The 288,358-nt window shown below is 36.1% G+C and overlaps 3 long non-coding RNA genes and 2 pseudogenes across 5 annotated transcripts; 4 read left to right on the plus strand and 1 right to left on the minus strand.

Moving 5' to 3' along the window:
- Window positions 1-110,918: 110,918 nt before the first annotated feature.
- On the minus strand, window positions 110,919-215,172 carry LOC144287486 (uncharacterized). 2 transcript variants are annotated; one of them, XR_013355270.1, is made up of 5 exons: window positions 215,035-215,172; window positions 192,284-192,422; window positions 189,373-189,518; window positions 175,342-175,446; window positions 172,827-173,024 (listed from the first exon to the last, which is right to left on the minus strand). It is a non-coding gene; the product is annotated as an uncharacterized LOC144287486 (long non-coding RNA). The 2 variants fall into 2 exon arrangements; XR_013355271.1 differs by lacking the exons at window positions 172,827-173,024; window positions 175,342-175,446 and adding an exon at window positions 110,919-111,372.
- LOC144287485 (small ribosomal subunit protein eS19 pseudogene) lies at window positions 132,066-132,574 on the plus strand (annotated as a pseudogene).
- A 22,370-nt stretch (window positions 215,173-237,542) lies between the features above and the next one.
- On the plus strand, window positions 237,543-248,665 carry LOC144287487 (uncharacterized). 2 transcript variants are annotated; one of them, XR_013355272.1, is made up of 6 exons: window positions 237,543-237,778; window positions 238,658-238,971; window positions 241,307-241,367; window positions 242,468-242,529; window positions 245,963-246,232; window positions 248,441-248,665. It is a non-coding gene; the product is annotated as an uncharacterized LOC144287487 (long non-coding RNA). The 2 variants fall into 2 exon arrangements; XR_013355273.1 differs by lacking the exon at window positions 242,468-242,529.
- Window positions 248,666-270,505: 21,840 nt separating this feature from the next.
- LOC144287488 (large ribosomal subunit protein eL27 pseudogene) lies at window positions 270,506-270,857 on the plus strand (annotated as a pseudogene).
- An 8,552-nt stretch (window positions 270,858-279,409) lies between these two features.
- Window positions 279,410-286,083, plus strand: LOC144287489 (uncharacterized). Its single transcript, XR_013355274.1, has 5 exons — window positions 279,410-279,505; window positions 281,105-281,241; window positions 282,565-282,694; window positions 282,805-282,957; window positions 285,720-286,083. It is a non-coding gene; the product is annotated as an uncharacterized LOC144287489 (long non-coding RNA).
- The last annotated feature ends 2,275 nt before the right edge of the window (window positions 286,084-288,358 follow it).

The raw sequence follows: 288,358 nt of genomic DNA on the forward strand, positions 1-288,358 counted from the left end.
GCCTTGAGATCCTGACCTGAGCTGAAATCAAGAGTTGGATGCTTAATAACTGAACCATCCAGGTACCCCAAGAGCATTCTTTCACTTTTTATGCTATTATGATGGCACTTTGTTTAGATCTGTGGTTTGCAAAGTATGATCTCCAGACCAACAGCATTGGCATCCTTTGGGAATTTATTAGAAATGTCAGTTCCTAGAGCCCACCCGGATCCATCCTGGGGTGGGTATTTTACAAAGTCCTCAAGGTGATCCTCACTCAACGATAATTTAATCCATTGGTTTACATAAAGGCACAAAGGAAATTAAATTATTTTCAAATTGTAAAATTATTATTTTAAAATTGTAAAAGAACACTAAAAAAGAGAAGGTATATTACAACAAAAACTAATTTTGTAAGCATATTTTCCCAAAAAGTTCAAATAAGAATAAAGAGCTACTGTGTTAAATAAAAATGCCACTTTGAAACTAATATTACAGTATATGTTAACTAACTAGAATTTAAATAAAAACTTGAAACATTAAAAAAAGGACATGAACTTTTCCAAACTGTATCACTGAAACATGAAATAATAAACATAAATCATACAATTAGTTGTATGCTATTTTAAAAAATAAGCTAAATTTCCTATAAAAGAAAAGATTTTAAAAGTTAAAGAAAATTCTTTATGTTGATCAGTGTCCCACTTTTATTTTCCATGTTTGCTAAATTTGAAGAGGCAATGCAACAATGAAACAAAGAATGCCAAATAAAATAAAAATTAAGTGGTGAATAATGGACCACTTACAACTTTGGTATCAGTTGGAAAAATCAATTATTTGTTATTCTGCATATGATTGTAGCATTATCTGGTTATTCTTACACAGTAGTAACAGCTGCTAAACAGTAACCATGATATGTACAGAAGCATAAAATCTCCATTTTTTTGTCAATTTGATATCGATATGTTTAAAATAAATGAAAGTATCAATTTTAGAAAATAAATAAAAATGCTACCTTAATTTCAGGGATTTTTGCAATATATATAAAGAACTTTTCCATACATTACCACATATTATTGCCTTGGTAACATGCATAGATTATTTGTCAAAATAAATCCTTATGACACATGAATTTTATAAAGATATTGAACTATAAAAAGTGCTGAATATCAGGAATATAATTTATACCAATTAGTGAAAAATGACCTGCTTATAAGATAAAAATGTGGCAAATATGAAAAAAAATGCATAAAAGGTAATGCTATGTTTCAGGGATGGTCAGGTCTGGGTGGAAGTGTTACTTTTTTTCTGTTCTTTTATTTATTTTTTTTTCCTACTTTGTATTGGGTGACCTGCAATTACACTCAGGGATATTGTCCAGAGTATAATGTTTTGACAATGGGAAAAAATTATTGTAACTATATTACTAATCTTAGGTGACCTACATCCTTCATAAGGAGAATTCTGAATGAAGCTTTATTGCTTATGAATACTTTGAGTTCCATGGCCTATTCGTTATCCGTAGGAGGTGGGTATTTAATCTGTCAAACATTTGTAAAACACCAAAAGCAGTATGGCCTTTGACCTGGGTCACTAAAATTGTACCCCTTTCTAGTGACTTCTTGATTTCACCCAGCAGGTCTCATACATTTGTACTGTGCCTTATGAAGCATTTAGGCAGAGTATGATCTTTGACTTCTGGCCACCTGTGTCCCATACTTTTTGTGTGAAAGAAATAAATGACAGGCTTGGAGATTAAGTTCAGCTCTCCTTTTTTATTCAGGTGTATTGCCAGCTGAGCTGAATGACCCACGGGTGCCTTAATTTATAATATTTTTTTTTACTGTTATAACTTGTGGCAATGCATGTGTTACTGACAAATTATCTTAACATCCTGCATCACAAACGGGTTCTACTCTGGTAAACAGGCATATCAATCCAATAAAAAAACTAACATATTGCATGCACACATACATATACGTCCTTAATTACTGCATGTGTTTTCCATATTAATGTCATCATCATTGTTTTTAAATCCAGGATCTTTGACATTTTGAAATGATTTCCATGAGCTTACAAGAGGGTTTTTATATATTACTATTCCAGAACCTATCCTGGGGATAACATTTGGAGATTGTGTTGTGAGCAAGTTTCATTTTAACAATTCTGAAAAGTACTATGAGAATCAACAACAAAAGGATCTCACTAATAAAGCATCAAATCTAAATTACTCTTAAGTTTCCTGTCACTCTAACCCACTCTTTCAAAAGATAATTAGGGAATCTCTACTGCATATCAAGAACTGCCGGGCACTATGGAAAATATAAAGATAGGCTTCTTTCTTCTAAGGTTCTGATAAAGGAACTAAGATAGATGCACAAATAACTATAGCATTGGATCAGATTGCCTACTTTCTTAAACAGAGGTGCAAGCAATAGTTTATGAGGGCTGGCTAAGAAAGATGAGAGGAGGCTTCATGGAAAAGGTGGCATTTATCCTGAGACTTGGATGACATATAGGATTTCAACAGATACAGATAAGAGAGAAAACAATCCAACTAGAAGTGAATAGGATGAACCATTAAACAGAGAAAGAAGAGGGCCTGTTAAGGAAATGTCAAGTAGTCCATATTGTATTGATAATAAGACAAGTAAAGAAAAGTAGAGAGACTTAGAAAAACATGGAGGGAGATGGATAAAGGAGGGTAGCTATTAAATGTCATGCCATCTGTGACTTATTTCAGTTGGCATAATATTCTGTAGTCCTACCCACATTGTTGAATCACCAAATTATATATCTGAAACTAATATTACACTGTATGTTAGGTAGCTAGAATTTAAATAAAAACTTAAGAAAATTAAAAAAAATGCATGCTAAGAAATCTTAATTTTAGAGTAATAAGGAGTTGAGTGTCATCAAAGTTTTTTAATCAAAGGACTAATTTTGAGAAGAGATTTTGAAAATAATATTGGACAAATAGAAAAGACCACCATTGGAGTCATATAGAGCCAGTTTCTATTTTCAAATCTTAGACCTCTTAGTGATATGAATAAATATTCTTCTTGTGCTTCATTTCTCTCACTTGGAATAGTTAGGAAGAATTACTTTTCTATCAGGGTTCCTGTGAGAATTTATTGAGGTAATATGTGCAATGCATCCTAACAGAGTATCTGAGCTACAGTAGGTGAACAAAAACTTTACCTCTCTCTGTTGTAAGAAAATAAAGTACAAATATGAACCAAAGTGTTAACAGAATATTAATATTTTACTTTTAATAGAGATTCCTATAAAATATAGTAGGTTTTTAATATAGATTTTATCTACATGTTTATAATACAGACAGTATTTAGCTTCTCTAATTTACCATATCTCATTTTCATATCATGAATGGAAAGTTGAAAGTTACAGTTTAAATTCAAGTCATAATCCTTAATCACATAGACAATGTGCTCCAATATTTTGTTACCCAAGTCAAGTGAATCTGCTCATCAAGTATTTGGCTTTAAGACTATTGGTTTACTTTAGACAACAGACTGTTCTACTTTGGCAAATTGCATCTTTAATCTTTAAAAAAAAGTGATGCCTGGGTGGTTCAGTGGTTGAGCATCAGCTCAGATCCTGATCCTGGGGTCCTAGAATCAAGTCCTGAATTGGGCTCTCCACAGGGAGCCTGCTTCTCCCTCTGCCTATGTCTCCGCCTCTCTCTCTGTGTCTCTCATGAATAAATAAATAATCTTTAAAAAAAATAAAGACTACCCCTCCCACTCACATATACATAAAAAGATAGTATTTTACATAATCTTTACATATACATATGAAATAGTATGGCCAATTAAATCACTCTGTTAATTTAAGAGATTGTTAAATCAATTTGTTTAGCAAACTATTAAAGCATTTTGTTAATTTGTTATTCAATGTTACAACACAACTCCCAACTCAAATAAGAACAATTTAAAACAGGTATACAACTTTTTTTTTTCTACCTCTTATTTCAAGGAATTAATAAAAAAAAAAAATCAAAGTGAGTCATTGTGAATGAATAAATGTCTCCTGTCACAGCATCTGATGTAGCATCCCATTTAAGGCAACCCTCACCAAAGATGCTCTTTAGTGAGTTGCATTTCCTTTTTGAAGATGAAGTCATTAATAAATAATGCGACTTCTGAGACTCCCGATTTGGCTCTGTTTGCAGAGGCCATCCACTCTGTCAGAAAGTGTCATCTCAAGTTTGTTATGGGAAGATGACAGGTGCCAGGATAAAAACAAATGTAAATGAATGAAGCTAATAAAATATGAAACACTTATGTCCTGGACCTTGCCAAACGTGACTTTCAAATTTTGTCTTCTTAAGCCTGTTCCCTATCCATCACTTTCTACCATACTCCAGTCTTCTCTTGTGAAGAGCCAAGATTGTCAAGGCCCCAGAGGCTAGAAGCTTGACTGACACAAGACAGCAAAGCAGGGGGTGGAGGCACTGAGCACAGCTGGGGGACTGCAGGGCTGCACACAGGTGATGCATTTTTCCCTCAGGAGTATCATCACTCTGCCTGGGCCCTCAAAGTAATGGCTCTCACATTAGAGCTCTCTGTGCAAGCATTCCTGCATCGTGCAGTGTCTCAGGATTACCTGGTGGGTCTCTGCTTACCCTAAACCAGGCTTCTTTCCAAACTTTTAGTTTGGGATTATTCCTATATTTAAATTTTTCCCCAACTTATTGAAGCATAACTAGCATACAGAAAGCTGTACATATTTAATGGATACGATTTGATGGGTTTAGAGATAAGCCTATACCTATGAAACCATCACCATCATCTATGCCATAAATATATTCATCACCTCCAAAAGTTCCCTCCTGCCACTTTTATTTATTACATTTTTTTAGTGATAGGAACACTTAATATAAAATTCACCACTTATCAAAATTTTGAGTATACTATAGGACATTGTTTACTATAGGCACTATACTCTATAGTAGATATTTAGGACTTATGCATCTTGCATAAATGAAACTGTACCCTTTGGCTAATACCTTCCAGGTCCTCTTCCCCTCAGCCCCTGGTAACCACCAGTCCAATCTGTTTCCATCATGTTCACTTAACACGGATAATTTTTATAAATTTCTATAAATGTGGCAGTATTTGTGTTCATATCTGCTAAAAACTGGGATGAATGTGTTGCTTAAGAAAATCCGTTCATTTCTAAGTGACCAAAATGCCCTTAGAAATTTGCGTCAATGGATTATTATTTTTTTAACTTAAGAAAATAGGTGATGCATCAATTCTCATCAGGGAGAATTTACACAGTATAATCTTGCATCTAAACATATTCTAGAAATATAACAATCCAAATAAGTGTATGGTCATATTTTACTAAAAATAGATTCACAGAGGATATTTTACTGAAAAGAGATGGACAGAGGATTGCCATGGGAGAGGAAGATATATCCAGTCTTGAATTTCCTTCCTTTTACTTATCACCTCCCTTTCTTTGTTCTCTTTCATTTTTAATGATTGAGAATGGGAATTGCTATGAGTATTTGTAAATTTAAATCAGAGGAAACTAGACTAAGTTTGGACAATATCTGGTTTACGTCCCCGATGCAATCTTGACCTCTTAGACACTGGCAATGATTTTCAGTGACACATACACAGAGGCCAGCAATCTAGATAACACTGCAAAATCAAGGAGATGTATGCCCATTACCCAGAAATCATGATTTTACTCCTTGTGTAAGCAATCATGTTGCCCAAACTTGAGAATCACTGGTTTAGTAATCAGGAAAGCAACCTGAAGAGTCAAATAAAGCTAGTGCAGTCCCTTGCTCCGTCACTTGCTGGCTGTGTGATCTTAGGTTAAACTCCTTAAACTCAGTTTCTTTGACTATGAAACAGATTCAGTTCTTGTGGAAATTTCATGAGTCAATACAAAGTGTTTACTATTGAATTCTTAATAAATAATAACTATTCTTATTTAATACTTTCATACTATTTAACCACGACCACTTCATTACTAGTGGATTTGCTAGATAAATAAAAGCTGACAAAGATTTTAAAAATATTATTTTAGACAGACTGTAAGGGTTAGCTTGGAAAATGAGAAAAATAAATAACAATGGCCTCCAACAGACTCGTACAGATTTTTAGCTTGCCAAAATGAAGTAAGCATTTTATTAAATTTTATTGACATTATCTAATGGTTGTACCTACTGTCTTTTTCAAAATGGACATAAAACTCAACAGAGAAGACCAGAATCTACTGCGAGAGTAGCTAATGGGTGGGACAAAAATATGGTTCCACAGTAGGGGAGTGTATCTGTGTATCTCTACTTACTATATACTAACACAGACTTATTGAGAATTAGCTTACCATAAGAAGCAAAGGTTGAAATTTTAAAATGTAATGACTGAAGTCTTCATATTCTCAAATATTAGATTGACCAGTATGATATTGCAAAGAGTTGCTTCCATATGATTCAAACTAATAAATAATGAATGAAAATGGAATGATTGTAAGAATGTTTTTATTAGAATGCACAAATAATTTGTTTACCATATTGAGGGAGAAAATAGATAAACTCTGCTAAACTATCCTCTGTATAAAAAAATACTTCATTGGATAGTAATTTCTGCTTCTATTACTTTTACCTTACAAATAAGAGAGAATTGTGTGGAAACTAGAGAATTTTATTCATGATAATATTTTTACATAGCTTGAGGCATAATGCTGGTTAATGTCTATAATCCTTGGCAAGAAGTACCAGGAAGAGGAAATGTAGGCATTTTTTTCATAAAATAACTTATTCAGTACAAGAAATAGAATTCTGCATCCTTTAGATTAAGCACATTATTAAAGTTGATGTGAAATATATTCAAGAAGACAGCTGACTCAAACTCTGTTTAAGGCAGTGTGGCAGATACCAGGGAAGAGGATAGATTTTGAAATCATACAAAACTAGTCTTTTTTTTTTTTTTTTTTTTTTTACAAAACTAGTCTTATACAGAATTCAGAAGTTTACTTAATTTCTCTGATTCTCATCTTTATCATCAGTAAAATGGGAAACCATGCCTATTTCACATGGTTTTCTGAGGAGAAAAGAAATGCGAACTATGTGAAAATGACCATTACAACACTTACTAACATTCATTATTTATTATAATGGGTATAATGCTAAATGGCTTATATGTGTTACCTCAGCCTTTTATATCACAATAACCCAATGAGGTGACTGCTATTATTTTCCTATTCTACATATGGGAAAATAGGGACACAGAAGGGCTAAGTCTCTTTATCAAGGACAGTAGCCTTTTCAGTGGAGAAATCTTGATATGCTTAGTCCATTGAGCTCTGGAGCCCAAGTTATATTCCAAAAATAGAAAAGAAGATAAAAAAATATGAAGCAACTACTAAAAGAACATTTAACAACACATAGGATCTGGAAAATTCAGCGTGATAATCTTCCATTTTGTATGATCTCATTTGTTTCACTTATGAACAAAACTAAAATTTTATTACTTAAAATAGGTATTTGAGCATAAATAAATTGACACCATCACCTAGTTATCAATGGTTTAAAAATTGCCACATTAATACAAGATTGTTAGAAGCATCAACTCCAAACTTTCAATGTAAATCTTTCCTACTCCTATTCCTACTTTTAAAGAAAGTACACAAGAATGCTAAATATTAGTCCAGATAAAGTTATTTTTTAATATTATACCCTATACCTTTATAGGGAAGGTAGTGTAACTCATCACTAAATTGGACACCAAAATTCCCTTTGTTAATAGAGAGGAAAAGGTAATTATTTATAAAATTAAAAATAATCCCCATTTATTCTCCATTAACATTTTTTTATTAAAGTACATTCTCTTTGGATTTTTTTCAGCTCTATTAAGGGATAATTGACAAAAATTTAGGATATTTAAACTATATAATGTGATGATTTGATATACATATATGTTGTGAAAGGATTCCTAAAAACAAATTGATTAACACATTTATGATCTTACATACTTACCTTTGGGGATAGGGAGGATGAGAACATTTAAACTCTACTCTCTCAATAAATTTCAATTATACAATTCCAATTATAGTTATCAAGTTGTATGTCAGATCTTCAGACTTGATTCATTTTATAACTGCAAGTTTTTAGCATTTTACCAAGCATTCTCTATTTTTCCCATTCTACTCCCCAGGCCCTTGGCAACCACTTTCTTACTCTGTTTCTAGGAGTTTAATTTTCCCTCTACTTTGTTTATCTCAAAATCCTTTATTGTCATGTAAGACTTCATAAGAAGCAAAAAAAATCGACATAATATGAAGGAAATATGAACTTGATCACTCTTTAGGTATATGCTCTGAGTTTGTATGTTGAATATTAGCCAATGATATATTGAGGCCTTAGAGAGGTAATGAGCATATTTAAAGGAAAATATGAGAAACTGAGGCTGAGAAGGCCCATCGAAGCAAGTTACCATGGCTGCAACATAACATTGCAAATTAATTTGCTAGGATTCTGTATTATACCTCACTCTTCAGTCTCTAGTTCATGGTATGGTATGGTGAAAATACGTCTTTTACCTGTGTCAGAGCCTTCAGATCTGACAGCCATACTCTGGACCTTTATAACTTCATTAAGCTGACAAATGTCACCCAGGAGACATGAGATACAATTCTGGTATACATTGTTCACAAGGGATATCTGGACATTCATAACAAGTGTGCTTTGTTTTTCATAATTATATCCAGGCTTATTTTGACTTATATTTGTCATTGATTAGTGTATATTTATGAGAAAGTATATTATATTGATACCACTTATCATCTATTTGTTAAATTATTAAGGCCATAATGAGTAAATAGAACTAACAAAATATCCTATTAATAGTTCACTGTAAAACAAAAAAAGCTGAGAAAATCTTTGCAAAATACCTTAAAATCTATGCTTTTCAAAAAACAAAAAAACTTTTTAGCAAGAATTTTTATCATCTTACTTACAGTAATAGTATGCACCAAATAAATTTCTATGCATTTTTTTTTGCAGTTACAAAGGAGTGTTTCCATGACATGAGGTATAGTTTTGGGTGCCATAGACAATACTTATTGTATTGTAAAAAAATGACACAGTCCAGTGTGGGAGATGGAGCATGATAAAAAGTAATCATTGTCATACCAGTTAGGATTAATTACTTGGAGGAAAGAGATTAAATCCAGATGGGCTCAGGAAAGGCTTCTAAATGGAGATGGTGTTTACACCAGTCTTTAATAGGTGGCCTTCTCTTTTGAGTCACATTCTTACATATATCTGTATCATACATCTGATTAAACATTATTGTTTTTTGTAGAAGTTAATATATCTGAACCGTGCTTTTTAGCATCTCCAACTCTGCCTAGTTTAGTCAGCTTCATTTTGTGAGGTAAGCTATATGATGGAATTTCTTTCTTTCTCTTTGCTGACCATATCAATAGATACTCACAGATGGCTCGGGCTTGCCTCTCTGAAAAAGCAGTAACATCTTCCGTTAAGTGAATATTAAGGGCCACTACCAGTGTCCAATTTAAAAAAAACCTCTAGCATCACAACTAAATGTTAATTGATATTAATTAATCAATATTAATTGATCAATACTTGTGTTACAATAATGACAACGTGAATTTTACAATTAAAATTTCATATTTATTGAACTCCTTGAATGAATTGAAAATTTACTTGGTAGTACAAGTTTACATGTGTGTCCTATTCAGTCAGTAGTTAAGATCATAGCACAATTCCTACCATAAGATAGGTACTTGATCATTACCTATCAGATTAATTTAAAAATTAATTACAAGTGCCTAGGGGGTGCAGTCAGTTAAGTGTCTGACTCTTGGTTTTGGCTAAGGTCATGATCTCAGGGTCCTGAGATCAAGCCCCACACTGGGCTCTACATTCAGCTTGGAGTCTGCTTGTCCCTCTCCCTCTGCTCCTCCCCCTGTTCATTCTCTCTCTCTCTCTCTCTCTCATAAATAAATAAAATCTTTAAGAAATAAATAAATAAAACTTAATTCCATATTTAACTAGCCTCTTCTTGGAGCCATTTTCTTCGCACAGCTTGCCATTGTCCAAAGCAGCATGCACAAGAATACAAGACTTTAGTAAAAGGCTCCTCCATTAGTGTCAGTAGACTGAGTAGATTTATGGATGAAAGAGATGGAGGTGTCAGCATGATCCCCTATCTTCTGGCTCTAACAAGTCTTAATATTCACTGAAATCCAGAAGAGAGAAGCCAGAATAGGTGGATGGGAAGAGATAAATGTGATCTTGAAAATGTTGAATATGAGATAGTGATAGGCCATGAAAATATGAAATAATTGTCTGGAATGTATGGGAAGATTCATTTAGATATTATCAATAAACTAACGAAAGCTGACCCAGTGGTGGAAACTGAAAATTCTAAAGTACGCAGGGTAAGAAGAAAGCAGATCATCAGTAGATAGCCTGGATTGTCTAACACAGGTAACTGCAGTAAAACATGTTTGTCAGTGTAACTCAGGTCCCACTCTTTTCTTGCAGTTGATTGGCCTTCTGGGATGGGAGTTGGAGGGGCTTCATTTAAGCTGCTGAATTTAATGTCCCTCTCAGCTTGACTAAACTGTAGACAAGCAAACAAAACCACCTGGCTGGAGGCAGCATAGCTCTTGCACTCAAGACCTTCTGGACCTTTCCCTATATACTTCATCTGGCGCTTCATTTGTATCCTTTATAAGAAACTAGTAAGATTTTTTGTAAAAAGTAGAGTCTACCACATCTTGAACTCTCATAACCTATATTAAATATTAAATATATAACCTATATTAAATATCTATGCATATCTTTGCCATTGGACTGCCACATACTTTGATAAATATGTGAGCTTTTGTCCGCATATGCTTTAAACTGTGCTTTTCCTTCAAAAGTCTGGATCTTAGTTTTTATTTAATTCATTCTTGTCTTATTTTCCACATTAAAAAATGCACATATGTACCATAGTAAAGGATTGTGGTGAGGACAAAATGGGATAGTGTATATAAAGACATATTTTAATTCTAAGCTTGTGTGTTTTGTATGTTGCATGCCTGTGACTAAAGGAAGATTTTCCATTCCTAAATCTTCCTGGAAAATATCAAATTACCACCACCACACATCCAGGAGCCTGAACCAACTATAAGGCAATGATATTGAAGAGGATACAAAAAGATTGCAGCTCAAAATAAAATGTTGAGACACTTTCATTACAGCATAAATGATTAAAGTAAATATGCCCATCTTAGAAGTAGAAGTCTTCTTGTGTTGCACATGATTCAAACACAGGACCCAGAATGGCCTCTCTACCACCTCTACCCTTATATACCTATATACCTCTACCCTTATATACCTACATCCATCCAATAGTGGAGCTAAATGACAAAATGAGTAACAACTTCAGGCTAAAAGGGGAAGCAGTGCAGCCCCAATGGAATGAAGTATAGCAGTTAAAAAGGAGGAGAGGGAAGAGGGTGTTCTAAAAGAGAATGAAGTATGGTTTCCTTCCGGTAAGGAGAAGAGTGGGCAGGCAAAGTGAGTGTGAGAACTGAGATCAAAGGCTCCACATTTTTGAGAAGCTAAGAGGATATATTGAAAAAAGTGTATGAGCAAACTCCAGATGCCCCTCGTGATGGATGCTGTTTAGGTCAAAAGATCTGACTAGTCTTCTGTGAGTTTGCTGAATTAGCTCCATATTACAAATTCAATGGTCAATCCACATTCATTCTCTTATGTAACATCTCAGTAGTGTTTGACACCACTGTTTACTCCCTCCTTGAAACAACACTCTCTCAGGATCCTTGTCTACCTCATTGCCTGATCCTCTGGAGCTCCTTTTCTGGCATTGTGGATACTCTTCACTTCATTTCCACGAGATTTTAGTGCACACATTGGCTTTTTGGTTTATTATTGAGCTAATAACAAGTCATACTACCATAAAATAATAGAAAAAAACACAATGGACAAATTACATATTTTTGCTAAGTAATATTTAAATGGCATTGAGAATTGCAATATGTTTCACAAATTCAAAAGAAATGTGGAGGAGCATGATAACTTACTCATTACTAATCACATGCTATTTAGGTGTGTCAAATTTAAAATACCTGTATCGGAGGAGTCAACATTTCATTCAACTGTGCTCTGCAGTTTATATAAACCACATTGCTAAGATCAATTATACCAAATTAATGTTGACAGTTTCAATTTTCTGTTTTTATAGTTTCATTTTACTTAATTTTTAATTTTTAGTTATATCAATGTTAAAAGCATAAGAGATTTTTTTACACCTAACATTATGTTTATCTAAATTTAAAAAAATAATAAAAAATTATATAAGGTGATGCTTGGGTTTCATAATAATCTTTCTGTCATGTTTCTCATATTTTATAAATACTGACTAGAAATACTGTCATTCAAATTAGTTCTTGTTATAGGGAATGGTGATAATATAAAAACTGCTATATCATAGCACATGAACTCTGATGAATAAGTCAATAATTTTGCTTTAGTAATGATTTTAATATACTTTGAACTAAAATTTTCAATAGTTTGTATCATATGAAAAGTTTTTTCTCATTATTATGTTATGAATCACAGAAATAAAAATGTCAAAAGTCTGTAAAGAGAAAAAATATCCTTCTTGGATTTTGTGGCTTGATGTTGTTGCAAAATGTCAATTTCTAAGATTATTCCTAGCAGTGGTTTTGTTACATCTATACAATATAAAGAGAGTGGCCATTTGGTCAGAAATTATCTATATTTTCAGGCACTTTCACAAATGGTTATAAACAAATTGAATCCTCTAGTGAGGCAAACATAATTGATTTTGTAGGTATAATTTGAGGGTGACAATTGGTGACAAACTCAGGAACTTTGTTAATAGCAGTCACTTTAAGGGAGATCTCCATGGGATAGATAACAGGTACTTACTTGGACCTTTGAGGCTAGCTTCTTGAATTTTTCAATTGATTGCCTTATTTCTACTTCTACAGTGATCAGGTACCTTATGTTATTTGAATAAATATTTGTTTCATCTACCAGCATTTGCATCATTGAACATAAGGGATATCCTTAAATCTTATATAGTACCCAACACAATGCCTTACACATATTAGGCATTTGGGAAATATTTTCAAAAATCACTTAGTGAATTTTAGTTGTTTTATTTTGACATCTATATTAATTATATACATTTTTTCATAGCTTTTAGGATATAAAGGAGAAAAGAAGTCATTTATACACGATGGGTAGGAATTGTCCTGCCAATTTGTTCATACTTACCAGTCCAGGAGGAAAAGAAAGGACTCAACTATGATCATATCTCAGATACGTTAGAATTGGCCTATTCAATTCTGTATGACTGCAACAATGATTTGTCTGAGCTGTCCTACAATTTATCCTGCTTATTTGTCCTTAGATACCTCCTTGGGAAACTAACTCTTGATGAAAATATTCAATTCTCACTCTATATATATCTATATAAAAAATTCTTACTTTGATCTAGCATCTGGATGATGAACTTAGCTTTATTGATTTTACGTTGCATGCTGTGAAACATGAAAATTCTTCATAAACTTTCACAGCCTTCTGATTGGAGACTTTTTTCTCCTTTTGAAATAGATCCTTATGTTTTCATTCCTTACACATAGGCTTGTTTAAGGAGCTCTTCTATAACCTCTGTTATATCCTCATTCCCAACATTGTTTTGATCGGAGATTAAAGATGAAACAAAGCCAATTGTTCTAAACTCTCATTTTCACCTGCCTGGGCATTTTAAAATTAGCGTATGAATCCAACTTGGTAACTTAAGAGTTGAGCATTTTATAACTATTGTAACTGTTCCAGCAAAATAAAAATATTAAGTGCAACAGGTAAAATGAAAAACTCTTCTAAGATATAGAAATAATTGTCTTCTGTCTGTAATCTACTTTGAATGTTTCAATAGTATAAATGCTATCTTAACTCCAAGAATATATTAACTTAAAAAATTCACAGAAAAAAATAATAACATTATAGAGGACAGATCTCTTGAGTTGACTAACCCATTGTAATGTTTTTAGCATTATTACCATGAAACTTTACTTCTTTTTTTTTTAAGGTTTTATTTATTTATTCATGAGAGGCAGAGACAGGCAGAGAGACAGAAGCAGGCTCCATGCAGGGAGCCCAATGTGGGACTCAACACTGGGTCTCCAGGATCATGCTCTGGGCTGAAGGCAGATGCTTATCTGGGCTGAAGGCAGATGCTTAACTGCTGAGCCACCCAGGTGTCCCTGAAATTTTACTTCTTACAGTTATGAAGATACTCCCACAAAATGAATGAATGAACACCAAAATCTGTTTCATAATAATGCCACTTATCATAAAACAATTTATTTTCTCACTTTCATAGTTGATAAAAATCTCCTCCAACACAAACTTTCTAGACAATTCTTTCACTGTATCATTAATAGCAACAATTCCTGATTTCCTTTCTTTGATTCAGATGGAGCATTAAAAGAAAGGCCACAAATTTAAAAATTGCTTCATAACAGGCAGCATGACTTGGGTTCTACAACTTTTTCCATGAGACAGGAAGCAATTGAATGTCTCCATAGCTTTATTGAAACTTTTTATAAGTCTAGACCAAAACCTACACAGTAACTGCCTGTAACCCTATAACTAAAGAACAAATGTGTGCAGAATGACTCTCTATGGAGAGTCAATAAATCCAATTAGACTCCTGATCTCTAGAAGTAGACCATTTATTTGTTTGTAACTTAGTTACAATTCCAATATTTTGGAATATTTTTAGCTCTTCATTTAAACCTCACAAAAGTGGAGATTTCATGAGTAAAGAAAACCCCTCAGTATTATAACTTTATTTTGTACTTTATTCCACTTATAACAATGCATTATAGATTAACGTTTTGATGTTTTCATGTTTTGTTTTCTTTATCTATATTCAAACAGATTTTATTACCATTTAAATAGAATATTGCATAGAAATGTATAGTATTCAAAATGTTTTTTATTTTGATTCTGATAAGATCAGAATATTTATTTTAATATTATATTAATGATACAAAGTCAAGGACAAAGTGTTAACCAAAAACCAGGATGTCTTTGTAAATCATCAGTACTATTCTTATAATTAATTGCCCATTTTTACATTTGAAATTGCTTCTGAAATAAAACGAGTAAAAAATTAAATATATTTGATTTTACTAAAGTTTGGCTTAATCCTGTGTGCTCTATCTGTCCTTACAGTAATCTTACTAGACCTAATAACATTTAAGTGGGCTATCAGAGGAATGGAAAATTACATTGACTAGGACAAGCAACAAAAACCATCCAGAGCTAGCTTATGTAGAAAGTAATAATTCAATATAAGAACACAAAAATTCTCTTGGAATAAGTAAATGCCTCTGAAGTTTCTACAAACAGAAGATAATAAAGTGTTTAGACTCCTTACTACCCCTGCATATCTGCCATATGACATCTGCTGTAATATTCCTTCCAAGCAAATTAACTTTCTTTGTTTCTCTTATTTAGGGGGCAAATGGTTCATGATTTTCCATGTTGTAAGTCCAGCTTTGGTCTTCTAAATATGGAGAGAGGCTATTTTTAACCTTTCAGTACTACCTCCTGATCCAGTTATTTATAAGGAGAGGCCAAGGTTATCTTCTGCCCAAATAATGGGGCAGTGTAACATGAGATATGATATCCATCTGATGGGAGGTAGTCTTTGGACAAAGGAGAATCATGGTGAACTGGAAAGGCACTTCATGCAAAATCAAGTCATTAGTATTATTGGATTTGATTAGCACATTAATGAAAGGATCTTCATAGGTATTTTGAAAGGAGTTCTTGTACAAAGAACTTTCCTGTAGATAGAGAAATATAAAGACTAGGTAAATATGGTTCCTACTGTCAAAGTGCTTACAATTGGGTGTTAGCAATACTTGAGAATTTCTTTCATGTCTGCTATGAGATTATCATATCTTTATGGCACAAAATAAATATGAACTGAAAAACTAAGTACAGATTTACTTTTCAAGAGTATATATAATGCACACATAGGTATATGTGTCTTTGATAATAATGTTCTCAGTAGACCAAGAAAACAACGATAAGGGGTAAAATATTTAAGAAGTCAGGGAACCACTAACTTAGAGAGTGGTGTGAGTCCTGTTTTACAGATTCAGAAGATCTGTAAGATACAGAAAGTCTGATTCCATAACTCTCCTAAAAGGTCAAGAAGGCCAGCTTTTGGTAGGCCATCAACTATTTTGTTTTAATTATTTTCTACAACTGCTAAAAAATAATAACTATGCAAAGTGCTAGATGAGTGAGGAAAGTCCTGAGATGAGTGAGGAAAGTCCTGAGATGAGTGAGGAGTGAGATGAGTGAGGAGGCAGCTGACCTGCAAGCAGGGCAGCTGCCTCCCTCTTACACCCTGGCTCTCACCTTTGAAAGCTTACATGGATCTCAACACTCCTCAGCCCAGAACCATCCAAGTCTTCACAGCTCAGAGTGTAAGACAAAATCCTCCCAATGGTCCCAAGACTTCGAAAAATCTGCTCCTCCCTCTGGACTCTCTGAGTGGGTCTAGAACTCTCCTCGTCCATTCTACTCCCCACACATGGCACTTCTCACTGTCCTCCAAACATTCTTGGAGCTTTTGCTTGCTGTTCCATCTACCAGGAGTGCTATTCTTTCAGATCTTTGCATGATGCTTTCCCTCGCTGTTTTCAGGCTAAAATAACACTTCAGCATCCCAGCTTTTTCTATCCCATTTGCTTTATTTGTCTCTATATTTGGTATGCTACATAGTCACTGAAACAGAAGCATGAGGAATTTAGTTTGCTCCAATTACAATTTTTATCATAGGGTTTTGAGGCATTTTATAAAAACACAGAATCTATGGAAGTTGTGAAATTATGTTGGGAAATCTTTTTAAAGTGTTAGGTTCTCACCTCTCTGAGAGAGCTTATGAGCAATCTAATCTAAAGTCAGGAAATGAGTTGAAATTACTTCACATGGCCACAATATGGATGGCTGGCAAGTTTTGGGGTGCCCCAACAGGCAATGGAGGTATGGGACTTGAATTCAGAAGAACATAATCTGAATATTAGTGGTGCTACTTCCTTGCTTTGTAATGTTGGGGAAGTTCATAAAATAGTTCAAAAGCTGTTAGTATTAGAACTTTAAAGTATATGCATAACTCAGAGAATAAACTTGTTAAGCCATCTCTACTTATTAAAGGAAACTCAAGCTTATATCTGGATCATGTAGTTGTAGTGAGGATGAGACAAATGTTCTGTAAGCAGAAAACAATCTATATTAGTTATTATTATTGTTAGTAATCAGGAAAATAATAAACATAAATGATTTTTAAAAAAGATTACACAACCCAATGTGGGTAAAAATCCTGGTCAATATATTGATATGCATAAGTATAGTCACCATAAAATTGTGAAAATAAAATAAAGAAGAAATAGTAATATTTATCCAGAGTGGATGCAGAATCATGTTCTAGAATTACTATGCACTAGGTATTGAATTTTACAGCATTATCTCTTTGAATCTTTACAGCAACCCCCTGGGGCAAGTGACTATTATTCCAATTTTACAAATGAGGAAACTGAATGAATAACCAGCTGGATTTCACATATCTACTAAGTGCTTCAACGGTGACTGGAATTGGTAAGTTTATTAGTCACTAAGTATTTCACACACAAATAATGATCTTGTTAATCTAAATCCATAATTATGTGTACCCTTCTTATAGCCAATATCTGTTTCCTCTTTGAAAGTGTAAAAAATATAAAAGGTAAGCAAAATTAATAATATTCACTATGATTCAAAAGTAAATATACAAGTTCCTCCTCACATGAAAAAGAGCTATTTCGATGAGTCAGAAAAGCATGAGGTCAGGTGTGTTTATATGAATTTGAAATAACTATATACAATAGGATACATCCTCAGTGGAATTTGTAAATTTTATTGCAGGATGTGCATCTTAAGGAATTAGCAAATACAAGTCCTCAGCAGTTCCAGCCCAGCTGTCCCTTACAGAGCATAATGGCTCTTGGGCCCTCTGCTCCACCAGAGGTCACCGCACCACCTGCCAGACAAGGCCCCCAGGTGCTGAGGGCAGGTCCTCCCTTCCCGGTCATGACCTCCTTGTACATGGTGCCTTCCTTTCGTGGGTCCTAAGGGAGGTTGACCATCAATATAAGTGAGCTTTCTGCTACCATAGAATCCATAGAACAGGCAGGAGGTGACTAATTGCCCAAGCTCTGGAAATTATAACAGAACTCTTCTCAAGCTCGATTATGTGAAAGATCAATAAAACTTACTGACGGACTGTGGGACTGTGCTTGAAACAAGGTTGAATGAATGAAACACAATGTCTACAATATAACAGAATTGCCTGTACCTTTGATTTCTTTTTTTAATTCCTTTTATTATCTGAAATAATTTTTAGGTATTACATACGTGTTTGTGTTTCTTTTACAATGTGATTTTTAATTTCAACATCACTGGCAAGAAAGAGTAAAATGGTTTAAGGAGGGTGAAAAAATGTATTTTCTGAGAGAACAGCCATCTGATTGTGGACTCGCTCTTGCATATTAAACAAGGCAGATTTGTCTTTTGTGTCTTAACTATGGAGTAACAGGAAGTTTTTGAAAGAGAAATTATGGTTGAGAAGAGGTGAGGGTAGAGAGGTCTGGTTTGTCTATGTGACATACTTCTTACTAGCACTGTGCCCAGAAATTTTCTTATGCCCCTTTGAAATACAGAGGCTATATAAAAAGCTCTAAAGATATCAATTTTCCTAAGATGCCAGTCAGGACAGTCAGGGCAAGCCAGGCCAGTACTCGTCACAAGACCAGACCAGAATGGATGCAGAATCATGTTCGGTGCTGTGAGAAACGCCAGGAAGAACAGTGAAGTCACTGGCCCTAAGGTCCTTGGAGTTGGGGGGTGGGAGGCAAATTGAAAAGGCAATTTGGGGAAGTGGGGTCGGACAGAGCAATAGAAGAAAATACTGATTACTTTAAGCCAATGATTAATGAGCACAAGGATTTGGAGACTGGGAAATTAAAAACAAATATGGAGGGCAGCCCCGGTGGCTCAGCAGTTGAGCATCTGCCTTCAGCCCAGGGTATGATCCCCAGATCCTGGGATGGAGTCCCACATCAGACTCCCTGCATGGAGCCTGCTTCTCCCTCTGCCTGTGTCTCTGCCTCTGTGTGTGTGTGTGTGTGTCTCTCATGAATAAATAAATAAAATCTTAAAAAAAACAAAAAAGCAAATATGAAGATTTTCTGTAAGGAAACAACAATGTACACAAATACTCATGTACAAGAGAACTTGTATCATCAGGTATAATATTGAAAATTTTAAAGTGATCTATATGTCTATATACATATAGATGATATAAGAAATACATATTACATGCATATATATACATATATGATATGTGTATGGAGAAGTATATGTCATAGAACAATATATATAGTCATTGATATATCTTTTCTAACAATATTTTAAATCTGAGAAAGTATATTAAATTTAAAAATTCATAAAGCAGCATTGCCTCTTTTATACATGTGTACATAAATATGTCATATATATACACATATGTGAGAGGAGAAGATAATGGAGGAATACATCAATATATCAACAGTGATTTTCTCTGAGTAATGGAATTACATATGATTTTAATTTACCTTCTCTATGCTTTTTGGTGTTTCTCAGATTTTCTTATATTACTAGAGTTATCCTTTATATTTTCTATTTTCTTAATTTGAAATGTCATTTCCTGGCATTTTCTAAAGTTTTCAATGCTACTGAATACTATTAAATAAAGCATAAAAGTTGCCCTGCTCCATTTCTTCTCAAGCTTCCATAACCCTCTGAGTCACAATCTCTTGATGACACTCTATTTACCATGTTTGTTTTTATTTATTTTATTAGTTACTATGTGGATTCTAAATAGTATGTTTATACAATATTCTAGTTATTCAAGATACACTTCTGATCCTTTTCCCACTCTTTATTGTCTTTCTCTGTACCCTCTGAAGCTGATTTCCATGAATGCATTTTTTTAAACCAAAATGCCAGCTTGATTCTGGTTGAAATTGGCCAACAAGAAACACATTGGAGATCAGTGGGTGGGAAAAGAGAGAGGCTGACTTTTTTCTATCCATTCATCCCTCCAAATTGATCCAGAATCTCTAACCAACTGGTAGCCAGCCGATCCTTAACATGTACAGTCTTCCTTGAATTCCATTGGCTATTTTTTCTCTCCTGGTTCCTTTATCTATCCATCCATCCACAGCTTTCTGATATTTCTATTCTCTCAGTGCTTTGTCCCTTAACATAGCCCATTCAAAACATCTGAATTCTATTTTCTGCCAAGCCCTGGAATGGCATAGTATTTAGTATCAGGAGGGGCTCTAGGAATGAAACAAAGTCTTTTAAATTAGATGAAAAGATAAGGCTGTTTTATGGTGAACACAAGGATGACACGCTTGTCCAGCAAAAATGCATCATGAGAAATTTCTGGCACCAAGGCATTGTGATTACTTAGAAATCATCACACTGGTGTGGGATAAAATACCAGTGGAGGTCAAGGCTTTCGGTGACCAACTAGTGGAAGATTAAGACCACTTTGGCACCAATGGTGATGACGAATGTTGTGAGAGAGAAGAGATAGGCTCCCTATCCCGGTAAAGATGACAAAATCAAAGTGATAGCCTCAGACTTCAACCACCAACTCAAGGTACTTCTGGGAAGGCAGAAAAATTTCTATGATGGCTTGATAATAATCCCTGCAGGGAAAACACAGAGGTATTTAGTTCCCTTTTACTTATGTAACAAATAGCCACAAATTTAACCACTTGAAACAATATAAATTTTTTATCTTATGGATTTAGAGATCAGATGTCTGAAATGGGTCAGACTGCACTAAAATCAAGGTGTGTTAGCAGGGCTGTGTTCTTTCTGGAGAGTCTAGGGAAAATATGTTCCCTTGCTTTTTCTAGCTTCTAAACACCTCCTTCATTTCAGGTTAGAGGCCACTTCCTTCCTCTTTAAAGTTAGCCAGTCACATCCCAAATCTCTCTTTCTGACTCTGGCCTTAACTTTCATGCTTCCTTCGTTCATGAGAACTCATGATTACAGTGAGCCTACCTTGATTCTCCTGAATAATCTCTACATCTCAAAATCATTACTTAGTCACATCTGCAAAATCCCTTTACCATGTAAGGTAACAAATTCACAAATTTTGGGCATAAGGACATGAACATCTTTGAGGACCATTATTCTATCTACATAATGGCTAAGGATAATGCTCCAAATATAATTATGTAGTTTGCAAAATTACAAGCTTGTTAAATGTCTGACTCACCAAGTCTTCCATACCAAGGATGGGCACTGGTTTCAAAGGAATATGGCCCTTATTCTTGGAATGAGAACATTTGGGCAGTCAGAGACAAGTCTGAGAAACATTTTCTCCCAAATCTATCCAAGCCACCTTTGCCAGAAGCAGCAACCCCTCACATGCCCAAGTGAAACTGCTTTCCTTTCATTAAATACTTTCATTAGTTGTGCCCCCAAAGAAAGCCTTATCCTAACTTCTCATTCAGGTTCCACCACTCCTCACTACCTCAGATTTGTTAAGACCAAAAATCATATTCTAGTATATCCCAGTAGGAGAAAGGATTTGGTATATACGCTATCCAGTAAAAGATAGTGAATATGCCAAAGAGCTTATAAGACCTCATTAATATATATCAACACAAGTCTGGGGAATATGTGTATGAATGATTTCTGAAAATTATAATCAAATGAGATGGAGCATAAGGTTAGATTTATTTGAATAAAATCATAGGTGCTCTCATTGCAATTCTAGATTTAGGTGTAAATTTTGAATAGTGATTAGTGGCAGTTTGGTTGGTTAATTGAAGCCTAGTCTCAATAATGGCCTCTATTCAATGTGTCTGAGATACTGAAACTTCCTTGGCATCCTGTACAGGAGAAAATCTGAAGGCTCAAGAAAATGGAAATGTTGAGGTGAGTCAAATATGTGCAACATATTCAGCAGCATCAATCATATCCATCCAAGAGGATTCAGAGGAGACTTCTTTCATGAAGACATTGGGTTGGGGGCATCAGCCTCTTTGTAAAGCTTAGTGGTGACTGTCCTCTACGTACTGGAGATGCTACCACTGAATCGAGCTCACTGATTACATTAGGTGTGAGAGAATCCCACAGAAGCAGGGACCAGAGATCTCATCTAACGGTCACATATAAAATAGGAACAATTACTATAATAGAAGAAACAGCTTCTGATCTGGAAGGATCTGTGCTTGTGGCTGATTAACCACTATGCCTCTAAGAATCTAACATGAGAAGATATGTCAAGTATATCCTGACAAATATGATAAAAAACCAGGGTGCCTGGGTGCTCAGTGGTTGAGTGTCTGCCTTTGGCTCAGGTCACGATCCCGGGCTCCTGAGATGGAGTACTGCATTGGGCTCCCTGCAGGGAGCCTGCTACTCCCTCTTCCTATGTCTCTGCCTCTCTCTCTGTGTCTTTCATGAGTAAATAAATGGAATCTTTAAAAAAAATATGATACAAAACAAAACTCTAGGTCTGATGAGTAGAAAGTGACCTGAGTCACTAGAGTGGAAATTCATAGCTTCAGACCAAGTTTCTAAACATAAGGTAGTCCTATGTTAATTGAGGGGAAATGTGGATCCCTTGGAATAAGGACCTGAGCTATGACCACAAATTATGTAATTTTCCTGTATTCTTCGGGTAACTCCTTAGGATTTATTTTCATGGCCATCTGTTTTGGTAATGTTTTCTTATTTTAGGATTTCTTTTTGATATTTATGAAGTAACTACACTAGTCATTTTTTCAGAAAGAATAATAGGCAGCATATCTTACCTTGCATATCTGAATGTGTGTAAAACACACTGTCACACTTAAAAGTTAGTCTAGCTGAATATAGAACTTTAGATCAAAATATTTTTCCCTAAGAAGTTTATTCTTCCTTAAGAAGTTTTGGAGACACAAGAATTGTGTCTTTAGTTGGAAGCAAATCTGATTCTTATTAAATTACAGGTAACATGATTTTTCTCTCTTCCTGCATTGAGATTTTTGTTTTTTTATAGATTTTATTTATTCATTTGTGACAGAGAGATACAGAGAGAAAGAGCATGAGAAGAGGGAGGGGCAGAGAGAAAAGGAGAAGTAGATGCCCTGCTGAACTGGAGCAGTCGTGGGCCTCCAACCCCAGGACCCGGAGAACATGACCCGACCAGAGACGAAGGCAGACACCCCACCATCTAAGCCACTATGGTGCCCTGCACTGAGATTTTTAGAGGGCTTGATTGAAACACCAAGGCTATCAGCTAAAGAATTCACCAAGAAGAGAAACTAGCATAAATTTGTATATCATAAATTAAATATTATAACATCTTAAAGAGCTGTGGTAACATTAACTTATGAAATTTCAAATGTTAGTAAAATTTTTGTTTATCTGCTGAGATTATAATATGTTATTACTGTAATAGTAATCCATAATCAACTAGAGAGTTTGCTGTCAAGGTATGTGCATCCTCTCCCCTAAAATGTTTAATATACTAAATCTGGAACCTGGGTGTTTGCATGTTTAACATGTATCCCAGGGAATTTTGATCACCTTCAAAGTTTAAGGACCATTTTCTGCATATTTGTCTCAGATAATCTGCCTTGTAAGAGGCACTTAGTAAATATTTTTGAATGAATGGTCAAATGAATGAGAACAAATGAATAAAAGCAAATTAAAGGGAAACCAAAGCCTGACACCTATTTTCTCTGTGAATAACACTTTACTTCTAGATCTACAGATTTAATTAACCAATAGAATATCACAAACTTTGCACTGTAGTAGTGTCATGGTAAAGATATATCAACCCCTCTGAATCTCTTTCATCAACAATATGGTAGCACTGCTCACCAGATTTTCCAAGGACTGCTTTAGCTACTTTGTCCCAATAATTTCCCAATAATAAACACTAAACAGTGACTCTTATTCCAGAAATTTCTTATATCTTACATCTTAGACATACAACTCAATGTACAGTACTTACTTGATACTGCTGAGCAGTAAGTCCATGTATCTTTTCTTTCCATTTGGACATGAAGGTTGAAGTCATAAAATGAGTTTGGACTCATGCTAACTTCAGCATATTATTCTCAATGACATTAATTTTCTTCACTACAACATTGCCTCTTGGGTACAAGGTGGGCTATAAAAAGAAAGAGATAGGCTTTTTCTTTTTCTTTCTTTTAGAAAAAAAAATAAAGATATATCCTAATGAGATTTAGCTCCTTCCCCCTGCATTTTCTACAGTGAGCATTTATTAGTGAGAAAAAAGGGTTTCTAAAATCTTTCCAACTTGTATCCAAATAACCCCACATATTTCCTTAAGACTTGGAAGGATCTTTGATAACACTTAGTCTTCTTCAACTAGGCATTTCCCTCTAAATCCACATGTCCCATCCCATGCCCCAGGATGAAGAATCCAGTGCAGTAGTAAGTGTGCATGAAGAACAGAGTACACTCACCTAGTTTTCACAAGGCCCAAGATGCCTGGCCTTGAATTTTAAGCAACACATGTGATCTGGTTCATTCTGATTTCAAGTTCAAAGGTGTCAAGCCAGTGCTGATAGTTAGCAGCTAGCTTAGCCTTTAAGAATTGCTTGATCACTTCAGACATGAAAGTCCCATATTTCTGGGGATGTGCAACTCCATCTTTGGGTTTTCTAGCAGCACCTCACTAACCAGGATGATCTCAGTTCCCAGGAGCTCCCAAGGGAAATTTTGAATTAAGCTCCAGAATCCAAGTAAGCAATGGGAAGGCACAGTGTTTGGAACAGCTGGATTCTAGTAAATTGAGACTAAATATCAGGAAGTGAGATCACAACAGATTCTTTATGCAGTGACAAGTGGGGGAAAGTCAGCCTGAAAGATTTGCCCATTTCCTATTTTGGCATATCTTCTAGTCACTACTCATCATAAACTACTGGGCAGATAGTCATGGGCTCAAACATCTGGAAACTTGGGGACAGAGTTTTCCATAGTCAAATTAAAAAAAAAAAAAAAAAACCTGAAGGATGCTATGTAATCCTAATAGTAAAACTCTGAGATAAGAGAATGGGTCCTAAAGGTCAGATTTTGCTACAAAATAGAAATACTCAAATCTTACCTGGTTAATGACATAAACACATGAAAAAAAAATCATATGACTAAGTTTTACAGGCATGAAATCACTTAAATTTTTTTTATATTTTTGTTTCACAAAAGACAATATTGGATAAGCATATCTTACTAGCTTTAAAATAATATGTGATCCTAGCTTTATTGTTCCTTCAATATGTATGATAATAGGACATAATATATCAAAATAAAATCTAAATTGTTAGAGGACTTGTATACATAGAAAATGCAAAAGTCCACAGAAGAGCAGGTTTGGAGGCCCCTTTTTCAGTGATGAGGGGGCTGCTTCAGGCTGTGTTGACATCTTATGTCTAAAATATGAACAAATATGTGGAAGAATGGAAAAATCATATGCTTCTCTGTGTGATTTTTCTAAGCTCATGAAATCCAAAATCCCCCAAGGAGTATCTGGGGAATAGAAATATTGGAAACTGATGATTTAGACTGTTCTAAATTCAGGCTTAGTAGGAAGTTAAGAGAGAACTTTGGCTGATTTTTCAGGGTGCTGGAGTATCAGGGCATTCACCAAACCCCAAAGCTCACAGAATTCCCATGTTATTTACTACAGAGCAAATAATATGGGCTGGTCTGGTTTTCTACTGCAAATTTAGGGTAGTCTATGGGGGAAGCTTTTCTATAAAGTGAGAGGAAGCTTCTAACTCTCTGTCAGATTAACTGTAGGAACAGAGAGAAGCAGGATTAGGGCAGAGAAGAGCACTCAGACAAAGAGAGCAGAGTGCGGCAAGTGACCCTGGCAAGCAGAATATTCTGGACAGAAAGGCAAGTCTTCAGAGTTTAAGATAACTTAGTTCACTCCTAACATTATGTTTCCCCTGTGTCCAAGAAAGCAACTTAAGCTGTTACAAGGCTTTGGAGAGAAGCATTTTATTCAGAAAACAATGCCTCTAGGAATCCTTCAGTTTTGCCAACCGGGGACTCAAAATTATGAGACTTAATGCACCTACAAGTTGAAGTTCTTGGTTCCAATTCATTGAAAAGCTTCAAGCACGTATTTAAGGTTCACTTGTTCACCATGGATATATGTCTCACAGGCATATACTCTATTAAGTGTTGGTTAGATGTCCTGCCAACTCTAAGTTCAAGGCCTGAGGAAAGCAATATAGATACCGATGCTTGTTCATGGGTCCCAAGCTTCGCACAGAGTGGATCATATAATGAGAGAATTGAATTTAATGGCATAATAGAGAGTGCAAAAAAAATAATAATAATCTGGAACATTTTCCAAAGGTTGTACCACAAATGACAGCAAAACAGTCCTCTGGGCTATATTGAACAAATTCAGTTAATGAATGAAACTGAGATGCAGGTAGTTCTGCTATTTCATAGAAGAGAAAACCTCAAAGAGAAGAGAGTAACAAAAGTAACATTAATCTTAGAAGAATGACAGAAATGACAAATACATCAGGGTAAATTTCCTGAAATCAATGAATGCTACTCTGGAGCTTAAGTTCCCTACTTATGAGAGTTCTTTTCCATAACCTTGATTACTGAGAGTGGGCTCTGGACTCTGTGCCCAACATAACCTATAGATTCCCCCAAATAGCATATGTGAATAAAATACGTAAAGCATTTTCCAAATATGTGCAATTAAAATAGGTAGTTCATCTGGTAAACATGATGTGTAGCAAACTTTTATTAGCCAAGAGTGACATAAGTGTAACCTAAGTTAAAAAAATAAAAGGACTAAGGAAGGAAAGAAAGAAGGAAGGAAGAAGAAAAGAAAGGAAATGGTTTCCTCATTAAAGTGAAAAATCTAGAAATAACATTGATTTCCTCTGCATTGGCTCCATTCGCTGGCAGATTTAAACAATGACAAATGCCTGCCAGCCATTCCAGAAACTTTAGTTGTAAGTATGACCTTTTTCTCAAAGGCTCAAATGAATGTTCCAGTATTGAGACTCATGGGCTTCACTGAGTCTCACTGCCATCTCTGAATCACTGTGGCCGAATACACTAATTGTCTGTTCCTGGATCATATCCATCCATCTGGATTCAAAGGGGTAGGGTTAACATAAAATTAGAAAAAGTAAAGAAAATTAAAGAACTGTAACAAAAGAAAGAAGGAATGTTATCCTGTCACAAAGAGTTTTCTGCTAAAATGTGTATAGATTTCATACTTCAGCAAAGGTACAGAAATAGCATGAACAGGGCATCTTAACCTTGGCCTTTTAGAGGAAGCTAACACTCCTGTCCTACTCCTTTACATCTACCAACCAAGTGGGACAAGCTCCTGCCTCCTCCTTACTCATCTTTCTTCCATCAAGAATGGGTCATTGTTAAAGGCAAGAAATATTATTTGGCCTTAGTCCTAGTGGGTGAAGAGTTTTTGGTGTGAAGGTAAGTCCCAAGTCAGTAGAGGTGGGATCTGCTTCCACATGTTTGACAGGTGAGACCAGTCTGGGGCCAGTTCCCTTTGGTAACTGCCTGAGGAGGTGATATTACATTGGGATTCAGGGCAAAAGCCACACAATGATGAAGAATTTGCACTGGCCTGGCCTTGCCCTCTGTGCATATATCTCTCAGGCACATGGCATGTGGGGCAGTGTGGGTTGAAGGAGGGATTCAATGGTTGATATCCTGGGTCCCGGCCCAAATGCCATCTCTTTTCACACTTTAACGTGATTTCCATTTGGCTCAGTTTCTGCAAATCATATATGTGCAGAGAACTTGAAATGAGGAGAAAAACTCTCCAAAAGGAAGAGTGAAACTCACGCTTTCAGAAAGGCCTCGGATGTTTATGTAAAACTGCAAGCGCAGCTGTGCCTGCTGAGCACTATCCCACGTGCAGCATGCAGGGTCTGTTGTTAGTGGGGATGGGGATTTATTTCTCCTTCCAGACAAGCTCTCCTGGGAACTCTAAATGGTAAAAGCAGTGAACTTCCATATGGGCCAGGGTAGGCCATAAGTAGTCGCTGCAGATGGGATTTTTTGGCTGTGAGCCTCCTCACCTTATTTTGAACTCTGTATTTCCTCTCCTTTGCCAGCTGTAGCCTGGATCCAGGATCAATGATGGATTTGTAGTAGGACTCAACTGGGAGGATTCTTGTAGCCTGCTTGAAATATCTGTGAAGCATCCATTCCATCACTGGCCAGTCTGTTAGATAAGCCTTCCTCTCTGAACTCTTACAGAGGACAGGCAGAGAGAGATGTGAAAAGAAAACATTCTGTTAATATGCATGACTTGACCACAGAATATGAAAAACCAACCCTGCTTCATTCTTTTCTATTAGAGATTCATGCGTACAATGCATTCAAAAATCCCTCAACTCGGTGGCAGGTTTCAGACACCTCTTTTGTGGGTTAGCCAAACTGAGTATAAGATTTCCTCACTTGAAATATGCTTCTTCTTCTTCTTGGATTGAGAAAATTAATAGAAGCTGTTGGGGGCATGGATCTGGGAAGGAAAAAATCAGTAATAATTAATTTAGACTGTGTTTAATGAATAAAAACAAAGTAACAAGAATTGAAACATTTACATGTACTGCTTACACAGACCTCAAGAGGAACATAGTCTGTGGAATGTTTGGTGTCTCCTTTGTGTATCAGGCATTCAGATTTCTTGTCTTTCTGATCTGTCATCCAACAACAGAACACCTGTTGAGAGATTGAGATTCACTTCTTGGATAAAACGGTCACTGGAGCTCTAAGAATTGATTCAGCATTTCAAGAGAGAGGAAGAATTGAAGAATAAACATGCCCACCTTTAAGCTATCCATTCCTGTTAAGTTCTCTTCCTAATTTTATTAGTGAGTCAGTCATGCAACCTCATTTTGCTTTTAGCCAGCTCAATGTGTCCATCAACTGCATGCCTTTACAATCTGAATAAAGTTGGGTTCAGACCAACTTCTGTTACAAAATGCAGTCCCCCATCTCTTTAATCCCTGGTTTTCTAGTTCTTTGATATTTTCTCCCCTAAGAGCAATATCAGCATTCCTAGGTCATGAAGGCATTATTATTAAGATCATTGGATTAAAAGAGAAACAAAGGCTGGGAAAGATATTGGCCTCCAAAAGGAGTTTAAGACATTATTCTACTTCCTCCTTATCATTCCAATATTCCTCTACCTTTCCCCTCCAGCTATCTCTTTTCAAGGGAAAAGAGTTGAGGCGGCCAAAGTATGGCCCTGGCTCTCTCACTTTGACAAAGCCAAAGATGAGTCTTTCAGAGGTGAGGAGTGCCCACCTTCTCCTCAAAAGTCAGCCCACTAACTGAATATCGTAGGCTATTGTGCCAATCAATAGCCAATTCGCTTTAAGATTCGCACTACCTCTCCCCAGTTTTGCTATACATTGCAGGAGCTATATTTCTCTGTTCTCTCCCTTTACCTCTGGATTCTTGATAGGAGCAACCAGTAAGAAGGCCTGCCGAAAGACTACGGAAGAGAAGAAAGGAGAATGGTGGAGAGTCTCTGGCCTTTGCTCTCTACTGCATCTGTTTCCAGTTCCCAGAAGATACCCTGCTCTCTGCGGTTCCAGTGTCTATCCGACTGGCCTCAGTGTGGTTCTAGCTTTCATTGTATGGCCTTGGTGTCTAGGTTAATACCATCTTCTCCCATTGTTCCTCTGTTCCAAGGGTAGCAACTACTAGTAGCTAATCTCTGGGTTGCCTTGCTGTCTTTAGTTTACTTTCTATATTGTTACATCATCCATGCAATTGATTTTCTTCATTAAATGCACTCAATTTGAATAATGAGAACTGCTTTCTGGCAAGTTCTTGACTGATAAAATTATGCCAGAATAATCAACAAGTTTCCAATCTCAGTAATTTTAATTTATAGGCTCAGTCAATTTTGAAATATGTTACAAATAATAATGTTATGCAAAGCATTAAGAGACAAGAGTGGGGCATGGACTTTCCCTGAAAGTCTTCAGGTCTATGCTCTCCTGAGTCAGTACAGGTCTCTGTTGAGTTCCAATCAAGTGGTGCCATCCTCACCTCCCCTGCCCACGGTTCTTGCCCATTCTCTACTATCCCATGTAGAGGTGAATTTGCTCTCAATTCATTTCTTGTTGAGAGTCATATCCTCACTTTCTAACGGTGTTCCTGATTCAGAGTGGCCTTGGAATGAGGAAAATGTTTCAATATAATTGCTTATTTAAAAGCCAACATTGGGATCCCTGGGTGGTGCAGCAGTTTGGCGCCTGCCTTTGGCCCAGGGCGCGATCCTGTAGACCCAGGATCAAATCCCACATCGGGCTCCCAGTGCCTGGAGCCTTCTTCTCCCTCTGCCTGTGTCTCTGCTTCTCTCTCTCTGTGTGTGTGACTATCATAAATAAATAAAAATTAAAAAAAAAACTAAATTTAAAATAAATAAATAAAAGCCAACATTTTTTACTGGGGTTGGGGGGGTGGGAGTGGGGATTAACTACAAAAGGATACGAAGGATTTTATTGGGGTGATGAAAATGTTCTCAAACTGGATATGGTGAGGCTTGTACACCTTGGTAAATTTACTAAAACTCATTAAATTCTGTAATTAACTGGGTGAATTATCCCTCAATAAACTTGTGTTTTTTTTAAAAAAAGAGAAACCTAACAGAAATAAAGATATCTTAATTTATCTGAAAATTTGAGAATGAAATGAGAGACAGAGATTACAAATTGAAAATATTGTTTTCAAAATTCTGATTATCTTTCAAAGCAGATTAATTTTAAGAAGAAAATTGCTTTTCAACAAATATCAAGCTATGGATAAAAAGTTCAAAATTTGTTTGTGAATAGATTTAAAGTGTTAATTTCTATTTCTGAAATTTTCAAATGTATCACCCATTATTTACTTCAATGATAGAGCTCACTTTTTTAGATTTAAAAAAAATTATATTTGTATCTTAAAACATAGTGAATAAAAGTGTCCTATTTATTTAAATCCAGAAGTTCATTTTCTTCTGGACATCACTCACCTATTACCTGATTGGTATTGAAGGGCATTTCTTGAAAGAATATAATAATAATAAAGTGACCATTTTTCAAAGTCTATTCCTACTTTGTGCATGTGTAATGCTCATCATTTTTTATAGTGGTGAATTTACAACAACATTATGAAGGTCTTAAATTAGACCTTCATAGTTTAAAGATAAATAAAGAGCCTGGGATGCCTAGGTGGCTCAGTAGTTGAGCGTCTACCTTCAGCTCAGGGTGATCCTGGGGTCCTGGGATCAAGTCCTGCATCAGGCTCCCGGTAGGGAGCCTGCTTCTCCATCTTCCTGTATTTCTGCCTCTATCTCTCATGAATAAATAAATAAAATATTTAAAAATAAAGAATAAAAAAGGACTCAGAAACGATGGTTCAGAAGTAAATCCTGGGGTGCCTGAGTGTGCAGTCGATTAGGCCATTGATTCTTGGTTTGGCCCAGGTCATGATCTCAGGGTCTTGGGATAGGCCCTGCATCAGGCTCCATGCTCACTACAGAATCTGCTTCAAGCTCTCTCTCCCTCTTCCTCTGCCCCTCCCACTCATGCTCTCTTGCTCTCTCTCTTTCTCTCTAATGAATAAATAAATCTTAAAAAAAGAAAAAACTGAGTTCTGAAAAATCACACAATTATTGCCAAAACTGAGAATCAAGCCCAAGAATCATTGAATCCAATGCCCACATTTTATCCATTAGTCTGCACTGTTTTCTTTAGTAGTAAAGCATAGGAGATTGTTTCTGTCACATCTGCCTTATAGTCACTTGTAAATGTAAAGCAGTCATACTTCTGAGATGTTGCATTAAGAGTAATGAGTTCATATCTTTCATATAATTAGATTGCATCATTGTGACCTTAGAAAATTTGAAGGTGGGATTGACAAACTGCTATTAGGAATCCTTCATAGATAATAGGAAATAGACATGGCATGAAAAATAGAGTGATCATGTAATTGACTATATAAACTAGGACTCTATTAATAATTTTTCTACGATAAGAAGGATAAACCAAGACTATCTTGAGCAACTGGGAATATGACCACCTTTCCCAAAATGGGAGATATAAATCTACAACCCTAGAAAAGAGTAATGATATTACGTCTCAAACTGTAACCTAGACAATTTTCATGTAAAACTGCCAGATAATGAAAACAGAAAAGATTATTAACTAGATTATTAGGAAAGATAAACACAAGTTCCCAAAGGTCAAGTTGTGCAATTCCAAATGTAACTCAGATATTGGCTAAGTTCACAATGCCCCCATAATGTAAAGATCCATGTCTTGTAGAAATTCTCAAGCACTCAACAGGGTTTCTGAGAGTTCCAGAGGAGTTTATACTTTCTTGTGCATCTCTGGTTTTGAGTTTCTGACTCCAATTTCTGCCTGCTAAGATCCTTTTTCCTTCTCTACCTTTGAAAGTAAATCTTTGTCTCTGTATTAGAATACATACAATAGAGAACTCAACCTTTTCCCCTAGTTTTAACCTAAATAAGCTAACAAGCACTACTAATCGTAGCAGTAGGAATTGTTGTTGTTGTTGTTTGTGTGTGGAACACACACTAAAGGCAGGAGAGCTGGGAGGAATTTGCAGAAGAATATGAAGAAAAGAATTAGATAAGAATACGAATTAGACAGATTTGTGCCTCTTACTGCTTATATGATCTTGGTCACATACTCGTAAAATGGTAGCAGCACCTCAAATAATTGTTATAAGTAATTAATGAGATAAGGCATGTTGCATTAGCACAATTAATAGGCACGAAGTAAAAGTCCAATAAGTATTAGTTGTTAATATTATTTCATTCTTCAGTTAAGAAAGTAAACAAATTAATATTTAATTTCTATTTGTAGAAGTTCATTAGCCTGTTTGCAATGATATTTGGACCATCTTTTCTCTTCTCTCTGTTTACCTACTTTAATCTCTCCCTTTTTTCCATTCCCTACACTGAAACACATACACATGCACACACACACACACAATATGTGGAGTGATTGTATTTTCCTTGGCATCACCTGACAAACCAAATTCGGAAATCTCTGCTACTCATTCTAAGATCTAACTGAGGCTGAAAATACTATAAATACTTAGGAGGACCTGATTAAGTGAACTGATACAACACCATTCTGGTCTAGTTGTACAGGAAGTAGAAAGGATGTCTTTCTTCTGGTCACAGAATCTCATTTCCTTCCTAACTAAGATTCCTGAATTGATGTGAGAGGACTTACATTCACACAAATATTCCAAATACAACTACTTCAAGAGCTCATTCTATAATCAACACATAAAGAAGAAAAGGGCAACTAAGTAATATTATATCTTGGTAAATTCATTGCTGTTTGATTATACCTAAAAAATCTAATGATAGAATTGATTTATACTTAATAGTGGATTTTTGAGCATTGAGCTGTTAACTCTATTTGAGAACTCAGACCACTTTGAAATTTGATGAATATATCAACAAAAAGAACATACTAACATACATACATATTTATATAGATAAAGACATCTATAGATAAATATATGTATTTAAGAATTCACACAATACGCACACACTTTTTTTCAAGTAATTCAAAGAATATCAGTAACTCATCAATTTATGAAACTCCAGCATAAAACCATTGACCAAAAACGGGTCAAGAAATCAGCAATGATCTGGGGCACCTGGGTGGCTCAGTGGTTGAGCATCTGCCTTTGGCTCAGGTTGTTATCCTGAAGTCCCAGGATAGAGTTCTATATCAGATTCCCCGCAGGGAGCCTGCTTCTCCCTCTGACTATGTCTTTGCCTCTCTCTGTGTGTCTCTCATGAATAGATAATTAAAATTAAAGAAAAACAAAAAGAAATGAGCAATGATTTGCTTTGGTTCTGTCAGTGTCCTAGCAGATATGATATAGAAAACTGCCAGAGCCCAATTTTTACACTTGAGTGTCAATACATCCAAATAAATATTCGGAATACAGACTAATGTACACTTTCGGTCATTAATGAATATTGTCCACAAGATGTTCTAACAGCCACCTAGTGATAGAGCGATGCACTGAAACTACCAAAGTTCAGCAATTTAGTGTTCTCAAAAGAGGCACATAGCTGGATTTGACTTCCACCTGGGAGGCTAGACTAAAACACCCATGAGTAGTACTATAATATTATATAACTATACATATAGAGGGACATACAACTAAAATCTGACAAAATGTTATGCTTGCTTCAACCAAAATGTATCATAGTTGCTATAACACTCGATATGGACATTTTGATAATTTTAATATATTGAAAATACAAAGGCGTGAAAGAATGGATCAAATGAGAACTAGCTTAATGCATCTTAGAATATTATTTTTATAGAAAATAAATAATAAAATTTATAATTCAGTTTGACATTTTGTAGTCATTTGCCTTCCTTATCTTTTTTCTGACCACTATCTCACTATTTCTCAGAAACTCATCTATTTCTTCTGAAATGTACAATAACATAGACCTCAGGTCTTGAAATGAAGCAATGAAAAAAAGTCAGAACTGCTTTAAAATCTCAGTTTTATCATTTGTTGACAAGTGACCACAGAAATTTCACTTAACCTCTATGTTTCTTAGTTTTTCAACTCTAAAATAAGGAGAGATCATTCTGTTAATTATTTTTAGATCCTTTCTAGCTAAGAGAAATGGAAGAAAGAGAGGAGGAAGAAAAGGAGCAGGAGGAGGGGGGAGAGAGGGAGAAAGAGAAGAAGAAAGAAAAACTTGAATAGTTTCTAAATTATTTAACTGCCTATTTACTAAAGCATACTCTCGGAGTTGAAATTTTGTGACCAGACTTTCTTTTTCTCCTAAAGAATTTTTTTTTTTTATGATATACACAGCTACTTTTCTTTCCAAATTTTCTTGTCTGAAAATTCATGATAGAATTTGGATATTCTCGTTTTCTGGCTGATAAAACTGAGCTTGAGACATAAAATAATTCACCAGAGGAAGTAAGGTTAAATCTTTAATGATACATATGTGTATCATTATTAAAAATATTCCCCTCAAGATATCTAATAGTTTTAATAAAAGATATTTAAAGCAAGTGTAATTTCACATATATCAATATAGTTTCAAAATAGTCTGTGTTATGTTAAGGAAGATACTTGGATGGCTAGCATTTGTTATGGCAGGATTTTCCCCATATAGTCAGAAGATTGAATACAGGAAATAAGTTATCAACCAGTTAGCATGTATTTTTTTTCCAAGTCTTACTCATAACTTCCCTAGCTGTCATTTCATATAAACATATTTTTACCTGTAAATTAAGCTTTCCTTTTATCAAACTCAGCTGGGGGTTATTATATAAGCTTTAATGCCTTTCTAAAAATGGCACTACACGTGGATTTATATCACAAATGGAAAATCTGAGAAAGAAGGACATTTTCCATGTGGCAGTCTCATAAAACTATCACTTTGAACAAACAACTTGAATTCAAGAGAAATTTGCAAAAATCTTTTAAGCACATTCATGGTCTTAGGAGGAAGTGCTAATATGGAGTCTTTCTGCTCTGCTGCAGCTGCTTGATTTATGAAAGCATAAACAACCCTGACTCATTCTAGGGAAGTTATAATTACCATATGGAGTGTTAAATGTACGGACACTTCGTAAGGACCAATGCAGTAGCTTAAATTATAGTCATTATGCTATCCCCACTCCAAATCTTGTTTTAATGCCTCCTGAGAAGAAGAGGAAGAAGAAGAAGAAGTGGAAGAAGAAGAAAAAGAGCCCCCTACTCAGTACCTTTAATAATCAATTCCATTGCATCTCACAAATAAATATACATGAAACCAACTTGTAGAAGAGCTAACCAAAAAGTGGTTAGCAAGGTGACCTAAATGGCTGATCTCTCAAATATTTAGTCATGCCTTTCTCCACACACTTATTCTATGCTGTGCATAATGCTACACAATAGGCTTGTTGATAGGAATTACACGTGCAGGCCCTGTAAATCTGCACAGTGTAGTGGAAGAGGCAAACAACCAAACATTTGAAATAACTGTGATGTAAGCACTGGAAATATGTTTCAGTGAAATTGTGATAAGGACACAGTTCCTAATGAGATCCTAATAAAACACTACTATGCAGATAATGAGAAAAAAAAAAAACTAGCAAGCAAGCTTTTTTTTTCCCTCTCTTCCAAAGAAATATTTATTAACATTGTATTTTTCCATTGATTGTACAGACCAGTTAAAGAAGATATCTTAAAAGGCAGTTAACCTTTAGTCCACATCTCCGTTCATCTAAACTCAAAGCTGTATGTTGGAACACAATGTCTAATCAAATCTTAGAGAATCTTGGCTCTTCTATTAAGGTGTCCTGGAACCAACAGGAACTCCTTGATAGTTTTTAAACAATACCAGAAAAGACTGATCTACTGCTCAGTGTGTGGTAGGCACCATTCTAAATATTCTAAATATGACAACTCATTTAACCCTAACAAACTCTATGAGAGACACTGTTACTATTCCTGTTTTGCAGTTGGAAAAGCTGAGGCACAGAAAGCTCAAGTAACTGGCCTAAAGTCACATGTAATGGAGTCAGAACTCAAGCACCTGGACTCTTGGGTCTGTACTAATGTAATTCTCAAGTGATAAAATAATATCAGCACTGCACTTTGGGAAGACGGTGGCATCAACGTACAATATGTATCTGAATAGGCACACAACCAGACAGAGAACTACTAATTAGAGAATTAGTAGCCATATTCCAGGAGAACAATGAATGTAAGAAAGGATATGAAAGTAATTTCAAAGAGAATGTGATGACTAATTGGACATGCAGAACAGAAAAGAAAGGATTTAAATATCACTAAAGATCTGAGCTTTGGAAACTGGAAAGACTTCATAATAGAAATAGAAATGACTAAAGGATGGTGAGAGTGGAGGGAAGATAAGATCATATTCAATCTTCCTGTCACCAGGGAGAAGTTGTGTAGCATGTTGTGTCCATGTTGTGTATACAAAGCACAACTAACCATGCTCTAAAGATCAGCTGCCTTCCTAGAGTCTATTTCTTTTTTTTTTTTAAGATTTTATTTATTTATTTGAGAAAAAGAGATAGCGAGAGAGAGCAGAGTATGAGGGGGGGGCAGAGAGAGAAGCTCCCCGCTGAACAGAGCCCAACAATGGGCTCCATCCCAGGACCCTGGGATCATGACCTGAGCCACCCAGGCACCCCTTGATTCTATTTCTTAGGTAGTTTTCATAATCGACTTAGGTAGTTGGGCATATGTCAGAGACAAATTTCACAAAGTATTTTCAGATATATCCTATTGCTTTGCAGCATTTTCCAATTGCATCTGTAAATATACACTTAATCTTGAGGAACATTACTGACATACCTCTATTTTATCAGTCTTCAGACTAAATGTTTAATGGGGAAGGGTCCACATGACTTGTTGTCCTGTAACAGAATCCATCACTTTCCTCTTTAATTCCTCTGCACAAAGTCAGTTGTTTTTGACTGTTGGAAATTATTAGAGAACCGAACAAGAAACAGGACTAAGTGAATCACAAAAGTGGAAAAACCAGCCAGAGGAATGCAAAACCCTGTGCAGGTAGCCAGGTGGTCTACAAATGCCTGCTAGCACTTTTTCTTCCAGTTGGCATATAACATCTGTTTCTACAGTGAAAGGGTGTGAAGAAAATGACTCAAGTGGTAAGCACTGACATATGCAGGGGAAAGGAAGTGATTTATTTTATATTAAGATTGTTACTGTTGCAAAAATAAAAGTGCAACCTGAATATGTCTCTGTAAGACTTGTATAATATGTGTGTGTGTTTAAGAGAAAGATTGTATATTTTTATTAAATCATAACACAATAATACAGGGCTCTGAAAATCTAATTAGCACAATGACTAAAAACAGGAGGCCTGTAAAAAATTATTTTCTGAAATAAGCATAGAATTCTACCAAGAGTTTAGAAATAAGAAGAGAGGCAAGGGAACTTAGGAAAGTATAAATTATTCTTTTCCATCAACTAGAAATGTTAGAGGTGAAAGAATCAATCAATGTTTACTAAGGAAAATATCAAATAAAAATGTGTTAAGAGAAATGCTGATTATAAATTATTACTATATTATTTAAGAACCCACTGATTAAGTTAGTTATTAAATATTTAGCTATTGGAATTAATGAAAGTGACAGCATTTCTGACTGAAGTCAGTATCATTATATTAGCCTTGTAGAATAGGTGTATAAAAAATAGGAAAAGACAGAAAATGTAGGATAAAGATCGATCTTTAGTCTTATAATGGACTCTACATGTCAAACAATTCAAACCCCATTTTTACAAATAAAAATCACAAATGCCATAAAGATGAAGTGATTTTCCAAAGTCATAGAGCTAGAACTATCAGGAAGGAAGGTTGGTTGGTGGGATTTTTAGCAATAGAAGATGGAGAACTTTCTTTGGAACTGAGAGAAGAAGCAGTAAGAGAGGAGCAATATTGTCATAGTCCCAGAAGGAAGGGAACTCGGTGAAGAATTAGGCCTGGAGATGCAGGTGGGGTGAATAATAAATTCACAATAAAAGTATGGAGAGTATATTGGGTCCTAGAAAATAGGAAAGGACCAGAGAACAAAATCAAAATAAATCAACAAAAAACAAATGTGATGTTAGTTAATCATTTATTAAAATTCCTCTAATGAGAAACAACCTTTCTGAAATCTAAGGAAACATTGTACTTATTGGTGCAACTTAATTGACTAGACACAAAGCAGGTGGCCCAGTAGTTTATTACAGGCTTACTTCCTTTTCTGAATGAAAAAGATAGCAATAAAAAATGTTGAGTATCTGAAATAAAACTTTGTTGATATATTACTTTTAAATACGTGGCAAAAATATTTATCCACCAGCACTGGGTGAGAGGTAGGGAGAAGGGAAAACTATTTTTTCTTTGAATGTACCACTTCAAAATTAAAAAACATTGAAATGAAGAGAAATAATATGTGCAAAAAAAAAGGTATCAAAATTGTTTTGTCTTACATAATTTCTCAGTTATTTATAGAGTGAAACATGGTAAAAAACTCTTATTATTAAATTTTAGATGATAGAATATTTTGGAGAGCCTCTCTGATCTCCTCAGTCTCCTCCACACTCCAGGGCATCATGCGACCGCTATACAATATTGCACCTCCCAGCCTAGAATTATCCCTTCACACATTTGACTCCCCCACAACTGACAGCACCATATCTCTGTTATCAAGATACATAGCTTATAGTGAGTAACTCACAATGGAAAATTATTAAGCTTACAAGTGCTTTTTTTTTTGGTCATGAGAATAATGCTGTTATATAATACATGTACGATGATAATAATAGTAGTCATACATTTGTGAGAAACGGGATGAAGTGTATTGTCATATAGACAGATGCAAGAGGGAAAAGTTTTTCAAGTATTATCTTCAGAAATAATGTTACCAGGGTTTACGCAAGGGCTTTCAATGTAGGGAAAGTAAATGAAAAGCAGATTTTCTCCCTAACAAAATTGCCAGTGGGTAAGGCAAAGGTTCAGGAAAACAGGAGGTTTCTAATATATTAACCACCCGTTCAATGTCTGGCAGCAATTAGGAAAATAAACAGGATCCTGAGTTGAATTAACAGCACCAATTAAACTTTCCTGCAAACGCATTTATACCGATAACTAGTGGAGCAACATCTGGAAAATTATTCAAAAAATGATTCCTGATATTTCTGATATTCTCAAAGAAAACAAACAAAATATTAAAAATAACAAATGAGTAGGTGGTATGAGCTTTGTACCAAAAGGGAACTAATTCTGACTCTTGCCACAAGTTTAAACAAAGTCAGAGCAAACTTTTTAAAGGTTTAAAAAGTACAATTACCTTTTTAGTCTATTTTTGTAGGCAAAGAGCTATTTCTAAATATGAGCTAATACATAGAAATTCAAAAAATTATATTTAAGCTAGATAGTAGAACCTTACAAAATTGAAAGTGAAGTAAGGATATTATACTTAACATAACAACACACGTTTAAAAAAACTTAAAATCCATAATATTTTCAGCAAATTTTTGATTATAGGAGTCTTTGGTGAATTTTTTAAAAATAATCCACGTATAAAATAATTCCTCTTTATTTATCTCAGCTGCATGTTTGGAATCCAAGTTATAAATATGTTGTAGTAAAAAAGCTTATCATAAATATTTTTTTGAAATTTAGAAAACATTTCTCAGTGGAAATCACGGTAATGATAATTTGCTTCCTAGAGTCCTCTGTAGTCTCTTTAATCTATGTGCCCAGAAATATAGTATTGATTGCATTATTTCAACTATGCCTAACCAATTTTCCTTATTAAAAAAATGCATTCCAAATTCTAATTTCGAAAGTGAGGAATCAAAAGAAGTCTGATAGTGTTGGTTTGGCGGCAGTGAAGTGATATGAGATAGGCTTCAAGAAAAGTACTTTGGAAGCCCAGACACAATGAATTGCAAAGAAGTTGGTGGTCGCTGGGAGAAATTGATGTTGGGAAACTAGTCCTAAAATATGGAAATAATAGAGGCCAAATAAGATTGCACAGCATTGGATTTTGGAGATGAGAAGTATTTTAAAAACTTTTAAAAATACTTAACCATATGAAAACAGAACTAATTCATGGTGAGAGCCAAATAGAGCAAAAAGTTAAATAAGGCTTTAAAGTTGAGCATGGATAAATAGAAGCATGAAGATAGAAAGAGTTGGTTTGGCTGGGAAACAGGTACATAATAGTTCATATATTTCATTTGAGATGCTAATAAAATAGAGTTGATGATAAAAACAGGAGTTTTAGTTTTATCCTAATGCTGAATGAGATTATGAGAGAGAAGAGGATTTGGAGAAATGCATATATTTAAGGAGATATGGAAATGAGTGAAAATGGAATAAAAAATTAAAACATGCTACAGAATGGTGGGCAAAAATGAGAAATGAAAAAGAACCAGGTATTACCCATTCATATGCCACATATTAGTCACAAACTTGTCTGTGTGTAATATATACATATATTATTATTATTTTTATGATCTACTTCACAAGAACATAAAAGTTTTATCTTGTTGGTGAAATAATATTTCAGTTTTTATAAGTCAGCTTTTATTGCATTAGACTCTATCTCTAGATTTGCAAGTTTGGCCAGGAAATTATCCAGTATCTAGGATAATGACTGGCCTGTAGAAATCACTGAATAATGGTACATTGGATAAAAGTTTGATACTGGTATAGGGGATATGCAGGTATGACTGGGAGTAAAACTGAAAGAGATTTGAGGAACACTGAGGAAGTAAAGTAAGAAGTCTACCTGAACAGTCTAGAATGTATATAAGTATAACATAAGGTGGAGCTTTGAAAGACGTGTCACAGGTTTGCTCAGTCTTACCTCAAAATTCATTAGATTCCATCACACTTCTTTAAATCTTTCATTATTAGGTATGTCTTTACTTCACAAATTTTTCTGAAGTCTGGAATTCCATTTTGTCAAAGTATCAGTTTAAAAAAGTCAATAATTACCTTAAATATTACTTTGTTTTCAAATATAACTTGGAACTTTAAAAGCCTATAGCTAATGAAAAGCCACATACAGTAATTTTGAAATCCTACCAAAAAAATCTATGCCAATATATGCAAAATATTCCTGCAGGTTACCAAAGCCACATTTAATAAAAATGTAAATCCAGTAAAAGTTTCTAATAATTCTGCTTAATTAAAATTTTACCCATGTATAATGAATTATTAGGAAATAATCCCTTATTTCTTACCAACACCTACATGGCATTGCTCTCTCCTCACCTCTGCCCCACTATTACCTTCTTAATAAGTTATTTGTGTTTCTGACAAGGTAAATTAAAGCCAAGTTTTTGTGTTATTCTGCCCTCCTTCTCACCCTTAACCTGAACTTGGCATTATGACAGTTTGGAAAAAGAAGGATGACGTCAGTTCTTCCTTGAGCTTTTGAGTCCCTTCCTTTCAATTTCCTCTAGTTCTTCATCCATCTTTGGTTACTTTGTTTGGCACTTGATGGAAGGTAACCAGCATGATAGGATAAATGATTTATATAAGGCGTTTAACTTTGAATCATTAAAACCTACACTTGTGCTCCTAAGATGAATTTCAGAGCGGCATGGGGACTTCCAGGGATTTTGGTGTGAGGAGCAAAGACATTACAAACTTCGGATCTTTGTTGTGTTTTCTTTCTTTCTTTCTTTCTTTCTTTCTTTCTTTCTTTCTTTCTTTCTTTCTTTCTTTCTTCTTTCTTTCTTTCTTTCTTCTTTCTTTCTTTCTTTCTTTCTTTCCTTTTCTTTTTCTTTCTTTTTTTTTTTTTTTTTTATTTGAGTTAACCGTCTTTCCATACATCTGCCAATCTGGAGCATCCTCCAGGACAGATATTTAAAGTGGAAATTTGTACTACCTAATCTGCAGTTGTTAGCTGTTTTCCCCAAGACTACTGTCATCCTCTGTGGCTCAACATGGGTTAATTGGGCTCTCTCTAAACTTTGTTATTTTCTCAAATTTGAATATTTTAGGTCCTGGGTAACTGTTGTAATTTAATGGCAAATATTCTTCAATGCAAAGCCATATCCTTGTATTAGAAAAGCTTGACTTACTTTGAGATTCTCCTTAACCTCTTTAAGTGAGTCATATTTGTAAACTTCAACATGGTTTTTATCCTGGTCCTCTTTACCTTTACCTAAAGGACAAATACATCTAGCTATTTGTTATTTCACATGGGTTGTCATTTGATTGCTACATCAAATCCTATGTGTGAAGATGCTTCTGTGCCTCACTGAACTTTTTTCCTAATTTCTAAAACTTCAGCAATAGTTTTTCACTCACAAAGTTGTGAAGTTTCTTTCCTAACTATAGTTTTCTTTCTTATTCTTATTAAACCTGTCTCCCAGATTGAGATGTTTCCATAAGATTGAGGCTTTTTTTCTGGTGATATGCTTAATTTTTTCCTTCAGTTGATGGAAAATCTTCCATGTGGTATATGTCTCAGTTTCCCTTCATCTTTGTTTATTTATAAACTAATTCTGCTCACTTCCTGTGGTTAATTCATATGATACTGCTAAAATCTTAATATTTACTACCTGATATCCATTGGGGGTCCTCAGGATAGACCACTACCACCACACACAAAAAAATGTATCTCTGGATGTTCAAGCCAAGAGAATTACTATGACTACTGTTTAATTTTTCTTCACTTCTTTTCCTTCTCACACTCTCCTTATCCAATCCCCAAAACTCACAAAAACAACAACAACAACAACAACAACAACAACAACAAAAAACAAAACAAGAGTTTCTTTGAGAGTACATTGTGGTGTTGGTTGTTAAAGAAGTTCCACATTGAAGCTTATATGTTGATCCTGACAAAGTCTTTTCTTTGTTCCAATAAGTTAGTGAAGTTAATGATGAGGAACAAGAAGATATTGAAATGAAACAGAATTAAAACTCAAGCGATAGAATCTAGGCAACCAGTTTTGTACCATTCAGATCTGTCTGATACCACCAATCTGAAATCCAAAATCCTACACATTGTAGCTATGCCTATTTTAAAGTGAATTGGTCTTGACCCTAGGAACAAATCTTCTATCATCACCAAAACCAGATTCTCATTAATTAGACACCCTGGAGCTAATCTATTTCTAATACAAAGACATAATTTCTCATGGGTAAGGTATTGGTTTGAGGCTGCAGAGCAAGTCTCTTTCGTAAACCTTGTCGAGGAAGACCAAAAATAGATAGCCAGGGTCATAAACCCCAAAGTCCTCTATATCTCCTACAGATTCATGTGTGAAAACAGAGTAGACAGTCCGGGCAAATCACTATTGCTAGTTTAAGACCCACACATGAACAGCACAAAATGTCCTGTATTGTCATTGCTTTGGATTCCATGTATTTCCTATCCTTGAGTCCCAGCAGGACAATAGAAGAAAAGAGGCAAAGCAATTTTTAAATTAAATCTCCAATTAACCTCACCAGACTGTTAGACACATAAGCGTTATAAAGAGATAGAATGCTCCTGAGTAGGTTAGTAGATTAAGTGTCTGACTTCGGCTCAGGTCAGGATCTCAGGGTCCTGGGTTAGAGCCTAGGTTTGAACTCCATGCTCTGTGGGGAGTCTGTCCTTCTCTCTCTTTCTTTACCTGTCCCCCTGCTCGTGCACTCTCTCTCTCTCTCAGATAAATAAATAAAATCTTTTTTTTTTTAAAGGGCGAGAGAATGGAGAAGAAAAGAATCATAAAGAGTTTTATGCAAAATAATGAACTTTGTTTCTTCCTAAATTTTGATAACTCATTCAAGGTAATATTGCTTCTATTTGGGTGTTGTAAATACCTATGAAATAAAATAATTTAAATAAATATTTCAAATATAAAGCATTATATTCTATTTCTCAACTTGGTAAGATCAATAGCCTGACAATTTCTTTTTATGTCCATGGCAAAAATAGGGCGGGATGATGTAAATATATTACTGTGATTATTACTTTCACCCTCTCAATTACCAAGCCATCAATAATGGGAAAAGGGGATAGTGGACAGGTAAGACCTTTTCAAAGTTCACAAGTGTTAGATCAAAGTAGGATCAATAGTAGATATGAAAATAGGTATGTCCTTCAACCCCTTTTTTTTAATAGGAAAAACAAGACCCAAAGTAATAAAATTAACAGTCATACTGAAAAACCAAAGAACTGACCACCAGGTGTAAAGAATAAGTCTGTTCCAGTACAATATTATTTCCATTGTAATGCTAAGGAGATGCAATGGTCATTTTTTATCATCTTGGGCTGCATTTGTTGTGTGGCGGGAATCCTCCACCTAATATGACAAAACATATCCCAGAATTGAAGGTTGAAAGTGCCAGATCTTTTTTGTAACCTACATGCAGCATAGGTATGGTCACATGAAATCAGCAATCAATCAGATGCTCTCAATACAGACTTCAAAATAGAAACAAGTAAAGCAGGAAAAGCAAGGGTTTACCAGAACTGAATCTGGTAAAAGCAGTGGCACCAGAGTCTCGACGTAACTGTCATGTGATTCTGGAAGCACTGACCAGAGTCTGTCCAGTGATAGTGGCTTCATAATGAAAGCTGTGGGATTTTTGTCCCCTTGTGGTGGCAGTGGTGTCTTCATGGCCAATTCAGAGACCACATTTTGGTGTGTAAGATACAGAACAAACAGGAAAGCTGAGAGGTGGCCCAAGAATAAATAAGTCACATGGGTAAATGCAGCTTTCTGCCTTAGCCCAGATGGAGTGTTTTCTTGTCATGCAGGACAATGAGCTGTAGATTTGGCTGGAGTGTGCTATGAACAGCCATTGATTCCAGCAAACTTTCCTATATGGGGCTTAATAATAAGGGGTGAAGTTAATTAGTTTGTCGTGTTTTTCTTGTTTCAGTTACCATGTATATTTTCTTTTTGAATATGTGTTAGAAATTAAAGTTGATGAAGTCAGAAATGAAAGTTAGCAAAAGGAAAAATCAATTTATTAACATCTGACTATACATATATACTCAATCTGGATGGGACAAGAAATACCAAACCACTTTAAGAAATGTTATAGTTCATAGTCCAGCTGCTGAAATTAAACAACTCATATGTGTACCAATCATTTTGTTGCCATTTACAGAACTTCTAAACAAATGACTGTCATGAATCTAACTTGCTTAATATAGAAGTTTGAAAGATGTTGTTGTTGACACAAGCTCCTTCCATTTTTTGTTGTGTTTTGTTGCTGCGCACCGGTATAAACAGTGACCTTGTTTCATGGAAGGTATTGATGCAACATCTAGTGAGTATTAAGGCCATCCTCTAACAGTAATATCTGTAGCTCCCAAAATAACACAGTGTCTCCAACTTCTCTGTGTTTTCTGAAAAGGTGATCTGTTATAGCGTGATTTATCATAAAAAATACATACAATTAACCCTGAACAGCATGGATTCATGGTTATGGGTCCACCTGTTTGTACATTTTTTTTGATACAATATAGTACTGTGCATGTGTTTTTTCCTCCTTAAAATTTTCTTCATAATACTTTCTTTTCTCTAGCTTACTTTATTGCAAGAATGCATCATATAACACATATAACACACAAAATACAGGTTAGTCAACTTTATGTTATCTGTAAGGCTTCCAGACAACATTAGGCTATTAGTAGTTAAGTTTGGAGGAAGTCAAAAATTATGCCCAGATTTTTGATTGCATGGGGGTTGGCACCCCTAACCTCGGCATTGTTCAAAGGTCAACTGTATTTGTTCTTTATCCCCTTCCTGGCGCAGAGCTCCTCAAACCCTTGGAATTTCCTAAGTGAGGAGAGCCATAAAGGTTTCTTTTGTTATGTTAATAAGGTGACTTTTGGACTGCACCTAAGGATGGGGAGTTGGTTGCCCAGGAGAATCAACAATGTGATTAAACTGTTGGAACTTTCAGTTCCACCCCAATGACCTCTGGGGAAAAGAAAGAGGGTGGAGATCCAGTTCAATTAGTCACCAAGGCCAATGATTTAATCAATCGTGCCTTTGTGTTGAAGCTTCCATAAAAACTCAAAAGAACTGAATTCAGAGAGCTTCTGGATTGGTATATATGTGGAGGTGCTGAGAGAGTGGCACACCTGGAAAAAGCATGGAAGCTCGGCAACTTTTCCCAATACCTTGCCCTTACATCTCTTCCACTTGGCTATTCCTGACTTATATCCTTTTATAATAAATTGATAAATCTAGTATGTAGAATGTTCCTATGAGTTCTGTGAGTCACTCTAGCAAATTAATCCAATTCAAGGGGTTAATGGAACCTCTAATCTATAGCTAGTTGGTCAGAAGCAAAGAAGACTACCTGGTCTTGCAACTAGCATCTGAATGGGGATAAATAGTTTCATTGGACTGAACCCTCAACGTGAGTAATCTGCTGCTATATTCAAGAAGATAGCATCAGAATTGACTTAAACTATAGGACGCCTACGTGGTGTCTGAAAATTTCTTGTTGGTGTGGGGAAACCTCCCCACCCCTGTCACATATTGGAATCAGGTACAGAAACTTAGAGATCTTTTATCTGAAATGTGTGGTTTTCCTGCTCCAGAAAATGAGAGGCTGATAAATTTCCCTATTTATAGTAAGCTTGTCTATTGGCCTTAGAAAATCCTATCTCCAGGAAGACAAAACAAAATAAAAGAAAATCAGATTCACAGAACCAAAAACTACACTAAATACGTATATGATTACAATTGCCTCCTGTTTTTGCAAATCTGGTATCTTTCCCTTCATCCTTGAGTTTTGCTGATTTCAATGTTGAAGAATGCCTTAGATTTTTTTTTTAATATGCTCCACGATACCTAATGTAGTATCTTGCGAGTACGTGTTTAATTATTAGCTAGTGTCAATCAAGTCTTGGTGCAAAATATCAATCCATTATCAAAATTATATTCAACTACCCTTTCAATTTAACAGATTTCCATTTTTAAAATGTCAAAACAAGGAATATAATCAATGTGTGACAAATTACATATTCAAATTTTCTATGTTAGCAATTCTAGAATGTAGCATTGAACAAATCATGATTATTTGCCTTTTTTTTTGCTCAAAAAGAATATAATCTGGAAATACCTTGCATAAATTCTGTGTAATATATTATTCATTCTAACAATATTCATCCTTATCTTAATATTCTATCTTTATTTTACCTATTTACAATTTCAATACTGTAGTATTGTCAGGTGGATAAGCCAAGGAAAATAACAATCAGAAATAATTTCACCAATACAAGAGTATGTTTTATTAAATATATTAAGAATTTTACCTATATTTTTTTAAAGATTTTATTTATTTATTTGACAAAGAGAGAGTACAAGCACTGGGAGTGGCAGGCAGAAAGAGAGAGAGAAGCAGGTCCCCACTGAGCAGGAAGCCCGATATGGGGTTCAATCCCAGGAGCCTGGGACCATGACCTAAGCAAAGGCAGGCAGATGCTTAACTGACTGAGCCAAGTGCCCAGAATTTATCTGTCTTGATGTCAAATTATACTTAGGATAGTAGAAAGCAATTGATAAATATTGTAGAATAAAAAGATAAAATTTTATTAAGTTAGTTATTAAAAATGAAAATTTAAAGAGCATCATCATTTATCAACTGCTATTTCAACTCAGTTTCCATATACCATTGAATCATTTTTATGAGTTGGATATTAGCTTTATTTTAGACTAGAGACATTGGCAATGTATAAGATTAAAGCTTACAAAGTAAAGTTAAAGGGACTCCTGGGTGGCTCTGTGGTTGAGCATCTGCCTTCAGCTTATAGTGTGATCCCGGATTTTGGGATTGAGTCCCATATCAGGCTCCTTGCGAGAAGCCTGCTTCTCCCTCTGCTTGTGTCTCTGCCTGTCTCTGTGTGTCTCTCGTGAATAAATAAATAAAATCTTTTTTAAAAAGTTAAGTTAAAAACATTCAAATACTCTTAGGTTTTTTCACCCAACTATGACTTAGTGACTGTCTTGTAGAATTTAATGAATATTACATATGGACAATACATAAAAGTTATTTATTTTCATCCCATAAACAATTACACTACTTTGGGGACACATGCGTGGCTCAGTTAAGTGGACAACTCTTGGTTTCTTTTCTTTTCTCTTTTTTTTTTTTTTTTTTTCAACTCTTGGTTTCTACTTAGGTCATGATCTTAGAGTCCTGGGATTGAGCCCCACCTCAGGCTCCATGTTCAGGGAGGAGTCTGCTATCTTTCTCCCTCTCCCTCCACTCTTGCCCTTTCCCCCTTCTCACTTCCCCTCCTCCCATGCCCCGTGCACTCTCTCTCTTACTCTCTCTTTCTCAAATAAATAAAACCTTTTTTTAATAAAGAAAATTCCACTAATTTGAATTGTGTAAATTATACTTAGTAAAATAGAATATCTCATCTCCTAATCATTTAGAGAGATTAAAGGAAATATCTATGCCCACAAGGATAATAAGGGAAGAAAAATGATATGAGTTCCAATGAAGAATAATCTATACCTGAAATTTTGCACGAATAAAACATCAAGAGAACAGTTTCCTTAGCATAATGTCCTCCAGGTTTATCCACAAGCCAGTCACAGAAGAAACAGATACTATATGATTCCACTTATATAATATGTCTATAAATGCAAACTCATAGAAACAGAGGATGCAATTATAATGGCCAAGGCTGGCAAGAGTAGGTATTTAAATAATTGAGGAGTTATTCAATGGATATCAAGTTTCAAAGTTCTGGAGTTCTGCTGTGGAACATATTGCCTACCACATATGTGCACATATTCAAAGAAGTCTATCAGTGCCATTTTCCAACACCATTTGGTCACTTCATGTCTCGGTGTCACATTTTAGTAATTCTCACAATATTTCAAAATTTTTTATTATTATTGTATTTGTTATGGCGATCTGTGATCCATGATCTTTGATATTACCATAGTAATTGTTTCAGGCCACCATAAACCACACCATTATCATACAGCAAACTAATAAATGTTTTGAGTATTCTAATTGCTTTATCAACTATCCATTTCCCCCTCTCTCTTCTTTTATTTGGTTTTCTCTATTCTCTGAGACACAACAGTATTGAAGTTAGGTCAGTTAATAACACTAAATTGTGATCTCTATATGTCCATAGTAAAAGGAAGAACCACGTCTGTCACTTTAAATCAAAAGCTAGAAATAATTGAGCTTAGTGAGTAAAGAAAGTCAAAAAGCTGAGATAAGCCAAAAGACAGGCCTCTTGTGCCAGTTAGCCAAGTTGTGAATGCAAATGAACAGTTCTTGAAGGAAATTGAAAGTACTATCCAGTGAACAAATGAATGATGAGAAAACAAAAGAGCCCTATTGATGATGTGGAGAAAGTTTTAGTGGTCTGAATAGAAGATCAAACTAGCCATACCAGGAATGCCTGAGTGGCTTCAAGGTTGAGTGTCTGCCTTCGGCTCAGTGTGTGATACCAGGGTTTGGGATCAAGTCCAGCATCTGGCTCCTTGCAGGGAGCTTGCTTCTGCCTCTGCCTCTCTCTGTCTCCCATGAATAAATAAACAAAATCTTAAAAAAAAAAAATAAAAAAAAAAGCTAGCTACAACATTACCTTAAGCCAAAGCCTAAATTCTCTTCAATTCTATGAAGTTTGAGAGAGGTAAATAAGCTACAGAAGAAAAGTTTGAAACAGTTTGAAACTAACAGAGGTTGATTCATGAGGTTTAAGGAAAAAAGCCATCTCCATAAAGTAGAAGTGCAAGGTCAAACAGCAAGTGCCAATGTAGAAACTATGGTAAGTTACCCAGAAAATCTGACTAGGTAATTAATGAGGGTGGCTGGACTTAAGAAAGATTTTTCAGTGCAGATAAAAAAAGCGTTTTATTGGAAGAAGATGACATCTAGGACTTTTATAGCTAAAGAAGAGAAGTTAATGCCTGGATTCAAAGCATCAGGACAGGCTGACTCTCTCTCTTTTTTTTCTTTTTTCTTTTTCTTTTTCTTTTTTTTTTTTCTGACTCTCTTTTATTACAACTGGTGACTTAAAATTGAAGCCAATGTTCTTTGACCATTCTTAAAATCATAGGGCCCTTAAAAAAAAAATCCTTTCAAAATATTACTGCTCATTCACAATACACCTGGTAACCCAGGAGCTCTGATGGAGAAAAACTGAGAAAAGTGTTTCCATGCCTCCTAATACAACATCCATTCTACAGTCGATGGATCAAGAAGTAATGCTGACTTTCAAGTCTTATGATTTAAGAAATATATTTTGTAAGGCTATAGCTTCTATAGATATTGATTCCTCTAATGGATCTGGGAAAAGTTAAGTTGGAAATCTGGAAAGGGGATCCCTGGGTGGCTCAGCGGTTCGGCGCCTCCCTTCTGCCCAGGGCACAATCCTGGAGTCCCGGGATTGAGTCCCACGTCGGGCTCCCAACGTGGAGCCTGCTTCTCCCTGCCTCTCTCTCTCTCTCTCTCTCTGTCTATCACAAATAAATAAATCTTTAAAAAAAATCTGGAAAGGATTCACCATTCAAGATGACATTACGATCATTCATGATTCATTAAAAGAGGTCAAAACATCAGTAGGAGCCACAGTTTGGGAGATGTTGATTTCAACCCTCATGGATGACTTTGAAGGGTTCAGACTTTTGTGGAGGAAGTAACTACAGATGTAGAAACTAGCAAGAGAACTAGAATAAGAAGAGGAGCCTAAAATGTGACTGAATTACTGAAATCTCATGATAAAATTTAACAGATGAAGAGTTGATTCTTATGGATAAGCAAAGAAAGTGATTTCTTGAGATTAAATCTATTCCTGATGAAGATACTGTGAAGACTGGCAAAATGATTACAAAGAATTTAGAATATCACATAAAATTAGTTGATAAAACAGCAACAGGGCTTGAGAGGATTCACTCCAATTTGAAAGAAATTCTACTGTGGGTGAAATAATATTAAACAGCATTACATGCTACAGAGAAATTGTTTGTGAAAGAAAAAAACAATCAATGCAGTAAACGTCATTGTTGTCTTATTTTTAAAAATAACTGTAGCCACCCCAACCTTCAGCAGCCATCACCCTGATCAGTCAGTAGCCATAAACATCCAAACAAGACCCTCAACCAACCAAAAGACTGATTTATCGAAAGTTTAGATGGTGATTAGCATTTTTTAGAAACAAATTATTATTATTTTTTAAGGATTTTATTTATTTATTCATGAGAAACACAGAGAGGAGAGACACAGAGGCAGAGACACAGGCAGAGGGAGAAGCAGGCTCCATGCAGGGAACCCGACGGGGAACTCGATCCCTGGTCTCCAGGATCACGCCCTGGGCTGAAGGCAGCACTAAACCGCTGAGCCACCTGGGCTGCCCAGAAACAAATTATTTTTAATTAAAGTATGTACATTGATTTTTTAGACATAATGTCATTGCACACTTAATAGACTAAGGTACAGTGTAAGCATAATTTTTCATATGCATTGGGAAACCAAAAACTTTTTTATTTTGCTTTACTTCCATATTTGTTTCATTGTGGTGGTCTGGAACTGAACCTGCAATATCGTCAAAATATATCTGTAGAAGATTTCAGAAAATTGTCTCTCCAACCTTTCAGGCTGCATTTGCACATAGTCTGAGCAGACTCCTACAGATAACTTCTGAGAAGAACCTGAGGCAGAAAATTAGAAAAATATGTGATAAACATTTGAGATGGAAAGCATTCAATGAACAGGGACTTCTTCCCCCTTTCTACAGTTCAAATTAGAGGTGGATATACCAATGTGACATGGGGTTTCAAAACCATCTGCTACCATTTCTCAAAAATGATCTTCAGATATCCTACACAGAATTAGTGGTTTCTATGTACCAGGTCCTAAGCCATTGTTCCTGTCTTTTCTTTCACTTCCCACGTATTTTGAGATGTGATGTATGAATATGTTTTCACAATATTAAAATGAAAGTAAATTCAATGTAACATTTATGAAGTCCTTTTAAAAAATAAATTCTACTAAACTATATTGATTGCCTAAATTATTTCCTTTTTAACCAGTTGTTGTGCATTGTAGCTCATAGCCAGAGGTTGAAAAATTGAATATAGTCTACTAAAACATCTGGCCTGAGCTTGGTTTATAAAACTCCATAGGATATTGTGTTGCTAATGTTATTAAATAGTTCAAATGCTTGAATTAGATTTTTATCAAGAAATACCAGCCAATCTGTTATTTAATCATTGCTCAATACTCTTCATAAAATTCAGAAAATAATAGTTATATACATTAATTTCTATTCAGATTAACCACATTCTTCCTTTGTTAAACAGAAATTTGAAGCTCTACATTCTTTATGTTTTATTCTGCATGAGTAACATAAACCACAATCTAGGAATTAGGAACTATTGAAATTGGATTAAATTGTTCTTGGTTCTAATTACATTGATTACAGAAAAATAATATGCATGGGCTCCTGAAAGAATATCCTATTCAATGACAGACATATAAATAGCAATGGTATAATTGGTTCACAACATCCTGTGATATCAAAAGATTTCATCTTAAACTTCAAAGAACCATGCTTTCTTTTGTAATTCCAGAACTGTCTGTGATTACTTTCTTTGAGCAGTTGGTGTTTATTAGCAAGGAAGTGAAGTTAGATTGACATCACATGCCTTCCTATTCAAAATGTGGTCTCTGGACCAGCTGCACGGACATGACCTGGGAGGCTGTTAGAAATAGAGAAACTCAAGCTACACCCCCAGATATAATGAATCACAATCTAAAAGATCCTCATGTAATTTACAATCACATAGCATTTGAGAAACACAGCTCTAAATGCTAGTTTGTTTGTTTGTTTTTCCTATGGAAGGTATATCTAATTTGTGAAATCAGAGGTGGATAATGATGATGTTACATGCTTTACACCAGTTAGACCATGGGCTTTCTTCACTGGCTTGCACAACTGAGAAACAAGCACACTGGGCATCTGTGCAACAACTATTCCCAACTTCCTCCCTTCCAACTTTATTTCTATCTCTTTGGACAGGGCCAATATCTTGCTAAACAACAAGAATCCCCCGGTTCCATGGAGTGAACCAGAACTATCTTAAACCAATTACATTTTTTCCTTTTTTATACTTGAAACTGGTTTAAGCTTGGGCAGTGACAATATTCTAAGCAGATTTATATTAATCTTACATTGTGTGAATCCTATAGAACAGATCTGTACAGAGGTAGAGTTCAAAGTAATTATACACCACAAGAAATCAGCAAAGACTAAAAAGATAGTGTGTCAGGATTTTTTAGGGGGAGAAATAAAATTCAACTATGAAGTAGTCATAAGTTTTTCTCTATTTTTAATGTGTATTGCTATTCTTTTCTCTTTTATTTAAGAGTGCTTCCTGCTAATGATCCTATTGCCCATAGACAAAAAAAGTGCTCTGAGGAAATCAGTGTCAATTATGATCAATTATGTTGGAAAAAACATGTCTTCTCTCATGTGAACTTTTGTGTTTTGGAAACTTTACTGAGATCCGGAGTTGGCTAAATGAGTAATGTTGACCTTAAATTTAAGGAAGTCGGAAGGCTCTGTATTTGACAAGGGATCTCAGAGAAGTCATAGAGGTGAAACCATGCTGCTTTTTAATGGACGTGGGGAAAAGATAGCACCAACTTGCTCAAGGCATCTCCTTTCCCTACTGACATAACCTCAGGAAATGGTTCTACCAATCGTTCTACCTCTGCAACTTTCTAGCTACAACACCTGGAAACCTTGGGCTTTCAATCTCCAAAGGAAAGATCTTTCTCAAAATTAGACCCCTAAATACCAAATAAGCACTCATGGTTTTAGTAAGGAAAAACAACACAGTATATTTTAAAGTTGGACATTAATTTTCACTTGGTCCCAGAGAAAATAATGTATTATATTGGAAGATTTATTTTTTTTTTAATTTGGAAAAGTTTCTAATCTGAGAGAACTAGTGGTTATTTTGTGAAGAAATTAAAATCAGAAAGTTTAAGTAGTTTTCCCAAAGTTGCACCTACTTAGTGCCAAAATCATGACTAGACCTCATATCTTAGTCTTACGCTTTCCCCTGCCTCTTACTTTCACAATTATCAATATCTCCAATAAATCATGTAATGGTTCCTAGCATATTATTCCTTGTGTATTAGTTATATGAAAACGTCTGCTTAATTTCAGAGTCTGGACATATGTAAAGAAATAAACCACACTGATATCCTATGGTTGCTTTTTAATGACAGTACAGGAAACATCGTATTTCTAATTGTGTACCTTATTGTTTACTAAGGAAGTTTATTACCAAAGGTTTTGATTGGTGATAGAGTAAATGTAGTGATTATGTGTGTTCCTTCTATTCACTATGAAAAATATGGAGTCATTCATAGATTTTTGAAAGAACTATACTTTCCAGAACTGTAATGACATAAAATTATGAAAAATCATAATTATTGACCAATTTACTATCAGTAAAATTTAATCTATTTTTATATCTGGAAATTATATGTAATCTCTAGCTTATATTATTATTTGTCCATCTTTTTCATAGCTGAATGGCTTTTAATTGCTACCATAACTGATAATTTACTTGTATGATTTCAGAATGTCAAATTATAATAGTATTTTTGATCTCTGTTTATTGTCATCTTAGTATTAACTTCAATAATCTTATTAGTGTTAATCCTATGTTAAGTTCATTTCTTATAAATTTTTATATGTGCAGTTTTCTGTCATTGTTATATGGGTGATACCTTTGTAATTACTGGCACTTATCAGCTAACATTTCAGGAAGTCAGCTTATCTGTAGATTTCTTTTTACTCCAATATGCAATATTGTAATTATAAAATATTTTAGCTCAGGGAAACTCTAGGCCCACACTATCTCATTGTAGGCATCGTCCCATCTCTAACAATCTGATAGTTTATTATCCATAATCAGGTGGATTTTAGGTTCCATTTCACTCAAATGATAGAAAAGTACTTGTTTATATGAAGTTAAAGTTTTCTCATCATAACTTCAGTGCATTGGATGAAATTGTTTTGGCCCTTTGAAGTAACAGAAAAAGTCTATAATCTTTCAGGGAGATAGTGGTTTTTGTTTATTTTTAATATTAAGCATTAGTTATCATATTGCATTTTCTCTTTTTCAGCCCCTGAAATGATGGTGATGACAATAATATCTGGTATTTACAGAGCACATAGCATGGACAGGAATGATCAAGAGTCTTTGATGTGCATTAGCATATTTAATTCCCCCTATAGACCCATTCAGAGGATACTAGTCTCCCCACTTACCATATGGGTACACTGAGGCTCAGAGTAATTGCATCACTTTCTAGAAATCTTATTAGCTACAAAACGGCATGCAAGAAGCAAACTTAGTTTTCTCTGACATCGAGCTATGTTTGCCCCACCATATACTCTGCCTTTTTTTGTATCCTGTTTCTTTATTCATTCTTTTTATGATAGGATTCTCAAACCCATCACCAAAGTCTTTCACTCTCAATGTTTTTACTTGATGAATTTTTTCTTAGTGCTACTGTGTAATCCATTTATTTATTATATCATGTTGCTATTTTAGTAAAGAATTCCATTTCCGTTTTGTAAAACTGTGTAAAACTTTCAGCTTTCCACACCAAGTTGCTATTGCAGAATATGATTTGCTGAATCTTGTTCCTCTAAATAGCTAAAAATTTCAGTTATTCTTTTCTGTTGTACAAGTTTAAGTACTTCCCAGTAAGTACTCTCATCCTCCTCCAAATGCCAATCGGTTACTGTGGAAACATAAATGTAAGCTAGAAAGTGATCAGGCCACTAATTGATACAGACAGTCAATTAGAGCTTCAAAGGAGCTGGCTCAGTGTTTTACACATGGAGAACATGGGAGAAAGATTATAGTTTGTTATGGCGTAATCTCTGTTGCTTCATTGTGGACTGGAGCTATACATGCTTCTGTATGGTTTCTACAGAAACTAAGCAAGTTTCTCACTGTTTGCTAATGGGTTGGTAGCATTATGGGAAACAATGATATTGTGTGATTTGAACCCATTAGTTTTCCCTTTCTAAAGTTCCAGACTGAACCAATTCCGACTCTGTTCAGGTCAAAAGTCTTCTTAATCTCTGTGTTATGCTGATCAAACCTCAAACTGTCGGGTCAAATTATTTCCATTGGGCCAGTTCTATTTGTGATTAATTAAAATTTCTTCTTGATTGCATACAGTTCTTTTAAATGTATAATCCCTTTATTGTGTAGCGAATTGAGAATATGGTCCTAATTTAAAAACAAATACTCATGTGGGCCTCTCAGTATGATGTAAGCCACCAATTTCAGTAAAGTGAAGAAAGAAAAATAAAACATTTTATTATTTTTGCATGAGTATATGAGTGCAATAACCAAGAGAAAATTATACCTGACTTGCCTATCGTCGGCAATTACAAGAACTGATTAAACGGAAAAAATGCTTTATATAAATAAAACGTATATGCAGAAAGCCTTGATTCTGCATTTTTACCTAGCAGTATCTTAGTTTTTGAAAAAAATAATCGTGGGAACTTAAAGCTGACAAACCTCCTCATTAGACTATAGGAATTTGAAAATTCAGTTAAATTTTCCTTACAGTATAATACAAATGAAGAATTGGTCTAAAGTTTCATTCTGTGTGTGTCTGTGTGTCTGTGTGTGTGTGTAATTATGAGGGAGTTAACTATATGATCGTTTATGTTATGTCTATTATAAGAGACAGGCTCTTTTTCATTCGTTTTCTACCGAATTGTGCTTCTACTCGTTTGTGCGAGTCAAAGCCATGTACACAAATGTATTATCAAAAAAGCTGTTAACACCTTTTCCAAAAATATAGTCGATTTTCTCATCGTCAATGGCTTTCCCAAAGACATGAATATAAAGTAGAGCAGGTGACCACAGCAGTGTTGAGAGCTAGAGTATTGCTGAAAACAGCAAAGCCGGCAATGGGCCACGTTTCAGGCACCTTGGAGTCCACGTGGTAACGGGCAGAGAGGAAAGAAATGAAAAGGGGGAAGAGAAAAGAAGCAGGAAGAGGTGGGCAAGAGATTCTCAGAGAGAGACTAGCAGACAAAGGAATATAGGAAATCCTCAAGGCAGGCAGGAGACAAGGAGAGATCCTGAAAGGCGGACAAACTCTAAGATGAGAGAGAAAGGAGGGTTCTGCGAGGCTAACTATTAGCCAAGCACCTGCGGGTGTGGCCCAAGGGCCAGAGCAGAGGTCATGGGCTCGTTGGCAGGTGCCCAGCCCCTGGCTTCTGCAAAGGCTTGGTCACTGGTCTGAGTTGAGACTAAGGGGAATAGGGTATATGAAAGGAATGCAAAGTGCATTTGCAGTAAGACGTAGCATAGAAAATAGTCTGGCATTTAAATTAAATGTCAGGTAGCTTCTAACTGAGCTTCTAACCTGAGTGGTGTGGAAGCCAACAAGTGAAGGAGCCTTGTTTACTCAAAGAAGTGAGTAAAGAAGAATCTATTTAAAATCTTTGTCTTGAAACCATGGCTCCTAATGTACAATATACTATGTAAGAAATGGGAGGCAGTATTGCTTGGTTATGACATTTATTCATAATGGAGCCAAAGAGCCAAGCTCTCTGGCACTTGTTCACGGAAGTTACTTAACTTCTCTGTGCTTTCATAGCCTCATCTGTAAAACGTGTATGCAGTAGTACCTACCTCCCAGGATTATTAAGATGATTGGATGAGTTAATATGTGTAAACCATTTAGAGAAGAGTATGTCACACAGTATCCTACAAATTCTTACTCAATTAAACTAAATTATAAAATTATATCTTGCATAGAATTAACTTCCTCTCATTTCTCTATCCTTTACACATCTGGGCAAACAAATCAATTTCCTTCCTTGTGTTTCCTTCTGCCTTTCAAATTCTTATGCAAGGGGACTTCCTGGCTACACTGCATGACATTCCACCCTACTCTTCCTTAAAAGGGAAAATCCTTAAGCAGAAAAACTTTCCAAAACAAAGTCTTAGGTAATCACCCTGCACTGCAGACTTCAGCCTGATATCAGACTAAAGACACTTTAAAATAATGGCATTCCTTCTTCCAAATATGAGCTCTTCTATGCTATTTTCTTGCTCTTGTCCACTTTCTAATGCATTTGAGTAGTTTGTAAAGGCAAATATTTTGTCTAGAGTTTATAGTTATTATATCAGTAGAAGATTGATCCACTAGGAACTCATGGAACCTCAATTGGAAGCAGAGCTTCTACATTCTATTCTGATAAGATAAGGTAAAAAAGATAGGAATGGACCTCTCTTTTTTCATGTGAAGCCTTTCCTTCAAATCTCTGGTAACCCTTTATTGTCAAATATATGCAAGAAATAGGTGTCAAAGCTAGGCATAAATTCTAAGTGCATGGAAATGTCAGAGGGCTAGAAAGTAATATGAACTTTACTTTGGAAGATTACAAACATCAGAATATGAATGTATTTCCTCTTGAGCATTAAGTTTCTTCAGAGGAGGATCATTTAGCTGCCTGTCTGAGATATTGCTTAGCTACCAGCAAACTTGACATTGGTATGTTTTAATGTGCAGGTATGTTTTTATTTTCACTTGAACTTTTATGTCTGCCTTTCTCTGGATCTGAAGAAAGTAAGTTTGAAGGATTATGAATGAAGTTTCCCTAGAAAAGACACATGGTCTTTCCTAAGGAAGGAGTGGTAGCAATCTCAGTGCATGTGGCAAAAGTGTGAGGTGGAAGGTTGAACTGTTTCTAATAAAAACTTTTCAACAATTCACCTGTTTCTAGGCCTTCCCTCTAACCTTATATTCCAAAGCCCATTATGTTTATTATTTTATTTTCTATGGTTTTGAAGTGAATTAACCACTGGTTTGATTCTCTTTCTGTAAACATTTAATTCTGACCCTCTTTCACTTTGCTGAATCATTTGCTATTTCCATCTCTGAATTCCATTTTCATAAATTTGGGGGATATTACACATTTTTGACAAATTAGAACAAAAACATCATTTGTGGTTCTTTCTTATTCTCCTTTTTTGCAAGGGTGAGTTTTGAAAGAAGAGGATGAATATGTTTTCAACTCTTTTATTAAAGTTGGAAATATCCTGCTGGCATCCTCTTAGTTAACAATGTAGAACTGAAGTACGACTTTAAAAAATTAAATGAATGAAATCCTAGCATATCATCATTAACAATTTTTTTAAATTAATTCAAATATTGCCATCATGAACATGTTACTATAAGCAGTATTTATATACTATACTTTCTGACCCAGGAACATTTAAGCATATTTCACAATATTTAAGTATATTTTACAAACATATACTGTTTATGATTTCAGAAAAATGTAATTTTAATTGGAAAGAACAGAAATTCTGGACTGCAAAGCAATATACAGGCAAACTCCAACTTAGGATTATTCAACTTAAAATTTTTCAACTTTACAATGATGTGAAAGCAAAACACATTCAGTAGAATTCATGCCTTGAATTTTTAACTTGGATCTTTTCCCCAACTAGCGATTGGTGTTATGATCCTCTCTCATGGTACTGGCAGCTGCAGTTCTCAGTCAGGCACACATTCACAAGGGTAAACAACCAGTAAATACACTTGCAATGGTTCTGTACCCATACAACCATTCTGTTTTTCATGTTCAGCACACTATTTAATAAACTGCACAAGATATTCAACATTGTTTTATAAAATAGGCTTTGTGCTAAATAATGCTGCCCAACTGTAGGCTAGTGTAAGCAATCTGAGAACACTTAAAGTAGGCTAGGCTAAGCTATGATGTTGCTTAAGTCAGATATATTGAATGCATTTTCAACTTATATATTTTTTTATTTAATATAGTTGATGACTTACGATATTTTCAATTTATGATTATGATGGGTTTATTGGGACCTAAAACCCCATTGCAAGTCAAGAAAAATTTGTATAATCTTTTTGACAAGAGGAAAGATGATATAAAATTTTACCTCTTAGAAATGCTTATTTCATACTTAAAAGAAAAAAATGAGAAATCTGTACTTGTTTTCAATCATTGCCAACTTAAAAAATAAGGAACTATATATTGAAAAATCCTGATTTTTATCTTGCTTGAAAAATCAGATATGTCACACTGGCTCCTTATTTACAGATGGCAACATCTATAGGCATTGAGTAAATGGTGTCACCTTTAGCCAGGACATGTGCTTTTCATTTCACCATGGTCTCCGCCTTTTCCTATAGATTCCTGGAACACAGCCCACCTTAGACGTTATATTATTTGCCTACTCCTTACAGGGTAAAAACAACATCCTAAAGCTAATCTGTTTTATATTGAACTTTGCACTTGGCATAGATTTTCCCAAGAATAAATGAATTAGCAAACACTGAAATATAATTGTATTACTGCAGCAACTATTATGTTAGCAGTTTTCAAAATACTGTGGACAGATAATGAGTGTTCTTTAAACCTTTTCAAGACTATTTACTAGTACATTTTAGAGGTTTAATATTTGCATTACAAAAATAATTGTACTTTTCTTTCTGGTGTGAATAAATACATATTTTAGAAAAACTCTTCCCAACAATTTCCTCTAGCCTGTAAAGGTGTCATTAGTTTTAAACAATATCCCAAAATTATATTTTTCCAGCATCCTTAAGCTGCTCTGCATCCATTAGTGGTAAGAAATTTATGAAGCCAACCTATACAGGAAATGTACTAATGAATTGTTTTTTCATTAAATCTTTCATATTTTCATACACAACCAGATTTGTCCTTTATCTCTTTCAGGCTGAGCCATGTGCCAAAATGCCCTTTATTTACTCTTATCTCCTACTCTGAGCTGAATGCCTCAATTAGAAGAGTCAGCTAATTTTTTAAAGCTAATATTATATATGATGCTGAAGATCCAAGTAATTTATTTTTTGTTCTTATTGACATTATGGAGTTATGAAATATTGAAACCTCTTTAGTTCTTGGAACCTCATCCTATGCAGCACAAGAAGACCATCCCCAAATAAGCCATGTGCCCTGATTTCTCCCTCCATGGAGGACCTGTCTCTCAACAACACCTATCTGCTCTCCTATGCTTACTTCCATTTTAAATAGCTTTCATCTATATGTTCAGTCTTTTCATGTTCACATCTCCTCCTTGCCTAAATCAAAACCTCACTTCCCTTATAAAATGTTAAAACCTTGTTCAACATGCATCCTTCTCAAGTGGACTCTGTTCATTCTTATCTACTCTACCTGACACAGGGTTCAAACTCCTGGTATTAAACATGCTTAGTTTTCAATTTTCACATTTGTTATTTCCACTTATTGATTTTCTCTCCTTATGCAGTGCCCTTTTTGAGGCTTCTGAAGTCTTGTATTCAACAACATACCACTCATGATAAAAAGATTAATTTTACCAAATTTTTACCAAACTATAGAACTAAAAAATCATACTACAAGGTTATTATTAAATAGGATACATTTTTCAACAGTGACACTATTACCATTTGAACTGAATAATTTTTTGATGTAGAGCTGTTCTGTGCATCATAGGAGAGTTAGCAGCATCCCAGCCCCTAACCATGATGCCAGCGGCATCTCTCCACACACAATATTAGTGACAACCAACGATGTCTCCAGACATTGCTAAATGTCTCCTGAGTAGAAAACTTGCCCCTGCTAAAGAAATACTGGCATAAAGGAAATGAATTTTAAAAATCCAATTCTCTCCATCATGGGACTTATAAACGTGACTGACATTAATTCAGTGTGCAGCTGCCGAGAGGAAGGACAAGAAAATATTAAATAGGAAAACCTAAATGTTCAAGCCTAGAAATTAGTCACAGAAAAATTTGTAAAATAATAGATGCAATAAAAATTTCTAGAAATCTCTATTCTGGTCAATATGTCTGAAACTGAAGAATAAATTAGTTTCATAATTATATATATTTATTTAATTTATACTTGGCATTACATATGGATTTGATTTGGTTATTATCATTTGTTTTAGATACTGCAATAGAAAAAGAAGCAAGAAAAAAGCAGAGAACTATTTAAATGGCTTCAAATGTAATGGATTTAAAGAGGAATAAGTGCATTCAAATTGCAAAAAATAGATTTAAAATGTCATAAGTGTCTATAATTACATCATTTTCTTTTCTTGATATGCCACTTATACTAAAAAAAACAGCTATTTATAACAATCTACTTATTTCATGAAAAATAACACTCAAAAAATCAAGATTGAATCCTAATTGAATATAGTTTAATGGCACGTACAAAGATGCCAAGAACCATAATTATCAGTTGATGAAGATGAATAGTGATGTCAAAGTAGCTAAATTTGCATTGAAACCATAGACTTTTCTTGTAATTTTTTTTTTGAAGAAGTAATAACTACTATACTTGAACTAGAAGTCTTACCATAAAGTTTGAATTCCGGCCTGTCCAAATCAATTTCTCAAATATATTCATAGTGTACAAAGCATGTTAGAACTACTTTAGAAATCAGATATTCTGAAGTGCATTAATAATGCCAACTCAGTCTGCAGCTGTTGCACCTGAGGGCTGTGACTAACTCTTCTCCCCTCCCTTGGCTTTGAGTGTTTTGTGTAGAAAACGTATTCTCTCCTTGTCATGCTGGTGTCCACAGGATGACAAAATATCAAGAAAACCGATTCTTTAAAAAGTTATAACCATAACCATTTACTTTTCATTTCAAATATAAACATGGTGAAAATGAACAATTTATGTACTAAATTTATACTTTGATTTACATAGAACCAAATACTTGAGTATCCCATTCACTTCAAAATTATAATATAAAGACAGCTTAAATGATGCCGAAGAAACTGGCCAAACACTCTAGTTTTGTTACACTCATTCAGTAAAGTATCAGGAAGTTGTTTTGTTAAATCAATAGACTAATCCTATGTAACTTTGAATTTAGTTTTATTCTTAATTTACCATAACTGGCAGACTGGCCTAATATTTAAGTGATATTTCAAAAGATAAATGGATCTTTTAAAAAATGGACTTGTCCTTAATTTTAGAAACTAATAGAAGTGATTCAGCTGTGGAACTATTCCTGATAGACAAACAATTATGCAGTGAATTCCCATTTATAATAAATTTTTTTATTTATCTGAAATTTTAACTTTTGACCACATAAATAAATGAGTTAAATTCTTCTAGCCAAAAGTCTTCAGCTCAAAAAGAAAATGCTGCATGGTAGTTTAGAACTTAAACTTTGAGTTAAATCTCTGTCAGGATGGATCTTGTTTCCACCAAGTATACTAGCTGTGCACACTTAGCCAACTTCCATAGCTCAATATTCTCACCTGAAAGATGACCAACATCTTGGGCCACTGAGAAAATTAAAATGAGAATTTTTTTAAATCTTTTTTTTTTAATATTTTTTTTAATTTTTATTTATTTATGATAGCCACAGAGAGAGAGAGAGAGGCGCAGAGACACAGGCAGAGGGAGAAGCAGGCTCCATGCACCGGGAGCCCGACGTGGGATTCGATCCCGGGTCTCCAGGATCGCGCCCTGGGCCAAAGGCAGGCGCCAAACCACTGCGCCACCCAGGGATCCCTAAAATGAGAATTTTTTTAAATGCTCAGCACAGTGCCCAGAGTAAACGATCAACAATTATTTATATTACTATTGCAAATAACTATTTTTACAAAAATTAATTCTAGTTTGTGGGGCCAATTAGCTCAGTCAGTTAAGGATACAATTCTTCGTTTTTGCTCAGGTCAGAATTTCAGGGTCCTGAGATTGAGCCCCACATGGGTTCCAAGCTCAGCACTGAGTCTATGTCTCTCCTTCTCTCACTCCCTCTGCCCCTCACCACCCACCCCAATTGTGTGTGGGCTCTCTCTCTCCCATAAATAAATAAATAAATAAATAAATAAATAAACAAACAAACAAATAAATAAATAAATACTTAAAAATTAATTCTACTTGGATATTTTATGAAAACATAAATTGCCCTGTGTGCTTTAGGTAACAACAGTATTAAGTTACATGCCCCCTTTTTTTTGTTTTCTTTTGCTTTGTTTCAGTAGGTGATGAAAGAAATACTCTAATGACAGTGTTGCTGATGGGAAGAAGCTTATCATTCCATAGGGTCTTCAGGGTGCCATTCTGTTCAAAACTGAACACTTCTAGGGATTGTGCTATGAACCTTACAAGGTCAAGAGAGTTAATTTTGAATATGTGCCTTTATTTTTTTCATTCCATAATCATCTTTTTTCTATGCCCACTGGTTCAGGATCCTGATTTTCTACTGGTTCCTTATCTAAGAATTTGAGGACATTCAGATATTTGGAAGGGTGACAGAGTATATTAGTCATCCATGTAAGTTCATCTGCAGTTTGCATCTTTAAGAGGTATGTCTTTCTGACTCAAAAAATGACTAAATAAACACTAAAATAAGTTAGGATCTATTTTGAGTAATACTAATCTATTGACTTTATTTATCAACTGGTACTATGGCTACCTTCCCAACTATTCTAGTCTCTGTCTTATCAAAAATGAGTATCTAGGCTTTTACTTTTTTTTCTTTTTTTTTTTAAAGGTTTTATTTATTTATTTATTTATTTATTTATTTATTTATTTATTTATTTGAGAGGGAGAACATGAAATGGGGAGGGGTAGAGGGAGTAGAAGAGGAAAAGAATCCCAAGCAGACTCTAGGCTGAACAAGGAGCCCAATGCAAGAATCAATATTAGAACCCTGAGATCAGGGATCCCTGGGTGGCGCAGCGGTTTGGCGCCTGCCTTTGGCCCAGGGCGTGATCCTGGAGACCCGAGATCGAATCCCACATCGGGCTCCCGGTGCATTGAGCATGCTTCTCCCTCTGCTATGTCTCTGCTTCTTTCTCTCTCTCTCTGTGTGACTATCATAAATAAAAATTAAAAAAAAAAAAAAAACAACCCTGAGATCATTACCTAAATCAAAACTGAGTTGGACACTTAACTGACTGAGTCACTTAGGTGTCCCTAGGCCTTTTTTATCCCATAAAACTCACCAAACTAAAAATTCACCAAACTGTAGCATAGCTAAGTCTCTCATTCTTCACAGAGACCAATGAAAGCATTTCTCTACTTCCCGTCCCAATACCCAGGATGGTTTTGTAGTATTCATGTGTTAACATCACTTTTATCTCCTGTGCTTACTGAATTTATGTTAAAATTACTCATTTTAGGGAGACCTGGGTGGCTCAGCAGTTGAGTGTTGCCTTTGGCCCAGGGTCTGATCCTGGAGTCCTGGGATTGAGTCCCATGTCGGGGTCCCTGCATGGAGCCTGCTTCTCCCTCTGCCTGTGTCTCTGCCTCCCTCTTTCTCTCTCTCTCTCTCTCTCTCTCTGTGTGGGTGTGTGTGTGTGTCTCTCATGAATAAATAAATAAAATCTTTTTAAAAAATCATTCATTCTATGTGAATTTCCTCTGCCTGATCCTATAGCAAAATTTAGAGTAATTATATAATTAATTTAAATAATTTATATTAAAAGAAATGCATATTAATAGATCACCCATAAAATATCATTTACTTATTTATAAATACATGGAATAAATGGGAAAGAAACAAGTTACAAGGCCCTGGGTTTGGAAGAAAGTCTAAACAAAAATAAAGTAGAATAACACATTTATTTTCTTGTCATGTGGGCTTGTTGATGAACCCAACTTTATAACAAGACTCAAAAGAAAATGATATTTTAGAAATAAATACTGTACAAATTCAAGTGTTTTTAAATAGATGAATTATTAAAGATGTGCATCCTCAATTTAAGGAATTCTTTTAAAATGTTCTTTCCATCCCCCCACCCTCCCACCTCTGCCCAATGTTCCATGAAATTTAATACACAAATATAGGTGCATCCTAAAGTATCAAAATTTTATTTTCATATGTTGGGAGATTTAATCCACACCTCTCTTAAGAAATTTAGTACTTGTTTGTTTCTAAGGCTGAGTGCATTTTGGAATAACTTTGTGTTAGCTACAAATAACAATCTTTTCAAGCCCTAGCAACCAGGCTAAGCTTTAGCAAAAGCCTTTGAAGAGTTTCTTTCACTGCCTTTGCCCCTCCTCCTTCTACGTGTACCCATGTACCCTACTATCCCAATTTAAAAGAGAGAGGGAGAGAAAGGAAGGAAGGAAGGAAGAAAGGAAAAAGGGAGGGAGAAGAAAGGGAAGGGAGGAATATAGGTAGGGAGGGAACGAGGAAGAAAAATTTGTTTAACATGAGGTTGTACAATTTTTCATAGTTTAAAAGTATATGAAAGCCAAATGTACACTTATTCACATTAAATGTACACTTAATGTTCAATTTTGGGGATATAATCCTTCAGCAAACAACAGGTTTATTGATTATAAAGATTCCAGTAGAGCTTTTCTTTTTTTCCCCAATGTGTGCTGTTTTTGTGAAGAAAAAAAAAAGAAAGTGATTTGGAAATGAGCCACCTTTATTTTAAGTTCCCCAGTCAACATGTTGCCACAGCAACCAAAGTTGCTATCTGGGAAAAGACAGATGTCTTTGCTTCAATCAGGATGCAAGCTTACAGAAGGAAAAAAAAAAAAAAAAGCAATGAAAATTCATCATTTCATTATTCAAAATGTGAATTGCACTCAGTTGGCTAAGAGCCATAGTTCTTATCCACAGTATCTTTCAACATATATGCAAGTCCCTCAATATTGCAATACTTTATTTCCATTAATTAAATAATTACATCCAACACTGTCTCCTGATTCAGTTGAATTCATTCATTGCCAAAAACATTCATTATTCAATTTAAAGTAGTTCATATCATTATGCAGTATATTGACAAAGAGGATGTTTAATTTTACTTAATAGTGGTTGTATCCAGAAAAGAAAAGGTGAGGACTATGAAAAAAACAAAAACAAAAACAAAAACAAAAAGCAGAGGGAAAGGACCAGAAAGCCATCTACAGTCTTAGTTAAATATGGTTGTTTGGCTCTATATGCTTATTCCTTCTCACCTCTGAAGCTTCTCTAAAATGAAGAAAAAGCAATTTATGAATGTTTAAACTGACAAAGACTAAAAGAAGAGACAACTGTAGACAAGATATTGCAAGTTTTTGAAGATGGAAAATAGAATAGTAAGTGAAGTAATAGAACAGAATAAGTTTCATTGAAACTCTCTGAACAGGAGGATATTAAAGAACAGTGAACAAATTTAGATAGAATTACAAATAGCTTGAGTTTCAAGGTTTGTAAGAGGCAAATTGTTAAGGTAGAAAATCAAGAGCTTGGTTTTAAAAATCTGCTGCAAGAAAAGTTGGGCTTTTAGCTTTTCTCCTCTGTGTGTTCATAGGGTTGAGGATAAGATCTTTCACTCCTGAGACTAAGATCCCAGACAGATTGAGTTGGGAGGGAGGGGTGGCCCAGATCTTAAAGTAGGAAAGTCAATAAAAAGTTTATATATTAAATACTGCACACTACAATTTCATTCAGTTTGGTATTCACATTTTTTTAATTGATAGGCTTTATTTTTCAGAACAGTTTTTAGGTATACCAAAAGCTTGTACAAGTATGCAGAGTTCCCATATGGCTCCCTCCTTCCTAAACTCTCTTTTATTAGCATCTTGCTTTAGGGTGGATGGTACTTTTGTTACAATTGATGAACCAACATTAATACGTTATTATTAACCAAAAGCCAGAGTTTACATTTTCTTATTCTTTGTGTTGAACTGCTCTACAGGTTTTGACAAATGCATAATGTCATTCAGGAAAAAAGTAATTCAGAGTAGTTTCACTGCCCTAAAAATTCTCAATGTTTTGTCTATTCATCCCTCTTTCCATTCCATCTGAACTTCTGCCAACCCCTGACCTACTTCCTGTCTCTATAGTATATCACTTTATCCAGAATGTCATAAAGTTGGAATTGGAGTGTATGAACCTTTCACAAAGGTTTTGTTCACTTAACAATATGTACTGTGAAGGTCTAGCTAACAAGGTAAAGTGAAAATATGCATTGGTACTGGAAGATTTTAAGGAAGATAATATTACATTTTGGATACTGATTTAAGCCAACAGTATCTCATACAGATGCTTGTGTCCTAGGGGCAGATGCCCAAAACGAATCAGGAACAGAGGCTTTATTAATCCCATCATTGTATTTATCACTTACATATGTCTCAGCTACCCCTTCTAATTATTTAGATCTTCTCTATAGTAAAGAAAATTAATGCTACTGATTCAATATCAGAATAAATATATTTTCCAGTTATTCGAATATATTTTCTCATCTGGTTCCCACAAAGTGCATTATCCATGAGACAGTCTCAGATAGGAGCATATTCCATTACCTGGATTAGAGAAGCAGCTCAAGTGAACCTAAGGGTTGGATCTGGTTGGTAAGCCTCATGTTCCTAACAGTGAATTAAACAGTACCAATGTTCAACTCAACATAGCAGAACATAATTCTTGGAAATATTTTTTGGATGACTATTTTCTTCACATAAAAAAGACAATTATTTTTTCCCAGAATATTTGAATATTAACTTACTTTTTCATAATTGATTATATATTACAAACTGAAGAGTTCATCACAATAATAATCACATGAATAGCCTTAAAGTCACAACACAGTAGGTCATATGCTTTTTAAATGTTGGAATTTATCTGTATTTTCATGGAAATAATTAAATTCCCATTTGGCTATATTTTATCACATATGGTACATTTAAATAGTATAGCAATATTAGTCACCTGTTTTGTATTATGCTTGTATTACTTATTATACAAAATATGTTATGTGGATCATAGCTTGTTTTGACTATTGAAAAACTCTGCTTCCCATGTTTACTGCTGTAACCTAGTAATTGCATGAGAGTTCCAGAGTCCCCCTGGGAATTTCTCATACTGACAACATATCCCAAATTGCCAGAATCTGCATTTGGATATCTGTGATTTTGCTAAAAATTATGTTGAAATCCATGTAGCCAAGCAATTATCCCTTTGGCTATTCATCCGAGGAGTCTCAGGAGATTAAGCATTTCTATTCTAGGGCTGGAATGATTTACTCTTTGAAAGAAATGTGAGGAAATAAAACACGCTCAAAATTGCCCTTAAAACTATTACTTTGAAAGGAAATGTTATCTACATAGAAGATCTTTAGTGAAACAACTAAATGCCTATTTCACATTTATAACATGTTGGGAGCCACATTATTATCTATGTAAATAAAAACTTGAAAGGCACCTCATAAGATTCTCTCAAGTTACAACATTGTCTTTTAGCAGAATCCAATGTAAACCTGTTTTGTTTTAAAGAATTTCCCCAAGAAAGACTATTCAAGAAATATCTCTTAAGGAAACAGGTCAGATAATTGTATTATCTAATCTATGGCTCTCAATCTATGTTTTGATCATTCTTAATGAAGATGAATGAGAATGATGACCAATCTCTGCACAGAGTTTGAATTGACTGGGAGATCATTATTAAGTAACTTTCTGGCTGATTTTCTGTGAATCCATCTGAAAGCATTTCCTCAAAATGCATCATGTTGGAAGTAGACATACTTTTCCTTATTCCTTGCACTACGTTCATCTAAATACCATAGCCTTATTTTCAAAACCAAACATAAAAGACTGAGAAATGGGGAAAAGAAAGCAGAACAACTAGGTGCATTGGGACTCAAAGACTGACATAATGGTGAGTTCCCTGGGTTTAGTTTTGTTTGTTTCATATCCCAGACTTGGAGTTAAAGAAGCTGGCAACCCAGAAATGCCAACAGACACACACCAAAAAAAAAAAAAAAAAAAAAAGTACACATAAAAAGTCTGCTCCCTCTAATCAAAAAACCAAGATGGGCAGCCTAGCAAGATAAACACTTTTAGACAATAAGGCTCTATTCAAACCAAACACCACAGGAAAAATGGTGGCCTAATCCCCATCTGCACCAGCAAAGGCAGAATGAAGAGCCTAAGCACCCATTCCAACTAGTAGTAATGAAGTGTCCCTCCCTCCATCTGCTGGAATGGTGTCAGAAGAGGCCTAAAGGAGAGTTAAGACTTTCACCTGCTCTTACAGGTAATGAGGCCACAAAGATCTGAAAAGACTAAAACAGCCACCATAAAACTGCTTTAACAAGCAGTTATGAACACATGTAAACCAATTTAAAAATATAAAAAAGAAATATTTCAGCAAATAGAAGAGATAAAGGAGACTGATGGAACAGAACAATATAATGATGAAATAAAAAAATGCCACGATGGGTTCAAAGACAAAATAAAGTGGGAGGATGATAGAATCAGTGAACTTGACGGTAGAACATAGAAATGAGCAAATCTGAACAATGGAAAGTAGGCTAAATAATAAAATTATTATTAATGATAATAATAGAGTTTCAGAGACTTGTGGACTAAATTGAAAGTCTAACATTTGTGTAATTAAAATCCCAGAAGAAGAGGATAAAGAGGAAGGGACTGAAATATACTCAAAGAAATATGGCAGAAAGATTTCCACACTTGACAGAAGAAATAAACCTATATAGTCACAAAATTGAATGAATCATAATAAACCCAAAGAAACCCACATCAAGATACATCCTATCCAAACTTCTATAAGTAGAGACAAAGTGAAATTTTGAAAGTAGTGAAAGAAAAATCACATGTCATCTTTAGGCAAAAAAAAAAAAAAAAAAAAAAAAAAAATTTTGAATTACACTGGATTTCTTATCAGAAGCCACGGAAGTCAGAAGGAAGTGACACATTTTTAAGACCTGAAAGAAATGACTGTTACTTGTTACACCAAGAACCCAAAATTCTATATCCAATGAAATATCTTGTCAGATACTAGCAAAAATCAAAGTACCTTCAAATAAAGAAAAACTAAGAAAAATTGCCATCCAACCTACTCTGCACATCAGAACCTAATAATCTGACTTCAAGTGCTCTCTCCAACATCCCACTTAAGCAAAATCTACCTAAACAGGGGAAAGATTTTTTACTCTTAGTGAAAAGACCCAGAAACTTTATTTATGCATCACTATAAAATTGATTGTATACATTTACTTTTTTAAAAAAGATTTTATTTATTTGATAGAGATAAAGAGAGCACAAGAAGGGGGGAGCAGGAGAGGGACAAGCAGACTCTCTGCTGAGCAGGAACTCCAACATGAGGCTCAATCCCAAGATCCTGGGCCAAAGGGAGACACTTCACTGACTGAGCCACCCAGACACAGGCACCTTTGTACACATTTATGTTTAAATGAACAATAATGTTTTTTTAATGTTGGTTTTATCACTCTTGTTTAATTATTTTAGTATTTTCTTTTTTTTTTTTTTTATTTTTTTTAAGCAGTTCTTTTTTTTTTTTTTTTTTTTTTTTTTATTTATTTATGATAGTCACAGAGAGAGAGAGAGGCAGAGACACAGGCAGAGGGAGAAGCAGGCTCCATGCACCGGGAGCCCGACGTGGGATTCGATCCCGGGTCTCCAGGATCGCGCCCTGGGCCAAAGGCAGGCGCCAAACCGCTGCGCCACCCAGGGATCCCTATTTTAGTATTTTCATGAAGTATAATTCTAAGTAATCTTTCCTAGTATAGTTACAAATAGCTAACCAGATTAGATAAATTTATTGAACTACCACAAATTACAAATTCTGAGACCCAGAGTGGACAAAACCAGTTAAACCTTAGAGAGTTTACCCCAATACTTCAGGTCAAAACACTTGCTCTAAAGATTTTACAGCTAAATACTTTTAAAAATTAAAAGTTAAATTATATATATATTGTATTATTTAATTTTGGATTTGTGGCAGTGGAATTTATTTCTTCTTTTATTTGTCTATATTTCCCCTTCTAAAACAAACATTGGAATTTTATGAAGGAAAACAAAATTAAAACATTGACAAATTTGGTGAATATGATATGCAATCCGTCCTCAGACTCAGATTCTATAGTAGATAATGTTTAATGCACAAGTAAGTTTTTGGCAATGTTTAATGTGGGTTTGGGAAATCTGTCTACAGTGTGATAATCTACTTAGGGTACTCCTCTTCTTCACGGAGACTAAATTCTTTATTCTTTAATTTTTTTTATCCTCTTCCATCTGTTATTTGTCAGCTCTTCTGATACTATTTTCTATGATAATTACATAAGCTTTGTGTTTCCTATAAGAGATTCCTAATATTTTATCTATTATCTTTCACAAACATGTCTGTGTGCACTTGTGATTGTGTACTTGTATATGTATTTGTATGAAAATATTTGTACTTGTGCAGATTTGTCTATACATATGCCTTTGTATGTGTTCTGAGTCTATGTGCATATGGTTAGGTGTATATATAGGTTTTCAAGTGTTTAAGTGTTTATATTTATCTATCCAACTATCAACCTTCAAACATTTGTCTTCACATCTATTTACCTAGTTACCTACCTATTATCTATCTATAGTCCAAATCAAGAATCATTCACACCTTATAGAATATTTCACTTAGCAAATTCAAATTATCATCTAATCAAAAACACATGCCCAACACCTGAAAGGAACTAGGGACTATGTCAGTTACTGTGATTAAACCAATAAAATGTATAGTTTCTGCCCTTAAAAAAATCTTTCTGCTCTTAAATTTTTTTTAAGAAAATTGAGATTATGGATATGCAACTAAAATGTAATTTATTTTAGTCATTTAGCCTAAATTATACAGTCCTACTAAAATTCCTCAGCATCTCATTAAATAAAAATTTAACATTTCTTAGGCTTAAACATTAGATTTAAATTATCTGATTCATATGTTCTTTCCAATGCCCACTAGCATCCCTGCATGACTCCCTCACATCTAACTTGTGTTCTAGTGGAACCAAGTACTTCACCATTTCATAAATACTCATTCCTCCTCAATTGCCTCAAAACATTGAACATGCTATTCCTTTTGGACCTACCTCTTCTCTTCCTTCCAATTTCAATGCATTTAATCTGAACCACTTCCCCAAACCAGCACAAATCCCACATAGTAATTCATACTTCATTAATAGCCTTCCTTTTGATCATACTTCTCCTGTAACAGTTCTCATAATCCGCCTAAGTCAGTCAAAAAATATATAGCTAGCATTCCCAATGACATGGCTATCACTGCATTAGGCCCTAGGGATATAGCCATCAACAAAAGAGACATTGCTCCCATCCATATTAAAGCCCAGCAGTAAAGGTGGACATTTAACAAATAATTGAAAATAAGTACATAATGAAGACAAAATAAGTAGCATAAAAGTGGATACAGAATACTATGAAAGCTTGTAGCTAACATGTTTGTGTGATTTATGTGAAAGAACATTGCTGTGGCAAATGCCTTGAGAGACCACATAACTATGGCACCTCCTGAGTGCCTTGCATAAACAGGAGGCATTCAAATAATATTTACTAAATGGATAGATATTTCTAAAAGAAAACCACTTGTTCAGTTCATACTAATAAGGAAGTGGAAAGACCGTGCAACTAAATTGCTTTTCATTCTATTTTTTAACCATGATATAGCAAGCAAATAATAATGTTGTCATACAACTTTACCATATCTTCTTGATTTCAGTTACATGAATGTTCTTAGCAGATTATACAAATAACACAGAAATCAAACTATAACTTTAGAAAATAGCCACGATTGTTCTATGACTTCAAGAATAAATATTGTATTCTAAGATAACAAAGATTTTTACTGAATAAAAAAGTTTTACAAGTGCACTTAAAGTACTATGATTATTCTAGGCATAAAACAAGTCACATTAATTAAACAAACGTCACAACCTCACATGTGCTTCACTATTCATTAGGCCGGAAAGGTCTCCGGATTCAGTCTCAACCAGATCATCCAAGAAAAAGCACCACTCCTTGGAGACATCATTAGACACTATCATTTCTGAAAATCTACTTTGATTTCAACTTAGTTATATTGTGTTTTATATTTTGTTTTAAATTTAATACAGAAAAAAATCTGATTCGAGCATCTATTTTTTTTTAAAGATGTTATACTATCACTGTCCAAATTTAATGAAAGTGATTTTTAATGTCTATTATTATGGAGCTATAGGTTCAAGCAATAATGATAATATACCAGCAGGTGGATAGAGCAGTTTAATCACCAGACTAGTAATAATTTGATTTCCCAAATCCAATATGGATATATTCATTGATAAATTAGGTGTGAAGTTAAGAGAACATGAAGCCTTATAGAATAGTTATTTTCAAGCTCTGAGTTACTGTGTGACTTCAAGCAAATGCGGGCATTCACCCCAATCTCTTCTTAGATTATTTCCATGTATTCTTTTCAACAAGTAAAACACTGGATTTGAACATTATCCAACAGATCTTATTACTTCCCCTCGAAATCTTCTTTTTCAGTATGTTAAAATTACTGAGGTGAAAAGAATTTTGATAGAAACTGAAGTATAACAGGAATTTTCGATTTCATGTAATCTAAATTGGGTACTTGAACTAATGAGGTCAAGAAATTTGTCTTTTTTTTAAAAGAAAATTTAAGAGTTTATGGTTTTGAAAAAATGATAGAGGGAAGGCATCTAATACAGAAAAGTACAAGACATATGAGGAAATATCACTACAAATCCCAATACCCATAAATTACTATGATTATCTTGCTATAAATAGCGTTTCAGGCCTATATACTCATTATGTCCATACTAAATAGAAGGATATACAACAAGAATGATAGGTGAATGGATGGCAGATATATGGATGGGTGGATAGGTGGATGGATGGATTGATACAGTTTCATAAAACCTACAAAATATTGGGGTTTGGGGTGGCTCAGGGCTTGAGCATCTGCCTTCAGCTCAGGGCGTGATCCTGGAGTCCTGGGATCCAGTTCCATATTGGGCTCCCCGCAGGAAGCCTGCTTCTCCCTTGCCTATGTCCCTGCTTCTCTCTGTGTGTCTCTCATGAACAAATAAATAAAATCTTTTTAAAAACCCTACAAAATATTATATTTGCCATTATAGTTAAAGTAAATTTTATTTAAATTTTATTGCATTTAAATTAACAGAACTGAATTAAACACAAAGAAATTTGCAAACTTTAATAAGTATTCTTTCAGCACACAAGATATCCTCAAATATTAAGAAGTTAGTCATTTTCACATTTCAATTTATACATTATTATTTCACTTATTGTTATGAAATATTAATATTTTAACCCTATTCCTTTATCTTATGAAATTTGTTAATTTTGTTCATATTTTTAGCTTATTAAGGCTTCAAATACTTATTTTTCTCTTTTTAAACCATAATTTCAACCAGTATATAATCTTGGTTCTGTTTTTTTAATGGATTCAAGGCTCACCACCAGCTCCTTTACCATACCTTCTTTGTTTCTAAGGGTTTTTATTCATATGTACCTCTTTGAGGTCATATTCACTTTTACGTAGTATCAAATGCCAGCAGAGCCTAGTTTTAGGTACAGTTTTAAAAAATCAACCCTCCATGTCTTATTACCACACACATTTATTTCTTGCTTATACTAAATACTCAATCCATATCACTAAAGATCCAGTCTGATAGAGGCTCCACCTCAATACTTGCCCACATAACTACTGTAGTAGTAGAATGGGATGGTAGTGATAATGTAGTGGCTCCTAAATGATACATGTCATTTCTACTCATGTAGAAAGGTGAATCCAATACTAATCTATACGTTAAAGGAGGAGAACTGGAATATAATTGTATCTCCAAAGAATTCCAGTCTAACTTTCAGGTCACTGATATTTGGAACATTCTTCCTCTTGCATTCAAAGTATACTCAATGGAGATAGCACATGAGTCCCATCCAGTCACTTCATCAACTTTGAGGAACAGGATTTCTGGATGAGTAATGATAGTCTCTCTGTTAGGAAATGATTCATAGCTATCCACGTTTCATTCAGAAGTGGTCCCTCTTGAATTGAAATCTATGAACTAAAAATATATGTTATTTTACCCACACACATCCAATGCAAAATGGAGAAATAGAAGTAAGATGACCTCAAAAAACAACCTTGTTGCTAAAAAATAAAAGTGGGGTATAAACAGCAGATTGAGGCATGTAAAATTCTAAAATACACAAAGCAAACATTTTGAGGTTCATCTATCCTGAAGAGGGATAACATTCCTTGAATAAGACAATTCTGCTCCCTGGTTATAGCTCCTTTCTTCCATCATCCTCTATACACATTGGCTCATCCCTCTGTGAAGTTCTTGCTCTTCCATTGTACATTGGATCTAAAAGGATTCTAACTGGTAATCCCATGCATAAAACAAACCAATATATACATCATAGGAGTCTCAGAGAGGGAAGAAAGAAGGAAAATGGCAGAGGGCTTGGTTCTTCAAGATATGATCTGTGCTTTAAATCAGCACTTGATATGTAGTATTATTTTTATTCCCATAATTAGAATTCACTGCTCAAAAAATGTAAAAAAAATAAATAACCCTAGATGGAAGACCCAAAGTCTTTTTTAATTAATTACTAAATTTAATTTACTAAAAGCATTTCTTTTTCTCATTGAGCATTGTCTTCTATTGATGAAAATGCCAAGGAGAATACTTTTACCAGGGGGCATAATGGCCATTACATTAAACTGAAATTTAAGAGTGCTGCCTGGTCATTTGGGGCTTATCATGTCACTGAGACTACAGGAAGAGAAATTCACTGTATTGACTGAGAACTTAATCCTGATTATTCTGTCTTCTGTGGCCAGAAGACAGAAGACAGAAATAAAAAGATGTATGTCAGAAGATCTTAGAGATTCTATTTTGGGTTCATTGATTTTATTTTGAAAATGTTCAAATCTACATAGAATATTAAAATAAACATCCATATATCTTCATCCTTATATATCAAGTGTTAACATATCACCACATTTCTTTATCTCTCCACACAGATGATAGACGACAGATAATATACATATATGTACATGCATACATTATAATAGATAGATAGATGGATGATTTTTCTGCTAAATCATCTGGGAGTTGCAGAGATTGTTGACTCCTTAATGTTAAATACTTCAGCATATTATCTCCTAAGAACTAGAACATTGTCTTACATAAACACAATGCCATTATCATCCTGAATATATCACCCACACTTAGAATTTTCCAAGTATCCCCAAAATAAAACTGTAAAATAGTAAATAGCTTTAAGCTGTAAGCCTGTTCTACTATGCATATGAAGGAAATCAGAGAGGCTGGAAATAAATTCCTGCAAGGTCATAGAAATTCATCCTTAGATCCCTAGTCCAGGAAGAGAGCTTAAAATAAAAGTGTGGTCTCTTCTGCAATACAATGATATTGTGGGTGTTGCAGATATCAAGTCAGTGAGCTGAGGGCAAATAAGCTTCAGACCTGATGGTGATCCTGTCTTATTTCCTCTCATGTCCCCAGGCTCACTATTTCCTATAACCCATAGAAACAGAATTCAACTAGAAGAATCTTTTTCAGGTTTCATTCACAGGTGGAAGGTGGGAGCAGTGCCAACCAAACCTATATATTCATGTAGTTAACTTGGCTCATATCCACCATCTCACACAAAACACTTACTTCATATGACCCTGCAGGAGTAACTTCCTGACTACCACAGGATGCTAAAAGTACAGCACAACCATGAATTCATCTGACTCATATATATTTCTATTTCACTTATAACCACAGAGATTTTTATGCTATGCTTGATCCCACCTAAGGGTTTTTAGTTTTCCTTTCCATACTTCATGTATTATCTTATGGGTATGTCACAGAAAATATAACATTGAAGCATAAACTATTTGCAGTTGGAAGTAATTACCAAGACCACTGCATATGGTTATATATAACTCTGTCATTTCTTCAAGCACAAGAGGACCTGCATTAAGAGTGACTAGGGAGCAAAAATTAGTCTGATGCTTCACACAAAGTTGTGTGCCTGGCCAGGGGCTGCATATCCATAGGAAGAAGCACCTTTTTCTAATTCACACATTATTTGCTTACTGAGATGTATATTCATAGATGTGTGCCTGGCAAGAGAGGATATCTTTTCTTTACTACATATAAAGGCAACCTATGGGCTTACAATATTTTTGGTCATATTATTCATGTAAAGTTTTTCCTGCATATTCTGAAAAGGTACCTACCTATAGGTTTTTTTTCAATCCCCCCATAAAATTCCCCCATCTAGAGAAACTAGATGGAAGACCCAAAGTCTTTTTTAATTAATTAATTAATTAATTAATTAATTAATTTATATTGTTGTTCAATTTGCCAACATATAGAATAACACCCAGTGCTCATCCCATCAAGTGCCCCCCTCAGTGCCCGTCACCCAGTCACCCCCAACCCCCACCCATCTCCCTTTCTACCACCCCTTGTTCGTTTCCCAGAGTTAGGAGTCTCTCATGAAAACCCAAAGTCTTAATGACAAAGGGGTTAATTCAAGAAGAAGCTGTAACAATGCAAAGCATGTATACATCTGACAAGTGACATTCATACAACATGAAGCGAACAATTATAGGATTGAATGCACAATTCAGGGACTTCAAAACTTCTCACTCAGTAACTGATATAATAATTTACATATTGAACAGACATTAGTTCACTCCACCCAATAGCAAAATGCACATTCTTTTTTTGAGTGCATATAAAATATTCATCAAGATACATCATAATTTGGGTCCTCCTCCCTCAAAAAAGGAAAAATTCAATGATTTTATAAAGGATTGAAATAATACAAAATATGTTCTCTGACCACAATGTAATTAATGTATAAATCAATGACAGAAAAATCCCCAAATATTGGAGCATTTTACAAAAATACTTCTAAATAACTAATGTATCTAAAGTTCCAAAGAAAATTAGAAAATATTTATAATTGACAGAATGAAAATACAACTAGTTGAAATTTGCAGGATGCAGGTAAAGAATTACTTAGAGGAGGATTTGTAACATAAATACCTATATTTGAAAAGGAGAAAAGTCTCAAATCAATGATCTAAAATCATCAATGATCTAAAATCAATTATGTATTAATTATATAATCAATTATCTAAAATGTAGGTGGAAATATAAATTGGTACAGCCACTGTGGAAAACAATATGGAGGTTCCTTAAGAAATTAAAAATAGAACTACCATATGATCCAACAATCCTGCTTCGTGCTATATACCTGAAGGAAATGAAATCACTATCTCAAAGATCTTCACTTCCATATTTATTGCAACAGGATTTGCTATTATTATTTACAACTGCAACCAAGATGTGGAAGCAACCTAAGTATCCATGAATGGATGAATGGATTAAAAAACTGTGACATACACACACACACAAACACACAGCCACAATGGCATATTATCAGTCGAAAAAAAGGAAATCCTGTCTTTTGTAACAACATGGATAGAATTTGAGAGGATCATGCTAACGTGAAATAAGTCAGATATAGACAGACAAATACTTGGCTTACATGTATCTTAAAAAGCTAAACTCATGGTAACTCAGTTAATTGTCAAGCTCTTGATTTCAGCTCAGGTCATGATCTCAGGATTGAAAGAACAAGGCCTCTGCTGGACTCTGTTTTGTGCAAGGATCCTACCTAAGATTCTCTCTCCCTCACCCTACACACCTCTCCCCTCTTCGTAGTTGCCAGGGGCTGTGGGTGGGACTAATAGGGAGAAGTTGATCAAAGTGTACAGTTTTCCAGTTATAAGATGAATAATTTCTGGAATCTAATATACCTCACAGTAATGATAGACAATGGTGTTGTATTAAATATTTGAAAGTTGCTAAGAGAGTAGGTCTTAAATATTCTCACCACACACAAAAAAGATAATTATATGAGGTAACAGAGATGTTAACTAACCCTATTGTGGAAATCATTTTGCAATATACACATAAAATCATCACATTGTATATCTTAATCTAATACTAAGGTATATGTCAATTATATCTCAAAAAGATGAAAAAAAATAAAATAATAAATGCCTCCCAGAAGATCATGATAAAAACCAACAGCAAAGTTCATGGCTCTAGGAAGGAAATAGTTTGGTTTTTGTTTTAAAAATATCAGTTTACTTCCTAAAACAGATTATATTGATAATTATTGGTTTGCCTTTTTATTAAACAAAACATTTATTGTGCTTACTCCTTCAAGCAACTTTATAAAATAAATAGTCTAAACATTTTGTTTTATAAATATGAAGGTATATACATTTGGTGACAAACAATATGTAGAACCAATAATGCTATTGTTAGTTAGTCAATTTTGAAGGGTAAGAAATATATTATCTAAAAAATTGCTAAATAAAAGTATGCCAAGAACATTTTTAAAGTATACCAAGTAATAATTTAAAGAATTATAAGAGCATTCTGAAACCTTCAATGAACCAACAGTTTAAGGCAATAAGTATCAGTGACTACTAACAAAAAACAAAATAAAATAAAAGTGCAAGAACTAGAAATTACATGCCTCCTGATGAATGAGCACAACATAACCTCTAAGCTAACTAAACACACGATTCCTCTGAATCTAGATACAGGAAATCTGAAGGACAGAAGAACTTTCAACAGTTTGAAATCAGCAAAATCCAGGGTGAGGGAAACTATAAACAGTCCAGGTTCTAGAACAGATAAATTGAAAGAAAAATAAGTAAATGAACATGAAATGTGTATACCAAAAAAAATCAAATTTAAAGTAAATAGGTGAGAGGAACTACCATCTAAGGATGTATATCTGTATAATAAAATATAAAGAAAAGCACAGAAACAATACTGTACTTGTTAGGTTTGGAGTGGCGGAGGGGTTGTGTCTGCGATGGGGAAAATGGTGTGTCTTCTGGGATGGCTGGCATCATTCTATTTTTTTTTTTAATCTGGGTAGTGATTATGGGTGTTTTTAACTTTAAAAAATCATTGAATTTATTTATTTTACATGGCCTCTTGTATTTGCTTCATTTTATAATAAAGATGTTAAAACCCAAAAACAAAGATGAAACAAAAAAGTAAAATAAAACAGTTCCTGAGAATTTGGTGCCAATGGGTCTTATCATAAACACTGAGGTACAAAGGTGACTAAAATGGTCAGTCTTTGAGGAACTGATGGATGAAATGGAAATACTAGAAAATCAATTAAATATGATAGATATGTTTATTACCTTGATTTTGGTAATCATTCCACAATATTGTGTATATCTAATCATCATATTGAACTTTTTAAATAAAAAACAATTATATTTTTCAAAGATATAAAAATAAAATTTAAAGAAATAAATACATGCATATATGTAATCTGGTACATGCAACAGTGGAAATACTCTGTTATTAGAGTACATAGCCCAGGCTCACATACAGAGTCTTAACACTCTGTGGGTAAAGTAGCATCTAAATTGAGAAGAAATTACCCAGGAGCACATATGAGGAAGGTTCTGCAGAAGTAAGGGCAAAAGCAAAAAAGCAAAAGCATGGTGCGTGGAAGTCCTATAGAAACCAATAACTGGGACATAAAAGGTATAATGGGAAAAGACCAAATAGCACATATCTATTTTCAAATACAGATGCCATTATGACCTATAAAATGAATTTACATGTATGTTCATTTCCTATTTCCTAACATATTAATACAAAACTACATACTGTGATGGCATAAATAGCTCAATACTGCACAACACAATTGTTTCTGCCACAGATTTCAAAATAATAGCAATCAAATTAGTTCTTTCAATTACAATAATGATCATGTGATGGACACTTTAGAATAGTCCAGATTATGTTGGTGATTTTAGAGATAATATTAGATTAACTTGCTGGCAAGAGAATCTATTATTTACACTTTATGTGCAAAGAAGCAAATGAGCACATTAAGTCTATATTTCAACTGAATCAGTTGTGATATTTTTTATTGGTACAATATCCCAGAGTCCAGTCTATCAGTCTTTATTTAATTGACATTAATAAGATATTGACATCTATAAAACAGATTCCTTCCAATGTAAGTAAATGTAAACTCATTATTTGACAGATGCTTAAAGCCTTGTTGATTACCTTATAGTGAAACCTGAAATACTTACCAAGCTGAATATATTAAATATTTTATGCTTTTATAGAAAAAAGCATGATTTTCAGTGCTTATCTCATTCCGTAACATAAATCCAGTGAAGAGTATTAGAATATAGAACATAGTATTTCATATGAAAACATAATCAGGTGAGATGGCATTCTCGGTAAAATAGAATATGAGACAGTGATTGTTAGATAAAGGTATTTTTAAAGGCTTATATTGATTGACAATTACTAAATCTAGATCTTATCTATCAAAACATAGATAACAAACAGATGTACAGTGGAAATAAATTGCATCTATCTGTAGCCAAAAAAATTTTCATAGTGGAAGTTAGAACATCATTAACAAACTCTAATTCAATGTCCATGAAATCTAATAAAAATAGATGTTTATTGAGGTGTTTTTTTTTCATAGCATCATGCAGTCACTTAAAAATCCTTTCTTCCTAAAAAAATTCTTTCTTCCTAGAATGAGTTATAAAAATCCATTTAAATATTGTTTTATACTTTTTAAATATTGACATTAAGCAAAATATCAGCCAGCAAAAAAACAAAACAAAGGTGAAGACTTATCTTTAAATAAGCACAAGATTTATTTATGCTAGAGGAGTGGGATAAAACATGATTCATGGGGAGAGTATATCCATCCTGTCTTTGGAAAGAAAGGTTAGGTCAGAAACATAAATTAATTGTGATATTAAAAATAACTGTTACAGGAGAATCACTGTTTGGTAAGATAACATTTTTTTAAATGGGTGAAGTAAATACTCCTTTTTACTTCACCAGTAAATAGCATTTATAAAAAGGGATGTGTGGTATAGAATATATGTGTCTTATTCTTAAATATTATTTATTAATTCATGCAGGCTCTTTTTTTGCTCCTTTAAACATTTACTAAACAGAGCTGTTGTGTTCAAAATTGATTTTGCTGTCTAAGCCACATTAGGCTGAGATGCTTTTTAGCTTTCATCTGAATGAACAATTTCCTAGTTAGACACACTGGATTTGGAGTTGGGTCAATAAAAGCTTTACTGTGTCCTTTCTCTTTCCTCTTAGAGCTCACAAAAGAGACCTAAATTCCATTCATCTTTTCACTTGCCACAGTGGAATCTTTAGCAATGCAATTATGGGTTGAATGAAGAAACAGCGCGAAATTGGCAAAGAGACAAATAGGAATTCTCTATGTCTCATACTTGCACCCCTGAAGATCAGTTACCTCTGGCTATGCATGTAAAATTTGTCTAACTTTAACTATTTGCCTCTGCTATACTTTGAGAGCATGAATCTCATGTGGCTCTTTAATTATTTGCAAGAAACCAATTTGATTGGATCCTGGTATTTAAATTTTAAAGATTTTCAATGGATCGAGTCAAAAAACTCTTTCTAATACTGAATGGTCTCATTCAAAGTGATCAAGGGATAAAAAGTCAGAATTTTTTAATACTCATAAACATTTATAAAAATTATTTTTGAAATGTCTACCCTATTTCTTAGATTTTGATGTTAAGAACCATGAAACACTGACTCATTTTATCTGGCACATTTGAACTGAAAATAACCAGTTCTAAACTATAAGTAGTGAATGAAAAACACATTATGAACCAAATATCCTAGAACTACAAAAAGGATGATAGTTCCTAAGGAGAAAGCAGGGTTGTGTTTAATAAGTCCGACGACAATTCCACAGCTTGAGTACCAACTGGTGTTCCACTCCACTCTGCTTTACTTAAATCCAAAATGGATTGAAACAGCTCATTTCTGAGATGGGCAATGCTTTTTGGCTCATAGATTTTTTGAATCTTATCAGATGCTTTTTCTTCACAAGATGTAAATAAAATATTAACTTACTTCCTCTGTTCCAAGTTCCTTTTAAAATTTCTTTCTAGTAACATAAATAATGAAAATGCTGTGGAATATTCAATAGAGAAAAAAGGAAATAACCAGCTAGAAGAAGAGCAGGGAAATATGTTAATGAATATGAAAAATTTAGTTCATCAGCAAGAGAAAGACAACAGTGGCATTTAATGATCAATATGTAGAAGACATACTCAGGAATAAATAAAGGTAACAAAAACTAAATGAATTTATTTATTCAACAGATGTTTATTGTAGAACTATTCTACATCAAGCACTTTTCAAGGTTCTAGAATATAAGAGTCTAAAAAAATCAATGAACAAAATAGCCTCATGTCCCCACCTACATGGCCCTTATATTTCAGTGAGGAAAGATAGAAAATAGATAAGGTATTTATTAACCCAAACATTGCTGTGTATCATGGGGGAAAAAAATTAAGGTGAAAAGAAAAATACAGAAGAGATGGACCAGTAGAGACTGGTACTAAACTACATGTTTTGGTCTTTCTTTATTGAGGAAAAGTGACAGATGCTTATTTCTAAATATTTATTAGAAGTCAAGAAAATAAGCCGTAGTGTGAAATTAACCATGTATATCAGCATAATTTCCCAGAATATGATTATATCCATGAAAGTGATTGAAAAATACAAAGATGAAAATGTAAAAATCTTAGGTGAGAGGTAAAATTTATTACTCTACTTCTACCATACTGAAAGGCTGTAAGATTGCTAAATATATCCAAATAAAAAATTATAATTATTAGTCTGAGAAGTATATGCCAATGAATATCAATTTCTTATTTAATAATTATCCAGAATTTATATTGAGTGGGCCAATGGAAAAAAAAAAAAACATAGTAAGTATGCAAAAGGCAAATAGTTTCTGTAGAAAAAAAAGAAAATAAAACAATAATCATGCTTACAACATGTTGTTTCTTTTGAAAATAACTAAACATGTGACTGAGAGGAAATCAGTGAAGATGACTGGTTTAGACTTTCAAAGGACCTGTAATATGATTCCAAATGAAAGATAATTTTAAAATGAGAGGATGTAAAAGGGAAGCATTGTATAGATTTAGAATTGACTTAGGAAGATACTGAGGTGGGAAAAAAGATCTTCCATAAGATGTAAATAACTAAAGAGTGAGTATCTCCAGAGCTTATGCAACTAATGAAAAAAAAAAAAAGTGTGCAACAGAATCCACCATGTTGTCAGCAACACTTAGCTATTCTAGGTAGTGAAATGTCAGGCTGATGGAAATAAAGCCATCAGTTCATATTCAGTAACAGTTATTGAGCACCTCCCGTATGGAGAGCAAAATACTAAATATTAAATTGCAAAGAAGTTTTTAAATATGGTTCCTATATTGATGTAGTCATCAGCCAGGTCGTTAGGACTGTGATGTAAAGAAAGAATTACAATGTCAAGTGCTAGGCACATGATATATTTATGCCTACAATGTCCTGAAAGCATGTAACTCAGGCTAGGAGTGGAGACATGGTTCTCAAACAAAAGACCTCTTCGTTTCAAAGCCCATGCACTCTCTCACCACTAAAAGCTGAAAGCACAAATAGAGTGGGAGTCAAAGGACTTTCAGGAAGAGAAAATGGCTCCTAAAATAGCACAGAGTTGAAAAAGTGCATTTTTAAGAAATAAGGAATACTCAAGCAGTCAACATTAACTCTTAATGACAGTGTCTAGAGTTATTTCAGGAACCTACTATATTCCAGGAACTCTGCTATAATACTGAGAATTTCAAAACTGAACAGAAGAGAGTTTTAGCCCTCAAGTGTCTCACTAGTCTGGAAGGTGAGAAACACCAGAGTAAACCTAGTACAGTGGTATATTATGTAAAAAAAAGGACTGAATATAGGGATGCCCAAAAGGATAAATGATCATCTCTGCTAGAGATGTTGTTTTTCTCTATCTTATTTCACTTAGCATAATACCCTCTAAATCTATTCATGTTGTTGCAAATGGAAAGATCCCATTCTTTTTATAGCTGAATAACATTCCATGATAGGTAGATAGGTAGGTAGATAGATAGATGATAGATAGATAGATAGATAGATAGATAGATAGATAGATAGATAGATAGATGATAGATCTCACCTCTTCTTTATCCATCCATCTAACACTAGACACTTAGGTTGTTTTCATATCTTGACTATTGTAAATAATGCTGCAATAAACATAGGGTGTACATATCTTTTTGAATTAGTGTTTTCATATTCTTTGGGTAAATATCCAGTAGTAGAATTACTGGATCATATGGCATTTCTATTTTTAATTTGCTATGGAACCTCCATACTGTTTTCCTTAGTGGCTGTGCCAATTCATATTCCCACCAACAGTGCGCAAGTGTTGCTTTCTCTCTCCATCTTTGCCAAAAGTTGATTCTAGCCATTCTGACAGGTGTAAGGTTTCTCATTAGGGTTTTGATTTGCATTTAAAATCCCACATGATTAGTGATGTTGAGCATCTTTTAATGTGTCTCTTGGCCATCTGTATGTCTTTTCTGGAAAAAAAAAAAAAGTCTATTCAGGTCCTCTGTCCATTTTAACTCGATTACTTGATTTTAGGTTGCGTAAATTTTTTATATATATTTTGGACATTAACCCCTTATTGGATATTTCATTTGTGAATATCTTCTTCCATTTAATACATTTCCTTTCATTTTGATGATGGTTTCTTTAATTGTGCAAAAGTTGCTTTGCTTTTGTATAGTCCCAATAGTTTATTTTTGCATTTATTTCCTTTTCCTGAGGAGATACATGTAGAAAAAATGTTGCAAAGGCCAATGTAAAAGAAATTACTGAATGTATTTTCCTCTAGGAGTTTTATGGTTTCAGGTCTCACATTTAGGTCTTTAATCCATTTTTAGTTTTTGGGTATGGTGTAAGAAAGTGGTCCAGTCTCATTCTTTTGCATGGAGCTTTATCCCCAGGGTATTCTTAAGTCTTGGAATTCAAACATTGAGGGAAAGAAGATAATTAGGCGAGCAATATTTTGCAAAGGCACAAACACGAGTGGTCTGAAAGCATTAGAAGAAGATTGGATGGTTTTACATGGTTGGAACAAAAGATATATGTGGTATACTTGGACAGATGAACTTGTGACAGTGTTTCCTGCCATATTAAATATTCCAATTTGCATAGAAAATGACTTATATGTAAAGGAAGTATAAAAGATACCACTGAAAAATTTATTGATACCAAATTTTGAAGGATTTTGAATACTAAAACATTTCATGTATTATCTGGAAATCAAGGACAATTCATTTTGAGCTAGAAAGTTTAGAGTGTTGCTTTAAGGAAATTTAGTTAGTGACAGTGTCTAGAGTTATTTCAAGGAAAATGATTATACCTGTGAGCATAGAATCAAAGGAACCTCAAAAGAATGATAAAGAAACAAAATTAAGTGGTGCCTGTCTCGCTCAGTAGGTGGAGCATGCAAATGTTGATATCAGGGTTATAGGTTCAAGCCCCATGTTGGGTGTAGAATCACTTAAAAAAATTAAAATAAAAAAATAATAAAATAAAATATTTTTAAAAAAAAGATACAAAGTGTCAGAGGAAGATGTCAAAGATGACTCCAAGATTTTGATCTATGTATAAACTGTAGAGGGGGAAAAACCATGACTCTTATCAACTAAGAGTATGAGAAGTAATATTAGAGAAGCAAAACATAAATACTCAGCATAAAATTCTGTTTACACACTATCTGGTAAATTTGCAAAATGAAAAATGGAATGATTTTCTTCCCATTACAAAGTGATTTTTCTCTTACATTCCTTGTAAGATATGGTGTTTTTTTGTTTGTTTGTTTGTTTGTTTGTTTGTTTCTGCCTTTCATTTTCTTAAGGAAACCTTTGGAAGTTTAAGTCTCCACGCAGCTCTAACATACCCAGCTACCTACATTTGATCATTAAATATCATGGAAACAGGTTTCTAGCAGCTGGCACTGATATCTTCCCAGCTGTTCTTTCTCTTCCCAGCACCTCAGGATGTGGTATTGGGCAACAGACCAGTCTAGGAAATAGCCTTTGCTTCCCATGATACTAGCTCTCCTGATTCTAAGACAAGAACAGATGTTCATCCAGAAAAAAAGAAAGAAAAAAATGAAGGCGATTAAGGCGTAGGAGTATATTTCCTCATCTGCTTCCATTTGCACTGACCTCTATCATAGTTTTGCCTGCTCTAGACAGAATCTCTGGCTCCAAGCTTTTAAGAGAAGAAGGTGTTGAGTCAAGAACTGAGATCTTGAGCAAAGACTACCTCACTGAAGGACATATTCCAGCAAATATTGTAGTTTTTCCTCCCATTGCCTTCCTCTTTGCCTTGCCCTTTAAGTTTGGTACAGGCTGTTTGTTATTGCCTGGTAGAAAATTCACTCTTGCTCCAAATCAGAACAAAATAGACTTTAATATGGATGCTAGTGGTGAAAGATATGTTTCTATTTCTATTAGTTCTATTTACTTTCCTTTTCTGTATAAGGTTAGGTTATTAAACAGTTTATCATCCATTCTAATGACTTTTGGGTAGTAAAAGAGGTGCTCGTAATAATTATCTTGGGTCATCAAGTGTGAAAGACTGCTTAGGACACAGGATTATCCAACTGAATGAGATTTTCTAACAATCTCTGTGCTCTCTAAGGAGTGGTTATAGGATGTGAGATCAAGGAAAATTCTATGTAGGTTTTGAATCATAAATTTGATGTGATTCAAGGACTTTGCTGGATTTAGTAGACTCTTTTTCTCCCCAATAAAAATGACGTGTTCTCTTTCTCTTCTATTTTTTATTATTACTTGAAAGATTTTCATATGTGCTATCGATTTTACTATTTTCTCTTTTGGGCATCCATGAACTTGGAGGCCTCATTTTAACTTTTATTACTACATTCTAAGTGTTTACAACCTTAACCTCATTTTACATTTTATCACTTTAAGTATTCTGTATCATTCAGGAAGCTATTGCAAAAGTTCTCCTTACTTAAAGCATCTCTATCTGTTTTTAAACTCTCTCATACACACACATACATATATTTGTAGAAACAATTAATCACCATACAATATATTCTAGTTTTTATCCATAATATTTAAGGTAAGAGAAAACCTAACAATACCATCTAATCATTATTATGCCCAATTTGTCAGGTAATTGATAATCATTCTTTGTGTACTTTAAAGGCAATAAAGTGTCATTGAAAAATATTTACTAAACCTAAATTTAAAATTCACTTGATTAAAGATACAAAATGAGTGCCACTGTATAGAAATCATTGTACAGAAGCTATGAGTAGTATCAAAGACACAAAGGTATAATCCTTGCCAACACATGTGTGTGTGTGTATATATATATATATATATATATATATTAAATATATAAGCCTAAAATTACTTAGGGATATATGTCAATATTGGAGGAAATATATAAAATCCAAATTATGATTGTTTTAGTTCTATTGCTTATAAAGGGAATGCCTTAAATTTTCTATTTGTTGTTCCCAGTATTAAAAGATAAGAAAAGGAGAACAGAGGCACCTGGATGGCTCAGTTGGTTAAATGTCTGTCTTCAGCTCAGGTCATGATCTCAGGGTCCTGGGATCAAGTGTTACATCAGTCTCCCTGCTCAGCATGGAGTCTGCTTCTTCTTATCTCCCTCTCTGTTCTCTCTCTCTCTCTTTCTCTCTCTCTCAAGTAAATAAAATCTTTAAAAAGTTAAAAATAAATAAATAAATAAATAAATAAATAAATAAATAAATAAATAAAAAGAAAAGGAGAAGTATCTTGTTAGTTTACAAACAAGAAGTACTTTGATCAGGGGGGGGAGGAGCAAGATGGCGGAGGAGTAGGGTCTCCAAATCACCTGTCTCCACCAAACTACCTAGAAAACCTTCAAATTATCCTGAAAATCTATGAATTCGGCCTGAGATTCAAAGAGAGACCAGCTGGAACGCTACAGTGAGAAGAGTTCGCGCTTCTATCAAGGTAGGAAGACGGGGGAAAAAGAAATAAAGGAACAAAGGCCTCCAAGGGGGAGGGGCCCCGCGAGGAGCCGGGCTGAGGCCGGGGCGAGGGTCCCCAGGACAGGAGAGCCCCGTCCCGGAGAAGCAGGAGCTGCACCGACCTTCCCGGGCGGAAAGGGGCTCCCAGGGAGTTGGAGCAGGACCAGGAGGGCGAGGAGGCCCTCGGGCTCCCGGGGACAGTAACAGCAACTGCGCGCCCAGGAGAGTGCCCCGAGCTCCCTAAGGGCTGCAGCGCGCACGGCGGGACCCGGCGGGACCCGGAGCAGCTGAAGGGGCTCGGGCGGCGGCTCCGCGGAGGGGGCTGCGGGGCCCCGGGAGCAGCTCGGAGGGGCTCGGGCAGAAGAAGAGGCTCCGTGCGGAGGGGGCTGCGCGGTTCCAGGAGCAGCTCGGAGGGGCTCGGGCGGCAGCTCCGCGGGGCTCGGGCGGCAGCTCCGCGGAGGGGGTTGCGCGGCCCGGGAGCGCGAATCCACCAGCGCAGGCCCCGGAGCACAGGGCGCCGGGACACAGCCCAGGATCCGGCCTCCCGCGGGACAGGCAGAGGCCAGGAGGGCCCAGGACAGCAAGGACGCTCCTGCCCCGAGCTGAGCAGAGCAGCGGCCCCGCCCCGGAGCCTCCAGGCCCTGCAGACGGAGTTCCTGCCGGAGCTGACTCCAGGTTTCCAGAGCTGCCCCGCCACTGGGGCTGTTCCTCCTGCGGCCTCACGGGGTAAACAACCCCCACTGAGCCCTGCACCAGGCAGGGGCACAGCAGCTCCCCCAAGTGCTAACACCTGAAAATCAGCACAGCAGGCCCCTCCCCCAGAAGATCAGCTAGACTGACAACTTCCAGGAGAAGCCAAGGGACTTAAAGAACACAGAATCAGAAGATACTCCCCGGTGGTTCTTTTTTTGTTTGTTTGTTTTTGTTTTTGTTTTGTTTTGCTTTTTGATTTGTTTCCTTCCCCCACCCCCTTTTTTTCTCCTTTCTTTTTCTTTCTCTTTTTCTTCTTCTTTTTTTTTTTTTTTTCTTTTTCGTTTTTTTTCTTTTTCTTCCCCTTTTTTTTTTCTCTTTCTCTTTTCTTTCCTTCTTTCTCTCCTCTCTTTTTCTCTTTTTCCCAATACAACTTGCTTTTGGCCACTCTGCACTGAGCAAAATGACTAGAAGGAAAACCTCACCTCAAAAGAAAGAATCAGAAACAGTCCTCTCTCCCACAGAGTTACAAAATCTGGATTACAATTCAATGTCAGAAAGCCAATTCAGAAGCACTATTATACAGCTACTGGTGGCTCTAGAAAAAAGTATAAAGGACTCAAGAGACTTCATGACTGCAGAATTTAGAGCTAATCAGGCAGAAATTAAAAACCAATTGAATGAGATGCAATCCAAACTAGAAGTCCTAACGACGAGGGTTAACGAGGTGGAAGAACGAGTGAGTGACCTAGAAGACAAGTTGACAGCAAAGAGGGAAACTGAGGAAAAAAGAGACAAACAATTAAAAGACCATGAAGATAGATTAAGGGAAATAAACGACAGCCTGAGGAAGAAAAACCTACGTTTAATTGGGGTTCCCGAGGGCGCCGAAAGGGACAGAGGGCCAGAATATGTATTTGAACAAATTCTAGCTGAAAACTTTCCTAATCTGGGAAGGGAAACAGGCATTCAGATCCAGGAAATAGAGAGATCCCCCCCTAAAATCAATAAAAACCGTTCAACACCTCGACATTTAATTGTGAAGCTTGCAAATTCCAAAGATAAGGAGAAGATCCTTAAAGCAGCAAGAGACAAGAAATCCCTGACTTTTATGGGGAGGAGTATTAGGGTAACAGCAGACCTCTTCACAGAGACCTGGCAGGCCAGAAAGGGCTGGCAGGATATATTCAGGGTCCTAAATGAAAAGAACATGCAACCAAGAATACTTTACCCAGCAAGGCTCTCATTCAAAATGGAAGGAGAGATAAAGAGCTTCCAAGACAGGCAGCAACTAAAAGAATATGTGACCTCCAAACCAGCTCTGCAAGAAATTTTAAGGGGGCCTCTTAAAATTCCCCTTTAAGAAGAAGTTCAGTGGAACAGTCCACAAAAACAAAGACTGAATAGATATCATGATGACACTAAACTCATATCTCTCAATAGTAACTCTGAATGTGAACGGGCTTAATGACCCCATCAAAAGGCGCAGGGTTTCAGACTGGATAAAAAAGCAGGACCCATCTATTTGCTGTCTACAAGAGACTCATTTTAGACAGAAGGACACCTACAGCCTGAAAATAAAAGGTTGGAGAACCATTTACCATTCGAATGGTCCTCAAAAGAAAGCAGGGGTAGCCATCCTTATATCAGATAAACTAAAATTTACCCCAAAGACTGTAGTGAGAGATGAAGAGGGACACTATATCATACTTAAAGGATCTATTCAACAAGAGGACTTAACAATCCTCAATATATATGCTCCAAATGTGGGAGCTGCCAAATATATAAATCAATTATTAACCAAAGTGAAGAAATACTTAGATAATAATACACTTATACTTGGTGACTTCAATCTAGCTCTTTCTATACTCGATAGGTCTTCTAAGCAAAACATCTCCAAAGAAACGAGAGCTTTAAATGATACACTGGACCAGATGGATTTCACAGATATCTACAGAACTTTACATCCAAACTCAACTGAATACACATTCTTCTCAAGCGCACATGGAACTTTCTCCAGAATAGACCACATATTGGGTCACAAATCGGGTCTGAACCGATACCAAAAGATTGGGATTGTCCCCTGCATATTCTCGGACCATAATGCCTTGAAATTAGAACTAAATCACAACAAGAAGTTTGGAAGGACCTCAAACACATGGAGGTTAAGGACCATCCTGCTAAAAGATAAAAGGGTCAACCAGGAAATTAAGGAAGAATTAAAAAGATTCATGGAAACTAATGAGAATGAAGATACAACCGTTCAAAATCTTTGGGATGCAGCAAAAGCAGTCCTAAGGGGGAAATACATCGCAATACAAGCATCCATTCAAAAACTGGAAAGAACTCAAATACAAAAGCTAACCTTACACATAAAGGAGCTAGAGAAAAAACAGCAAATAGATCCTACACCCAAGAGAAGAAGGGAGCTAATAAAGATTCGAGCAGAACTCAACGAAATCGAGACCAGAAGAACTGTGGAACAGATCAACAGAACCAGGAGTTGGTTCTTTGAAAGAATTAATAAGATAGATAAACCATTAGCCAGCCTTATTAAAAAGAAGAGAGAGAAGACTCAAATTAATAAAATCATGAATGAGAAAGGAGAGATCACTACCAACACCAAGGAAATACAAACGATTTTAAAAACATATTATGAACAGCTATACGCCAATAAATTAGGCAATCTAGAAGAAATGGACGCATTCCTGGAAAGCCACAAACTACCAAAACTGGAACAGGAAGAAATAGAAAACCTGAACAGGCCAATAACCAGGGAGGAAATTGAAGCAGTCATCAAAAACCTCCCAAGACACAAGAGTCCAGGGCCAGATGGCTTCCCAGGAGAATTTTATCAAACGTTTAAAGAAGAAATCATACCTATTCTCCTAAAGCTGTTTGGAAAGATAGAAAGAGATGGAGTACTTCCAAATTCGTTCTATGAAGCCAGCATCACCTTAATTCCAAAGCCAGACAAAGACCCCGCCAAAAAGGAGAATTACAGACCAATATCCCTGATGAACATGGATGCAAAAATTCTCAACAAGATACTGGCCAATAGGATCCAACAGTACATTAAGAAAATTATTCACCATGACCAAGTAGGATTTATCCCTGGGACACAAGGCTGGTTCAACACCCGTAAAACAATCAATGTGATTCATCATATCAGCAAGAGAAAAACCAAGAACCATATGATCCTCTCATTGGATGCAGAGAAAGCATTTGACAAAATACAGCATCCATTCCTGATCAAAACTCTTCAGAGTGTAGGGATAGAGGGAACATTCCTCGACATCTTAAAAGCCATCTATGAAAAGCCCACAGCAAATATCATTCTCAATGGGGAAGCACTGGGAGCCTTTCCCCTAAGATCAGGAACAAGACAGGGATGTCCACTCTCACCACTGCTATTCAACATAGTACTGGAAGTCCTAGCCTCAGCAATCAGACAACAAAAAGACATTAAAGGCATTCAAATTGGCAAAGAAGAAGTCAAACTCTCCCTCTTCGCCGATGACATGATACTCTACATAGAAAACCCAAAAGTCTCCACCCCAAGATTGCTAGAACTCATACAGCAATTCGGTAGCGTGGCAGGATACAAAATCAATGCCCAGAAGTCAGTGGCATTTCTATACACTAACAATGAGACTGAAGAAAGAGAAATTAAGGAGTCAATCCCATTTACAATTGCACCCAAAAGCATAAGATACCTAGGAATAAACCTCACCAAAGATGTAAAGGATCTATACCCTCAAAACTATAGAACACTTCTGAAAGAAATTGAGGAAGACACAAAGAGATGGAAAAATATTCCATGCTCATGGATTGGCAGAATTAATATTGTGAAAATGTCAATGTTACCCAGGGCAATATACACGTTTAATGCAATCCCTATCAAAATACCATGGACTTTCTTCAGAGAGTTAGAACAAATTATTTTAAGATTTGTGTGGAATCAGAAAAGACCCCGAATAGCCAGGGGAATTTTAAAAAAGAAAACCATAGCTGGGGGCATCACAATGCCAGATTTCAGGTTGTACTACAAAGCTGTGGTCATCAAGACAGTGTGGTACTGGCACAAAAACAGACACATAGATCAGTGGAACAGAATAGAGAATCCAGAAGTGGACCCTGAACTTTATGGGCAACTAATATTCGATAAAGGAGGAAAGACTATCCATTGGAAGAAAGACAGTCTCTTCAATAAATGGTGCTGGGAAAATTGGACATCCACATGCAGAAGAATGAAACTAGACCACTCTCTTTCACCATACACAAAGATAAACTCAAAATGGATGAAAGATCTAAATGTGAGACAAGATTCCATCAAAATCCTAGAGAAGAACACAGGCAACACCCTTTTTGAACTCGGCCATAGTAACTTCTTGCAAGATACATCCACGAAGGCAAAAGAAACAAAAGCAAAAATGAACTATTGGGACTTCATCAAGATAAGAAGCTTTTGCACAGCAAAGGATACAGTCAACAAAACTCAAAGACAACCTACAGAATGGGAGAAGATATTTGCAAATGACATATCAGATAAAGGGCTAGTTTCCAAGATCTATAAAGAACTTATTAAACTCAACACCAAAGAAACAAACAATCCAATCATGAAATGGGCAAAAGACATGAACAGAAATCTCACAGAAGAAGACATAGACATGGCCAACATGCACATGAGAAAATGCTCTGCATCACTTGCCATCAGGGAAATACAAATCAAAACCACAATGAGATACCACCTCACACCAGTGAGAATGGGAAAAATTAACAAGGCAGGAAACAACAAATGTTGGAGAGGATGTGGAGAAAAGGGAACCCTCTTACACTGTTGGTGGGAATGTGAACTGGTGCAGCCACTCTGGAAAACTGTGTGGAGGTTCCTCAAACAGTTAAAAATATACCTGCCCTACGACCCAGCAATTGCACTGTTGGGGATTTACCCCAAAGATACAAATGCAATGAAACGCTGGGACACCTGCACCCCGATGTTTCTAGCAGCAATGGCCACGATAGCCAAACTGTGGAAGGAGCCTCGGTGTCCAACGAAAGATGAATGGATAAAGAAGATGTGGTTTATGTATACAATGGAATATTACTCAGCTATTAGAAATGACAAATACCCACCATTTGCTTCAACGTGGATGGAACTGGAGGGTATTATGCTGAGTGAAGTAAGTCAGTCGGAGAAGGACAAACATTATATGTTCTCATTCATTTGGGGAATATAAATAATAGTGAAAGGGAAAATAAGGGAAGGGAGAAGAAATGTGTGGGAAATATCAGAAAGGGAGACAGAACATAAAGACTGCTAACTCTGGGAAACGAACTAGGGGTGGTAGAAGGGGAGGAGGGCGGGGGGTGGGAGTGAATGGGTGACGGGCACTGGGTGTTATTCTGTATGTTAGTAAATTGAACACCAATAAAAAAAAAAAAAAAAAAAAAAAAAAAAAAAAAAAAGAAGTACTTTGATCAGAAAACAGGTAACACTTTTGAGTTGGTCAATGAAGTATGACCACAAGTGTTTTCCAAGCAATCAAAATCTGTGTCATTTAGCAAGGTATAGCTGCTGAGCCTTCAGGAAATAAAACACTCATTCTTATAAACAGGCCATAAAAGGGAGAAGTCAATAGGCATAAGTTTCTGCTTTAATGTAACTACTTCAAGGAGAAGAAGCATGAAGGCCCAAGTCTCTCCTTCCAAAAACAATATGATGGTGTGAGACAACAATAGTGCACATTCTGCTTTCTCCCATGATAATGGAAGCTCATTTGTAATTCTAGGATGATCTCCTTTGGGAGACCAATAACTATAACTGTAACTATAACTATAACTATAACAACTATAACTATAACTATAACTATAAAACAACTATAGCAAGAGCCTAGCTGAAATTAAACTATGGTGCAAGGTACATTATTAACATTACTCTGTCACTAGCCACATCTACCCTGTGAGATTATCTCCCCTGGAAAACAGAAGAGAAACATTGGAGAGATGAGAAATTCGGGTCATTGCTTCCAGCTGCCTCTTCATATATTATTAAGTGCTTCATTTAACTGATGTATGTAGATGGCTCAAGGGATAATAGAAAACATTTGTTTTTGCATTCAAACTGTGTCCCACAACACCAGCATGACTTGGTTGCTTGCTAGAAATCCAGATTATGAGTCTTTATCCCTTACCTATAGATCAAAATCTACCTTTTAAAATGATATCCAGATACTTGATATTCATACTAAATTTTAAAGGGCATTGTTCTAATTCAAGAGCCAAGTTAAAGTTCAGAGAGTTTAGCAACTTGTCCAACACAAGCAGCTGATGATCTAGGGGTCATTTGTAAGAAGAGAACATCTCATCATTTCATGTAGAGCCTAATGCCTAAATAACTATAAAAAATAAGTCTAATAAAATTAAGGTCAGCCTTAGGATTCCTATAGAATAAAGGATTTTTCAGCCAGGGGTATATAAGGTAAAATATATTTATAGTAATTTAAGCCATTTAAGAAATCCTTGGAAAAAAGTTTATCAGAATTCCTTAGTCATCTAGGACTGCTGTAAAAAGTACCATACCCAGGGTGGTTTAAACAACAGATATTTATTACTCACAGTTCTGGAACCTGGGAAGTCAAGATCAGAGGGTTGGCAGATTTAGTTCCTAGTGATGGCCCTTCGCAGGTCTTATATATGGCCACCATCACATGGTGCAAGAAGCTCTGGTGTCTCTTCCTCTTTTTATAAGGTTATTAATCCCATCGCGGAGGCCCCATTTTCATGACCTCATCTAAACCTAATTACCTCCCAAAGGCCACATTTCCTAATATCAACATATTGGGGGCTAGAGCTTCAACATATGAATTTTAGAGGAACACAAACATTCAGTGTATAACTGAAACACTAAAGGAAACATTAACACTAAAGGAAATACTTTTCATAGAGAAAAATATCATACATCAAGCTCAATTCAATCGCTCAATTTAGCAATATAGATAAATGAAGAGATGAATTTACTCTATCAAAACTATTTTTGAAATTACTTAAGAAATATAAAAGTAGACATCAGCAATAGCAGAATTATAAATCTTGGAAGGGTGCTCCTCAACTGACCAGAGAAGCTGTACTCCAAATAGAACTATTTCTTATGACCTAAACAATCCTAAAAATTGAGTGAATGATCTGAACACTGAGTGTTCAAAAACAATGTAAGAGACTAGGAATCTCCATTCCAGAATACATACTACCAATACACACGTGCATGCATGCTCATGTGTGCCTTTGCATGTAAGGGCACACACACGCACAGGAACTAGGTTATTTTTATTGATCATTAAAACCAAAAGCTGGATTTTTAAAGAATCTAATAAAACACACAATTTCTGCCAAATTGCATTTTTTAAGAAGTTGAAAACACAGCTTTAAGCATATGTAACATAACTACAGATATGGAAAATATTTCTTTCACTAGGAACACATAATTTTAATTGGAATTTAGAATAAATATTCCACCTATTAAAACTGATACAGACAGTTACATACAAAAATGAATTAGCCATGAATCTCCAAATATTTCAGGAAACCACAATTATGAAACAACCAATATAGTCAACAGAATGACTATATTCAAGAACCAGATGAGATTTAAAAAAAAAATAGCTATAAGTATCCACAAAAGAATTTAGGAGAACTAAGCACCCTTAGAAAAACTGTCATTGTGTGGTACTGGCACAAAAACAGACACATAGATCAATGGAACAGAATAGAGAATCCAGAAGTGGACCCTCAACTTTATGGTCAACTAATATTTGACAAAGGAGGAAAGACTATCCACTGGAAAAAAAGACAGTCTCTTCAATAAATGGCGCTGGGAAAATTGGACAACCACATGCAGAAGAATGAAACTAGACCATTCTCTTATACCATACACAAAGATAAACTCAAAATGGATGAAAGATCTAAATGTGAGACAAAAATCCATCAAAATCCTAGAGAAGAACACAGACAACACCCTTTTTGAACTCGGCCACAGTAACTTCTTGCAAGATACATACACGAAGGCAAAAGAAACAAAAATGAACTATTGGGACTTCATCAAGATAAGAAGCTTTTGCACAGCAAAGGATACAGTCAACAAAACTCAAAGACAACCTACAGAATGGGAGAAGATATTTGCAAATGACATATCAGATAAAGGGCTAGTTTCCAAGATCTATAAAGAACTTATTAAACTCAACACCAAAGAAACAAACAATCCAATAATGAAATGGGCAAAAGACATGAACAAAAATCTCACAGAGGAAGACATAGACATGGCCAACAAGTGCATGAAAAAATGCTCTGCATCACTTGCCATCAGGGAAATACAAATCAAAACCACAATGACATACCACCTCACACCAGTAAGAATGGGGAAAATTAACAAGACAGGAAACAACACATGTTGGAGAGGATGTGGAGAAAGGGGAACCCTCTTGCACTGTTGGTGGGAATGTGAACTGGTGCAGCCACTCTGGAAAACTGTGTGGAGGTTCCTCAAAGAGTTAAAAATAGACCTGCCCTGAGGTGGGCACTTGATGGGATGAGCACTGGGTGTTATTCTGTATGTTGGCAAATTTAACTTCAATAAAAAAAAAAAAAGTCATTAAGAAAAAAATTAAAATAATTAGAATAACAAAAGATATTAAGATTTAAAAAATGAATAGATATGGAGAAGTCATATGCATTTAACTAAATATTGAATTAGTGAGCCAAGGGTTACTGCAGGAAGGCAGCCTAAAAGGATGAAGAGTAGAGGCACCTGGGTGGCTCAGTCAGTTAAGCACCCAACTCTTGGTTTCAGCACAGGTCATGATCTCAGCGTTGAGAGATGGAGGCCTGTGTTGAGTGTGGAGCCTGCTTAAGATCCTCTCTCTCTTTCTCCCTCCGCCTCTCCCCCATCCCTCTCCTCTATTAAAAAAAAAAAAAAAAAAAGATGAAGAGTCAGATAACATGAGAGAAATGGAGAGTTGGCTCAATTCAGACATCCATCCACATAATAATAGTTCCAGGAGGTGAAATGGAAAATGTAGGAAAGGAAATAGAACAATAATTCAAATACAGTTTAGAAAGCTGAAGAAAGATTATTTAAACTAGATTCAGACTTTTTCGAACACCTTGTCAAAATGTGAGTTGTTAGAAAATAAAAGCAAAGGATATCCAAAATAAACTTATCTTCTTAAACATAAAACACATTCAATATTATAATAGCATTACAGAGAATATCAATTTTAAAATTAGAGATTATTCAGAAAAGCACTACATATCAACACCTGCTAATTAGGGCTAAAGTGGTACTCAAAACAAACAAACAAAAAGACTGACAAAAATTAAACATTCACTTTAAGGATCAAGGGAAAATAATAAAATATGACAACTCATAAAGGGAAGGAATTAATGAAGATAATAACCAAACAAATCAAATAAAAATATAGTAAGAAGACCAATAATAGATAAATAAAAACAACAGCTAGTTCTTTGAAGAATTATTGCAACAGACCAAGTTTTTGCCTCATTAAAAAGTTAGAAAACACATATAAACAACTTTCAGAATGGAAAAGCAACATAACTACAGATATGGAAGAAACTTCATAAATTATAGGAGATTACTACCTGCAACTTTCCATCGATAAATTCAAAACACAAGCATTGAGTTGTGAGGAAAACATAAAATAACTAGATTGGCCCAATAAAAAATGGAAGTCATTGAAAACTAAAAGACATTCTACTTTAAATGCATCAAGCCCCAACAGCTTTATTTGCAAGTCTTTCAAAACCATCAAAATAGAGTTAAAGTCTATGACATAAATAGGTTCTTAGAAAATAGAAAAATGCAAGAGGCTTCTCAAGGTTGGCAACATCTTCATGGCAAATGTAAATGTTTAATTAGGATTATAAAAAATCCCAGGCCAATCCCACTGAAAAAAAAACAGAATAAATATATAAATAAAATTTAAAGTACAGTCCAGCTGTGGATAGAAATTGTACTTGTAGCCAAGAGAAATTTTCCCAGGTATGTAAGGATTGCTCATCTGTAGGGCACTCCTGATCATTATTAAGTATATGAAGTTGATTGTAAGATTTATATAGAAGCTAAAGGTTTTATTCAGATACTGCATCTCCTAGTACCTGAAGAGAATGTAACTTCCTGAGCTAAAGCAGGACTGGAGTTTTATAGAGCATGGAGAAGAGGGGATCCGTGTGTCCCTGGGGGCTGCTCCAGGATGCACTTTTCCTCAGCCTGCCCCTGAACTTGTGGCTGGGACAGCTGGAGATTGTTCATGCCTCTTGCTTGGGATCACTGGCAAATCCCACCCCAACAACCATCAGAACAATTCTTTTAAGGTCTGATTTCCCAAATCTCATAATCTGTCAAGATTCAAAGGAGATGGGGAGTAGTAATCAAACAAACAAAAATGAATGGAGGGTGCAGAGTGGGGAAGAGAAAAAAGAAATAAGAAAAAAAGGCAAATGAGGCAAAAGTTGAAGCAAGGGACATTTGTTTTATTTTTTAAAATCCTTTAAATACTAAAGGTATATGAATAGATTTTAAAATATAATCTATGAGATCATTCAGACAAATGCTGAAAACACATTACATACATAAAATTTAACACTATTTCGTTATCTTTTGCTCTAGGAAAAATAATCCCCTTTATGTGAGCTGCTCCCCACAGTAAGACAACTATATGGTAGAGATGAAGGGGCCAGGACTTTCATTTCACTGTTAAGGGTTAAAATCTGAGCTGAGCCAAGGAAGTCATCATTCTTTCCTAGGTTTTGTTTTTGTTTTTGTTTTTGTCTCCCCAACTTAAGCGGAACAAAGGAATTGAATTCCATCTAGTGGCAGACATTCTGAGACATGAAATATAAAACTCTCTGTATCTGGGGTCCCTCTCAATGAGGGGACAATCAACAGGTAAAGAAAATGAGGCCCAAATGGAGAGAAAATTAAAAGTGAGCTAGCAAGAGTATGTGTCCTGGCTGTGCTTCAGTTTCTGGTTCGGAGTGTCCTTCAGGCCAAGCTGCCGTGACTTCAGGCCAGCTGCAAACTGTGTGTGAATATCCTAAAAATTTACTTTTTTATGCCTAAGTGTGTTCAAGTTAATGTATATTATTTGCAACCAAAAAGATGTTGACTGAAATATCATCAACTACTACTCAATATTATTTTCAGGACTCAAGGAGTCTGGTATCAGACAGAAAATGAATAGAAGAAATATATAGTGAAAATAAATATATAATGATTATGTGAAGATGGTGCTTATATCCATCTAGAACAAAGAGAAATTCAATTAATTTTTAAGATTTTATTTATTTATTCATGAGAGACACAGAGAGGGGGCAGAGACACAGGCAGAGGCAGAAGCAGGCTCCCTGTGGGGAGGGAGCCTGACACAGGACTCAATTCCAGGACCCTGGGATCATGACTTGAGTCAAAGGCTCAACCACTGAGCCATCCAGGCATCCCAAGAGAGATTCAATTTAGAAATATTTTAAAAATATGAGCAAATGGTAATGTTGCTTAAGGGAAAAAAATAAAAATTAAAATTAACTTTTCCATGGATTAGCAACAAGAAATTAGAAAACGTAATAAAAAAGATCCAAATGCAGCAAAAACCCCATGTTCCTAGATGGGAAGACAAATATTAAGATATTTATTCTTTTAAAATAAATCTTACAAATGATAACATCCTAAAATGTTAGTACTTTTCACCTCTGGGCAAGGACAGTTGGACAGAAGGAAGCAAAGTGGAAGGTGAAATTTTTTATTCTTTAGCTTGTTTGTTTTTGCATTACTCGAATTTTTACAACCATGTATTCATGCATAACTTTTGTAATTCTAGAAAGCAATGGCACAAAAAATTATTTTTCAGCCCTAATATTACAAATAATTTAATTATTTTACAAAATGAGGGGTCAGAAGTGGGTGGATCAGCTGGCATGAATCTTCAAAGAATATTAATCAGTTTATATAATATGATTTGCTGTGTGCTTCCCTCCTACCCCAAACTGGAGGTCAACCAGACAGTATGTTCCTTGAGAGGCAAAACATTTTCAACTTTCTACTGTGTTGTGCTTACCACAATGGTGATATTTGGTGGTGTTTAGTAAGTTCTACTGGTTTTGTTAAGTAAATACATGGTCGAGGAGAATGTAGCTATTCTGGGGATAATACACTCACATCATAAGACCATCTGCCTTTGTAAGAGAAAGAATCCCCTAGATTGTACATGGAAAACTAGATGTACATGGAAAACTCTGTTCTAAGTGAAAATGTAAAATCTTTTAAGATTTCCTCTTACAGCTTCTCAGATGACCTTTCCTGACATGTAAAGTAATATAGTGATGGGGAGAAATTTAATAATTTTGGCACATGATACAATTGATTTGAGAGGTAGTGATATAGGCTAAATGTGGGAGGATACATTCAGTGTTCTAAGAACAAGAATGATATCCAAAAATATATGTGTATTTTTAAAGTCTGGTGAATAAATTGATTATTAAAGGAAAAAGTTCTTCCCACATTAAGCAGATTCTTGCAATGTTCCTAGGTAAAGAATGTATCCTTGGGTAATAAGACATGCCAAGCTAGGTTAATTCTAGATGCACTGCATGTCATGGCAGTGAATGCAGTACTTGGCTCAGATGTAGGATAAAATTATTTCATCAGTTTCTTACCTTTGAATTAAAATAACAACACTAACTTTTCAACAATATGCATACTTATGACTGTTGAAAGTGTCAAGAATAGTCCATTGTTTTTTCTTTATTTATCTAAATCTGAGGCTCAACTTTCATGAACATTTGCAACAATTTTTTTCTAGCAAAAATATTTTTAAATCACAGTGAATGCTTTACACTTAGACTGAAAATTATTTATGAATATTACTTCCTCTCCTAGATACATTCAGTCTTTTGTAAAAGGGACAATAGTAAAAGAAGAAAATATTCCAAGATTTTTTGAAAGCAGAGAGCCTGATCTTCTTGAAATGAATGAACTATCCCCAAATTGATACTGTAAATGACATCTTCTCTTTCCTCCCCTTTCCACCAGAAAGATTCTACTCTGAAATGATCAGCTGGGTCTTGGTAATTCTGACACTGGTGATTCACGTACAACCAAAGGCTGATCCTACAGCTGGAGTTGAGACTCCAAAAATAATGCTTTGAGTTTCAGAAAATAGAGACTCTGTATCAAGACCCTATTACTTAGCTAATTGAAGGGAACATTTCTATGAGTACTGATATATATTTAGCTTTACAATGAACCATTTTCTTTTCTCCCTGTAGGCTTGACTTCTTAATTATGATGAGTTAAAAGACATCAATAATAATAATAACGAAGAAGAAGAAGAAGAAGAAGAAGAAGAAGAAGAAGAAGAAGAAGAAGAAGGGGAGGAAGGGGAAGGGGAAGGAGGAGGAGGAGAAGGAGAAGAAGAAGAAGAAGAAGAAAGAAGAAGAAGAAGAAGAAGAAGAAGAAGAAGAAGAAGAAGAAGAAGAAGAAGAAGAAGAAGGGGGAGGAAGGGGAAGGGGAAGGAGGAGGAGGAGGAGGAGAAGGAGAAGGAGAAGAAGAAGAAGAAAGATGAAGAAGAAGAAGAAGAAGAAGAAGAAGAAGAAGAAGAAGAAGAAGAGAAGAAGAAGAAGGGGAAGGGGAAGGAGGAGAAGGAGAAGGAGAAGGAGAAGAAGAAAAGAAGAAGAAGAAGAAGAAGAAGAAGAAGAAGAAGAAGAAGAAGGAGGAGGAGGAGGAGGAGGAGGAGGAGGAGGAGGAGGAGGAGAAGGAAGAGGAGGAGGAGGAGAAATGCTAGCATTTCTTTAAAACACTGGGCACCATGCACTACTTTAAGTATTCTAAATGTGATATTTGGTTCTCATTCCTACCATGGACAGTAGTCGCTCTATCATCTCCATTTTATAGCTGAGGAATCAGATTAAACGGATAAGCTTAACCAATTTGTATCAATCAGAAACTGGCAGAACTGAGGTTGAAACTGAAGCTTGACAAATGTGGGAGTTCCTCTTCATGTCTTTCTTTTCCTGTTTTTTCCATTACCCTCACAGACTCACCATTCATTCACCAAATGCATCTGTTGTCATTCCTTATCCTTTCTTGACTACATTTTTTTTCCTGAGGTTACATGAGAGAACTGAGGCATGGAGACAGTAATAATCCTGGGTTTACTATTTCATGAATGTTATACTTCATTTTATTTTTTAACAACTAAAACCTTTCAAAAGCAAATTTTCCTCTGAGATTCACACCACCTCAAAGATTTGGCATCTCCCACGTCATTTTCCTCCCTGCTGTAATTTGGAGAGGCTCCTAAGTCATGTAGATGGCTCTCTGAGACCAAATAGCTTTACAGTTTATGGACCCCTAAACTGGAATGGCTTGATTTTCATTTGACTTCTGCAACCACCGCCATCATCAACCAACAAGCGCTTTCCACCTCAACAAACAGGAACTCCAATATCCTTTTTTCCCTCCAACAATAATTTTCTGTTATGCTAAGACTTTTTTAACCCTCTTAGCTTGCCAAATATATCCCCTGATAGATCCCGCCTCCCCTGTTTTGTGTAGTCCATTTCAATTCTAGTTAGATGATCTTAGATGATCTGCACCCTTTCACCCTGATCTTCATCCAACGGGTGCCTCTGCAAAACATCCGTGACTAGGATGCTAAACACAGCTCAAAATAAAAAGACAGATGTACACACACAACTACGCAGAACATTAGATTATTCCAATGAAGGTTTAGATTATGCATTTTCACCTGAGCTTCCAAAACTATGTTGCCATCGATTGTATATTCCGAATAAATTCCCCATCCCAGTACTTTCCATGGCAATTCCAAGCTTTCACACTCACCCTCCTGCATACACTCTGTCCCCATACACTCTGACCTCATTGCAGGTGATTTCATTTTCATTATCACACAAAAGGTCAGAGGTGATTATGAGCCCACTTCTGCATTCCTGCTTCCCTACATTGTTGACCCTGTAACTGAGAAAGCAGTGTCCAGGCTATTGAAATATCTGTACCTGAAATCTCGCCCCTCCAGAATTGGATCCCAACATTCCTGTGCACTTAATCTCACTTTCCAATGGTTCTTCTACGTTAACATAGAAATATCCTTAAGTCACTCCATTAAATTAAAAAAAAAAAATTTCATGGCTTCACATACCTTCCTAGATTTTTGCCTCACAACTTCCTTTCCTTTCATTACCAAGTACTTTACAAAGCAGCTTCCCTCATTATCCCTACCTCCACTCCCTAAAATCCAGCATCTGACCCTGCTTCTTAACAATGACACTCAAGTGACTAAATTGAATGCCTTCTCATCCCTGACCTTCCTGCTGCCCCGGAACTTGGTTAGGTTCACTACCCTGAACTCTCATTATGTGTCTTGCACTTAATACCTCTCCTCAGAGTTAGCTTTCCATGTGCTTATTCTCACTCACCTCCTTGAATATAAAACAACATCAGTATCTGCTAATATTTTCTTCTAAATACTATCCCTATTCATTGTCTCGTTTTCAATCCAATATAATTCAGGCCTTCAAAATTCCTTATCAAAAGAAGTTGATACATTAGATTATTTATTATTCTACCTTTAGCACTTCCAGAATAAACTACATACCAAGTAAACTGATCGCAGTGAGTGATTGAACATACGCATTTTGATTTATTGCATGTTCCCCAATTTTCTCCGGAAAGCAATGAAAATAATGGAATGATGAGCTAAGACAAGACCTAGTGGATATGTCCTAGAAACTAGAGCAAGGAGGATTGGAAAAAGAGCTACGGAGACTTCCCAGGAAAGGCAATGGGAAGCTTACAGTCCAGGCATTCAGGATTCTCAGTCTCCTTTTTAGGGGAGCCAAGACAGTCTGTCAGCACAAGGCACACCATGAAGAAGAATGTCCATCATCCAAAGTTTTCCAGATATGTCAGGGACTTAAAAGAATGACTTTTAAAAGCCCCTAAAATAGGGGTGCCTGAGTGGCTCAGTTAGTTAAGTGTCCAACTTTTGGTTTCAGCTCAAGTCCTGGGATTGAGCCCCGAACCAGGTTTTTCCTTCTCCCTCTGTTCCTCTCTCTCTCTCTCTGGAATAAATAAATATCTTTAAAAAAAAAAATCCCTGAAATTGGGATGCCTGGGTGGCTCAGTGGTTGAGCATCTGCCTTTGGCTCAGGTCATGATCTCAGGGTCCTGGAACCCAGGCCTGCACCAGACTCCCCACAGGAAGCCTGCTTCTCCCTCTGCCTGTGTCTCTGCCCCTCTCTCCATGTCTCTCATGAATAAATAAATAAAATATTTAATGAATAATTAAATAATCACTGAAATAAAAAACAAGAAAATCCTAAAAAATATTTTTCTGCTTTTTTTTTTCTTATTTTCTTTTTAAAGTAACCACACCATACTATGGCTTTGATGAATTCTGAGTATAGTGAGCATATGACAACTGAATGTGTTTGTGGTGAACAGTATGCTAATCTCCCCATCAATAAAAAGCTGCATCCAGTCTTATGAGGCCAGTTCCTTCAGATCCTCATTTTTATTTGTGCTTGAAATTAGGACAGAAAGACAGTGTTACAGCAGTTATAATATCCTTGTACAATACATTTTTCTTTGTTTTTAAAAAAGATTTTATTTATTTATTCATGAGAGACAGACAGAGAGAGGCAGAGACATAGGCAGAGGGAGAAGCAGACTCCATGCAGGGAGCCCAAAGTGGGACTCGATCCCAGGACTCCAGGATCACCTCCGAGCTAGAAGGTAGATGCCCAACCGCTGAGCCACCCAGGTATCCTTACAATACATTTTTTCTTAAAGTTTGTTTATTATAGTTCCATCTCTAAGCAGATATGTGATCTTGGACAAATTACTTGGAGAAAAGGGATGCATGGAGAGTATTGAACCACATGATTTCTAAGGACTCTTCTACCATGAAAGCACAATAATCCTTTGCATTCATCTCTTTTTGCAGCATTCAGGGTTAATGAGCACTATTGGGAGACTATGACCTCTGAGGGAAACTGGCTCCAAGTAAGGCAGCAGTTGCTTACCCCCACCCCCAGTACTCCCCCAGGGCAGATGACCACTCCCTATTTGAAACCCTGATATTTACATGCCTAATAAGTGCCTGCAGAAGTGGCACTCTTGCTAGCCACCAACTGCCAAAATTACCAAATGATAGAGCTGAAAGAGACCCTAAGGTATTATCTAGGCCAGTTATGGCCCTCAGACCCCAGTGATGGGAGTGTACCTCTGAGCCCATTTCAGTATTCCAAATGTCCCATGATATTTCTTCTACTTTTGAGGACAATATTCTAAAGTGAAGCTAAATTCATGAGTTTAGATATAGAAGCAATGGTCCCATAAGATTCCTTTTTAAATAAGCTATTATAGTATAAGAGATTAGATGTAATAGATGCCCTGACTTATAAAGAGCTATTGTTCTGATGATTTTTAGTCTGGATTTCACAATTTTTTAATGTTCTGTATTCAGAGCTAGAGATTATTTTTAAATGATTGACAAGTAATATGCTAAGATTTTTTCTTAGGAAGAAAAAAAACCTTAACCGTGGCAAAGAAAATCGTGTTGTTTTTGGAACAACCATTTGAATACAAGAAGGAAACTCTTGGTTGTATAACTAGAATATTCACCTGCAGGTGCAGGCAATAGGAAGTCATTCTTCACAGGCAGAACTTTCACAGCACAGAAGTACTAGATAGAGGGATAAACTCAGAGTTGGCCCTGGTACTGATGCCGAAGTGGCCAAAATGAGGTTCCACTCACTGTAGGGACCACCTTCATTGCCTGACATTCATATGACAAAATCACAGCTGGCTGGGACCCTAGGGCCTTGGAGACCAGGCCCTGACCTTGTGTAAGAATGTCTTACCCCTTGTCCCTGACAGATGGCCTGCCTGGCTCCAACAGAAACTCAGAAGCTCAGAAAACAGCACTGCTAACTTCTGGACATCTCGGGAGGTCAAAAGCTTTCATTTAACTTTGTATCAAAATTTCTATCATTGGACCTTTACCTGTTGGTCTTAGTGTTGTCAAACACCCCAGAGACCTGAAAAATCCATTCTTTTGATAGGATAACTTTTTGTGACATCTCTTATCAAGCTTTCCTTTCTTGGAACTAAACATGCCCAGTTTTTGCAATGATTTCATATTTGGCATGATTTCCAGAATCTTCACAATCTGTGTTTTCCTTTGCTAAGCAAGTCTGCCTTTCCAAAAAGCATAGCATCTTATGGCTATGTCCCCAGAAGTATATTGCTAGTAAAAATGTGATGAAACTGGAGCACCTGGGTGGCTCAGTGGTTGAACATCTGCCTTTGGCTCAGGTTGTGATCCCAGGGCCCTGGATTTGAATCCCCACAGGTAGCCTGCTTCTCTCTCTGCCTATGTCTCTGGCTCTCTGTATCTCTCATGAATAAATAAATAAAATCTTATTTTTAAAAAAAGTGATAAAACTATTCATTCCTATTAATAGTGAACAACTAATTTTAAACTATGTAGCTGTATTAATCAACCTAAAAATAGAACAGATGGGCTTTTTCTGCTTTTAGCCAGTGTTAGTTCCCATTAACTTATGAAAAATATAGCAAAATCTTTTACATAGAAAATGATTCCAAGTAAAACTGATTTTTAAAACACATGGCTTCCCTGTAAGCTTTCATACATTCCACTCATACTTGCAATATAAATAATAAAATAGTTTGGCTTAAATTTAAATAGCAAGTGTACATGAGCACATGAAAAAAAGTACAAAATTTTACTGAGGTGGATTAACAAAGCAAACATAAAAATGTCTTTCTGGTTCAAAATGTTAAGTATTGTAAATATATTAAATTTCCTAAAAATATTTATTAGATGAATGTTTCTCATATAATATTACCTATGAAACTTTTTAAGGATCTTAGAAAGTGTTTCTAAAGGTTATCGAAAAACGTGTTGGTAGAAACAGGTAAGACTTTTTTAAAAAGTGAGAGTTCATATCACTAATTGCTAAGACACAATGGGACTTCAAAGTAATCAATGGGACCTGTGTCTAGAGTATACAGAAATCAGAATTCATTACCCTGAAGCAGACCATGTATTGTATTAGAAAAAAAAATACGATTTTCCATCACAAGTCAGTAGACTTGTCAGTAGAAACATAGAATATTAATCTAGATAATCTTGGCTTCTTTTCCATTTCTGGTGGAATTATAAAATTGGCACAATCTTCCCAGAGAGAATTTCGGCAATATTTATCAAATCATTTAAAATATTCTACATTTTTATGTAGCAAATTCCTCTCTAGAACCCTTAAGAAAATAATCAGATATTTGGACCAAAAACAGTACTGAATAAGTTACTTATATAGAAGAAAAAAGGGAAAAAAATGTATACATTCTAATAATAGTGGAAAGAATAAAAGTTATGTACCATATATTGACAAGCGAATACTGGCTTCTGCAAGGAGCAACTGCCAGACGCAATGCTTCAAATATAAATGAATTTCTTTTTAGTACAAACCAAGTGTTTCTGACCAGTGATGGCTCTTTATTTGTGATCCAAGTACCCGTCCGTGCTCCTTCCAGCATGTGACTCTGCTACTTTTAATCCATGGCTTCCAGTGAAGCTAGTCTCTTTCTAGCAAAAGGCAGAAAAGTCTTTGGAGTAACATACATATGAGATGTTACATGTCTGTCCTCCTGTTCATGTTCTGTGTGCAGGAGCTGATTCAGATGGCCACCTGTCACAGCCAGGGGCTCTGGGAAGGAGACCTGAGCTATATGCACTGGATGAAAGAAAACCATTGGTGAAGAACTGAAGCTGTAGGGCCACATTCTCCCTTTGGAGCTCCAAATGGTACTGTTCTTTCTAGGCAGAGCACTACTACTCCCTCCTCCAGGGAAACCACCAAAATGCCCATCTCAAAATCAGGGTCTCTCAATGAGTGGCAGTTCTCTCCATCTGGATCTGGACTGAGGTTCCTTGTCGGTCTAGTAACCTGTGAACCAAAAAGACCATTAATTTCTTGTTTCACAGATAGATAACTTTAAGGGGAACAAAAGAAAAATATCATTTGGAAAAACTTAAGAAAGAAACAGAGCAATTAAAAAAATAATTAAAAAAAGAAACAGAGCAATTACTAGTCTATAGCAATTATGAAATATTCCTGCACAAACATTTGGGAAGCCCAAAGATTATTTTAAGGCTTAAGCAGTGAATGATTGTTTTTATTTTGCCAAAGTTCATACCATTCCATCAAGTGTCTATGAGACTTCTGTTCTTTTGCTTTCTAGTCAGTTCCATCTGCTAATTACTGCTTACAAAGTTCTTTTCTAGATGCTCTACTTCTCTCTTAATTGTGGCCACTTTGAAATCATTTGAAAAAAATCATGTGGGTCAGAAGATAGCATCCTTAATCTACTCTTTGCCATAAAACTAATTTGATTTTATTCCAGGGACAGATCTGTTCAGCCTATCTTTCCCAGTCATTTCCAGCCTTCTTTTACTATTCGGGATGCAGAAGTAATCACTTTCCAAGCATATAAACCTTTATTATCTGGACTCTCTGTTCTCACCATCTCTGCTTTTACCTCAGCCTAAGCTCATTTCTATTACAATAATTTTTAGTGCTTTCTTTAAAAAAATCAGCTTTATTGAGGTATAATTGACATATAAAAACTGTTAAGATATTTAAAGTGATTTGTAGTGATTTGATATACATATACCTTGTGAAAGGATTGCCCCAATCTAGTTAATTAACATATCTATCACCACATATGTTTTCGTGTTTCGTTTTTTATTTTGTTCTGTTTTATTTGGGGAGAAGATTTACGTTTCACTCTTTTAGCAAATTTCAGTTCTACCATACAGTGTTAATGTGGTCACAGTATTTTACATTAAACCCTCAGAACTTATTCATTTATTTATAGAGATTTTAAATTTTATTTTTCTTGTTCTTTTTTAAATCACTAGCCTCTAGTCCTTAATTAATTCAATCCCATTCTTTGTAGTTGAGTGTTATCATGGTTACTGCTCTAAATTTTATCTCTGTAGAGCTGAATCTATGGCACACATTTTTATATGTAATATATTATCATATTTCTTGTTCTGAATTTTTTGTATCTTTTGAGCCAAGAGGAAATCAAAGATGGAAAACATTTCAATATGTCCAGATGGTTAGATATTTTTGTTTGTTTCTAATTTCGCTTCTATTTTATTATAGTGTACTCAATGTATTTGATTTTTATTATTTCAAATGTTAAATGTACTTATGCTTTTATTTTGGCCTATTATAAGTTCATTACTTTTGCAAATGTTGTAAGAGCACTTTGCAAAGAGATGCATTCCCTGTTGGATATAATGCTTACTACCCATCTTTATATAAAGATGTTTCATTTACAAGTTCATTTTCCTTTGAATTAATATTTCAGTTATCAAAAAAGTTGTCTTTGTCTCCAAGTAACTTTTTCAGAAAGATCTAAATATATACTATAATTATAAGTTGTTGCATAATTATTTTTCCATTCCCTTTATGTTTATGATTTGTACCTGGTTAAAGAAATCTTGATTAGGACTTTGTAGGGTCTTTGTACTTATGTTTAAAGAAATTTGCCATCTGAGTTGTTTCTGGAGAGGTACACATTAGTTCTTGACATCGAATTTCATTTAGGCTCAGGTTGTCACTACTTCTGAAAGATGTTATATGGTTTGATTAGGTGGCTATGCCTTAGTTTATATACTTAAGGTTAATTTTCATTGTTTTTGATCATTTCAGTAATTTCAGGCAGAAATTTACATAAAACAACTTCATCCTCTTACCAGAATTGCATGGTGTGCTGAGTCTTTGCCTGTCTAAAAAATCTTCTTTGTTGCTTTCAGACATGAAATATTATTTAGATTAACACATATTCTTGAATCGCAGTATTTTTCTTTTGTCCTTTGAATTTCTCATTGACCTCTAGTACCTGATTTTGCAAAATCTGAAGAGAGCCTTAGTTTTGCTTTCCATGTAAGTAACCTGTTACTATTCTTGAGTATTGAAGTTCAAGACTTACTCCAAGGTGATGGTGGGAAGTATAACAGCTCAAATCCTCATATTTCTGCATGGCTCAGTAAAATGAGAACACCTCGGTAAAATGAGGTGATTGTTGTCACCTCAGTGAAGCAGTTTAAAGTAGTCTCTGTCCCTCCTCACTCCTCACTGAAAGAAAGGCTGATGAGAGCATCCTTTGTTTCCCCTGTTGGGTGGTAATCTACAAAAGACCATTGCACACATTTGGCCATGTACCCTGCTGCTTTTCCTTTTAGGTACCTGCCCATAAAAGTAAATATGTTCTTTTTATTTCCATGCTAGGTAAACTGCCCCTTTGTGGAAAGATCTGCTGTCTCCAGCTATCTATCTACAATTGACTGGTAAATTCATTTTAAGAAATTATGAAACACCCAATGTCCTCCAATCAAGACATAACTTGAGGCTATATTCAAATGTCCAATTGTCCCTTGCATTTATTTCAATTAACAAGAAATCAAGGGTAGGCAAAGAGATAACTAATAAGCTTCTACAAAACTGCCACAAAGATAAGTCTTTGTTTTTATCTATTTTTATTAATTTTGTTTCCCTGGTTTCTGGTGAAGTATTTTGTTCTGCAGATATGAACTGTAAATGATTCTTTTTTGCAATTTTTTTTTGCAATATTTTTTTTTTTTTGGCTGGATAAATGGGTAATTCCAGATGGGGGATTACATGTCTTCATGGCCTTATCTCTCTTTTGTTCTCATGTGTGCATTTGTTTGTTCAATTTGTGAAGTACTGTGCCAGATTCCAGACTCTGCATCACTCTGCATCACCATCTTCCCTGGTGTAAGAAGAGCATTGTCACTTCTAAGATGGAATTTACCTTGTGAAAGTTGTTCACTGGAGCCACTCTCTTGACTCCTCTCTGATATTGAGGCCATGTCTTTTGATAACTTCTGCCACCAAAACTCAGCCTTATTTAGTGGGCTGCCACTTGCCACATTGATAAACCATCCCTCCCGAGGGATGAACACCACTGTTGAGATGGCTCCACCTATTACTGTTACCTGAATGATGGCATCTGATTAGCATGTTGGCCTTAGGTGCCTTTCCCCAGCCTGATCTTATATACTTGTATATGGCTGAAATTCTCAAAGTGACTGTCAATTTAGTGACTTTTGCGATTTTAATCATAAATGCAAGTTGTCTCTTATTCTGTATTTCAGAGAAGAGATGATAGACCACACATGTCCTCAAGCTCCCACCCTCATCATAACTCTTGAATTATAAACTTTAAAAGTAGTAAATATCTAGATCTCTAAAACCTTAGAAAAAGGAAAAAATAGAATAAAAGCAAGTTTGTTTTTTTTCCACAGCAAACACACATTCAGGGTTTCTCTGCCCATGATTGTAAAGTTACAGGAAACTAATCTGTGCTTTCCCACCCATTGTACAACTGAACTATTTGTGTTTCCATAATACATAGTTGAGTTAATTAAATTAGTCTATACATCAAATCCTTGGGAGAGAAAGAAGAAAGAGCAAATACATTGTTTTATTATGAGTATTATATTTATCTTGTTTTCTTTCACAAAGAGAAGGGACGTAAAATCACTTATGCCTGGAGCGTATCCTGCCTTTCAAAAACATATGAGAAATTCCTATGAATCTCTAATACTATTTATATATTATCTTTTTGTCAAGTTTAATGTAAACTAACATTTATTTTACTAATTTTGCTATCAGTTCTCTGCATTTGAACAGCACCCACATTCCCAATCACTATTCCAAATATATAGTATCATAGTAAGAGAGCACATTGGTTCTCAAGACCAGAGATGTAATGAGTCATTTAATTCAAAGATAAAGGGTATGATATGGATGGAATCAGTAATGCCAAAACCACTGACAGCATCTGAAGTAGGCTTTTGAATAATGATTTGTGTTAACCAGTCCCAGGTACTCATGAATGGAATATAAAAGCACAGCAAAATAGAAATAAAAGCTAACCAGATATCACTCTTTCCAGCAGCCCACTAATACATGCCTAGCATGCATTTCCCATATCTGCAGATAAAAGTAAATTAGCTATAATAAGTTGCTAACTGAGCATTAACTGAGAGTAGGAAGTAGTGCTACTATTTGGAAATGCAAAGATATTTAAATTTATAATACTGACTCTACTATAGCAATTCTGAATCCAAAAGCAATTTGTATTTTGTTGTTGTACATGTTTATGTAAAAGAAAGAACATAATGAGCTGAAGTTTTTCCCCCAAAGGAACTTGACCTCCTTAGTGGGGGAAAAAAAAGAAGAAGAAGAAAAAAAGATACAATGAAAAACAGCTGTTTGGCCTAAAGGAAAGGAAGGATTCCCCAATGACAAATTTACAATCAAGAGAAAATCAGGTCCAAAGAAATGAAATAAAGACAGCCAATGGGATTGTCTCTAAATTTATATAAAATAGTTTGAGTATCAAAGGACAGGAAAGAGAAATGTCTCCAAAGAACCAAACATTACAGTAACTCTCCAAAAGGAACAAAGAGGAAAGAAGAAACAAAATGTAGTACTTGTATATATTATGCACTTCTGAACTTTCTTTTAAATGGCCACAAAATTCCCGTGCATCTTTAGCATATATTTAACATAGCTACAGCAAGCATGGATTGATGCTATACCCAGACTCTAAACACACCACAACCTGCATCTCAGAGACATCAAATAGTAACAAAAAATAAACAACATTTCTGAGACAATAAGGAAGTGGAATAAAAAACATGGATTAAAATTACAGATCCCAGTTCTTCAGCAATTAAATTAAAACCAAAACATGCAGAGGAATCAGAATCAGAAGTGGTAGTGAAATCTGGGTTTGCCCTGATCAGCTCAATCCATTCAGAACCTACAAACATGATATTCTATTTTCATATAAAGTAATTATTACTGCTTATGAATGGCACAGGTATTTTCAATTTGCCACTCTTTGCTCTCATAGCAACAGCCTAAAATCTTTAAAAATCTACCAAGTGCCTATGCTATGTTACTATATAGGTTAGTGTAAATACCAAGTGCCTCACAAACTTTTAGATATTTAAAATAGAATTCAGGATTTGAAGATGACTCAAAAGTCTCACAATATAATCCTAAGACCCTTGTTTAATAAATATATTTTAGTTTAGTTTGCTTTAGTGTAAAAACGTCAAAAGAGAGGGTTCTTTTTCCAGCCAATTGATTCAGTTCAATTCTTTCAGGAGGGGTGGAGAGATTAAATCTTCATAGCATTAAGATCTTATGGCATCCTAAGGACTCCATCTGCAGTTATCACTTTGTGTGCCTGCCCTCAGTTTCTGTCATTAACTTTTTCCCTTCACCTGCCACAACATGAAATGGTTATGAGCATTGTACACACTTCCTTCTGAATCAAAATGAAATTTTGCCAAACTGTGCAGTTGGAGGAGTAGCTTGAAGGCCTACATTAAGTCAAAGGATGACAACTTTTGAGAATATTTTCTCTAATAAAACATGACTTTTTTCTTTTTTTTAGAAAAGAACTCCAACTTGTTATTATAAGATTTCCTTTAATTATCTCTTACTGCTATTAATAGGAGACTCATTGCTTGGTGTTCCATAAAGATTACACACAAATGCAACAAAAACCCCATATATAAAATTGTTCTAATTGACATAATAGCAAAAAAAATGGGGATGTGAGTAATTAATGATAAGATGACATTTAAAAAATACTATTCCCAATGGCAATAAATGATTTCTATATGAGTAATAACATGTACACAAAATGAATAATAACTGGGCCATGTTTTTAAGCATATGCTTATACCAAAAAGAAAGAGAATAATGATGATTGCATCTCAAATCAATAGCAGAAAAGAATTGCAGATGTTATGGCTCCTAACCACAGGAGGCAGGAGCCCTGAGCAAGGAAACTCTGGTGGCTGAAATTGCTGAACACACATTCTGAAACAAAGAGACACTAAAACTGGAAGAGAATTCTGAAGTGCCAGGAGAGGCAAAGCAAGCCTCCAAAGTGAAACTCACAGAATTTTCTTCATCCGCTTTACGTGAAATTTAAATTATGTATGACGGAATTGTGTGGTCTGACTAGATTCAGGGGAGGGGCGGACAGGACAGCAAATAATTTTTTGAGGCAATAGAAAGAAAATTGCTCTTCTGTCATAGGACTAATCATAATATTTGTGCATAAATGTAAAAAAATTGGAGAAGAGAGCTAGGGGCTGTTGCAGATGGTGCATGTGGAAAAGGTTTTATCCGTATAACAATCTCAAAGGCAAACTTGATCACACCCTATAAGGAAATAGCCACAAATGCAGTAAGCTCTATAAATGGTTCTTACAGTCCACATTCCGCCAGCCACAGTGGATGAGGGACACCTGTTGAAATATTAAAACCAGGGTACAAGAAGGAGATTTACTAAATATTCTTAAATATATTTAGATTTCTGTATGTTGAAGATACCAATTCCAAAATGTTTCCCACTGAATTTATGCAGCAGATATATTTGCTTAATAAACATGAGAAAATAAGTGAATTATTCTTGAATAAAGGCAGGAAAGTAAATTAGCTATAATTTGAAGAAATGCAAGGATAATTCATTATTTTCCCATATTTATTAAGTGAATATATATTGCAGATATATACGTATTTATGCACATATGACCTCAGAACAGCATAAAATGAGCAGTGTAACATTGAGCTGCGAGGATTCCAGCTAAAAGTGAAAACCCTTGATGTGACACTTTAGTTTTTTCCATCCTCATTCTCAATTAACACCAAATGTTCCTTATGTATTTTTTAATCCTGAAAATAGCTTATAAGCCTACCTTCTCTCCTGATTGTTTCCTTTCATATCATATAATTGCATATAATTATAACAAATCTTTAACAGATTCAAAAGGATTTCATTATATTTTGAACTAAACTTACTTTAAGAGGAATCCAATTTGTTTTTTCTCCCTGAGGTAATGTAAGTGGATTTGATAAAGACTTAAGCATTTTGTTTTAACTGAATAAAATAGTTGTTTCTGCAAAGGCTAATATAATCTTGAGCTTTATCAATTGAATATGACATCTAAAATGAGGAAGCTAAGAATCTCTCTCTACTCCATTTAGATCATTGTTGAAATATTTGTCCACTCTGGGGACTGTGCTTTCAGAAAGACATCAGTGAATTTGAGTTTTTACAGAAAAGGGTGATGTATTTGATAAGGAATTCAAAATTATGCTCAAGGGGAACCATTGGTTGAGCTACCCTAATAGACCTGGTAGGCCCAATTATTCCATATTTCTATGAATAAATTCATTAGATTATGGATAATATTCTTATATAATGTGTGTCAAGTACATTGAAGTGAGAAATTCCATGATTTCTCATTCAAGTTAGAAGTCAAAGTTGTAAGTCAAAATAAGTTAATAAACCAAACTTGAATTTATAATTTAATTATTTCACAGAGCTAAAATGTACATTTTAGCCTCACTTATTTTTGGCAAGAATTATGATTTTTTTCTTCCATCTATAAAAAACAGAATTTTGACACTCTTATAGAAAATTAAACTTTTTATAGGAGCTCATTTTTCTATATTCTGTGGATGCCTAGATTTTACAAAGCAAATCTATTTTTAGAATATAATTGGAAGAAAGGAATTTTTTCAGAAAAGTTAAAAATATTTAAATATTTCCAGCAAGGAGTAGGACATTGGAGTTGTGGTGATGATAGATTTGAGGGGTCTTATCCAGGAAAACACAGATAGGACTCAGATACAGATGTGTGATGAGGAGGAGGAATTTCAATGAAGACACGTTCCCCTCCCCCCTTCTTTAAAAACTAAGGTGAAGGAAATGATGTCTTCAGAATTACAGCATTTTACCAAAACCATTTATTATATATAGTTGAAACATTCCTTACAGTTTCACTAAGACTTGCCATTCCAGGAAAACATTTTTTTTTTTCTCTATGCCACAACACTTGCCATGTTTTTTCCCCAACATCACATCTAGTCCCTTCCCTTTAAAATCCACCCTTTCCTTCCCAACTGGAATTCACCTTTCTTAAAGACACATTTCAGCCATTTAAGTGAAGCACATACTGTAATTTATTAATCTGCATTCATATTCTTTCCATATAGAACGACTGCTTTCTCTTCATTCTTGCAATAGTTGCTTTCACTTTAGAGATCTTCAGAGCAGTCATCCCTTTTCTTTATCCCATAGTGCTAACATAATATGCAATTATTTCTTCATTTCACTTGGTTGCCTGATTATTAGATGCTTTCTCTACTTGTGTGGGTGAACTAACTATAAAAACATTTCTGCCATATCCCTTTGGATACTTTTCTTTGTTTTCACTTTATTTTCCTATTTTTCTTCAAAAGATTTTATTACCACAACTAAGTAAATAATAGAACAAATATTTCCTAGGAAAATGTTTGAATGCCTGTTGGGAAAAAAAATATCCATAGTCTATAAGGAAATATCCTAAGTTTTTACCTATAATATGCGTACCCCTATGCAAATATAAAATCAGCAGTGGGTAACTTTTTGTATTTGTTACATTTCTCATAGGTTGTATTTAATTCTTCTATGATACCTACATTTATTATATAGCAATTCCAAATAAAACCCAATACTGCAAAACAACTGAACAGAACATATACTAAGAAAAAAAATCCTCTAAATTTAAGTAAAAAAAAAAAAAAAAAAAAAAAAAAGGAAAACAAATTGGGGATATTCATGTGATAACCTGAATTTATTTCTTTAGAAATTTCCCTTACTTACCCATGAATGCTTACACTGTAATTAATAGGATAATCATTTTCAATTTCAGCTCATTAGAATCTCTGAGATGGGAATTTAGGATTACCAGTCATCCCACATGACAATCTAAGTGAGGAGCTAGTATGAGTAGGCTTTTAGGGGAGGTCCTAGCCAGTGTTGAGTGACCTTTGTTGAATCATGAGCCAATGAATGAAAGGCTAATCAAGTAACTTGTTCAGGGAATATTTTTTGTCCTGAAAAACAGAAGAATGACACAATATTTTTACTTATTTTATGCCTTTTCATCTAAAAGAAAAGTAGAAGAGGAAGGGACTACTCCATTTAGAGATAAGAAATGTTATATTACAAAAACAGAGAGAACAAAGAGATTATACAAGAGGATTGTAATGGAGGCTTTCAAAAGTACTTCATTCCAATATAGGCCAAGCCCTGTTTGCTGTTTTCATCCTAGTTGATTAACAGGAGAAATCTTACTTGTTGGTAAAATTAATTCACTCAGACTGATTGCCTAAGATCTCGTAGTAGCAAAAATCTTTCTCTGAGAACATTTGCTAATGTCTACATAAAAACTATTTCTATCATAGCTTCTTTAAAGTAAAACACATAAATTACATTCTCTTACTGAATGCATTCACTGTAAAGGCAGGACTCTGATTATTTGTATGACTTATGTTCTATTGTCACTGCAAATGTTATTTTTCTAAGCGTTTATAGAGTTATTTCCTAAAAATGAAAGGTAGGCTTCCCAAAAATCACAGAGTAATAAGTTTTCTATAAACTGACAAGCTATTGCAACTGGGGAAATATTGTTCTGGAATTGAAAAACATTTCAGTTATTTGGAAGTATTTAAATCTATAATGAAACATGAAATACTGTGTTTTAAATGTTAGGAAAAATGAATGAATGATGAATGAATGAATGAATCTTTTAGGAAATGGATCTTTCAGGAAACCATACTGATGGCTTTTTATTGCTGTTATAGAAATTGTAAATCAAACCCTAAAATATTGTCTTTAGTTCATTAAGGATCATAAGTACAATGAGACTAATTACCAATTCTGGAACATTTCTAGTTGTGTCTTTATCAGAGACATGGAATTAATTGTCCCTTCATGCATATACCACTATTTTGAAGGAACAGAACTCTCAATTTCATCAAAGCCCAGGTCCTTGTCTTCTAATATCTTTTTGTGCTTGTATTCTTTCAATTTTTCTTCTAAATAATTTAAAGCATCATATATTTGTCCCTTTTGAATTTTCCCATCAACCATATGGGAGAGGAATATGATAAAAAAAAAACCAGGGTGACTTATTTCACTTGACATAATACCCTCTAGGTCCATCCATATTGTCCCAAATTGCAAGATCTCATCCTTTTTTATGAATGCATAATTCTGTGTGTGTGTGTGTGTACATCTTCTTTATCCATTCATCTATTAATAGACACTTAGATTGCTTTCATATCTCGCCTATTGTAAATAATGTTGCAGTAAACATATGAGTGATATATCTTTTCTAATTAGTGATTTTGTTTTCTTTGGGTAAATACACATTAGGCTACTTCTATGGTTTTGATAACCATCTATATGCTGGTAACTCATAAACCAAATCTACAGCCTCAAATTTTCTCCTGAACTCCAAACCTCTCCTTTAACTGGATACAGCCTATTTATTCCACAGGCATCTTAAAATCAATTTATCTAAATATGTACCTATTATCTTCTCCCATTAGTTTATTCTCCTATCGTAATCCCTAAACCAGGGAATAGCATCAGCTTCTACCTCATTGCTCAATCTGGTGATCTGTATATATCATTAACCTCTCCCCATACACCCACACATCCACTCATCTTTGCTTCTACTATTACTTCCCTAATCCAGACTACTATCCTCTTTTGTCTAAACCCTTATTTTTGCCCAGTTTCCTAAATATGCACTATTTTCTTCCAATCTATCATCCACATTACAGTATAATCTCTCTAGAACTTTTTTCTCAACAGTTTAGTGTTTCAAAAGCATCACTTCACCCTTTGAAAAAATTCAAATTCCTTGACATGATTTTACAATAGCAAAAGCAAAACTTTTTTACAATAGCTTTTTAACCAGATCCCAGCTTTCCTTTGTCACTTTCCCTCTACTAAATTCCACCCCAACTTCATAGACCTTTGTCCAGTAACTTGGAAATATCACACACTCTCCAAGTCTGTTTCTCTATGTAGCCTCCCAATGATATATTTATCCTCCATTCTTCCTACAACTAATTCGAACTCATCCTTCAGGTTTCAACCAAGAGGTTTTCCTGCCAGAAGTCTTGCCTGATCCCCTAACTTGAACTTTCATATCACAATACAAACAACACTCTACTAGAATTGGTTTTGTTAATCCAAATGTGGCCTACAAGCTCAGAAAGAACAGGACATGTGTCTATCTTGAGCATCACAGCTGCCCCAGCACCTGGCAGCCAGAGTTATTGGCACTTAGTAGTTACTCAACACATTAAGGTCAAATAGATGAATTTTGGGGGGCAAAGTCCAGAATATGAGTTTTGTTCCTATTACATTACTAGGTTAGTTCATTAGTCAAGGATAAAAGAAAGCAGATGCCAACATCTGAAACTATTTTTAAAGGTCTAGGGAACAGATTTTCAAAATGGATTTATATGGTCTTCAATCTCCTCTCTTAGCAACTTAGAACAGTCAGATATCAATTGGTATCCTTTTTCACACCAGAATTTAGGAAAAGCCAAACTATTAAAAATGTTTTTTATCTCCTTATTGGTCATCATTCCCAATTTTAATAGAGATGTTAAATTAAATTTTAATTAAATTTTAATTTCTTTCTGTTAATTAATGTGTTGGTTTGCTATTGTTATTTTGCTCAGACTCTTTGCCTAATAAAGATTGATTGACTCAGCCTTCCATCTTGAGATCTGGAATCAGTTTACTGGTAGTTTACTGGAACAGAGCCAGAGTTGTCCTTATTCATTTGACATAAATAGCTGTTTGTGACAGTAGCTGTGTGATTTACGATGGTCTAGTGCTAATTTACTAATGGTATTGGATGGATGGATTTAACTTCCCCAAAGAAAATATTGAGTCTGATCTAAGTCAAGCCCATTATGATCTCGTATCATTAATCCATATTTCAAACCGTACCTTTTACTAACATTACAATTTGGATAAATGCTATTCAAAGGAATACACTAAAGTGAATAATTAGAATGGTGGCTTTGTGGTGATAAGGTAATTTTAATTTCTTTTTTTCCTATCTGGTTATTTCATATTCATTTATAGGATATGTGTAGCTGATAATAAGTTGGTTTTCATTTCTCCTTTCTTTTCAGATAGATAGATATGGATATATAAATATTGATGTGGAGGTATGGGTGTAGATGTAAATAGATATAAATATGGATATGATATAGATGATATACAGATACGTATAGGTATAGATTTGAGATATATATAGAGAGAGATAGAAATATATCTATAGATATACATATACTGCTTTTTTATTATATCAATTTCTGTAAACTGTCCTAGTGTTTAGTGGTATGCTTCATTTATGATTACTGGTATGCTTAAGTGTCTCTTAGTATTAATATTTAGGGGATCCCTGGGTGGCGCAGTGGTTTGGCGCCTGCCTTTGGCCCAGGGCGCGATCCTGGAAACCCGGGATCGAATCCCACATCAGGCTCCGGGTGCATGGAGCCTGCTTCTCCCTCTGCCTGTGTCTCTGCCTTTCTCTCTCTCTCTCTGTGACTATCATAAATAAATAAAAATTTAAAAAATAATAATAATAATTAAAAAACATTGGCCATTTGAGAATTCTTTTTTTTTTAATTTATCATATTGTTGAAAATAAGGAAACGGTTTAGAAGATCTCAATCCAAAACTCTATGTGAAATTTTCACTTTTGAAACCACAGTTTCTAAAACTAATACCTTTTTTTTTTTTTTTTAATGTGGCCTGGGTCTTAAATTTGTAGTATAAGGTTGTTTTGTTTTCCCCACAGAAATAGTAAGGAAAACCTGAAGTTCCTTCTTTTAATGTTCACTTACACAGAAAGAGATGCATATATATTTTTTAGTGTCCCAGACTTTTAGAACAGCTCATTAGTGCCATTTAGCATGTAATAGATATTTTGGCTAAAGAAGTTTGTGGGTTTTACAAATAATTTCTTCCTCCCACACACCAAATTTAACAGTTTTATAGTCTTTTACAACTTCCACCCCCATTCATGCACCTCATCATTATACCAAGAGCCAAACTTTAATGATTTTTGTTGCCTCTAGCACCAAATACATGTTCAGAAGTGATGCACCCCAAACTCTGATTAAATGCCATGCTTTACTGATGAAAAACAGGTCCACTGAGTAAGTAATAATGATGAGTGAGATTTCATGCTGTTTTACTGCCAACAGACCATCAGAAATGGAGTTCAGTTCATATAAAAACAGGTTTCCACCAAACAAGTCAGGATGGCTGGCAGCCTTGGTAAACATGTAAATGAACTTGATAACCCTCCCTATTTGGAGAATTCATATAAAATACTCTCCTGCTTGCTTTATTTGGCTTGGTTTAAAATGTCAAGGGATTTGCAATGGGGCCATTAGCTTCTAAACTCCTAAATTAACTAACTGTGTATTATGATAGCTGACCTGGACCTGAAGCACAATATGCAGGGACTCAAAGAAACCTGAGAAACACAACAGAATCTAATGTTTTACCAAGAATAATGGATAAGTAGTTAAAAGATAACATTATTACAGGGCAAAACATAAAGAATTAGTTTCACAGACAATTATATCTTGTGATTATTAACAAGATATAATGATATGATCTTAATAACAATACATATTTATTGATCACCTAGTATTTATTAGACCCAGTGCTAAGTTCTCTGTATATATAAATTCATATAACTTTTACACTATTTTCACATAAAGAATATTATTCACATTTTACAGATATGAACACTGAAGATCAGGGAAATTAAGTACCTCCCTCAAGCTAACATACAAGCTTAGGATTTAGATCTAGAGTTCCAATTCTGGTATATTGGAACCAAACTCTTCTCACTAGACAATAAATAACACATAGCAGGTACATACACAATTTAAATTTCATTCATTCCTTTTTAAACTTAAACTGTCAGAGTAATCATGAGTCTTTTTAGAACCAAATCCTTATAGTCTATTGTAACTGAAGTAAGAATGGGCAAAACTTGAATGATTTATAGGCCAATTAAAGATGATCATGCTATGATGTGCACGCATATTGTTGTCCCCTTCAAGGCTGCGTTGGTTCTAGACAAAATGAGACAACAGGGATCCCTGGGTGGCGCAGCGGTTTGGCGCCTGCCTTTGGCCCAGGGCGTGATCCTGGAGACCCGGGATCGAATCCCACATCAGGCTCCCAGTGCATGGAGCCTGCTTCTCCCTCTGCCTGTGTCTCTGCCTCTCTCTCTCTCTCTGTGACTATCATAAATAAATAAAAAAAAATTAAAAAAAAAAAATGAGACAACAAAGTTTTGAGGTTGAGCCCCTCCAAAGTTTATTTTACACACCATTCCCAGCACTTATCCTCCAGAAAGTGCTTGCCTTTTTTCAGTCTTATGACTGTCAAGATATCCTTTATTTTAACCCAACTCCACAGGAGTGAACAATGGCCCACCCAGATTTGCTGATGTCTTTAGGTGGCTTTTCAGCCAAACATTTTTATAAATCTTGTTCTCTGTATGTCATTCTCTCATGTCTTCATGGGAAGTTTCTTCTATCAAAACTCAAGATATTTCTATTATCCCCTGTGAGAGGATGGTCTCTTAACCTAATAAGACTTTTTCTGAGTGTTCAAACAAACTAATAATAACTGAAACATTTGGGTCAGCATTTTCCTTTGCCTAAAAACTGTTTATTTCTCTGCTATCTAATGTATTCTGTAATTTCCAAATTTTGTCAATACCAAATATTTTGCAAAATATTATCATTGTCTTAAAATAGCCACTCTTATTTTTTATCATTTCACAAAGATGAACAGTGGCATCAAATACTGTGCCCTAGAAAAATAAATTATTAAGGTAATTTGATTACTGGATCTTTGGTGCTAGAAAAAAGGACATTTTAATTCACTCAATTTTAATTGTTTTATGCTATACTTTGAGTATACATCTAAAAGAAATTATTTGAATATAATCTATTCCTAAATACAAGCACTAAGAATAGAATTGATCAGTATGGTGAATAAAGTAAGTGAAAGGTAATAGTGCTACAACTAGGCAGTTTATTACATAAGAATTTCTAGTGGAAGAAAGTGTATATTGGACATACTTGAAATATGAAAAAATACTTAAGTTAACATGCTCACAATTGGAATTAAAAATATATATATTTTAACTTTTAGGAGAAATAAAAAGAACAGGAAAAAAAGATGAGAATAACAGCAGTAATGAATTAACTATAAAAATGTATCAAAGCGCTCTTTTGATGAAAAAAATAAAGTAACATGGAATTGAGTTTAAAAAAAATGCCAGTAGTAGAACAAAATAAAGTTATAATATTAAAAAACAGAGTATTTAAGACAAATATTTGAAACACTTTAGAAGGTACTAAATTTTTTGCTTTCAAAAGTTAGGCAGCAAGTAAAAATATTTTATTTCAGAAGATTCCCAGTTCAAATAAAAAGCATGAACATAGATCCAAAACATGGAAAAATGCAAATATAATAAAGATTTTATTAGTCTTATTACGACTGAAAACAAAAAGCTTCTGACAAATGTGAGAATAAAAGAACTTCGGGTATAAGAGTTATTGAGTTGAGAGTAACTTGTGTTACTCAGAATGAACACAGATTAGTAAAATAAATAGTTGATTGTCCTTGGCTTTAAAAAAGCATTAATTTTCAATGTATTTAATTTTTAAGAATTAAAAAGCTAGGACTAGGGATGCCTGGGTGACTCAGCGGTTAAGCATCTGCCATAAATAAATAAATAAATAAATAAATAAATAAATAAATAAATAAATACAAATGTATTTGCCTTAGGCTCAGGGTGTGATCCTGGAGTCTGGGGATCAAGTCCCACATCGGGCTCCCTGCATGGAGCCTGCTTCTCCCTCTGCCTGTGTCTCTGCCTCTCTTTGTGTGTCTCTCATGAATAAATAAATAAAATCTTTAAAAAAAATAAAATAAAATAAATATCTAGGAATCATCTAGCTATATAATATTCTAGTTATGCAATAACTAGAATAACTGCTATTTCTTCATATCTATTGTGTCCCTGAATGGAGTAGTCAAGGACTTCAAAGGGAACCTAAGTGGAGAAATATTAGAAGTTCTGAATTCTAAGAAACCCAGGTCATTAGGAGGAAGCACTGCTGTCTTTCAAGAATCAACATCAATTTTTAAAACCTGTACTGGTGTTCATTCTACAGCCTCTAGAAGGCTAAAATCGTGCCCTGTTTTTTTTTGGGGGGGTGGGGGAGAGCTTTATTATTGGTTATTAACCAGACTTAGCACATAGGAAGGAAAATCACATAGCATAATTATAAGTAAGAGTAGAGATAAGAATTACATGAAATCCAAGGATGGGTTTCAAAAGCAAAATGATCAGAAAATGATTTTTTACGTTTTGGGATTTGAGCTTGACTTTGAAAATAGGAATACAAAAGGTAGAAAAAGGTAAAATAAAACCAACAAAGAATAAATACAATGTTTAATGATCCAAATATAGTAATATTTATTCTTATGGGATAATGAGAACCAGCACCAAGACTTCATCTCAGAAACAGTAGAAAATAAGGTGGTCATAGGATAGAGTTAAATTATGAAGTTTTGAAAGGAAATATAGCATTTTTCCTATTATTACTTATAGCAGTAAACATGTGTCCCCTATACCTATTTTTCCCTCTTCGGGGTGTTGGAAGAGAACCAGATAGACCTTGTATGTGCACAAAACGGATTTCTTACGCGACAGAAGAGAAAGCCCAAACTCTAAATCTGGAAGGTTGTATAAGCTACCTAGTGCCCTCTCCCCTCGTCTGAGAGGGAAAGAAACCTTTGCTCTCTAATGTTTTACAATTCTTTGGAATGTGAACAGATAGCCCCAGGTTTTAGCTGGGTTTTACCCCCTTGGAAAAGCAAGCACAGATAGAAATAAATCTTCAACTCTCTCCAAAGCTTTCTCATTATCTACTCAGTAATCTTTTACTTCCTTTAACCCAGCTTCCAATTTCCCTAAATGTGCAGAAACATGAAAATATGCCCTTGCTGACATCAGGCAGGTCTGCGTTTAAATCACAGATCCATTATTTACCAGCTGAATGCATTTGTACAGTTATTTAATATCTCTGAGGTCCAGTTTCCTCAATTGTAAAACAAAAATAAACTTTAAAGGACATAACTTAAAAGTTGTTGTGCAATGTAAGTGGGAAAATGCATGTAAGGAACTAAAAATTGCCCAGCCCTGTAGTAAGTTTAAGTCATGTTAGCTACAATGATTTGTATTTTGAATTCCAGAAAGAAGCCTCTAAGTTTTCTATAACTTAAATATGAGGTTATTTACAAATTTGAGAAGCTTGAGGTGGAGAATGGTGTTTAAGCACCATCGTTAGAGCAAGTCTTTGGGATGAGCCAGTCCTGGATTTCAGTTTGAACCTTGGCTCTGCCATTTACTGACCATGTAACCTTAAAGGGAAGAGTTGGAAGTATTTCTCAGTCTTCTAAGCTTTATTTTCCTCATACTTAAAATGTAGATAGTGATACTTCACTAGGATTTCTACAAAAATTAAATGAGATAGTTTACAAGAAGCATAAAACCTGGTGTATATTAAGCTCTCAGTGTATGTTAATCATTTTATTATTGTTTTAATTGTTATTGTTATTACCATGGGACTCCTAAGGAGATAGATTTAGAAGTAAAATTTAGCCAAGAGGATAGCCAATACACTCTTGAAGTGACACAGGGATAAGAGCCCAGAATCAAGGAAACAGAAGGCACTAAGCCTGTCTAGAGCTGTGAGGGACATTCTGAATTTCTCTACTTGCGTTTACTTCAGGAAAGAGCCTCAACATTTAGAAAGAACGTGCTCAATTGTGTTTTCCCAAATGGAAGTGGTCTAGGCTTAGCCATGGTAGAGGGTTGACTACTATTCTACTATATTTCTAAAGTAATGGAAGAGATGGCAGAGAAGAGGGTAACATATTTAACTTCAGTGGACCAGAATAAACAAAGAAAGCTGTAGAATTTTTTGTTCTATACTGTGAAATGGTCATATATTCCATTATTTTCTGCACACAAAGAAATGAATCAAGCATCATGAGTATTGACAAAATATGAACAATCTACAAAAATTGAATGCTTTATAATAATGTAGAAAATAAAACAAACAAGACATTTACAACTTTTTAAAACCACAATAGATGTTATACATTCAATTTTTTTTTCTTTTACGAATATGAGTCTCAAAAATCCTCACAAGTAAGGAAATTATATAAAGTGATGAAAATGGGAAGACCCTAAAAAACTCATAAAGCATGGAGAGGGAGGCAAGAGACAACTTTGGATAGCAATGGAGAAGACAATATGGTTTATGATGATTATTCCCATTTGTTATCAAAGATAGTTTTCAAAACCATTTTTCCCAGTAGAGCACACTTTTTTTTTTTTTAATCGTTGTTAAGTACAGACTTTGGTAAAGACAGGAACCCACAAATGGGTGGTTTGAAATGATACTTTCCCACAAGTCTCCCGGAGAATCATTTTCTAACAGCTAGAATGCTTCTTTTGTCTTAGAGTCTTTTATTCCAAATTAAATTGAGGACAAATTGCATATTACCTCTTCATAGTAGTTCCGCACTTAAGGCACCAGGAAATTCTATAATATGATTCCTTTTCAAGGAAGTTAAATAGAAACCTTATTTCAACAAGCATACCAATTTCTATACCATTTGTAAAATTGATTCTGACCTTATCAGTCTCAGTCATGTTCTTCAGATTTGGGTCAGTAATTCAATCCTTAATGCTATTGAAGAGTCTAAACTGGACTTTCATAAGCCTTGCCACTTGTTTACCTTTTTTTTATAACTGGGGGAAGAGGAGCACATGTACATGCACACACACACATGCATACACACAGATTAGACATGCGTATTATACCCCATGTTAATACCTACTATGGTCTTATATGTGGTTTATAAGTTATCCTCTGGCTTCATCTTATTATTCTACTCTTGTTTTCATTCTGTTACTGGTTTTTTATCTTATTGTTCTACATATACATTTTTTAAGGATTTTGTTTATTTATTTTAAAGACAGAAAATGCACCACATGCATGCATTAGCATGGGTGGGGTGAGGGGCATGAAGAGGCACAAGCAGACTCTGGGCTGAACGTGGAGTCTGTGGGGCTCCAGCTCCCGACCCTGAGATCATGACCTGAACTGAAATCAAGAGTGACGGGCACTGGGGGTTATTCTGTATGTTAGTAAATTGAACACCAATAAAAAATAAATAAAATAAAAAAAAAAAAAAAAAGAGTTAGTGGCTTAACTGACTGAGGCACTCCCACATGTATTTTTGGAAGGCGCTTTTTCTGACACTCTAAACAAATAAATAATAAGGACTTGACATCATAAAAACAAAAATAAAAACAAAACCAGTTACTTTGTTTCTCAAATACACACACATAGATATGTACATACATATACACACACATCTTTGCTGCTTTGTTAAATCTATAATTAGTTGCTCTGGAGATCTAAAGTACATATAGTTTGTAATTATATAGACTGGTCATGATGGTTAAAAGAATTTACAGGGGCACCTGGGTGGCTCAGTCGGTTGAACAATGGACTCTTGGTTTTGGCTCTGGTCATGATCTGAGGGTCGTAGAATCGAGCCCCACATCAGACTCCATGCTCAGTGAGGAGTCTGCTTATCCCTCTCCCTCTACTTCTCCACTGCCCCCCTTCCTCCACTCATGCTTTCTCTCTCTCTCAAATAAATAAATAAAATCTTTTTTTAAAAAGAAGAATTTACAGGTAAGGATATTATCTTATGCATGTTACTTCATGTTCCTTTTTCAAAAAGTTGTTTGTTCAGATCACACTTTGCTCCAAAACAGGATACAACTCTACTAGATACTGATATATAATACATACCTAAAATATGTCCACTTAAAGATAAATGGATCTTTCTAAAAATTCTATGTTTAGAAAATATTTCAGTGGTGCTTTAAACCAATAGTAATGAAAAACTACTTTAAAAGGGTGCCCTTGGGCAGCCCCGGTGGCTCAGCAGTTTGGCGCTGCCTTCAGCCCAGGGCATGATCCTGGAGACCCAGGATCGAGTCCCACCTCAGGCTCCCTGCATGGAGCCTGCTTCTCCCTCTGCCTGTGTCTCTGCCTTTCTTCTCTCTCTCTCTCTCTCTCTCTCTCTCTCTCATGAATAAATAAATAAAATATTTAAAATAAAATAAAATAAAATAAAAGGGTGTCCTTAAAACTGTACTCAACCACTTTCTACTCATTTAAGAAAATCCTAATTTTTAATACATAATCATTCTCTAAATGTTGACAAGGTCCATTTAGAAATATATCGCCAAGTGTAACTGTCTGCAAACTGGGACATTTCCATGTAGATAAGGCATCTACACTCCCTCTGTAAGAGGCAAAATAATGACACACAAATGCTGCCTGCTTCCTAATCCCCAAAACCTGTGAATATACTTTATACAGCAAAATAGGGTTTTCAGCTGTGATTTAATTTAAGGATTCTGAGGATGGGAAAGTTAGTGTGGATTACACAGGTGAGCCCAATATGGTCACAAAGGTCTTAATAAGAACAGAGTCAACTTTCCCCTGGCTGGCAGGGCGGAGGCCCCAGGATGCCTGGAGTTACTGTAAAAGACTTGAACCAGCAGGAGTTCGTCAGAGCTCTGGCAGCCTTTCTCAAAAAGTCTGGGAAGCTGAAGGGCCCTGTATGGGTGGACATTGTCAAGCTGGCCAAGCATAAAGAGCTTGCTCCCTACGATGAGAACTGGTTCTACACACGAGCTGCTTCCACAGCATGTACCTGTACCTCCCAGGCGGCGCTGGGGTCGGCTCCATTACTAAGATCTATGGGGGATGTCAGAGAAACGGGGTCATGCCCAGCCACTTCAGCAGAAGCTCCAAGAGTGTGGCCCCGCAGGGTCCTCCAAGCACTAGAGGGGCTGAAAGTGGTGGAAAAGGACCAAGATGGAGGCCACAAACTGACACCTCAGGGAAAGCAGGACCTGGACAGAATCGCCAGACAGGTGGCAACTGCAAACAAGAAGCATTAGAACAAATTCTGGGTTAATAAATTGCCTCATTCATAAAAAAAAAAAAAAAAAAAAAAAAAAAAGAACAGAATCAGAAAAGTAGATGTGACATTGGACAAAGAGGCCAATGCATTTGCGGCTTTGAAGATGAAAGAGGGCCATGAGCTGAGGTAGCCACTAGATGCTGGAAAGGCAATGAACAGATTCTCCCCTACATCCTCCTGAAGGAATGTAGCCTTGCTGAAGCTTTGATATTAATCTAGTGAGATTTCTGAGTTCCGAATGGCAAGACAATAAATTTGTATTTTCTAAGCCACTAAATTTGTGGTAATTTGTTATAGCAGCAGTAGAAAACTAATATAACAGCCAAAAGAATTGATCTATACTTGGCATTTCCACTTTCTTTCCTCCTGTTCTCTCTCAGACCCTGGACCAACTAGTCATGCATCCTCACCGCTCCATTGAAAATGTTCTTATAAAGGTCAGCAATGACCTCTACATTGACAAAAACATTAGTCAGTACTCCTGTCTTACCTTTCAACCCCTCAACAGCATCTTACACGTTTGATCACACAAATTTTGAAACATCTTCCTTCTGTGGCTTCCAGGACACAACTGTCTCCTAGTTTCCCTCCTGCTTCTCAGTCTCCTATGAAAGATCCACCTTCTCTTCCAACTTCTAAACATCAACAGGCCTCATGGAGCAGTCTTCCAACATCTTTTCTTTCTATAACATCCTTCCTAAGTATTTGCATTAATTGTCATAAATTTGAATATTATGTATATCCTGATAAGCCCTAAACTGAGAGCTTCAGGTATACAACTGCCTGCTTGCCATCTCTTCCATTTCTTTTAGGTTTTCAAACCTAACATGTTTATAAGCAAACTATCAGTTATCTTCCCCAATCTTCAACATGTTTCTCCTATCTTCCACATCTCAATAAAAGGCACCACCGTTCACTGAGCTGTTCAAGCACCTTTACTTCTTTCTTGTACATTTCATATTAGAAGAACCCTTTAGCTCTTATCTTTGTGAAGCGATGATTAACCGCCACCCAAGTTCATGTTTCAGATCTCTGCCCTTTGTTAAGCTACAGAAACTACAACAGAACAAGAAAGATCTGTGGGACACTTTCAAATGATCTAATATACATACAATTACAGTTTTCAAATGACTAGAGAAAAAAACAATAGAAGAAATATTTGAAAAGAAAATATCTAAGAACTTTCTAAAATTGATACAAAAGACACAGAAACTAAAAAAAAAAAAAGAAACTCATGCAGAATAAATACAATAAAACCAATCAGATTCAATCAAGCTCCTAAAAAGCAAAGATTAAAGGAAAAAACCTTAAAAGAAGCCATAGCCATAGCGATAGATATATAAGAAATAAAGGAGAAAAATACAAATGATGTCTAATTTCTCATTAGCATTAATAGAGGCCAACGGACAATGAAATAACATCTTCAGAGTACTAAAACTAAAAATTAAACATCAACTTCTACTCCTAAATGCAGATGAAATATTAGTAGAAACAAATAAAAGTGCACAAAAATGTTTTAGAAAAACATAACTCAGAAAATCATCTCTAGCAGATTTCCACTGTAAGAAATGCCAATTTATTCAAGCTATAAATTTTTCTCTAAACCCTGGCTTAGATGCATCATATAAATTTTTATATACAGTGCTACTGGTTTCATTTAATTTATAAGATTTTCTAAATTTTTTCAAAATTTCTTCCTTGATGCATGAGTTACCTAGAAAAGTGTTAATTTCCAAATAATTAGAGGGTTTTAGATACAGTATTGTTACTGATTTCTAGTTTAATGATACTGTGCTCAGAGAACATACTCTATATGATTTCAATACTTTGATGATTCTTATTGAGAATTATTTTATGTCTGGCACATGGTCTAATTAGGTAAATGTCCCATGGGTGTCTGAAAACAATGTGTATTTTACAATCATTTAGAAGGTTTAATAAATGTCAATTAGGTGAAGGTGGTTAATAGTGTTATTCAAATATTTTATATCCTTACTAAGATTTTTTTTCTGGCATTCTGTTGATTGCTAAAAGAAGGTTCCTGAAATCTCCATCTATGATCATGGCTTGCTCGCTTTCTCATTTAGTTCTGCCAATGTTTGCTTCATGTATTTTGAAGCTGTGTTATTAGATCCATACATGCTTAGAGTTATTACAACTTTTTGAACAACCATTTTATCAGTGTTAAATGTTTCTTACAATAATTTTATGCTTGAAGTCACTTTTTCTTGATAATACTACAATCATACTAGCTATCTTCCTTGCAGTATGTATTTTTCAGCCTTTTACTTTCAACTATCAGAGTCTATACTTCTAAACAGCTGCAGTTAGGTCTCATTTTTTTTAATCCATTTTGACAATCTCTGCTTTTATTTGAAACTTATTTCTATTCTATTTAATATAATCATTGTTCTATATTGGTTTAATTCTGTATTTTTTTTCAATATAGCTCATTTGTTCTTTGTTCCTCTGCTTTTACTTTCCTTATGTCTTTTCTATGAATCAAGTATTTCTTTTTACCTTAGTATTTCATTTTATCTTTTATTTTGATATATTATCAAAATATATTTTGATATTTAACTCCTGGAGATTATAATATACAGCTCTCAGTTTTCAATCCACCCACAAACAATCTCAATACTTCACAAACAATATAAGAACCTTACAATCACTCTATAATTTCATTTACTCCACTCAACTTTTGTATTCTTATTAACCTATGTGGATTTTATGTCCCCAGACTCTTCTATAAATCAGAAATAAATTTCTGCTTTGTTTGAAGTCATTATACATTTGGAATCTATTCGTTACCCAGTCTAGCATACTTATCAAATACAACTATCAAAATATATCCCAAGTCTTAACAAGCCTCACTTTCTCCACTCTACCACCTCGATCTAATATACTATCATCTCGTCTGGACTTCTACACTAGCTTTCTAGATGATGTCTTGCTGCTAGTATATGTAAGATATTAAGTAGGCAGTATCAATTATCAAATTAAATTTTTCCAGTGGTTTCAGGTCTTACCCATCATGTTTCTGCATACTTAAATCTAAACAATTTAAGAAGATTAATCATAAGGTTAAGGGCAAAGTCGATTCACTTAAAAGCATAGATTTTTTTCTGGTATATCTACTAAATGTATAATCAATTTATTTGAAGATATATAAAAGTTTTTTAAAAAACAAGTTACCAGAGTATTAAGCAGTACAGCTTCAAAAATAATATCAAATTTTATGCTTTTAGTACCATGATTATTTGGGGAACTATGACAGAAAAAAATATAATATAGATAGAGAAAATTGCTTAAATTTTTGGAAAAGTAAGCATTTCCCCCTTCTAGCAACATCTCCTAATATTCTAAACTTGGGCAGAAACAAAGAACAGAGTATCTGCAATTTAGCTCAAGCCACAAACAAGGTGACATGAGTTTGGGTTTGAAAATGCAGTAGCCAAAAAAAAAAAAAAAAAGAAAATGCAGTAGCCAAGAAACATTATCTGTGGAGTCCACATGTTGAACAAAAGATAGAGTGGAAGGACTTTCAAAGGAGTATATTCCTTCCAAGGAATCCATTCAATTATGAACATCCAATAAGAGATACTCCACGACTACCCAGTATTTAGAAAACTATCTCCCAAAATAAAGGGAAGTCTCTGCCCCCAAAATCTCTTTTTATTTTCTCCCAAATATTCTGATTTATTTTATTATGCAATTTTATTGCACAAACATTTATGAAAAGGATAAGTGAAATGATGAAAAAGATATGTACACAACAAAATCATCAAGAGGTTACTCCTTATTTCTTTGTGCATATGTATTTCTTTGGACTTTTGTAATATTTTCCAAATATTTTATATTAAAATGAATGTTATTTCAAACAAGTGTTATAGTTGTAGATCCACAATATTAAGCAATCTAATGGTTTTGAAAACAAGAACTGGCCATTCACTTAGATTTTTTTTTTCCAAGTCTTTCACTCTCATCTGACTTTGAAATTTGGAAGAGAGTATCACGGAAATTTGGAAAAAAAACTACATTTTTATTATTTTATGTAAGCTTTTCAAATATAAATCTATCTTCTTGCTAGGAAACTTCCTTTACTTTTACCTTTATGGCCACTCTGGCTCATTTTCTTCAAATCTGAGTCATATTGTTTTACTTAGTGTAGCATGTTGTACACATTCCTGGAAATAACTGATGTATTTGTCTTATAAAACACTGTGTTTTTCTTCATGCAGGTGGCATTGTCCCTGTGCCAGGCGTCCCTGGGTGGCCACTTTGCCTATTTAAATGTAAATTATGTAGGTATGAGAATAGAACTGCAGGCACTGTTATAACAACTCACATTAAATAATATACTTATGTCTAGAAACCAAGTGCAGGAATTTTTCGTTGTTTTGAGAATAAAGTTGGCATTAGCATGGGCAGAATGCCGTTAATGGAGGCCATTAACTGGCCATGCCATCCAGGCAATGTATATCAACAGATTGAGGATAAACTCAGAAGATTGGTATGTATATAGCCAGAGCTCCAAAGCACAGTTGAGAAATTAACAGATCCACAGTGGGTAGTAGTTTCCTTTTGCACCTTTTCTCCTTCAATTCTGATCCTATTAAGTGTAAATGAAATAAGCTCATTTTTGTTGCAATTGAGTCAAAGCTCTACTGCATTTTGTTTTTATATTTATTTATTTTTTTATTCATTCATTCATTCATTCATTCATTCTTAGAGAAATAGGGAGGGGCGGCAGGGACAGAGGAGAGGAAGAGGGAGAGAAAGAAGCTAAAGCGGCTCCACACCCCTGGTGTGGGGCTGATCCCATGACCCCAAGATTATGACCTGAGTAAAATCAAGAGTCAGATGCCTAACTGACTGAGCCACCCAGGTGCCTCTACACTGTTTTGTTGTTAAAGTTCACCTAACCACTACTGCCATTTACCTGCTCAGTTTAATTGCCTCTCCTGTCCTTATCCTTACAGCTTCCTGGAAGAGTCTGACAGCATCAGAGTTACATGTGCGATCTCCTCTTGATTGAATCAAAAAGTGGTGTCACTTCCTCAGACTTCTTTTGGTTCCTTTTAACATTTCTGCTCGCTAGACTCTTCCCTGGCTTATCATTTAGCTGCTTGGTTAGTTTGATGGTCAGCATATTTGCTACCAGTTACTAGTAAAACCAAAAGATTTCATGGAAAGCTAGGATTTTTTTTATTTTTATAATAGTATTCTTTTGAAAGAGTAGAAAGAAAGCATGCAGAGGCGTTGAAAGAATAAGTATATACATCTTTGTACATTGTATAAATTCCAAATGAAATATAGTATATTTTATTGATAAATTAAATGAAAATGGATATTAAAATAAAGCTAGTTATACTAAATACATTGCTAAGTGGTAAGAAACATCCTTGTGTTAGAAAATCTATTTTTCTACATAGACATAGATTTGTTTGATCCAGTTTTGCAGTTTTCATGAATACCTGTGAGCTATTGACATTAATGATTAGACAGTTGATACTGGTTTGTCTCCTAAGAAAGTGAAATTACTAATTGATTAGCTTTTACACTGCATTTGTGTTTTCTTTCCTTACAGATTTTTCTGCACTGTTTCTAAAAGATTTCTGGTTTCCAAAATATGAAGCTTAAAATGGACAAGCTACTATGATTCCTTAATATAACAAAATTTGTACTTTCTTCTCATATTTCAATCATCTGGTCAAGGAGTATGTGGCTACTTGAGCAAGATAATGGGATGTTTGTTGGCCATGGAAGCTAACTGGATAAATAGAAGATACTAGCACAAAATTATGAGAAATTTTAATTTCAAATCACTTAAACTTCAGTGGTGATGGCACCAGTAAAAACAAACAAACAAACAAACAAACAAACAAAAAACATAGTTCTTAAGGCAAGGAGTTAAAATGGTGTCTTATGTGTAAAACGCTTTTTTCTCATTTGGAAGACTAAAGACAAGATTTATCTTATATATTGTATTATGACACATAGGTTTGTGAAAAATAATTTAATCAATTTTGTCTCAGTTCCATAGAAATTCTCTTACCTTAACTTTAATTATGAATTTACTGTGTGTGCTCCATATTTTAGTTCCACACTAGACTAATAATCTTAAAACTCTGTCAAAAAAAAGCTTTTATCTAGAAACCTATTGCCAATGTTTAGTTTAATTTGTACTTTGGAAAATAGAGAGTGATTTTATCCAAAAAGTCTCCCTAGACTGAAAAGGTTAAAAAACTTCACTATTGTCTAAACCTATCTTTCCCATCCTATAAACTAAACATAAATATGTAAATTCTAAAAACAGAATGTCTGATTGTTGCCTTTTTAACATCTACTTATAAAGAGAGAAAATTTCAAAGTGCCACATCAGTTATACAAATGACTAATACCCCCTTTGAGAGAATGGATTAATAAGCCAGTTTTGTATGTACACTTTAGGCAATCAGGGCAATTACACAGAATTAAAAGAGAATCTCTCTGGGATTCATGTAAATGAAATATAATGAACATCTGCAGTTAGGTGTTTTGTGGGATAGCCACTATGAATACACCATCATGCCCACGTGGTTGGCATCTCTAACCATGTTACTTATGAGCAATTCCTGATGACTTGATTTCTTTGTACCAACACAATGATATATATGCCTCTTGAGCTTCACTTTCCAAAATGTGCCCCCTGTACACCATAATCCTCCCCACCACCACTTATTTCCATTTCAACATCAAGCATATTTCCCTAAAGGCAGTAGGGAACTTGGCTATGTCTAATTGCTAAAACTGATACATAGTGGCAACAAAAAGTCATTAGCTAGTGCAAATTTGGCTGGGGATTTGCAGTGTTAGTTATAATCCACACCTTGGTTACAACATGGATTCTGTTAAGAATGAGAGGAGCCAAAAATCATCAACTGGAGTGGCTAGTGCCATAGGCAAAAGGCAGGTTGATGTGATTGACACAAAATGCCCTACCCACTCTAACCCTGTACCTATTTAGAAAGCCCTTTGTTTAATCCTGTATTGCCCAAGGCTACAGGCAGTAAGTCAAGTTTAATAAGGAGCCCATTTCCAATTTGTAATATCCTCTTTAAACAGCAAAATAGTGTTAGAGAAAGAACTCTAGGTCAGGAAATCTAGAACCAATCTGGGACATTTCAAACCCACAAGCTTTTATCAAGTGCTAACTATTTAAAGATACATGTGTTCAGGAAAGCAGGTTGTGATAAGGCATGTCCTCTAACCATGAGGTGCTTCCACTAGTCAGTAGAAACTGATATAGTTTTTCTTAACCTTTCAGTGCCTCAGTTTTGAAACTGGAAACAATTAGATCTCCTCCAGCATATTTCACATACATAATGTAATTCCCATCAGACTTACAAATGAGAATAAAGGCATCTAAGAGAGATCACATTGCACAAGAATAAAACCATAGTTGGTGTCAATAGGTACTTTAATCCACATTTTTTTGGCCTTAAATGTTGCTATAATGTTGACAACTAAAATAAATGGGCCATTGGCTGATGCTTCCTGCATTTTATTTCTCTACAAATCACCTTTTGATCACTTATATTTGTTTACAGCAATTTTGTTCCTATATTTTTAAAAAAGAAAATATATTAGAGACCTGTTATTTATAAGAAAAATAAGGAGAAGTGGAGGGTTTCTATGAAGCCTCATGAAGAATCCTTACTAAGAAGGCAAGTACACTTTATAATACATCTAAGTAGTCATGAAGGTAGATTATTTAGGAAATAAATGTTACAAAATGAAAATAAAATTTGAGGAAAATTAGGGAAAGTGAGGGGGAAATGAGACAACAACAACAAAAAAGAATTCATTAACATGATGATTTTTTCTGCTATACCTCTTCTTCAATTCATTTCCCCCAGTCTTCTCAGGAAGAAGCTAACCTGTGGGCAAATTAAGGGGCTGCCTCCACAGTGTGATTTAAGAAGACATTAAACAAACAAACAAAAAAAACCCCTACAAACCAAGAATCTGTCTCTTCCACGGTCTGCCATAGAATCTTTATGTTGATATCAAGTAATAATAATAATAATAATAATAATAATAATAATGGGATTAAAGAACTTTAGGGAATTTATTAAAATACTGTTCTCCATGAGGCACTGTACATGAAGCCATTATCAAACACTTACGCTAGTCTGAATGAGATCGGGCAAGTAGCCTTATGAAAAGGCTAAAGGAAAGTGGACAGCAGATTTTGATGGCAGAGAGGGATTTGGGGAGGTCACACCTGGGAAAATCTGGATGGAGTTACTCAGGAAACTAGACCATCAATGACACCATGAGGAATCTGAGACTCTGGGCTGTAAAATGCCAGAATTAAAGGGACTTATGAGCAGATGGAAGAGGAAGTCTGTCAATATATTACTATTTCACAAAATTCCTTAAAGCCAATCCTCCCATAAATGTTTACTTCAGGGAAATAGCTTTGTTCTTTAAAATCTCACATGTGTAATTTTTAAACTTTCCATAATATTCTTTTTTAAAAAAAAAAAGATCTCACTTATTTAGATAGAGAAAGAGCATGAATGGGGGGAGAGGCAGAGGGAGCCAGAGAGAATCTCAAGCAGACTCTGCACTGACCCCAGGCTCATTCCCACAACCCTGAGATCATGGCCTGAAGTGAAATCAAGAGTCAGATGCTCAACCAACTGAGCCACCCAGGCACCCCAACTTTCCATAACATTTTGTGCAAAAGCGATATTCTCATTCAGCAGTTTGATTTTTTTCAAGGACTCATTCATTCATTTCTTTATTCATCCATTCAACAACATACTTTTATTGCATGCCTAAGAGTAAAGGCTTTGCCACATTCTGAAGATAAAACAGTAAGCAATAAAGAAGTTGCTTCCCACCTGGGGTTTATGGTCTTGTGAAGACAAGCTAGTAAACAAGCTAATAAAAGAGTAAGTAATAAGATATAGAAATGAAACTCCATGTGCTGAGAGACTACAGAGGTGGAGTACCAGATCAGCTGGAGAAGGGACAGAAAGGCTTCCTGAGGGTGGATGCATGTCAGCTAAGTTCTGAAAATATATACAAGGCAAAAAGAGAGAAAGATAGTTGAGTGTTCTGGGCAGAGAAAACAGCATGTGTGGAGACCAACAATAAGAGATAGCACAGCACAATTAGTGAAAGTAGTCATTTTGTCTGGTGTACAGAGTTCAAGGTGTACAATGTTCAGAGATGACACTAGGCTGGAGGTTGAGTTCCAGAACATGAGAAGCCTCACAAGCCATGCTAAGCAGGAAGTTTGGACTTTAAGGAGCACTGGGGAGCTAGTGAAGGAGAACTGGATGTAGCCGCATATGGAGTCAGGCTGATGTATAACAAGAGCTCAATAAATACCACTAGATTAATGCAATCATGAGCAAAAGAAAAATGATATAAGCAAAATAAGTACATCTTGGAGAAGGTAAGTATACAGGTGAAGCTGCATTAAGGGAAGCTATAAAAATTGAGGGAGTAAAAGAAAATTTAAAAATAGAATGAGAATAACAGGCTTAAAGGTAGTTAAATGTGTGTGTACTATAATCAATAGGAAAGAGTTCACCATGCTTATGGGCTGAAAATAAGGCTTCAAAATGACAGTCAGGATAAAAGAGAAGGGCACCCTTCAATGAGAGAATGAAAATTTCTGCCTCTGAGATTTGAAAAAGAATAGTTGGATTGGTGAGGATATAAGAGTTATGGGAGGAGGGGCTGGATGACAGGAGTGTGTACTTTCATGACTTCAACTTTCCCTAGGAAGTAAAAGACAAAATCACTGATTAAAAGTGAAGGGCCAAGAGCAACCCAGTTTGAGGAAAGGGTAGGATTTGCAGTATCTGCTTTGAAAAAAAAAAAAAAAAGTTGATTAGAATAGGGAGGAAAAGTATTGCCAAGGAGAATATGGGTTCAATTAGGGTTGGAAACCAATTTCCAACTGTTGATCCTCTCAGGAAAGGACAGATCTTGAAGACACTAAATTTTTGAGACTATCCATGGGGCAAGTTCATAAAATATAGTCCTGGGGCCAAGCTAGGGTATTCAAAATATTGGATAATCAGTTTAAACATAACAACTCATGGAGATCAGCTTGAAGCTAGCAGATGGCGCTGGTAAAAATAAGCAGAGATGCCAAAATTGGAAATAGGGCAAACACAGATGGAATGAGGAGGCAAAGGGTCATAGTCTGAGCAGTACAGAAGAGAACAAAGCCTGTGGGCAGTAGAGGCTTGATTCAGGAGAATGCATTTTGTAAACACAGTTATTTGGCTGCTACATTCATTTTGCCTGTGGTTAGGGGAGTTCCAGCTAAGTCCAGACAGGACATTTGCAAGGGTATGCATGGATTCAGGGCACATGATTTTCTCTAACAATCTCCAAGGCCCTGGAGTAGGAACAAAGAAAGCAAAGAGGTAAAATAACTCAAGATTTCATATTAGCTGAACAGGAATGTTGGAAAATCAAGTAATACAATGATCCAGACAAGATAAAAAAAAAAAAAAAAAAGGTAGTGTTGGCAGAAGTTTGCTGAAAGACCAAAGAATAAGGGGACTGAATGGCTGTGAATGAGTGGAAGAAAAGGAATTAAAAGGGTGGTTATATCTCCTGAAAAGACAACCCCGTGCCCCAAAACAGTTTTCGAATCAATTCTAGAAATGGGTAGCATGTAACCTGCAATCAAGGTTTCTGCTATACATGAGCAGTCAGGATACTGAAGAAGATGGAAAAAGAGAATATGATGCTACTTCCAATATTTTTCAGCTCATCAAAAAAGAAAAGACTGTCAAGCTATGAAAAAGATCAAATTATGTGCATTTTCAGTGAGCATCAAACAGAAGGGTATGTTTATGGCAGAAAGTGAGAATGTTTCACAAATAAAACAGAGATGTCTCAATTTAGAGACATCTCTTCTACATGAATGGTTGTCCTTTGTCACTAGCCCTCAAGGTACCGCAGACCTGAGATGCAAATTAGAAATTAACTATGATTTTCATGGGACTTTGCTGTCTACAACCCACTTGCCTTCTACGATGTTCAGTGACCTTCTGAGTAACACTGTAGAAGAGAAACAATGGTGCCTCCTTCCCCATTATATAGAGGTAGAAACTAGAGAAGAGGTTTTCCTGGCTCTCAAGGCCAAACTTCTTCCCGAATGCCACACAGTGTGAGCAAGACAACTTTCTCTCTCTGTATCAAGATGGAGAAAAACACAGAGATTTCCTGTCAGGCAGAGACATCAACTGCTAACCTCAGACCCCATATGAATAAGTGGTGAGAATAATATGTTTGGTTTCCTGGTGTCATACATGAATAAATCTATAGTATTTAATAAGTTATGAAACTACATTGCTGTTATGAGGAAATGTTATCTGTTTTATCACTCAATAATTTGTGTAAGCATAAATCTATAGGCTTGGCAGAGTTCATAATGACCCCATATGCCCACAACTAAGGTTCAATTGCCGTTTATTACCTATAAGAGATTCCTTGCCACTTTTCTATTACGTCATTTAAAATATTGATCTTAAGTTATTACCCATATGATCATGAATCAAGCTCTGTGTGTTTACATGCTGCAGTTGAAGACACTGATCCAACAGAATCATAATATGGAATTTAAAGTATTACAACTCCCTAAGGAAATTTGCTGAAACCAGTTGGACCTACTTTGAATTATTTGTTTGGTTAATTATCAATGGCTCCAAAGTGGGCCACTGTAAAAGCTTTCTCAGTAAATTGCTTTCAAAGCCTTGGGCAGTTTGTATGCTGCTCTTACACTCCCACAAAGTTCTCTTTGTTTATTGCCCTGTGAGATACACGTATCCTTGCACTTTTCACTAATGGTTAGTAGGCAGCCCTGGTTCATTATCAGACTACCCTGATAACTTAAATAGTCTTCCAGTACTCTCTGAAGAGGTTTGAACTGGAACATAAGATCTTTACCATCATATAAACATACACATCAGGTCACTAGGAATGAGAAGTTAAACATTCAAGTCTCCAAGTCCTTATTACCCAATATCTTTCTTCAGGCTTCCAGGGCCAGACTGACATTACCACATCATATGGCTGTTGCATCCCTTATTATCTTATTATCTTCTCTTAATATCCACGGTAATTAAGATCTTATCCAGTGTGTCTGGAGGAAAGGTGACCTGGATGAGACTTCCGAAGATGTTATCTGATGCAGGCAGTGAAGCTCTGATGAAAATATAATGTTGACCAAAAGATATTATTAAATCTTTGTTCCAAGGAAAAGATGGATTGTTTGGATTTTTATTTCATGTTTTGTTTTTAATGTATGAGAGTTGATTTGTACTGTGTCAGCTCGTCTATGTTGAAACTATAATTTTCAGAATTCCTTTCCAAGTTCTGAGTTTCTGTGAACCACAAGAGCAATTTAGGGTGAGAGCTGAAAGGTGGAAAGAAACAGCAGCCGTATCCTTTTACACTGCAAAGGCCCTTGCAAGCCATAGGGTGCTGGTGCGACGGTGGTACATTGTTTCAGCTCTGCTGGCTCACCCGGTCCAAGTGGACCTCAGCCAGCCTGCAGCAATTCCAGCAACCATCGGCTCTCCTCCTTCAGCTTCCCCCAATCCTAGTGGTGTGTACAGCTCCTATGGCAGCAGGAGCACTTGCTCTTCCAACATGGACCGGGTTTCCTCCAGTTTCTCTGACTTTTGGGCCAGTTCCCTGAGTTAGGATCCATGGTGAAGGGCACCAGCCCCACACTCAAGTCACCAGCTGTGTTGATGTTGATGCTTGGCTATAGCAAGAGGCCTATATGGGTTCCAACTTCCCTCATGGGCACAAATTTGTCCTGTCACTTGCCAACTTCACCATCTTTCCTCCCCAGTGCCCTGCCCTGCTGACCTCAGGCTCAGCAGCCAGTGTAGAAAAACAGCTTATGTAAACTGTTTAACTAGTTCCTACAAATGTGTAAGGTCAAATCCCTATGATAAACCCCCTAGTCTTTGTTATTCCTAGTGGCTTTGTTTCTTCAATCCAAACCTAACTAATAAAATATGCATATCTGTTATATTCAAGGGGATAATATCTACCAAAATATGCTTCAACAACCTATCTCATGTAACCTACTAAAATTTGGAGTGGTAAAAGAGAAAATTCCACATTCATTGTTTTAGATTGATATTTCAAAGCTTCTATCCTTTTAAGTAATTTTATTTTTAAAGCAGTTTTTCACAGGTAAGCTATAAATAATATGAAATTACTGGAAACTTAAGATTACCTCCAAAGACCATTCTGAAAGCCAGATTCATGCAAAAATTAATTCAGCCACAAGAGAACAATGTTCTTAATTAGGACATAGATGAGTTTTGTAATCCAAACCATTGAAAAAAATTGCTAATTCTAACATCATAAAGAATTAATTCTTCTTATATTGGAGAAAATGAGAGAACTCATTAAAATCATTCCAAGAACTGGAAGACTATTTAAGTTGTCAGGAAAATATCTCGCAGTGAAGACACTTCCTATAGGTGAGTGAAACCAGCAACAGAGCTAAAAAAATTATGAATGTGAATGTTCTCCCCAATATATTTCCCCATGCAAGCTATTAATTTAATTTATATCACATATTTAGTTCCCTTCTCTTTCTCCCTACCCTACACATTGTGTAAATTCATAGAAAGACACATTTATAATTGCTAGAATCTTTAGAAGTTTAAAAGGCAGAACTGAGGGGCACCTGGGTGGTTAAATTGGTTAGCAGCTGACTCTTGAGTTCACCTCATGTCATGATCTCAGGGCTGTGGGATTGAGCCCCCTCGTGGGGTCCCATGCTCAGCAGGGAGTTTGCTTAGGATTCTCTTTCCTTCTCCCTCTGCTCCCCTCCCCCACACTCACTTGCTTGCTTGTTCTCTCTCTAAAATAAATAAATAAATCTTAAACAATAAAAAAAAAAGGGACAGTGCTGTAAGTTTGATATATGTTCCATAATTCGAGTTTTATTTCTGAACCTCCCTGGCTTCTATATGTTGAATTGATGGGACATTTGGCATCTAAGTCACTCAATGCCACCTAGACATTCAAGTATCCAGAAGGCATGTTTACTGATACTGCTGGAGATTCAAGGATGATAAAGACCCAGCTCCTGCCTAAAATTCAGTAAAATGCATACAAAGGATGTTGGCCCATGACAAGGCTTCAGAGGAGAGAATTTACTCAAGAAGGAAGTGGAAGATATGAAGGATGTTGATATCTTGCTCTCTGAAATAACTAAAGGAGCAGAAGAGAGTGTACAGGATGGAATGTGGAGAATATACTGCTTGTGTGTGCATTACCTAAAAATTGTGTCAAAATTCTGGTGTCCATAAAAGCTGTGTGGGGTTTTTTTTTATGTAAACCCCTCAACTGAAGCCCATATGTAATCTTCAGTAAAGTCTCTATTTGTGGCAAAGATTGTATTCAAGTAACTCTACTGAAGAAAACTTGCAAAGGTATTTATATCTCATTGGATCACATAAAGTCTATGCAGGCCTATCCTAAATAAGCCTAACTTTTTAACACAAAGAAAGATAGTTCTGTGTAATGTCTGAGTTAAAATTTTAGATTACTGACCAGGCTATCTCAGGTACCGCAGTGACCACAACATAAGCAGAGTCCAAAGGACCATGGTCTTTGTAAAAGAATGGCATTATTTCAGTACAGTGAAGAAGAAACACATTTCAGAGGAGATGGTTACTCTTGAAAGGTAACTCAAGTTTCAAAATGCAAAAACAGAACTTCAGATATTGGCAACAAAAAAGAGAAAGGCTCTGAAATATGAAAACTTGGAGTTTTTTTAAAAAAAAGAAAGCATAATAGCATCAAAGTATAAATATATATATTTATATTTATAGGGGAGTAATAAGAGGTAAATCTGGGAAGTAGATTGCAGCATATTATGGACTAGAGAGCCCTGAATGCTGAACTAAATAGGATTGGAGGGGGTTTTTTTGTGTGTTTTGTTTTTTTTTTTTTTTTACTTATTTTATTGGAATAAATATCCCAAGAAAGCATTATGGAAAAAACTACTGATTTGGAAGTTTCATTAAGCAGTAGTATGTGGGTTGAAGGTTAAGAGTTGTGGGGACCACTTTAAGGACAACGTGACAGAGCAAAAATATGAAGTACAACTATTTTATTAGCAAAATGGGGGTGGTTAGAAGGAAAAAAAATGAAGTTTTAGGTTCATGCTCATATTAATTTCATAAAATAGAAAGCAAGGTCATTTTTTAAGGATTTTGAGGTTACAATAATTTGTTTACTTGCTTTTATTGAAGAATAGCTGACACTCAATGTTACATTAGTTTTAGGTATATAAAACAGTGATTCAACCAGTCTATATATGTTATTCTATGCTCACAAGTGTAGCTACCATTTGTCTTCATGAAATACTATTATAATACTATTGACTTTATTCCCTATGAAATAGGGAATTTTATTATGAGAATTATTATTCTCATGATTTACTTATTCCATAACTAGAAACCTAAATCTCCCACTCCCTTCACCCATTTGACCAACCCCATCCCCTCTGGGAATCATCAGTTTATTCTCTGTATTTAGGGTCTGTTTCTACTTCTTATTTGTCTGTTTGTTTATTCATCTGTTTTGTTTTTGGATTCCACATATAAGTGAAATTGTATGATACTGTCTTTCTCTATCTGATTTATTTCATTTAGCATCATACTCTCTAGATCCATTCATGTTGTCACAAATGACAAGATTTTGAGGTTACAACTTAAGGAAAGTAGAAGGGGTTGATGAATCATGTCTACGACAGCATTTGTCCATCACCATCGTAGATCCAGTAACTTTCCTGTCTGCTCTGCTTCGTCTATATAGTTCCCACTGGAACTGTCTCACTATTCTATCACAAATATGCCTCCTTGGCCACAGCTGATTAGCCCAGATTTGGGCACCAGACTCAAGTCTAACCAGTTAGACTCTCCACCTAGAATTTCTGAAACTGAGCCATAAAGGTCAGTGTATTTCTAGTAATCTGGGTTTTACGACAGAACCCAGAACGCCATGCCCTACTGTCCCTTCATTGTCTTTCCCATATGTTTCCTACCATATAGAAAAGATGTGATCTGCACCAAAAAAAAAACTTTTAATGGATTCACAAAGAAGATAATAAATGCACAGTGAAGAGAGATGGAATGTAATCCCCTGGTTCCAGGTGTTACTGCAGACCTATCCTTTTCCCATGTTTTTATTCTCTGAGACACCCCAGTGATTTTAACAAATTCCTCCAAATGCTTAAGCTAGTCCGAGCTGGTTTTCTGACACTTGCAATAAAATGGTTGTAAGTCATAAAAATTGTTTCAGTGGAGAAGTAGCAATAGAGCTGACTAGGGAGGAATCTAAACATTACCAGACACTGTGAAGTCACAGGATCCAAAAGAAGTTGGGGAAGATAAATGGTAACAGTATTCATTTGCTTGGTGCACATATTTCGGCAGAAGCATTCTTTTTAAATTATTATTATTGTTTTCTGTAATTATATTGTACAGAATGCTGTCTCTTCCTGCAGAAGCATTCTGTAGCCTAGAGATAGATGAGGAGAAGGTAGGCTGTTGAATTGATCAGTTTGTGATTTTAATTGTGAAAGACCTCATTGGAAGAGCAACATGACACAAGACTAGTGATATGGACAAATGTAATTGAAGCTCAGGGCATTCTCAAAGGGAATGATGAAATCATGATGATTTTTAATACATTTCCTTCCTCCTCTTCAGGGTCTATTTATACTCTATTACTCTTTTAGCAAAATCAAATTAATGTAACTGTCCAAATCAAGATTATGATAAAGAAATTGATCCAAAATCACTGAGCAAAACTAAGAGTTTTGTTGTTTATTTTTTTTATTTACAAAAAAAAAAAAAAAAACAGTTCTCCAGGAGACAAAATCAGGTGGTATATCTTAGAAATAAGAGACTATAAGAAATAGTCTTGCAAAGAAATGCAAAGTTTGCCCTTATGTCACAGGACATAGTCTAAAAGATAGTCTAAAAAGAGAATTGTGTACATATTGTGTACAATTTACATAATATAAAACAAAATAGTAACCAGAAATGCCAAAACTTTTTAGTTTCCATTTCAGTATTTCCTGTTCTGTAAGATTTTGAAGTGGGAACAATTACGGTTGGAGTCCCACTCAAATCTTCTCACACTCATTTCAATACCTGCTGTCTGTACTCCTAGCTGCCTACACCTGTATTTTTGTTGCCTATACACTTTATCTGGCTACCAAAGCCATTGTGGTCCAAGAATTAACACTCCCTAGGAACATCCTTCAATCAATGGGAGAAGGGATTTTGGTGCGTAAATATCCCAGCTTGCTCTCCCCACCTGGTGGTAACTCTGAAATACATTCAGATTTTCTCATTAAAGCAAAATGTGGTGATGGCTAGTAATAACCTGCTTGCTAATGAATTTGTTATTGACTGCCTTTCCTTCCTTCCCTCTTTCACTTCCTTTTCTCTACTGACATTTCCTAAAATTTTCTCTCAAATAAATAATTTGAACTTGAGTACTTGTTTCAGGATTTGCTTCTGGGGTTATGCAAACTACCAAAAAAAAATCGGGGTAGTGTCAGGAAAAGAGTGCTTAATTAACATCATTCTGGGACCTCTTTTCTGAGAGTTCAAGATTTGAAGAGTTTTATTCTCTGGGTTAAGAGAAGTGTCAGTTCTTTAATTTTAGGTAGTTGAAAGGTGTGTAATATCTTTGCAATATTAAGACTTATACAAAATTGAACTGGATGTAAGTAAGAGGGTTAATAGTTTATTAAGAAAGATTTTTCTTAAATCTATGAATGCAGATTCCTTATCATTGAAGTGAAACCACCGTTAAGTGAAAAGTGTTTTTGATATGTTGAGCCTAAAACATTGTGTAAGAGCTATAAAGAATATGATATCATAATTTTGGATTATACGATTGACCCTCAAACATGGGCTTGAATTCTATGGGTCTACTTATACACTCAATTTCTTTTCGATTAAAACAGTACAGTATAGTAAATGTACTTTCTCTTTCCTAGTAGTTTCTTAATAACATTTTTTTTCTCTACCTTACTTTAAGAATAAAGTATATAATACATATAACATTAAGAATATGTGTTAATCGACTTGATGTTATCGGTAAGGCTTCCAGTCAACAGCAGGCTATTAGTAGTTAAGTTTTTGAGGAGTCAAAAGTTATACCCAATTTTCAACTGGGTGGGAGTTGGCATCCCTAACCCCTGAGCATTGTTCAAGTGTTGACTGTATTAACTTGTAACAATTCAGGAAAGCATACCAAGGTAAATTGCTACAAAACTCCCACAACTGAATGGTTTCACACAGCTGAAATTTAATTTAAAACTCTCAGTACCAATGCAAGTGTTTAAAATCCAGGCTAGCAGGAGATCCTTTCCCACCCAGTCAACCAGGAATTCAGCGTCTACTTAATTTCTACATAGGTTACCCCCCCGTCCGGGGGGTCTTCCTCAATCCAGCCAGCCAGAAATGGAACAGAAGGGAAGGAATGAATCCTGGGAGAGATTTATGGGGCAGGCCTAGAGAAATAGTTTATTTCTCTCATTCCATTGAGTATGTTGCAGTCATGTGACTGCAAGAAGGGTTGGAGCAGGGAAGCATTCCCACTGGGAAAATGGGTAGGTATTACCCAATGACAATTCTGCACTTGGAAGAGAATACTCATTTTTGGCAAATAGCCATCTCTTCCACAACAAATATTTATTTTCTTATGCAAAATAAATATTTTAAATAAACTAATACTATAAACAAATTATAACTGAATGTTAAGTAAGTCAAATCATTTTCAAGAATTAGGGGAAAGTATGAATATATCAAAATTCATATTATTAAAATAGTCCTTACCTATTTAAATTTCTCTCAAAATTTATGCCAAAAGCTCACCCAAGTACTCAAAACAATATAAGTAATTTCTAATTTTTTTTAAAGCTCATTTAAGGGTTCAATCTCTGTAATGGAAAGTGCTAATATTTCAATCACTTTTAAAAATAATCTATAATTGAAACATTTCATTTCTTTATATTGGTTTTCTCCTATACTACTTACTTAAAACTCAGGTAACTATGTACAATAAAATCTAAGAAATTTTTACATCATTTCTGTCACTTATTTGTACATTCTTCCTCGGGAAATATTAAAGAGCATTTCAGAGCTGTCTCCCTTTTTTTCTGAATAAAACTATCTTTACTTTCTCTGACCCAAGGAGATAAATGCAAGGAGGCAGATATATAGAAAATTTAAAGATCAAAATCTAGTCACATAAGTATATGGTCACACTATCAGAAGTTGAAATTAATGATTTGCAAAACCAAGATTTCCATTGTGAAGTTTGTAATTTCCTAAGTAATAAGCTGGCCTCTTAATTATTTAGCAACAAGCATTTGTATTAACACGTTCATTACAAATACCCACCACGTATTCTGTTAAAAGAGAAAACTAAGTATAAAATATATCATTCGCATTTCTTTAAACAAAATCCAACATTTGTACTTTGAACTAATTGAGAAATATACTAACTTTATTTTATAAAGTGGAGTTAAACTGCATACCTAGGTGATGCTAAAACATTACATTGTATAGATATTAAGAAAACAGCTATAACACTATATTTCTGACCAATATTATGACTCTTATTAATGAAATTGTTGACTTGTGATCACTAATATTGATTGAATGCTTATGAAATAGGCACTTGTTGCTTTAAGTGCTTTTATTCTGTCCCATACTATTATTACTCCAAATTTACAGGTAAAGAAGCTGATATTTAAGAAGTTAAGCATCTTGCCAACGTCACACCAACAGGAAGCAGGAGAGCTGAGATATGAACACAATTCTACTTGACTAGATTCTGTCCTCTTACTTGTGATGTTCTGTGGCCTTCATCAGTGAGGTACATCACTGTTTCTCACTCAACAATAATTACAAGTTTAAAAACGAACCAATTTAATGAAAATAATCCCAGACTAACTAGAAAAAAAAAAAAAAAAGGAAGAATCTAATAAAAGAAAATTAGGCATTTCCGTACCAGTAATCCTACTTGGTTGTTAACATGACAACTCTTGGAGATGAATTACATTTTCCTTTTGAAGTGAAACACTTACGACCTAAATAAATTGGATGATGTGTCCAGCAACATCACACAGAAAGAAAGATGCACAGCCAAGATTCAGATCCAGGCCTTTTTGACTTTATATCACTATACCTTCTGCTGTGCTGCAGAACCTTTGAGAACACATGGTCTTCTCATTGAATATTTTCTTTCATTTATTAGCACATAAATATACCTACACTTCAAGTCTTGCAATATATATTAATATGTTTTTTCATTTCCTTCTGAAACAAATTGACCAATCAAATTTAACATTATTTTGCTAGCTATGGATGGAGATGTTAACCAAAATCCAAGTGTGTCACTGGAGTGATGGCTTCTATTGATATGATCAAAAAAAGGAAAGGGGAAAGCATGTACAACTCTGGAAGTTCATTTCTCCTGCTCTGATATATAATAGAAATCGGCAACCTGTTTTAAAAGGTCAAGGATAAGAATATGAAAAATGAAACCTTGGATAGGAAGTATATGCAGTGATTGTAAAACCAGAAATAAGGTCGGAGTTATGGAACTGACCCTAAAAGTGATTATACGTACACATGCTCCAAGAAAAAACATAAACTCAGAATGTAATTTGGAGCCAATTATGAGGAAACCAAGCATTATAATAGTGTGAAAGTCTGAGGAAAGAGTAGGGATGTAGTACAAATTGTCCAATAGAGACAGGAAAAATACCAAGAATATAATATTTGGGATGAGAGAGTGGGTAGAGGGAAATCTGTAACTAGAAGAATTTTAAGAAGACGAAATGGCAGGAAACAGTGGCAAAATGAAAACACTTCTTTAACTGATTGGGAGAGCTCAAAAGCTGAGAGTAAACATGATCATTGCAAGGAAACTTGCAAGAAAACAAGTAAAAACGAATAGGTTCAAATTTTACAAGAATTATGAAAAATCACAGTACAGGAAATAGTAACACCAAAAAAGGGTGAATGAGATAGAAGGGTAATTTTTAGAGACCTTGGTTTTCATTCTGACATTACAATTTGAATTTAGACATTTAAAAAAAAACAATTTTATACAGAAGTATTGTTAAAAAGACATAACTACATAATACAAACACATTTTTATCTTCATAGCTACACCATTGTTTAATGTGATACCCAGTTACGGAGTAATGAACTCAAACTATGACAAAAGAGAGAAAAGTCAGATAACAAGAGTGAAGACTCCCTTTTTAAGGCTGCACACAGCATTTCCTATCAATGCGCAAATATAAAACTTGTAAAAATGTATCTCAGGTAATACTCGCTTTGTCATTTTTCCAGACAATTGGGCAACAGAAATGTCATTTGATCCGTGCTTAATTTCTTGAGAGAACCAGAAACATAATGGGCTCCGAAACACCTTAAACTGCTGGCATCATGAACACTTCCTGACTAATTCTGTTGGACAACAGAGACAAAGTAAGCCCTGTAATTACATCCCAGCCTGATCTATGCTTTCACTCATGTAATTAATACTTCCTCTGTAAAGCAATGGAATAATTTAAAGAGCAGATATTTTTCAACCATGGTCTGGAAAAAAAACTCGAAGAGGAGACTACATGTGCATTTCAGCTACCTACAGACACTTCTGGGATTCCATTTGCTAAGAGAAATTGTAACTAGATTCTCAGAGCTTTCATTGTACCAAGAGATGGAAATGATACTTCCTTCCTGCTAACAGTTATAGTGGGGGGTAGAAGAAAGGGTGACTGGAGCCTATATTTATTCCATGAGGGTTTATGAAAATGGTAAACATAATCTCAGTTCCTGGCTACCTGAGCCACCTAGTGTGGTGCCAACCACATTTGTAGAACCTCAGCCAGAAAATCACTGCAGAAATCTGGCTCCAGAGGTTAGACTTTAACTTACATGGTAGAAATAAGACACCACACTCCAGCAAATCTATACTGACTTTCCAAATTCATTCATGGTTTCCAATGTCCATTTGTAGAGAGGCATTCACAGTCATGAATGTAGATCCTACAAAATTCAGAGACACATACACAAAAGTAGAGGACAAAGGAAGAATGAGAATGCAAACTAACAACATTTTCAATAATTGTTCCAATTTTAAATACACGGACATTATTTTCTTTAAATAATTTGCATATATGCCCAGTAAAAAATTTATATTATCAAAGACCCTCTCCATCCCTAACCAAATCCAAAACAAACTTCATCTTTGTCTACTTCTTTTCAGCTATTTCTATTCAATATTTATAATACAAAAAGAGTGGCATCTAGGATGCACACAGGGCCAATGAGATGGCTGTTTCCTCTTTCTAAAATACTCTCCCGCCCTTACTCCTCACAACACTAACTAACCTTTTTCTCAACAACAGTGCCATCTCCAAAAAGAGATCTCCCCTGATTATTCTTCTACTTCTCTATCACATTACCTTGTCTATGTCCTATACAATACCCCACAGTCTCTGAACATTTTGTTTATTGATTTGTCTGCATTTGAAATATGAAGGATGAAATAAAATTCTGAATATGAAACAAGGAAACAGCCAGCTAAGGGACTACTATATTTGTCTTAGTCTGCTTGGACTTCCATAATAAAAACACCACAGACTAGGTGACTTACACTGCAGACATTTATTTCCTCACAGTTCTTAAAGCTGAATCCAAGATCAAGGCACAGGCAATTCTGTTTCTGATGTGAACTCTCTTCCTGGCATGCCACATTCTGGGCTATGTTCTCACAGGTGGTGAAGGAGATCTCTCTCTCTCTCTGTCTCTGTCTCTCTCTGTCTCTGTCTCTCTTATAAAATCACTAATCAGGAGGGCCTCACCCTCATGACCTAATCCAACCCTAGTTTACCATCACATTGTTGGTTAGGGCTTCAATGTGTGAACTTTGAGGCAGCCTCAAACATTCAGTTCATAATAGTAGAATTCCAGATTTGAAGTCACATCAACACAGTAGAGACAACAGCAAAAATAAATTGCTTGATTATTTGACTGGATTACTCCATAACTCACATAAAGATAATCTGCTTTGTTCCAGCAGAAAAATATAGTTCTCAACTATATTTTCATTTCCAGAGCAACTTGACTTAATGCATCTTTACTCTGGTGGTTTGATTGGTTCCATTTTATATTCAGAAACTCAATTGATTGGCTCATAAATTATAGAAGCTCTTAATTCTAATTTAAGAATTATGCCAAGAAAAACATGAAATTTTAAAGATAATATATGGCTCTGCATGAATATTTAAAGGCAATAAGCCAGATTTACATTCTGTGAAACACAAAATAAAAATTTTAACAAAAGAACAAAATGATTGATAGAATATATCAAAACACACCACCTTTTGGCACAGTGATTCTGAGCTCACATACAAATACTCCCCTGTTCTGTAGGCAAGCTCACAGAAGAGGAGGTCCCTCTCCATTGGAGATCACTTTATTTTTCCATTAGAAAAGAGCAAATGGGGATTTTTAATATACTTTTGGCTTAGGAACTCTGAAATTTAATACATGTTCCAATTTGCAAAAACTAGAAACACAAAATAGGCCAATGGCCCAAGTCCAAGTAGACTCAGTTTTCCAGAGTCAAAAACTAAAGCATAGAAATGGTAAGAAAACTCTCACTAAAATTACCAAGAGTAAGGAATATTTTAATTGAATATTTTATTCATTAAAGTCATCATTTTTCACTTCCCTTAATTATCAGTCTCATCTCAGAGATAGAATCCACTTTAAAATTATCAAAAACTCTTTTTGAAAATGTGTTAGATTAATAAACATATAAATCAACAGCAACCTCATTCCTTTATTTGACATTTTCTTGGTGAACACAAGCTATGTACAAAGCTCTGTACTGCAGACCATGTTCAGATACCACTTAGGAAACAAATAACTACAGGTTAAAATGGGGATATTTGCTCAGAGATTATTTTGAGGACTCAGAGATTGTTCTTCATCTTAAAGCAAAGACATTCTTCTCAAGTGTACAAGCAAATGCTCTCCAGTTAGAGAAAGAGAAATGTGAATGTTTCAATCAGATCACAGCAAAAGACAGCACCATGCCCTCCAGTTGCACAGACAGAAAGAAGGCTGTTAACACAGTCTGCCTTGAATACCATTAGTAGCCTCTGCAGACAAACCTACAAAGAAGGGGGTTCATACTGAAGGGCGGTGTCAGGGAGGTAAGATTCTCTGCCAGTGCATTTTGCTCTACACCTCTCATTTGAATAGGTTAAACGATAAGACTACCACATGCAGTAGATTTATGCAATCTCATCATATTTAATACTTTCTCTTCCCTAATTTCTACACTGTTCTTATTTTATTTACCTTTCTAGTTCTTGAATCTTCTTCCATCTCTCCTCAAGTATATTCTTATAGTTCACTCTTTAAATACTGAGATTCCTCTAAGAATCCCATCATCTAACCCTCAACCTCTCCTCTGTCTTCCAGATCCAAGTATCTAACTCTTTACTATGCAGCTGCTTTGGGATGTCCCTTGACCACCAAAAGTTAAATACAACTAAAACCAAAGTAATCATCTTCAGCTTCAAAACCTGCTAGCTTCACTGTTTTATTGACTGCTTTGTCAATAATGCCACCAACTCAGAAACACAAACCTATAATCTGAGGGAGACTGACTTCTTCCTTTCCTTCATATTCCAAAGAGAAGTCAGGTTCTGTTGACTATAACTCCTCTTTCATCCCTGAAAGCCTTGGTTTAAACTTTCATTATTATTTTTCATTTACTTATTGAAACAATAAGACATTATGCTAACTAAACAATGAAGGAAGCTTGAAAAAGTGTCTATACTGGAGAAACAGACAAACAAAAGTGTAATCATATATTAACCTTACGTTTTAAGTGATATCTCCCAAATTCTCCATAGCTGTCTAATCTATTCTTCACATGGTCACAGTTTTCTCATCAAGAAAATGCTCCAATCATTCCAGTAATAGATTAATAAACCAGTAATAGATTCCTGAAAGGGATTTAAATGACTTCAAATTCCCAAAAATGAACTTAAATTTTTCTAAGAAAATTAAGAGACAAATGATTAGCAGTCCCTTTGAGACTTAATCTCTGAAGACAGGAAAGCAAGGATGTCGAAGCTGGATATGAACCAGTTAGAAAATGAAGAGAAGCCCAGAAGCCAGGACTATAGGTCAAAAGAAGGAAAGAAAAAAATCAGAGCAAAAATGAGCAAGCAAAGAGAGCTCTGGCAGTCAAAGCCTTATAGCTATAGCTTTTGATAAAGAATTCAGTCAAGGAAACTCAGAAATAATTATCAGGGCCTGGAGTGACATTATCAATATTTAGCACCTTTAAAGAAGGTTCCTTAAGAAGACTAGAAATATACTCAGTATATGTGTTCCTTGGTCCATCCATAAGGGGAAGAGTTCTTCCCTAACTTGTACTCTTCACAAAATATTCTATATAACTTTTATCTTAAAAACTGTCTTGAACTGTAGAATTATAAACATGGGTTGCTAAGCCACCCAATAGGTTGTATTTCCCAGTTTTCTGAATGATGGCTAAAGCCAAAAAAATAGTGATAATCTCCAAAAAGGTAGACACAGGTCTTGCATTTTAAGTATCTTTAACCCTTCATAGTAAATATCCATACCTTCTATATGTCATTCAGTATTATGGTGACATAGTTTATTTACTCCTCCATTAAATATAGATCACATTATGTCAGAGACTATGTCTCTGTACCAACACAGAACTGAAAACAAGTTTTTTTTTTGTTTTTTTTTTACAATGACGGCCTTTAAAAAGGATAGTAAAGTGACAGTAAATTTGGAGTAGAACTGTAAGCATTCATTTTACAGACAAAAGTGAAGTGGATTTATGGATGGGAATGGGAAAAATTCATTTTTGACAATGTGGTGTTTGTATTAAGACAAAGTCACTGGATTATTTAGGTCTGCATGAGGTAAACTGAGTAAGCCAATTTCATATACAAACTTATTTCACCAAGTGTCTTTCTAACTCATTAAAGAAAGCTTAAGTCTTGAATCCTAAAAGGCTTCTGAGTACCTCTTAATAGATTCAACAGTTTTACTTTTGCTATTTGCCTTCTTTAAAAGTTAACCATAATCAGTGTTGAGTAGTTTTATGAGCATCTCTGCATTTGGACCTAGACCATATTTGCAAGTTTGCCTTTCTTCAGATGGATGTCTCTTTAAATGAGACCTGTAAAATAAGATATCACTTGCACTTATTAGAAGTATTTTGGTGGTGGGCAGCCCCGGTGGCGCAGCGGTTTAGCACCACCTACAGCCTGGGGTGTGATCCTGGAGATCCGGGATCGAGTCACATGTCGGGTTCCCTGCATGGAGCCTGCTTCTCCCTCTGCCTGTGTCCCAGCCATTCACTCTCTCTCTCTCTCTCTCTCTCTCTCAATAAATAAATAAGTAAAATCTAAAAAACTTTTTTTAAATAAAAAAGAATATTTTGGTGTCAATTACAGATAGAAAAAAAACTTTAAAGGGGACGTTTTAATAGAAAGATATTGGCATATCTTGTAGAACAGCCAAGCTACAGACAAAACAGAGAACCAAGAATTCAAATACTTCAAGTGCCGTCAGGACTACCCATCTTTCTTCTTTCACCCCATGGGCCACCTTAATCTCTTTCTCTCCCTTTGCATCCTCCCTTTCATTCTCCTTCTCTCATTCTCTCTTATTCTTTCTACTGTTCCTTTCCTAGTCCCTGCCCCCACAGATAATCCACCTTTGCCCTTCTAGCCAATGAAACATGGCATGTTTCAATTTGCAATTGTTGCTTTCTTTACATATTAAAATTTTAGCCACAATAAATGCACATGACAACAAGATAATACTAGAGAAGAGATGCATTGGCCAACTGTGGCCTTGTATCCCTAACTAGACCAGTCAATCTGAGGCCAGGTGAATGGCATCCTATGATTTCTCCAGTTTTAAACCAATCAACGATTGCATTGCAAAATGGCATCTCTAGGACAATGAAGTCGAATAAGGCACAGTTTCCAGCTGAAAAGTAGATTTCGTAATGCATTAAATGTGACACCAACAGATTCAGCTGTTATATAAATTGGTATTCAGTAACATGAGCATAAATTTCGACAGTCTCTTGTGTAAATAAAGTCCAGGCTGCTTAACAGACCTTATGCCTTGCTTTATTTCCATTGTTATTTGTTTAATGTTCCCAGTGCTGTAATAAAACATTAAACAGTGGTATTTAACTTCTTTGTGTGAAGTAATTTTTTGTCTAAATGTTTTTAATAAAAAGTGGTTTTCTTTAAAGTAAATGGGATGTTCACACCACTAAATTCAAAATGACTTTTATGAATGAGAATGATTTTCTCAACTTGTTGTTGAGAACAGTGCTTCAAAGAAGTGGTAAAATAGCAGCTATGTATTTAACATGATAATGGCCTTATTTAAGAATAATTTTTAAAGCACAGTCATGCTAAAATCCCATCCAAATTCTACAGAATTTGTACTAACCATTTCATAAGAATTTTAAATGACGTATACTAGAATAAGATTTTCAAGTCCGTAAAAAGAACATTACATTTCTCTGTCATATAAACATGGATCTTAGTATGATCCTGAAGACCCAAAAATATTTAAAAATTAAGTAAATAATTGCCATAAAAACAGGGGTCTTGGCCAAAAATGAAATTTTGGAGCACTTATGTGGCTCAGTTGGCTAAACGTTTGCCTTAGGCTTAGGTTATGATCCCAGGGTCCTGGGATCCAGCTCCAGGTCAGGCTTTCTGCTCAGCAGGGAGCCTGCTTCTCCCTCCACCCCTCTCCTTGTTCATGCTTGCACTCTTTCTCTGTCTCTGAAATAAATAATCTTTTTTTTTTTTTTAAAGAAAACTTAAAAAAAATTAAATATTGAGTTAAGGTAACATTTTCTACTCTGTTCCTAAAACTCACACTCAAAAATTATAGTGCTTTCAATCTTTTTCTTTAATTGTTCCCCTGAGATAAGGGAGAAGGAATTATTTGGTTGGACTCCATAGGTCTCTACATGGACTTGTAAAAAAAAAAGCTGTGAAATCTTTTGAATCTATATCAGAAGAAAACATCCTACTACTATAGACTCCATTTCAAACTGGTCTTCCTAAGAAGAAAAGGGACAAAGAATGAGGCAGGAATTTCCTGTCTAGTCTGTCTTTTAGACAGAATCCAGTTCAAGGGATGTAGGTTGATGACAGTAAAGACCTCTGGGTGAGCTGCCCACCACACCCGCTTCAGGCTGTTGAATCCCTTTACTTAATAGGCTTAGAAACATTGGCAAACAAAAGGCTCTTTCCAGAAATGATAGAATCAAAGAGTTTTAACCTCTAGATCTTCTTTATCATACTTTAGAGAGAATAGGAAGTAAGGAAAGATGGAAAAGAATGTGCAAAGTCTCATCATCATCATCAAAGCTATGTCAGGAGTTATTATTAAAATACCTGAGGGATACCTGGGTGTCTCAGTTAGTTACCTGTTGGATTCTTGTTTTGGTTCAGGTCATGATCTCATGGGTTGTGGGATAAAGCCCCATCACTGGCTCTATACTCAACACTCAGCAAGGAGTCTGCTTGAGATTCTCTTTCTCTCCCTCTCCCTCTGCTACTCCTTCCATTTATGAGTTCTCTCTCTCTTGCTCTTTCTCCCTTTCTCAAATAAACAAATAAATATTTAAAAAAAATAAAATACCTGAGATAAAGACAGAAAGGAAGATAGACAATTGACTCTTTGTCCCTTTCCCCCATACACATGAAAAATAAGAGCAGACACTATAGGGAAGAAAGGGAGTGAAAACAAAAAAGTTCATTAATTAAGGCAAATATGCAGAGAAAGGAGGAGACAGAGCATAGATTAAGGAAAAATAATATTACTCATAAGCCAGTGTATGGTGTACCTATCCAGGTCACATATGTCATGAGGAAAAACAGGACTAAGTGGTATATAAGTTAGTTTGTTATTAGTTAGCAAAAGAAGTATTGGCTTTTTTTCAAATAAGTGATTTTCTCTCTTTTGTGGGTTTTTTTTTTTCAGGCATTCTTTTATTAAAAAAAAAATTGCTCTCAGTTTAGTTTTAGGTATCCAATGAACCTTCTTTAGCTAGATCAACTTATAAAGTTTAATCCATTATCTTGTCAGTTATAGTCTCTGTCATTGTAATGCACATAGGACTGTGAAATAAAAAGAAACTAAAATGAGTTAAGTTTAACATGTGAACATGAATTATCATTTTCTTTTTTCAAGTAAAATCTTGATGAGTAACTCACTGTCAAAACAATGCATTGAGACATAAGAAAAACTGTCAAATTAAAAGCAAATTAGTATAATAAATGGAGAAAAATAGACTATGACGTGATTAATTCTGGAGAGAATAAAAAGCAATGAGGATAAGTTTCAATATAGCATCCACTCAATTTTAACAGCAGAAAGAAAAACAGATCAGGAAATGTATATGGGAATAAGGAGATTCCTTTTAAGGCTTTTGTAATAGCTCTCCTGAGAAATAGTTTTAAATTTTAATATATGACAAAAGCGGGTATTGACCATCCTCTAAGGAACAAAACCCTCATCCACAAAAATAAATTATTTTTACCAGGTGATTAAATCTTGCTATTAGCACAAAAGACTATTTTCTAACTCTATTTGTGCTAATCTATTTGCCATATACGATTGCAGATTTGAACCTAAGAAGTATTTTTCATTGGCAAATTACTTTAAAAGTGTTCATTACTTTTGGATTTTAAAATATTTCTCCCTGTTAATACCATTTTGGCCCTCTCTAATAGAAAAACTGGGTATATATAAGGCCTGGAATAATAATAAGAGAATAGAAAAAAATAGGATAGCTAATTTTTAAAAATTATTTAATACATATGTTCTTGAGATTTATAAATTGTTACTGTTTAAAAGAAATAGAAATAATTCAGTGGTGATTCTACACATATGGTCAGGCTCTGAATGCACATGACAGTAACTATCTCCAGTAAAAAGACAATTGGTGGTGAATCTTACAGGCAAGTCTGGACTGAGGTAGCAATGAAAATTCCTAAGTAAGCACAATTATCTCAATTAAGCCCTAAAAAAAAAGATTGATTTCATTCAATATGTCAGCTTGAACAATGTCAAACCCGTAAGTTGATAGAAGATACACTTAAAATCAATAAACAGATAGCTATGCAAAAATAAATAAATAAGGTAAGAAACCCTCCCTAGATCAGAGACCATGTAGAATTGCTAAGTAATGGAAATAGAGATGGGAATACAATGAAGAGGGGAAAATATAACCCAGGAAATGCAAATATAAGCCCTTACTAACAACTGGGTGCTCCATGATGGCCCTCCAGGCCTGGGAGCAGTGGAGGCTGCTAAGGACATTCCATGGACAACCGAAAGGGCTAGCCTCCTGGAGCCACCCCCTCTCTAGAGAACAAGAGTTCAACTTCAAAGATAGGTGAGTGTGGGATCTTGCATTAAAGAAGCAGCACAACCCTGGGTGAATGTCAATGCCTGGAGACGACAAGAAACATTCAGAACAAGAAAACCAGCCTTTAAGAAAATGTTTATGTTTCTGAATGTAATGGGAGATACAATGGAGTATAAGTCACAGCAGAAGTTCTCAACACTTTTATCAAGCAGGCTGTGGAACTGGATACACAGACATTCTAACAAGTCATCTTAAATGCAAACATATACAATTAAGAATCCTATTATCAGAAAAGTTTTCAAGAACTTAAAGTCTTCCCTATTATTTTGCTTGGTTTTGTTTTGTTTTAATTCAGCAGACTCCTTTCTCTCCCCAAAACAGAGTCAAATCAAAACAGCAGTTTGCCACCATCATCTCCAATAATGTCAGAGTCTTATATCCTGGGTTTAGTAGTACCCGCTTAGTACCAGCAGACAAATGCTCAACAATTCATCTTTACATATGATGCTTGATCAAATGAGTCACTCTATTTTGTAAAAGTCAAAAGCATATATGTGCAATATTTACATCTTGATTACTCATCCTAGGCTGAATTTTACTTCATTTTTATAGATGAGAGACTCCCAAAATCCCTTTCAATAACTATTTCCTGAGAAAACCAGCCTTGCATATCCATGATTTAAGTGCTTAGTCAAATCATTTCCTCTAACTAATATGAAGAATGCTGAAGGCAATGCAATCCAGCTCAGCAATTCTACCTTTCATAGGAGTCAACATTCTGAATGTATTTGTGACATTAAGAAAGGAAATAGAGACTATCAATCAGACTTTCAGATCCTGTTTTAATCAGAACACATTCAGGAAATAGTCTCAAAAGCCAGAACTTTCAATGCCCCTGTTGAAGACGGCTTTAAAAAAAAAAAAAAAAAAACTGATTTGCAGCCCACAGAGGAAGAACAAATACTGGCTATGCTTTCTATTTAATTTGGTGTAAGTTCATAAAACAAATTGCCCAGATAATTGGACATGTCTTCAATTCTACACTACATTTTCCATAGATGTAAACCAGATTTATAACTCAGAAGTACAGCAATAAATGAGCATAGCTTGTAATAGACTTGTGCCAAGTCTTATGTCAAAGTGAAATAAAAAATGAGACTGACCACTTTGAATAATCAAATCTGTCAGCTCAGCTAACTCCTTCTGAAGTATTGATGGGAAATTCTAAAACCTAAAAAAAGTTTAATTATTCCTACTATTACAAATATACACAAGCAAGAAACAGCTATTTCAGATAGGTTCCCTAAAAATAAATTTATCATTCCTAAATCCTAAATGATTTTTTTTTCTGTTACTCCTATTTGTCTTCCTTTGGAGAAATTAAAACCCTCTCACACATGGAAACTACTATCTTGAGTTAAATTCCCATTTTCCTCTGAGGAATTTTTCCATTCCCACTTAAATCAGAGTTAGAAATTATGCCTTTCCAGACTGGACCGTCTGGTCACCATTTGTCTGGTCCCTGTTCCAAAAAGAAAAGAAAATAGAGATCAACAATATTGCATTGGGAAATAGAAGGTGGTTTTAGACACATCTGTTTATTCTGTGATAACTAAATAAATCCAGTTATTATAAGGCAAAGTTCAAACCTAAAAGTGTCCTCTAATTGAATTCTTCCTCTTCATGGTCAAGAAAAGGGAAGGATATTAATGGTCATAAAATGGAGAAAGCGGAATTTCCATCTGCAAAGACTTTCCTAAATTTATATACCTCTTTAGGCTATTTGCCAAAGTCAATGTTCCAAAGAAAGTAGGTTTAAGTAATAACCAATTCCAGGAATGGGAAAGATAGATGTATGGATACGTGGAAATCAATTGATGTTAGTAACACATTTCCAGGACTTAAAAAAAAAAAAAGAAAGACTTATTTATTTTCAAAGAATAATTTTTTTTTCTAAAATCTCTGCTTGTTTTAGTATTTAAGTAAATTATTTTATCCAATTTACTCAAACCAAATTCATTGTCTTCCCTCTGCTCTTTTCTACTTAAGTGAGTAATAGAAACATCAGTCACCATTTGGCCACACTAAAAACCAGGTAATCATTCTTGGTTTCTTTCTTCCTCTGTATCTAATCAATGATAAAAACCCAATAGCTCAAACTTTTAAATCTCTCTTAAGATTATTCTTTCCTCTCTTATTGCAATAGCTATTTACTTTTCTTTCTGCATAACTGCTCAATTCTTTCCAGTTCACCTTTTAAGGTCCTACTGGAGATTGATTCAAAGGCAAATTAAATCATTTCTATCTCCCTCTTAAAATCCCTAAGTGACTCTGGGCACCTGGGTGGCTCAGTCAGTTAAGCATCTGCCTTCAGCTCAGGTCATGATCTCAGGGTCCTGGGATCAAGCCCTACATCGAACTCACTGCTCAGTGGTGAGTCTGCTTCTCCCCGTTCCTTTCCCTCTGTGATCTCTCTGGCTCTCATTCTCTCTCAAATAAATAAATAAGATCTTTTTAAAAAGGCTTTAAGTGATTCACTCATACCTATACTAAAATAGAAATTCCTTGGCTTAGCATATGTAAGTCCCTTCAAACACTTTTCTCTCAACTTTCTGAAAATCTGCAGTGTTTCTGCAATTTCCAAAAGACAATCCATACCATCTCATGATCTGTGCTGTTGCACATTTTTTCTACCTGCAATAATTTCCCACTGGTCTAGTGTTAAGAACTTAGATATACTTAGATTGAAATCAAACATAACTTCTGAAACCTTCCTTTTCTTCTCCCCACCACAACTCTTAATATTCCACCTCTATACAAACTCATCACATAGCAGTTCTACAATTATAAATCCAGACATTCACCTTCTCCAACTTTCTGAACTCCTAAGGAAATGAAAACTATGTGTTTTTTCCTCTTCAATGTCCTGGCACCCGTCTGACAATAAATACTAAGTAATTGTTTATAAGTTGAAAGAATAAAGCAATAAATGAATGATAGATATATAACTGACCTAGGTAATGAAATCTCTGCTTCAACTATGGTCAGCATTATGCAATTTACATCTTCTTAAGCTAAATGGAATTGGATGGTTGGACCAATTTTCAATTTTTTTTACAAATTACTAAAGTACATTGGATAGCTTTTGAGATCTCTTGAGTTCATGAGTCATACAAATATTTCCACTAATTTTTTAATTGGCATAGACATTTTTTCCCCTTAGAATTGGTTCTGCGTTGCAGTTTCCTAAAAATTTTGTGTAGTGTTTTTATTTTCTACTTTTTTCTAAAGTTATTTACTTTTCTTTCTCTTTTGGCTTTAAAATTCAGAATTGGATGTCATTTTAAATATATCTTTCTTTTTCTATAACTTATCTAATGGAATTACATGCCATGAAGCACTTAACAAATATTTTTCTACACTAATGTGAGAAGGCATATTTGGAAATAGAACCAAGAGAAAAGGAACATGAATATTCTTCATTTTGTTCTGATTAATTTCAGAGCATCTCACCATCCCTCACTCCCATGAATCTTTGTGTTATGCTTCATTTTCTGGGTTCTGCAATAGGAATAAGATTTTTTTTTCTTTACAGAGGGATATGGGGCATAAAAATATATAAACTTTTTGGGGAAAATAATTCATGTAAATTTTTTTTTAAAATTCATGTAATCCAAAGTGCATTAGGAAGAAGGCTATTTGGAGAAATGGTATATTTTTTCTAACTTCATATTTTCCTTAATTTTTCTTTTTAAATATCTGCCTGAGTCTTTATTCAGGCATTATCCCATTAACTTGAAAAAAAGGTGGTTGGGCCTCAAGAGAACTCTCTTTCTTCAAGTTCTTTTGCCATATAGAGATTTCCTATAAACCACTCACTGCTGTGGACTATTTTAACTCATAGAAATTATTCAAACCTCAGGATTGCACCTTACAAGAATGGAGGCAGTTCTTGGGTTCTAATTTACAGGCTGCTTATTCTTTTCTACTGGCATATCGGTTTAAAGCCATATCAACAAGACTCAATACAGATATTTGCACCTTTGCCTGGGTTTTAACATTTACTGCTATGTCTGTTTCTTTGACTTGGTATTTATCTATTCTTTGAAATTATTAAATATTTCATCAGATCTTGAAAATGAGAAAGTCATGTTTCCAAATATTTTTACTCTAATTTTCTTTTCTTTTCTTTTTTATTCCTGTTTCTGCTATAGAATGAGCAAAACACTCTCCCAACTAACTTTCCTCACAACTAGTGCACTGTTTCTGAGTTCTCATTGGAACTCCTAGTCCACTCTTATTGATGGCAAGATTGATTTCTTCACTCTCTCACCTCACATATGAAGGTTGTTACAAAGTTGATGAGAATAATCAAGTCATACTGGAAAGAATGTTTTGGACCGTGAATATGCAGCTGCAATGAGGAGATATTTTGGCACTTTTAGCATTATAAAAGTTAGAATGATTAATAAGAAGTATGGAATTGATCTACTGAGAATACTATAATCCCTTCATGGTTATTAAGAGATGTGTGAAGCACATAGAAATAGATGTAGATTATTTGTTACTGAAGGGATTCATGACTCAATTTTATCACCTTTAGAAACTTATGTTGGTTTTTTGCATTTTATAAAACATTTAAAAGTTGTGACTTCCATGCTTAGAGCAGTGTTCTTATATAATGCTATATCTTAAGAAGTTATATCAAAAACTTATATGTTCTAAATATAGAGAAACACACTGGTGATTGCCAAAGGGGAAGGGAATGGGAGGTGGGCAAAATGGGTGAAGAGCAGTGGGAGGTACAGGTTTTCAGTCATGGAATGAAAAAAAAAAAGTGTGTGTGTGTGTGTGTGTTCTAAATGGGCTACATTGTACAACTCATTCTTACGTCTGCTTCTTCATGACACTACTGAAATAACTCAGGGGATTTTAAGGCATTAAATGACAAATACAAATGTTATGCAAGGAAAGATATTGCAACACAATTTTGGAAACCAGGAAGTAAATATACAAAGAGCAACTGCAAAGAGTATAAGCCTAGAGAAAGGTGCATTCTAAAACATTCATAAAGAATGTCCAGAAGCAGAAGCAAAATTATTTGTACTGCAAAACTCAGAAATTCTCCAGAATTGCCACCACTGGATATCTATGAACCTAAAGATAAAGGTGGGGGTAATACAAGAGGATTATTGAATGTCTGTAAGTGGAGAACCCGATCCCCAACTGCATTGCAGGTAGCTAGGTGACCTCCACTTCCATGGAAGGCTGGGATTTACTTTCTGTAAAAGAGGAGTCAGAGGAGATGCTGCAGTAGAGAACACAGGGCCCAGCTAGGGCATTTCTAACTTCATGGACTGCACACAGAACCCATAAGTTCTCCCTCATCTCTCCCCTAACCTAACCCCATGAATACTAGCAGCCAGTACTAGACTCTTCTGGTATGAGGTCCAATACTTCTCTGGGGAATTGAACCAGACTAAGAGAAAATACCTGAAAAACATTAACAGTCAGGAGTTCACTGACCAAACAGCAGAGCCAGATCACCCACCAAGGAGGCGCACCAGTTGACAAGCCCATAAGTATCTAATTAGATGTTTAGTGACTCATTCTTACATATTTATGAGCAGCCAAGTATCCCCAGACACCCAAGAAAGCCTCTAAGGTGAAAGACAGAGCCCAACAAACAGAAATAACAAATGTGGACAAAATAAAATTATGGAAGCAGCAGAAAACTGTGTGTGTGTGTGTGTGTGTGTGTGTATTTAACATCTACCTCCCAGAACAAGGAAATTTTATTTCCTCGGAAGAAAAAAAAAAGACTGTGATATTAAAATAAATAAATATCCAGACAAGTAAAGGAAAACTTTTGGAGATTAAAAGTATGATAGCAGAAATGAAGAAATCAACTAGAAAATGTTGAATTTTAACTCAAGGAAAACTCTAACTAATTAGAATTAAAAAGCTTAAATGTAGAAAATTAAATAGGAAGAAAAAGAATATAGCACCAATTTAAGAAGTTCATTATCTGAATAATAGGAAAACCAGAGAGACCAGAAGAAATTATGATGAGATTATCAAGGAGATATTTTAACAAATGTTTTGAAACTGAAGTTCAGAGTGAAAAGTCCATAGAATGCCTAACACGGTGTGTGTGTGGGAGGGGATACCCACACCAATGCATATCACTTTAAAATTTAGAGTATGGGATGCCTGGTGGCTCAGTGGTTTCAGTTCGGGTCTCCATCTCAAGGTGCCTCCAACTCAGGAGAGAGTCTACTTGAGATTCTCTCCCCATGGGGCTCCCTGAGTGGCTCAGTGGTTTAGTGCCTGCCTTCAGCCCAAGGCATGATCCTGGAGTACTGGGATCGAGTCCCACATCGGGCTCTCTGCATGGAGCCTGCTTCTCCCTCTGCCTGTGTCTCTGCTAACTCTCTGTCTCTGTGTCTCTCATGAATAAATAAATAAAATCTTAAAAAAAAAATTCTCTCCCCTTTCATTTCCCTCCCCCTCTGCTCCTCCCCTCACTTGTGTGGTCTCTCTCTCTCTCTTTCTCAAATAAATTAATTAATTAAATCTTTCAAAAAATAAAATAAAATAGAATTTATAACATGAATGAAACTTCCAGAGAGGAAAGAAAACAGAATGGCTTCTAACTTGCCAGCAGCAACACTAGATAAGCAAATAAATAAAACAATTGAATAATCAGGATTATTGTTATCCTGTATTTTTATAGCAGTCAAACTGGGAATAAAGTGTGAGAATGGAATAAAGACACACATATTTACAAAGTACCACAAACGATCTCCCTGAGTGCTTTCTTAGGAAATTAATAGAAGTCACCAAAAAAAGGGTGTATGTCAAGAAAAAGAAAAACATAGACATACACACAGAAAACAAATGCAGGTGAAAAACAATGGGAATTTCTAGATGATGATGAGGGAAGATCTCAAAACTACAATAGTGATGCAAAGGGGCCCAGAGAGAGTCGGTCCAGAAGAGAGAGAAAACTGTCCCAGCATACCGCAGGGAAGACAGTATTACTATAAATGCCTATATGTTTAAAATATTGAAAAGACATTTGCACTCTGGCATAGTTTAGAGATAAATAAGTAATAGGCATATAGAAAATGAAGCAACCAATATAACACACCTACACACACAATTTTTAACTCAATTAAAAGCAAAACCAAAATAAGAAGTATTCAATAAGGGATATGTGCACATAATAATTTATAGGAGTTAGCTGTGAAAAATATTTATGCACACATAATAATGTAAAAAACTGATTATTGACCAGACAAAAATAAACATATTGGAAAAATGGGAGAAGAAAGTGAAGGATATTGGGGATTATGAAGGAATTAAATTTCATTTTTCACTACAGTAAGTGAATATATAATATCAAAAATGAGGAAAGCACAGCTAGATTATTAAAGTAATTTAAGACTATTTTTTTCCAAAATATATAGGTAAATATCCAAAAAAAATGAATAAAGGATTTGAAATTGATTAGTAGATGCAGAAAAAATGAGAGAGAAATAGACATTGTTTCCATTAACAGTCTTGTAGAAATATTGGCATGCAAATTTTTATCAAGATTATACTTATTTTACTTCCTTACTTATTTGTTTTAGAAGCAACTTTGAGAAATAATTTTGTTGGAATTGAAGCACTTAGTGTTTTTTTGTTTTTTTTATGAAACAGTATGTCATATTGGAGCAAGCTTGGAATAAGTTCTGGGCCTGGAGAAAGAAGCTCTCACTTAAAACTAACCAGGTCTGTGACTGCTGAGTGCTGAGGTTGATGAAGTAATGGGCAATCATAGTAATTGAAACCAGAATCTCTACTAATGGTTTTTTCAGAGGGAATTTTTCTGGTGCCAAGAAAAATGTTGGGGAAAAAAATTACAAGATACAAGAATTGAAAAGAGAAAATTATAAGGTTTGGAGCAGATAGATAAATCAGCATTAATCAATCATGTGTGTTGAGCACTTTAGCACATATCATCTCATGTAATGTTCTCAGAAACTGCTACCTTTGAGAGGATCAGATTTTAAATGAGAGTTTGCACGACCATATCACCTGTCTTTAATATTAGAGGAAACTGTCTTTTTTCCTCCTCAAAGCTAGGTTTTATGCTTGATATGAACTTCATCCAACAGGTATATTTTCTTTCTGAATAATTTTTCTCTTTCATTTTTGCCTCCTAATTTATGGGCTATAAACATGCTTAGAATGGCTCCCCACCCCACCCCACCCCCACCAGTTTTTTTCTTAGAGATAGACAGAGTGAACAGGGGAAGGGTAGAGGAAGAGAAAGAGAGAGAATCTTAACCAGGCTACATGCCCAGTGCGGTGCTGCATATGAAGTTCCATCTCACGACACTGAGATCATGACCTGAGCAGAAATCAAGAGTTGAATACTTAACAGACTGAGCCACCAAGGCGCCCCAATGGCTCTCCCATATTATAGATTAATTAAGTAATCAAGAAAATCGTACCCTACCTCATCATGTCCATCAATTGCTACTGCACACATACTTCTCCCCTTGGTAACTGAATCTTCAAAAGAATGATCTGAAATTGCTGTCTCTATTGTCTGCCATTAACTCCTTCAAATGACTTAAAATAAGTTTATATTCTCCCCATGACTGTAGATGTTCCAGTAAAGGTCACTATTTTCTAACGGGCTATTTTCAGTCCTTATTTCATTTGACCTATGGGTATTCCATGTCACTGTTAACTGTTGACAAGAATTGTGTACAGAATTGTTCCCAGATCTCCTTATCTTTCTGGGTTCTTTTTTTTCTTGAAAACCATCATAATTCACATGGAAATAAAGGACCAACCCTGGGAATAATCCTAGTATCCTTCTTTGTCCTTAGCCCCACATCTGTCAACTATACCTACATTTTGCTAATCTCTCTCCTTATCCTTCTTTGATCCCTTCTTCCCACCCATTGCTGTCTCTTCTCAAAGCCTCATCCCACCAGCATTTTCACAGACAGAAGTAATACCCTAATTCCCAGTATCAGCCCTCTCATTTCCTGTATCTTTAATTCATCTTCCACAGTGCTATGAGGGTTATCTAACCTAGAATACAAATCTTGTCATTTTACTCAACGGCTTGAAATCTTTCAATAGCTTCCTATTACCTGTAGGATAAAGTCCAAGTCCACTAGCTCATGGCTTTCCGTAATTAGGCAAGTAGCTACTTACCCCACTTTAGTTCTTGTCATCCCACCTTGCATTCTACACCTTAACCATGGTGTATTTCTTCCAGCTTCTGGATTGCACATCTGTACTTACATTCAGATTGCAACATCATTCCAGAATTACATTCTCCTTTTTTCTTCCCCATGTCCATACTCAACTGGGAACATCTACATTAAAATGCTTCTTCAAAATCAACTTTTGTATGAAGTCTTCTAGGACAACCCCTCCCCTCCACTAAATGTAACCACCTCTTCATTGCATCTCTACGTATCTCTCTGCATAGCTACACGTTTAACAAAGAATTTTTTTTTACATTTCTACATTAGACTGTAAGCACCTTTAGGACATAATATGTGTCATTTTTGTTTTGTAACATCTGATCTCAAAAAGTTCCTACAGAAGAGTAGGTGCTTATCCTATGATACTCATAAAGCTCTAAGTATCCTCTACATAATCAAATGTGTATTAGAAATAAAGCTCTAGACAATTCTTTGCATGGAAGTTTATTATTTTGAGTTATGTTGTTGCAAATGACAAGATTTCATTCTTTTTTATGGCTGAGTATTATTCCATTGTACGTATATTATCACATATATCTTCTTTATCCATTTATCTATTGATGAACGTTGAGGTTGCTTCCATATCTTGGCTATTGCAGTTAAAGGAGATATGTCATATGTAGCATCTATACACAATAGATTTTGAAGACAGAATAAAAGAGAATATAAATTATCTCCTGCTAAGTGAAATAAGCCAGGCTGAGAAAAACAGATACCATATGGTTTTACTCATATGAGGAATCTAAAAAAAAAAAAAAGAAAGAAAGAAAGAAAAAAAGAATAAACAAATGAGAAGCAGAATCAGACCTATAAATAGAGAACAAACTGATGGTTGCAGAGGGGATGGGGTGGGGGGATGGGCAAAATGAGTGAAGGGGAGTAGGAGAGACAGGTTTTCAGTTATGGAATAAAAAAATCACAGGAATAAAAGGCACAGCATGAGAAATATAGCTAATGATATTGTAATAGTGTTGCATGGTGACAGATGTAGCTATACTTGTGGTGAGCAGAGCATAACATATAGGAAAGTTGAACTACTATGTTGTACACCTGAAACTAATGTAACATTATGTGTCAACTACACTCACCTAAAATTTTTTTAATCTCATGAATAATGTCTATATTGATTGCTTATTGCAGTGATATCATTTGAGTATATCAAGCTAAATCAAATACATTGCAGGCTTCTTTTGGCTGTTTTCTTTTTTCAAGTATGCCTACCAGAAAATTTAAAATTACACAGGTGGCTCATAGTTGTGGCTCACATATTTCTATTGAACAGCGTTGCTTGAAAGAATTTGTGGGAAAGGGTAGACAATAAATATTAATTAAATACCTGTGTGGGTTTTCCTTTATGTTGTTTTTTCTTAGATTCATAACAATTACAGATAATTTCAATAGCTACTATTCTTACACCCACTAGTTCTAGGAAACTTCATGTTTTCTTTCTCTTAAACAGAATTCTAAAGGCCAGGGTAAAAATAAGTTAAATGGAAAGGGCTTTTTTTCCTGGCATGCTAAATAATTCTGTACATTAAATATTAGTCTATGAAAGGGAAACAAAATTTAAGAATAAATATTGTATTATCAATTGTTCTGGTAAAGACAAAAATGTTTTTAAAACACCTGTCTTAAAATCTGAATTATTTAAGTTGTAAAGGAGAAAACTGGTATTATTACCTGCTCTGCTAATTTACATTGAGATAACATGTGGACAGACTATGCCCTGCCCTTCCTGGATACTTTTAATTGGTATGCCCTCTGCCTTTCACTAATGTATCTTATTTCTTCCATTATCTATAAAAGAAGCAAGTGTCCTTTCACCTTGAAAACTGAAATACCTCTTCCTGATACAATCAGATGCTTTCCAACCCCTTTTAAAAGAAAGGAAATTGCTTCTCTGGCTGCCAGCCATCATGAAGCTGAGAACATGTCTCTTGGTAAAGGTGAGGCACCCTAATGAATGACTTTCTTTTGAAAGAAGGAGAGACTATCCCTGAAGTAATTCAGTACAAGCTGCTGCTATTTAGACACTAATGGAAGAAATAAAAATAAATAAATAAAGACACAACTTCCCATGTGTGGCTGTCAGAGGTGACAGTGAGGTAGGAAATCGTTTCCAACCAATCAAAATGTGGAATTTAGTTACTTAAAGGAACAGGACCAAAAATCCATTTTGGTACTTTGAGTTCTTTTCTTTTATATATGGCCAGCCCATACACTAAAAGGAAGGATGAATGGAAGGAAGCAAAGAAGGAAGGGAAGAATCAAAACAATAAAACCTTTATTGATGTACATATCTTCTTTGAAATATTATACTTTACTCCAAAGCTAGCTTTTTCCTCATGAGAAAAGACCACAGATTTTGTATAGCATGTTGATGCCACATTTTGTAGGGCTGTCATTTGTTAGTCGTTTCCTCAATTTGTGATATTTTTCTTAGATATAGAAAATATGGAATTGTCATTCCCTTACTATTTGTTTTTTTTTTTAATTTGGTAATTTTATTTTACTATAACATAGAAGGCCAAGATACACAATTCAGAACAAATAAATTAAACTGCCTTAAAAATTGGCACAATCAAAATTTACATTATTTCTTTCCTTATACCTTTAATGCCTTATACCTACCTGTTTTTTGTCTCTGTTTTATTAATGGCTCTATTCCAAGCCTTAGTGGCCAAAACAACTACCATTTTATTGCTCATAATTCTGCAGGTCAGGAACTTGAGTGAGATTTATAAGAGAAAACTTGGCTCTTGCTCCAAATGACATTGGCATAATTGGGCCTGGACAGTCCAAGATGGCACATTCACATATATGGGGCTCTAATCCTTGCACCTATTTCCCATTTAATCTGTAGTTGTAATCTGCCCTTATCATATGGTTGTCTAGACTGAGCATCTTCCTGAGGGTAGAAATAGAAACACCAAAACCTCTTACCATTTAAGGTCAGAAGTCACACAATGTCACATCTGTTGCATTCCACTGGTCATAGCAGATCACAGGACCAGCACAGATCAAAGAGAGGGGGAAGAGACTTCATGTCTTGATAAAAGGAGTGGTAAAGTCACATTACTAAAGGTATAGTTAGACAGAAGGATAGTTGGACAGTAGCTATCTTTGAAGACAATATGCCAAGTACTTGTGAAATAAATGAGAATAAATAAGGGATGGATATAAAAGGTTCACAGTTATATAGATAATTATGCTGCAGAAGAATTTAAAGAAGCTGCTGCAATAATTAGAATGATCTAAGATGGGCTATTCAATCTTTTTTGAAAAAGGGCTATTATCCATTTCCTTATAGACTTGAAAATCACCAGGACATAGGACTATTAATAACAAAGTCCCAAAAGAGTAAGTTGAAGATGAAGTAAATGGATGTGTATGTGCTATGGCCAAAAATATTGTCACATCAAACTAAAATAAGGAGGCACTTATTTTAGTCCATTGTTACCTGAAAAGAAAATTCAAGGCCACTGAATTAATTAAAATCAGAACTTTATGACTAAAGTTTAAAAAATTGTTTCACATGAAAATATTTTTTTCTAAACTCCCAATAATTTTGAATCAAAGAAAAAATAAACTCTGCAATATTGCAATTAAGACTACTTTTAAAATAATAAAGTGTGAACGCTACTTGCCTATGGGAATTTTTTAAATAATACCCAGAATGCATAATCTTAGGTTCCTTCATTTGTAAGAAACAATACTTCATAATCTTAAAATCCTTCATTTATAAGAAATAATCAAGATATATCAGAATTCAACTAAAATTAGGAAAGTAAAGAACAAAATATCCTGAAATAATGAAAAGACAAAAGTTAATAAATTACAGAGCAAAATAACAATAGAATTGAAAAGTAAATTCAAGAGCCAGGAAAAAAAAAAGGATTAATCAAAAAGACTAATAAAATAAACAACTTCTTCTTCTTCTTCTTCTTCTTCTTCTTCTTCTTCTTCTTCTTCTTCTTCTTCTTCTTCTTCCTCTCTCTATCTCTCTCTCTTTTTAAGAGAGGGAGAGAGGTTGGGGAAGAAGGGTATAGGGAGAGGGAGAGAGATTTTTTTTTTTTTTTTTTTTTTTAGGGAGAGAGAATCTTAATCAGGCTCCACACCCAGCATGGAGTCTGACATAGGCTCCATCTCACAACCCTGATATCATGGTCTGAGCTGAAATCAAGAGACAGTTGCTTAACCAACTAAGCTGCCCAGGTGCCCTCAATACACAAACTTGTAATGAGATTATTTAAAACAAAATAAATGGCAAATGCTGCAGTAGATCTTTGAAAGAAGATACAACTACAAGAGTTTTTTCTTAGTTATAATGGAACATTAATAGAGTTCTATGTTAATGCATTTGAAATATTTTAGTATCAATTATTTTCAGAGAAAGATACAGAAGATCAGAATTTATTCTAGAAGTATTAGAAAACTGAAACAGAACTATAACCAGGATAGTACTTGCAATGTTTTCATAAAAGTGTCTTTAACACAAAACTTTATTCTTCCCACATATGCTTATCAGCAAATTAAATGAGTCAAGAATTACAGTGCTATTTAAATTTACAGTGCTAATTAAATCAGGCACACAAAAATAGATGAAACCATCTTTCTTTCCTTAGAGAACCTTGCATCATAAAAGATACCCCCACAGGAAAACAGGAAATTAATATTTCCTGAAGAACATTCTACAGAATTTTAGTTATCTAAGATTATACTAAATATTCTTTGGGAAAATTGGGAATCTAGTTAAACATCATTAGAAAATGTTAAGTTTGAGTAAAATAAGTCTGTAGCTACGGAATTTAATCAGAGTATTTAGGTATTAATGAATAATATTAATATGTGATGCTTGGTTAAACTACTTCAACAATGGAAAATGTTCTTGCCAGACAAAGGTTCCGAAATATGCTATTCGAAATACGACTACAAGACTATCTAAATTATACATAGAGTAAAATCTTCACAAATCCATGAAACCCACTACTATCTTAGTATAACAACATACAATAGAAAAGTATAGTTAGCCCCAATAATAGAATAATTGTTAAATATTAGAAAATCTGCTGATATAGTCTATTGCATCAAAAATGAAATGAAATAGACAATATTAATAGAAATTGAAATACATGTGATTAAATTCAACATTCATTTATAAGATATCAGCTATGAATCAAGAGATAATTATTTAATATAGTAAGGAGTATCTAGACAGAGGAGATAGAAAATGATATCTATCTCAAACAATAGTTAATGTCACATTTGATTATGACAGAAATATTTCCAATAAAGTCAGAAACAATTATTACTATTACCCACTATTACCCCTATTAACATTATTCTCTACATTAGCAGTTTTTTAAAAATTACATATGATGTAAAAAGATTTTTTAAAAAAGAACTAGTCTTACATAGGGAAGATGATTAAATTGCCATTATTTGATAATGACATACATTGGAAGCACCTATATGTCATAAAGAAAATGATAGAAGCACTAAAAAACATACATCCAAATATTAACCATAGTTTTTTGGAGAAAGGGAACAGAATCTAGTTATTTTTATCTTTGATCTTTTCTGAGTTTCTCAAACTTTATACAATGAAATTATAAGAATTCTATTCAAAATAGTATATTATTTTCATAAGTGCATCTGAATTTTGCAGACAAAAGCTTGGGATTTCTTAGTCTTAACCTAGTTCCCACAGGGCATAATTGAGAATTCTATCATGGTGAAGGTGCATTAATTCTCCTAAAGAACCAACTATACATCAATTAAGATGCTCAAAATTTCCTATCCACTAAGGAGTCACAGTCCCTTTAGCCATAATTGGCAATTTGAAAATTGTGTGTTGCTATTCTGAAAGGTTTTCTATAGCATTTCCTAAAATATTTTCCCAAATATCCCTGTAGGGAACTTCAGCCATTTACCGGCCATTCCATCTGGATCTCTAAAGAACACAAATTTACCTGCTGGTGGCCATTTTGTGGTATATATTGTAGAGATAGCTTCTTACAAATTTCAGGATGCAGCCTTCTCTGCAGCTGGGTAGCCAGGGGAGGAAGGAAGCCACAGCCGCACCCCAGGTCAGCCCCCGCTGCCCCATCCCACCGCCTCATCTCTCCACCCTCGGTCAGAGCCGATTCATATGGAAAATGGTGATATCATTACACCCATCACACAGAGTAACAACTTTCAAACCATCCTGAACACCTACGAATCCAACCTGAGATTTAACAAGAGAACAGCTGGAATGCTACAGAGAGAAGGGTTTTTGCTTCTAACAAGGTAGGAAAGCAGGAAAAATTACAAAAAAAAAAGGAACCAGTGGGGGAGGGGCCCCTCGAGGAGCCAGGCTAAGGCCAGCTTCGGGGAAAGCCTCCCGGGGGACAGGAAAGCCTGGCCTGGAGAAGCGGGAACTTTAAGAAATCTGCACCAGATCCTTCCTGGATGGAAAGGCACTTAGCAGGGAGCTCGGGCAGGATCGCAGGAGGGGCAGTGGAGCCTCCAGTCTCCCGTAGTCACTAATAGAGGAAGTGCACCTGGGGGGGAAGCACCTCACACACCTCCGTTGAGCTCAGTAAAGGGCTGGAGCGCACCTGGCGGGGCCTCGGGAGAAGCTGGGGGGTCAGGCGCGGCTCAGGGAGGAGGGGGCTGCGCCCTGCTGCCTTCCAGAGCCGCGGCCTGGGAGCACGATTCCAGCAGCACAGGCCCTGGATCCCAGGGCATTAGGGTACACAGCCAGGATCCTGTGCTGCCCCCGGGACAGGTGGAGGCAGGGAGGGCCCAGGACATCGAGGACACTCCTGCTGCCGGGCGCCCCCAAGCTGTGCAGGTCAGCACCCCCCGCCCCCAGAGCATCAGGCCAGTGTGGACTGGGAGCTGCGGTAGTTACTGCCCGAACTGACTCCCCGCTGGAGAGCTGGCCGCCGCCAGTGATGTTCCTCTTGGTGTCACCCTGTGCCTGGAACAGAGCGGGGCCCCAGGGAACAGGGGCCTCAAGGGGTGAACAGCTCCCAAGGAGCCCAGCATCCGGCCGGGGTTGGGGCAGCTCCCCCAGGTGCACACACCTGAGAATCAGCACAGCAGGCCCCTCCCCAGAAGACCAGCTGGAAGGACAGGGCAAGAGCAAGTTCTTGATCAAGCAGGGCTGGAAAGCTCAAGGGGAAATCAAAAGATTTACAGTATATAGAACTAGAGAGTCTCCCCTCTTCCCTACCCCCCCGCCTTTTTCCAGTACAACTCATTTTTATATCAGACTAAAAGTTTCTAATATTTTTTCTCTTTTCCCACCTTAACTATAATATTTTACCACCTCTTCATTTTTAAGTTTCTTCCTTTTTTATTTTCATATTTCTATAATTACATCTTACATATGTTCCACTTCTAGATTCCCTTCAACATAGTCAATTTATTTTTGGGAGATATACGAGGTATGTTTTGTGCTTTTTGTTTTCTCTACCTCATTTTGTTCTACAATGGTGGAAGTTAGTACCTTCTAAAACATGACCAGCATGTACCCAGAACCAAGTGTAATACCATGCTGGTTCATTCTGTGAGATTATATTCTCTCTTATTCCCATTCTGCAGGCCTCTTTTATCTCGTTTATGTTTGGATGGTCGATGTGGGGCTTTCTACAATATGTTTGCTGGTTTATATAAATTTGGGACTGAGCATCTTCTAACAGACAGAACTTAATACATGCAGAACCAAGAGGATAACCCCCTAGGGCCCCTCAGGTAGACTACATTCTCCCTCCACTACAACATCATCACCACCACCATCTCCCAGGCCCCCTTTTTATCCTTCTTCTCTTTTTTCTTTTTTTTCTTCTTCTTTAGGATTCTTGGCCTTTTATTTTTTACTACTTTGCTTTAACATTTGTTTTTCACTTTAGTGGTCCTTTTGTTTTATTTTGTTCTGATCTTCGTTTTCATTTCCTGGTCTCTGACCTCATCAGAATCATCTAAGGTGAAATTTACTTAGGTCGTGGTTGATATTCTTGACTCAGCCCACTCATACAGCCACTCTGCACTGAGCAAAATGACTAGAAAGAAGAACTCACCCCAAAAGAAAGAATCAGAAACAGTACTCTCTGACACAGAGTTACAGAATTTGGATTACAATTCAATGTCAGAAAGCCAATTCAGAAGCACAATTATAAAGCTACTGGTGGCTCTGGAAAAAAAAGAACTCAAGAGACTTCATGATTGCAGAATCTAGAACTAATCAGGCCAAAATTAAAAATCAATTAAATGAGATGCAATCCAAACTGGAGGTCCTAATGATGAGGGTTAATGAGGTTGAAGAAAGATTGAGCAACATAGAAGACAAGTTGATGGCAAGAAAGGAAGCTGAAGAAAAAGGAGAAAAACAATTGAAAGACCCTGAGGAAAGGCTAAGGGAAACAAATGATAGCCTCAGAAGGAAGAAACTACGTATAATTGGGGTTGCAGAAAAGCGCTGAGAGGAACAGAGGGCCAGAAAGCATATTTAAATAAATCATAGCTGAAACTTCCCTAATTTGGGGAGGAAAACAGGCATTCAGATCCAGAAGATAGAGAGGTTCCCCCCAAAAAATCAATAAAAGCTATTCAATACCTCGGCATTTAATAGTGAAACTCACAAATTCCAAAGATAAAGAAAAAATTCTTAAAGCAGCGAGAGATAAGAAATTCTTAACTTATAAGGGGAGAAATATCAGAGTAACAGCAGACCTCTCCACAGAGACCTGGAAGGCCAGAAAGGGCTGGCAGGATATATTCAGGGTCCTAAATGAGAAGAACATGCAGCCAAGAATACTTTATCCAGCAAAGCTCTTATTCAGAATAGAAGGTGAGATAAAGAGCTTCCAAGATAGGCAGAAACTTAAAGAATATATTATCACCAAACCAGCTCTGCAAGAAATATTAAGGGGGACCCTGTAAAAAAAGAGGAATACCAAAGAAATAATCCACAAAAGCAAGTATTGAATAGATATTTTGATGACACTAAGTTCATATCTTTCAATAGTTACTCTGAACATGAATGTGCTAAATGATCTCATCAAAAGACACAGGGTATTGGACTGGATAAAAAAGCAAGACCTATCCATTTGCTGTCTACAAAGGACTCATTTTAAACCTAAAGACACCTCCAGCCTGAAAATGAAAGGTTGGAGAACCATTTACCATTCAAGTGATCCTCAAAAGAAAACAGGGGTAGCAATCCTCATATCAGATAAATTAGTTTATCCCAAAGACTGTAGTAAGAGATGAAGAGGAACACTATCTCATACTTAAAGGGTCTATCCAACAAGAGGACTTAAGAATCATGAATATTTATGCAACTAATGTGGGAGCTGCCAAGTATATCAATTAATAACCAAAGTAAAGATATACTTAGATAATAATAAACTAATAGTAGGAGACTTCAACACCACATTACAACATAATCAAAGAAACAAGGGCTTTAAATGATACACTGGACCAGATGGATTTCACAGATATATACAGAACTTTGCATCCAAATGCAACTGAATACACATTCTTCTCAAATGCACATGGAACTTTCTCCAGGATAGACCACATACTGGGTCACAAATCAGGTCTCAACCAATATCAAAAGATTGGGATTGTCCCCTGCATATTTTCAGACCACAGTGCTTTGACACTAGAACTCAATTATAAGAAGAAATTGGGAAGAAACTCAAACACGTGGAGGTTAAAGAGCATCCTACTAAAAGATGAGTGGGTCAACCAGGAAATTAGAGAAGAATTAAAAAGATTTAATTTAAAAGATTCATGGAAACTAATGAAAAGATACAACTGTTCAAAATCTTTGGGATACAGCAAAAGAAGTCCTGAAAGGGAAATACATCACAATAAAAGCATCCATCCAAAAACTGGAAAGAACTCAAATATACAAGCTAACCTTGCACCTAAAGGAACTGGAGAAAAAACAGAAAATAAAACCTACACCAAGCAGAAGAAGAGAGTTAATAAAGATTTGAGCAGAACTCAATGAAATAGAGACCAGAAGAACTACATAATAGATCAACAAAACCAGGAGTTGGCTCTTTGAAAGAATTAATAAGATAGATAAACCATTAGCCAGCCTTATTAAAAACAAGAGAGAAAAGACTCAAATTAATAAAATCATGAATAAAAGGGAGATCACAACCAACACTAAGGAAATACAAACGATTTTAAAAACATATTATGAGCAGTTATATGCCAATAAATTAGGCAATCTAGAAGAAATGAATGCATTTCTGGAAATCGATAAATTACCAAAACTGGAACAGGAAGAAATAGAAAACCTGAACAGGCCAATAACCATGGAGGAAATTGAAGCAGTCGTCAAAAACCTCCCAAGAGACAAAAGTCAAGGGCCGGATGGCTTCTCAGGGGAATTCATTCAAACGTTTAAAGAAGAAATAATACCTATTCTATTAAAGCTGTTCTGAAGGATAGAAAGGGATGGAATACTTCCAAACTCATTTTATGAGGCCAGCATCACCTTAATTCCAAAACCAGACAAAGACTTCACCAAATTCTCACCAAAAAGGAGAATTATAGACCAACATCACTGATGAACACAGATGCAAAAACTCTCAACAAGATACTAGCTAATAGGGGATCCTTACACAAAAACAAATTCAAAATGGATGAAAGACCTAAATGTGAGACAGGAAGCCATCCAGATCCTATAGGAGAACACAGGCAGCAACCTCTTTGACCTAGACCAGAGCAACTTCTTACTGGACACATTGTCAGAAGCAAGGAAAACAAAAGCAAAAACGAACTATTGGGACTTCATCAATATAAAAACCTTCTACACAGGGAAAGAAACAATCAACAAAACTAAAAGGCAGCCTATGTAATGGGAGAAGATATTTGCAAATGACATATCTGATAAAGGGGTTAGTATCCAAAATCCATAAAGAACTTAGCAAACTCCACACCCAAAAAACAAGTAATCCAGTTAAGAAATGGACAGAAGACATAAATAGACATTTTTTCAAAGAAGACCTCCAGGGGATCCCTGGGTGGCTCAGCAGTTTAGCGCCTGCCTTCAGCCCAGGGCATTATCCTGGAGTCCAGGGATGGAGTCCCACATCAGGCTCCCTGCATGGGGGCTGCTTCTCCCCCTGCCAGTGTCTCTGCCTCTCTCTCTCAATGTATGTCTCTCATGAATAAATAAATAAAATCTTAAAAAAAAAAGAAGACATCCAGATGGCTAACAGACACATGAAAAAATGCTTAACATCACTCATGATCAGGGAAATGCAAATCAAACCCATGATGAGACACCACCTCATACCTGTCAGAATAGCTAAAATTAACAACACAAAAAATAACAGATTTTAGTGAGGATGCAGAGAAAGGGGAACTCTTTTCACTGTTGGTGGGAATGCAAACTTGTGCAGTCACCCTGGAGAACAGCATGGCATTTCCTCAAAAAGTTAAAAATAAAACTGCCCTATGAACCAGCAATTGTACTACTAGGTATTTACTTAAAGGATACAAAAATACAGATGTGAAGGGGTACAAGAACCCCAATGTTTACAGCAGCATTGTCAATAGTCAAACTATGAAAAAAAAACAAATATCCATCAACCAATGAATATATATATATATATATATATTTCCCATCGTGGCCAAGCAGTCCCTGTACACCGAGGAGGACTATGACGAGAGGTCCGGCTCCTTAGACTCTAGAATACTCGTTGGAACAAATTATTTTAAGGTTTGTGTGGAATCAGAAAAGACCCCGAATATCCAGGGGAATTTTAAAAAAGGAAACCATAGCTGGGGGCATCACAATGCCAGATTTCAGGTTGTACTACAAAGCTGTGGTCATCAAGACAGTGTGGTACTGGCACAAAAACAGACACATAGATCAATGGAACAGAATAGAGAATCCAGAAGTGGACCTCAACTTTATGGTCAACTAATATTCGACAAAGCAGGAAAGACAGTCTCTTCCATTAAGTGCTGCTGGGAAAATTGGACATCCACATGCAGAGGAATGAAACTAGACCACTCTCTTACACCATACACAAAGATAAACTCAAAATGGATGAAAGATCTAAATGTGAGACAAGATTCCATCAAAATCCTGGAGGAGAACACAGGCAACACCCTTTTTGAACTCGGCCACAGTAACTTCTTGCAAGATACATCCATGAAGGCAAAAGAAACAAAAATGAACTGTTGGGCTTCATCAAGATAAGAAACTTTTGCACAGCAAAGGATACAGTCAACAAAACTAAAAGACAATCTACAGAATGGGAGAAGATATTTGCAAATGACCTATCAGATAAAGGGCTAGTTTCCAAGATCTATGAAGAACTTAGTAAACTCAACAGCAAAGAAACAAACAATCCAATCATGAAATGGGCAAAAGACATGAACAGAAATCTCACAGAGGAAGACATAGACATGGCCAACAAGCACATGGGAAAATGCTTCGCATCACTTGCCATCAGGGAAATACAAATCAAAACCACAATGAGATACCACCTCACACCAGTGAGAATGGGGAAAATTAACAAGGCAGGAAACCACAAATGTTGGAGAGGATGCGGAGAAAAGGGAACCCTCCTGCACTGTTGGTGGGAATGTGAACTGGTGCAGCCACTCTGGAAAACTGTGTGGAGGTTCCTCAAAGAGTTAAAAATAGACCTGCCCTACAACCCAGCAATTGCACTGTTGGGGATTTACCCCAAAGATACAGATGCAGTGAAATGCCGGGACACCTGCACCCCGATGTTTATAGCAGCAATGTCCACAATAGCCAAACTGTGGAAGGAGCCTCGGTGTCCAACGAAAGATGAATGGATAAAGAAGATGTGGTTTATGTATACAATGGAATATTACTCAGCCATTAGAAATGACAAATATCCACCATTTGCTTTGACATGGATGGAACTGGAAGGTATTATGCTGAGTGAAATAAGTCAATCAGGAAGGACAAACATTATATGGTCTCATTCATGTGGGGAATATAAAAAATAGTGAAAGGGAATAAAGGGGAAAGGAGAAAAATAATAAGTGGAAAATATCAGAGAGGGAGACAGAACATGAAAGACTCCTAACTCTGGGAAACAAACTAGGGGTGGTGGAAGGGGAGGAGGGCAGGAGGTGTGGGTGACTGGGTGGTGGGCACTGAGGTGGGCACTTGACGAGATGAGCACTGGGTGTTATTCTGTATGTTGGGCAAATTGAACACCAATAAAAAATAAATTTATTAAAAAAAAAGACTCTAGAATATTCAACACATCATCCTAAAGCACACCTGCTGGGTGGTGTGACCAGGTGACTTTTTTTTCTGTGCATTTGAAACCCCCCCCCGCCCTCCCCCTGTGCAGAGAGAGGCTACCTCCTGTGAATACCCTTTCCTTCTGTTTGACAAAGTGACTGTGCTCGATGATATATATATATTTATATATATATAAAAATATTACTCAACCTGCAAAAAGAATGAAATCTTGCCATTTGCAATGACGTGGATTGAGCTAGAGTGTATTATGCTAAGCAAAATAAATCAATCAGAGAAAGACAAATACCATATAATTTCATTCATATATGGAATTTAAGAAATGAAACATGAATATATGGGTGGGAGAACAAGACAGAGAAGAAAACAAACCATAATAGACTCTTAAAGATAGAGAACAAAATGAAGGTTGATGGAGAGAGGTAGGTGGGACATAGGCTAGATGAGTATTAGGAGGGCATTTGTGATGATGATCACTGTATGATGTTGTATGTAAGTGATGTTGTATGTAAGTGATGTATGTAAGTGTTGTATGTAAGCGATAAATCACTGAATTCTATTCCTCTAACCAGTATTGCACTGTATGCTAACTAGAATTTAAATAAAAATTGGGGGGGGGGAAGAACAATCATTGTATTATTTTAACAGCATGATTCTAAGAAATCCTAAAAGATTTTCTGCAATGTTTTTTAAAGGGAATTGACATTTACAAAAGAGGGGGTGGGGATAGTCACATTACATCTGAGTGAAGCAATTGTCACAATCCATTGAAAACTCAAATTTATCTTTTTCTCTAATGGGAAAAATTTAATAGCTTTAAACATCTAATTGAACTATGGTACTCTTGAATAGTCACATAGAATTGGTGAGCTACACTGACCATATGTTCCAATGCCTAATTGTGTAGTGGATCTTCATACAGATCACTACTAGCTAGACAATAAAATGAAGACGAAGTCTAGAAAGAAGGGGTGGGGTGTGTGCAAGGCCAATAATTTAATTTAAAAAGCAACAAAAAGAACAAGAAAATTTCAGTGCTATTTAATGGAAATAATCTTGACCTCCTACTGCTCAAGAGTACAATTATTGATGTTAAATAGGAAGTGTCATTGTATCAGCTTTAAGCAGGAAACATTCGGCTTCACATATCATAGGGAAAAACGTAGTAAGACGTAATATTTTAAGGAGATATAAAGAATCCAGAAATTTGATAACAGCAGTGCTATAAAGCCAGGAACCAGACAAGAAAAGCCATCAGAAACCAAAAGGTCCCTATCGCCCCCTTGGGATCACATTTTCATGCATTTCTGTTTTTTCTGCTAGACTGCTTCATTCATCTGCCCCTCTTGCAAGGATGCCCTTCTTGCATCAGTTTGCACATTTCTCCAAGTGAGTACTTCAGCACCCCCTACACAATAGCAGCTCTTCACACATGATTGTGATGATGTCCTTAAGGTTAACTGCCTTGGGCAGGTCTGTTTCCCAATTCTAAATTCCTGAGATGGATCTGATTGGCTCTCTTCATATTTTTTGAGCCAGGCCATGCAAGTCATAAGTTTCTGCCTTGCTGAAACATGGACTTGCTGCCTTGGGGTAGATGCACATCCCTGAGCCAGATGGTGTGGTCACATGGTATATGACCATAACATACCCACTCATTATCTAGCAAGGACCTCCGCAGCTTCCTGTAGAAGAGGCTGAGGAAATAGCAGGCCATTATAAACAAGTCTAGCACAGCTTTGACAATTTTGCTCAACTGAGAAACCACTTTCCACTCAGATACTAATCAAGAAACAATTCTTTCTGCCAAATATAGTAGAATGAAATATGCTTGCAACTGGCTGCAGTGGGAAAGAACACAGAGCCACGGAAATGCAACAGAGCAAAACATCAGGGTATGTGGGTAGAGAGCAGAGCTGCAGCACTAAGAGGAAGGACCTGTACCAGACTGGATTCTCGACCTTTCAAGTAAAAGACATTTACTCTGGCCAGCTTGGGTGGATGAATATAGGATGACTACAAGGAGTAGCCCTCGGGACTAAGGAAAATTCAGATAGCAATCAGGTAGTGTTTAGAGTAGAAGTTAGGAGCTACTTGAGAAGTTCAACCAAGGTGCTACAGGTGGAATGCATAGGTCCAGCTATTTTCCATTTGTCACTCTGCCCACTACTCAGATTCTCAGAATTCCAAGAATTCCCAATCAGACTTGAAGGGAAGAAAGCATCATCTGCCAAATTGTACCTAAAGGTAGGGCAGAGAGAATTCCCCCCAAAAGGAAACCGGATTCTATTTATAAGTTAAGAGGGGCAATGGTTGTTGGACTGATGATGATGATGATCCAGTACAGACACTGTACTTGAGTAGTAAATAATTAGTAAAGGCAGTTGGAAGAATATAATGTTGAATACAACTTCTTCAAGAAAACTGTTGAAAAGACTGTTAATAAAAGTGAAATGTGAATAAATGCAGGCGAAATTGAACCCAATCCTCCACTGGAAATAGCAGCTAAAATGTACATAGTGATTCCTAAGTGCTGGAAACCTTTCTTAACACATTCCATTTATTAACTCTTGGAATCTACACTTCAACCCCATGAAGTTCTCAGTCAAGTCCCATGTAGGGCGAGAAAAATGAAACACAGAGATTAAGTGATTTAGCTGAAAATCCACATAGGAAGCAGCTGGGATCGGATCCCCTGCACCCTTCTCCATTCCGTGCCCTACCTAAGAACCCATTGTGAAGTTCTTATGAAAGGAAAGGAAATGTTCCACAGAAAGACCAAGAAACATAGAGAAGAGAATCAGCAGAATTTAGACAAAATGAGAGGGGAAATCTAAAATTAGGTAAAGCTGGGTCTCCTGATGATGTATCAAACTAAAGATTTCATTGACTTTTTAGTTGAGAGAAACATAGGCACCAAAGGGAGAATCTACTGCATATTGCTTATGTTTTCTTGAATCTGGAGGTGCCAAAGTTCATTATACAGTTGATTTTTTATTGTGAATTGTAAGGTTAGACACTTCCAGCTAATCTAGTCCTTCTTTCTTCCTAGATTAAAACATTCTCCATGGTGGACCCCTCCAACAAGAGTTGTTACACATAGTTGAAGTGCTGATTGAGACTTGGATATTTTCAGTTTATGCTGTTACACAAGGAAATATTTTGTATAGTTTTTAATCCTTCTTTTAAGTAATCTTTAAACAAGAGAAATTCCTGCTAACCAGATTAATTTCCTTCTGGTTTAATTCCAGGAAAAGAAGAGCACGGAAGAGTGTGAGGGCCAGAGAGAAACTGGCTCTAACGGTCTACATCCTTTCATTGGGCAATTGTTTATATTGCAGACTTAAGAATTTCACTTCTTCCCCTTCCTGTTTGTCTTCATGAACATATTAAATGGGACTCCAAATTGCAATTGTTTGTAAACAGCAGAGGGTTATTCGGTTGGTGGGAAAGGCTTGTCTACAATTTCTGATAAACTAAAATCCTGTGTACTAAACGTAGCCAAACACCAGTCCTGAACTGACAAACTGACCATCTTTTTGTCTCCATCTCAGGTTTTCTGCTTATAATATGGCCAATTGTCCATGGAGAGTAGACTAAATTGTATAGAGTTCATGAATTGCAACAACAGTACACATTTAACACTATGGTAAATAAAACAGGATTTTAGTTTGTTCTGTTTCCTGATTCTCCTTCTGTGTTCATACCTGACTTGTCTCAAAAAAGTGAAAGAGAGAAAGTAGATCCATCCAAGGGCAAAGACAGATGGTAGTTCATCTTTGCCTTTCTACTCTCTCACACTTCATGAACAAATAAACAAACTTCTTTTTCCTCTCCAGTTAGAAACACTGTGCTAGAAAGAAAAAAATGAGAGGCCTCAGAAATGTCACTTATGAGTTGACACCAAATTTTAACCAAGTTCTATCCTTTAACTTTTTTCAAATGTCATTTTATTTTTAGCTTCAGAGGGATATACTTAACATATAACATTGTCTAAGTTTATGGTGCATACCATGTCAATTCAATACATTTATACACTGTGAAATGATAACCACAGGAGGGTTAGTTAACAACTCCATCACATAATTACCATTTCTTTCTTGTAGTGAGAATATTTAAAATCTACTTTTTTAGCACCTTTCAAGTATATATGATACAATATGGTTAACAATAATCATTACCCTGTACATTAGACTTCCAGAATTTGTCATATAACTGAAAGTTCCTATGGCCAATATCTTCCTTTTCCCCCACCCTCCAGGCCCTGGCAACCATCATTTTATTCTATATTCCTATGAGTTAAGCTATGTTAGGTTTCACAAATATTATACAATATTTGTCTTTCTCTGACATATTTCACTTAGGATGATACCCTCAATGTCCATCCATGTTGTCACAAATGGCAAAATTTCCTTGTTTTCACGTTTGAATAAAATTCCATTAGATAGATAGATAGATGATAGATAGATAGATAGATAGATAGATAGATAGATAGATAATATTTTCTTTATCCATTTATCTGTAGATGAATGCTTAGGTAGCTTTCATATCTTGGGTATTGTGAATAATACTTCAGTGAATATGGGAGGGCAGATATTTCTTCAAGATTCTGGTTTCATTTTCTTCAGATATAAACACAGAAGTGGAATTGCTGGATCATGTGGTAGTTCTATTTTTTTATTTAAATTAAATTAATTAACATATAGTGTATTATTAGCTTCTGAGGTAGACTTCAGTGGCTAGTTATTTTTTTTAATCTCTGGGAAAACCTCCATACTGTTTTCTATTAAGTAATATATCACTTCAGATCTTTCACCTAGGTTAAGTTTATTCCTAAGTCTATTTTATTGTTTTTATGCTAATATGAATGAGGTCATTTTTCTTTATTTCTTTTTCAGAGATTCTGTTATTAGTGTATACAAATGCAACTGATTCTACATGTTGATTTTTTTATATCCTGAAACTTTACAGAATTTGGCTAATTTTTTTGGTAGGGTCTTCAAGATTTTATATATATATATATATATATATATATATATATATATATATATAATCTTATAGTCATTCTATATATAGTCATATTATGATCTTATATATAGAAAAGGAAGATACTTCTTCCTTTCAAATTTGGATGCATTTTATTTCTTATTCTTGTCTTATTTCTCTATCTAGAACTTCTATGTTAGACAGGGGTTTTGAGCGTGCGTACCTTTGTCTTTTCCTGATGTTAGAGGAAAAGACTTCCGAGTGTCACCAGGGAGTATGATGTTGATCATATATGGCTTTTATTATGTTGAGGTATTACCTTCTGTACTCAGTTTGTTGAGTTTTTGCCATGAAAGGATATTACATTTTGTCAAATGTTCCTTCTGCATCTATTGAAATGATCATACGATTTTTACTTTTATTATATTAATGTAACGTGTCACCTTTATTGACTTGTATATGTTGAACTGTCCTTACATCCCAGGGATAAATTCCACTTGATAATGGTTTATGGTCCTTTTAATTTATTGTTAAATTCTGTCTGCTAATGTTTTGTTGAGAATTTTTGTTTGTATATTCATCAGGGACATTGGTCTGTAATTTTATTGTAATACCCTTATCTGGCTTTGGTATTGGAATAATTCTGGTCTCATAAAATACATTTGGAAGTTTTCCTTCCTTTTCAACTTTTTGGAAGATTTTGAGGATTGGCATTAATTCTTCTTTAAATGTTTGGTAGAATTCACAAGGGAAGCCATCTGGTCTTGGGTTTTCCTTTATTTGGAGATTTTTGATTACTGATTCAATCTCCTTACTAATAATTGTAAACTGTTCAGCTCTTCTATTTCTTCATGATTCAGTTTCGGTAAGTTGTATGTTCCTAGTATTTATCTGCTCTGTCTAGGTTATCTCATTTGTTGGTGTATTCACTTATAATCCTTCCTATTACTGTGGTATCAGTGATAATATCTCCACTCTTATTTCTGATATTATTTTATCTATTAGATCTGAGAAGTTTTCCCTTGGCCATAAGCTGTGTCACCTTGGGGGCAGGTGATGTAAGTAAAGTAAAACTACTAGTTTTACCCTCTCCAATGAATCCAATTCATTTTTTTCTCTAATGGTGTGATGGAACTTCACTACTGAAAACCAAGACTTCCACAAAGGTTCTTTTGTGGGTGATTACCTAAAAGAATGTTTTCCAGGAGTTTCCATACAATAGCCAAGAGGGGCTGAAGACCATTCATGGACCACTGTAAGGTCCACAGCTGCAGCTGAGTTCTATTTGTCTATTGCTTGATGTATAGGTGGGCATGACTCCTCCCAGGTCATGTGCCATTTGGTGCTAGATCCCACAGCTCTTACAAAGGCACTTTTTTCCATGGATGAATGGTAAATTATTGTTTGGCAGAGGGAGGAGAGGACAAATGAGTGACATATTATTCAAATCAGCTAACACTAATATTATTCCATTTAAGCTATTATTCAACACATGATATGTCAGGCAAAAGGCCAATCGCCTTGCTTACATATCCCAGTTAATATGCTGACAATAATTTGATGAAGCACACTGTATTATTATCTTTACTACTACTGTCAAATGAGAAAAATTAAAGAAGTTCGGTAACTTACCCAATACATACAACTATTCATAGAACTCACATCCAATTCTACTGGACCTTAAAAATGTTGAGACAAAACATAATGTGAGGTCTTTCTTAGCTTTCCAGTCTTCACTGCTCAAAGACCCTGTTCTCCCAAAGCTCATATCCTGGTAGAGAAAGCAGATAATAAGAGTGACTTAAGTTTTATTCTTGATTTTTTTTTAATATGTAATTCTGAGTAGTGGTAAATGCTGTGAATATTCAAGTGAGATAATTAGCTAAAGAGTACATGACACAAACCAAATGATCAGAATAACCTCTGAAGAAAAGCCTCTCTGAAGAAATTATATTTGAGCTTAGATCTGAATGGTGAAAAGATAATAGCCGTATAAAGGTCTGATGTAGACTGTTCCAGGTAAAGAAAGAGACCATGAATATACTTTAAGGGAGGAACATTCAGGGCATATTTTAAAAACTGGAATAATCCAATGTGTCTGGACCATAGTAAACAAGTGAAAGAGTGTAAGAGGATGAGTTAGGGAAGTGAGCAAAGACCAGATCATGAAGGGCCTTATAGGCCAGGGGGAAGGGCATGGATTGTACACTAAATGAAATGGGAAGCCATTGAAGAGTTTGAAGCAAGAAAGTGATCTGATGTAAGTCATGTTAAATATAATTTATTATAAAGATATAGAAATAGAGATAGTAAGATATATCTCATCCTGGTTGCTAGGTGGCAAATGGAATAGGAGGAGCAAGAAGAGAAGCAAAAAGACTGACAAGGCTTTTGCCATGGCCCAAATGGAAGATGATGGTGGTTTTGACAGAGTAAATGGTGTGAGAGAAGAGGACTTTATTACATACTTTGAATGTATATCAAATGTCCAAATGGCTGGATTTGCTAAAGGGTTAGATGCAGATAATTTTAAATTTTTTTTTTTTTATGATAGTCACAGAGAGAGAGAGAGAGAGAGAAGCAGAGACCCAGGCAGAGGGAGAAACAGGCTCCATGCACCAGGAGCCCGACGTGGGACTTGATCCCGGGTCCCCAGGATCGCGCCCTGGGCCAAAGGCAGGCGCCAAACCACTGAGCCACCCAGGGATCCCCTACATGCAGATAATTTTAAAAGAGATATCAGGAGTGACTGATTGCCATTTGAGCAACTGACTGACTCTTGGTTCCAGCTCAGGTCTGATCTCAGAGTCATGAGATTGAGTGCCAGGTCAGGCTCCACGCTCATTGGGGAGTCTCTTGGGTTTCTGTTTCCCCTCCCTCTATCTCTCTCACCCCCACTCTTGAAAATAAATAAATAGATCTTAAAAAAAAAGAAAAAGAAAAAGAAAGGACTGTATCTGAACTCCTATCTTCCATGGTTTTTCTGCTTAGAACTTCTATCTCAAATCACTATCTTCTCTTTCTGCTTATTCTTCATTCCTGCTCCTATAATATCTCTTGAAATGCAAATTAGTAGCAATTGCTCTCTTTTTATAGATTTTATTTATTTATTTGAGGTGGGGGATCAGAGGATGAGGAAGAGGGAGAAGGAGAGGAAAAAGCAGACTCTCCACTGCGCAGGGAGCCCAACTTGGGGCTCCATCCCAGGATCCCAGGATCATGACCCGAGCTGAAGTCAGATGCTTAACTGACTGAGCCACCCAGGCACCCCAATAGCAATTGCTTTTTTAACTGAAGGAAGAAAGTTTCAGTAAGGTGGAGAAGTAACATAGCAACTTTCCCATTAGCAGTTGGAGTTAATCATGACAAATCCATCTGTACATACTAGCAAGAAAATTTTCCATTGTCACATATATCCAGCTCTTATTCCTTTTTCAAACTATCACTACCAGTTCTCTCCTTAAATCATTAGTGACTTTCCTCCATATCACTTTCTCCCTGGAGATCAACTCTCACATGCCTATTCTTTAGCTGCCAGACCTTTATTTTTTTTATAATAAATTTATTTTTTATTGGTGTTCAATTTGCCAACATACAGAATAACACCCAGTGTTCATCCCATCAAGTGCCCCCCTCAGTGCCCGCCACCCAGTCACCCCCACCCCCCGCCCTCCTCCCCTTCCACCACCCCTAGTTCGTTTCCCAGAGTTAGGAGTCTCTAATGGTCTGTCTCCCTTTCTGATATTTCCCACCCATTTCTTCTCCCTTCCCCTCTATCCTTTTCACTATTATTTATATTCCCCAAATTAATGAGAACATATAATGTTTGTCCTTCTCTGACTGACTTATTTCACTCAGCATAATACCCTCCAGTTCCATCCACGTCGAAGCAAATGGCGGGTATTTGTCATTTCTAATGGCTGAGTAATATTCCATTGTATACATAAACCACATCTTCTTTATCCATTCATCTTTCGTTGGACACCGAAGCTCCTTCCACAGTTTGGCTATTGTGGACATTGCTGCTAGAAACATTGGGGTGCAGGTGTCCCGGCATTTCATTGCATCTGTATCTTTGGGGTAAATCCCCAGCAGTGCAATTGCTGGGTCGTAGGGCAGGTCTATTTTTAACTCTTTGAGGAACCTCCACACAGTTTTCCAGAGTGGCTGCACCAGTTCACATTCCCACCAACAGTGTAAGAGGGTTCCCTTTTCTCCGCATCCTCTCCAACATTTGTGGTTTCCTGCCTTGTTAATTTTCCCCATTCTCACTGGTGTGAGGTGGTATCTCATTGTGGTTTTGATTTGTATTTCCCTGATGGCAAGTGATGCAGAGCATTTTCTCATGTGCTTGTTGGCCATGTCTATGTCTTCCTCTGTGAGATTTCTCTTCATGTCTTTTGCCCATTTCATGATTGGATTGTTTGTTTCTTTGGTGTTGAGTTTAATAAGTTCTTTATAGATCTTGGGAATTTTAAAAAGAAAACCATAGCTGAGGGCATCACAATGCCAGATTTCAGGTTGCACTACAAAGCTGTGGTCATCAAGACAGTGTGGTACTAGCACAAAAACAGACACACAGATCAATGGAACAGAATAGAGAACCCAGAAGTCGACCCTCAACATTATGGTCAACTAATATTTGACAAAGGAGGAAAGACTATCCACTGGAAGAAAGACAGTCTCTTCAGTAAATGGTGCTGGGAAAATAGGACATCCACATGCAGAAGAATGAAACTAGACCAGTCTCTTGCACCAGACACAAGATAAACTCAAGATGGATGAAAGATCTAAATGTGAGACAAGATTCCATCAAAATCCTGGAGGAGAACACAGGCAACACCCTTTTTGAACTCGGCCACAGTAACTTCTTGCAAGATACATCCACAAAGGCAAAAGAAACAAAAGCAAAAATGAACTATTGGGACTTCATGAAGATAAGAAGCTTTTGCACAGCAAAGGATACAGTCAACAAAACTCAAAGACAACCTACAGAATGGGAGAAGATATTTGCAAATGATGTATCAGATAAAGGGCTAGTTGCCAGACCTTTAAAAGCCTCAAAAGCTGGTAAATTTTTTCATAACCTGCAATGTTTACAGGATAGATCTTAGACTCTTACAAATCATTGAGATAAAAATTTTATTTCTTTTTATTACATTTCAAAGTAAACTTCTGTAGGTAATAAACATTTTGGGTCATTCAAATGCTTATTATTGAAGATATCTAAATCAAGTTGACAAGATCTGGAAAGCTTTAAGTTTACATACAATAAAGTTGGTGTGGTTTTTTTTAGTTTTATTTATTTATTTGAGAGAGATAATCTGTGAGTTGGAGGAGGGGCAGAAAAAGAGGGAGAGAGTCCCAAGCAGAATCCCTGGTGAGTGCAAAGCTCCTCACAGAGCTAAATCTCATGACCCTGAGATCATTACCTCAACCAAAATCAAGAATCCATCGTTTACCTGACTGAGCCACCTAAGCGCCGCATAAGTTGATAATTTTTAAAATCATGCTTAAACTACAATAAAATAACTGATGATGTCATACTAAATCCTTTACATTTGCTATTCCAGTCTGTTGAAATAATTCTAGAGGTATCTATTTTTTGTAAAAAAATTAGACTAGGAAAAAAAAATTAGACTAGGATAGGACCTAGGCTACCACATTATACATGAAGATATATCCCAGATAAGTTATAGAAGACAAATATAAAAAACAAAATTAAAGGAGAAAAAGATTATATATGTTGACATTATTGTAACTTTGGAAAGAGAAGATCTAATGACAACACAAAATACGGAGACACAAGGTAGAAATTGATACATGTTACCACATTATAAAAATTTCTACATAAGAAAATAAACTTTTTTAAAAGGAAAAATTGAAATGAAAGTATTTGAAATATATATAACATCCAAAATACCTCAATAATTCCTATAATTTAATATTTAAAAAAAGGAATTAACTGAACCCAACAGAAAAAAAAAATGTGCATCAAAATACACAAGAGGAAATAAAAATGTCAATACATCTACAAAAGAATTTTGACTAAGAATAGAGAAAATGAAAATAAAATACACACCATTTTTCACTCATTACATTGGAAAAAATATTAAAATTATAGTATCAATGAATATGTGTAAAGATAGATATTCTTCTTTTTAAAGTTGTATTTATTTATTTACTCATGAGAGACACACAGAAAGAGAGGCAGAGACATAGACAGAGGGAGAAGCAGACTCCTTGTGGGAAGCCTGATGCAGAACTCAATCCCAGGACCCCAGGATCATGACGACCTGGGCTGAAGGCAGATACTCAAACACTGAGCCACCCAGGCACCCCAAGATAGATATTCTTATAAACTCTGGATTAAAATGTAAATTGTTAGGGACAATATGGATGGCGTTTGTCTGTATTAATAAAATAAAACATCACAACACACACACACACACACACACACACACACACAGATTTCCTTCTACCCAATAATAGGCCGATATCTTCATGAAAGGCAAAAGGCATGAACAAGGTTTTCTGTGTAACACGACTGTACGAAGCAAACATAAATGTTCATCAACCATTGAATGGTCAAACTGTAGAAAAGTAAGCAGTAATTTATAGGGTGTGAAGACATTCAATGAACTCCCAGAGATTCTATAAAGAGAACATTACATTTCAATACATATAATATTGTTCATGTTTTAAAAATTGACTATTTCTTTTGTTTTGCATGTACATATCTGTATAAAATGTGTCTTAAAGTTTAGCAAAAGCATATATCAAATATCTACTCATGGTCAATGCTGAGAAAGCAAGTGATAGGAGGTAGATGAAGCTACCAAAAATGACTTTTGTTTTATCTGTCTTATTTACATCTTTTGCAATGAGAACATATTTATATATAAGTTAATTAACTAAATTAAAAAAAATAAAATAAGTAACTGGAGGAAACTTCTTAGGTTTAAACCAGAGAAATAGGGATCCCTGCATGGCTCAGCGGTTTAGTGCCTGCCTTTGGCCCAGGGCATGATCCTGAAGTCCCAGGATCAAGTCCCACACTGGGCTCCCCGCATGGAGCCTGCTTCTACCTCTGCCTATTTTTCTGCCTCTCTCTCTCTGTGTCTCTCATGAATAAAAAAATAAAATCTTAAAAAAAATAAACCAGAGAAATAAATCATTGTCAGACTTTACCCAACAATCACATTTTTTTCAAAAAGAAGCACTAAATCTATACCCAAGCACAGATTTCAACATCCATATGTTGAGAGGCTGAAAATAAAATGAAATCCAGAATAAAAAAATCACAGGATGTGTTCATCTTTATTTCATTCTGAATTAGTAAACATGTGATAATATATAAATTACTCTTATTATTAACTTTGTTCATTTGAAATCTTTGAAAGATGATATGAAGAAAATCTTTGAAAGATGATATAAAGAAAAGAGAAATAAGATATATTTCTGAGTTTCTCTTATAACATATAGTTCAAAAAGAAACATGAGAGAAATCTAATTAGCAGTAACTGTAAAAATCCAGTCTTGAGTACAAGTCCAAGTACATCTTGCAATCAGTACAATCAATACAAGTGGTAAGTATGACTTGAGTCAAGTGCAGGAGCAGATGTGACTCCTGTGGTTTTTCTTTCATCATTTATAGACACCATTTCAGACTATATGACAAAGTTTTAAAACTCATAATCCAAATCCAAAAAGAGATTACAAAAAGATCACCATTATTAAATAGGTAAAACTTTAGCCATATATAAGACCAAAAACATGGTTTTGGACCTATAATTTTTAACTTCAGAGGTCAAAATTATTTTTTTAATTTTTTATTTAAATTCAATTTGCCAAAGTGTAGTATAACACCCAGTGCTCATTCCATCAAGAGCCCTCCTTAATGCCCATCACCCAGTTGTCCATCCTCCCCACCCTCTTTGCCTTCTGCAGCCCTTTGTTTCCTAGAGTTAGGAGTCGCTCATGGTTGGTCTCCTCTGAATTTTCTCCACCCAGTTTCCCTCTTTTCCCTTATAACAGAGGTCAAAATTAAACCAAGAAAACAATCAAGTAATGTTTTATTTTTGCTCTACATCCCCACATATACTGAAGAAAACAAAGCATTAGGGCAGTGGAAAGCCCTTTAAGCATTTATTAAGAATTAACCAATTATCCATCTATATATTGTTCAGGTATCATATGCGATTAAAAGGAAAAGACATAATTTTCCAGAAGCAAGTTATTAATGTGAATAATTTTACCCATACCAAAAAAAAAATTAGAATTGTTCATGTGCCCCAAGTCTTAATACTATAATCAGAATTTTATTAGTGTTATTGTTCAAGTTTACTTTATTGAACTAAAGGCTAAACAGGTACTTCCAGGGACACCTAGCAAGTGATAGATTTTTATGGAACACCTACTGGATGTAATACTCCAAGGTAAGCATAGAGAAAATGGTGTTATAAACATTGTAAACAAGATCAAGATATAGTCCATGCTTATTTGAAGTTTAAAGTCTAAAAGAGAATATAAATATAAAACAGTTAATGTCAGTGATGGCTGGTTAATGACATATATTATGCTGAACGTAAACAATTGGTGACCCTACCTATTCAAAAGATGTGAACTGAGGTCAGTGAAGGACTACCTGAATTAAGGACATTTAAGTTAAATTGTGAAGGATTAGTAGGAATAGCTGGATAAAGGAGTGGATGGAAGAGTGCAGAAAAGTATTTTCCAAACAGGGAAGAGCATGTGTGAGGATCCTGAGGCAGACAAGAAGACAATATGGGAAGATGACCAGAGATCACAGCTCAAGAGAGCATTGCAAGAGATAAAGCTGTTGGGGCACCTGGGTGGCTCAGTGGTTGAGCATCTGCTTTTGGCTCAGGTTGTGATCCCAGGGTCCTGGGATCGAGTCCCACATCAGGCTCCACATAGGGAGCCTGCTTCTCCCTCTGCCTGTCTCTGCCCCTCTCTCTGTGTGTCTCATGAATAAATAAATAAAATCTAAAAGAGAGAGAGAAAGAGAAATGAAGCTATTGAGGTGGCTGGTCTCAGATCCCATAGAGCTTTATAGACCACATTAAGGATTTTGGATCTAAAGAGCAATTAGAAGTCCTTGAAAGTGTTTTAATTAGAAAAATAATAAAATAAATGTGTACTATTATAAAGATATTTTGATTATTGTATGAAGACTGATCTGAGGGCATCAGTAGTACACGTGGGAAAATTAAAGAGGAGGTTTTTACAAGATCCACGTAGAGGTAGCTCAGCTATGGTGAAGATGCTTGGGATGAAGAGATCAAAGAGACTGCTGTGTAGGTGGAACGAATCGGATTGACTATGTGGAAATGGGAGATAAAGAAGGTGATGTTCATAATATCTCACAGATTTTGGTACAGCTTCTAGACACTTCTGGTTTACATAGCTTTGCAATGCAGCACCTGTGAAGAGCATTTGAGAGATCATTTGGATAATATCCTGCAGTCATCAGGAAAATTTATACTCTGGAGGCAATCTCCAAGGATTCCTAGAAAGTTTTCTGTGGAATTAGTCCTTGAAAGAAGCTTGTGAATCTGTGCCTGAGAGCACTGATATTAGCTGTGTGCTCTAGAAATGCTGAGAGAAACAACTCTAAGCCAAAGGAGGAAGTAAGGATCATTGTCTCTGAGAACCCCACAAGAATGACAGGGAGTTCAGAGGATCCCAGTAATCCCAGGGGAAGAGCATTTGTATCACAATCCTTTGCTAAGTATTTCTGGGGAAGAAGAAGTTGTTTTCTATAAAAGCTCCCTAGAAGATGCCACTAATCACCTACTGATGGAATTGGAATCCCGGAAATTCTGGATCAAGATTTGAGCCATGATAATTTTAAATCATTCTCTAATTATTAGTAACAGAAATCTCAAAAAGAGTAAAATATGATGTGGGATGCCTAGGGGCTCAGTCGGTTGAGCATCCAACTTTTGGTTTTGGCCCAGGTCATGATCTCATGGGTCATGGGATGGAGCGCCATAATGAGCTCTGCACTCAGCCGGGAGTCTGCTTGAAAGATTCTCTCCCTCTATTCTTCCCCCCACTTGTTTCTCTCTCTCTCAAATATATTTTAAAAAATCTTAAAAGAAGTGAAATATAGTGTAGGCATCTAGTTGATTTTGCCCATGTAAGAATACTAGAATTAAATATAGGCATAATAATAATAGTATATATTGCATAAGAAATGCACACACACACAGAGTTAGAAATATTTACTAAGATACACATCCATATAGTATGTCCTGGCTCCTTTGTTATGTAACCCCCCCAATTAAATATTTTATTAGCAGATGATAATTTTTTTCTAGGTTCCTCCTTTGAGATACATTTTAAAAGAGAACTCTTAAGCTTCTGGGAGTTATCTTTTGTCCTATAGCTAATCTCTTAATAAGACCAATTTAGCTGTAATATAAATGGTAATGCATAGCATTCTAGTCACTGCACAATTCTGAACTTGCTCAGAGATTGCATTTGAGCACACTGGCCTTACCCGTGGGCAGAGTTGATTAAAAGACATTTGGTATGGTTTCAGAACCACAGAAAAGACTCAGGTTTTTGACCCTTGTTAAGTGTTCTGGAAGAATTATCTAAGACCTTGTCAACCCTTAAGAGAGCCTATTGTATGTAAGAAGTGCCTTAGACATAGTATCTGCCCTTACAATCTATCTGAGGAATACAGAAGTCAGATGTGGGTAAAATGCATAACAATAACAGGGTTACATTTGCAAAATAGGAAATCATCATAAAATGAAAAGTATAAATGACAATTAGAATGAGCTAGAGCATCACCTATGAATAAGGTGCATTACTAGATGTGAAACAATAATAATATCCCATTTTAATTTCTTGAATTGTCTATTTCTTTTTTTTTTCTTTTTACAAACTCATACTATCATTATGGGTTTAATTTCATTTGCCACTGTTGAGTGGCCTGCCATTTGGAATGAGTTTGCATTCCATCCGTTGCAAATGAAGGATTTGCAAGTGGCGTGTTTCCATATTATCTTAAGGCTTTAAGGTGTCACTAGCCTTCAGTTTACTCTAACTAAAGACCTTTTTACCAGAATCCTGCCTGATGCCAATTTTCATTCAATCTTCATAAATGTTTTTTAATACAATAGTGCACAAATTCTTCTTTAAGTACTGAACATGCCAAAAGAGGTATTTGTTTTTCTGCTTCTCTTCTCCCATATTTAAACATGTTACGTAAATATGTCCACACCTAAATCTGTCCCATCTTGTTGATCCATTTTTAAAATTCACACCTTGTCTTGTATAAACGCAACCCAGCCATGAAAGTAATTTGTTTGTGAGTCATAACCTTGCAAACATTGAAGTAATTGTAAAAGCATCTCTTGTTAGTGTGCAATTAGGGTATTAAGTTCGATATCATGCTGCATTATATTTAAGAAAAAGGGTTATAAAGGGTTTTATTTCTTAATGCTCAATAACATTTAATCACAAACACATACTAAGATAAAGCTAAGTATATATTCATTTCAACACCTACAAAAATAATTAGTTTTCCTGGGTATATCACAGCAGATGGAGCTGTTTTCTTAAAGAATATGTATAGAGCATGTTAACTGAATAGGTGCCTATAGGCATACCACAGTACAATAGAATGGCCTGTGTATTTGATTAGCATGATATTTTTAAACGAAGCTCTCATCTTCAATATTAAAAAATGATCTATTGTAAAACAATGAATTTGAACAAAATATAGCTTTAGAGTTCAACTCTATATCTGGCAGTGACTCAGAAACTGTATAATTCGAGTGCAAAGGTGTATTTGCCTTTGTAACCCTATTTAGTATGATCTGATGGTATCCCTCTACTTCACAGAGTAGAAAGACCAAGAACTGAATTTCTTCTAGAAATCTATAAAACAGGCTAAGTTCTAAGGTGCACATTATCTGCCAAAACTCTCCTGATACAGCAGTGTCTCAAGCCAACTGCTGAACTTTTGGTAGCAGAAGATACTTCTCCTCCCTTGTAATCTCATTTAATGACTCTTCCCTCTCACTCACTTACTCTACACTGACTGTCCTTAATATCTGTCAAAGCCATCCCTTGTTCGTCTTTGCTCCATTACAAATATTTCCTAAATTGGATTTGTTACCATTTCTTACCATTTCTTGAAATATTTCCTAATTGATCTACTAATTTCTGGCTTAATTCTCTTCCAATTCATTCGTTACTCATTCAAACACAAATCTCATCATGTGATTCTGCTTAACATATTCTAATGATCTCCTTAATAACTCCAGAACTCCAGAGTAACACTTCTATTTATTAGCTTTAAGTTGCACTCTTTTCAAAGCTCCTTTTCCATGATCATGCCCACTTTATGCCTACACTCAGACACCTTCTGCTCTAACTTCTCAAACATGCTGTGCTCTCCAATTTAGAGCCCTCTGCTGGGAATGCTATTCAAAAGTTAGCTCAAGTATATCCTCTTTCCTGAAGATTCCTTAGAAAGTGTGTGCTATAGGAATGTGGGATGTGGTAAAAAGCTTGCTCTGCAGAGCAGCTGGTGTTTGAAAGTGCTGGTATCAAATTCTAATTATCTGGCTAGCTGTGTGATCCAGAAAACCTGGTTGGTCCCCTCACATAACAGTCAACCATCTCCACCCTGGCTATATGGGTGCTGCCATCAAGGAAAAGGACAAGTAGTCAATGCTTGAGCACCCATGGTCCATTGTGCTCTTGCTGTGACAATTTTTCTTTTTATTGAGCTATAATTGGCATAGAGCATTAAGTAGGTTAAGGTGTACAACATGTTGATTTCAAACACATATATTGCAATATGTATAATTACCAGTGAAACATTAGCTAGCATCATCATTTCATATAATTTTCATTTCTTTTTTGTGGTAAGAACATTTAGAATCTAGTCTCTTAGCAACTTTGAAGTATGTAATATAGTGTTGTTAACTATAATCACAATCCAGAATTTATTCATCTACTAACTGCAAATTTGTACCCTTTGACTAACATCTCCCCACAATTCTGAGAAAGAAGAAAGCTGGAAACATCACACTTCCTAATTTCAAAGCCATAGTAGTCAAAACAGTATAGTACTGGCATAAAAACAAACACAGAGGCCAAAGGAAAAGAACGAAGAGTCCAGAAATAAACACTGCATGTCAAAAACTTATTTGACATGGAAGCCAAGAATACTCAGTGGGGAAAGGATGGTCTCTTCAATAAATGATGTCGGGAAAAAATGGATAAACACATGCATAAAAATGAAATTAGATCTCTATTTCACATCACTCACAAAGTTCACTCAAAAAGGATTCAAGACTTAAGCATAAGACCTGAAACCATAAAACTCCTTGAAGAAACCATAGGGAAAGTGCTCCTGGACATTGGTATTGGCAATGTGTTTTTTTTTTTTAATATAATGCCAGAAACTCAAGCAATAAAAGCAAAAATCAACAAAAGGGACTGCATCAAACTAAAAGTCTCTTCACAGCAGAAGAAACAATCACCAAATGAAAAAAGAACCAACAGAATGGGAGAAAATAATTACAATTATAATATATCTGATAGGGGGGTAATATCCAAAATATATAAGAAACTCATACAACTCCAAAACAAAATAATAATATTAATTAATTAAATAATTGTTTAAAATTTAAAAATTGGGCAAGGGAACTAACATTCTTTTTCCAAAGAAGATATACAAATGGCTACTAACACCCGTTTAGTACTTTATAAAAAGGTTCACTACCAAAAGAAAAAGTGCACTACATCACTAATCATCAGGGAAATGCAAATCAAACCACAGTGAGATATCTCCTCACACTTGGCTGTGACAATTTGCAAGCTTGCCAGCCTGTCATCCTTCAGGGCTTTGCCCACGGTTTAATCCGGTCTTGCCATACCTGGACTATAGTTCACTCTGCTCCCTCTTAGCCGTACTGGATTCCTACAAATCATTTCTAGTACTTCTTCTTGCCTACTGCCTGTGTTTGGCCATACAGCCCAATCTTTAACCTTGGTCTGCTCTTTAAATTGATATAGATATATACATGGAGAGAAAGTGATGGCAAAACACACATTTTTGATGTATGAAAGTATCGTCTACTTCAACTATAGTTTTTACCCACATTAATTTGACAAGTTTGTATTGCCCCGCATCTCTCTGGCGTAATCTCCCTCTGTCTCCTCACCATGGCACTCATAGGGCATTCTATCTAAATCACATAATAGCAATAATTGTAATTCATGGTACACTTACTCTGTAGTAGTCAAAATACAAGACATTTTGTATATATTGTATTATTTCACTTCCCCACAGTCCCAGGAGTAGGTATTACTTGAACCACCTTATAGTTGAGGAAACGAAAGTGGAGAGGTTGAGTGCTTGCCCAGTCACACCTTATAAGCACAGTATGGCTGCACACACATACAAAGTCAAGCCAGAGAAAGGTAGAAGAATAGATAATAGTGTCTGTGTGTGTTTCTTTTTTCCCTGTCTTCCTACCTTGATAGAAGCGCGAACTCTTCTCACTGTAGCATTCCGTGTGTGTGTGTGTGTGTGTGTGTGTGTGTGTAATAAGGAAGGGGTAATCAGAGAGACGAGAGAAGTTAAAATTAAGAAGAAAAAGAGCATACCTTAGAGGGACTTATAGAGCACATCCCTCTACTTTGAGTATTTGACATGACACATCTGACCTAAAATCTCTCACCCAACCTATATCTTCCAATCACATCTAGATCCTGGCCCCAAATCAGAAAGGCCCAAATTTCCATGGGAATGTCTGCTGTCCAGACCCAAGAAATGACTGTTACATACAGGTCAGGCCAGGTGCCTTAATCCTGAGTGGTAGGTTCAAAACAAGTTGGAGCCTGGGGAGACAGAAAACGGGAATCAAGAATATTACCAATGAATGGATCATTAGCTGCTTTGCTGAATTAAAGAATTTCGTAAGAAAAATTTTTGGCCAGAAATTTTTTTTTTGGCCAGGAATTTTGAAAGAGGTGACAACAGGATATGAACAGTACTCTGCCAGAATTCAAAAGGAAGTTAACTGCAGGAAGCTTTATCTCTCTGCAGTTGGAAGGAAAGATTGAAAGAAGAAAAAAACTGGACAAGCTACAACTGTTTCCTTCAAGAATAGGGCCTTAAGAAAAGTTCTGTGCTGTGAAAACTAATCATTATAATAATACAGTTACTGTTTAATAAATACTTACTTTGTGCAAGGTACTTTGCCATCCTGATCTCATTAACCTTACAATAACCTCATAAAATGGGTAATATTACCCTTCTTTCATATGTAACAAAATCACGGCTGCAAAAGATTGGGTAGCCTGCCACATGAATCAGAGTTCTCCAGAGAAACAGAATATATATATATATATATATATATATATATATAAATAATTATACATTATATAATATTTAAATATATATAATATAAATATATATTTGAATGTATGGAAAGAGGTTTATTATAAAGAATTTACTTCACATGACTATGGAAATTGACAAGTTCCAAGATCTGCAGTCAACCACCTGGAGACTCACAAGAAGAACCTAGAGCATAATTCTGGTCCAAAGGCCTGCAGGCTCAAGACCCAAGAAAAGCCAATGTTTCAGTTCAGGTCTGAAGACAGAAAGAAAAAAAAAAAACAATGTCACAGCCTTAAGACAATCAAGCAGTAGGAATTTCCTCTTATTAGGGGAAAGTCAGCTTTTTTGGTTATTCAGGTCTTCAACTGATTTGATGAGTCCCACCCAGATTAGAGATGGCAATCTGCTTTACTCAGTCTACTGATGTAAATGTCAAACTCATTCAAACTTTTTCTCACAGAAGTATCCAGAACAGTATTTGATCAAATATATAAGTACCTTATGACCCAGTGAAGTTAACACAGAAAATTAACCATCATTTGCCTAAAAATACCTAATTTTCAAGTGCTGGAAATGGGATTTAAATCCAGGTCTGTCCTCTTCAAAAGCGGACAGTTATTCATCTATGCCAGAAACGTGGTACCACAGAATTATCTAGAATGTGTGATTTTGTTACTTAGAAGATCTGTGCCAAGATTACAGGAAAATTAGTCAATGAGTAGTTTACACATACGCACACAATAACACACACACATAATTTTAGAACATTAGCTAGATTTGTAAACACATTTAACTTTTGTACTTGAAACATATTAGGTGTGATGGAGCTGCAATGCCTTGGAAAAGGAGAAAAGGACCTGTAGTGCCAAAGGTGCTGTGGAGTGGGAGAAACCAACCACCTGGGTTTTTTTGCAGTAATAAGGCAGGACCACTTTCTCAATGGCAAATTCTACTACCTCAAATAAATCATTGGTTAGTTTGATTATACTCAAATCAAGAGCAAAACTTAGTTTGAAAATCATTCTCCCTTATACTTACAATGGTATCTTTCTTGAAATGTCTCAAGAGAAAAGGGATAATCACATTTTTTGGCTAAAATAAGGAAGTCAACCCCCCCAAATACAGGTGAACAGTAATCATATTCTATCCAGGACAACTTAATGACTTACTGGAAATCAAACATCAGGAATATATTAAGGAATTAGCTCCCTAAAATTATAAGTCAATTCTATTTTGTTCCTGTGGTTTCATGTGACATTATATTCTCCAAGAGGGGAAGCATAATGCTCAAAATGTGCCTGGTTCAGGATGTATCTGCATGTATAGAAATTATAACCTCCTGTTAAATGAAAGCTATTTATACATGAATGCTGTTCACAAAACACACTAACTGATATAACCATATGCCCTTTCCTTGATGTAGTTTGGCTAACCAAGTGTAGGCTATTTTTAAACCTGTCTGAGGCTTTATGAACAAATCAGTAAGCTTCTAATTCCATTGAAATCCAATGATAACCCTTCAAGATTTCTTCAGCATCAGAGGATTCTAAGAGACAAAAAAAGAGGACATTCTTGATTACTGAAAGAATAAAATCCAACAAATTGGAAGCAGTTTGGTTCCTAGGAAGACTGGGTTTCTGAGGACTAATAATCAGTTAATATATGCTATTTCTTAAAAAAAATACTCTAAGGTTCTGTACATCATCTAATTTGCAGAAATTTGCTGAGTCAAGCAGACCTGAACCAGCATACTTGAGCTTCTTTTGCTTTCTTTGGAGGAGTATCATGTGGTAAAATATTTAAAATAGAAGCCCTGAAAACTGTTCTAATGTTTTACTAAATATGTGGTTGAAGGTTACTGTTCTGAATTTATATAAAGGTAAAATAGAGTTGGGAGTCAAAATGTAATGACTCACTCTTTTATAGAAAAGGAAACTATAGACTAAATGGGACAGCCACAGACTAAGAGTGGGACTTGAACTCTAAACTCCATCCTGGGCCTGTCATGGACTGTGACACCACCCAAGACCTTGTCCTTGGTCCTTTTTATATATAGCACCTAAAATGAGGATTTATAGTTACTTCACTGCCTATGTCTCTGCCTCTCTCTCTCTGTGTGTGTGTGTGTGTGTGTGTGTGTGTGACTATCATAAATAAATTTAAAAAAATAGTTACTTCATATTTCAAATGAATGCTATGATGATTCTATAAAGAAATACCAAAGAGACTGGATGAGAAAACATTTGCAGTGACAACAGAAAAAGACTGGACATAAGAAAGTAAATCAGAATAAAATGTCAGCACTAAAGATCTTGATTAAGAAAGGTAAGCAGAGCAAAATATGGAATAGAATCAAAAGAGAGCAAAACCCAAGATTCCCAAATTATACTAATTATAGATGTGATGACAAGGAGAATTAGAAGCTCCTGGGAACCTTCTTACACTGTTAGTGGGAAAGCAAACTGGTACAGCCACTCTGGGAAAGAGTTTGGAGATTGTTTAAAGAGTTAAAGAGAACTACCTTAAACCCAGCAATTGCACTACTAGGTATTTACCCAAAGGTTACAAAAATACTGATTTGAAGGGACACAGTCACCTCAATGTTTATACCAGAAATGTCCACAATAGCCAAATTATGGAAGGAACCCAGAGGTCCAACAACTGATAAATGGATAAAGAAGATGTGATATGGTGGGATATTACTCAGCCATCAAAAATGAATGAAATCTTGCCATTTGCAATGACATGGATGGAGCTAGAGTGTATTATGCTAAGCAAAATAAGTCAGGGAAAGACAAATACCACATGATTTCACTCATATGTGGAATTTAAGCAACAAAACAGATGAACGTAAGGGAAAGGGGAAAAAAAAAAAGATAGGGAGGCAAACCAGAAGAGACTCTTAATGATAGAGAAAAAGTTGAGGGTTGCTGGAAGGGAGGTGGGTGGGGGATGGGCTAAATGGGTGGTGAGTATTAAGGAGGGCACTTGTGATGAGCACTGGGTACTATATGTAAGTGATGAATCACTAAATTCTACTCCTGAAACTAATATTATACTACATGTCAACTAACTTGAATTTAGATAAAAACTTATAGTATTAAAAAAATAGAAGTTCTAGATAGAAAATTTAATGCTTAAGAGGAAAAACTGCAAAAATGTAGTATGAAAAAGGGGAATAGAAAAGGTCTGTTTGGTGCTATCTGGTGTCCACTGATTTTCCAAAAGACCCTGAAGAGGAAAGGAAAGATCCTCAGGCACACAATAATCAGTAGCATATTTACATCCCTGTATCTTTATGTGTTAAAGCATGTTTACTTCTTTCTCTCATTTGCTATAAGAGAGCAGACCAAGAATCTTAAAATATTTTTTGTAGAATTATAAACAGGAAACAATGCAAAGAAGTTAGCAATTGACCATGTAGGGATTAGGTTATGAAACTCTGACTAAAAAGACACTGGAAATATTTCCAAGACACATTTTTGCAATAATTCAAATGTCAGGGTTGTATGATGTAAGCTTGGGAAATAGCACACTGATTTATTTTCAAAGATTTATTTGGGGAAACGCATCAGAAATACAAGCTGCAATTTGTAATAGCACTGTTTAAAAAGCCAAAAATAAAGATTGTTTACATATTATATTAGAAATGAAATACCTACTAGAGACAACAGCTTTCTGTGTTCAAAGAGGACTGCACCAAGTAACTTCATAAACTGATATAAAATCAGCATAAGACAATAGGATATAAAGAAGAACTGAAAACTTGCATGGCTAAAATAAGCCATCCACATAGATAGGTTCTTGATCCTTTACATAAATCTAGTAGGAACATAGATGAGCCAGTAAGAGGAATAGCAACCAGCAAGATCAGATAAATAAATAGCGGGTTGATGGATTCACTTCCAGGTCACCTTCTTGGCTCTATAGACTTATTTTACTTGAAATGTAAATATACATGGACTTTTAGCAGAAAGGATCTTCTGGGATGTATAATGATATTTATTTCAGGTAGTGCTTTATGATCACCACACAATTGGTAGATTTATGATCACCACACTGATCATCACCTTCTGCCCTCCAAAACACCATAGTGAGGGAGGCTGGGTGCTCTAATAGGGAGAAATTACATATTAAGAGAAGTGAAGAAGAGGGGAAAACAGCAATTGCCTGGAAATATCCAACACTTCATTAATTCCTGTCACTGTCGATTGCTTCCCTGTCACCTCATTCAACTTCATAAATTCTGTCCCTAGCACTGCTTAGTACGTAAAAGCTACCCAATAAACATTTTTTGAAAAACTAATCTCTCAAATATACTGCCATTACAATCCCCAAAAAGACTTTTTGAAAATTATGATTATTGATCATCTTTACCAATACAATGAAGGACATAAGGCATTTCTGACCACTGGTCTATGACTTTCCCTGAAAGTTCAATTTTTTATTCTTTTTCCCTTTTAACAAGACCATTTGTAATGATCAGTATATCTTCATTATACTTGATCTTTAACATTCTTAATAAATATCTTATTATTCTCTCTTAGTTTGGGCTGCTTTAACAAAAATACCACAGACCACGTGGCTCATAACCAACAAACATTCACTTTTCATAGTTCTCAAGTGTGGGGATCCAAAATCAAGACATCAGCAGATTCAGTGTCTAGTGAGCACCAGCTTCCTGATTCATAGATGGTCATCTTTTTGCTTGACCTCACATGGTCAAGAGGAAAGAGAGCTTTCTAAGTTGTCTTTTATAAGAGCACTAATCCCACTCAGGACAGTTCCACCCTCATGACTGAATCACCTCCCAAAAGCCTCACATCTTTACACCATGACACTGGGGGTTAGATTTCAACATATGAATTGGGGAGGACACAAATATTCATGCATAGCATCTACCCCTGCCCCCCCCCCCAAATTCATGTCCCTCTTGAATGCATAATATATTCATTCCATTGCAATAGTCCCCAAAATTATAACTCATTCCAGCATCAACTCTAAAGTCTAGGCCCAAAGTCCAAAATATCATCTAAATCAGATACAGTTTAAGACTTAAAATATAATTCATCCTGGGGTAAATTGCTCTTTAGCAGTAAACCTGTGAAATCAAACAAGTAATATGCTTTCAAAACACAATGGTAGAACAGGTGTAGGACAGACAGTTCCATTCCAAAAGGGCGACTTAGAAAATAAGAAAGGAGTGATGTTATCAAGCAAGTACCAAATCTGACTGGGGAAGTTCCAAGACACTTTAGGCTCAAGAACTATGCTCTTTGACCCACCAGGGCAGGAGGAGTCCTGCTCTTGTGGTTTTGGAGAGCAGGGGTTGACCCATGAGGCTCAGGGCAGCCCTGTCTCCACAGCTAGGCTGGAGTTCTCACCTTGGCTCGCAGGTTGGACCTTCCCCCTAGGCTGGGGCCCCATACCCACAATTCTTATGGGGTAGTGTCAGGTGCCCAGTGGCTCTGATCTGAGTTGCATCCCTTGAAATCTAGATGAAGGCAGCCTAGCAGGCAAACCTGAAGAGATGGCAGTAGGGACACCGCCAAGGCCTGCTGTTGGGAGAGGCCACCTGGCCTGCCAGAGCCATCCTGGGGCACTGGAGTGGAGCCAGCAATGTTTAGTGGGCAGTGTGTGCTGAGGTCCCACATGCATCAATGGCCCCTTCTTTGCATTCTTCAATAGCCCTGAATAATAGCTTCTATTTTCTTTCTTTTTTTTTTAAGATTTATTTATTTATTTTAGAGAATGAGAGAGTGCAGGGGCAGGGGCGAAAGGAGAAGAATAGGAAGAGAATCTCCAGGAGACCCCCTGATAGGCACATCTTATGTGACCATAACCAGAGCTGAAACCAAGAGTTGGACATGAGCCACCCAGGTGCCCCTTTAGCTTCTGTTTTCTATGGATGTGGTTTACTAATCTCTTTATCATATAGTTATTTGACCACACCCTTTAGTACAGCAGGCTTTCTCCTTCTTTACAATAGGATAAGCTGAGAATTCTCCAAATCTTTAAATTCTACTATCCTTTTGGTAAACAATTCCATCTGCGAATCATTTCTCTCTTCTCTTGTTTCATTGTCAAGAGTATCCAGGCCTCTGATGTAACATTTTGCCTAGAAACAGCTCCAGTGCTAAATATCTAATTTCATCACTCACAAGTTCCACCTTCCACAAGACACTAGGACATGAATAAATTCAGCCAAATTCTTTGCCGCTTTATAATGAGAATGGCTCTTCCTCTACTTTCCAATAAGATGTTTCTCAGTTCTTTCTGAGATCTCATCAAGATATCTGTTTTTCTACCAGCATTCTCTTCTGGATTAATCAGGTGTCCTTTAAGGAGACTGAGGCTTCCTTTACAGCTTTCCTCTTTTCTTTCTGAGCTCTTCCCAGAATCACCCTCAATGGTCTGACCAAGGCAATGCAGGTTTTTTCTAGCAGATACCTCAAAACTCTACCAGCCTCTACCCATTGCCCAGTTCCAAAGCTACGTCCACATTTTCAGATATCTGTTACAGCAGCACCCCACTCTCTGAGAACCAATTTCTGTTTTAGAATTTGGGGGGAGCACAAATATCCAGTTCACAGCATGCTCATATTCATGATAACACATGTGTAAATCTCTCATTCTTTCTGTTTATTGTAAGTCACCACTGTACATCTAAAAGAGGTGCTTGCGTATCACTCTGCATGGAGAACAACCCTCAATCAAACTTCATGTCTGTGGCCTGGATCATCCTAGTTTAAGAATTACCTAGACTGATTTGTAACTACATAGAAGCTTAGAGATAGAGTATTCAGTCCTTAGGGTTCAGGGCTTTGTGGTGGATTTATCACATTCATGGTCCAATTGTCACCTCTTTGCAACCTCTCCCATAAGAAGTCTATGTCCTCATTCCTTGAATCTGGGCTAGCTTTGTGACTTATTTGGGCGAATAAAATGTAATAGAAGTGAATAGTGTACTAGTTTGAGCCTTGACCTTAGGAGGCCACGTGACTTGACTTGTCCTCATTCTCACTCCTGCCCTTTTGCCATGAGAAACTGCCCAGGCAAGCCTCCTGGAGGATAACAGATTTGTGGCACCCCAGTGTGTCCGTCAATCCAGCTAATAGCTGGATATATGAATAAGTCCAGTCAAAACCAGGAGAATAGCCCCGCTGAGCCACAGCTAAATTATTGATCCACAGGCCTATAAGCTAAAAAAACAAAAACAAAAACAAAACCACCTTATTTTGTTTTTTTATGATGCATGATTATGGCCATAGAAATCTAATACAGTGTTTCACTTGGGCCTTACTTATATCACACCTATATCAGTTTAATGACCTCATTGCTGACCATCCTATATCTGGTCAAGCTTTTATATTTGTTTTCACATATAACTTATAATTCTGATTGAAATATCTGCCAAGTATCTTGTGTTCTCCAGCTGGTCATTCTGGTCCACTTGAGAATCTGATGCTAAATATTGAAGCAGACACTTTGCCATGAGCAGCCTTATGTGCTCAGTGACTTGGCAAACCCCTAACAAACAATAAGCCTGGAATGTCGAAGAATTCTTAGAAACTTATCAACTTGACCAAACATGGGCAAAATCAAATTCATAACAACCAGGAACTAACAAAATAAAACCATGTGTAATTTTTTTAAATAGTCACATAAATCATTCCAGACCTTGACTAAGAGCTGTATTTTTGAATTAATTATTGAAATCCTTGTACTTTAACACTTCAGTGGCCATTTTATGTTTTCAGATAACAATGATATTTCAAAAATGAATATTTCAAATATCTTTAGTCAGGAAGTTTCAAAACTCACACATCATCCTCTATTTATTCTCTCCAAGGAAAGCACATTTAAAACAAGATGCCTAGCTTTCCTGGTGAAAAGCAAGTTAAATCTTTAAATAGAATTCTAAACTATATTCAGAATATCCAGTAGACCCTCAAGATATATACCCTAAAAATGACATTTATTTTTTTAAAATATTTTATTTATTTATTCATGATAGTCATAGAGAGAGGAGAGAGAGGCAGAGACACAGGCAGAGGGAGAAGCAGGCTCCATGCAGGGAGTCTGATGTAGGACTCGATCCCCAGTCCCCAGGAGCAGGCCCTGGGCTGAAGGTAGTGCTAAACTGCTGAGCCACCCAGACTGCCTTAAAAGTGACATTTAGATCAGGGAACTGAAAAGAATTGGCAGGCCTTCCCAGATCAAGAGGACTAAATGAAAGAGAAAATATAGTAATAAAATGAAAATCGTTCTTCCTTCTGGCAATTCTCCAGGACCTCCATTTTAGAGAGCAGGCAGCTGAGTAGTTTAATGCTGAAATCACTCAACTGATTATCCCATTCCATTTTTGTTAAAATAGGAAAAGCAATTTCGTCCAACAAGGCAGTTTGGGGACTGGTAATCGGCTGGCTTTAGACAATATTGAGGTAGTATGACTGGGACCAGTAGACAGTCTCCAACATTTCATTCTCCCACACTAGAATCTTGTCTCATGTCTTTACCCACGTGGAATCAGTAGAAGATTAAGCTGACATTAATGTGCGGCATCTCTTTTTGTGTTTGCCCCATGACTTCTCTTTTCATGGTGTCTTCTCTTACTCTTTGGGGAGTTTTAGAGAAAGCATTCACACTGAAGTATAAGTGACAGATATGTCTGAGCTGATAACCCTTCTTGAATACCTTTGCATTTTCATTTTTTAAGTGGAACTTCTGATTTTGGTGTTTCAGATATCAGTAGAGTATACAAAATTCACACACTCAGCAATTGACCATTTCATTATATTTACTCCCCCACTCAAAACAAACAAACAAACAAAAAAACTGGCTTTGAATGGTCTGATTACAATGACAGGCCTTGTGAGTAAACTCACTTAGGATGCATCTGCCACACGAAAATGTACCTTGAAGAGTGACACTCATTGGTCAGGAAGCCATGAGAGATTATCATTCTTTATTATCTTACCTTTTAGTTTTTCTTCCATATCATCAATTTCTTCCAAATCTGATCCATGACCCTTCATTCTGATACCTTAAATCATTCTGGGTGTTCAAGGTCTTTCTTCACTGACCCCAACAAACATTCCAAGTTCCCCAGGGCTCATTGTCAACTATTTTTTTCTATGATGTCACTGCTTCAACCAACATATTTGCTCCCTTGATGTAAGTATTCTCAGATTTTTTGTTGTTCCACATACACCAAATGCATAATAGGCAGAGATCTTCCTCTCTATTGATCTAAATCTTCTTTGCTTTCTACACAGTTTAGATCTCACATCTTTTTTTTTTTAATTAATGGCAACCGAAATCTTAGTGCTTTTAATGTCTGATTGCCCATTTACATTTCTAGTTAACGCTGATATTTAAAAATGAAGTTTCCAAGCTAACTATATTTTTATTCAAGAAATTTTAAAACAGCCTATAACTATCTGCTTATCTACCCATTCTAGCCCAGAAAAGCACATTTAGAATGAGATAGATTTCCTATTGAAAATTGTCACCATTCTGGACCAAGTCTATCTGAAGTGATCTGTCCCATCTCTGAATTCCTATAGCAATTATTATATAAAAAATTGTTTGATTTACATATTGACTATCTTTGGTATCTTCTCCATACCCTCTTCAACAATTATTTAAATTTAATTTAGCTACATGTATTTAAATCTCATTTACTTAATTACCTCAAGAATTTTTTGAACAGCAGAAAGTATTATTATTTTAATGTTAGCTCTGTAGGAAAATATTCACCTGGTATACAAATCATAAATATTGACTGGATTCACTGTTTTTTAAAACATACCTAAAAGGGATGCCTAGGTGGCTCAGCAGCTGAGCATCCACCATGGTCTCAGGGCATGATCCTGGGGTCCTGGGGTCCTGGAGTCCTGGGATGGAGTCCCCCATCGGGTTCCCCGCAAGGAGCCTGCTTCTCCCTCTGCCTGTCTCTGCCTCTCTCTGTGTCTCTCATGAATAAATAAGTAAAATCTTAAAAAAATTACCTAAGATTTTTCTTCTATATGTAACTAAAATAGTGTTTATGTATTATGTCATTAAAAAGAAACATAATTCTTCCTTTTTTATTCATGAGTAAGTGCAAGAAAAAGGACAATAGAAAGATTGTTCAGGAATATAAGAATTATAAACTCTCACAGCTCTTTTCTTATTAAAATTAAGTGTCTCCTAAATTTATTGTTCATGCCTTTTTCATTAAATTGTTTTTAATAAGTTCCTAGTGTAAATCTCTTTTGATTTAAATAAATTTTACTTCAACATTGCTAACAAACGTTAATAACAGCTTTTAAACTACTATGCAAAAAAATAAATAAATAAATAAAAAATAAACTACTACCCAATAATTATTTCTGAAATTTAATCTCTATGGGCTCTTGCTATTTATTGACTGAAAATTTAGCTACACACAGAAAAATGATTCAACATGTGTTCCTAATGGCCAAAAAGCTAGCAGTTTTTCTCCAACTTAAAATGTGAGAAGTGCTCTTTTGCAAGGAAATCTCTTAGACCAAATCTTATTATCAGTAATAAGACACATTCACTTTAAAGTTATGTATCACTCTAAAAACCACAATTATTGCCATGGAAAGTGAAATAAAAACAGCATCAATAAATGAACTTTTTGTTCAATGATAATGTCAAATTAATCAACATTTAAAAGCAATTCAAGTGTAATGAAAGAAAAAATAGGCACATGATTTCAAATTAATATTCTCTTTCTTCTGGATAATGTAAGTTATTATTATTTCCAAACTTATATCATTTTTTCTTCTAATTGGTCTCATACCACTATTCACAGTATTTTCCACACCTTGATGTTTTTGAATCACATAAAGAAAAAAAACACTATATTTAGTACAGAAGAAATTAATGTAATTATGGGATCCCTATTAAGAGAAAACTAAGCTTTGAATTCTGGCTTAAGTTAATATTTTCCCAAATCATTTTTTCATAATGTTTTAGAATACTCCTTAAAGTAGTTAATCAATTTGCCAAAAGTAGGTTAGTCTCTCCAGAAGACAATAACATAGCAAGGGTTCAAGCTTTTTTGCTTTTCTGACAGGCTGGACTCCCGGTTGCAGTAGTAGTCGGGGATCAGCTGCAGTTAGGGGAATCCCACGTTGCTGAATCCATGGTTGGCCTCAGTATCTGTTATTATACAGCTTCATAATGAGCCCCTAAAGCAAGCACTGGACTGGGTGAGGAAAGAAGTGATTGACATCAACAGGATAATGTTTTCTAACTGATAATTGAGAGACTCCTGCATAGAAGGATCCTTCTGGTGAGTTTTCACCATACTTTGGACCCATAGCAAGAAGTCCATGTATATTTCTCTTCTCCAAGCTAATATGTCACCAATACTCTTGCTTTTTCTTTCTACATCCCTGACTAGTCAATGTAGTCATCAGCTGTGTGAACTGGTGACTGATTGTTCTCTCACCAAGAAACTTTTCCTTTCCCTTCAATACTGCCCCTCAGATGGGCTGTGCAGTAAACTAGTCCTCTGCCATCTGGTGCTAGCAATTTATTTATCATCTTTAAAGCAGATTCCCATTTTGCTTCCAAGTCAATTGTTCATAAGAACACCTGCTCAAGGCCATTCTAGAGGGTCATAAGTAGAGACATAAGAGATCCAGGATCAGCCACCTACTTATGCAGCTTTCTTGTGCTTTCAGAACCTGATAAATCTGGATTTTGTATTTACCATCAATTTGTTGGTGAACTCTTCAGCACACTCAATGCTTGGAAAATATAGGAATTAGTTCATTATAGGAGCTCAGGTTGTAGTTATCTGCCTGTAGTATCTACCTTAGACTAGTAATAAGCTAAGAGGAGTTAGCTAAAGAAGACATAGTTTTGCGATAGAACCTCAGTGGCTTCTACCATAGTTTTCTTATTTGGACTGTATGTGCTTTATATAACACATCAGTCTACCAAAGATATCACAAGCACCATTGGATCTGTTGCTTCATAAAGGTCAAGCGGAAGAACTTCTTGTACTACAGCCTACATCTGCTGGAATGCCTTCTCTTGGTCTGGCCCCACTATTTGTAAACAGTTTTGTAAGCAGTTCACTTGATAAATATTTCAGAGCCACATATCCACATGTGTTATATATTAATCCAAAATCCAAATAAGTCTACAAACTACTGCATCTTTTCTTTTAGTGTAGGATAGAAAGGTCCTCTAGTAGGCTTTCACTTTGGAGGAGATATCTCAACAAACTCCGGACTACTGTTCTCTCAGAAATTTTAAGTAGCAGATCTCTGAATTTTTTTTCCAATATATCCTTCATTCTCTTTCAAGTTCAGGTATTACTAAAACATTTATTTTACTACTACATGGCCCTAGCAGCATTATTGATATAATGTACAAGTATTATATCCTAAAAGATGATAGGATAATTTAAAAAAACAGACCAAGTGATACCTTAAGGGATGATAAGGTAATAGAAATCCCTGAGGACTAAGTTAGGGCATGGAGCTGGAGAATTACCAAAGATAAAAGTGAAGGTTTACATTTTTCTCTATCAAATGAAAGCAAGTTTCTTCTGGTGAGCTCTGCTACCAGAATAGAGATCTCCCTACCACTACCTCCACCACCCCACCCTCACCAAAAAAAAAAAAAAAAAAAAAAAAAAAAAACCTATATTGATAGTCACAGAGAAAACCAACTTCTAGGTAGATGTTGCTTTGCCCCACTAAAGAGAATCATGAAATAGCCACTGAGTGGAGTAATGAGATACTTATAAATATTGTAATTCCTTATCATTCCTAAGATCTACTTACCTGTCTCCTACACAGATCAAATAGGTAAGTTTAATGGAGATGCCTCAGAAATCATCACTGTGTGGCTAAATTCTCATTTCTGAAAATCCTCCAGTGATGTGGCATTGCTTACCATCTTGTTAGGGGCCAAGATCTACAGGACTCCACTATGGCATTGCCACTCTAGTAGTCTTAAAACTATGTGTGAGGGAAAGATTGGGGAATCTGCCACTTTCTGAATATATCTCATGAAATTATCCACACAGGATCTAAGGAATTAATCATAGTATAGGTTTGGGGATTCATTGAATCCAACATGAAATTATCTGTTTTTGTTTAGATTTTATTTGTATTTATTAACGAGAGACATGGAGAGAGAGGCAGAGACATAAGCAGAGGAAGAAGCAGGCTCCCTGCAGGGAGTCTGCAGGACTCAATCCCAGGACCCCAGGATCATGACCTGAGCTAAAGGCAGACAGACGCTCAACCACTGAGCCACTCAGATGCCCCTGAAATGATCTATAAACAAAATCTATTGATCCTCTGATATCCATCTAACTATGATGTGACTCAAGGATGAAAGCCATGCTTCTACTCAGCAAACCTAGTGGTTTATATTGTTTTAATGGAGATTAAGTAGGATTTCAGTGCCCTGATCATCTATTTTAATTTCAGGACTACATGATCATTTAACTAACACCAAAGATCGCAGAAGGCCTGACCAGCTAATAGAGCAACACCTTGCCTCTATCATATAAGTAATTCTGGTTGGTCTCTATTCTGATGGAATCTCAACATCTACACTAAAATCAGGAAGCCGACTCCCAGCTATATATCACCAAAAAATATCATCCACAGTGCTTTTCAAAGATTCTTGTGTTCTTCTCACCAATTTATATCTAAACTTGAATGAAGGTAATGCCTCCTGGCCCTCTTGGGACAAGTAAACATAAATTGCTCCAACATGCTTATCTCTATTATAATTTTGGATTCCTTCCCCTATGTTATGCAGACAAATTTCTATCATCTCAACTTTATTTAGCATAGACTAGCACTAAGTCCATTTCCTAAAGAGATTTTTTTTTTATATCTAAAATTCTTATCCCCTGCAAAACTATCAACTAGTGTAAGACTAGGATACAAAATTCATTAGATATGTCTCAGCAGTTTACCTCCATGAAGCCATTTAGAAAATTACTGGAAATATGCTCTACCAAAAGAAAATACAAAGACATATGGCACAAAAAACAGAAGATCAACATGATAAAGAGGCAGAGAAAATACTTAGGATAATGGTGGAGGTGGAGATCAGTGGAGAATAGTTGTACACCAGGCACAGAGGGTCTTGAGCAGGTCAGCAAGCACCAAGAGAGATTTCTTCAAAATTATGAACATGTCACTTAGACATTTGATATAGACATTTGAGGCTTGAATTAGGAATAAGTATACATAAAACCAAATTAAAAAAAAAGTTGGAAAGACATTTAACAACTCCTTCTGGGAAAAAAAAAAAACAGGCATGGTATATCTTGAGTCTCATCACCTGTGATTAGTGTTTACATAGTCATTTTAATCTAAATCGTGAATACCCATCTAACTCAAATTGTGTTGTAACTATAATAACAGAAATTCAACACAAGAGAGAAAAAGAGAATTGAGGATAATGAGGGACTATAGAGGCAAGCTTCCCTATTTTCCATACTAATAGTTAATACTTAAAAATCACAAGGTTGATAGGTTACAAAATAAGAATTTTCAAGGGACTGGGAAAGAACAGAGTTGAAAGTGGTCATCTGCAGCAGGAAGATAAGCAAGAGTGGCAGAGGACTGGTGTCTATGTATCACAAGCAAACCTTGCAGAATAATTTGGATATTTCAACCATGGGCCTGCATAAACTTGATACAAGTAAACTTGCCTTTGCCTAAGGGGAAAATTATCATAAATAGGTACAATATAGGTATCAAAAATAATTTATGGAGTTCCAGGAAATTTTTAATACATATAATCTTTACAAAAACTACATGAGATAGACATTACTTCTGTGTTATGGATGAGAAAATTGGGACTCAAACAGATTAAGTAATCTGCCCAATGATTCTCGTTTAGTCAGTAGTGGATCCAGGAATCACACAAGGAAGCATCGGGTGCCAAAGTCCTTGTTCTTTCTACTATAAATGCACTACCCTCAGTAAAATATCTTTATAGAATTGCTAAAGCAGTCTTGGGCTGGGCCTGTAATGAATGGACTCTATAAATGTATTGCTAGGAAAAGAAGTACATCCTAGCAAGAGAAACAATGCAGTGTGTGCTGAGAAAGGCTAAGAACAATCAGCCTAATTGTAATAAAGTCTCACTGCAAAAAGGGAGGACTAATGTTTGTTAGCTTTAATGTGGAGATGGCATTCATTCCAAAGGATTTTTCTCATTAATATCAGGGGGAATAAAGAACACTTTAGCCATTATGCTACTTCCTTTATTTATAAAATTAGATTTTTCTGACAGAGGGACAAACACTCATCCATCTGGAAAAGTCTCTTGTCATAAGAACAGATGTTTAAATGTCCCACAACAAGAAGAAAAGTAAATACAGAGTAAGATCTCTTGCCAAGGCAAATTATTATAACAGGAGCATCAATCTCTCTTGCACAGCCAGGAGACTGTCTGCTTAACTAGGTTACAGGCATAGACAGAGGCCTCTTGTGCCAAAGTGAGCCCATTTCCATGTAGTAGATCCATCTTCAAAACATAACCACAAGTAAAAACAAACACTTCTATCTTCTTCTATGGAAGTTCTAATCAAACAGTAACCTAAAATTGTTCATAAAAGCTATTGGTTGAATCTTGATCAAAACATTCTTGTCAGGTTTATCTTGAGGTTTATGAAATAATACAACTATTTGAGTTCTTTCCAATAAACACTTATAGTCTAAGAACTTCTTAAAAGGCTATTTCTCAAGTCTCTTCGACCTTCTCTGGACTCTGTGACATCATTTTCGTGAATAGGAATGTTATATAATTGTGGGTTTAGACTGAATTGTTTTGGATAATGCTCTCTATGGACATACATTATGAAAACAGTACTTACATTTGTTCATATAATTATCACATAAAGCATTCAGCTGTTAACTTAGTGGGTGTCAAAGCAAATTGCAGGGATGGGATAGAACTGCAGATGTCCCGCCAATTATTCTAAGTACTATTATAATAAAAATCGAATGACTTGGATGGTTAGGTTAATAACATACTAAGAAAAAACATTTGACTTTTAAAAGAGTTTGAAGTTATATTGCACTTTCGTGCAATACTGTGCTAATCTAACAAAAGACTCTGTCTTATAGTCTCAGATCCTGACTTGGCATGCTGAATGAGAACATATTATTCAAAGTTTTTGCCTATGGCCAAGCTTTAAAGAAGGTAATTATGATTCCAGATATTTGAGTAGACAAGAGGCTCAGTTGTTTACATATTGGACACAATAGGTGAGCTGTTACCTGGGTTTGAAATAGAAATCACAAATAGAAAAGAAAATTATATTGGCTAACTTTTTTTTTAAAAAAAAATCATAATTCTATCAAGGTATATGTAGAATTGGAACTTATCCTAAAAATACCTACATGATAGGAGCATATTTGTAAATTATGTGTTTCTAATAAAGGCTTGCTAGCTATGAACTGCTCTTCTGCAATCCTGTTCATCTCACAATTTCTCATATACGCGGTGGAGACTAAATTCTGAATGCCAGGATCACTCAAAGCTTCAGCAGAAATGAAACCTAAATGTGCCCTAAGAGACATATTGCAGCCCTGTAGTAGAACTGGGTCAAGATCTCACAGCCTCCCTTTCACTAATTTCAGAGATCAAAACAAATAACTCTAGGATTGTGGGCGGAATCTTGTATTCATGTCTCCGAGCTGATAAAATCACCTCTGACTCATATAGACATTCAAGGCTAAATTTTTAATTTTCCACACCCATACATGCATAACTCTCATTAGATTCCCCAGAGATTCTATTAGTCAGGCTCTTCAAGATCACAAGGAACAGAGGTATGGCAAGTTTATTCTGACTGATGTGAGTTTTTGTAAGAAAACACCCAAAAATAGGTAAGCAAAAAAAAAATCATCTCTGCAGGGGTGCCTGGGTGGCTTAGTTGGTTAAGCATCTGCCTTTGTCTCTGGTCATGATCTCAGGGTCCTGGGATCCAGCCCCGTTGGGATCTCTGCTCAGTGGGGAGCCTACTTCTCCCTCTCCTTATATAGCTCCCCCTGCATGTGCTTGCTCTCTCTGTCAAATAAATAAATACAATCTCAAAAAGAAGAAGAAGAAGAAGAAGAAGAAGAAGAAGAAGAAGAAGAAGAAGAAGAAGAAGAAGAAGAAGAAGAAGAAGAAGAAGAAGAAAAGAAGGAGAAGAAGGAGAAGAAGAAAGAGAAGAATCACCTCTATAGCAGTCAGATGGACTTCTGCCTCTCTGGGTTTCTTCAAGTTTCTAAGCAATCTACTGTCTGATTAATGTATTTCAAAGTTCTTTGAAAGAAATGACCCAATTGGGGTCAGTTAGGCAGAGCTCATTGAAGAATATCCCTAGAAGACAGAGTTCTTAGACCAGGGCACCTTCTAGATCACCAAGTTCCCAGGTGCTCAGCCTGTAACTGGCTGCCAGTTGACAATCAATAAGAAAGGAACAAGGTTGTAGCCAGGCTACTGAAAAGGGGCTGTGGATACTCACCTGGAGTGACATGGAATCCAAAGCAGTTTAAAGCCAGGCTCTGTTTTCAGATTGTCTGCATTAAATCCTGAATTTGCTATTCCAAGCCCACACAGCCCGTTGAAGGGATTTGATCTTCCTAAGCCTCAGTTTCCTTATCTGTAACATAAGTAGATTAGTATTACATCTCATAGTGATTGTATGATTAAATGACATAATCCATGTTAAGAATCACGCAGAGATATCAGATAATTTAATAGTTTAGAAAAAGCCATTAAATCATCCATAACTTAATCATTTGACTATCCATTTGCATGCACTAAAAATCTTAAGGGCCACCATATACACATGTATATTTCAGAAAACACTGCATGTGAGAGCCTCGGAACCCTGCCTTGAATCCTTTTGTAATGCCAAAATATTCTCCCGTTTGAAGATGGTTTTGTTTTTCAATTCTATGTGGACTTTCTGTATGTTGGATTTGCCAAAAATAGGGGCCTGTTACAATAAATCTAGATGGTTCATGGATTTATGAACAAATGCTTTTTTAAAGTAATATAAAACAAACCTAGCTAAGGTATATTCATACCTTGTTCCTGACATACAAAATCATATTTACATGTACCATTATTGTTTAAGGACTCTTTCCTTTAAGGAGTCAGAAACAAACAATAAGAGGCCCAGTGCCCATGAGAGAGGCTGTTCAACTCTTGCGCTCACGCAGCTTTACAAATGTATGGAACAAAATGGACACACATGGTCTTGGTTTCAGCTTGATCTAGGCATTAATTCCTACCTGTTAGCCCTATGACTTTAGGGAAATTAGTCAATCTCTCAGAGTCTCAGTTTCCTCAGACCAATTAAATCATATTCTTGGGGGTGGGCCCAGGTACTATACTTCTAAACTCCCAGGTGCTTCTGATGTGAAGTCAAGTTTAAAAGCCCACACTCTAAAAGTAGCAGTTCCCAGACTATAGCAGGTATCATAGTCAAACTGCTAAATCCCACCTCCAGAGTTTCTGACTGATCTGAGGTCGGGCATGGGATTTGCACTTCCAGCAAGTTCCAGGTAACAGTAGTGCTGCTAGCCCAGGGACCAGGCTTTCCAAACTGTTCCTCTGAACGCATCTGCTTGTTTCCCCTTGCATGGCATCAGTGAATTGAACCTGTGAGTGCCTAGAAACATTTTGCTCTCTCATCTCCTATTTTTTCTTTCATTCCCAATCCTTCCCAACCACTGACAGTATTAACATTCTTTGTCTATGTCCGTTAGATATTCTTTATTATTATTTTTAATCAAAGCTCCAAAACCAGAATGTTGCACAGTATTTGTCTATAACTCCATTGTTTTCCCCAATCTCCCAATTGCCCTAAGGGCAAAAACATGCCCTATTCTTATGGATATCCGCTGGCTTTGAGCAAAATGCCTGGCACATAATAGGAGCATAATAAACACTGTTGAATACAAATAGTCCAGAGGCCAAAAAATACTTATCTAACACCTCCTATCTATCAGATCTGTTTCTCTGAAAAAGATTAACTTGAATCAATGAGGATGTAAACATAATCACCATTTATCAGGACCTTTCAGTTATTTTAAGAAATGTAACCAGTGTTTTGCTTGGTAAGAAGAGGCACATGTTTTTATAGCCTTCTTCCTGCTAACATTTTTTCACACCTCTGTTCCTCAGTCTGACCATGCTTCTTTCCATCAGCCTACTCAGGTTAAGCTTGCTACCCACAACCCCCCCCCCCCCCCAAGCACTTACCACACTGTGACAAAAACATACCAGATTTTCCAGACAGGGGTTTCTTACTTTTTAAACAATATTAAAATAGAAGGCATCAACATGGAAGTTAACCCTGTTCAGATCTGCAGTCTAGGTAAGTAAACAGGATGGAAACTAGACCAGAAACGTTTGAATTAGCCTCAGTGGTTACCACTGAGGTAATTGGCACAATGTCTGCGGAGTGGGTCTACTTAATAAGGTGGAGACCAAGACTGTGCCTGTTATCCTTTAACCTCAGGGTCTGTTTATAATTTGTTATTCATTAAACAGCTAATTCTTTACCAGGAGGCTAAAAACTAGCTATCTTTGCCATGATATAGTATCCGAAGTCCTGCTGTTGCTTGTCCTGCCCTTTCTTTAGCAGATGTTATTACAAGTAGGCTCAAAGAACAAAAGCACAGAAGGGGAGGAAGAGGATGAACACTGTAACACTAAATGTGCCAAGGCCTAGTGAAAGCTCTGGAAACAATCTTTAGTGAAACGGGGTCTTGGTCACTGGGTCCCAACAGGGAATGGAAGAAGATTGCTTTGTTTGTTTGCTTATATTTGTGTGTGTGTGTGTGTGTGTGTGTGTGTGTGTGTGTGTGGAGCCAGAGGTGATTGTATTGATATTGCTATCAATATCAAAAGTATTGTGATGATCAGGGAAAATGAAACGCCAGAATTGTCTGGAGGAAAATGCTGAGATCTTTTACTCCAGAACACAAGAGACTCAGGAAAATGTCAGAAATGAGAAAGTGCCTGAAATGAAATGGTTGGAAAACAAACCACCGAACAAATCTGTTAGCATAGCAGCCTAGTCCTGAGAACAAAAATTACAGAAAAAATTACAGACTCCTCCTTCTTTTTAAATGTAAGGAAAGAATATGAGTTTGCCTATGTAAAGAAACTGTTTGAAACCTTGCCTATTAAAATTTTCTGGAAGAGTTATACACTTATAATTCTCTTACTATTTTACTGTCTTCTTCACAAATCCTGTCTCCGAATCCCTAGGCATATTCCCCTAATCCCAACAATACCCCCATCACTTGACAAGTATTTTCTGCATGCATACTATGCTTAAAACTCTATAGTGACTAAAGAAATATGCGCACACACACACACAATAAATTCAGTCTCTGTTCTCACACGACTTCGAGATTCCAGAAAACTTGACTTAAAAAAAAAAAAAACATTTAAAAAATAAATTTTAAAAACAATTTTTAAAGATGAGACCAGGGATCCCTGGGTGGCGCAGCGGTGTAGCGCCTGCCTTTGGCCCAGGGCGCGATCCTGGAGACCCAGGGTCGAATCCCACATCGGGCTCCCGGTGCATGGAGCCTGCTTCTCCCTCTGCCTATGTCTCTGCCTCTCTCTCTCTCTGTGTGACTATCATAAATAAATAAAAAATTAAAAAAAAAAGATTTAAAAAAAATAAAATAAAGATGAGACCATCTTTATCATATTTTAAGAATTACATTAAAAACAGACAACAGAGGCTAGGCAAGTCTCTAAATGATGGCCTCTGAATACTGAGAGAATAGCAGAGATGTAGAAAGACAGTTCCTCTGTGATGAGTAAATATTGCTTCACAAGTAAGCATCCCCGATTCAGCATCCTCACCACTATATAATCTCTGAAAGAGAGTTACTAACATCAGTGAAGCCAGTAGGAGCAAAAACCTAAATTATTACTGTAGAGCCATAAAGAGACTTATGGGGAGTAGATCTACCTGTGTTTCCTTGTTTTCATATTGGGTATCAGGATACAAAATTGGAGAATTATTGCTAAGAAATTGTTAAAAATATGGTATTCATACTTCATTGTATTGCAGAAAGTGGGAATAATTCCCCCCTCACATAAAACAATCACTCTCCTCTTTTTAAGTCCAAGTTTGAACAATGCAATGTACACTATCATCACTAATTGCAAATTTGTTATCACCAAAAAAAAAATGTTGCGATAAAGGCAACTTTCTGCTCATCAGAAATTATCTGCCATGTGGCTTTTTGTAGAGTTGTGTTCTTCTATCAAGCCATTTAATCCACTTCCATTCCCCTCTGAAAATGGGTTCTGCAAATTTTTGCTTTATTTTCAGGGAATACATGCCTAACCTTGATTATCATGCTATGTTCCTTGAGTCCAGAAAAATATTTTAATACAGCCAAAGATTAGTGTGTAGCAGCCTAGCCCACCGCATATTGGAATAGACTGTACTATACATAGCAAGTAGTCAAGAGTGGTGTTATTGAAACAGAGCAAAAATTTTCCCCTTGTTATTTTGGGATATTTCAAAAACGTGCCTCTGAGCTCTAGCATGGGGCTTGATTAATGCATGATTTCCTCTTTAAAATTAGAAACAGGAATCGAGAATGAAGCTTAATAATTTTCATTTGCTCTTCTTTTCCAAGCATTCTAATTAAGGCCTGGTTCCCAGACCTGATTAAGCAGCTCCTACATCTGACTGCAGTTTTTAGTTATCCCTGCAAGGCAGGAACTCAAGCTTATTTTGAGTGAATGGGAACAATCTGGGAAGGAACAATGAGGTGGGATATGCTGTGAAAGGTCGGAGGTGGGGGCTGTTTGGTTTTGGTTTGGTTTTGGTTTTGCTCTTGTATTAGAGTTTGCCATATCTGTTGCAGAGTGCAACAACACAATTGAACAAATGTCAGAAACATCATTCTAAGTAAAGCACCGTTTCTCTAGGACTCAGAGCATTCTGTCAAGAATATTCTAGTTTCCTTTGAATTCCTTGAGTGCAGTGGTACAAGAGCAGTATGTACTTTTATATTTTATCTTAAGAAAATGTAAAAGATATATGTGCTATCACTATTCAATGTTCTTAATCTCTTGGGTTCACTGTAATCACAAAATAAATTTGACGTATTTTATGGCTTTCATGGAGCAAAAAAAAAAAAAAAAAAAAGGAATAAAAAAACAGTCATTGTCATGGCTCCTGGCTGGCTCAGTCAGTACGGCATGCAACTCTTGATGTCAGGGCTGTAAGCTCAAGCCCCATGTTGTAAAGTTTACTTAAAAAATAAAATTTTAGGCAGCCCCGGTGGTGCAGCAGTTTAGCGCCGCCTGAACCCCGGGTGTGATCCGGGATCCTTGAGACCCCGGATCGAGTCCCACGTTGGGCTCCCTGCATGGAGCCTGCTTCTCTCTCTGCCTGTGTCTCTGCCTCTCTCTCTCTCTCTCTCTCTGAACTAAAAAAAAAAAAAAAAAAAAAAAAAAAGACTACAATTTAAAAAAATAAATAAAATAAAATCTAAAAAAAAAAAACACAAAACAGTAATTGTCAAACATGAATTCTCTCAAAACTGTCTTTCTAATAGAAGATAATGGCCCTGAATTACTTCAGAATGTTAGTTTTTCAAATATTGAAAAGTTGCACTGTAATATAGCCAGTGGCCATTAAATGTTTCTGGCTAATATTTAGAGAATATATACCTAAATTGTTCCTGGTATCGAAGGGGTAAAAGTCGAAACTTCTCTTATGCAAATCATATAATCATGTATGAGTAGTCAACTATATAGATGTCCTCCTCACCCTCATTTTTTAAATGATTTTTTAGTTACCACAGCAGAGCCAGGCCATGAGTGGAGTCCAAATCTGAGACACAGAGAGCTAGACTTTGCTTATACATTCTTGATCTATAGCTCATCTCTGCACTTCTACTCTCTACAATCTACCTTTCTCCCTCCTAACTCAAATAACCTACTTGTCTCATCTTTGCAGGATAAAGTGAACTCATCCCAACCAGTCACTAAAATTGCAGATCCAATGTTTTAAAGAGTCCCTTCTGTGCCATCCCCATTGCCAAGAGTCCCTATCAGACCAATATCCCCTTAGGTTGTATTACCTCAATTGTTCTCAGTGTTCTTTCTCTCCACGTCCACCTGGACACTGAGAACACAAAGAACACTGAGAACAATTGAGGTAATACAAAAATGTATAGACTACATTTTGAAAAACAAAGATTTGTTTGAAAAACAAAGATTTAGACAACTGTTCTCTTTTGTCATTGAAGCACTAGCCTCTGGCTAGGGCTTATTGAAGGATCAGAAAAGAGAATTATATACGATAAAATATCTCATATCTGATTGAATCAAGAACATGGCAAATTTTAAGTTATCTTCAAAAGTTATATAGTAGTGCATTATTGCCTGATAACTGCATACATGTAAGCCACAAAATTATCTATATCCAATGGAAGGAAGGAAGGAAGGAAGGAAAAAAGGAAAGAAAGAAAGCCCAATACTAACAATTGAAACTTCTAAAATAATTGTCCAATGTATTTATAAGCTACATTAAACCCAGATACTACTGCAAATAACATTACCAAACTTTGTCTGAATACTGTACTTCTGTCCTGGGCATCAAGCATTTATTTGCTTTTGCTCAGTCACTGCCTTCTCAGCTGCAGTGATCCATGAGCTGGATTCTCTCCATTTGCTCCACTACCCAGAGTCCAAAACCCTTTAGCTAATGGCACTTCTTACCTCTTTAAATACCTGCAATCACTGGGAAAACTAAAATTATGCTTTTCAAAAAATCCTATAGGGCCAATGTTATAGAGTTATATGCTTTTATTTAAAGCACTCTTTTGTTTTAAGAGGTCCATGATTTCTACTTTGTTTCCTAAATTCAGTACTGACAGAAATTAATAACCCAAAAGAACAATCTTTGGCATAGCACAGGAACAGCTCTTAATTACACTGGCTAGAAAAGTGGTGGAAAGTAAAACTAATCAAGCTGCCTGTTGTTTCAAATACAAAATTATTAAATACATAGTTTCAGTATTTTTTACTGAGTTCATATTCGTGATAAAAGTTTGAATCCTATGCTCATTCATCTGGGGTGCCAACATCCATCCAGACTGAGGATGACCTGGAAATTTGGTGGTCATGTGAGCCATGGTCATGGCCCCATCAACAAACACTGGAAGCACCCAGGAGGCCTGGGTGATGCTGGTGGCAGGCATCACCACAGGATCAACCTGGACAGATATCACCCAGCTTACTTTGGAAAAGTTGATATGAGACCTTACCACTCAAAGAGTTTCTGCCCAACTGTCAACCTTGATAAACTGTGGACTTTAGTAAGTAAGCAGACACGGGTCAATGCTGCCAAAAACAAGACTGGACCTGCTCCTATCCTTGATGTGGTGCAATTGGGGTACTACAAAGTTTTGGGAAAAGGGAAGCTCCCAAAAAAGCCTGTCATCATGAAGGTCAAATTCTTCAGTAGACAGGCTGAGGAAAAAAATTAAGGATATAGGGTGAGGTCTGCATCCTAGAAGCTTGAAACCATGTGGATGGAAGTTCATTAAATGCTAGCAAGTGCTTTCAAAAAAAAAAGAAGAAGAAGAAGAAGAAAGAAGAAAGAAGAAAGAAGAAAGAAGAAAGAAGAAAGAAGAAAGAAGAAAGAAGAAGAATTATCTTAACTCTGGGCCACCTAAGAAAGTGTTTATTTTATGGAAGATGGATTGGGCATTTCAGTAGGTCTTCCACAACTATAGCTCAGTTTTTATACAATGGAAAATTATATAAATTTGATAAAGTAAGAATTTTCAAATAATGGGTACTAATTTTTTCCATGTGCACTATTGCATTTTTTAATAGACTGTAAAGTTGTAAGCACCATCTGTTAGTTTTATAATAGATCCTCCTCAACCTCCAGGTAACTTGAATGCCATGTTACTTAATCCATGAGTGGACATGTCATTCCACAAGCTAATCAAAGACCTTACCTGAAATTGACATATGAACTTGAGAAGTTCTATTTCTACCAGGTTTGCTAATCTGAGAGAATGTGAATCTGGGCTTTACAGTACCCCAATACTTCCTGCCACTTAGAAAGAGTGTATGAATTCAAATGTGTGTGCTCATATGAGGCAGAAGAGAAGAACAGAGAATGGGAAGGAGAATAACAGAATAGGTTGGGAGGTGAGAGGAGAGGAAAAGAGATTTGCCAGTACTGAGCTTTAGTCCCAACCAGTAGGGTCCTAATCCCTGAAACTCACCTTTTGATCATGTGAACTACCCCCAGCATCCTTTCCAAACTTAAAATACAATGAACTCCCTTATTTTGGTTAATCTGGTTTAAATCAAAGAGATATGATTAATACACCACATCAATATATGACATGTTCAGTTCATTACTGTGGGTGGGGGTTGTTTATTAAATTGCTATTTTTTTCACCTGTTGCATTCTGTTTGGGAGCACAGCACTGTGTGTTTGGATACCCATCCTTTCTAGTTCTTCTCTAAATGGTAATAAGTACACAATTTTATGGATATAGTATCTTCCAGTTGAGAAAAATAAAGCTGGAATATTTTGGGGGCAACTGGGTGGCTCAGTGGTTGAGTATCTACCTTTGGCTCACATTGCGATCATGGGGAACCGGGATCAAGTCCCACAGTGGGCTCCCCACAGGAAGCCTGCTTCTTCCTCTGCCTATGTCTCTACCTCTCTCCATGTGTCTCTCATGAATAAATTAATAAAATCTTTTAAAAAAATAACTAGAATATCTTCAAAATATATAACAAAGATATAATTATTTTTCTGACTCTTTCTTTCATACTGGATTCCAAAGCCAAGAGAAGAAAAGCTATCCTCCTTTTCTTCTTCCAGTTACTCCAGCTGACAAGGTTTTGCCTGTATGGGACCCACAGCAGTTAACGAGTCAATATATTTGTGTGCCAAAAAACACGCAAAGGTAGAGTCTTACCCAAGGTCACATAGAGCCCAACAAATCTATCCTGGAGACAATCTGGAAAATATACTTGTCAATTTTTCTGAGTCTTCCTGATGAAAGCCATAAACTCAGAGTAAACAAGGATTCCCCAAATTGCTACACCTGAAGTGGCTGCAAAATTTAAGCCTATTTCCTTTTTGAAGAACATGGCCTAACATAGACTCTGGGAGAAAAATCAGACTCCCTGAATAAATAGAGGAGAAGCAGTGGAGAACAGTGGGGTCCTTAACCCAAGAAATTGAAACTCTTGTTGGAAAAGCAAGCCTACTCTCATGAGAAAAGTTTGTTGTTGTTGTTGTTGTTGTTGTTGTTGTTGTTGTTTTAAAAACCATGGTAGTTGTCCCTAAAACATGTCTCCAAAATATGAATCAGATTATCTCTCTCAGCTTTCCCTGAGAAGCACAGGGTAATGAATTTAAAGTACCCTCCCATGGCACCTCTCTTCCTAGCAACTCCACAAACTTGGGCCAGTCTCAATAGATGGAGTCATGTCTGCACATCTTTATCCTCATTCTCCCTGAGAGAGAAGCTTTTCATCGAATCAGTCAAGGAGAGGAAAGAGTTGAGGCAGTGGAATTTTGCTGGCACAGACATCATGGTGTTTGTTTCTCCTCAAGAGCAGAGGCCCCGTCATTACAGCTCCCATGACTGCATTTCGCTTCCCCATCATGCCAGTTCTCTCCTTACCTCTCTCCACCACCTTGTCCTGCACCACACAGCCACCTTCTCAGGTTAACCACAATCCTGCCTTCTGGAGTTGTCCTCCTTTGCTACAGTGAGAGGAGCTTTCTAAAACGCTTTAGGATTTTTTCCATCAAAGGAAGACAGTAAAAGACTGTTCTAATGTTTCACAAAAGACTCCCTCCTCCATTGTGCAGCAAATGTATACTTCAATCTCCACTGAGAGAATAGTATATTGTGATCCTTTTGTGTAGGGGCCCTTTACCTCTGCCCACTGGTAGCTGTGTGGCCTTAGTATCTCTATGCCTCCATTTTCTCATATGTAAACTGAGAAAGCAGAAATACCACCAACAAGTAGTTATGATGACAATTAAATGAATCCATATATGTCAAGTTTAAACATGGCTTGTCACATAGGAAGTGGTCTCTCAGTGCACCTCTCACTAGGGCTTCCTGCACTCTCCTGGTCACTGCTCTCTCTACTCTGCCCTCAGCACTTACTCCTTCTACACACACCAATGGGAGTTAAAATCCTTAGCTTGTCATTTCAATGGAAACTTACTATTTAACAGCTTAATGCCATTTTGGGAATTTGTGTTTGTTACAAAAACAAAATAAGATAAAAATTGACATAGTTAAGAACTTCATCGTATCACAGATTTCAGTCCAGAATTTGGAAGGAAACTTTTAGTAATTTTCAAGTTGATATGATTAATACAATGTCAAAGTTTAATTTTTCTGAGTAAAAGAGGAAGGAGAGAAACAAGGAAGGAGAGAGGGAGGAAAGGAAGGAGGAGGAGGGCAGGGGAGGGGAGTAAGAGGGAGGGCAGGGGAGGGGAAGGGAGGAAGAGGGAGGGAAGAGGAGGTGTAGGGAGGGGAGGAGAGAGGAGGGAAGGAGGCAGTAAAACCACTCTAAGGAAAATCATGAAACTACATCAAAATTCACTGTAAAACAATCCCATTTCATATCCTATTAAACTCCATAGGAAATGACATTTGCTACAGTAAGAAAAACAGATGGTGGAAAGAGAGAGGAAAATAAAATTCTTTGAAAACCGAGAATGAAAATGCCACTGCTAACACTTTGGGTCCCTCTGACGTGTTCATATACCAACTTATAGCCTCCAAGACAGTCACTTTCTTCATCATATGCATGCTTTCCAGCCTAAAATAGTCCCACGGGGCTTCTAAAGAAAGACGTGTGTGGTGTTGGGGATGTGTGTTTGTGTGAAGCTGCGAGTGAGTTTGTGAGTGGGGCCAGGACAGGGAACAGTGGGGGTCATTCAAGCCCACTAGACAGGCAACCCCAATCCGGGACGCTTTGCCAGCAGCAGAGTGATTCATCCGCCTCTCAGGCACAAGTACATCAAGCCCTCTGTTTTGCTCTTAGTTTCACATTTGTCCTCTTTAAACCAATGAGTCATAAGTTGGAAATATGTATGAAATAAGCAAGAAGAATATGTCACTGAGTTATTTCTGGTCGTTCAATATACACATCCTAGGACATCGTGCATTTGAAAGGCAAATTTTTTAATGTGAGAGGTTTATACAAAGGAAACAGAATTGGTTCTGTAAGAAAAAAGGTCAGGTGCAAGAAGAAATGGAGCCTGGTAAAACAATTAAGTTTAGGTGAGAAGAATCAAATAGTTTCTTCATGTTCTTAAAAGGATAATTTTCTTCAGAGGAAATTGCATAAATTCTTAGTCCCTCGAATTAGCAGAGAAATAGCCTTGCCAAAGTTCAGTGCTGGGAAACAAATGACATTTGGTTTGTTGTGAAGCTGTCTCACCTCTCCACAGCAAAAAAATGAGCCTGATTTGCAAACAGAATTCTTCTTTTATTGCCTTCCCAGCAAAATCTAATTACCTGGGAAACCAGAGGATTAAGTAATTGAGTTTTATCATGAGAAAATGGAAACCGGAAAGCAGCCATATAGAATGCCTAGCGTAGTAATACCAATGCAGGACCTTTTCACTTACCCACTTGGTCAGCAGTTCCCTGTTGGGCCTATGCCACATGCCAGGTTGTAAGCACCCTAGGCACTGAGGACTTAGTGCACAGGCCGATGCTGCCCATTTCCCTGTGGGACTTAGGTTCCATAGGTCAAGGTATTTAGCAAATTGTCATAGGAATAATATTTGTGACAGTCAGTGGTAAGAAGAGCAATCAAGGTGGGGGCCTTGCCTGTCTGGGTTTGGGGGGGGGAAATATGTGATTGAGATGTGAAGATTTGAAATTGAGTCAAAATCAAGGAGTTGAAGGATGAGAAGATGCTGGCAAGAACATTCCAAGCAAAGAGAATATCATTGTCAGTCGCCATAGCTGGAAGGAATGGGGTTTCTATGAAACTGGGAGAGGAGTGGTAATGAGAATATGAAAAGGAAGAAATAGAGACACAAGTGTATGAGGCTGGAGAAGAATGGAGGTCACATGTGAAAAGCCTGCCAGGCCATGCTAAGGGCTGTGGACTCTTTCCAAAGATAATTACAAGTTACTGGAAGCAGGGGAGTGACACAATCAGATGTGCAGTTTTAAAGATAACAAGCTTTTATGGAAGCAATTTGGTGGGGAGATAAGGAGGGAAAAGAGAAAAAAAATGTTTAGGGGCTATTGTATGCCAACATCTTGATCCAAGATGATGGTTATGGAGACAGGAAATGTAAAAAAGATTGTGATAAAGTGAGAAGGTTCTGTCAATGAGATAGTGACTGTCTTCATGCCTGTGTAATACAGAGCTGGATGAGAGAGAAGAGGAAGAGAGAGGTGGGGTCTATGAACCCTCCTCTGTGAAGTAAAGAAAAGGCTTCTGGGGGTGCCCGACTGGCTAAGTCAGAGGAGCTTGTGACTCTTGATCTCGGGGTTGTGAGTCCAAGCCCCATGTTGGATGTAGAGATTATTTAAAAATAAACAAATAAACTTTTAAAAAGATTTTTAAAAATACTTTTTTTCTGGATCACATACATACTTATACACTTGTACTAGTTTTCCTACTCTTTTTGTTCCCTTTCCCCCACTATTTTATGTGCAAGGTGGAATCTCTGGTTGGGGTCATGGCGAAACTGAGGGAGGAATGGATATTACTCAGGGAGTGTGGCCTGTGCTAGATATAGTAGCTGATAAGATTTGGGTTGTTTCCATTTTGGAAGGCAGTGGGTACATCCTCGGTTTTATATGGAATAATTTATTCTGTTACATGCAAACAATTTTCTCATTTAGAAGCGTAAGTTTAGAAAGAAGTATGTGTTGATTCTAAGCAGCCAAAGGGTTTATATTAATACAGACATATGTCACTTTTTTGGCTGCCCAGCATCTGACCTTCTTCTGTACATTTAGGAAATTTTATATCTTATAAATCTTGATGGAAGGCATATCCTACTGTAGAAGCAGAAGATGCCAGATACACAACCAACCCAGATGTTTTTGCAGCTAGTAACAGGCACATTTCCTATGCTGAGCCAATCAGAAGTACCCACCATTTTTATAAATCAAAAATCAAAAATGAAAAGAAGGAAGAGCTGAAAATATGCTCTGATGCTGGTAGGAGTGGCAGCATCGGTACCTGTTTCTCAGGGATGGGAGAACCAGAGGATTCCCCAGGAGCAGTATAGGAGGGATGCACATCAAGGCATAGTTCTCAGCACTAGAAACAATTGTATTTTCTGCAATCCAGTTATACAATGTGTTTTACGGTGTGGTTCTTGCTACCTGGAATCCAAACCTCTTAGTTTTACCTTCCTGGTGATTCTGAGACTCTTAATCCTTTCAGTTAATTCCTTTGCTCCCTTTGTATGTGGCCTTTAAACTAAAACCCTTAAGGGATACAATAATGCTTCACAACCCACTCATTGGATGGTTTAATAAATTGAAGAACATTCTCCAAATGTGGATGGTTAATATAGTGATCCATTACGTATTTCAGATGATCCATTTCTTTATCTGACCTATGTCTTCATTCAAGAGTCTCAGTTTTTATTATTTGCTGTGTTTTGTCACTTCTTTAAATTTATAAAAACAGATCCTTACCCCCAAATACACATGTGCTATTACAGACATTTAAGAAGATGATGGGTAGAGATTTGACTTCAAACTCCAAGGCAAAAAGTCTTTTAGCTGGCATCTCCTTGATATTCATGCCAACAGACATACTTGCACTCACACTGCTGACACAGAAACTAGCCCCTTACACCACCTGCCACAACCCAGAAGGCACATGACTTCAGAAGGAGCGTTAGCCAAAGGCAGCACAGGAGCAGCAGTGAAGGGAAAAGATTTAATGTTACCACAAGCCAAAATGGAGATGACCAAAAGTACATAATTCCAGGTTCCAATTCCCACACATTCCTCAAGTGATTCTCTTTTGGTATAATGAAAAATCTGCCAGGCAACTGGACACGTTCCTCTACCAGGAGTCTAGCAGGGACTGATAATCCTGCAAGCAATATCACAAAAGGGGTCGATGTCCCAGGGACTCCTCCAACCTGACCTTGCATCATTGATAATACTCATTCTCCTCTCCCTCTTAGCAGGGCAGACTCTGAATGGATTGGCAAAGATCCATTACAGAGTTCAGCTCTCTATTTTAAAAGGCAGCCTCTTATTCTTTGCTGCCAAATTTATTTCATTTTCTTCTGAACTATAGAAAGCTCCTGATAGTCCATTAGTTTTACCTCCAATGTCTACTCAGGGTCAGAATCCAAGACTCCACTCTGATGTCACAGTTAATGGCATTGACATTACTGGGGCTCAAGACAGAGACAAAAGGAATTGAGAACAAAGATTGCTGGCTAAGTGGGCCACCCTGCTGGAAGAAATACATATAAGAGTAGGAGCTTTGACTTTTTAATTCTATATCTAACCCTCTCATTCTAGGTGATTTCTGATTCTCTAGTTCCATGGCTTCAACTATGATCTGACAATACCAACTGCGTGTTTCCAGCAAGGATTTCACCCTTAAGCTCCAGAATCATATACCTGCCTGCTTACTTGACACATACACTTCAATTCTAACAGGTAGGTCAAGCTTAAAATGAACAAAACCAAAGCTTGATTACCCCAAGACCTTCCCCCAATCTGTTTATCCCCTAGTCATCCTCACCTCAGTCAATAGCAGCTCCATTCTACCAGTTGCTCAGTCCAAAAATTTAGAGTTATCTTTGATTTCTCTCTTATTCTTAAGCTTCACATCCAAAACTTCAAGAAATCCTGTCAATTCTGTCATTGAACTAGAGCCAAAATTTTACCAGTGCCCATCTCTCCCACCACCACCCTAGTGCAAACTGTCATCACTTCTCAGAGGACTAATTTCAGTAACTTCTTAATTGGTCTTTATGATTCAATTTGCACCCCACCCCCCAAGTCATTCAGTCTTCCCTTAACAAAGTTAAACCTCAAGATGTAGGTTCTTGCTGATGGAAACTCTCTTGTGGTTTTACGTATCACTCAGAATAAAATCTGAAGTTTTTCTCATGGTTCACAATGCTTTCTTTGCTATGGTCCTAATTTTCCTTACTCACTTCATGTCCTCCCATTCCCCTCTCTCCTTCTTCCCACTCCACACACTGGCCTTATTGCTTTTTCTTGTACATACCAGGCATCCTCCTACTTAACCTTCTTTGAGTGGCCCAAATGTCTCTGGATGGCTGCCACATTTCATCTTTCTGAAATGCCCACCTCCAAATTATAACCTGTAACTTCTCTTACTTATTTCAGGACCTTCCCTGACCCCTAGATTTTTAGTTTATGTGCTGCCAAAACAAGCACTCCTGGCCCCTACATAAAATTGTCTCTCCATTGAGTATCTTTGTACCACCTCATTATGCTCTATTTTCCTTCATCTCACTTACTTCCATGTTTTTTGCTTATGTGTTTATTTCCTGCTGTCTCCCACAGCTCTTACTCCACGTAAACAAATTCTGCTTATTTGGTTCACTGCTACATCTTAACACCTATGATAATGTCTATCTGTAATAAGCCCCTACTCTATATTATTGAATTAATAAAGAATGGAGATCCCAGAATGGAACCCTGAAGGAACGCTCATATTTGAGGATTTGGGGAATAATAATAAAAGAAGCTTGTAAAGAAAACTGAATAGTCTCCAAAGAAGACAAAAATAAACCGAAAGAGTTCAGTGGCCTCACTGAAGCCACAGGAAGTGACTATGTCCAGCTTGAGGAAGTGGTTAACACTTGAAAATGCTACAGGTAAGATACTAGTGAAGTGTGAGAAGAACAGAGAGAGACTATTAAAGAATCAGGGTGAAGCAAGGAAAGGGTTTCAAAAAAGATTTAATGATCAACCCTGTCAAACATTATTTAGGAATTATGTTACATCAAATGCTCATTGGGTTTAGAAAACAGAGATCTTTGTAACTTTAAAAGAGCAGTTTTGGTGAAGTAGTAAAAATAAGAATCTGACTGCAATGGTCAAAATAAGCTTCAAGGAAAGAGAGAAAGGACATAATGAGTACAGAAAATTTTCTGTAAAAAGTAACAGACGAGAAGGAGGTAGAGTAGGATGTATTGTCATGTGAGGCATTTCTTTTTTTAATGCAAATTTTATTACATCTTTGTATGCAAGTGAGAACAATCTTGTAAACAAAGAAAGTTAATTGTGTAGCAAAAAAGAGGGAATAGTAGAAATATTTTGAGTATTGGATTCCATTTCCCTTTGCCTACTCAGAGACATCATTCTTGTCTTTGTCCTTGTCCTTGTTTGAAGGCACGAAGGCACGTTTTTTAATTCACTAATAAATTCAAAATAATCCCACTCAAGCTTGTCATTTTGCTTTTAGTCTGCCTTTTCTCTTTTTACAATATATAAACAATTGTAAATCTTGTATACAAGAGATTATATTAATTTATAACTGGGTTTAGACACTAAGCATATACGAAGCCTGCTGATATTTTCAACTTAGAAAAAATTTTTAAAGAAATGTTAATTTAAAATAAATGCTCCCTATGACAATTTCATTGATTTCATGATCTGCTAAAAGGTCATAATTGAAAAACACCAATCCAGTGTCTGGCAATAAAAAGTGAGGGGCTGATGCAGAGTGAAAGACAAAAATCTTTGGAAATGTGAAGGTCAAGGATCTAAGACACCAGGGTGATGGAAATACACTCAGTAGAGGCATATTGAAATCACCAAGAGTTTGGCAGGATTAATGTTAACAAAAAAGAAGCAATGAGCCAAGTGCTAAATCTGGAAGAATTGAAGTGATGTGGCCCAAATGTCTCTGGATGGCTGCCACAAAGAGGCATGCTGGGCAGCAGAACTTACTTATGTCAGCTTCCATAGAATTGGGCATTCTCACTCTGTATACCATACCTGGGTCATCACATAAGTCCTATCACCTAATTATCAATTTTGTATTGATGGTTCAAAAAACACATCTCCAATGTTGCTCTGTCCTCTGAATCCCAGATTCACAGCCATCCGCTTAAATGACATCGTCACTGACTCTCCCACAAGCCCCCCAAATTAAATACTCCCAAAACTAAAGGAATCACTTCATCCTTCCTAACTGCTTGAGAAAGAAATCTCAATGCCAACCTTAATTTCTCTATCTCTCTCATCCCACACGTCCATAAATCACAAACCCTTTTTCATTCTAGCTCCTATATATCCCTCAGATCTGCCCATTTCTCCCCACTTTTCTGTCACAACTTTACTTCAGGAGCCCATAATTTCTTGCCTGGGTCTCTGCAGCAATTTCCGAGTACCTGTCTCCTCTCTTCCCCTGGTTTCCCTGAAGAAGATTGATTACAGATATCCACTTCTTGGGTGTTTCTTTCTGTCTTTATTATTATTGCCACCCAATTTTTCAGTATTCTCAATTTAAAAGAATTGCCCTATTGTGTGAAGCTTGGGGACAGCAAGACTCACTTCCCATCATAGCAACTGAATGAGGACAAATTTTTTCTCCTCATCTTCCAGGACCTAAGGCATGGGCATGTTTAGGGTTGCCAGTTTGACACTTGCACTTAGGACTTTGAATATGGAGTGAATAATGTGAAAGGACAGTTAGCTATGGCATTCAAAAATAGCACTGCCAGTGGAGCCGGAGGTGAGAATTGTACTTTTATCAGCAAGGCCAGTGCTAGCAGTAACACCCTAAACAAATTGTTATAACACATCCCATTGGCTGTGGCGCCTGCTGACTATACTCCATTGGTTTCCACACATTTTCTGAATCTGGTTCTCCAACTCTCCTGTTGATTCTATAAATATTCCCAAACCTGGGGATCCCTGGGTGGTGCAGTGGTTTAGCGCCTGCCTTTGGCCCAGGGCGCGATCCTGGAGACCCGGGATCGAATCCCACGTCCGGCTCCCGGTGCATGGAGCCTGCTTCTCCCTCTGCCTATGTCTCTGCCTCTATCTGTGTGTGTGTGTGTGTGTGTGTGTCTGTGTGTGTGTGTGTGACTATCATAAATAAATAAAAATTAAAAAAAAAAAACTTTAAAAAAATATTCCCAAACCTGTATGAAATATCCTTTTCTGCCTAAACTAGCCAATGTCATTTTCTATTGCTTACAGTGAAAATTCTGACCAGCACAGACCAGTTAAGAAGTTGCTGCAATAATTTAGGATAAAAGAGGTTAGTAGCCTGAATTAAAGCAAGGGTAAAGGATGATGGAATGTAGGGGAGAGAGTAGAAAAACATGAGTTAAAATTCATAGGAATTTATTGGATATTGGGATAAGGAAAAGAAAGTGTCCCTGAGGACGGTTTTTAGCCCGGGTAAATGAAGCGTTGTCAATACTTCCAAATACAACAAAAAATGGAGAAATAATAATGATAACGGAGTTAGGCAGATGGGAGAAGAGCAGATTTGTGGTGGTGGGAGTTAATTACTGTTTTATAAAAGTCGAGTTTGAGTTTTTAAGACGACATCATTGGAGTCATAGAGTAGACAGATGGATAGAAGTATGAATCTGTGGGAAAATGTCAAGGATAAAGATAGAGGATTGAAGTCACCAGGAACTGAAATCATAAGAGGAAATGAGATCACTCTGGAAGAGATCACAACATAAGAACAGTGGGTCGAAGATGGACATCTGGAGAATACCATCATTTAAGAGATGAGCTTAGGAAGAAGACTAGAAAATAAATCACATCATTCTGGACCACAGTTCCTTTCTTGATGAGATGGTAAGACTTTAATTACTTTTTCTGGTTTCCTTGGACACGTAGAGCCTCTTGAAAGTAATTTTCTTATCTTTGGCAGCTCCTTCTCAATGAACTATGATTTCAAATGATTATTTCCTACCTCAAGTTTCCAACCCAAGATCCAAGCCCTTCATTCTTAGCTGGCAATCTCTACTGCAAAGTTTGAAGAGTAAAAAACCCTTCTACATTTTAGGCAATTCTCTGAAAGAAGAATAACACTATGAGGAGACCAGCTATCTGTCACCAACACTCCCATATAGATCTCTTACATATGCAGGGGTTCTCCATTTTCCTTCAGGCCCACACAAACTGTTTGGGTTCCAAAGTAGCAGAGCCCTATTCCAGCCATCTAATTAGCTTCTACTTGACCAAAAAGGGACTTTACCACCTCCTACCTCAGCGTTTAACTTTTTTATCTTTATTACCCCATATTGAGCCAATATCATTGGTTAAAGATGAAGACTATGATGACATAAAAAATCGCCTACAGTTATGTAGCCTCCTTTCTATCTTTCTCTTGGTTTCCAGTAGCCTACTAGTATTTAACTGATGCCACAACACAGCCAGCTTCCACTGATGTACAGGGGATGGTAAGAAGGAAGATGAATCTGTGTTTAATTCCTCCCTCTTTCCCTTGGGGTGGAGGTAGGATGAAGTAGGGGGTTGTGTTCTATTAATGCATCATGGGTAGTTTTATGTGTTCAATTGACTGGAAATACTCAGATAGTAAATAAAACATTATTTCTGAGTGTATCTGTGAGGGTGTTTCTAGAATAGATTAGCAATTGAATCAGTGGACTGAATAAAGATCACCCTCACCAGTGTAAATGGATATCATCCAATCTGTTAAGGGCCTGAATAGAACAAAACAGTAGAGGTAGAACAAATTTGCTTCTGCTTGAGCTGGGATATCCATTTTCACTCCTAGTTGTCAGGTCTTTGGACTCACTGTGACTCACACCATTGCTCCCCACCCCCCTGCAGTTCTCAAGCCTTCAGGTTTGGACTGGGACTATACCACTGGCTTTCCTGGGCCTCCAGCTTGCAGATGGCAGATTATAGGGCTTCTTAGCCTCCATAATTGGCTCCCTGGCTCACGTGAGCCAACCCCTCATAACAAATCCCTTTCTAAGTATCTGTATATACCCTCTTGGTTCTGTTTCTCTGAAGAACCTTGACAAGGTTAATACAACCTTAATACAACAACCTTAATACAAGGCCCCAGATAGGACAAAGAATTCCTAACCAACACACCAGGAAAACATAAAACAAGTGATAACTCAAGCATAAATTCATATGATTGTGCTGAGATTCAGATAAAGCAAACACATATAAGAATACTGAGTTCAGAGTACTCAGAGATTCAAATCAAGTTTCAAGTTACAGAGGCAAGAGTTTTGGATAGAAATAAGACTGGGGAGGAGGATAGGGAGGAGTCCTGGGTATTGTCACAAACTAGGAAAATGTATATAATTTATGTAAGGATATATAGTAAGGTTCAACTTGCTTAAAAGTCAAGGAAATGGGAAATAGCATGAATGAAACTCTGGAAAATACAGGCAGAAGAGAAAGCTAAAGGATTGAGGAGAGGCTCTTTGAAAGTTTATATAAAAACATAAGTAATGAGAGAGGGACTTTAAGAAGGCCAAAAAAGAGAAGAAAGGAAGTTGGTATCAACTGACAGCAATGGAAAGAGAATGAATAAGTTAAGAGCTGATTTGGCTATTACTGCAAGCCAATTAAATCCTGTGAATAGCTATTTCTGTACAATGATGAGGATGGAAAGCTGAAACCAGGGGGTTGTCAAGTAAATAAGAGAAGAAGAATTGCAGAGACCAAGCAAACACTACATTTTCAACTACTGTAGTGATAAAAGAAAAATAATGAAATGATGGTTAGAAGTAAGCAGACACAAAGGGAGATTTGTTTCGTTTCTATTCTTTTATATCCAGAAAGAGATTTGTCCTTTGAATATGTTTTTCTGTTATGTGACAAATATGATATCCGACTTGAAACACCTAAACAAAAAAAGGAATTTACTGACTCTTTAAGCAAAATGATCCAGAAGTAGGGTTAGTTTCAGAAATGGTTTGATGAGAAGTTCCTTTTTCTCTGGGAAGAACTAGTGAGAGTCAGTAGTGGGGTCAGCTTCCCTGGAGCCTCATGATTTGCCCAATTAGAGATCGTTAGTGAGATGAGGGAAAAGTTGGCATTAGACTCAGGGAGAAAACCAAAGGTGGGATCTCTGAGTGGCTCAGCGGGTTTAGCGCCTGCTTTTGGCCCAGAGCATGATCCTGGAGTCCTGGGATCGAGTCCCACGTCAGGCTCCCTGCATGGAGCCTGCTTCTCCCTCTGCCTGTGTCTCTGCCTCTCTTGCTCTCTGTGTCTCTCGTAAATAAGTAAATAAAATCTTTTAAAAAAAAAAAAAAAAAGAAAACCAAAGGTGATTCCACTCTAGTGCACACCTTTCCTTATAATATTCAGCATCCAAACATACCTTTCAGTCAAGATACACACTTCCAAAAATGCCTGTGCCTATGTGAAATATACTCCCCCTGCCGCCCCCAACAGAGTGAACTCAAAATCCTTTCCAGTTACTGTAGCTAGGACAAGCCCAAATACAATCTCCTCCAAGAACACCTGTGGTAGCTAAAATAATTACAGCAAAATCTCCCACTTGAGAAAAAGAAGAATTGAAATCAACAGTGCTCTCTAGACATTTCTAAATGGAATGGTTCCTAGGAAAACTTTCTGCGGGGAATTTCCTTGTTCATCCCCCACCCCCACTGCAACATCAAACACAGACAACAGTATGGCTGCTGTGTCTGAGCTAACTACTTTCTGATAGTGTGAATTTGGAGTCTAGGGTTGAGCAGAAAGTTGGCTATTTTTAGCTGGGTTTGGTTAGATTTTTAGGGGAAATACTGCTGTCATAGGAAATTAAGAAATATTCTTATCTGTTTGTTTCTAGTATATATCAGGGCATACTAGTTAAAGCCACAGATGTTATCTAGTAAGAGTTACTAAACCCAGACTTGGATCTAGAAATTCCTGTCTCCGACTAGGCCAGTACTGGTTGCTACCATACTTCTAGCCCTCAGTATAATGGTTTCTACCCCAAATCGTATGGCTGACAAGGCAAATATAATGCCCCCCCACCCCCCATAGCTGTATCCCAAGTACTTCACCAAAACAGGAGTGATTTTTACCCTTTGACAGTGAAGCCTCAATTGAGGAGGCAGGAAGAAGATTGGAAAATCAGTCCCCTCCTGTACCCTATATTAACCTCAGCTCAAGGCCAGAAATTAGTTATTCGAACTCTACAAAAAAAAAAAAAAAAACAGGTAACCAGACTCTAAGTCATTTTTTTATAACAGTCTACAGACTGAAGACCCTCCTTATCAAACCTATTTTTTCTCCTCCCAACTTTCAGAGGCCTAATTTCAGAAGCAGATCCCATTGTCATAGATTACTGAATGTTAAAAGCCTTCAACACACTTCAGCATTCCAACCTTTCTTATGTGATCTGTATCCCAAAGCCGTAGTTTGGAAAGTTCCTTTGTAACTACAGATAGAAAGCCAACTCAACAACATAAGACAGAGCATTTCTCTCTTTACTCCTTCCTTGGTTCAGACCAGCTCCACAGTTTTTACTCACAACACCTGATTTTCTATGGCTAAGGTCAAGATTAGTTCAAGCTCGGTAAGACTCATATGTTGCAACAATAAAGGTTTGGGTTGGTTGGTTGATTTTTGTATGGTTATCTCTTGCATTTAAAAAGGTCCAGAGACTGTAGAGTTTTAGTTAATTTTTGATCACGTCCCCATTCCTTTGCCTCTCTCTTGAGTCTAACTCATTTCTGTGCAAGAACTCTAGCCCTGGCTGGCTGGTTACAGTAATAAAATATATGTAAGTTTCACATCTGCCTATCACAGAGACCTTGAATTCCCACAGCATTCCCTGGAATTCGACTGGATCTGTGATTGTCACAAGTCTATTACTCAACTAATCTCTCGTTCCAGGAGGACAACATGAGCTGAATAAGCAAACCTCAGCAACATTCTCCAGGACTGATTTCTTGCACTCAAAGGCTCATAGATTCTCAAAATCTGAAATTGGAAGCTGGAAGTTGTAAAAAAACTACAAATTCGGGGAACAATTAAGTAATGCCACTATAATATTCAAGAAAGCAAAATTGAACACATAGGAAAATAGAATTTGTTCAAAGAAGGAAGATCCTGTCATTGAAATAAGAGATAAATCAAAAGTTAAATGGGAGAGATTATCTTTAGGTAAGAGAAAGGCACCTCATATTGCAGCACATTAATTAATAATGCTGATTGTATTTTACATGAAGAATTCCCACTGCCTGCATGTCTAAAGCCAACCTGTCTTGCCTGTAAACAGATTTATCTTGAGTTTTATTTCAGCTGAAATTTTTATTAAGATAAATGTAGATTCACATGCAGTTATATTTATATAAATTTATTTATATTCTATAAATTATATATTTATAAATATATATTATATATATTTATAAATAAAATATAAATACATAAATAAATCACAGAGACATGTGGTGTACACTTTACCCTATTCCATTAATGGTGACATTTTTATAAAAACTATAGTACAATATAGTAAATAAAATATTTACATTAATATAACCCACCACCTCTCTTGGATTTTGAAACCAATTTGAACGATCAAAATCAATTTGAATGTAACTGATTCCTACTTCAGAAGAGAAGAGCATAAAGTTAACTTGAGGAAGTTTTTGACAGCCTTTATCACTTTTGAGGAAAGATGGTCTTCAGATAACCAAGTATATTGGGAAAAATGAGAAACAAGGAGGTTGTGGTGAATCATAATGAAAAAAATCAGTATTTTTCAGGAAAATATTTGCATACATAGTAGTATATATTAAGACACTAATGATATATATATATATATATATATATATATATCTCAATACATTGAGTGCTTTTCTAGTAATAAGCCTGAGAAAATGTGATAAAAGCAATTATAATAGCATTTCAGAATGCGTTGGCTCTAAATCAAGGTGATTAAAACAGATTATTTCCAAGTTTTTGTTATTTGTAGTTACTTATAATCACTTTGCCTTGCTTAAAATTTGTTTAATCATGCAGTCCAAATTCATTAAAAATAGCATTGTATTTTAGCAACGAAATAAATGCAAAGAGTGAAACAAAAACTCTACAACGAACGAGGTTTGGGAAAACAATCTTTTTAAAAAGAATGTAGCAATTGACAAATGACATTTTTCATTGAATGTAGCAGTAGCATTCTGCAGAAAGTTTTATGTTGCTTCATCAAAGAATATGAATGCATCCATAGAAATGTACAGTCTAGGGCTTCAACAGAATTTTTAAATAAAATATCTTTTAACAGTATTTGTAACAAAAAAGTTATAATTTATTAATTTGACACTCTCACAATTTTGTATCTTTAAAATCCATTTCTAAATTAATTCTATTGAATCAAAAGTATTTATCAAAACCTATTATGTGACTAGGTATGACCTATTGAGACCTGTTATATAGCTCTGCCCTAGATTCTGGGAATCTATTGGAAAACAAAACAAACACAGTTCTGTTCATTAACTTGCATGTAAGAAAAAAAGCAAAAAGTTTTAGGGAAAAATAAAAATTTTCTCCCTAAAATTTCTCAAATATGAAAGAATATTTGAGCAAAATTTTATGCCTATTAGGAGATAATCTTCTGTTGCTATTATTTGTTTCTCTGAAAGGTTAACTCCCATGCCACCAAGGTTCACGAGGCTCTTTACAGCACATGTCATCGCCTCAAAGCTTGCTCCATGAGATTTTGGTGATTTTTAGAAAGTCTCAGAACAGCAGCCTTTCTAAGGAGAAGTTTCAGTTGAATCCTGGAATCGCTCTGCTTTTCCAACATCTATCTGGCATGTTGTTGAACCAAAAGTGACGGTCAAGCTTTTCCTGTAGTTTCTCTCCCAAAATCATTTAGGAAAAATAACAGATTTAACTGACATATAAAGAGAAGAAGATATATAAGAGGTTTTATAAGCAAAGCATCCATTCAAACTAAATACTGCATTCAGATTTTAAAGACCTTTAGCTAATATAATGGCTGTGATTTTTTTCCTCATAGGCCTTTTGATTCAATGTGGGACTCCAGCCTAAACCATCTCCTTGCCTTTCCTTCCTCATCTGGCCCTTTCTTTTCTTTATTCAACCCTCTGTGTAACCCCTGGTGTTTTTCACTCTCTTTAGCCTCCTATCCAAACTCAATTATAGGCCTGCCTTTGCATAATCCAAATTTATCAAATCCCCCATTGTCCTGCTCCTCTAAAATATGATCATGGCCCTAAACAGCAAATTTGCCCCTCCACTATTCCATCATGAGTATGTTTATAGGGAGAGAGATCTGTAGTTAACATGAAACAGTTGCTTGATTATACTTCCAGGTAAAACAAGTGAAAATATGTCTCATATTTCTAGGAAGAGGCATCAGCTGACTGAGGCAGAGGCAGTGGAGAGTGGACATTTCTCTCTGTTAAGAGATCTCAAAAGAAAGGCATCAGATAACAGTAAAACAAGTTGAAATTTGTCTTCATCATTATCCCTGCCACTCTACTGTTTTTTGGACACTGTGTGCCTCAAGTGGAAAGTAGGACTAGAAAAGCATCAGTGATTCTGGCTGGCAGCCCTTGTAAGTGTGGGAGGTGGAGACATAACGGCCCCATACCACCTCAGAAGAGAGTAAGTGCGGTATGAGGGGGGATGGTGATAGTAAGACTCGTGCCTAAGCCAGCACTGGGCTTGGTTGCAAATAACAGATAACCCAACAAACAATAACTAAAGGGAGGCTTGAATGTGTCTCAGATAATAAGAATCCTGCTGCCCTAGGAATCAGGATGTCACTTTTTCTCTTCTGTGGTTTTTTAGCATACAACTTTCATCCTCGTGGTCGTGTGAAAACTGCTCAGTCTCTCAGCATTGCAGACAAAGAAAAAGAAGGGTGCAAGTGGAAGGATAAAATCTCCTTCCTTACATGGTTTTGCCTTTTTCTCTGACAAGGAAAGGAAGGTCTCCATCAGAGGTTCCCTCACTACCTTCTTGCCCACAATCACGTTAAGTCATCTCTCTGGCTTAAAGGAGGTGGGATTGTGAGCTTGTTTTTTGCCTTAGATTTTACAGGAGAATAAGTCAGTAGAAAAGGAATTTGGAACGGGTATTGAGTCAACTTATCTGCACAACTAGAGTGGAAGTGGATAAGAATTCCTCACCAAAAAAAAAAAAAAAAAAAAGAATTCCTCACCATTCTGAAGATCCAAGGAAAGAAGAGCACAGTAGTAATATGCTCATCAAAAAGGCAAATCACCTCAAGGATTCACATCCTTACTCAGCAACAATAATGTTAATGCATCAGTGATATCAAGTAAGATGAAAAGTTTTTACTATCGAAGTTACTTGAGAAGTTTCTAGTGTTAATAAGGTATCTACCCAAATACAATAAATAAATAAATAAATAAATAAATAAATAAATAAATAAATAAATAACACACACACGTGTGTGTGTGTGTATATATCAGGCATGTGTGTGTGTGTGTGTGTGTGTGTGTACACATAAGAAAGAGGAAGAAGGGGTGAAGGAGGAGAAAGAAAAGAAGGAATAAACTCTTTGACCTTGCTCAAAGACAAGAGAACCTGGAACTGTATTTCAAATAGTTCCAGAAGTATTAGGAAATAAGAATATGAAACTGGGCTGTAGTCCATACAAATTAATCTGAGAACATAAAAGAATTAATGGATTATGGTTTTACATAAATAACCACATTACCTCCAACCTACAGCAGAGTTGGTCACATATTCATTGATTAAGTAAATTCCTTAAAAAATGTTTTTTTCTTAAAAGGTCAGGCTCTAAGAATTTTCCCAGAAATTTTCAAATAGATGCAATAGAATATTGTTGGGTATGGGTTGCTAGATATGTATTAACATGTATTCCAATAATGTACTGCCAAATAGTTTGAAATTTGTCCTTGTTTCAAATATTAATTTCTTTATATTTAGATTATATAAATCAAAATACCAAGACAAAATTAACCAAAGTAGGTATAAATTGTCTTATATTAAAGTATAAGATTTCTTTTTTAAAAAGATTTCATTTATTTTTTCATGAGAGACACAGACAGAGAGAGAGAGGCAGAGACATAGGCAGAGAGAGAAGCAGGCTCCATGCAGGGAGCCCAACATGGGTCTTGATCCCAGAGTCTCCAAGATCACACCCTGGGCTGAAGGCGCTAAACCGCTGAGCCACCCAGGCTGCCCAAGTATATTTCTGATATTACTCTCTGCTTCTGAAAGAATATCAGTAATATTCCCAATACTCTAAACATATATTTTTACAGGAAAAGTTGTTCCAGTTTCTCTTAGGTTCCAGTATTCCAAAGGCTCTAAATTTGATCTTTCATAGTGGTACTGCCATAATGCTAACACTCTTATTAATAAAGACATGCATGTAATAGTGCATCAGGACATACTAACAATAAAGTTTTATGAATATTCTGGAGAATCATCACTCATAGTAAGAGAATTGGAGGAGGAAATAATTACAAATGGTTTTATAAACCTGCTCTATCAGGAAAAGGAAGGAATTGCTGTTGTGTTACCTGAATTATCTAGGTTCTTCAAAAGCAAAACAAAACAAAACAAAACAAAACAAAACAAAAAAACCCTCAATTAATTTTCCTTGAGCCAGTTGGAAATAAAAGCATTGGAGCACCTGACTGGCTCAGTCAGTGGAGTATGTGACTCTTGATCTCAGGGTTGTGGGTGAGAGCTCCCGTTGGATGCAGAGATTACTTAAATATTTTTTTTAAAAAAAGAAAGAAAAAGAAAAGCATTAAATGGAAATATCTCAATTTTGAGTATCTTTCAAAAGTATTCTCAGTGGTTTAATACTTAGGAACAATAATTCATAAATCTAATAATTCCATTCCTAAGCATCTATCTTAAGTAAGTATCCTATAATGCTGGTAGATAAATTCATTTAAACACATGTTAATTGAAGACTGAAAACCTGGCATTGTTGTTCTATCCATCAGGGATAGAGTGGTAAAAAAAAAATTGTCCTTGTGGAATTCCATTTGAGTTGAGAGTGGGAGACATAGATATAAAGAAACAAAGAATTTTTATTTTTTAATTTTTTAAAAGATTTTATTTATTTATTCATGAGAGACACACAGAGAGAGAGACAGAGACACAGGGAGAGGGAGAAGCAGGCTCCATGCAGGGAACCTGACATGGGACTCGATCCCAGGTCTCCAGGATCAGGCCCTGGGCTGAAGGTGGCGCTAAACCGCTGAGCCACCCAGGCTGCCCAAAACGAAGAATTTTTAAAGCGTGTTAGATGGTGACAAATATACTATGGAGAAGATTAGAAGGAAATAAATAAATAAAGCTGGAAGGGTGTAGAGAGATTATCTGAGTTGGTTGAAGTTTTAATGTTGATTGAAAAAAGAAGTAAGGGGGCACCTGGATGGCTCAGTTTGTTAAGCATCTGCCTCAGCTCAGGTCATGATCCTAGGGTCCTGGGATGGGCTGTGTGGGGCTCCTTGTTCACCAAGGAATTTGCTTCTCTCTCTCCCTCTGGGCTTCCATTCCAATTGTGCTCTCTCCCTCTCTCTCTTCCCCACTCTCTCTCTTTCTCTCTCTCTCATAAATAAATAAAAAAAGAAGAAGTCAAACTCTCCCTCTTCGCCGATGACATGATACTCTACATAGAAAACCCAAAAGACTCCACCCCAAGATTGCTAGAACTCTTACAGCAATTTGGTAGTGTGGCAGGATACAAAATCAATGCCCAGAAATCAGTGGCACTTCTATACACTAACAATGAGACTGAAGAAAGAGAAATTAAGGAGTCAATCCCATTTACAATTGCACCCAAAAGCATAAGATACCTAGGAATAAACCTAACCAAAGAGGTAAAGGATCTATACCCTAAAAACTATAGAACACTTCTGAAAGAAATTGAGGAAAACACAAAGAGATGGAAAAATATTCCATGCTCATGGATTGGCAGAATTAATATTGTGAAAATGTGAATGTTACCCAGGGCAATTTACACATTTAGTGCAATCCCTATCAAAATACCATGGACTTTCTTCAGAGAGTTAGAACAAATTATTTTAAGATTTGTGTGGAATCAGAAAAGACCAAATAGCCAGGGGAATTTTAAAAAAGAAAACCATATCTGGGGGCATCACAATGCCAGATTTCAGGTTGTACTACAAAGCTGTGGTCATCAAGACAGTGTGGTACTGACACAAAAACAGACACATAGATCAATGGAACAGAATAGAGAACCCAGAAGTCGACCCTGAACTTTATGGTCAACTAATATTCGATAAAGGAGGAAAGACTATCCATTGGAAGAAAGACAGTCTCTTCAATAAATGGTGCTGGGAAAATTGGACATCCACATGCAGAAGAATGAAACTAGACCAGTCTCTTGCACCAGACACAAAGATAAACTCAAAATGGATGAAAGATCTAAATGTGAGACAAGATTCCATCAAAATCCTAGAGGAGAACACAGGCAACACCCTTTTTGAACTCAGCCACAGTAACTTCTTGCAAGATACATCCACGAAGGCAAAAGAAACAAAAGCAAAAATGAACTATTGGGACTTCATCAAGATAAGAAGCTTTTGCACAGCAAAGGATACAGTCAACAAAACTAAAAGACAACCTACAGAATGGGAGAAGATATTTGCAAATGACATATCAGATAAAGGGCTAGTTTCCAAGATCTATAAAGAACTTATTAAACTCAACACCAAAGAAACAAACAATCCAATCATGAACTGGGCAAAAGACATGAACAGAAATCTCACAGAGGAAGACATAGACATGGCCAACATGCACATGAGAAAATGCTCCACATCACTTGCCATCAGGGAAATACAAATCAAAACCACAATGAGATACCACCTCACACCAGTGAGAATGGGGAAAATTAACAAGGCAGGAAACCACAAATGTTGGAGAGGATGTGGAGAAAAGGGAACCCTCTTACACTGTTGGTGGGAATGTGAACTCGTGCAGGCACTCTGGAAAACTGTGTGGAGGTTTCTCAAAGAGTTAAAAATAGACCTGCCCTACGACCTAGCAATTGCACTGTTGGGAATTTACCCCAAAGATACAGATGCAATGAAACGCCGGGACACCTGCACCCCGATGTTTATAGCAGCAATGTCCACAATAGCCAAACTGTGGAAGGAGCCTCGGTGTCCATCGAAAGATGAATGGATAAAGAAGATGTGGTTTATGTATACAATGGAATATTACTCAGCCATTAGAAATGACAAATGCCCACCATTTGCTTCAACGTGGATGGAACTGGAAGGTACTATGCTGAGTGAAGTAAGTCAATCGGAGAAGGACAAACATTATATGTTCTCATTCATTTGGGGAATATAAATAATAGTGAAAGGGAATATAAGAGAAGGGAGAAGAAATGTGTGGGAAATATCAGAAAGGGAGACAGAACATAAAGACTCCTAACTCTGGGAAATGAACTAGGGGTGGTGGAAGGGGAGGAGGGCGCAGGGTGGGGGTGAATAGTGACGGGCACTGAGGGGGGCACTTGACGGGATGAGCACTGGGTGTTATTCTGTATGTTATTCTGTATGAACACCAATAAAAAAATAAATTTATTATAAAAAATATATATATAAATATAAATAAATAAATACTTAAATTATAAAAAAAGGAGTGAGAAGGCAAAGTTCAAGTAAAGGCCTGAGGAGGTGAGGGAACTAGCCATTAAGCTTTCCAGGAAGACCATTCCTGGCAGAGGACATGCTGGGAATGTGAAATACAGCAAGATTGTCAGGTTCAACAAACAGGGAAGAGTCCAGTAGAGCTGAAGTAAAGTGTTGAAAGGCAGAGTAGAGGAAGATGAATTCAAAGGAGTATTTGGACACTACACCATATAGGGCCTCATAAGCCATCATTAGGACTTGGAATAATAATTAAAAATTTGGTTATAAGAAACTCTTCAAACCAAATGAACAGTATATTAAGGAAGAGTTAATATTTCTTTAGGATGTTGGGTTATAATAGAGACATTTTAAAAGTGTATAAGTATTCCTTAAGAACGTTGGAAAACTTTGTGATAGGATGATAACGTGAACTGGGCTCCATATAACATTGTAAAAGTATTCTGGTTTCAAATATCTTTAGAAAAGCTAGAGAAAATCATGAGAGGAAATGTATTTACATGTGAAATAACAAGTAGTAAAATTATGGATGTATTGTGTTCATTAGTTTATTCTTCCCCCAGCCTTCTTTCAACAGGCACATAGAAATTTCATAACCAGAAAATAATTACAGTTAACTTCTTTTAATTAAAAGAATACTTAAAAAGGAGTGAGACCCTGAGGTAACCAACTTCACACAGCCATGTCTCAAGGAAATCTGTGACTGTTTGTATCCCCAGTTTTAACACCTCTGGCCTCATATGAGTTGTCACATTATTCCTAGTTACTCTCTGTGCTACTGTTTTGAGTATGTAGAGAAGTAGCTGAGAAAAAAATTTTGGAATCAGGTTCTTGGCAAAGACTAGCTACTTAGTGCTGAAGGCAAGCACAGGCTCAATTCTGAGGCTTGATCTGAGGTAAATTCCCTCACACTTAGGGAGAATGCAAGATTTCTGGCATGGAGCTGCTTATTTTTCTAAATCTAATGGATCTGCTATGAGAGACAGTATAGAATACAGAATTCGTCAAAAACCCAGGTAGGAGGCTTCAAATGAGATCTTTACCTACTGATTTATTAAATGCACTTGTGCAATATATCTGACCTCTTTCTGTTTCAGGGCTTCTTGAACTCTGAAATGAGAGGAGTGTGAGGAAAAGGATAGTAGAAGGGAAAGCATTAAGCAATCCCCATGAAGATATTGCTCAAATCCAGGTTATGTTCATATCACCTCAGGTTCTGTTTGGTAATAGATCCTGTCAGCAACCCTTCTCAAAGGGTAAAAAGGAGTGGAATTAAAGAAAAGTGTAAGCATATTTTCAAAAAAATAAAGCTTAATGGAGGTTAATGGGGTTAATCATTAGTCTGTGGAGATGCAGGTTTATATATCATATCAGCAACATGGACATTAGGATGGACGTGGTGATCCCAGGAGGACTTGGACTAAGGAAGAGCAGAACCAGGGCCAGGGACACAATATGATGACAATTCCCAATTCTCAGTGTCTTTTCAAGGAACATGTACACACAAAAAAAAAAAAAAAAAAAAAAAATCTATGATAAATTCAATTATCTGTTTCCTCTGTATGAATTGATGTAACTTTAAAGTGTCTTGATTTCCCTCCACTTTCCTGGTAGCCACACATTCAGAGAGCTATAGCATGTGCAGAGTTCTAGGACATGAAGAATCTAAGCAGACAGAGTGTATATCTCTTCTAAAATAGACAATACTAGTGCTTACTTATAGGATTGAAGAAAATGAGTCCCTAACATACATCAGTAAGATAATGAGTTCCACAAACTCATTGTGGATAATGGCTTCCACAAACCCAAGAAGCAATGTCTTCATAGGTCTCTATAAAGAAGTGCTTCCTTCTTTGTACAGCAGTGAATTAACTCAAACAGCTGAAAGTCACACACACACACACACACACACACACACACACACACACTCTTTTCATAATCATCAGCATAGCCAAAATGTCAGTAACTCCTATGAAAATTTGAATAATGCCAATTTTAAATTGACTTGTCACATAAATTCAGCAAAAGCAAACAAATCCCTTTCTTTTTCAGCTCTGGAAGTAGCTAGAAAGATGGATGGATGGATGGATGGATGGATGGATGGACAGGCAGATCAATGCATTCATACATACATTCATTAACTGACTATTTCAGTTAGCAAACTAATGACCTTGAAATTTTGTGGCCAAGACGAAGTTCTGATAATGGCTCAATTGAGAAAGAATTACTTCCAAGCTCCCTCAGGTTGTTGGCAGGTCATGGCTATAAGACTCATGGAAGCTTGCTTCCTCAGAGCCAATAACAAGGAAAGAGAGAAACTCCAGTAAAATAGATGATACACTCTTTGTCATTATATTCACCTAACTCTATTCATCCCATCACTTTTGCTGCTTTCTCCTGGTTAAAAGCAAATTTCAAGTCTTGTCCACAGTCAAGCAGAGGGTATTAATCAAAGACATAAATACCATGTGTTGCAAATTGTCAGGGGGCACAGCGGGGGGGGGGGGCACACCTTAAATCTGGTCACCACAGTCTGCCTTGTGACCCCTAATGTTTCAAATCTGTCCCATATAAAAATATATATCCACTCCTTTCCAAGGTTTACAGGAATCTCATCACATTAGAAACTCAGTTAAGTGCCCAAAATTTTATCATCTAAATTAGATCAAGGTACAGATAAGGCTCCTGGGTGTAATCCTTTAAGTACAGCTTTTGAAGCAAAATTTCTCTCCATTTTTGGACCTGTGAAACTGAAGAGATAAGTCAATTGCCCTCAACATACCCCAAATGCAATGGTGTGATAGACATAGGATAACAGCTATAGATATTCATCTTCAAAAGGGAGGAAATGGAGGAAAAGGGGGTCATTGATCCATAGCAGTTCTGAAATCCAGCTGAGCAAATGTTGGGAGTTCATTTATTATGTTTCAAAGCCTAGAAATAACTTTAGTATGCAGTATCTCTCTCTCTCTCTCTCTCTCTCTCTCTCTCTCTCTCTCTCTCTCTCTCTCTCTCTCTCTCTCTCTCCCATGGTTTCTATTTAGTGTATAGTATAATATGACTCCACCCTCTGGGCTTTTGGCTCCTCTTCCTTTTCAAGAAAAGTAACATGTATCTATGTCTGAGTAATCATAACAGCCTGCCTCCTGCTATGGCATTTTGAGGATCTGACAGTCTGCTTTCGTTTTGCATTCTCTCTGTCCAGTTTAATCCAAGTTGGTGGTGTTCTGTTGGAATAATTTTCTCAAGAACTTTGTTGGTCTCCTGTGGATTTTAATGGGGTTCACTCCATTAGAAAAAAGCTACACTCACAGATCTTTACGAGATAAATCCTTCTTTCCCTTAGTCTCCTGCTGATATGGTTGAGGGACAACACCCTAAAATCTCCTATAGTCTCCTTGGTTTGAATGAGAGAATCTGTGAGGCACAGTCTTAATCTCTTGAAAGGGCCCTTTGTGTGACTGAATACTCTGTGCTTTTGATCTTTCTGAGTTTTAGCAAAAGGTTGTAATATCACACCCTTAGCCTTTTCTCTAAAACAAGCTTTCTTGACACTGCTCAGGTGCCATATCTTAATTTAGTAATTTGCCATGGGGGAAGCTAAGAATTTTCAAGATTATCAAGTCCTGTTCCTTTGTTTCACAACTCTTCCTTCTATTTATCGTTCTCCTCTCACCTTTTACTGTAAACAGGAAAAAGAAAACACATGGCTCCTTCAATACTTTCCTTAGAAATAGCCTCACTTACAAGTTCTACTTTACGCATAATTAATTGCAAGACACTTTTGCAAAGTTCTCTAGCACTAAATATCAAGGATCCCCTTCTTGCAATATCCAGTAACATGTTCTTCACTTCTGAGCCTTACTGAGCAGTGTCATCAAATCCAAATTATTAACTAGCAGTAGATTGAAAAAAATTTAGTCTTTCTCGGTCATGTTCCTCAAAATTCTGCCAGCCTCCACCCACTTTCTGGTCCATTTCAGTTACTTGTACAGTAAAACTCCATTTCCAAGTACCAATTACACCAAGCCTACTGATCTACATACAAAAATTGGAGATGTATAATCCATTTACAATGTAGAAAGTCAAATTAGTTTTCAGAGTTGCCAAAGCACAAGCAAATTCCTTAATATATTAAATTAGTGTGACTCCAAGAGAGATCAAATGTTATATCCTATAAGTAATTAAAATGAGAATTGAATCACAAGAAGAGAATAACTCTTTATATTTTAGACAAAAAATATATTACTAATCCCTGCAAGAACCATGTTATTGCCCAACATCTTGCTCATTAATACACTATAGGTAGGAAAAGACACACTGAAATGGTAACAAAACACCTTAATGTGGGTGACTTAATGAAAGAAGTAAGATCACTTTCTATCCTGAATTCTGGTAAAATGGTATCTCCTAAAAGCATGCCAAAACTTGCAGATGATAGCATAAATCCTGAAGCATATGGTAATCAGAGAGTAGAAGTCAACAATTATAAATTAGATGTTGGAATGTTTCTTTCAATACATGACCACATTTCATATCATGCAAAAAGGTAGCCAAGTATCACTAAGGAAACTACTGCTAATGTTGATAATGTGTGATTAGTAATCAAATCAAACTGGCAAATCAAAGTTGTTACTTTGACCAAACTTTAACCTTTCCTCTCAAATGATTATTTATTATATATTTCATGGGAAGAATATCAAAACCATTTGACATTACTTAAGCCATATTCATGACCCAGATTGCCATGTGACAGATGGTGTTCAACTACAATCAACTGTATATTTAAGTCCTTATCAAAACTCAGCTACTTCTGAAGAATGTTTCTTTATTAACCATAGGTTTGGTTTCTAGCAGACCTAATACTTCCCTCCTAAGCACATCAATCCCATAATGCATGTCTGTTTCAACTAAAGTAGTAAATACTGACAATAAGTAATTTCTAAAATATATTCTCCTGAGTATGAATAAGACAGTAGCTTACAACTATAAAATCATCCAGGTTGTCATACCTGCCATTCAAAATATTCCCAATAAACCATCATTAATTGGGCCTCAAATTATCCTTACTGCCACTGAAGTGGTATTTATTACAAAATACTTCTAAAAAATGTCAAAAACTTTATAAAGAAAACATAAAGATGACATTGAGACTGATGGTGCTGAGGATAATCACAACCTAGATGTGATCCTTGTAAAACATGTATTTGGTTTTGAATTCAATGTGTTGAAATTAAACATTCATTCTGGATCTTTTCAAGTTGTGTTTTGAAAGATTTCGTGAGAGTTCAATGAGTAAATGGAGGATAAGGTCATCATTTGGATTTTCTTTAATAGAAACAGTAAAGGGATTTTTTAATAATACTTCAAATCTAAGATATAAAGTTGTCATTTGTTAATTTAAATATATATATTACTGTATTTCATTTCATCTAACACATAATTGATTGTAAAAAGCACCATTATATTACATACCACTAAGAAAAAGAAAGCACTTCCAATTAATCTATGACACAATGCTTTTTTTATCCTGTAGAATTTATACACTTATTTGGAAGAGTTCTTTTGGACTCAGACACAAATTTTTATTGTATATTACTCTTGTGCATATATAAAAAGGAATATACATTCATAACACATCAGTAAAAGTATTTCAAATTACTTTAGATGCTTTTCTAAATCACATTTTGATTGAGCTTCATTGATAATATATTACTTTCCACAAAAAAAGACTCCTTTGTGACAGGGAAATGGGCAGCATGCGCATTTCTTAAAAGATCACTCCATCATTGTCTCAAGAATTTTCTTCTATGACACTGACCTTCATACTGTAAATTTTCACACTTTCTGTATCTTACCATAAGATTCCAAGAAAGGAGTTTGGGATCAATGTCATGCAGGTAATTACAACTTTTTCATGAGTTTCGGAATTTCTAAGATGCTTTCCATCATTAGAAGAACACTGACTTCAGAGACATTAAAATGTTTTTTAAAAAATCTTTGTCTTAGAATTGATGAAATATGAAAAATACATTTTCTTATTTGGTACAATCATCACATTTAGGAAACACATCAAGATTGATCCCAAAGTGATTTTTTTATAGCTACCTAATAAATGCTTAAAAATAAAGGGATATAATGGAAATACCGAAAGTTATATCAAAATATAATCCTCTGCTTGAAGGATTTCCAAGTTTTTCAGTTCATAAAAGACTTCACGTTTCAATTGAAATACATTTCAAATGCCAATAATAATGGCATGCTCATATGACTGTAAGCATTACAAATAAAGGAACAAATTTGTTCACAAGATATATTGTCAGTAACCATTATGTCCTAAAAGTAAAACAGATAAAAAATTAGGCATGCCCGGGATACCTGGATGGCTCAGTCAGACAGCTGAAATCTGACTCTTGATTTCAGCTCAGGTCATGATCTCAGGGTGGGATCTAACCCAGCATCAGGCTCTTCACTCAGTGGGGAGTCTGCTGGAAATTCTCTCTCCTTCAGCCCCTCACCCCATTCTGTGCTCTCTCTTTCTCTCTCTAAAATAAATAAATAAATATGTTTTTAAAAATGTATTGATGGGGCAGCCCAGGTGGCTTAGCGGTTTAGCACTGCCTTCAGTCCAGGTTGTGATCCTGGAGACCCGGGATCAAGTCCCACATCGGGCTCTCTGCACGGAGCCTGCTTCACTCTCTGCCCGTGTCTCTGCCTCTCTCTTTCTCTCTGTATGTCTCTCAAGAATAAATAAATAAAATCTTTAAAAAAATGTATTGAAACATGCCCATTAATTTACATACCACCTTTAGCTGCTTTCTTGCCTCATTGTTAATATAGTTGCCTAGTTAAAGTACAGACTATGCCCTGCAAAGCCAAAAATATTTATAATATAGCTGTTACAGAATAAGTTTGCAGATCCCCTTGCTAGAGCAAGGTAATAATTTCATCCTCCCCTTCATGCCTTACACCCTACAGTCCACCTTCAGGCAGACTTGCTTTCCACTTTCATGAGAAAACTTAGATTTTTGTTTAATAGTAATGTACTATTTTGTAATACTTAGAAAAATCCTCAAATGTTTCTTAGAGTAGAAGGGGAGTTTAAACTCAATGCAATTATAAAATTCCCCTGTTCTACATCAGACCAAGGCTACAAACACCATTTCCTTTGCAATCCGGTTGACTATCCCCTCCTTACTCCCTAATGTTGCAACTAAGATATACTTGGTATATTTTGCTTAGCACAATATACTCTAGTTCCATCCATGTCATTGCAAATGGCAAGATTTCATTCTTTTTGATGACTGAGTAACTGTAGAGAACAAACTAAGGGTTACTCTAGGAGAGGTGGGCGGGGATTGGCTAAATGTGTGATTGGCATTAAGGAGGGCACTTGTGATGAGCACTAGGTGTTATAAGTAAGTGATAAATCACAAAATTCTGCACCTGAAACCAATAATACACTATGTATTAACTCAATGTATTAACTAACTTGAATTTAAAAAAAAAAAAGATATACTTGGTATATTTCTACTTGGTAAAGTCCCTTCTACTATATTTTCAGAGGAGCATCTCAACCCATGGCATTCCCAAGTAATCAGATCATGATAATCCTTATGCCAAAAAGGCATATCTGGGCATCATATTTTGCTCCCCTTCAAGGCCATGAGACTCAAGTGGTACTAATGCTACAGGAGCCTATACAAGCAAACAAAAATCTAAATCTGTAAATGCCTCAGGGTACCAATCAAAACCTAAGGAAAATCCATCACAAATAGCCAATTGGGCTTTAAACTATAATCAATCAATGATTTTCCTACTTTGCTTCCACCTTTTCCCTATAAAAGTCTCTCTACCACATCCTGCTGGAGGAACACTTCTAACCACTTCTAGTGTGGCACTAATTCGAATCAACTTTTGCTCAAATAAACTAAAAAATTTTAGTATGTCTCAGTTTATTTTTAACACCTAGCTGTGGTTCCAGGTTGGCCCAGAAAAAAAAGAAAAAAAAAAAAAAAGATCAAGCCAAAGGGGAAGCAGAGAAGAGAGGGGGTTAGGAAGAAGGTAGGCTCTAGGTCTTTGATTCCAGTCACCATGAAGACACCTACTCCCGTCCTGCCTATAGTTTATACAGCAGCCCAAAAAATATACCTCTTTCTCTTTAAGTAGCTCCAATGGTATTTCTTGCAACCAAGCCTCCTGACTGCCAAAGCCAGGTGACCTTCAGTGAAGGAAGCCAACATCACTTATTTTGTGGATGTCGACAGCACTATATCTTCAAGGTAGCAGTGGCAACAAAACCTGAACTGCCTTTCCTATTTTCTGATAGAAGCTTTCCCTCCATTCCCTTAAAATGGTTTAGGAAATTTAAAATAATAATAATAATAATAATCTGAAAAAGAAGGAATGGTATTAGCATAACAATTAGACCAAGGTGCCTCCCAGAACTCACAGAAATTGAATTTGCTCTGTGCTCCTCCAAGAACATAAACCAACCACACAGCCCTGCGGTCCCTTTATTTTTCCTATCTCTGGCTCTGCTTTACTTCTCACACAGTTTTATGTCTGAAAGTTTAAAAAGTAATTTATATAAAATCTGCTATAAGCATTTAGCTTGAGTATCAAATTCATTTACATGCTGTTAGATAGAAGAATTAAGCCTTCTTCAGCCTTGGGTAAGGCAAAACTGTAAAGCGAGGCAAAAGGTAACACAACATAAGAACCAAACTTTTTTAACTTGGCTGAACCTCCCTGCCTGTGCATCTAATGTTTTGCCTCTGAGAATAGAACTTATTAGCAGCCCTGAAGTAAAAAGACAGGATATTCTCAACAAGGGCCTCGCTCTGCCAAACATCCCAGAGTTTGTCTCCAAGGACTTGAAAAGAAAGGAAAGAATGAAGAGCGGAAACCATAAAGCATGCAGTCCGGCTCTCATCTAATTACTGAATGAATGGCACAGTTGTTTTGTCTGATTGCACTAAGCTAGTTATCCACTGCTAGCTTCATTGACAAAAAGGGAATCTACACAAATTATAGGGAAATTCAAGCACTAAAGGAATGTTTTGGTTCAGAGGTTTGCAATGACTATTGGCTTTGGTTTTTGGCAAAGTCTGTCTTTGCCGTATGAACTCGGCTGTGCTGGGTCAGCTTGAAGCGTTCCCAAAAGCCTACAAGAGGACAGACTTCCTTGTCATCTGTATCCCATCAATAAATTAAAGTGATGTTCTCCAGCTCGTGTTTGTTTCTTGGCAGGCTAATCTACAATCAGAAAAAGAAAAGCCTTTCATTTGTGGACTCCAGCTAAAGGAAGGAAGCTTTTGTATGGGGATTCACCGGAGACCAAAATATTAAAAAGTGGAAGAGGAAAACCATATGTTGCCGTTCTCCTAAGCGAACAGTTCAAAGTTCTGGCTAAAGCAATGCTTGAGTTCATTATACAGAAAAGTAAGTCTTTTACTGTGAGAAGACGGTATACGAATAATAATGTTGATACCTCTGAATGTTATAAACATTGACATTTTAAGTCATCTTCTGTTTTCTTCTATTTTTTTATATCAGAAAAAACTAAGCATTAGTTATTTCAAAGAAGCCTTAAATGATAATACATTTTAGGATAATGCTTTAAGATTTGCACTGCAGTTAAGAAGGAAGTGAGGAATCCAAAAGAATAGAAATCGAAGATAATATTCATAAACTCATGAGAGATAGTCGTAGCAAATCTCCTCCCTCCCTTAGAGATAGCCGTAGCAAAGCTAGTTGACAATTTGTAGTTGCAATAATTGAATCCATATTAAAGTAGAAGTGGTAAAAATCACCGTGCTGATTATCTGAACCCTCTTGCATAGTCTATTAAATAGTGTACTGTTAAAAACACTTCTTAAACTCTCTTGCTTCTCCAGGGATTAACCTTGCCTTCATATAATTTGTGAACAAGTGTACTGAAGAGAATAAAGGTGGTGTGGCCCTTCAATTGCCTGTGGTAGAAAGCATGGGTATATTCGGATCTCTTCTAGCTTGACCACACTTGTGTTTGGTTTCCTTTTTTAGTTCTTTGAAGCAGCCAAGCAAGAAATCCTACCTTAATACCTATATCCTTCAAAGAGTATGACTTCTAGCAAAAAACTTCAGTACTTTCCGTTGTCCAGTTCCTTATAGAAAGGAAGTGATTTGTTTCCTTTGTGTGGTAGAGCCATTTATAAAGACCGGCAGTAGATCAAGTGCATGGAGCACGATCTGCAGGAACACTGATGAAAATTTGATAGAAGAGGTTCATCAGACAAAAATATGGATCTGGCTTTGAATGTGCACTTACCTAGTTTACTGCAAAGAGAACTAAATCACAAGTCAGGATATTTTGTTCCTAATTCTGGCCTTACTGAGTGGTGAACACTATAAGTCTCCAGAATCAGACACTCTTTAAATCCTGGCTCTGCCACTTACCAGCTGTGTGACTTGAGCCAGTGACTTAACCTCTCTGGACCTCAGTTTCCCCATCTTAAAATCAAAATTACAAAGAATACTCAACTCATAGGGTTGTAATATATCTAGCACATAAAAAGCACTATGTAAGTGTTCAGTCAACTAAATAAACTATTCTGCTATTGACAACGAAGATCAGATCTTAGCCTTACAATGCAGGGATTTTTGTTTGTAAATAGAAATACCTTATACTTCGCACATCGTGGAGGTTTCCAATGAGTACCTTATCTCCTCTTTGCCCCATCCTGCTTCCAGATACAGGAAACACGTGGCACAAAACATGGAATTTAAAGTGGTTACAACAAAATTCTATCAGGAACAGCTTCAAATTGTGGACAATTGGGTACCATTTGCCACTGAAGACAGGCTTGTACCTAAGAGAAAGAATTCATCAGAAGACCAAGGAAACTTTCTCTTTTAATGCCCAGAAGATGCATCATTAACCTCTTCTCTGTGGCAAATCAAGCAGTATGGGATAATGATGAGCCTCTCAGAGAGTCTCTCCTAAAGACTAACATCAAATCAAGTGTAAAAAGTTTGATTTGTGACTGTAGGTAGATTATTTCTTTTGGAAAGAAAATTGCTTTCTAATAAAGGAAATAATTAGTTTAGTGTTGGATTGTTGATTTTTTTTTTCAAATTACCTACCATCATAATTCTCTACTACTCATTTGAAAAGCAATGAAAAGTTTATTCTTCTTAGGAAATCTCACATAAATAAGAAGTAGACACATTTAATTTCCTTTCTAAAGTCATATTTTTCCTGAACTTCAAATTTGTAAGAGTTCTTTTAAGATCTTTTTTTAAATTATTTTATTTCTTTATCTTTAAGTAAACTCTCTGCCTAATGGGGAATCAAACTTACAACCCTGAGATTAAGAATCTCAGGCTCTACTGCCTGAGCCATCCAGGTACCCCGAAATAGTTCTTCTAGGGGGTCTAGTACCCTGAAGATGTCTTCTAGGGGGTCCTGGGTGGCTCAGTCAGTTAAACTGCTTCAGCTCAGGTCATGATCCCTGGGTCCTGGGATCCCACTCCCTGCATCGGGCTCCCCACTCAGCAAGGAGCCTGTTTCTTCCTCTCTTTCTGCCCCCTACTCACGCTTGCTCTCTCTCTCTCTAGTGTGCTCTCAATCTCTCTCAAATAAATAAAATCTAAAAAAAAAAAAAATTATCTTCAAAATTCAACCCACTTGAAACTTGACATCTACAAATAGGGCCAGTATTCAGTAAACGGTCCCTGCTCTAGAAACAGCAAAGCACTCAATTTCTAGACAATTCTGATTATTATAAAAAAAAATTCATAGCATTAATGGTAAAAAAAAAATTGGCAAAAAATATAACGTGGAGATATCCTTCACATTATGCAGGAAAATATTTTCTGTTGGATCAATGAGTACATCACCTTTTATAAATCCATTCAAATCATGGAAAACTGATGTATCATATTTATCAGTTCTTCAGAAAGATGTTGACCTTTTATGGTTAAAATATAATAGAAACAACCAAAGAAAATAATTAATAGGTTAAACTACACAAAATCTTAGTGATAAGACAGTCAACTGACCAAAAATATGGATGAGGAATTAACATAAAAGCTAATACAATGAATACATAAATAAAATATTCAAGTCCTCGCCAGTAACAAGAAATATGCAATGTTTTAAAACAGTAAGGTATAATTTTATACCTAATAATAATTATTGGCTTTAAAATTATATAATAATTTTTGACTAGTAATAACTATTAGCTATTGCCGTTGAAATTAGGCAATACAATGCTGACAAAATACACACACACAGTGTTGCTGGCGACAAACATTATACAATCCTTTGGCAGGCAATTTGCCAATACGCAGCAAAAAAATTAGACTCATTATTCTACCAAGTAGCCCCTCCTTGCGGGAATTCGATATGTAAAAATTCAAAAGAAAAAGGTCTATATTTATATATTCATAACAGTATTATTTTAAGTGGCTAAATATTAAAAACCACTTAGTACCCAACCACTTATCCTTTCAAAAAAATATCTAAAAGCCATTTTAGGGAATCCCTGTGTGGCTCAGTGGTTTAGTGCCTGCCTTCCGCCCAGAGCGTGATCCTGCAGTCACTGGATCAAGTCCGGCGTGGGGCTCCCTGCATGGAACCTACTTCTCCCTCTGCCTGTGTCTCTGACTCTGTGTGTGTGTGTGTGTGTGTGTGTGTGTGTCTTTCTTGAATAAATAAATAAAAATCTTTAAATAAATAAATAAAAGCCATTTAAACAAGATAAGTATGGGGACTATGCAGCAATATAAAAAACTGTTTGTGTTGCTGATGTAGTGGAAAACAACCAATTTAAAATTGCAACAACATAAAAATTTACATCTACAGGCAATGATAAGGAAATGAGTAAAAGATTCCAATAACTGCACTATTGTTGTAGGATCATTGCTGAGCGTCTCCTTTCCCTTTAATTTTTCAAAATTATCATTACATGATTTTTTTATCATACTGGGCAAAAAGCCATCCCCTTTAGCTGGTGACAGCTAGCTCCTCTACCTCGTGGAGATGGCCTCGGTCCAGGATTGGGAGTAAGAGACAGAGAACTATCCCTTGTTCTAACCATTCCCAAGTGCAGTCTTAGTACCATTCTCCCCACAGTTCAGGTGTATATGCCAGTAAAGTGTCGATATTTTTCTTTAAGCTCCTTCTTGTGCTTTGCCCCCAAGAAATTGGTTTCTAGGGACGCCTGGGTGGCTCGGTGGTTGAGTGTCTGCCTTTGGCTCAGGATGTAATCCTGGGGTCCCAGGATCGAGTTCCACATCGGATTCCCTGTGTGGAGCCTGCTTCTCCCTCTGCCTGTGTCTCTGCCTCTCTCTGCGTATCTCTCATGAATAAATAAATAAAACCTTTAAAAAAAAAGGAAAGAAAGAAAAAGAAAGAAAGAAAGAAAGAAAGAAAGAAAGAAAGAAAGAAAGAAAGAGAAAGAAGAAAAAGAAAGAAAGAAAGAAAGAAAGAAAGAAAGAAAGAAAGAAAGAAAGAAAGGAAGAAAGGAAGGAAAGAAGAAAGAAAGAAAGAAAGAAAGAAAGAAAGAAAGAAAGAAAGAAAGAAAGAAAGATTGGTTTCCATTAACATTACTATCCCAAATGCCAGGTTCCTGCTTCTTTATTTATAATGCCTCTTGCCTTCATCCATTCTCCCATGGCTATACTTTTTCTAGGCCCTTCTCTCTCTCCTCTCCGAATGATTACAGTTGCTCTACACTCATCTGCACATCTCCCGTCATTCCCCACTGTCAGTCTGCTCTGCACATGGCTTTACCATCAGTTCAATTGTTCAAAAACAATTCTACATTATGACTCTCCTGCTAAAACACTCCAAAATGTCTCCCATTTACCCCCCAAATTAATCTGAACTCTTGCCAAGTCTTTCTGTAGAAGACCAAGATTCCGCAAGGCCTATCACTGTTTTCCAAGCCTGCTAGTGAAAACTTTTCTCTAGTTAGGCTTGTCTTCTTACTGCATTCAATACTTCCATTCGTGGTGTTCTCTCTCGCTCTCACTCTCTCTCTCATTTTTTTCATACATTTACAGACACACACATACATACACACACACATTCACAGTCAATTTTTATTCTGTCCTTTTTATCCTTGGTTCTGACTAGAATACCCTCTTCTCACCTCTCTGCCTTCAATCTTATTTTCCTTCTTATCTTTGTGTGACCTTTTTCTGAATTCCTCTATCATCTGTCCATTCAGTTTATCTAGAGCTCTCTTCTACATTGTCTTCTTTTTGGAAATTAAAACATATTTTCTTATTTTCCCTATTTTAGAAATAGCTCCTAGAATCTAATATTAGCTTACCAGTCTGACTGCTGGTAAATTATAGTACTGTAGGGATGCCTGGGTGGCTCAGGGTTTGAGCGTCTGCCTTCGGCTCAGGGCCATCCGTGATCCTGGAGTCTGGGATCGCTTTCTGCATCCAGCTCCTTATAGGGAGTCTGCTTCTCTCTATGCCTATGTCTTCACCTCTCTCTCTGTGTGTCTCTCATGAGTAAAATAAATAAAATATTTTTAAAAACTTATAGTACTGTAGAAAGTACTGGATTCCAGGAGCTTGGAGCCACCCTATACACAAATTAGAAGTCATAAGGCGAGAGAGGAGTTCTTCTTTACTGAAATTCAGGATTTTAAAAACTGAGGTAAACTTCTGAAACTTATTCTTTGTCACTTTTCAATCATTTTTAAACACTCCTTCCTCATATTCTGATGACTGTCTATTTTTTTTTAATTTTTATTTATTTATGATAGTCACACACACACACACACAGAGGCAGAGATACAAGCAGAGGGAGAAGCAGGCTCCATGCACCGGGAGCCCGACGTGGGATTCGATCCCAGGCCTCCAGGATCGGGCCCTGGGTCAAAGGCAGGCACCAAACCGCTGCGCCAGCCAGGGATCCCTGACTGTCTCTTTAGAAAAATCAATGTTTACATGTCTCTCAAGTCCCCCTCTCTCCCATTGAACTTACCTAGTCAGGTCTGTCCCATGAAAATTCCTAATTCTTCAGGCCTGAGGTGTTATTGGGTAAAACAATCAGGTCCAGTGTGCAAAAGAAATTTGTTTCTGGAGTCAATATTTCCCTCCTGCTGAAATATCTATATTAATGAACAGCATCACCTAATTATTCAAGCCAGACATCTAGGAATTATCTTTACTCTTCTATTTCCTTCATCTCTCTTATGCAATTGATAAAATTTATAGAAATGAATCTCTCTTCTATATCTGAGAAACATATATATATATATGTATATATATACATATATATATACTGAGAATATATATCTATACTCAAATACCAGCCAAACAACATAAAAGAGGAGTCTGCAGAAAAATTAATTTAGTGCTAAAATAAAATAATTATAGAACTAAAAAAAATAGAAACAGAAATAGAAGCATGCTAAAAATATAATTTCCAACATGAAGGAAAATCCTAAAAAAAAAAAAAAATCATGAATGAAAAGAATAAAACAAACAGACCAAAGCAATTAGAGAAAAGAACACAAATATTGATGAAGACATTCTAACATAAGGCTAACTGGAATTTCTAAAATAAAAAACTCAACTGTTGAATTCTCTGAGAAAAATCTGCTTAATCATTCCCATTTGAAAAAAATGAGAAATAAAACAAGTCGGTGATAAGGAATCAAAATATCACCACTAGAAGTTATAAAAGCTATGTATGTAGCTTAGCTGTGCAACTAAATAGACTTGCTATCTGAATCACAGTATTTGTCATGCTTACTTTATCCACTAGGCAATGCTGAATCAGGATAGACCAGTTCTCCGGCGAACTAGGAGGATAGTATACCTAATCAGGTGGAACATGGCAAAGCATAGGTGAATGGCTGCCCCTCAAAGGATGCCCGCTCTTAGGAGGAAGAGAGGCAGAACTGACATAAGCATTCCCAATTTATTTTCCAAAATTATCAACCATAAGTCATTCTATCTGAGGATAGAATGAGTAAAGAGGTGGATAGAAGCTTACACTAATGGAACACACATTATAAGAGGACCAGGGTTCACTCTTAGTGGAAGGGCTCTCCAAGAGTCTGCCTAATAGGATTTTAGAATTGCTCTACTGTATGTCTCCCAGTTGTTAACTTTCTCAGTGGGAAAGTGTTATGCAGTTACTCTATCCAATGTAATCATTGTAAGTTAGATATGTAAAGGAGAGAAAACTTACCTCAGTAGCCCTAAAGTCTCTGGACTAAAAAGCACCATTTCTAGAGCTGCTGTAGAGACTATAGCACATCATTTGATATCATCAACATTGTATTTGGTGTTATTATTCCATGGGGCTTTTTGTTCCTTTTTTGCTCCCTTGGGGTGGGAGCAAGTATATTTTGCACATAAAAAGGAGTCTGAACCAAGTATTTTTTGCATGTAGAAGATATTAGGGCATGTTCTGCTTCTCTCTCCTTCCAGACAAACAGATGGATTGTATTTCCCTCTCCTGTATGACTTTCTTAGACCAGTAAAATGCAAATGGAAGTGCCATATGTTTCTTCCATGCAGTCGCATTAAGAGCGTTAAGAGCCAGAATTCAACTCACCACATTCCTCTTTTCATTTTTTTTTTTTTTTGCCTTGGTGATTATAGAAGCATGTGTCGAGATGGAGCATCTATCAGCCTGTGTCTCTGAAAGTTTGCAATGAGCAGAGGCCTTCCATCCAAAGTAAGACATGTGGCAAGTAGAAGTATAAAATTATGTTACGGCTTTCTGCTATAGGCTCAAGTGACTGGTGTCAAGATGGGCTACTTCATGAAATCCAGAAAGGTGGTGCTGGTCCAGCTGGATGATAATCCAGACACAAAGCAGTCATTGTGAAGAACATTGATGATGTCATCTAAGCATATCCCTACAGCCATGCTCTGATCGACAAGAGCTTAAAGATCAAGTCTTTTGTGAAACTTTATAACTACTATCACCTCATACCCACAAGGTACTCTGTGGACATCCCCTTGGACAAAACTGTCATTCAAGGATGTCTTCAGATACTCTGTTCTTAAAAGCAAGGCCCAAAGAAAGGCCAAGGTCAGGTTTGAGGAGAAGTACAAGACCTGGAAAAAACAAATGGTTCTTCCAGAAACTGTGGTTTTAGGTCTGTTTTGTTTCAGTCATTAAACATACCCAAAAAACAGCAAATAAATAAGAAATAAAGTTGTGCTGTGCCAAAAGCCACTGAGATTTGGGAGTTGTTTGCCACTGCAGCATCATCTCATATATCCTGATGTGTATGCTGCTTTCTTGAAAGTATTAGAAATTTGCAGTGGAGGCAGTTCTAGTCACATAGTCTTGTTCAAGGGGCACCCTTATTCTTCCCTTCAAGTATGCTCAAAATCTCTTTTTTATTCACTCCCCTGTTGAACTTAATATGGATTCTACGTGGTAAGACAGCATCCACAAATTCTTATGACTGGGCATTTTCAGCACTATACCTCAGTGGGTATTGTCTCTTGGTAGAGAATGGCTTAGGCACTTAAAAAAAAAAAAAAAAGACCCTAACTAGGTTTTCATATTGTTTCCACATTTTACTGGAAAAATCATCCTTAACACATTTCTAATCATAAGCAACTGTTGATATTTCTTAAGACTGAACCCAGCAAACGGCAGTATTCATGCAATGCTCCAGATTCTGCAAGGCATTTCTTTCTTTAATGTCTTTTTCTCAGTTATATTTTCCCCCCTCTAGTCCTGTCAGGAAGATTCAGCCAAATTTGTCTCAGTCTATATGGTATCGACTACTTGATCCTGACAGTAAGAAGATAAAACCAAAATCTCAACTGCATTGCAGTTCAAGTGAAGTAAATGCAGGGTAGAGAGATGGCCAAAAATGCTTAAAAGGCCTCTTAAGAATCTCTTTTCTCTATTTTTGGAAATTTGGTTCAGAAATCAGTTAGTTATTCTTGTATAACCAATCATCTTAAAACTTTGAGGCTTGAACTTTCTTACACCATACACAAAAGTAAACTCAAAATGTGAGACCTGAAACCATAAAAATCCTAAAAGAGAACACAGGCAACAATTTCTTTGACAACACTGTAGCACATTTTCTATGTCTCCTGTGGCAAAGAAAACAAAAGCAAAAAAAATAATAAATAAAAATACTATTAGAAGTATATCAAAATAAAATGCTTCTGCACAATAAAGGAAACAATCAACAAAACAAAAAGATGATCTACTGAATGGGAGAAAATGTTTGCAGATGATATACCTGATAGGAGTCTGTATACAAAATATGTAAAGAACTTATACAACTCAACTTATACAACTCAACATCCAAAACCAAATAATCCAATTAAAAAATGAGCAGAGGACATGAACAGACATTATCCAAAGAAGACATCCAGATGGCCAAGAGACATGTGAAAAGATGTTCAACATCACTCATTATCAGAGAAATGCAAATCAAAACCACTATGATATATCACCTCACACCTGTCAGAATGGCTAAAATAAAAAACACAAGAAACAAGTGTTGGCAGGAAGGTGGAGAAAAAGGAACTCTCACCCACTGTTGATGGGAATGCAGACTGATGCAGCCACTATGGAAAATAGCATGGAGTTTCCTTAAATAATTAAAAATACAATTGCCATATGATCCAGTAATTCCACTACTGGGTATTTACCCAATGAAAACAAAAATACTAATTCGAAAAGACACATGCATCCCTATATTTATTGCAGCATTATTTACAATAGCCAAAAGATGGAAGCAACACAAATTTCCATCAATAGATGAATGGATAAAAATTATATATATATATATAAATATATATATATATATAACCATTTGTATATACGGTATATACACACACACACACACACACACACACACACACACACACAATGGAATATTAGCCATAAAAATGAAGAAAATCTTGTCATTTACAACAACATGGATGGTCCTAGACAGTATAATGCTAGGTAAAAGAAGTCTATCAAAGAAAGACAAATACCATATGATTTCACTTATATGTAGAATTTAAGAAATAAAACAGATGAACAAAGAAAAAAAAGAGACAAACCAAAAAACAGACTCTTAACTATAGAGAGCAAACTGGTGGTTACCAAAATGGTAGTAGGGGGAGGGGAGGAATGAGTGAAGGGGATTAAGAGTACACTTATGATAAGCACTGAGTAATGTATAGAATTTTTGAATCAGGGATCCCTGGGTCGCGCAGTGGTTTGGCGCCTGCCTTTGGCCCAGGGCGTGATCCTGGAGACCCGGGGTCGAATCCCACATCAGGCTCCTGGTGCATGGAGCCTGCTTCTCCCTCTGCCTGTGTCTCTGCCTCTCTCTCTCTCTCTGTGACTATCATAAATAAATTAATTAATTAATTAAAATTTAAAAAAAAGAATTTTTGAATCACTGTATTGTACACCTGAAACTAATAGAACACTGTACATTGATTATACTGGAACTTAAAAAGCGAATTATTTTTTTAAAAAATTTTGAGGCTTACAACATCAACTATTTATTATTTCTTATGGATATAAAAATCACCTCAATTGTTTTGTTGACCTGGGCTAGGTTTAGCTGCTCTCATTTGGGTTCTTCCCTATGTCTGCAGTCATCTAAAGGAGAAGTTCAGGGACTCATGACTCATTTTTGTTCCATGTAGTCTCTTATCCTTCAACAAACCATACAAGACTGTTTCCATAGCAATGGCAGATTTCCAGGACAGGAGTACAATACCCAAGTACTTTTTCAAACCTCTGCTTGTATCATGTCTGCTACTATTCCACTGGCCAAAGAAAATCATATGAACAAGCCCAGAATCAGTATAGGACCAGCACTATCAAAGGGCATGTATACAGATGGCATAAAATATAGGGGACCACTCGTGCATTTCATGCATTAACTGATTATGATTATTTATTACTAATTATTAACCCCAATGTATTAATCAGTGCAATTAATATATTACATAATGTGCTTAGGAAAAGATAAGTTTGCATAACAAGCTGTGTCAGTTTATACTTTAAAACCTTTCCCTTGGTGGTTGCTAGAAGGGCAGGGGAAAAATAGGTGAAGGAGATTAATAGGTAAAGCTTTCAGTTGTAAAATAAACGAGTCATGGAGATGAAAAATATGGTTTAGGGATTATAGTCAATATTATAATAACTTTGTAGGGTGACTGATGGTGACTACACCTATAGTGATGAACATTAAGTAATGTACAGAATTGTCAAATCACAGTTGTACACCTGAAACTAATATAACATTATATGCCAACTATCCTTCAATAATAAAAATTTTAAAGATTTTTATTTATTTATTTGACAGAGAGGTCATGTTGGGGAAGGGCAGAGGGAGAGAGAGAATCCCAGCAGAAGCCCCGCCAAGTATAGAGCCCAACATGGGGCTCAATCTCACAACCCGTGAGATCATAACCTGAGCAAAAATCACAAGTCAAACACTTAATGTCTGAGACACCCAGGCACCCCAATAATAAAAATTTTAAAAAACCAGAAACCCTTTACTAAAACCTGCTTATAGATGTGGTTCTGGTCACCTACATGGTTGTTATTTGATGATGATACTTCATAGCCTACTTGCTAGGATCTGTGCACCTTTGTCAAGGCCCTAGAAGCCTTTCTGCATTCCTGCCAAGAAACTCTGGCTCCCACAGACTCTTTTTAATGGTCTCATAGTCCTGTATACACTTGGCACCTAAGATGCCTATACACTCTTGATAAGGGAGTGAAAAGCCCGTGGGCACATTATTTTTTAAATCCTGAAATGTTCCCTGAATCCATAGGAAGTCACACTTACCTGTGCACCTAGCCCCCATAAAAGACAGCTGTGGGCTGCCACGGACTGAATGTCTGTGTGCCCCCAAAATCCATATGTTGAAGCCCTAACCTCCAGTGTGATAGTATTAGGAAGTGCGATCTTTGGGGGGTAATTAGGCTTGGATGAGTTCATTTGGGTGGAGCATTCATGATGGGATTAGTGTCCTTACAAGAAAAGGAAGACACCAGAGTTTCCTTTCTCTGCCAGTGGGAAGACAGCCATCTGCAAGCCAGTAACAGGGCCCTCATCAAGAACTAAATCTGCCAACACCTGGTTCTTGGGCTTCCCACCCTCTGAAATTGTGAAAAATAAATGTCTGTTCTTTAAGCCCTCCAGTCTACGGTATTTTGTCATAATACCTCAAGCTTATTAAGACACAGACCAAAGTCAAATATCACATGCCTAAAAAGAGTAGCATTAGAAAGCTAGTATGAGGCTTGAACTTTCTTACACCATACACAAAAGTAAACTCAAAATGTGAGACCTGAAACCATAAATATGTATAATATAAAGTGCCAAGGTCAAAACAATCCACACACACATTAAAATCAAATGATGCATGATTTGCATCATTTGGGGTGCATGGCTGACTCAGTTGGTGAAGCATGCTACCCTTGATCTCAGGATTGTGAGTTCGAGCCCCATTTGGGTATAGAGATTACTTAAAAATAAAATATTTAAAAAAAAATCAGGGCACCTGGGTGGCTCAGTCGGTTGAGGATCTGACTAGTGATTTTGGCTCATGGGATCAAGCCTGCATCAGGGTCTCTGCTCAGTGGGGAGTCTGCTTGAGATTCTGTCCCTCTGTCCATGCCCCCAATTGCATGTGTGCTCGCTCTCTCTCTCAAAAATGAATAAATAAATCTTTAAAAAAAAAAAAGTTCAAAGCCATACCTAAGGCTTCTTCCTGTGTAATTTTTATCTCCAAATTCTATTCTCTGCTGTGTCATGCAATATTTCTGACCTATACACCAAATGTTAGGACTTTCTTTCAAAATTAACAAATAACATCCCTCTTTCCTGCTGAGATTATTTAGAAATTGAAAAGGAAGGCAACCAAAACATCACCTCTGTGGTTTATAAAAGCTAAACTAGAAGACACTATGTAGAGTGACAGCCAAATGTACCTGCTAACTGAAACATAAAATTAGGCAGACTTCTTTATTCAGGCATAGGCAGTACTGATGAGAGTTGTAGTCTTCATATGGGAGGTGGGTGGTCTAATCCAGTAAGAATTACTGCACGTAAAGTTGAAGTTATCCTGCTTCCTAGTTCTTACTTCCCTTGGGGTTTTATTCTCCACAAGAACAAGAGTAGAAACCAAGCCAAGCCAATTTAAGTTATTCATCTAAAATGCAGAGCTCAGATGCCTCATTGATTGCTCTCTGGGACAGAGTAAGTAAAGGAGTAAAAGTACACTGATCAAGCAACCTCCACATTCATGAATCTATCTCCCTAAAATCAACAAAGAAAAGAAAAATATTAAGAAATATAATATAATATATATAAATATTTATATATAAATATAAATAAATGTAAATATGTATTAAATATAAATAAATTTAAATATTTATATTTATAAATATAAAATATTACAAAAAGTATTAAAAGGCATAGTAGGAAAAAATTTCTTGCATTGAAGGAAAAGGAAAATATGTATATTAAGAGGAACACTGTGAATTCCACTTCTACCCATGAAGAAACTCAATGAAGGATATGTACATAGCCTTTTCAACAAATGATACTGGAACACTTGGACACCAATTGTTAAAAAATGAAACAACCTAAATTTCACACCTTATTTAAAATTTACTCAATATAAATCACGTACTTAAATTTGAAGAGTTAAAGTGCTATTACCAAAAGATGGAGCAATGGTTATTGAAGAACTTTAATAGCTTAAAAAAAAGTGTCCTTAACCAGTAACTGATTTGACAGTGTTTTTTTTTCCTGCCAGAAGTATCAGTGTTGTCTGGCATTGATCATTATTCATTCATTCATTCATTCCTTCATGTATGTCGCTCTTCTCAAAGGAGCTCAATACACAGGGAAATGAAGTATTTGTTCTTCTCCAGTCATTACAAGTGCTGAACTGTGACCATGTTAATCTTCCTGAAGAGGTAACACAGAATCTCACTAGGGGTACCCCTCTGCTGAGTACCTTGCAAGTTCACCTGGCACACTGTATTGGCTGGATTATGGCAAGCAAGAAGGAAAATTTGCTCTCACTAGCTCCCCGTATACCTCATGTCCTCTTCTACATTGAGCTTCAGAGACAGGACTTCCTTGGATCTTTAGGGTTCTTGGTAATTCCGCTCTCACTTTTGTAATCTTTCTCAGAAGCAGCACACATAAAGAAAAAGTGGGGAAAAAAAAGCAATAGCAGTAGTATTTTCATGACCATAAAAGACTATCTGGTTGAAGGTCTTCTGACTCTTTGCCTGCTTTCTATTGCCAAACAGCACATTTATTAAAACATACCAAAAGCCAAATAGGCTGGTTGCTGGCAGCAAAGTTAATTTAAAGAACTGAAGTAGGAAGATTACAGAACTGGAGAGCTATGAGAACTACTTTCTGAAGAAAACTGAACAGCCAGGAAAGCACTGGATCTTTCGTAACAGAAATTGGTATAAACGTGGGGAGCTGTGCCAATATATCTGACACATACTCCCTTAGAATGTGGCCATATCAAAAGCAATATTATCAATGATTTACTAATATCAAAAATCAATATGAGATATTAGCAATATGATACTAATAATTAGATTTGGGAACTATGTTGATTTTTATTATCAAAAACTGCATATTCTTTTTCTTATAAGTTACTGTTACTCGAGTTCTTAAAATTTGTTTTAGTAAAAAAGAAAAAAAAGAAAGAAGAAAGAAAGAAAGAAAGAAAGAAAGAAAGAAAGAAAGAAAGAAAGAAAGAAGGAAGGAAGGAAGGAAAGAAGGAAGGAAGGAAGGAAGGAAAGAAAGAAAGAAAGAAAGAAAGAAAGAAAGAAAGAACGAAAGAAAAAAAGAAGGGAAAAAATTCAATTTGTATGTTCTTTGTTTTCTAAATCATCTCTTAGTAAGTTGGTTTTTACTCTTTCATACAAAGAAATCTTAGATCTTTCTGCCCGGCTTTCAACAGGGGGTCCCAGTAGCAGCACCAAAGGGAATTGGTGAGCTCCCAGTTAGAAGGGCCTTCTGTCCTGTCCCTTGTTAAGGACTATGGACATCTGCTCACTCAGGCTCAGTCCCATGCTGGTACAGTTTCAAGCCCAATCTCACTGCTAGTTCATCCTATAGAAAAAACGTGGGTGCTGTCAGTAAGTGGATTTAAGTTTTCCAAGGAGCTTTACGATTTAAAAACACTTTCTTTTTACTGTTTTTACAGTTTAAAAAATGCCAACAACTTGTACATCACCTCTTCCAAAAATCCTTTCTTGTTTTATCTAATCACTTTTGTGGTGATATTTGTGACAATCTTCTATACAGGAAGAAAACTGGATTACTTTGGATTTTACAGAGACTGTTTACATTTTAGATGTGAAGTAGGTATTTTTACCTCTTTTTAGAGGCATTGGAAAAGACCCACTACTATGCTCAAGTCTTCCTAGCTGGTTGGTGGAAAAATGCAACCTAGGACTTAGATTTCCTGAATGAGTCCACCAAGTTTAACCTCGGTTAAAAACATAATAATAACCACTCATATATTTATAGTATTTGGAAATACTAGAAGCATTCCACATGCACCATCTCTCTCTGATCCTAGAAATGCACTATAAAGTAAGCAGAACAAAGTATTGCATCTCCATTTTACAAATGTAAAAACCTGAGGGAAGAGTAGTGGTGGGGTTAAAAGATCTATCTAAGATCAAAGAACATTCAAGTGGCAAAGTCAGATGGAGAAGCCAGGCATTGGGACTCACACTGTATTCCAGTTCCATTCTATCTGCTTGTGCTTTACCTTTCATTCAACTGCTTCCTCAGTTTATCTAATTAAATTTATCTTATGCAGTTTTGCCACCATACATAAAGAAAGCTGGACTACTTGGATTTTAAGAGGATTGGGGGATATTTTTATAGGGTGAAAACTTCCGTTGAAGAGTTCTGCTCAACAGGGCCTAGAATGATAAATGAAGAGGATGATGATGAGGAGGAGAAAGATAAAATAACCTGTGGATTATTTACCAGAGTGTTTGTAGACTTGTCGTTAGCCTTCCAATCAGCAAGATTTGTGCCCAGTCTGTTTAAAATACCATTGGTTTGGGGTGCATGGCTGACTCAGCCCATGGGGCATGGGAGTTTTGATCTTGAGGGTTTTGTTTTGTTTTTGTTTTCTAGATCTTGAGGGTTTTAGCTCAAGCCTCATGTTGGGCCCAGAGTTTACTATAATAATAATAATAATAAAATTAAAAATAAATAAAATGTAATGAAATATCATTAGTGTCAGTTTTAAAAAATTTTTTGATTGCATTATGAGCAGTATGGATCAACATTTCAGAGGTGTCTTTAAATAATATGTTGTCGTTATTTAAAATATTAAATCTTAAAAAAAGTGTAACAAAATATTTTGTTGGCACAAAAAATTCAAACAACTGGTTCATGTGAGCTAGGATCATTTGATGTATACACTTAGGTCTTTTTGACAGGAGAAGGTAAAATTATGGTTATTTAAAAATAGAGCTGTTAAAGATTGTGTCAAAACAGTTTCCTCCAATTGATTTTTTTTACTGTAATAAAAAAAATTGTGTACTTCGGCTCCATGTGGTATCACATGGAAATCTAAATGTCCTTGAAATTTTCTTGACTCAGTCCAAAGATGCAGATAGCTGGCCTTCATTGAGTAAGAATTCAACTGTGACTCAGAAGGTTTAAAAACTTGTCCCCAAACATTGATATCAGTGAATATGAGGACATTTGTAGGAAGATGGGAGATTCACATTTCCCTCCGTTGCAAGAAGGTAAGTTTTATTCATGCTAAAATCAATTCCTATTACTACCAAAAAAGTAAGGTTAAGTGTGTGTGTGTGTGTGTGTGTGTGTAGGTGTGTGTAGGTGTGTGTGTCTGTGTGAAAAAAAATAATTTGCAAACTACTGGGCACTATTCACATGTAAAGTATTTTTTTATCATCACCCTATTAGGGAATTAAAAATGTCTCATTTGTTTGGTTCCCTTTAGCGTTTCATGTCTGATCACTTGGCAATAGAGCTTCATAGATAATAAAGGTGAAATATCCAATAATTTTTTTTTAAGGAAAAGAAAAAAAATAAAAAACCTCTAGCTATGCCAAAGTTCTGAGAGTTCCATGTTGTGCAACAAAGCCACTGGCTTTGAACCAGTGCCATGACTCTAGCACCTTGTGCCAGATACTACATTTACTCAGGGTCATTTGGGCAAAAGTAATGAAAAATATTAAAGCAATGTTTATGTAGCAGATATGCAATATCAATCATGTTATGTACATTGGTGATAAGAGTAAGGATTGGGTTGTTTGGGAGAAAAGTGACATTTTTTCTTGAGTAGTGGAAAATTACCAGTTTATACTGTGTTTGAGTTCTCTACTTAACTTTATTCCTTTATTCTTTCTTTATGCAGCTCCACTGTAAATCATTTTGATAGCAAAAAAAAAAAAAAAAAAAAATTAAATTGTAAAGGATCACCAGAAATGTTTTCAAGAAATGATCTGAGAGAATTGTAAAGGATCACCAGAAATGTTTTCAAGAAATGATCTGAGAGTCAAAGTAACATGGTGATAAACTATAAATTATATATTATCCAGCCTGTTATTTCTATGTTGAGATAAATGGGCAAAGTGTTGGAGCAATAATTATGCTCAGAAAATGCTTGCTAATTGTCCTCTAATGTCAGACCGCCGTCCAAATCCTACGTTTCCCAGACTTACTCAGATAACAAATTCTAAAGACCTGGAATTGCAACAAACACCCTGCTTAATGTAGCATAAGCTCTCGATCTACCAATAGGTTCAAGTTGAAAGTTGTACTGTGGCCTCAAATGTGGTTTTCTTTGAAATCCACTAAGCTGTTTCTCAAACCCCTGCTCTGCTTGTTCCATCCTAATGATGGCTTTTCTGTATTAGTTTATTCAGTAAACATTTAGTTAGCTCCTTAATTCCCCACCCAGCTTTTATATCTCCTGCCCAAAACACTAGCTCTTGATACTGTATTTTTATTTCCAAACTGAATGCCATTTCCCTAAAATACAGGGTTTTCAAAAATTATTAACCCCAAGTTCATGGGGATCCCTGGGTGGCTCAGTGGTTTAGTGACTGCCTTTGGCCCAGGGCGTGGTCCTGGAGTCCCGGGATCGGGTCCCACGTTGGGCTCCCTGCGTGGAGCCTGCTTCTCCTTCTGCCTGTGTCTCTGCCTCTCTCTCTCTCTCATGAATAAATAAATAAAATCTCAAAAAAAAAAAAAAAAAAAAAAAACAAGTTCAACCCTCAAAAGCCTACGTAATCTATGGTATACCTAAAAATTGTATTTCCAATTGATAGTGTGTTTGAGTTCTCTACTTAACTTTATTTTATTCTTTCTTCATGCAGCTCCACTGTAAATCATTATGATAGCAAAAAACAAAACAAAACTATGTCCTTTTCCATATTACTCAGCCATTAGAAATGACAAATACCCACCATTTGCTTCAACGTGGATGGAACTGGAGGGTATTATGTTGAGTGAAGTAAGTCAATAGGACAAGGACAAACATTATATGTTCTCATTCATTTGGGGAATATGAATAATAGTGAAAGGGAATATAAGGGAAGGGAGAAGAAATGTGTGGGAAATATCAGAAAGGGAGACAGAACGTAAAGACTCCTAACTCTAGGAAACGAACTAGGGGTGGTGGAAGGGGAGGAGGGCGGGGGGTGGGGGTGAATGGGTGACGGGCACTGAGGGGGGCACTTGACGGGATGAACACTGGTTGTTATTCTGTATGTTGGTAAATTGAACACCAATAAAAAATTAATTTATTAAAAAAAAAACTATGTCCTTTTCCATATTCTTTCCTTTGGGGAAATGTATTGAATTCTCGCTTAGTAAAGCCAAAGGAGAATATATGCCCTTCAAAGTAACAGAAACGTTTACCTATCCTTTAAGATACAGAAGTGAAACTAAATTTACTGCCTACATTGTTGCCCCAGGCACTTTACAGAAGCTACCTCATCTAATCCCCAAGTAAATAGTACACAGGTTTTACAAATGGGGAAATTGAGGCCCAGAGAGCCCAAAGTATAAAAAGGAAAAAGTAATCAAATCAAGATTTACACCATTGGTAGTAGAATTTCATAATTCATGCACCTTCCAAGAACACCATCCTGCCTTTCAAAACAAGTGTCTGGAGCCAAAGTCAACTACTGCTTGGGTGTTCTAAAGGAGGAACAAAGGGAAAGTATTCTTGTTAGGGGCTGAATTGTGTCCCCCCAACCAAATTCATATAGTGAAGCTCTAAACCCCATTGCTTCAGAATGTGACTGTATTTAGAGAGGTTTTAAAGAGGTAATTAAATTAAAATGAAAAAAAAAAAACAAAAAATAAATAAATAAAAATAAAAAAAAATTAATTAATTAATTAAAATGAGACCAACAGTGTTGGCCCTAAGCCAATCTGACTGGTGTCCTTATAAGAAGAGGAGATTGGAGTGCCTGGGTGGCTCAGTCGGTTAAGCATCTGCCTTTGACTCAGATCATAATCTCAGGGTGCTAGGATGGAGCCCCACATCCAGCTTCCTGCTCAGCGGGGAGCCTGCTTCTCCCTCTCCTCCCCACTTGTGCTCTCTGTCACCATCCCTGTCTCTCTCTCTCTCTCAGTCTCTCTCTCAAACAAGTAAAATATTGAAAAAAAAAAAAAGATTAGGACACACAAAGAGCCACCAGAAATGCACACACACAAACACAGAAGAAAGATTCCATGAGAATAGAGCAAGAAGGCAATCATCTGCAAGCCAAGGAGAGAAACCTCAGAGTTAACCAACACTGCCAACACCTTGATCTTGGACTTTCAGCCTCCAGAACTGTGAAAAATAATTGTCTGTTTTTGAAGCCCCCAGTCTGTGGTATTTTGCTATGGCAGCTCCAGCAAACTAAGTCAATCTGCATAATAAGAAGTGCTGGGTCTCCTATCCACTCAAGTAGGTGAGTTATTTTGAGGCCATTGTTGAATGATGCAATTAATTTTTTCTAGGCTTGAGGTCCAATTCCTATGGAGCTTCCTATAGTAATCAAATCAATCCTATTTCTATTAGGTCTTCAAATATTTTCTTTAGGCACAAGAGACCACATCAATATATGGGATTGGAGATAGAAATATAAAATAAACATAACAAAGATGTCTACGACATACTTGATATGATGGGCACCCTCCTGTTCTGTGGGAGAACTCAACTTTACACCCCAAGGTGGGTATGAGGTAGGGTAAAGATTTCACTCTCTCAAAACTCTTGAACAACAGGATTTTATAAGCTTCGGGTTTGGTGAATATGTGGAAGAACTGGAAGGGTGGCCACCCTACGAGGGCCCATGGCCCTTCTGCCATCCATACCTAGCCCTGTGTATCTCTTCCAAATGGTTGTTTTGGAGTTATATCATTTGACACTAAATCAGTAAACGTAAGTAAGTATTTCCCCAGGTTCTGGGAGCCATTCTAGCAAATTATCAAAGGAGTCCACGAATCCCATTTGGTCAGAAGTACGGGTGGCAATCTAGACTTACAATTGGCATCTAAAGTGAGGACAATTTTTTGGGACTGAACGCATGACCCATGGGATCTGCAGCTATCCCCCCAGGTATAGTTTCAGAATTGAATTAAATTTATAAGACATCCAGTCAGTATCCACTAAAAATTGAGAATTGCCTCATGTGGGAAAAAGTCACACAGCTAGTATTGGAAGTATTGAGAATAGAGGAGAAAAACAAAGTTTCCTTTCACAGTACTCTAAAAAGTTCCTAAACTTTGGGTTGGCCTCGGAACATCATTGGCCTCTCACTGCCCGCTAGAAAGTGAATGACCTACAGCTGGGCAAGCTTCCCGGTGTTCTTCCAGGATACACTCCCACTATCCAAGAACAGGGGAAAGTACCAGGAGTCCTGCTACAGGCTACACTCGCCACAGTGTAGAGCCTCATCACGTAGAGCCTCAGAAGCTCACAGTTTTCTGCTTCATCTGTGAACTTTGGAAGTTAAGATTAAGGATGAAATATTTAATCAGTACTACAAGACACATTGCCTTCTTCTACATTATATGCCTTGATACACCTGGTGACCAAATTAGCACATCAGCTTATTTTCCCTAGCGAACACAGAAGTTGGCCTGAAGAACTACTTTTCTCCTCATCTATCCATTCTGATCTTCTGGGAGTGGTAAGAGAATGGTGCTAGAATTGTTTTTGTGTTTTGAAAATGTGTTTCCAAAAGATGGCATGGGCAGCTCATTGTTTTAGACATTGAAAAAATCAATTGTTTTAGCTCATTGCTTTAGACTTTGAAAAAATCAATCAAAATCCTCGGGAACTTCCTGGATGGACTCTGAAACTGGTTCCTGAATGCAGAGGACAGGGAGAGACAAAGAAAGGGACATGCCACTCAGGTTGATAGGTGGCAGTTTTAATAAGCAAAGGGAACTTACATCCTAAGCTTGTCTTGGGCAGCAGCAAGATAAGTAGATCTCTACACCAGCTCACCAAATCCTAAAAGTTAGTATAGAGACCTTAATTAGGTTCAGTCATGTATGCTGGGCAGGTGTTCTTTTTTTTTTTTTTTTTTTTTTATTTATTTGTTTATGATAGTCACAGAGAGAGAGAGAGAGAGGCAGAGACACAGACAGAGGGAGAAGCAGGCTCCATGCACCGGGAGCCCGACATGGGATTCAATCCCAGGTCTCCAGGATCACGCCCTGGGCCAAAGGCAGGCGCCAAACCGCTGCGCCACCCAGGGATCCCTGGGCAGGTGTTCTTAACACCAAATCACTCTCTCAAGGTTATGTCATTGGAGCAGCCTCTCGGATCAGGAAAGGCAAGCAGAACCCACATTCCAAGTGGTGGTGGGGGCGGAAGGGTGAGAAGCATCTTAGAGGCCGGGTCCCACTCAGGGATCAACCAGTGTCCATGTCTTTATGATGACCTTCCCAACAGAAGACCCAATCCCTTCCCCATGGGTTGTTATTGGGGCAAGTTGCCTTGAGAGGATGCATGCTAGGATTTATGGGGCTTCACCCTGCCATGCTCAGAATGTTGCTCCCTGTCTGCCCATGGCCTGGGGCACTAGGTTAAGTGTGACCCAGGACTGGAGACTTGGGAAGACAGAAAGGACAGAAGGAGGATAAGGAGGGAGGTCAGAGATGAAAATCAGTCCTCCAGTACAAACATCAGCTTTTGTCTTGTCAAGGCAAGAGTTTAATAATGCACGATTTTCCCGGTCCCCCAGACAAGCTAAATGTCAATATCAGGGCAGCCAGGAAATGCCTCAATTCTTAATAGAGACTGGAAAAATGACAGCCTCTTCGGGATATGCTAGCACTTTCCCAGCTCAAAGGGAAACAGCCTAACATCTACTTGTCTGATAAATACATGCGCATCAACTATATTTCGCTAGAACTCAACCCTTTATCACAAATTATTAGTATCATATTTTTCAGAAAAGCATATTTCTTTATTAAAGATTAGCTCCCCCACCTGCCACTCTTTACTTTTCATCCATAATGCTCTGAGACTAAGTTCTCTTTGGGCCCTCTGGGCAGGAAGGTATCTCTAGGGTGGTGCAGGAGACTCCCCTTTCCTTTCTCACCTTTGGCCCCTGGCCCAGGCTGCTGGCAGAAGGGCCCAAGTTACACCACTTGAGAAGCCATGTACGAATATGCCCTTTAGGGGAGCTGAATGAAGGCCAGGACCAGAAGGAAGAGCAGCTGCACCAAACAGCTTCCCCTGAGTGGTCTCAGACACACTATCTTTCTGGGCAGTGCAGCCAAGAACATTTGGGAAGCCAGGTAAGGCGATGAGGCAATGGGAGAGCAAACCAGTTCCACTGCTCTTCTCTGAGGAAATTTGAGGAGGGATCCCAAGAGGAAATGTGCTTCTACTGAATTCTTCAACAACAACAACAGCAATAAGAGAGTTCCTTAAGAAATCTCATTTGCCAATGATTGTTCCTATTTCCTCTCATACAGCAGAGAACAGAGAAGAAGGTTGTGAAATGATATGCCTCTGTCATGCATCAACATCTCCAACTAGGAAGAGAAGAGGGATGGTTTTCTACTCACATTTCTAAAATCTTCCATTGCTGATCCACTAAGAAGAACCAAGTATCTGGAAAAATAATAGAGTCATAAAACTAGTATTAACTAACAATACTATTGGGATGCCTGGGTGGCTCAGTAGTTGAGCATCTGCCTTTGGCTCAGGTTGTGATCCTAGGGTCCTGAGATCAAGTCCCCCATCAGGCTCCCCACAAAGGAGCCTGCTTCTCCCTCTGCCTGTCTCTGCCTCTCTCTCTCTGTGTCTTTCATGAATAAATAAAATCTTTTAAAAATACTATTGATTAATATCACATTTATTAATATTAATCAATATTATTAATAAAATGGAGTAAAAGGAGGCATTACTCATTGCTACTTGCAGGAAAAAAAATTCATTTAAAAATAGATTTAGCTTAGGGGCTCCTGGCTGCTTCAGTTGATTGAACATGCAACTTTTGATCTTGGGGTTGTGGGTTCCAGCCCCATGTTGGGTGTAAAGATTCCTTAAAAATCTAATCTTTAAAATAATAGATTGGCTTAAATATGATATATCTCACCAAGCACTTCTTAGAAGTTAAAATCTAAAGCAAAGATAATAAATGGAAATAATTTTAACAAACACATAATTTAGAATTTAGAATAATGTATTATCCTTGGTGTAGCATCACACCCTTTTATCAGACAAGCAGGAAAATTTAACTATTAATATGAAAAATTAATTTTTTCATATCTGAAAAGTAATGAATGGCATTTGTTAATGTTTTAATAGCCTAATATTAAATATTTCTTCTGTAAAGCCAAATAGCAATTTAAAATTCATTATATTCCTACTATTGCCATAATTTATGATTGGTAATCCTTTATGCATTTGATGGTAAAGAGAATCCATGATGAGCCTTCACATGGATTGATAACCTCCTTCACAAGTGTATAAAATCAAAACATTTTCAAGTCATGCTACCCAAATACACATATTATAAAACATTGAATGCAGAATTTAGAAGTTGATTTTCACTTCTTAAAATAATTTTTACTGTATTTATTTTTTTGTAGGCTTCCTCTGTTCAATCTTTTGTGGGTGTATTTTTTTCCTGCTTTAAAAATAAGTAGGGGCACCCGTGTGGCTCAGTCAGTTGAGCATCCCACTCTTGATCTAAGCTCAGGTTTTGATCTGAGGGTCATGAGTTCAAGTCCAGTGTTGGGCTGCACAGTGGGCATGTAACATACATACATACATATATACATACATACATAAAAGAATTAAATACACAAATTTAAATAGTACCAGAATATACAACTGTAGACAATAAAAGGACCCAGCAATACCACTCATAAAGCCAAAGAGTCTGGTGTTTTCATGAAAACATTGGTTTTAGACTTCCTGCATTCAAGTCCAACTTAGCAACTTGTTACCAGTGAGATGTTGGCTAGGTTGTTTCCATCCATAAAAAGAGATAACAACCAATCCATCTCAAAATGTTGTCAATAATCAATAAAACAATCCATATAAAACACATAGTACAGTTCCCAGAATATACTAAAAGCCCCATAAATAATAGCTCAGCAGCAGCAGCAGCAGCAGCAGCACATTTAACAGGCAACCACCTCCAACAGTTTGATTTAATTTTAAGTTACGTCACTATCCTTAGTGACTTAAAGATCCTTTCAGTTCACTTCCCCTTGACAGACACTGAGGCTTATTTCTGTGAATTCTCAGCAACCAAACTATGAGAATTACAGACTAAATTTCCTTACTCACCATTCATTTACCATCACTGAGAACAAATGTGACAGCCCCTTTCACACTTTTGGTATTGATTAGAAAAGACTTGTGCAAATAAGTCATTCTTGGTTGATATCTAAAGAGAGTTGACCTTCTCTGCCCCTTAAATCCTACATATCTCCTCTAGCTTCATGGATCCAGCCAAATAACACATTCATTCCCTATGGTCCACCAGGGGCTCCACAAAATTGCTCATCAGGCTCTCCATTGCACAATACCCTGTGACTGTAACACTGAAAGGATCTAATGCTGGCATTCTACGACAGTCCTCTGGTATGGAGGTTGCCAACATAGGTAGCTATTCGTGACAATCAATTGTGGTTTGTGTATTTACAGTCAGTTCTTCTATAATACTTGCTTTGAATACAAGAATTTATCCCAATGTGACTAATAAATTAGGAGAAATTTTAGCATAATGCTCATTTTGCATTTGCTTCTGCAGGTTTCATCACCAAGCCTACAAGAAAACTTTACTGAACTGAGCCACACAACCAACCAACAAAACGCCAGCACACACACACCTCTCTGGGACAGTAAGTGATATATTTGCTGTTTCATTTACTGCTGCAACTTTCTACACCAGCTCTTCCAGCTTCCCACCTGATTTCAGATAAGCACCTTGCAATAGCTCACAAGCTGCAACCCTAGCCTACTGGCCATTTAGCCCTACACCCTCCTTTCATTTTTCCCCTCTTCCCTCTCAGGCTATTTTGTACTTTTCCTTTGTTCTCTACTCTTTTTCTCTCTTTATTTCTCTTTCACTCACTCTTTTTCTATCTCCCTATTG

This window comes from Canis aureus, chromosome 17 (genome assembly GCF_053574225.1).
Source record: "Canis aureus isolate CA01 chromosome 17, VMU_Caureus_v.1.0, whole genome shotgun sequence".
Classification (NCBI taxonomy): domain Eukaryota; kingdom Metazoa; phylum Chordata; class Mammalia; order Carnivora; family Canidae; genus Canis; species Canis aureus.